At 39.9% G+C, this 278,888-nt stretch overlaps 9 protein-coding genes and 1 long non-coding RNA gene across 17 annotated transcripts; 3 read left to right on the top strand and 7 right to left on the bottom strand.

Annotated features, from left to right (window-relative positions):
• Positions 1-6,046: 6,046 nt before the first annotated feature.
• On the bottom strand, positions 6,047-7,024 carry grem1a (gremlin 1a, DAN family BMP antagonist). The gene is given in 4 exon segments (XM_061885637.1): positions 6,047-6,370; positions 6,372-6,551; positions 6,554-6,750; positions 6,822-7,024. Coding segments are annotated over 3 exon segments (540 nt in total). The 5' UTR covers positions 6,743-6,750; positions 6,822-7,024; the 3' UTR covers positions 6,047-6,199.
• Positions 7,025-9,077: 2,053 nt separating this feature from the next.
• Positions 9,078-17,391, bottom strand: LOC133542068 (neuroendocrine protein 7B2). Of its 3 annotated transcripts, none has more exons than XM_061885896.1 (6): positions 17,290-17,391; positions 14,394-14,619; positions 14,126-14,275; positions 12,434-12,546; positions 10,749-10,802; positions 9,078-10,659 (listed from the first exon to the last, which is right to left on the bottom strand). In XM_061885896.1, the coding sequence occupies exons 1-6, from the start codon at positions 17,296-17,298 to the stop codon at positions 10,534-10,536; spliced, it is 678 nt and encodes a 225-aa protein (XP_061741880.1). In that variant the 5' UTR covers positions 17,299-17,391; the 3' UTR covers positions 9,078-10,533. The 3 variants fall into 3 exon arrangements, with proteins under 3 accessions (XP_061741880.1, XP_061741881.1, XP_061741882.1); XM_061885897.1 differs by having other exon boundaries at positions 12,434-12,543; XM_061885898.1 differs by lacking the exon at positions 17,290-17,391 and adding an exon at positions 14,934-15,074.
• On the bottom strand, positions 17,291-33,115 carry LOC133542067 (inactive Rho GTPase-activating protein 11B-like). Its single transcript, XM_061885895.1, has 8 exons — positions 32,827-33,115; positions 32,659-32,755; positions 25,764-26,020; positions 24,545-24,696; positions 24,354-24,461; positions 17,583-17,739; positions 17,473-17,518; positions 17,291-17,391 (listed from the first exon to the last, which is right to left on the bottom strand). Exons 1-6 carry the CDS (start codon positions 33,012-33,014, stop codon positions 17,603-17,605), a joined length of 939 nt encoding a protein of 312 aa, XP_061741879.1. The 5' UTR covers positions 33,015-33,115; the 3' UTR covers positions 17,291-17,391; positions 17,473-17,518; positions 17,583-17,602.
• A 3,218-nt stretch (positions 33,116-36,333) lies between these two features.
• On the bottom strand, positions 36,334-43,987 carry actc1a (actin alpha cardiac muscle 1a). The gene is made up of 8 exons (XM_061886414.1): positions 43,827-43,987; positions 41,866-42,019; positions 41,632-41,760; positions 41,361-41,556; positions 41,137-41,298; positions 36,976-37,167; positions 36,688-36,869; positions 36,334-36,605 (listed from the first exon to the last, which is right to left on the bottom strand). The coding sequence occupies exons 2-8, from the start codon at positions 41,992-41,994 to the stop codon at positions 36,462-36,464; spliced, it is 1,134 nt and encodes a 377-aa protein (XP_061742398.1). The 5' UTR covers positions 41,995-42,019; positions 43,827-43,987; the 3' UTR covers positions 36,334-36,461.
• Positions 43,988-52,190: 8,203 nt separating this feature from the next.
• On the bottom strand, positions 52,191-77,203 carry LOC133542193 (uncharacterized). The gene is made up of 3 exons (XR_009804087.1): positions 76,892-77,203; positions 53,056-53,155; positions 52,191-52,543 (listed from the first exon to the last, which is right to left on the bottom strand). It is a non-coding gene; the product is annotated as an uncharacterized LOC133542193 (long non-coding RNA).
• Positions 63,977-88,875, top strand: LOC133542192 (adenylate kinase 7-like). Its single transcript, XM_061886088.1, has 19 exons — positions 63,977-64,139; positions 64,218-64,367; positions 76,139-76,253; positions 76,335-76,429; positions 76,499-76,609; positions 76,688-76,771; positions 77,801-77,889; positions 77,972-78,062; positions 78,220-78,297; positions 80,179-80,328; positions 80,448-80,576; positions 81,530-81,626; positions 81,814-81,942; positions 82,015-82,074; positions 82,161-82,358; positions 87,060-87,277; positions 87,471-87,629; positions 87,716-87,781; positions 88,159-88,875. Exons 1-18 carry the CDS (start codon positions 64,065-64,067, stop codon positions 87,746-87,748), a joined length of 2,061 nt encoding a protein of 686 aa, XP_061742072.1. The 5' UTR covers positions 63,977-64,064; the 3' UTR covers positions 87,749-87,781; positions 88,159-88,875.
• Positions 88,876-109,977: 21,102 nt separating this feature from the next.
• On the bottom strand, positions 109,978-186,712 carry scara3 (scavenger receptor class A, member 3). Of its 3 annotated transcripts, XR_009804124.1 has the most exons (14): positions 158,703-158,847; positions 155,548-155,583; positions 155,371-155,415; positions 155,178-155,297; positions 142,040-142,120; positions 141,859-141,968; positions 137,566-137,810; positions 137,094-137,313; positions 136,798-136,886; positions 129,355-129,547; positions 129,099-129,276; positions 126,500-127,295; positions 121,070-121,150; positions 109,978-117,510 (listed from the first exon to the last, which is right to left on the bottom strand). XR_009804124.1 is itself a non-coding variant. In XM_061886346.1 (12 exons), the coding sequence occupies exons 1-12, from the start codon at positions 186,365-186,367 to the stop codon at positions 126,805-126,807; spliced, it is 1,815 nt and encodes a 604-aa protein (XP_061742330.1). In that variant the 5' UTR covers positions 186,368-186,712; the 3' UTR covers positions 125,454-126,804. The 3 variants fall into 3 exon arrangements, 2 of the variants coding, with proteins under 2 accessions (XP_061742330.1, XP_061742329.1); XM_061886346.1 differs by lacking the exons at positions 109,978-117,510; positions 121,070-121,150; positions 158,703-158,847 and adding an exon at positions 186,361-186,712 and having other exon boundaries at positions 125,454-127,295; XM_061886345.1 differs by lacking the exons at positions 109,978-117,510; positions 121,070-121,150 and having other exon boundaries at positions 125,454-127,295.
• A 10,967-nt stretch (positions 186,713-197,679) lies between these two features.
• Positions 197,680-222,357, top strand: clu (clusterin). The gene is made up of 10 exons (XM_061886798.1): positions 197,680-197,830; positions 207,721-207,879; positions 207,956-208,104; positions 208,225-208,395; positions 208,841-209,011; positions 209,102-209,318; positions 216,110-216,250; positions 216,548-216,774; positions 216,856-217,043; positions 221,958-222,357. Exons 2-10 carry the CDS (start codon positions 207,765-207,767, stop codon positions 221,968-221,970), a joined length of 1,392 nt encoding a protein of 463 aa, XP_061742782.1. The 5' UTR covers positions 197,680-197,830; positions 207,721-207,764; the 3' UTR covers positions 221,971-222,357.
• Positions 222,358-222,863: 506 nt separating this feature from the next.
• Positions 222,864-255,061, bottom strand: reps1 (RALBP1 associated Eps domain containing 1). 4 transcript variants are annotated; one of them, XM_061886402.1, is made up of 19 exons: positions 254,263-255,061; positions 243,899-244,022; positions 241,760-241,989; positions 241,455-241,617; positions 241,240-241,370; positions 240,242-240,404; positions 240,105-240,168; positions 235,568-235,722; positions 235,219-235,340; positions 234,777-234,857; positions 233,958-234,045; positions 233,658-233,759; positions 233,323-233,383; positions 232,902-233,100; positions 232,618-232,812; positions 226,767-226,856; positions 226,507-226,661; positions 225,123-225,228; positions 222,864-224,825 (listed from the first exon to the last, which is right to left on the bottom strand). In XM_061886402.1, exons 1-19 carry the CDS (start codon positions 254,413-254,415, stop codon positions 224,757-224,759), a joined length of 2,451 nt encoding a protein of 816 aa, XP_061742386.1. In that variant the 5' UTR covers positions 254,416-255,061; the 3' UTR covers positions 222,864-224,756. The 4 variants fall into 4 exon arrangements, with proteins under 4 accessions (XP_061742386.1, XP_061742385.1, XP_061742388.1 ...); XM_061886401.1 differs by having other exon boundaries at positions 241,455-241,620; positions 254,263-255,060; XM_061886404.1 differs by lacking the exon at positions 254,263-255,061 and adding an exon at positions 250,608-250,771 and having other exon boundaries at positions 241,455-241,620.
• Positions 255,062-261,096: 6,035 nt separating this feature from the next.
• On the top strand, positions 261,097-273,802 carry abracl (ABRA C-terminal like). Its single transcript, XM_061886508.1, has 3 exons — positions 261,097-261,204; positions 265,223-265,288; positions 271,665-273,802. The coding sequence occupies exons 2-3, from the start codon at positions 265,228-265,230 to the stop codon at positions 271,847-271,849; spliced, it is 246 nt and encodes an 81-aa protein (XP_061742492.1). The 5' UTR covers positions 261,097-261,204; positions 265,223-265,227; the 3' UTR covers positions 271,850-273,802.
• Positions 273,803-278,888: the final 5,086 nt, after the last annotated feature.

Here is a 278,888-nt window from a genome sequence, read left to right as displayed (position 1 = left end):
TTGACCAACATTTTTTTTATTCAGTTTTAATTTTACAAAATTGTTTTTAGTTTAATATATTTGTACATTTTTAAAACGATTTCTAAAAAGAATAAAGCATCTACTGTAAACATATATTGAATAATAACTGTGAATATGTCCAATTTGATATATTTATTATATTTTGTGTTGAATTCTAACTAATTATTTTTGTTTAATACAAAAAAACAGTTGACCAATTTGTACAAAACCCCCTTGGTAACATTTTTAGTTCGATATAGCTAGTATTTAATACAAAAAATAATTTAAAAAAATGAATTAGAACGTGGGTTAATCTGCATGTATTAAAGTAAATGTTTTAATCTTAACAATGTACCCAATCCTATTGAGAAAAATAAATCTGACTTGAAAAAATTTAGAATTTACGATTTCAAAATAATTTTAATTGAAATCAAAAAATATTTTGGCAAATATTACACAACTCCATTAAATGGCAAAAAAAAATCAGAAAAACTTCAATATGCTTTATGAAATTAGTATTAATTTAAAATAACAATACATTCATATTGGAATATGTTCAGTTTGATCCAAATTATTTTCGTTTTTCATTTAATTGTTTCCACTATTCTATAGTTTAACAAAAAAAATATATATTTTTAAAAAGATTTCTATAAAGAATAAAACATTAAGTGTAAACATATTTTGAATTAAATATGACTTATTTATAATTTATTTTATTTTATTAAATAAAAACATTTTAGGGATACATTAATACATTTTAGGAATATGTGAAGAAAGTTCATTTTTACCAAATATTTTAGGTAGCCCCCAATTAATGTATTACATCCATCCATCCATCCATTTTCTACCGCTTATTCCCTTTGGGGTTGCGGGGGGGCGCTGATGCCTATCTCAGATACAATCGGGCGGAAGGGGGCGTACACCCTGGACAAGTCGCCACCTCTTCGCAGGGCCTATTGTGTTATATATTAATGATAAAAAATAATACATAAATGAATATGTTCATTTTGATACAAATATTTTTTTTAATTTTTCAATAAATTGTATCTAATAATTTTTGTTTAATACAAAAAACATTTGACAAATTTTAGCAAAAGCCCATTGTAAACATGCTTACCGTATTTCCTTGAATTGCCGCTGGGGCGCTAATTAATGTAAAACCTCTTCTCACTCCTGCGCTTACCAGAGGCATGCGGTAAAAGTAAGCACGCGCTAATTATTTAAAACCTCTTCTCACTCCGGCACTTACCAAAGGCATGCAGTAAAAATTTGAGTGTGATCTAAGCTTGGACCTTAAATCCTACTGAATAGCTCTTAATCTTCTTCCCTTTATGCGATTTCAAATCACCGGTATTGAAATCAGCCTCCTCCATTTTGAAAATGATGACAGGGGAAGTGTCACTCGTGACGTCACGAGTTTCACCAGGTGGTAATACTAAGCATGCGCTAATTATTTTGCGAAGCGAGTTTGACCCGGCAGTAATTCAAGGAAGGCACATACTATATGCCCTGTGGCAATTCAAGGAAATATGGTAATTCAAAACAACTAGTATTAATCCATCCATCCATCCATCATCTTCCGCTTATCCGAGGTCGGGTCGCGGGGGCAACAGCCTAAGCAGGGAAACCCAGACTTCCTTCTCCCCAGCCACTTCGTCTAGCTCTTCCCGGGGGATCCCGAGGCGTTCCCAGGCCAACCGGGAGACATAGTCTTCCCAACGTGTCCTGGGTCTTCCCCGTGGCCTCCTACCGGTTGGACGTGCCCTAAACACCTCCCTAGGGAGGCGTTCGGGTGGCATCCTGACCAGATGCCCGAACCACCTCATCTGGCTCCTCTCGATGTGAAGGAGCAGCGGCTTTACTTTGAGTTCCTCCCGGATGGCAGAGCTTCTCACCCTATCTCTAAGGGAGAGCCCCGCCACACGGCGGAGGAAACTCATTTCGGCCGCTTGTACCCGTGATCTTATCCTTTCGGTCATGACCCAAAGCTCATGACCATAGGTGAGGATGGGAACGTAGATCAACCGGTAAATTGAGAGCTTTGCCTTCCGGCTCAGCTCCTTCTTCACCACAACGGGTCGGTACAACGTCCGCATTACTGAAGACGCCGCACCGATCCGCCTGTCGATCTCACGATCCACTCTTCCCTCACTCGTGAACAAGACTCCTAGGTACTTGAACTCCTCCACTTGGGGCAGGGTGTCCTCCCCAACCCGGAGATGGCATTCCACCCTTTTCCGGGCGAGAACCACTCGAAGACCTTTATGAAGAAGAAAAATCATGGACCCAGATTTCCCTCGCCCGGACGCGGGTCACCGGGGCCCCCCTCTGGAGCCAGGCCCAGAGGTGGGGCACGATGGCGAGCGCCTGGTGGCCGGGCCTGTTCCCATGGGGCCCGGCCGGGCACAGCCCGAAGAGGCAACATGGGTCACCCCTCCAATGGGCTCACCACCCATAGCAGGGGCCATAGAGGTCGGGTGCATTGTGAGCTGGGCGACAGCCGAAGGCAGGGCACTTGGCGGTCTGATCCTCGGCTACAGAAGCTAGCTCTTGGGACGTGGAACGTCACGTCACTGGGGAGGAAAGAGCCTGAGCTAGTGCGCGAAGTCGAGAAATTCCGGCTGGATATAGTCGGACTCACTTCGACGCACAGCAAGGGCTCTGGAACCACTTCTCTCGAGAGGGATTGGACCCTCTTCCACTCTGGCGTTGCCGGCAGTGAGAGGCGACGGGCTGGGGTGGCAATTCTTGTTTCTCCCCGGCTCAAAGCTTGTACGTTGGAGTTCAACCCGGTGGACGAAAGGGTAGCCTCCCTCCGCCTTCGGGTGGGGGGACGGGTCCTGACTGTTGTTTGTGCTTATGCACCAAACAGCAGTTCAGAATACCCACCCTTTTTGGGAACACTCGAGGGAGTACTGGAAAGTGCTCCCCCGGGTGATTCCCTTGTCCTACTGGGAGACTTCAACGCTCATGTTGGCAACGACAGTGAAACCTGGAGAGGCGTGATTGGGAAGAATGGCCGCCCGGATCTGAACCCGAGTGGTGTTTTGTTATTGGACTTTTGTGCTCGTCACGGATTGTCCATAACAAACACCATGGTCAAACATAAGGGTGTCCATATGTGTACTTGGCACCAGGACACCCTAGGCCGCAGTTCCATGATCGACTTTGTAGTTGTGTCATCGGATTTGCGGCCTTATGTTTTGGACACTCGGGTGAAGAGAGGGGCGGAGCTTTCTACCGATCACCACCTGGTGGTGAGTTGGCTGCGATGGTGGGGGAGGATGCCGGACAGACCTGGGAGGCCCAAACGCATTGTGGGGGTCTGCTGGGAACGTCTGGCAGAGTCTCCTGTCAGACAAAGTTTCAATTCCCACCTCCGGAAGAACTAGTATTAATTTTACATAAAAATTGACCAAATTATTTTAATTTTCATTATTTTAGTTCAAATCAAAAAAGATTTGAGCAATAACTACAAAACCCTATTAAATGTCCCCCCCAAAAACTATATGCTTTATATAATTTAATTTAAAATTAAATGATTGATTGATTGAAACTTTTATTAGTAGATTGCACAATACAGTACATATTCCGTACAATTGACCACTAAATGGTAACACCCGAATAAGTTTTCCAACTTATTTAAGTCAGGGTCCACGTTAATCAATTCATGGTACAAATATATACTATCAGCATAATATAGTCATCACACAGGTTAATCATCATAGTATATACATTGAATTATTTACATTATTTACAATCCGGGGGGTGGGATGAGGAGCTTTGGTTGATATCAGTACTTCAGTCATCAACAATTGCATCAACAGAGAATTGTGGACATTGAAACAGTGTAGGTCTTATTTAGTAGGATATGTACAGCCAGCAGAGAACATAGTGAGTTCGGATAGCATAAGAACAAGTACAGTATATACATTAGAAGTACATTTGATTATTTACATTAGGTTGTTTATAATCCGCGGGGATGGGATGTGAATGGAGGAGGGTATTAGTAAAGTGTTGAAGTTGCCTGGAGGTGTTGTTTTAGAGTGGTTTTGAAGGAACATAGAGATGCACTTACTTTTATAAATAATAAATTAGGCGCCAGCGACCCCAAAAGGGAATAAGCGGTAGAAAATGGTTGGATGGAGGGAATATTGGAATACCGGTATGTTTATTTTGACACAAATATTTTTTTATATTTTTGGATGAATTTTAACTAATAATTTTTGTTTAATACAAAAAACATTTGACAAATTTTAGAAAAAAAACATTATCAATATGTTTAATTCAATACAACTAGTATTAATTTAATATAAAAATAAATTAACAAAATTATTTTAATTTACGATTCTCAAAATTATTTTCATTATTTTAGTTCAAATAAAAAAATATTTGAGCAATTACTACAAAACTGCATTATATGTCCCCAAAAAAAACAACAATATGCTTTATATAATTTAATTTAAAATAATACATTTATATTGGAATGTTCATTTTGATACAAATATTTTTTTTATATTTTTCGATAAATTTTAACTAATAATTTTGTTTAATACAAAAAACATTTGACCAGTTTTAGAAAAACCCCATTGTCAATAGGTTTGATTCAATTTAACTAGTATTAATTTAATATAAAAATAAATCGACTAAATTATTTTAATTTACGATTTTCAAAATAATTTTTATTATTTTAGTTCAAATCAAAAAATATTCGAGCAATTACTACAAAACCTCATTAAATGTAAAAAAAAATCTATATGCTTTATGTAATTTAATTTTAAATAATAAATTAATATTGGAATACCGGTATGTTCATTTTGATACAAATATTTTTTTATATTTTTCGATAAATTTTAACTAATAATTTTTGTTTAATACAAAAAAATTTGACACATTTTAGAAAAAACCCATTGTCAATATGTTTAATTCAATAAAACTAGTATTAATTTAATATAAAAATAAATTGACTAAATTATTTTAATTTACGATTTTCTAAATATTTTTCATTATTTTAGTTCAAATCAAAAAATATTTGAGCAACTACTACAAAACCCCATTAAATGTCCCCCCCGAAAAAAATATATGCTTTATATAATTTAATTTTAAATAATAAATTAATATTGGAATACCGGTATGTTCATTTTGATACAAATATTTTTTTATATTTTTCGATAAATTTTAACTAATAATTTTGTTTAATACAAAAAACATTTGACCAATTTTAGAAAAACCCCATCGTCAATATGTTTAATTCAATTTAACTAGTATTAATTTAATATAAAACTAAATCAACTAAATTATTTTAATTTACGATTTTCAAAATAATTTTCATTATTTTAGTTCAAATCAAAAAATATTCGAGCAATTACTACAAAACCTCATTTAATGTAAAAAAAATAAATCTATATGCTTTATGTAATTTAATTTAAAATAAAATAATATTGGAATACTGGTATGTTCATTTTGATACAAATATTTTATTATATTTTTCGATAAATTTTAACTAATAATTTTGTTCAATACAAAAAACATTTGACCAATTTTAGAAAAACCCCATTGTCAATATGTTTAATTCAATTTAACTAGTATTAATTTAATATAAAAATAAATCAACTAAATTATTTTAATTTACGATTTTCAAAATCATTTTCATTATTTTAGTTCAAATCAAAAAATATTTGAGCAATTACTACAAAACCTCATTAAATGTAAAAAAAAAATCTATATGCTTTATGTAATTTAATTTAAAATAATAAATTAATATTGGAATACCGGCATGTTCACTTTGATACAAATATTTTTTTATATTTTTCGATAAATTTTAACTAATGATTTTTGTTTAATACAAAAAACATTTGACATTTGAGAAAAAACCCATTGTCAATATGTTTAATTCAATAAAACTAGTATTAATTTAATATAAAAATAAATTGACTAAATTATTTTAATTTACTATTTTCTAAATATTTTTCATTATTTTAGTTCAAATCAAAAAATATTTGAGCAATTACTACAAAACCCCATTAAATGTAAAAAAAAATCAATGTGCTTTATATCATTTCATCTTAAATAATAAATTAATATTGGAATATGTCCAATTTGATCCACATTAGAATGTTTTTAGTCCATTGTGAGTTGGACTTCTAGAGTAAGAAAAAAAAATCAAATCAAATAAAAATCCGAGGTTTTTGGAGTGAAGTTATGAATCCGTGCCTATGGTGGCGCACCGACACTGCTTGACGCGCTGCACCCGTTTCTTCCTGGTCCCCGGGGTCTGTCCGGGGCAGAAGAGGGTGTACGTCACCGTGCTGAAGCTTTTGGGCTTGCAGGCCGAGCAGGACTCGAAGGCGTCCCCGTCCCGGTAAACGTTGCCGGGGGATGTAGAAGGAGTTGCACTGGCCGTAGCAGAAGCGGTTGATGACGGCGCGGCTCAGGCAGCCTTCCTGGCGGATGGTCTGCTTGAGGGGCTGCGTCTTGCACCAGTCCAGGCGCAGGTACCGACGCTCCGTTACGTGCAGCGCCTCCTGGCTGGACTCCAGAACCTCGTCCGTGGCGCCGATTCCGCCGGCGCCATCCCGCGGGAAATAAAGCCGCTGATGGGAGGTGACGGCTGGCAATTACGCGCCGGCGCGTCGTTCTGGTTGGATTTATCTGCGTGCGGAGACTGTCCCTGGAAGGCAGCGGACTTGCTGGGAACCAGAACCAGAACTGCGGAGAACGTCAACAAGGACTGGACTCTCATCGTGGACGCTGGAAAGCACACTGAGACATTTACGCACACTTTACGCACAGGTTTTACGCAGTTAGAAATACTGAATTACCTGTTGATCTTCCAGAATATCCCGAGCATGTGTTGAGTGCGCATGTCCTCTCTGGCTTTTATGCGCTTTCTTCCTGCTCCTGCCCTGAAACCATGCCCCCTTTCCAGAAAAAAACAAAAACGTGCCACTCGTGTCTGACGCAGATAATTATTTTATAAGACAGGAACAACCAAAACTATTACATTGCAACAAACTAAAGTAAATATATGTGTGTGTATGTATATATATATATATATATATATATATATATATATATATATATACATATATATATGTAATATATATATATATATATATATATTTTTTTTTTTCAAACATAATTTTACATCATTCTATAGCAGGGGTCTCAAACTCAATTTACCTGGGGGCCACTGAACGCAGAGTCTGCGTGAGGCTGGGCCGCAAGAAAAGGTTTCTTAAAAATTTGTTTTGCATATCTTCAGCATGTCTAGTTGTATAATGACGTTTCAAATTGTATCCCTTGTGCACCGCAACTTTCTCTGTGCAAATAAGACACGTCTGGGTTCCCCTGGGCTCAACAAAGAAATATTGCATCTCCCACTTTGCCTGGAATTGTCTTTGCTCATCACTAACCTTTCTCTTTACTGCAGGCTTTGAAAAAGACGTGCTTGTGGTAGTGGAATATATCTGTATTTAGCCGACGCACGGAGAATATTATTATTTTTCACAATGTGTGTTGCTCCGCTTTTCCTCCCTACAGCAACACGGCGGTTGGCAGGTAATACCGGGATGGCGAGCGCGAAAAAGTGACGTCCCTGGAGTGTTATGCGGCATCATATACAAATACAGTGGGGCAAAAAAGTATTTAGTCAGCCAAAGATTGTGCAAGTTCTCCCACTTAAAATGATGACAGAGGTCTGTAATTTCCATCATAGGTACACTTCAACTGTGAGTGATAGAATGTGAGTTTTTACCAAAAAGTTCTATTTTGGTTTCATCTGACCACATGACATTCTCCCAATCCTCTGCTGTATCATCCATGTATCCATTTTGGTATAAACTCAACTCGTTGTGTTTGGAGGAAGAAGAATACTGAGTTGCATCCCAAGAACACCATACCTACTGTGAAGCATGGGGGTGGAAACATCATGCTTTGGGGCTGTTTTTCTGCTAAGGGGACAGGACGATTGATCCGTGTTAAGGAAAGAATGAATGGGGCCATGTATCATGAGATTTTGAGCCAAAACCTCCTTCCCTCAGTGAGAGCTTTGAATGGTTGACCAAATACTTATTTTCCATCATAATTTACAAATAAATTATTTAAAATTCTTACAATGTGAATTCCTGGATTTTTTTTTCACATTCTGTCTCTCACAGTTGAAGTGTACCTATGATGAAAATTACAGACCTATGTCATCATTTTAAGTGGGAGAACTTGCACAATCGCTGGCTGACTAAATACTTTTTTGCCCCACTGTATATGTAGTGTTCATTGTGTGAGGCAATGCAAATTATACAATTAAAAAAAAAACAAATAACTGTTAGAATTGGTCCAGGTTATTGTGGACTGTTAATACTGACGGACAGGTGTTGCGGTGTGACTGCAGCTAGGCACCTAAGAAAACCCACGTCTCCCTGGCAACGTCTCTGTCGCTTTCAGTTATTTGCCGCTTTCCCACTAACGCAGGGGTTGGCAACCCAGAACGTTGAAAGAGACATTTTGAACCCACATAACAAAAATTGTCTCTGTTTGGAGCACACAACGCTGTCAAGCACCATTCATATAAAACTTGCGGGCCACACTAATATTAAACTTTCATGTTAAGGTGGGTCCGCAAAATAACGTCTCGCGGGCCACAACTGGCCCGCGGGCCGCGTGTCTGAGACCCCTGTTCTATAGCTTTTTACCATTAACGTGGAGCCCGATTTATACAGGTTGAAAAACTTATTCGGCTGTTACCATTTAGTGGTCAATTGTACGGAATATGTACTTGTACTGTGCAATCTACTAATAAAAGTTTCAATCAACCAATCAAAAGCTATGCTTTGGCGCCATCTAGTGGTATGCCAAATAATCACTTAATTTAATATTCAAACACAGTGTTACTGTTCAAACTGTGTCTAATGTTGCAGCAGCCAAAACTATTATACTTTTGCCTTGTTTTTAATGAATACTTAGGCCTAATACACTATTGTATTTCCATGCTGGTCATTACAGTGCTACTTGGAGAGCCAAGTGTTTTGAGAACCACTGTTTTATCGCCAAATGTGTCACACACAACAAAAAGAGTTGGATTTAATTTTGCAAAGGTTTAATATACTTTGTAATAACTTTTTTCAAGACAAACACATAATCAAAATGAGTATTTTAATCTCTTTACAGCCACTGTTGAAGTAATCTATACTGTACAATTTAAGGGTGTCCCAATACAAATTTTTCACTTCCGATACCGCTGTTGGAGCTCTCAGTAACGGCCGATACTGATCCGATTCGGCATCAGCAGGAATCTTATGTAGTATTTTGTAGTGTGGAAAGTTGTACAAAGGTTTAAGTGTAATTATACACACAAAACAATGGTAGGTATGAAAAACACTAGTATATTTACTATTAACCATGCAGGAATTGATTTATGCTGTCTTTAAATTAAAGTGTTGTTTTTGGCGACACCTACTGGCCACAATATTTATTTAAGTGGGATGCCATTGGGGTCACGTGCTTTATCAGTATCACGCTTTCTTCAAAAAGCTGTGCACTGCTAAACGTGCTTGTTGTAGCCATTAATGCTGACTTTAGATTATTTGGTTTTGATTATTTTTTTAAATCAGCAAGGTGTTTTACAAATGTGTTGTGTTAGTTGTACACCCGGATTAATGTGAATTTATTTTTTTTAATTATTGACTTTATTTTTTAGTATCAAATGGCTCAAATGGTCATAGAAAATGTATAGTTTAAATAAGTATTACTTTTTTTTTAAACAATGTCAAAAAAGTTAAAATGTGTTGCACGTTGACCTATATATATATATTTTTTTATGTTATTAAGAATACAATGTTATGCTGAGATGTACCTACAGCAATTTTAAAGACAAATGATACAAGCGCGGAATGTTTTCTTCATCCAAAGGGCGACCTAACAGAAAATACTTGAGAAACACAACCCTATGTTTAGCTCATGACGCTGAAAGTTGAATGATGCTGACATGTTTGTTACTGGATATTTTCTGATATCTGCCTTGGAGACTTGATAAGTGACACTCAACTATAATTAGTTTGTACTTGTTTATATTGACAAATGCTCTGTTTTAGACTGCAATATTGTTAAATACAGAACACATTTCGCACATCTAGCTTGCATGTTATTGTGTGCTTAGCTGTTGTGTAGCTGCTACCTCCTAGTAACATATAGGCTACCATGTTTACCTTTTGTAAATGACTTGACTAAAATCCGAAAAAATCTCAAATTGTGTTTACTGGAGGACGTTTAGACGTTAACTGGCTGCCCAGCTGTGCGCATTTTACACGCGGACCGATATTCCATTTATTGCTGATATCAATATCGGATCAGGACACCCCTGTTTATATTCAAGATATCTGCTTATAGGGTTTTATGTTCATCTCCATCATTATGAATAAACACTTTTTGATATAAATTCTAACCTAGCCAGTTGACATATGATCAAAATAAACTCGTTGCCTTATTCTCAAAGATTTTTTTGGACTGCTTCAATTGTAACCAAAACTATATTTGAATTTAACTTGTGGGTTTGGTGCTTGCAGGCATGGTCGACGCCTCCTCTTCCTCCGAGAAGTCGGGGACAGATTTCTTGGCCACCACATTGTCCAGCCTCTGGCCCATCAGGTAAGGGTTGCTGACGCTCTGTAAACAGGACATGGAGAAAATACAAGTCAGGGACTACTGTGGGATTTGTTGATAACTCAAAACGATGTGTCCAAAAGGTCTTTCACCCTTTTTCTCCGCTTTGCGCCGCCCTTCAGTTTTTGGTACAGAAGTTCCTTATTCTGGAAAGATAAAAACAAAACAAAAAACAGACAATTTACAACCAGTGTTAACGCCTTCACTCAACTCTTCAAATGAACGGAAAACACATCTTGGTTTTGCTCTTTGGCGCACGCTGCAGCAATTATTTTTAAGTCTAGGTCCGAAGTGTGTTTTTTTGCAGCTTTTTTGTGGTATTAATATGGAATATCAGTTGTTATATTTTACTCAAACAAGTAAACATGATAGGGTATAAGCTACTAAAAGATAGCTGCTACACAACAACTGAGCACACAATAGCACACAAGCTAGACATACGTAGTAATAAATGTCCTTAATTGAACAAAATCGCAGTTTGAAAACACATTTGTCAATATAAACTAGTATCAAATAATTATAGTAGCATATTGATTACAAAGTCTTCAAGGATGAAGTTTATTAGAAAGTATCCAGTAACAAACGTGTCCGGATCATTCGACAAACTGCATAATGGGCTTGATTTATCAATTGTTGCGACCAGTAAGTGTTGCCAAGAAAAACTGCCACTCCACTTCAACTTAAAAATAGCATGCGTCCATTCCAAACTGTTAAAAAAAAAAGGTTAGTGTTTTTCATACTTAGCATTGTTTTGTTTGAGTACTTTTAGCGCAGCGGTTTTCAGCTGGCAATTAGCGCGACAGTTGTCAGCTAGCGATGAGTGCGCCAATAGTTACCTAGCGATTGCCGCACCAGTTTTCTGCTAGTGTTGACAGCTAGCGAGTAACGCGTCGGTTGTCATCCAACAATGAGTGCAAAGTTGTCAGATAGCAATTAGGGCGCCGGTGGTCAGCTGGCGATTGGCATGCCAATTGTCAGCCAGTGACTGGTGCGCCAATTTTCAGCTGGCGGTTAGCACGCCAGCTGTTAGCCCGCGATGATAGCGCCAATCGCTAGCTAAATATTGCCGCTCCAACCTTCTGCTAGAGTTGACAGGTAGCGAGTAACGCGATGGTTGTCATCTAGCGATGAGTGCACAGTTGTCAGATAGTGATTAAAGCGTCAATTGTCAACGAGCAAGGAGTGCGCAAATTGTCAGCTAGCAATTGGTGCACCAGTTTTCGGCTAGCGTTTACTACGCTAGGTAGTTACCAATTTAGTTTTTGCTAATATCCCACACTACAAAATAACAAAAGTATGTACTATAATTTGTGCTGATATCGTATCGGATTTCCATCCATAACTCAACGCTCCAATGTAAGTATTGTATCTGAAGTGAAAAAGTTGGGGCATCCCAAATAATAATGTAATTTGTGATATAATTCTTATGCACTGATAATAATTTTACATGTCATCTAATATCTACTGTACTTTACGGTAAAGGGGATAAAAATAGTAAATAAATGTAAAAAATGGATTACAGCAGGGTTACAAATAATTCTGGGAGATTTTAAAGAGGCTCAATGATGCTTTTACATGTTTTAAAAATCTAGCTTTAATCATATGAAGCCAATAAATATTGTTTTAGTGCATATAAACATGCTGAGTGTGTTTGTGAGGACCCTTCAGTTTACATAGGAATAAATGAGTAATACTAAAGACAGACATTGGGGCCACAAACAGAAAAATATTGTTTTATGGCTACAAAAATTGTGTTAATATTAATGTTTATACTGACCCACTTCATCAGAGCTGGGTACTGGTTTCCCGGATCATACAAGTGTCCGTGCTTCTGGAACTCCCGGCTGAACTCGGCTGTGTCTGGAGCGTTTTCCATACACCCGTCAGCTACTGAACAGGAAGTATAAACAGCGATAATTATTTCCCCCAAACATACCATTGTTGACAGAAATATAACTTATAGATAGATAGTACTTTATTGATTCCTTCAGGAGAGTTCCCTCAGGAAATGGAGCTAAATTAGGGCCCAAACATGTTGTACTTGAGAAAATACATTTTGAAACCGAAAAATCAGGTTTTGACGTTGAATTTGGAAAAATTATCAGTGCATTTATTGAAAAAATAAGTACACAATTTTTTTCAGATTTAAGAAAAAAATCAGGTGGAAAAAATAATCAGAAAAAAGAAGAGGGGGGTGGAGTAAAATAAGAATATTTCAAAAAGTAAAAAGGGGAAAAAGGAAAAAGAAAGAAAAAGAGAAAATTATCTTAAAAATATAAAAGGTAGATAAAAGGAAAACTTGAAAAAAACCTGAAAAAAATAGGAGGCAAAGAAAAAAGAAAAAAAGAAAAAAACATCTAAAATATGATTAATAAATACAAAGGGGGAAAAATTAAGAAAGAAAAAAGACAAATAGATTAAAAGTAACAAAAAGGAAAGATGGAAATATACATCGGAAAAACTAAAAGGGCAAAAATAGAAAAAAGAACAAAAAGAAAAATATTATCTGAACAATAAAGAGGAAAAAAGTAAAAGAATCAGAAAAATTAAAATCTAAAAAGGAAAAAGAGAATTTTGTTTACCTAAAAATAAAAACATTTAAATAAAGGAAAAATGTTTAAAAATGAGAACAAGAAAATGAAGAAAAAAAAGGGGGTAAAAAAGGAAAAATCAAGAAAAAAGAGAAAAAAATAATCTGAAAAATAAAACAAGGAAAATACATGTATCTGAAAAATAAAACGTGAAAAGACATGTATATCATAAAAAGTGGAAGAATAAAGAAAAATTAATCTAAAAAAGAAAAAAAGGGATGAATAGGAAAAAGAAAAAAAAATTGAAAACGAACTTAACCAGACCAAAAATATATACTGTAAAAAGTATTTGACTCGGGCGTTTTGGTCCTGCAAAAGATCATTTATTTAATAGCGACCCAAATATAAGACAAGATCCATCCATCCATTTTCTACCGCTTATTCCCTTTTGGGGTTGCGGGGGGCGCTGGCGCCCATCTCAGCTACAATCGGGCGGAAGGCGGGGTACACCCTGGACAAGTCGCCACCTCATCGCAGGGCCAACACAGATAGACAGACAACATTCACATTCACATTCACACACTAGGGACCATTTAGTGTTGCCAATCAACCAGGTGCATGTCTTTGGAAGTGGGAGGAAGCCGGAGTACCCGGAGGGAACCCACGCATTCACGGGGAGAACATGCAAACTCCACACAGAAAGATCCCAAGCCTGGATTTGAACCCAGGACTGCAGGACCTTCGTATTGTGAGGCAGACGCACTAACCCCTCTGCCACCGTGAAGCCCAGCTCAAATATCAAAATATATATTTAAAACATTTAATAACGTATTTTATCTTGTATACACTTAGCTATGTATTCTTTCAAAACGAGATTTTAAAAATGTCAAAGATTAGTTTTGTCCCTAATTCATCCCCCTAAAAGCCTGAGTTCCTACCCGTCTTTCCGAGGGGACAAGGGTTTGGGGGGTCCGGGTAGCTGTGATCATCACTGAAGTCTTTGGGAACATTGTCCCCTGCCAGCTCTGCGACAATGTTGGGAATATTCCCGTAAGGACCAAGGTGCTGCAGCCCCTCGTGAGCACCGCCTAGTGGAGGAAAATATAATGCCATTTAGAATAGTCCTATGTATGTAATAAGAATATACAAATAACGGTGTGACGTATGCGGGTTTGTTGGTTTATATGCAATATAAATTATTATTACCCTGTATGCTCTGCGGACCGACGATGTTGGTGGCCTGGTGGGCTGGATACTCCACCCTGGGCCGAGCGATGCCCAGCTGCTCCATGACGCCGTGCAGGAGACGCTGGATGTCGGCCTCGGACACCTGGCCAGCCCCGGGGGTACTGCGGGCCGCAGCGCCGCCGAGCTGCGGGACCACCAGGAGCCCCAGCAGCGATAACCGCACCGCCCAGCTCATGTCCGTCATCTGCAGGTGAACAAAACAAACGCGCCAAAGATGAGCAAAATTGTGTACTTTTCAGTAATTACATAATTACGTTTGAATAAATATGAGATTGACTCTGTTATGATTGATGCACATGAACGCAAAAAAAAAAAAAAAAGAAAAAATCTGCTCCTGCCTAAACACTGCCATTAAGATCTATTTATAGCCATGGTCACGCATATATATAGAACCTCACAACCTGCTTTAATTTACGTTCAGGTGAGCTGTTTGAGTGTTCGCCAGAAAAAAATATAGCAATTGTATCTTAATCAAAAGAGATGTGTTACTTTTCCTACCTTGTGTCAATAAAATGAGCTGCAGACTAAACCGATGTCCATCAAGGTAAAAGCATAACGAATGTCCGCGTTTCCGGCTTTCAAAATAAAAAATAAAGCGACTATCAATAAACCATCAGGAAGTGAATTATTTGAGACCACAGCTAAACTATAAAACATTTTCAGTCCCCGTTTTGTTGGAGTTGTATGAAAAATGTCATAGTTCGAATTTATTCACGTGACATTTATTTTGAAAAACTGAGTGGGTTTCCTTGGCTACAGTGTTGCATAAGAGGTCCAGGCTCAGTTGCTTAGTAACCAACACTACTCTCTCCTGATTGGCTTGTGTGTTCAGCCGGGGAGACAAGAGGGAACAGGGACACGTTCGAGTGTCAAATTTCAGCAGTAGATAAAACAGACTCGTCTTTATGTCAATATTCAATTTATATTCAAAGCTAAACACCTTTTTTAAAAGCGTGAACACATTTTGAATTCCGATTTGTTTTAACTTTCACTCAAAATGTCTCAAACTTTTTTATATATATACATTGACAGGTTAATAGCAAAATAACTCATGCAAAAGTATACAAATTTTAAACTATATTTGTAAAAAAAAGAATTAAAACATGTTTGATGATTTTTTCAGGACTGAGAATAAACGTTTTGGATTATTTTCTGTTGTGTTTTTGCTCAAAAGTCTCAAACAGCAGTCCTAATCAAAACGTTTTTAACAGTTTGAATTAGTAAACTAACTCGTTATTCAAATTCACAAAAATTTAAAGCTATTTGTTAAAACATGTTAGATAATTGTGTTTAGGTTTAAAGAGTGTAACATTTTAGATTAGTTTTTCTAATTTTAAATGTCTCAAACTTCCATTTTTAACAAAAATGTAAAACGTTTAAGAATTGTGGATTAATAGTAAAAAAACAGGTTAATACTAAAATAACTCATGCAAAACTATACTAGTTTTAAACTTCTATTTGTAAAAATTTTTTTTTAAAAACATGTTTGATTTTGTTTAGGACTGAGAATAAACATTTGACTATTCTCTGTTGTGTCCTAATCAAAACTGTTATATTTTTTTAACAGGTATGAATTAGTAAAATAACTCATTCAAATTTACACAAATTTACAGCTGTCTGTTAAAACATGTTAGATAATTGTGTTTAGGTCTAAAGAGTGTAACACATTTTAGATTTGTTTTTTACTTTTAAATGTCTCAAATTTCAGTTTTCAACAAAAATGTAAAACATAAGATTAATAGTAAAAAACAGGTTAATACTAAAGTAACTCATGCAAAAGTGTACTAATTTTAAACTTCTATATATGCAAAAAAAATTAAAAAACATATGTGATGATTGTTTAGGACTGAGAATAAACATTTGACTATTTTCTGTTGTGTCCTAATCAAAATTGTTATACACTTTTCAACAGGTATGAATGAGTAAACTAACTCGTTATTCAAATTTACATACATTTAAAGCTATTTGTTAAAACATTTTAGATAATTGTGTTTAGGTCTAAAAAGTGTAACATTTTAGATTTGTTTTTTACTTTTAAATGTCTTAAACTTCAGTTTTTAACAAAAATTTAAAACGTTTAAGAATTGTGAATAAGATTAATAGTAAAAAAAAACTTATGCAAAAATATATTAACTTAAAAATGGTATTTGTTAAAAAGTATAATTGTGTTTAGGACTGAAGCAAACATTTGGATTCATGTTTTTTTTTTACTTCAAAATTTTTGACACTTACATAACTAGTTATAAAAATTCATACACATTTAAAACTTTTGCTTAAATTTTTTTTTGTGATAATTTTAAGACCGAGGTTTGTGATATTTGAGCAAATACATTAATCCAGATTGTTCTACACCCTTCAAAAAACAAAATTTCATGTAAAATTTATACCAATTTCAACCTGTGACATTTGATTAACAGGCCATCAAAGGGTTAAACCAAAAAATGTTTGAGGTATTCGAGCAAAGAGAAAAAATATGAATCTAAAATGTTAGTATATCCATGGGAAAATGAAGGCTTTGGAGTAAGAGCCAGCGTATTGTACACCTGTGAAATAATTGGACATTGAAATTTAACTGGGGGAAAAAAAAACCTCAGGATAAAGTCTGTATAATGAAGTAACAATTATGGTAAAAAATCTGAAAAATGTACTGACACGACAAACAAAAAAACACATTTGTCCCTTGAGACTTAAAGGAAAATCCAATCATGAAAATGCTTGTATTTTTGTATAAACATGAAAACATTTTATTGAGCATGAATTATGCAGACACATGACCCATACAACATAAATACAAATGTTTACATAAATCATTAAATGGTGATTATTACTATTTAAAACAAAAATCCATGTGTACTTGTGTCATAGAGAGGAGCGTCTATTCCAGGCCGCTAGCTGTAATTTTCCCATTCCAGCGAGTGCAGAAGGTGTGAAGGCGACATCAGGTCCTCGAACCAGCCTTTGGAAAAGGCCAAAGTGCGTTTTCATAAGTCAGATCAATTAACCATAAAAAGGTTTTGCTTCAAATAAAAAAACTTACCTCCTCATTCTCTCAGATGTAGACGCCGCACCGGAAAAGTTGTGTTCTATGCAAAGATTTCGAGATATTTCTTTTTAGATATCATTTACACCAATAACACATGGAAGTACCTGTGGATGGCAGACATGTCCTAAACAGAAGGACATTGGGGAAAGTCTCCAGACCCAGACTCCTCCTCAGTGTCGGTTTTTCCTGCAGGGTGGGCTCCAGTTTCTGCTGAGAGACAGGCAGTCTGACCTTTGACCTTCCTTGAATCCACCGCGCAGTCTTCACTGACCCAAGCAACGCAACAAAACAAAAAGGTGAGTCAAATTATGTGTAGCATAAATAAGTCAGTTACTAACATCTCCTACAGCAGTGGTTCTCAAACATTTTTTGTCATCCCCCACTTTGGACAAGGGGGAGTTCTCAAGCCCCACCTGCCCCCATGCCAAGTTTAACATTTTCATATTTATTGAACGTCAAGTAACATTCAAGTGGTATACATTCAAACTCCATAACATAAAACATCAAGTTCAATAATAAATAAAATAACTGCAGCTGTGGTATAACTTGCATCAAGTTCAATAATAAATAGAATAACTATTCTGCCAGTTTTATTTGAAAGAAATCAAGTGGCTTATTGACGTGATTGGAGTGTGTGGTCTTGAGGTGTCTAATTAGTTGGGTCTCATGCTGTCTGTTGCAAGCGGTTTTAGACACAGAACACACAGGGGTCTCTCCTCTGCCCCCACCACCGTTGCCGTGAATCCAAGAGCAAGATACCCTTCATATTTTCCTTTCGGTTGGCTTTTTGGTTGATTAAGCCCGTCAGATTTTTGTTTCTCTGCAGGCGCTGGCTCTGATTTGACAACCTTTGATGTGCGAGTCACAAATTGATCCATTTTGTGTAATTGTGGCCCACATATTAGTAGGGTTGGGTATCGAGTATCGATTGGAACCGGGACTAACTTTCCGATTCTCCCAGAATCGTTCAAAAGTTTAAATTTCGATTCCTAGTTTCGATACCCAGTCCGCAGAGCGGAAAAAAAAATAGGTCCGCCGACCGAAAGAAGAAGCCGCTGAACACCAACTAAGAAGCGCCCACCGCCGGGAGTGTTAGCATAGCCGAGCCTATGTAGCCGAGCGAGTCAGTCAAGCATGGATAGCGGGCGTCGGCGGTCGAAAGTGTGGCCTTATTTTACTAAAAAAAAAATGAAATGTCGGCGAAATGTAACACGTGCGACAGGACTGTTTTGTGCTTAGGAGGGTGTACGTCGAACATGATGAAGCACCTCCAAATTCATGGAGTACAAATAAATGCGTGTCCCGTCTTCGACGCGCTGCGCCGACCGTCCTCCTCTGCCTCTTCCTCTGACTCCGGCTGTGACGCCCAGCCTGGCACCTCAGTGACTGCACTGCAGTCCGAATCCGGCAAGTAAAACAATATATATGCAATGTGTTTTGCGCCAACTTTGAGGCAGCTAACAAATTGGCCCGCGTATTTTTTCATAGACAATTTACAACCTGCTAGCCAGGCTCCGCGATGTGCTCAGCGTACTCCGTTCACCGTAGCGGCAATGGGGAAGATGTCGGTGCCACAGATGGAAGAGTGCCACTGAAAGGTCACTGCACATAGTCAAAAAACTGCATCCCTTTTCAGAGGTGGAATCTCCAACATTTAGATTAGTTAAGCAATAACGTTAGAGCTAAGATAATTGATACTGGACTAAACAGTAACAGCAACATTACATGTTTATGTTTGCAGGGATATGGTGAAAACTCTCAACCCAAAATACATACCACCTTCCAGGGACTACCTGGCAAATACATTGATCCCGGCATGGTACAAGAAGAATCGGAATCGAGAATAGTCAGGAATCGGAATCGAAACAAAGAATCGGAATTGGAATCGTTCAAATTCAAACGATACCCAACCCTACACAGCCTGCTACCCATCTGTGTGAAAGATTTTCCGCTTAGCCCCTCCCCCATTAGTTACTGTTGCTATATCCGTCAAACTTTTGCTCCTACCTAGAAATTTGAAGCCTAGAGGAAAAATAAGTAATTCACATTTATTTACATAACAGATTTCACAGACAGAATCACAGTGATTCAGTGTGTATAGAAAATGAAAGCATAGTAAAAAAAAAAAAAAAATCTAAGAATAAAAAAATAAAAGTGAAATTTCCTCCCGTTCCTCGCGCCCCACCTGTCATGTGTCTATTCCCCACCAGTGGGGCCCGCCCCACACTTTGAGAAACGCTGTCCTACAGTCACTGCAAATGCAAATAGGATATAGATAGATATCTATCATCTCAGCTGCCAAAGATATAGGAGATGGATATCTCTATCTTTGGCAGCTTAGTCACAGATGACCATGCTAATTTACACTCTTGTGTCAGACACTTATTTCGATTTGATTAATTTATTTTTTTTATTTATTTTTTTAATGTTGTAATGGTACTTTAATAGTTTGTTTTTATGTAAATAATTTTGTCATCCTATTTTAGTCATTAATATATTTTCAGTTTTAATGTGTTGTAATTAGACAATGCACTTATTGAATTATAATTTTCACATTTTAACTTCATGTTTTGTTGATACGGTACATTCATGTTTGTTGACAACGCCTAGCATGGCTGTGCAAGCAAATCCTTGAGTGACAGTCCCTGTTGCACTTTGCGCAAACATGTGTAGAGACTTCGTCCCGCTCCTGCTGTACGATGGTATTTGCAGTAAGTTTCCTCCTTTCCCTTCTCTGCGAGCTGGCCTCTCCTCAAATCAGCCTCTGCAATACACCGTCTAACCACTTGACGCCAGACATTTTGGTTCTTCGCCTGTATCTCCCAGCTGTCTAGAGGAATATTACACTCCTTCAGATCTCTTGCATGCGTCCTTGAACCGGAGGGAGAGACAACCAACAAGTCTGGAACCAGCAGCCAATTGTCCATACATAATGTCCTCGGGAAGCCGTCCGTCCTCCCTCTGCCGAACATGTCACAGCCATCGAAGACGGCGCTGGCTAAGCAGAGAGTTCATGCTATGGATATTAGCCCGCTGAAGAATGACACTGTATAGAAAGTAGTCCTGCCAACTACAGGCTGCGAATCTTTGGGTGTCCCACGATTCGATTCAATATCGATTCTTGGGGTCGCAATTCGATAATATAGATTTTTTCGATTCAACGCGATTCTCGATTCAAAAATTATTTTTCCGATTCAAAACGATTCTGTATTCATTCAATACATAGGATTTCAGCAAGATCTACCCCAGTCTGCTGACATGCTAGCAGAGTAGAGATTTTTTTTAAGGCTTTTATAATTATAAAGGACAATGTTTTATCAACTGATTGCAAGAATGTAAATTAGTTTTAACTATTAAACAAACCAAAAATATGACTTATTTTATCTTTGTGAAAACATTGGACACAGTGTGTTGTCAAGCTTATGAGATACGATGCAAGTGTAAGCCACTGCCACTATTCTTTTTTTTAATTTTTATAAATGTCTGAGGGATTTTTAATCACTGCTATGCTGAAATTATAACTAATATTGATACTGTTGATATTCATTTTTGTTTCACTACTTTTGGTTTGTTCTGTGTCGTGTTTGTGTCTCCTCAATTGTTCTGTTTATTGCAGTTCTGAGTTTTGCTGGGTCAGGTATGGTTTTGGAATTATGGTATTGCTGTGTAGTGGTTGTTGGATTGATTAAAAAAATAAATAAAAAAAATCAATTTTTTTTAAAATGAGAATCGATTCCGAATCGCACAACGTATTCGAATCGATTTTTCCCCACACCCCTAAAGGATACGTTTGATGCACCGCATGTGGAAAGCGATTTATCTATATATCTTTAGACATTTGGTAAAAATCATAATGAAACTTTTTGAAAACAGGTTACAGGTTAAAAAAACTTGATTGCACGGACACAAATGGCCTAAAAATGTCCAAGCATTTAGAAAAAGAAAAAAAAAGAAAAGAAAAAATAACTTGATTTTTGAACATTTGATTGCTGTGAATCGTTTTTTGTTGAGCCCTAATAAATAGTACCAAGGACCAAAAAGCATTATTAAAAGGGGTACTGCCCTGTTTCTCGGAATTTTGCCCATCATTCCTAATCATTAAGACAGTGGTTCTCAACCTTTTTTCAGTGATGTAAACCCCTGTGAACATGTTTTTAATTCAAGTACCCCCTAATCAGAGCAAAGCAATTTTGGTTGAAAAAAAGAGATAAAGATGTAAAATACATCACTATGTCATCAGTTTCTGATTTATTAAATTGTATAAGAGGGCAAAATATTTCTCATTTGTAGTGGTCTTTCTTGAACTATTTGGAAAAAAAAGATATAAAAATAAAAAAAATCTTGTTGAAAAATAAACAAGTGATTCAATTTAAAATAAAGATTTCTACACAGAAGTAATCATCAACTTAAAGTGCCCTCTTTGGGGATTGTAATAGAGATCCATCTGGATTCATCAACTTAATTCTAAAGATCCATCCATTTTCTACCGCTTATTCCCTTTGGGGTCACGGGGGGCGCTGGCGCCTATCTCAGCTACAATCGGGCGGAAGGCGGTGTACACCCTGGACAAGTCGCCACCTCATCGCAGGGCCAACACAGATGGACAGACAACATTCACACACTAGGGCCAATTTAGTGTTGCCAATCAACCTATCCCCAGGTGCATGTCTTTGGAAGTGGGAAGAAGCCGGAGTACCCGGAGGGAACCCACGCAGTCACGGGGAGAACATGCAAACTCCACACAAAGATCCCGAGCCTGGGATTGAACCCTGACTACTCAGGACCTTTGTATTGTGAGGCAGACGCACTAACCCCTCTGCCAAAGTGAAGCCCAATTCTAAACATTTCTTCACAAAAAAAAAAAAAAAATCTTTAATATAAAAATGTATGGAACATGTCCACAAAAAATCTAGCTGTCAACACTGAATATTGAATTGTTGCATTTCTTTTCACAGTTTATGAACTTACATTCATATTTTGTTGAAGTATTATTAAATGAATATATTTATAAAGGATTTTTGAAATGTTGCTGTTTTTAGAATATTAAAAAAAAAAAAATCTCACGTACCCCTTGGCATACCTTCAAGTACCCCCAGGTAAGTATGTATTTAATGTAGTAACAGGCACATTTATATTTGATAATTACATATTTTGATCACTTTAAAGGCCTACTTAAATTAGATTTTCGTATTTAAACGGCGATAGCAGGTCCATTCTATGTGTCATACTTGATCATTTCGCGATATTGCCATATTTTTGCTGAAAGGATTTAGTAGAGAACATAGACGATAAAGTTCGCAACTTTTGGTCGCTAATAGAAAAGTCCTGCCTTTACCGGAAGTATGTGCGCGTGACGTCACGAGTTGCAGGGCTCCACACATATTGACATTGTTTATAAATGGGATACACCAGCAGTAAGAGCAATTCGGACCGAGAAAGTGACAATTTCCCCATTAATTTCAGCGAGGATGAAAGATTCGTGAATTAGGATATTGATAGTGAAGGACTAAAGGAAAAAAAAAAATAAAGACTGCCTCCGTTCCAGATGTAATTAGACACATTTACTAGGATGATTCTGGAAGATCTTTATCTAGTTATGGTTTTAATAGTTTTAGTGAGATTTTAAAGATTGTCAAGGCATACCTCGAGGTCGGATGGCTGCGGTGAACACACAGTGTCTTAGAGAGAAGCCGAGGAGCCAAGCTCACAGCTGCCTTTTTTGACATGACAGCTGCTGCAGGACGACGAATAATCCATGGATGTCTCCGGTAAGATATATATATCACAATTTCCCCATCCAAAAACATGCTGGTTGACGTAGAGAAAACGTTCGCTTGACCGCTCTGTGTTAAAGCTTCACAACAAACAAAGAATAACAGACTGTGTCTCGGTGCTAAAGACAGCTGCAATCCACCGCTTTTTACCAACAGCATTGTTCTTTATAGTCTCCATTATTGCAAAAGATTCAGCAACACAGATGTGAAAAATACTGTGTAATTATGAGATTAAAGCAGACGACTTTTAGCTGCGTGTGGTGCAGTGCTAATATTTCCTTACAGTCAGTGATGTCACGCGTAATCAATTTAAAATTGCAATTTAGTAAACTAAAAAGGCTGTATTGGCATGTGTTGCAATGTTAATATTTCATCATTGATATATAAACTATCAGACTGTGTGGTCAGTAGTAGTGGGTTTCAGTAGGGCTTTAAGCACCCTTAACTATTACTCACTGCAGACTTTGAGAGCAAACATACATAAAACATCACTTAATGAACAATGTCAGCGGTCATTAAGCTGCCGACTGCTAGGATGTTCATATATTCCAATTTAGATGTCTGAGTTGACCGCTAAAAAATACAACAACAACATTACAGGATCACGGAACTCTTCAAAACTAAATAGAATTAAAATTAAAGCAATTTTAATTTGAAATTTTCTGTAAAAGGAATGCGTGGGTTCCCTCCGGGTACTCTGGCTTCCTCCCACTTCCAAAGACATGCACCTGGGGATAGGTTGATTGGCAACACTAAATTGGCCCTAGTGTGTGGATGTGAGTGTGAATGTTGTCTATCTGTGTTGGCCCTGCGATGAGGTGGCGACTTGTCCAGGGTGTACCCCGCCTTCCGCCCGATTGTAGCTGAGATAGGCGCCAGCGCCCCCCGCGACCCCGAAAGGGAATAAGCGGTAGAAAATGGATGGATGGATGGATGTAAAAGGAAAGCCAAAGGGAGCCAGGGCAGAGGCATGAAAGAGCCGCAGGTTGCAGACCTTTGCTTTAACTACATTAGTTTTGTTGCTGCTCTGTAATTAAACAGTTTTTTCCCAGTTTTGGCAACAGCTGTGAACAAACATGGCCTGCTCTAATAATGTCCTACCTTTCAAACTGTGCCTTTTTCGGGTTCCTCTCTTTGAGCTTGTGTCCTTCACGAGATGGAAGTTCATCAGGAATTCCATGCTATCCATGACAGCCTTGGGGATCACACCTGGTCGATGTAGGTCACAACAAGAGTTAAGTACGGGTCTCAAGCGGCGGCATCATCCTGACAGTGGATGGGGATCACCGCACCGAATGATTGCGGATTTTCGATAAAGGTGCGCAGGACGAGAATTCGGAGTTCAAAGCGTCCTTCGGACATCTCGTCCTTGTTGGGAGGCGGTAAAAGACATGGAGCAAATACCATGGCCAGATTGGAGGCGGTCATCAGGTTCTCTTCACATCTGACAGGAAAAGAAAATTGGTCAAAATTGACGACCACCGTGCATCTACCAGTCATCCTCCAATTGTGTTAACGTGTATTTAACCCAGTGGTTCTCAAACTGTCATCCCTCACTTTAGACAAGGGGGAGTTTTCAAGCCCCACCTGCCCCTATCGCCTCAACAGAACGCTAATGCCAAGTTTAACATTTTCATATTTATTGAACGTCAAGTAACATTCAAGTTGTATACATTCAAACTCAATAACATAAAATAACATCAAGTTCAATAATAAATAAAATAACTGTGCAGCTGTGGTATAACTTGCATCAAGTTCAATAATAAATAGAATAACTATTCCGCCAGTTTTCTTTGAAAGAAATCAAGTGGCTTATTGACATGATTGGGGTGTGTGGTCTTGAGGTGTCTAATTAGTTGGGTCTCATGCTGTCTGTTGCAAGCGGTTTTAGACAGAACACACAGGGGTCTCTCCTCTGCCCCCACCACCGTTGCCGTGAATCCAAGAGCAAGATACCCTTCATATTTTCCTTTCGATTTTTGTTTCTCTGCAGGCGCTGGCTCTGATTTGACGACCTTTGAGGTGCGAGTCACAAATGTATCCATTTTGTGTAATTGTGGTCCACACATTAGCCTGCTACCCATCCGCGTGAAAGATTGTTCCGCTTAGTCCCGCCCCCATTAGTTACTGTTGCTATATCTGTCAAACTTTCACTCTTACCTAGAAATTTAAAGCCTACAGGAAAAATAAGTAATTCACATTTATTTACATAACAGATTTCACAGACAGACTCACAAAGTGATTTACAGTGTATATAGAAAATGAAAGCATATTAAAAAAAAAGTAATCTAAGAATATAATTTAAAAAAAAAAATTTAAAGTAAAATTTCCTCCCGTTCCTCGCGCCCCACCTTTGAGAAACGCTGATTTAACCGAACACATTTTTAGTTTTTACCATTCAAGTCTCATAATAGCATCAAACCACCACAAGATGTCAGTATCACAGTCTGTTAGGCCTCTTCAAAAGGTTGCTCTATCTAAAATAGTCAACTTAAAACTGCCACTCTTTACCTGTGGGATACTTTGGACAAGAAGTCAAACAAGTAATGCAGACAGGAGGAGTTTCTGGCAGGCAGCAAACAGGACAGCAGTTGGAGGGCCGAGGTCCTGTCCTGCAGAGGAGCAAGCATCTGGGCCTTGAGCATGGCGTCTTGGATCTCCGGAGGAAATAACGGTTCCGGAAGCTCCCTGCAGAACTGTTTGATAAGGGTGGCCACGTCGTAGGGGAAAGCAGTAGATAAACATGCCTCTCCGCGATTCAGCTTGGCCTGAAACATTCATAAATCGCAGGATTCATTCAAGTTTGTTTAGTACAAAGCACCATTTTTTTTTTCTTTTTACACATTCTAAAAAGACAGAACACCTCTCAGATTAGAACATTGCACAAAATAGAAAAATGCAACTGGCACAAATGCTTCAATAGGATCTTTTAAAAAAACAAAATGGCCAATGACCTGTGCGTGTTATTGTATGTGGTCTATGATTTGCGTGCATACCATCATAATGAACGTGTACAATTAATCGCAAGATATAAGTTTGTACTTATGCCAGTAACAAGGTTGTTATTGTCATAATAAATGATAAGATATTAAATGTCAAGTTTGTTTTCATAAAAAATAAATGTGGGTAGACTATAACACATTTCTACTTTGAATATCCATCCATCCATCCATCTATTTTCTACCGCTTATTCCCTTTGGGGTCCCGGGGGGCGCTGGTGCCTATCAGCTACAATCGAACGGAAGGCGTGTACACCCTGGACAAGTCGCCACCTAATCGCAGGGCCAACTCAGAGACAACATTCACCCTATACTTTGAATATGATAAAACCAATAAAATGTAAATCAATATAAATTAACAATTTTGCTCCAATTCAGTTTTGTGTTACATTTCAATCAATGCCGGTACCAATTTTCAGTACTTGTGTGTTAATGTTAATTGTTTAATAAATGGACCATTTTAAAATGAGCCGATTATTATGACTACGCTGTCCAATTATGTCTTGTCTTATCACTACATTTCTGAGTATTATTTGAAAGTATTATATTGTGGACTTTGTATGCAGTTGCAATTCCAAGACCTAAAATGGCGGTAGTTAGGAGCGCACAAAAAAACCAAAACTATATCAATTAGTCATTCCGAGTGTAAATTGATTTATTCCTAAAAAGTTGTTTAAAAACTTAAAAAAGTTGGGATATATATAATTTTTGGAATAGGCTATCCCAATGCAACCAGGGGCTTTTCTAACTTGTAACCTGTTTTGAAAAAGTACATAATTTTTACACCAAATACGTTGCGAGAATTGGTTCGAATCAAGAGCTGTTGAATCGAGAATCCATACGAAATCAAATAGTTAACCCACAAATCGCATCGAATTGTTAGGTTCCCTAAGGTTCAATCCCTTAGCACTAGTGTAAAGGCTAGTACGTTGCCTTGCAAGGAAGTAGCCTTTGTCCCAAAGATACATTTCTAGTCTTATGGTGTGTTCCATTTGTACTGGGAAGTCAGAATTTCCGAGTTCCGAGTCGGAATTTCAACTGAAATGCCCCTCAAGGTCAGATTTCTGACTCGGAAAGTCAGAGCATTCTAACCACCCCCAAGATAGTTTCAAAAACAGCTGCTCTGAATGTTAATAAATTAAAGTACCAATGATTGTCTCACGCACGCGCACGCGCACGCACGCACGCAAAATTATTCTCTGCATTTGAGCCATCACCCTTGATCACCCACTGAGAGGTGATTAATATGCTCTTCTAAAATAGTCATTAGCACTTCTGATAAACTTTTTTCTATTTCATGTGGAATGTCCGCAGTTCATGGCTGGCAATAGCGTCCGTGTTTTATTTTCATTCACCTTATTTGGAGGTTGCAGAAAAAGTCCATATTTTCCCATAAGTTTTTTTTATTCAGACAAGCACAATAATATATTTCGTAGATGTGACCATCTTGATTTCCAACCTTGTAACTGGAATGCTTACATGCTTCAACTTCCAACCGCCGAGGTAAAAACAACACAGCATTACGTTGCGCCCTACAAAGTATTTAAACTGTAAGTATTGCCCTTATTACACACGAACTCTTTGACTGAAACATGCGTCTTAGTTGTAGTTTTCATCATCAAATGTGGCGGTGTTGATATTGCCTTAGTAGAAGCATTTAAGTCTCACCTTAAAACTCATTTGTATACTCTAGCCTTTAAATAGACTCCCTTTTTAGACCAGTTGATCTGCTGTTTCTTTTCTTTTTCTTCTATGTCCCACTCTCCCCTGTGGAGGGGGTCCGGTCCGATCCGGTGGCCATGTACTGCTTGCCTGTGTATCGGCTGGGGACATCTCTGCGCTGCTGATCCGCCTCCGCTTGGGATGGTTTCCTGCTGGCTCCGCTGTGAACGGGACTCTCGCCGCTGTGTTGGATCCGCTTTGGACTGGACTCTCGCGACTGTGTTGGATCCATTGTGGATTGAATTTTCACAGTATCATGTTAGACCCGCTCGACATCCATTGCTTTCCTCCTCTCTAAGGTTCTCATAGTCATTATTGTCACCGACGTCCCACTGGGTCATTATTGTCACCGATGTCCCACTGGGTGTGAGTTTTCCTTGCCCTTATGTGGGCCTACCGAGGATGTCGTGGTGGTTTGTGCAGCCCTTTGAGACACTAGTGATTTAGGGCTATATAAGTAAACATTGATTGATTGATTGATGTAAAAATCGCTAATGCCAATCAGTAGCAGGTATTTGGCAAAGCCAATAAAAGTTAGGGGCAACACAGCTAAACAGAGGTTAGTACATGTGCCTCACAATGACGGTCTTGGGTCCGATCCTGGGCCCAGGATCTTTGTGTGAAGTTTGCATGTTCTCCCTGTGACTGAGTGGGTTCCCTTCAGGTACTTCGGTTTCCTCCCACCTCCAAAGACATGCACCTGGGGATAGGTTGATTGGCAACACTAAATTGGCCCTAGTGTGTGAATGTGAGTGCTATTGTTTGTTTTTCCTGCGATGAGATAGCAACTTGTCCACGGTGTACCCCCCCATACGCCCGAATGCAGCGGAGATAGGCTCCAGCACCCCCCATAACCCCAAAAGGGACAAGCTCTAGAAAATGGATGTTTTTTGTTTTTATTCAGACGAGCGCAAAAATAGCTTTCGTGGATGTGGCCTTTCTTATTTACGACCTTGTAAATGGAATGCTCACAAGGGCCGACATCAAACTTCTGAGGTAAATGGAACACAGCATTATGTTGTGCCCTACAAAGTGTTCATAGTCTAAGTATTGCCCTTATTACACAAGTTTTTTGAAACAAATGCTAATCAGTAACATGTATTTGGCAGTTACCATCAAACTAGTGCATTTTAGAAAAGTGAAGCCTTACTTTAAATAAATGGGGTATACTTGTATTGCGCTTTTCTACATTCAAGGTGTTCAAAGCGCTTTGACACCATTTCCACATTCACACACTAATAGCGGAAGCTGCCATGCAAGGCCCTCACCCCGACCCATCAGGAGCAAGGGTGACGTGTCTTGCTCAAGAACACAACGAACGTGACTCGGATGGCGGAAGCTGGGGATCGAACCAGGAACCCTCAGGTTGTTAGCACGGCCCCTCTAACAACCAACAAACGCACGCATCCACTTCACTTTCATTTTCTATCAGGCATACTGGTTTTGTTGGCATGGAAAATTGCACCAATAAGTGCTTGTTTACCCGCCAAGTGTTTAGTCTGCAACCGGACTTGGCGTCACAAAAAAAGGCATCAAATATTTAAAGGTCCAATAATATTTGTATATCAACCAGAGTCAACAATGTAACTTTTTTCTCATTACCTTTCACCTGTATGCTCATTTATTATACTTGTTTAAGTTTTTTTTTTTCGATATTAACATTTTTAGAACATGTAAAATTAGCTGTGGACATATGTACATACAAGGTACATACATCCACACCCACATCTACTGTACAAACATACACATACACAAACTGTACATACACATGCATATGATCACGTTTCACCAAACAGATAACAGTCTCTCCCAGATGAAACTGGGTAAAACTTGGCACACTGATAAAGTTTAACCTAATCTCAATATAACACTCTACAAGTTTAATACAGTTCGCTTCTCTTTCTTCCCCTCCATTTATCTGCTTTCTTTTGTAATTTACAGTTCTCATCACATGTATGTATTGTGGCATTTGAAACAATCATATTGTTGATAGTAATAGAGGTAGTTATTAGTATCATTCATTATTAATAGTGCTACTTCCGTTGGTGTTTGTATTGTTCCATTTGTACCCCGCCTTCCGCCCGATTGTAGCTGAGATAGGAACTAGCGCCCCCCGCGTCCCCAAAGGGCATAAGCGGAAGAAAATGGATGGATGGATGGATTGTTCCATTTGTAGGGCAATCATATTCATTACTACCTACTTCAGCAACTGCTTCTTTCCTATCATTTTTCATATCATATTTGTACATATCCTATTTGCTGATGTTCTGTTTTCTCTGTCTTATCCCAGTCTCAACCCTGCAATTTCCCCCCTCTGTCTTCCCTTTTTTCTCTTTCTATTCCCTCCTGCTGCAGTCGGGCAGCACCAAAGATTAAGTAAATTAATTTAACAAAGTCAAATAAAAATAAGGGAAATAAAGACACGTATCCCACATTTGTTATTTTTAAAGTAAATCTGAACAGCAGATATGGGCACCTACATCAACAATATGACTGGCCTGAGTAGCTGGACAGAACACATTTTTTTTTGCTGAAAAAGGCATTAAATAATATTTAAAGGTCCAATAATATGTGTATATCAATATGCAGTCAGTGCCTATACAAAGTACTGAATTCAGTACCCGTCCTTAAGACCAGGGATCTCAAACTAACTTTACTTGGGGGCCACTGCATGATGCAGAGGCTGGGCCGCCAGAAAAGATTTCCTAAAAAATGTTTGCAAACTCCTCAGCATGTCTGGTTGTAAAACGATGTTTCAAATTGTATTCCTTGTGCACCGCAACTTTCTCTGTGCAAATAAGACACATCAGGGTGCACCTGTGCTCAACAAAGAAATATTACATCTCCCACTTGTCCTGGAAATGTCTTTGCTCATCACTAACCCTTCTCTTCATTGCAGGCCTTGAAAAAGACATGTTTGGGGTTGTGGAATATATTTGTATTAAGCCGACACACAGAGAATAATGTTATTTTCGCAATGTGTCGTTCCGCTTTTCCTCCCTACAGCAACACGGCGGTCGCCGGATAACAGCCGGGAAAGTACCGGGATAGCGAACGCAAAAAAGTGACGGCTTCCAGAGTGTTATCTGGCGTCTTATAGAAATAAATGTAGTGTTCATTGTGTAAGGCAATGCAAATTAAACTAAAAAACAAATCATTTGAATTGCTCCATGTTATCGGGTCTGTTATTACTGACAGACAGTTGTCGCTGTGTGACTGCAGCCGGGCACATAAGAAAACCCTCGTCTCCATGGCAACGTTCCTGTCGCTTTCACTTACTTGCCGCTTTTCCAATAACGCAGGGGTAGGCAACCCAGAACATTGAAAGAGCCATTTTGGGCCCAAATAACGCTGTCAAAGGCCTACTGAAACTCACTACTACCAACCACACAGTCTGATAGTTTATATATCAATGATGAAATATTAACATTGCAACACATGCCAATACGGCCGGTTTAGTTTACGCTTATGTTGACGCGTGCTTGTGACGTTATTGGTTGGAGCGGACATTTCAGCCCAGCACCACTCACGGATAAAAGTAGTCTTTTCATCGCATAATTACATAGTAAATTGGACATCTGTGTTGCTGAATCTTTTGCAATTTGTTCAATTAATAATGGAGACTATAAAGAACAATGCTGTTGGTGGAAAGCGGTGGATTGCAGCTGCTGTTAGCAAAACAAACACAGCCGGTGTTTCTTTGTTTGTTGTAAAGCTTTACTATGGAGCAGAGCGGTCAAGCGAACATGTTTCTCTACCACATGTCAACCAGCAAGTTTTTGGATGAGAAAATTGTGATATTAAGTCGGCTCTTACCGAAGACTTGAGCAGAGTTTGCGTCCTCCTGCAGCAGCTGTCAAAAAGGGAGCTGTGAGTTTCTTGTTTCCTCCATGGCTTCCATCAGAGACACTGGCGGTCACCGCAGCCTTCCGACTTTCAGGTATGACTTCATAATCTCACTAAAACACTAGTAACACAATAAGCAGATAAGGGATTTTCCAGAATTATTGTGGTAAATGTGTCTAATATATGAATCACTCCCACTGCTGTTGCCTTTTTATTTTATTTATTTTCTTCTAATGCTTTACTCCAACTTTCCCCATACACAAATCTTTCATCCTCGCTCAAATTAATGGGGAAATCGTCGCTTTCTCGGTCCGAATCGCTCTTGCTGCTGGTGGCTATGATTATAAACAATGTGAGGAGCCATACAACCCGTGACGTCATGCGCACATCGTCTGATACTTCCGGCACAGGCAAGGCTTTTTAATTAGCGACCAAAAGCTGTGAACTTTATCGTCGATGTTCTCTACTAAATCCTTTCAGCAAAAATATGGCAATATTGCGAAAGGATCAAGTATGACACATAGAATGGACCTGCTATCCCCGTTTAAATAAGAAAATCTAATTTCAGTAGGCCTTGAAGCGCCATTCATATACAACTCACGGCCGCATGAACATCAAACTTTCATATCAAGGTGGGCGCTGCAAAATAACATCTCGCGGGCCGCAATTGGCCCGCGAGATGTGTGTCTGAGACCCCCAATTAAGACACAGGTCGTCGGCCACTTTTATTTTATTTAATAGAGGATTCGGGGACTTTGTTTTTGTTTTTTTAACTTTGTTTTTGTGTGCAATGTTCCAATCACTGGTATTCCTCATTTAGTAAGTGGATGACTACCCACCCTGAGAGTCTTGATGCGAGGGAGAGAGCCTGGTTTTCTGAACAGACCCACGGTCCCAGCACGCTCCAGAAGCAACGAGCAGGCGTCCACCAGAAAGCTGACACACACAAAAAGAGCCGACACATATTTAAAACCACGTATTGTCGTGTGGTTTCTCTGCGCACTTACCAGGGCACCAGGCCGAATTCAGAAATGAAGCACCTCGGCAAATTCTCCAAAGGGACACCAAAAACCTTCGCGCCGCCGAGAAAGAGTCTCTCATTTTTCCTCTCAACACGTTTGACATTTATTCCATGGATGACTTGAAGGTGGAAGCGAATCACGTTACTGTCTGTAACTTTCATGTTAAAAACCATCAGGCGCTATTAAAATCAGTCTTTATAAAAACACAAATGAGTCAAGGAGGCAGGTTAATTAGGCTAATTTATACCACCTGTGGGAAACAAGTAATGCTGCTTTCGAGATACCGGGAAGTCAGAGAAGTCCTCTTTAATACCGGTCGGTCATCACTAAAAACAAACGTCGACAATAAGATAGAATTAATTTGCAAATGCATAATTTGTCACCAGTCATATTTACTTTTGCTTTAAGTGCTTTGAGGTTGCAACGTCTACGCTCCGTGTGAGGTCAATTCTTTTTCCCAATATCCATGAATGCATCATAGGATTCCTTGTTCTCTGCTGTGCAACTACTGGGTTAAATATCGTTTTTTGTATAGTTGTTTTTTTTTTTTTGCTAAAATTTTGTTATATATATATATATATATATATATATATATATACACACACATACACACACAGTGCTAATCTTTAACAATGAATAGCCTAATAATAAACCAGTGTTTTGTTTCTTTTCATGTCTTCCAAGACTATGATAATGTGAATTAACTCATTATGACAATAATTTGTTGACACAGAAGAAATGACAATCACTTTTACCTACAAAGGACACACAGCTAAGTAGTTAGCTTCCTATTAGCAAATTAAATTTTACATTAATTTCCATATTGTGTAAAGCAGTGGTCCCCAACCTTTTTGTACCCGCGGACCGGTCAACGCTTAATAATTTGTCCCGCGGCCCGGGGGGTGTCCTTTTTTTTTGTTTTCTTCTTTGTCATGAAAAAGGGACGTTTTTGTCATGAAAAAGGGAGTTTTTTTTGGTTGGTGCACTCTTTGTAAGTGTATACTGTGTTTTTTCATGTTGATTTAATAAAAAATAAAATATAAAAAATAAAAATAAAAAAAATAAAAAAATATATATATATATATATTTTTAATAAAAAATTCTTCTGCAGCCCGGTACCAATCGGGCCACGGCCCGGTGGTTGGGGACCACTGGTGTAAAGGACCAAAAAAAAAATGCCCTGCCCTTTTCTGACTTTGAGCCCCTGCCCCTCTATAATCATGTGCACGTCCCTGTCACACTCACACACACACAGACACACACACAGACACACACACACACACACACACACATATATATATATATATATATATATATATATATATATACATATATATACATATATATATATATATATATATATATATATATTACATACGTATATACATACAAAATATATATATAAAATATATATATATGCGGTAAAAAATGTATGGATGGATATATATATATGCAAATATGTATATATGTATATATATGTATATATATACTGAATATATATATATATATATATATTTATATATATATATATACTGAATATACATATATATATATATATATATATATATATATATATATATGTTTTTGTTGTTGTTTTTTTAATCAAGGAAAGAGTAGTGGTATCAGTTATACAAAAAGATGTAGAGTAAGAAAATACAATTTCAACAAATATTACTCTATTGATGGGAATTATTCAAAACTTCTGTCTTTAATTTTTTTAGGTGTGTGTTTTCATTGCAAACTTTTTATAAGGCGGTGGCATATAGCCATTTTTTGACGGCGACATCATCAGTATTTTGAATTTTCCCTCACCTAAAAATTGTGTAGTATTTTAACAATACAGAAAAAAATAATAATCAGTGAGAATAAAATGTGTCATTGGGTGTAGTAAGTATGAATAAAACTAAAATTAAAAAAAGGGAATAATGGTTTACAACCTATTTGTTATAGAAAACCTTGTTTTTTATGGCAAAAACACAAAATATGCAACAGGTTCCCCTCAAAAAACTTTCACAGTGCAAGATTTGAGGTAAAGTAATTGGAGCCTAAAATAGGTAAATAATTGACAACAACAATGATTTTGGTTTATTATTATTTTTTGAACTATGACCGTTTAAAAATATTCCTGGTACAATTTTCAACCATCTAAAAGGGCCCCTCTCATAAAAGTGCTAAAATAAGTCATACATTTTTTTCCTTTTTTTATAGTTCAAAGCTTAATTCTCTAGGTTTTTATAATTTTATTTTATTTTTTATTTGTTTTTAGTTTGTTTTATGCCATTTTTGTTATTGTTATGGCAAACACAAAACACAAAATGAGGATTGTTTCCCCATAAAATAGAATATTTGAATAATTGGAGCTTTAGGTGGGTCAATTCACAACAACATTGATTTTGTTTCATTATTAATTTTTGAACATTGACAGTTAGTCAACGGTGCAAGTTTTTTTTTCATTACATTTCACCTGTATGCTCCTTTATTGTACTCGTTTAAGTTTTTTTTTTTTTATTACCATTTTTAGAACGTGTATAATTAGCTGCGGACATACTGTACATAGGTGCTTATGTTCGCACATACATTACATACATACAAGGTACATACATCCACACCCACATCCACTGTACAAACATACATATACACAAACTGTACATACACAACATACACTCATGCTTATAATCACGTTTCACCAGATATTAACCTTGTCTCTCCCAGGTGAAACTGGGTAAAACTTGGCACACTGATAAAGTTTAACCTAATATCACTATAACAATCTACAAGGTTAATTCAGTCCGCTTCTCTTTCTTCCCCTCCATTTATCTGCTTTATTTAGTAATTTACAGTTCTCATCACATGTATGTATTGTGGCATTTGAAACAATTGTATTGTTGATAGTAATAGAGGTAATTATTAGTATTATTCATTATTAATAGTGCTACTTATATTGGTGTTTGTATTGTTCCATTTGTAGGGCAATCATATTCATTACTATCTACTTCAGTAACTGCTTCTTTGCTATCATTTTTCATATCATATTTGTAAATATCCTATTTGCTGATGTTGTTCTGTTGTTGTTGTTGTCTCTCTGTCTTATCCCAGTCTCGTCCCCGCAATTTCCCCCTTATGTCTTCTCTTTTTTCTCTTTGTATCCCCTCCTGCTGCAGTCCGCAGTAAATTAATTCAACAAAGTCAAATACAAAAAAAGTGAAATAAAGAGACGTATCCCACAGGTGTTATTTTTAAAGTAAATCTAAACAGCAGATATGGGCATCTACATCAACAACATGATTGGCCTGAGTAGCTGGACAGAACAAAAAAAATAGCTGTGGGCTAAAAATGGCCCCAGGGACGCACTTTGTGCACTGGTACCAGGTTACCTTTTTCTAATGGGTAATAAAAGGATGTATAATTAGTATGTATCTATAATTTGCTGTGACTGCCACTATTTGGGGAAAAAAACTTGCCAATGTCTTATTAACACATCAAACACACCTGTTGACTGTTTAAGCAGCTATTTTTATTACAACGGTACATGTATATACAGCATAAGGCACAGTAGAAATACAGACGGGGGGTAGGAAAGTTGCGTTTTGGTGGGGCTTTGTGGCGCTGATTGTGTGTACTTAGAAGCACTTCCTGTGAACGATGGAGGGGCCTGCCTCATCGTACTCCTGCTTGCTGATCCACATCTGCTGGAAAGTGGACAGAGAGGCCAGGATGGAGCCACCGATCCAGACGGAGTATTTCCTCTCAGGTGGAGCGATGATCTAGAGACGGACCAGAGGTTGGTGAGTGAACCTGCAAAACAATGTTTTCTTTGTACCAGCTAAACCGGGTCGTGCCGCTCACCTTGATCTTCATGGTGCTGGGGGCCAGGGCTGTGATCTCCTTCTGCATGCGGTCAGCAATACCGGGATACATGGTGGTACCACCAGACAGGACGTTGTTGGCGTACAGGTCCTTACGGATATCAATGTCGCACTTCATGATGCTGTTGTAGGCGGTCTCATGGATACCAGCAGATTCCATACCTACGCAGAAATGATGCAAATGTGTTAGAATTTACATAAATTCCATGGTATCTGGGAACTACTATGATCTTCTTCAATGCAGTTTTTAGTATTTGTCAGTTAGTACCAATGAAGGAAGGCTGGAACAGGGTCTCGGGGCAGCGGAAACGCTCGTTGCCGATGGTGATGACCTGACCGTCGGGCAGCTCGTAGCTCTTCTCCAGAGAGGAGGAGGAGGCAGCAGTGGCCATCTCGTTCTCAAAGTCCAGAGCCACGTAGCACAGCTTCTCCTTGATGTCACGCACGATCTCACGCTCAGCTGAGGGAGGGAAAGATCACTGAGTTTGTCTACAAACATATTGTATTTTTATACAGTACCGGCCTAAAGTTTGGACACACCTTCTCATTCAATGTGTTTTCTTTATTTTCATGACTATATACATTGTAGATTGTCACTGAAGGCATCACAACTATGAATGAACACGTGGAGTTATGTACTTAACAAAAAAAAGTGAAATAACTGCAAACATGTTTTATATTCTAGTTTCTTTAAAATAGTCACCCTTTGCTCTGATTACTTTTTCGCACACTCTTGGCGTTCTCTTGATGAGCTTCAAGAGGTAGTTAGTTACCTGAAAGGGTTTTCACCTTACAGGTGTCACAGTTTTGATGCCTTCAGTGACAATCTACAATGTAAATAGTCATGAAAATAAAGAAAACACATTGAAATGAAAAGGTGTGTCCAAACTTTTGGCCTATACTGTATACAATTTATATATACAATATTTGTATGCACCGTTGTTTGGCCAAAAGCGCCCCCTGGAGGGGTGCCAAAAAATATCATTTTTTCAGCTGTGGTCGGTATGGGCTGCAGCGGAACTCAGTTGTAATACACTTTTCCACCACTTGTGGCAGTAATGACCATATCAAACAAACAGAAGAAGTCTGGAGCTAAAGTGAAGTGAAGTGAATTATATTTATATAGCGCTTTTCTCTAGTGACTCAAAGCGCTTCACATAGTGAAACCCAATATTGAAGTTCAATTTAAACCAGTGTGGGTGGCACTGGGAGCAGGTGGGTAAAGTGCCTTGCCCAAGGACACAACGGCAGTGACTAGGATGGCGGAAGCGGGGATCGAACCTGCAACCCTCAAGTTGCTGGCACGGCCACTCTACCAACCGAGCTATGGTAGTGGTTTGCGTTTGAATTCCCACAATTTCTCCAGCAGGCAGGGGAGTTATCATAGTGAGACTTCTGAGAAGGTGTAATAAAAAATCTTGTCAAACTTTTCCAGCCAAACTCCTTCCACTTGGGTGAGATGGTACAAGTCCATTGATATTTCCATATAATTGTCCATTCTTCCTCCGATTTAGTTATCCCTCCTTCCTTTTCCCATTTTATTTTAATGTATGAGGTTGAGTATAATTTCATATTCAACAAACACTTATACAAGCATGAAACCGTTTTTTCAATAATTTCTGAATTGTAAGCTTTTGTAAATAATTCAATCGAACATATTCGTCTTTGTAACGCTTTTCACCTTCATATTAACAAAGTGTCGCAACTGCAGATATCGATGAAAATCTTGTTTTTTTAATATATATGTCCTTTTCATAGTTTCAAAACTAAGCATTTTTTATTTTTTATTTGCACGTCTATCTTCCAGCATTCTTTAAAAATCAACAAAACTGCAAGCATCATTCAGTGGTTGGTTGTCAAAATGATGCCAAAAAACATTCAGTGAGAAATATAAAGTTAAAGTACCAATGATTGTCACACACATACTAGATGTGGGGAAATTATTCTCTGCATTTGACCCATCACCCTTGATCACCCCCTGGGAGGTGAGGGGAGCAGTGGGCAGTATCGGTGGCCGCGCCCGGGAATCATTTATGGAGATTTAACCCCCAGTTCCAACCCTTAATGCTGAGTGCCAAGCAGGGAGGTAACGGCTCCCGTTTTTATAGTCTTTGGTATGACTCACGACCTAGTAAAACATGATCTGATTTCCTGCTTAAGCGCAAAAAGTATGACTACAGTGGTGAAGCTGTATTTTCATTTGCACTTTAAGTTTATTGACAGTTTGGTTAAGAAACATATTATGATTCATTTTTAATTCAGCCAGATTGTTTTTCATTTTAGCACTGCATATAAGAAAAATGTATTATTTACTAATAATTCAGTTAAAATATTTGTATTTCAACACTACATATAAGAAACATATTTATTATTGATTTAGTAAGATTTTTTTTATTTTAGCACTGTGTAATGTAGGTAAATTTATTTTTCATCAGTTTTCATAGATATCTTCTTTGGCAGAATATTTTGATTAGTATTTATTTTGTAATCAGCGTGATCTAAACCTTGATAATATTTTTTGATTAACACATGTTTTCATATCAGTTGATAAGGGTTAACCTGTTAAACTGTAAGTGGGTTAGATATAATTATTGAATACGATAAAAGCAACAATAGGATTACTAATTTAGAGGTAATATTTGAGTGGGACCTAGGCCCCTCTGTAGTGGAAAAGTTGGGCCCCAAGGACAAAAGGGTAAGAACTGCTGCATTATATGACACTGTACACAGTATATGTCATTCCTCTATCATGTATAGTGATATAATACAAAAAAAAAAGACCTAAATTCAACTGCTATATTAGGACTAACTTTTCTTTTTCCTAGTTCTTTTGCAATAGCCCTAACAAACATCCCTATTTATGTTTTCACTTAAAAATAAAGTACGGTGTTTTTAAAAAATATATATTTTACTACTCTTAGTAGGTTTACTAAAGATTTGCGTGTCTTAAAACACGAGCAAACTTGATAGGGTTGCGTGTTTTAAACGGGCAAAATACATTAGGGACGGGAGTGCAATTAATCTAGTTTGTCTGCATTCATGCATATGCAGAATATATGCTGAACGCCCCACAATACTGGGAGGAGAAAATGCAAATATAACCTTGAGCACTTGCAATTTGATTTATCAAGACTGAAGCGGTTTTGCGACTACTGAAATGTACGTGCAAACTGAAAGAAAGGAGGCCATCGCACTGCAAAAACAGATGATGGACAGAGAGAGAATCCTTCGTCCTTTCTGTGTGCGTGTCAACATATTTGACTGTAAAAATAAAGTATATCAAACATATTCAGCAATATTATTTTATAAATGTACTACTCTTGAATAAGGTGGCGACTTGTCCAGGGTGTACCCTGCCTTCCGCCCGATTGTAGCTGAGATAGGCGCCAGCGCCCCCCGCGACCCCGAAAGGGAATAAGCGGTAGAAAATGGATGGATGGATACTCTTGAATAATTAAGAGGCTAATTAAAATATTGATTTGTTGTGGTGTCTGATGGTATTTTTTGCCTTTTTTATTTTATTTTAAGAGATTATTACTATTAAATTAATATATTACTAATATGTCTTCTTTTGTATATGAAAAAAACATCTCGCAACATACATTTTAATACATTCTTGCATTTCCGAATCATTCTAGATGCATCAACACAAAACCGGCGCCTCCCAAAGCGCACATTCCTCGTGCCAAAAATAGGTTCCGTTGTCCAGATCAGTGATCCTGAAGCTTTTATACGCGGGCTCCATTTAGTGGTACGCCAACAAATCACCCAATTAAATGTTCAAACACAGTGTTACTGTTTAACCTCTGTGTAATGTTACAGTGGCCAAAATGATTAAATATACTTGTTAAATAAAACCTCTGCCTTGTTTTTAATGAATATTTAGGCTTACTATGCTACTCTATTCCAATGTTGGTCATTATGGTGGTACTTGGAGTGTTTTCCCAGATGGAACTTGGTATTAAAAAAAAAGTTGGCGTGTGCGGCATATTCCACAACATAACAAAAACAGCACAAATTGGACCATGTGATGCCATAAATGTTGGGGGTGGCGGGGGGGAATAAGGACCATCCTTATTTCAATAGGGCAGTCCGTCCACACAAGTTTTGCACTTGTTATCAATTGCGGTCTTGGTAGATCACCTGCAACACGCCCACTATTAGTACAAGCATGTTTATTATAGTTTGCGCACATGGTTGTTGGATCTTAGTAGATCAGGCCTCTACTTCTTTTTACACTTGTACACATTCAGTGTTGTATTGTTTTACGACTGAAAGTGGTTGACTTATTTTAACACTTGTGAAAACCTAAATGTGTATTTATTGTATATTTCAGTTACTTTTTTCTAATGGGAAAATGGATTTTAAAAGTTATGTTAGTTCCTTTTTCGTCAGTTATTTAGTGAGCTACGATCCCAGACTTCCTCACCAGTTGTGACGAAGGAGTAGCCACGCTCAGTCAGGATTTTCATCAGGTAGTCGGTCAGGTCACGACCAGCCAGGTCCAGACGCATGATGGCGTGTGGCAGAGCGTACCCCTCATAGATGGGCACGTTGTGGGTCACACCATCACCGGAGTCCAGCACGATACCTGTCCAAGGGGCAACTTGTCAGATCTACACTTGTTGGTGACAGTCGCCAAAGGACACTCACCGGTGGTACGACCGGAGGCGTACAGGGACAGGACAGCTTGGATGGCCACGTACATGGCGGGGACGTTGAAGGTCTCAAACATGATCTGGGTCATCTTCTCCCTGTTGGCCTTGGGGTTGAGGGGGGCCTCGGTCAGCAGGGTGGGGTGCTCCTCGGGGGCCACACGGAGCTCGTTGTAGAAGGTGTGGTGCCAGATCTGACGACACAGATGGGGGCTTGTTAGTATGTCAACGCACGATGACGCCCATGCGTCCTCCGCACTGATTCTCACCTTCTCCATGTCGTCCCAGTTGGTGATGATGCCGTGCTCGATGGGGTACTTCAGGGTCAGGATACCCCTCTTGCTCTGGGCCTCGTCTCCCACGTAGCTGTCCTTCTGACCCATACCCACCATGACGCCCTGAGGAGAGAAAATACACTTCAGAACTGCAGGAAATAAGGCACATTCGCACAATTTTTTTCCCGTTCCAAACCAGGATGTCCTGGCCGTGTGGGGGTCGCTAACCTGATGACGTGGGCGTCCAACGATGGACGGGAAGACAGCACGGGGGGCATCATCACCGGCAAACCCAGCCTTGACCAGGCCGGAACCGTTGTCGCACACAAGGGCGGTGGTCTCGTCGTCGTCGCACATGTTTGGTCTGTTGTTGATTGGCCTTCTGTGTGCCACAGGACAGAAAGTTGAAAAAAATACACATCGAGGTTTCACGACATCATTAGGTATCTTTTTCAGTATCACCAAAACAGGACATGATTTGGTTCCACTGCTCTATTTTTACCACCCCCCGGCCCCCCTCTACTGTATCTCATCATTAAACCGGAGACACTTAACAGCTGAGACGGTGTGTTCTTTGACAAGTGGTCTTCCCTCAGCTGTCGCCACGCAACAGTACCCCTCTGTTCGGAGCAGTATTATTTTCTGTTATGCCCCCCGGAGGAGGAAGACCGTGACTATAAACAATATCATTTGTCTGTAAAATTGTTATAAGTACACCTCTGAAAAATATTGTATACTTAATAACATTAAAAAAAACCACACTTATCTTTCCTCATCTCCTACTGTAGTCACACCGAGGCCAAGTGCTATTTTTAGGGCCCGAGAAGCGAAGTAAGCCCCTCAGGGGCCCATGCAGACCACCACCAGGGCCCTATTGCAATTTTTCTTCTATATGTTTGGCCCTTAATATGCACGAAAAGGCAAGTCAGGTATGGCGAATGCTTTAATAGTTATGGGGTCCCAAAATTGAAATTTCAAAATTGTCTCTTTCGCTCCACCTTTAAAACTAGAAAAAAAAAAAAAAAAGCCCCGCTTACCAGTGTCGACACAAAAATCGCAGGAGACGTCTATCATGACAGGACGCACATTAAAGTCTCATACCGCCAAACGAACAGGAATTCGGCCATCATGTTTTTTCCTCTTCCGTTTTTTGGGCCAAAAAAAAGGGGCTCGTACTTATACAATCTCCTTCTAGGGACTTTGACCAAATGAGTGGTGGTTAAAATAACAGATACTACACATATAGGCGAAGTGAAGTGAATTATATTTATATAGCGCTTTTCTCTAGTGACTCAAAGCGCTTTACATTGTGAAATCCAACATCTAAGTTACATATTCAACCCAGTGTGGGTGGCACTGGGAGCAGGTGGGTAAAGTGTCTTGCCCAAAGACACAACGGCAGCGACTAGGATGGCAGAAGCGGGGATCAAACCTGCAACCCTCAAGTTGCTGGCACGGCCACTCCACAAACCGAGCTATACCGCCTCGGTTGGTAGAGTGGGTGATGAGAAATAGCGAGAATAAAAATTGTCCACCATAACTTTGCTCCGAAGGTTTTTCCACCATTTTTCAGCGAAAAAAAGGTTTCTACTTTAATTTTTGATTGTACCTATGCAAATATTTGACTTTTGAAAAAATATTAATTCTATTTTATACATTGTCAATTGCTTCTTATATTTGATCTTACTTAAAATCTTGCTATTTTGGCATTATGTTAGCTGTTTCTGCACCAAAACTTTAAGACAACTTTCTGTTATGTGCAAATGTACCTCGCGAAAAAGAACAATTCTGATTGTGATATCATTCGTCATATTCTGGAACGGCTAAAAAAAAAAAAGTTTTGAACGAGGTCATTTTGAGAAGGAGCCCCCTCAGCTTTCTTTTAATGGGAAAGTAAAAGCTTACCCATCAAAAAAATAAATAAATGATAAGAGTCAATTGTCAAATCTAATGCGTAAAATCCATCAAAACTCAATTAAATTTGCATTCTTAAACTCACTTCCATTCAATTTCGAATTATTTAGAGGAGCCCCTTGAGATACAGCATCTCCTTTTCAAAGGGGCCCTTGTGTCCTAAATCATGCTTCCTCAGAACTAAAAAGTATGACACCCTGTCCTTGACTAAAGCTGAGGTAAAACGCGTCTATACCGCTAAAGAGTGCAGCAAGAAAACCAGTAATGGGACTCACCGAGAGTTTGATGCAAGACTGGAGTTTCCACTGGGACGAAGGGCCAGAGTGTGAGGGCTTCTTAAATATGCTCAGGCCGGGGGGGCCGGTGGGCGGACTCGGGAGTTCACACAAGCCCAAATTTGTGCTGCTCAGAAACATGGGGGAGTTAAGTAGATCTTGTGTCGGGGACGCCACCAAAATGGGGAGTTGTGGCCTTAGAACGACACGTCACGGATATTACGAGTACAGTTCGAGGCTTAGAGAAGGATAGTGTGACGTGTGGTCAATCATGTGGGGGGTTAAAATGCTGTTCTGTCATAAAAATGCACGTTCAGGATTTTTAGACATCACCACGCTTCGATAACTTTCCTATTTGTTAAAAAAAAATTTCAACAGGGGGGTCCCCGATGCAGGCTGCTAAGGATGTGTTAATATGACTAAGCTGCCACAGGCCACTGGGGAAGAAGGTGATTGAATGGAGTGACGGTAACACGAGCTCCTATCTGAGCGCTGGAGTCAAGGAGCCGTCTAAGGGGACTTGCTTGCATGTGTTAGGGTGCACAGGGCGGGAGGAAGGCAAACACAAGTCAGACCGCTGAAATGCAATATTGTATGGGGTGGGGGGCAGTAGACGCAGACCTCCGGCACACGACAGATTCCCTGGGATATCCTGTGCTGCAGCAGCAGCAGCAGCAGCCGCAGCAGGCAGCCTTCTCCACTCTGATTGGCTCCCGTCTCTCCTTTTAGGGAATTGGAGCGTAACAGGTGCCGGTGGCTGCGCAGGCCTCCCTCCCCTCAACAGGCTGCCTGGAGGTCGTCGAGACCCCAAGCTCCATATTTGTCATGTCGCGTCGCCGCGCCGGGGGTAGTAAGAATGTAAATACCTCCCAGACCATCCACCGTTCCATTTCGAGGCGTAATGGACTTCCAAGAAAGATGTTACTAACCTACTTGTCTGATTCTATTCCAGGCTTTTATGCGCATCATAGTTGTATTCCCAACTATTTGGTACTTAAAGGCCTACTGAAACCCACTACTACCGACCACGCAGTCTGATAGTTTGTATATCAATGATGAAATATTAACATTGCAACACATGCCAATACGGCCTTTTTAGTTTACTAAATTGTAATTTTTTAATTTCGCGTGAAGTGTCCTCATGTTGAAAACGTCAGTATGACGACGCGTGCGCGTGACGTCTCGGGTTGTAGCGGACATTTTTTTCCAGCCCGATCCCAGCTATAAGTAGTCTGCTTTAATCGCATAATTACACAGTATTCTGGACATTTGTGTTGCTGAATCTTTTGCAATTTGTTCAATTAATAATGGAGACGTCAAATAAAAAAGATGTAGGTGGGAAGCGTTGTATTGCAGCTGCCTTTAGCAACACAAACACAGCCGGTGTTTCCTTGTTTACATTCCCGAAGGTGAAGCTTTACTATGGAACAGAGCATTCAAGCGAACATGGTTCCCGACCACATGTCAACCGGCAGGTTTCGGTGAGAAAATTGTGGTAATAAGTCGGCTCTTACCGTAGACATGAGCGGAGCTTGCGTCGTTCCTCGTGCACCTGTCAGAGAGGCAGCTGCGTGGCTTCCCTCAGAGACACTGGTGGTCACCACACCCGTGGCCACACCCCTCCGACTTTCAGGTACTATAGTATAATCTCACTACAAAATAAGCAGATAAGGGATTTTCCAGAATTATCCTAGCTAATGTGTCTAATAACATCTGAATCGCTCCCACTGCTCTGTCTTTTTTTTTCTACTCCTTCACTCTAACTTTCCTCATCCACGAATCTTTCATCCTCGCTTAAATTAATGGGGAAATCACCGTTTTCTCGGTCCGAATAGCTCTCGCTGCTGGTGGCCATGATTGTAAACAATGTGAGGATGTGAGGAGCTCCACAACCCGTGACGTCACGAGCACATCATCTGCTACTTCCCGTACAGGCAAGGCTTTTTTATGAGCGACCAAAAGTTGCGAATTTTATCGTCAATGTTCTCTACTAAATCCTTTCAGCAAAAATATGGCAATATTGCGAAATGATCAAGTATGACACATAGAATGGACCTGCTATCTCCGTTTAAATAAGAAAATCTCATTTCAGTAGGCCTTTAAGAGCGTCAGCTAGGGGGGTATTATTTTTTTTAAAAGTCCTAGTAATAATAATATATTTATGAAGAACCAATCCTGGAAATTGATGAAACTATACCAAAATAGAGAAACATAACAAATATATTTGCAAAAAAAAAAAAATAAATAAAAAACACTATCTCCAAATATCTATAGTTGATCATCTATATTAGGTTTGTGATTTTCCAAATCGGGTTGAAATTGGGGGTTAAATCACCAAAATGATTCCCGGGCACGGCCACCGCTGCTGCTCACTGCTCCCCTCACCTCCCAGGGGTTGATCAAGGGTGATGGATCAAATGCAGAGAATAATTTCGCCAAACCTAGTGTGTGTGTGACAATCATTGGTACTTTAACTTTAAAATCAATGCTTTTCTAATAACATTGGGTGCCACTTCTATGATTAACTACATTCCTCTATAACAGGGTTGTCAAACGTAAGGCCCGCGGGGTGGATCTGGCCCGCAAACAGGTTTTATCCGGGCTGCAGGATGAGTTTGCTAAGTATAAAAATGAGCGGAAATTTTTGAATGAAAGAGACTGCTGTTCTAAATGTGTCCACTAGATGTCGCAATAGCAATTATTTGTATCTTTGTAGATGATGCTACATATGTAAAAAAAAAAGAAAAAAACATACTTAAATAACATCAAACTACATAAATAACATTCTGTAATTAGATTATGTTATTTGTTTATCTTGATAGATTGAAAATTAACACCAATGTGTTGACTGATGAACATTATCACATAATTTATTCAGAAGGTATAAATAAGGACGAATAAAGGTAGAATACTATTAAAGGCTTACTGAAATGAGATTTTCTTATTCAAACGGGGATAGCGGGTCCATTCCATGTGTCATACTTGATCATTTCGCGATATTGCCATATTTTTGCTGAAAGGATTTAGTAGAGAACATTGACGATAAAGTTTGTAACTTTTGGTCCCTAATAAAAAAGCCTTGCCTGTACTGGAAGTAGCAGACGATGTGCGCGTGACGTCACGGGTTGTGGAGCTCCTCAAATCCTCACATTGTTTACAATCATGGCCACCAGCAGTGAGAGCGATTCAGACCGAGAAAGCGACAATTTTCCCATTAATTTGAGCGAGGATGAAAGATTCGTGGATGACAAAAAGCGAGAGTGAAGGACTAGAAAAAAATATATATTTTTTTTTTGTCATGAAAAAGGGAGTTTTTTGGGGTTGGTGCACTAATTGTAAGTGTATCAATTTTTATGTTGATTTAATAAAAAATAAATAAAAATAAAATAAAATAAATAAAAAATTATTCTGCGGCCCAGTACCAATCTGATATAGAGTACATATTTACACTCTTCTTTGACATACCTAGTGGCACGCGTATCACAGTTTTAGAATCACTGTTCAATGTATTGTTTTGATGAAAATGCAACCAAAACAAACGTTTGGCTTTACATAAAAACAAATAAGCCAGCAGGCACAAGACATCCATACAATGTTGATTCATACCATTTACCATTAATTGATTAACGTGGACTTAAACAAGTTGAAAAACTTATCGGGGTGTTGACATTTAGTGGTCAGTTGTACGGAATATGTACTGTACTGTGCAATCTACTAATAAAAGTTTCAATCAATTCAATCAATCAATCAATACATACATGTCCTTTACAACTGACTTTGAAACAGCGTTGCAAAATAGTTGCATTTGTAAATTGAGACAATGTTGATGTCTAACATTGGATCCACGTTGTTGGTTGGAAACTTATCATATTTTAATGGTCAAGTCAGCGTCAGAACCCAACATTGATTAAACGTTGTCAAAAAGCATGTTTTTTCAACATTATGTTTGAGTTGCTTAACGTCAGGACTTAATTCAAGAAGTTCTCAGCGTTGTTTCAGTGTCTTTTGGGAACTACGAGAGATACATGCTTTCTATTGGACACGGATGGTATGGCCTTCCTGTCACTGCTAGGATTGTACTTATCAAAGCTAAGGGGAATTTGGATATTAATGTCGTGGATTATGTGTGATCCCGTCTAAACTCACTGTTGCTATATAGACCGTTCACGGAGCTTCTATATTTACTTTTTTTACAGCAGCAACATGCAGAAGTAGCAGGCTATATACAGACTAAGGGTGTCCCGATCTGATATTGATATCGGTCCGATATCAGCAAAATCGGTTTGTCTGCATCTAAACTTTAGGGCTTTACAAGGAATCCAGCAGCGCGTTTTACTTTTGTAACCCTCAATCCATCCATTTCTACCGCTTGTCCCTTTTGGGGTCGCGGAGGGTCGCTGGAGCCTATCTCAGCTACAATCGGGTGGAAGGCGGTGTACACCTTGGACAAGTCGCTACCTCATCGCAGGGCCAACACAGATAGACAGACAACATTCACACTCACATTCACACACTAGGGACCATTTAGTGTTGCCAATCAACCTAAATCTTGGAGGTGGGAGAAAGCCAGAGTACCTGGAGGGAACCCCCGCAGTCACGGGGAGAACATGCAAACTCCACACAGAAAGATCCCGATACCGGCATTGAACTCAAGACTACTCAGGACCTTCGTATTGTGAGGCAGATATACTAACCCCTCTCCCACCGTTCCCTCGACAGCCAGTTAACATTTAAATGCCCTCCAATAAGCACACAAGTTTGGTCTTTTCTTCTCTTTCAGTAATTACCACTCCACTTTAACTTAAAGACAACATAAGTCCATGCAAGACGTTTAATGATAAATAGTTTAGTGTTTTTCAAACCTACCATTGTGCTTTGTTTGAGGAATTTATCCAAATCAGGCCTTTTTTTAACATTCCACTCTACAAAATACTATAAAGTGGGAAGTCATAATGTTCCATTACCTTTGTTCATACTACTGTCACTACTCAACTGCCAAAGAACTGTAGACACCTTATTAAAATGTGTTGTTCCTATACTGTTATATTATTTGATCTTGCACTGGTACTGTATTTGACTACTGCACTTCTACTTGGACTGATACCTCTACCATAACTACTGTAACTAATTACGTAACCTATTGTCTTGTAATTAATGTACATCAGGGATATTATATTTTTAGTATTTTTGGTATTTAATGTATTAGATTCTGCAACTAGTGTTTTGATGCCACTATACACAATATCTGAAGAGCATGGAAAAAAGCATTTCACTGTAGTGTAGTCTGCATGTGACAAGTAAACTTGAACCTTGATTTATGCTTAAATCGTATGGGATCAAGATCAGTATCGGCTAATACTCCATCCACCCATTTTCTACCGCTTGTCCCGTTCGGGGTGTTGGAGCATATCTCAGCTGCATTCGGGCGGAAGGCGGCGTACACCCTGGACAAGTCGCCACCTCATTACAGGGCCAACACAGATAGACGGACAATATTCACACTCACATTCACACACTAGGGACCATTTAGTGTTGCCAATCAACCTATCCCCAGGTGCATGTCTTTGGAAGTGGGAGGAAGCCGGAGTACCCAAAAAGGAACCCGCGCAGTCACGGGGAGAACATGCAAACTCCACACTCAAGGCTTTAGTATCGGTATTGTATCGGGAGTGAAAACGAATACAGTCGGTTGGTTGGTTTACTGCAGGGGTGGGCATTACGTCGATCGCGATTGACTGGTCGATCTCGGAGGGTGTGTCAGTCGATCTCAAGCCAGGCATTAAAAAATATACATAAAAATGAGCAATCATCAATCATACCAAGACTTCACTTTCGTCAGTTGTTTGACATTCTCGGCACCCGAGGATCTTGTGAGATGACGCTGGCTGCTGCGAGCTCATATTTAAGAAAAAAATCACTAACAGTGCGGACGCAGAGAAACACATTTTATTTCTAGAGACTCCGTACCTACTGTCAAAACTCTAAAGACCAACTGCACAGTTCCTGTCTTCACCATAAAAGACCTGTTTCATCCTGCCTGTGCTAACAAAATAAGAGTCTCAGAAAGCTAGCGTGCACAAGCTAGCAAGCTACGGAGTTTGATGCCAATGTATTTCTCCCCCGCCCTCAGCGACCGCTTTCTCACTTGCTTGCCCACCCGCACACTCACTGACGTCACTCACCTGCTGCCAGACATTAAAGGGCCACACACATATGCTACTCTCATAAAAAAGTGTTTAAAAACGAGTATGCAAGTTGGACAAATGAGATGCCAAATCCAACCACTTTCATGTGGTATTGGACAGAAAGGGGGACTTTTTTTTCCCTCCATTTGAAAATGCGGACGTTATCAGCACCACTGTCTAATTCCAATCAATGCAAGTCATCAGAATCAAATATACCAACTTATATTCTTGTCTTCATGAAAGAAAGGAATCTATGTGTGTTAAACATGCTTGTATTATCATTAAACACCATTAACTTGTTAACAAAAATGTCTATTTCATAAATAAATAAATATAAATTATAAATAGGAATGAGGTAGATCTCCTCGACTTGGTCAATTGAAAAGTAGCTCACCTGCAGAAAAAGTGTGAGCGCCCCTGGTTTACTGGTATTCTTCAATATATTCCATATATGTTCGATAGATTTGAGGTCAGGTGCTGGCAGGCTTTGACCCTTACTGGTTCCCGGGTTTTTCCTAAACATTTCAACCAGTTTTGAAAACAAATAGAGTCGGTTGGTTGGTTTCCTGGTATTCTTTATTATAGTCCACATATGTTCGATAGAGTTGAGGTCAGGGGCTGGCAGGCTTTGACCCTTTCTGGTTCCCGGGTTTTTCTTAAACATTTCAACCAGTTTCTTTTCATTTAAAGTTATGGGTTAAGGCTTCATCCTGACTTTGATTAAGGCCCTGTTTACACCGCACACCAAATTTGATTTTTGGTCCTCAAGTGACTGATATTTTTTGTCAGTTTTGCTCCCAAAGTGGTTAACTTTTAAACTTTGGGCATCAGATTCAAGCCACCACAAGAGGTAGTCCTGCATTTGATTGGAATCTAAAAAAATGTGACTTCAGTCTAAATGCAATGCAACCTGAATGCGAGCCGTATGTGACTTTTTCGTCCGCTTGGAGCGAGCTAAGTCATTCTTGTGCGCGGGGAAAGATGCAGCCCGCCAGCAGAAGTGGATATTTCATCACAACATCTGGTTTCAGTGAGCAAAGTCTATTTTCGACGTTAGAATTCTCGGTGTGTCACTAGTCAATAGTGCACAAATAGGCTATACGTAATACATAAATATATATTATGATTCAGAAAAAAATAGTGATTGTTGAAGGACCGGAATTGACGCTGTGGCACAGTTACTTACATGTGACTTGAAAAGTAAATCTGTCATGGATCCACGCTGATGTCCATGCCTCATATACTTAACAGCCATAAAAAGACTAGAACCCTTCCAAATATATTACACCAGGGGTGTCAAACGTACGGGCTGCTGGCCGGATAAGGCCGCAGGATGAGTTTGCTAAGTATAAAAATTAACCGAAATTTTTGAATGAAAGAAACTGCTGTTCTAAATGTGTCCACTAGATGTCGTAATCGCAATTCTTTGCATCTTTGTAGATTACGCTACATATGTAAAATAAATAATAAACCATGTGATGTTAGTGTAACAGTTGAGGAAAATGATCAAACTACATAAATAACATCCCGTAATTTTATTTTGATATTATTTTTTTATCTTGATATTTTAAAAATGAACACCAAAGAGTTGACTGATGAACATTTTCACATCATTTATTCAGAAAGTATAAGTAACGACAAATAAAAATAGAATACTATTAACCGCAACACATAAGTGTAAAAAAAATAAACCCCAACAAAATTTTGATTCGTACATTTTCAAATTGTGCTTGTTCTATTTTTAAACAAAGAAAACAATCTGAAGTTGTCTTTATTTCTAAGTTATCCTGCCGTGATTTTACCAGACTGGCCCACTCGGGAGTATATTTTTCTCCATGTGGCCCCCCATCTAAAATGAGTTTGACACCCCTGTATTACACTATATCTATCCATTTATACATTATGGATAGAGATGTCCGATAAGGGCTTTTTTGCCTATATCCGATATTCCGATATTGCCCAACTCTTAATTACCGATTCCGATACCAACCGATACCGATATATACTGTACAGTCATGAAATTAACACATTATTATGCCCTAATTTTGCTGTGATGCCCTGCTGGATGCATTAAACAATGTAACAAGGTTTTCCAAAATAAATCAACTCAAGTTATAGAAAAAAATGCCAACATGGCACTGCCATGTTTATTATTGAAGTCACAAAGTGCATTGTTTTTTTTTTAACACGGCTCAAAACAGTAGCTTGGAATTTGGGACACGCTCTCCCTGAGAGAGCATGAGGAGGTTGAGGTGGGCGGGGTTGGGGGGGTGTATATTGTAGCGTCCCGAAGGAGTTAGTGCTGCAAGGGGTTCTAGGTATTTGTTCTGTTGTGTTTATGTTGTGTTACGGTGCGGATGTTCTCCCGAAATGTGTTTTTCATTCTTGTTTGGTGTGGTTTCACAGTATGTTGCATATTTGTAAAAGTGTCAAATCACAGCTTCCTTTGTTTTCTTTCTTGCACTGCGCATGCAAGTTACTTCGAGGCCAAATTGGGGCCGCGTTGGGGCCTGTGCGCGTTCACACTGGAGTCTGAAAAAGATCACATTTTGCCTGCAGTGTAAACAGTCAGCTGGAAAAAATATGATTTGGGCTACTTTGGCCCACAGTAGTCAAAGTAACGACATATCCAGATAATTGTTTGAAAATGATAATTGTTTAAAAATTATATTCTGTCCATCATTAATTGTCTTTTTTTAGATCTGAGTTCCTGTGACTTTCCCATCAAACATTCAGAATCAGAATTTGACCTAGTGGACTGTGCTCTTGTTCAATGCTGGCAAAGAGAAACTATTAGCTGAATTCAATTGTGATCACTGATGAAAAGTTAATAGAACCCTGTCAGGTTATAAAAAAAAAACATCCTGCACCACCAAAGATCTGGGTCATATTATGTACAATATTTATTCCGACCCTGTCCAAACGAGTGAAAATCCATTCATTCCAATCTAAAAGATAGACGTTAATCATTCAACCCTGGGAAAAGAACAATTAAAATAAATCATGCCATATGTACTGTTTACAAACTTTTTGTAAAAATCTACCTTCAGAAACATTGGCCCTGCGATGAGGTGGCGACTTGTCCAGGTTGTACGCTGCCTTCCGCCCAAAGCAGCTGACATATGCTCCAGTACCCCCCGCGACCTTGAACGGGACAAACGGTAGAAATGGATGGATGGAACTTCAGAAACACAAATAAATTATGTTGGTTTTAATCTGAGAAAGTTAGGCAAATCCATGATTAAATCAATACCTTTTTTTTACATTTTGGTCAGAAGCCCCCAACCTCCCTTAATGCCAATCAGACACTTCCAGCCCGGGAACCCACCCCCTCCCCACCCTTTCCCGTCTTTATCACTGTGTCTTTATCGGGATCAAGCAGATGGGTCTAAAACGGGTCATGATTTTTGAGGAAAGTTTCGTCCTTAAAAGGAAACGTACGAAGCAAACGGTTTCTTCTGTCATGACAGCTGCCCCCTCTGCAAGCCCCCTCCCAGCCTACCACCTCCCCTACACGCACACTTCAGCAGCTGTTTGGAACAACTGTTATTTCTTAACAGCCAGGTCTACCTCCTGCTTAGACAGCAGTTTACACTACATGACTCGCAGACAGACGGGATTTAAATATCATCCTTGCAATGCGTCTCCTTCATTTCAGTGCATTAACACACATGAGAAAACAACAAACAACAGGTCCAATTGGCTTAGTAGTGCCACCACTGGTAGTTTTAGCATTTCAAACAGGGTTTTTTGGGGTCTTTTTTTTTTTTTTACACCGTGCATGATGAATTACATGCAAGCATTGTCATAACACAGCGGCCGTTGACAATGAGCGATGCTTCGAAGCGTTATTGTCCTCGGCGCTAACATCCGTCACTGTGATATGCAGCATGCCTGCTGTAAACAGCTGCTGGGGCGCCAGTTACACATCGCTTTTGCTCACTTTAATTAAAAAAGTAAGAAGTCGACCATCTACTACAGCAGACCTGGGCAATTATTTTGACTCGGGGGCCAAATTTAGAGAAAAAATGTGTCTGGGGCCGGTATATCTGATTTTTAGGAACACTAATACAAAACCTCACCATAATGCCTGATTCAATGCTAAAAACGTTATGAAAGACCGCCCTAAATAATGTAATGGAATTCAACATTTTTGTACGAACGATAAAACACGGAATATTGACAACACATAAAAGTCACACCCCCTTTCGATCGACATATTTTACAATCAAGTGAAACGCAACAAAAATGCAACAAACAGTGAAATATGAACACGAAGGGTACAAAATTAACCCACCGAAAATCTGATACGTCAGATATTTGCTGAATTTCCCCCAGGGATCAATAAAGTACTTTCTATTCTATTATATTCTATTGTCACTAAGCTTTAGAACTTTGTTGTGAAAATCTCCTTCCGCGTCAGTGTAAATGCTTCCCGCCCACACTACTTGGTGCCTCGTCTGATCTGCTGTGACGTAGATGACCATAGTAACTAATTAGAAAACCATAGCAACTAATTAAATTACCATAGCAACTAATTAGATTACCATAGTAACTAGTATATCATCCATAAGCGCAGATTCCAAGCATTGAAATACTTCGTATAGTTGAAGACTTACGATGTAAAAAATTATTTGGGAATGTCCGGCGGGCCGGATTGAAAAGCTCAACGGGCCGCATGTGGTCCCGGGGCCTTACTTTGCCCAGGTCTGCACTACAGCATACTTGCCAACCTTGAGACCTCTTAATATGGGAGATGGGGAGGTAGCGGGGGGTGTATTTATTTTCAAGTATTTCTTATATATATGTATATATATATGTATATACAGTGGGGGGGAAAAGTATTTAGTCAGCCAGGAATTCACATTGTAGGAATTTTAAAGAATTTATTTGAAAAATAAGTATTTGGTCAACCATTCAAAGCTCTCACTGATGGAATCCAATCAATCAAATCCACTCTATTTATATAGCACATTTAAACAACAAGAATGTTTCCAAAGTGCTGCACAGCCATGTTAAAAACTAAATTAAAAAAACAATATTATAATCCACCAATGACTGAATGGAAGGTTTTGGCTCAAAATCTCACAATACACGGTCCCATTCATTCTTTCCTTAACACGGATCAATCGTCCTGTCCCCTTAGCAGAAAAACAGCCCCAAAGCATGATGTTTCCACCCCCATGCTTCACAGTAGGTATGGTGTTTTTGGGATGCAACTCAGTTTTCTTCTTCCTCCAAACACGACGAGTTGAGTTCATACCAAAAAGTTATATTTTGGTTTCATCTGACTACATAACATTCTCCCAATCCTCTGCTGTATCATCCATGTATCCATTTTGGTATAAACTCAACTCGTCGTGTTTGGAGGAAGAAGAATACTGAGTTGCATCCCAAGAACACCACACCTACTGTGAAGCATGGGGGTGGAAACATTATGCTTTGGGGCTGTTTTTCTGCTAAGGGGACAGGACGATTGATCCGTGTTAAGGAAAGAATAAATGGGGCCATGTATCGTGAGATTTTGAGCCAAAACCTCCTTCCATCAGTGAGAGCTTTGAATGGTTGACCAAATATTTATTTTCCACCATAATTTACAAATAAATTCTTTAAAATTCCTACAATGTGAATTTGTGGATCTTTTTTTTTTCACATTCTATCTCTCACAGTTGAAGTGTACCTATGATGAAAATTACAGACCTCTGTCATCATTTTAAGTGGGAGAACTTGCACAATCGGTGGCTGACTAAATACTTTTTTGCCCCACTGCATATAATCTGTTTATGAATGAGTATATCCGTTTGGCCGCCGTGTTCAATGGAGAAGTCCGATCGACAAAATTTGCAGGCAGCATACCCCTTCCCCTTCGAGCTGTCCTGGATGCACTGAAATTATTTTTTTCCAATTTGGAACTTGCAAAGGATAAGATCACGGGTACAAGCGGCCGAAATGAGTTTCCTCCGCCGTGTGGCGGGGCTCTCCCTTAGAGATAGGGTGAGAAGCTCTGCCATCCGGGAGGAACTCAAAGTAAAGCCGCTGCTCCTCCACATCGAGAGGAGCCAGATGAGGTGGTTCGGGCATCTGGTCAGGATGCCACCCGAACGCCTCCCTAGAGAGGTGTTTAGGGCACGTCCAATCGGTAGGAGGCCACGGGGAAGACCCAGGACACGTTGGGAAGACTATGTCTCCCGGCTGGCCTGGGAACGCCTCGGGATCCCCCGGGAAGAGCTAAACGAAGTGGCTGGGGAAAGGGAAGTCTGGGTTTCCCTGCTTAGGCTGTTGCCCCCGCGACCCGACCTCGGATAAGCGGAAGAAGATGGATGGATGGATGGATGAACTTGCAAGCGTACAGGTATTTCTTCTTCTTACTCGTAGTCGCCATGTCTCTTCTTTGTTCTTCTGCTTCTTCTCTGTTATATTATTGGACATTACTACTTGCCGAAGTTTTGAAGCAATGCATGATGGGAATCCGGATGTTGTGCGTCAGTGTATTAATGTGCCGGCTGGAATAAACACAGGCTGGGAAATAGTTCCGTGCCTGCCTACTTTATGGGTTATAGATAAACTTATGGATAACGGTGACATATATAATAGTCTCCTTTTCAGGTGAGAGAGGACGCTAAAGGCAGGGCCTTTAAGGCACGCCCCCAATACTGTTGTCCGGGTGGAAATCGGGAAAAATTCGGGAGAATGGTGGGAACGTTGGCAAGTATGTACAACAGGGGTGTCCAACATTTTTCCAGCGAAGGCCACATAAAAAGAAACTGAAGGATTCGGGGGCCATTTTGGTCAATTAAATTGACAAAAATCAACATACTATAGGGCAATCAATATATGCTATGCTGTCTAAACACGACATCCATTACTTCGCTTTGTGATATTGGTAAAAATGCATATTGCACAGAATATTGTCCTAAATTAGGCATTTTCAAGCATAAAAAAGGCTAAACGAACTAAAAATACCAATAATACAGTGGAAGAGGGGTTAGTGCGTCTGCCTCACAATACGAAGGTCCTGCAGTTCTGGGTTCAAATCCAGGCTCGGGATCTTTCTGTGTGGAGTTTGCATGTTCTCCCCGTGAATGCGTGGGTTCCCTCCGGGTACTCCGGCTTCCTCCCACTTCCAAAGACATGCACCTGGGGATAGGTTGATTGGCAACACTAAATTGGCCCTAGTGTGTGAATGTGAGTGTGAATGTTGTCTGTCTATCTGTGTTGGCCCTGCGATGAGGTGGCGACTTGTCCAGGGTGTACCCTGCCTTCCGCCCGATTGTAGCTGAGATAGGCGCCAGCGCCCCCCGCGACCCCGAAAGGGAATAAGCGGTAGAAAATGGATGGATGGACAAGACCAAAGCAATTTGACAGCACTGTTGAGTATTGTGGCCACTGAGTGGCTCAGCCTCAGGCAGCATTACTATCATTAGCATGCTATTTTTCTTTGCAGCCAAACGCCTCAGAGTCATATGACTTCTTCCTTGACGCATGCTAACTGTGGCCAGATTAACATTAGCATTTTAGCATGCCAACTTTTTTAGCCAATTTTACAGCTGAACAAATCAAGAGTCATATAACTTAGTAGTTAACACATGCTACATTTTTTTGTGCCAGTTTTGCAGCCAAACACCTCAGAGTCATATTAATTGGTACTTGGCAGATGCTTACTGTTAGCATGATAACATTGGCATTTTTAGCATGCTAACTTTTAGTGCCAATTTTGCAACCAAGCCTCTGACTCATATAATGTGGATACTTAACAATTGTTAACTGTTAACATTTCTCATGCTAACATTAGCGGGAAAATTCTATTTAGCCAATTTTGTAGGCGAACACCTTAAGACTCATATAACTTGGTACTTGACACATGCTAACTATTAGCATTTCTCACGCTCACATTGACATGCTAACTTTTTTAGCCAATTTTGTAGCCAAACACCTCAGACTCATTACTTGGTACTTGACACATGCTAACTTTTTTTGCAAATTTTGCAGCTGAACACCTCCTAGTCATATGATTTGGTATACTTGACATATACTAACCGGTATCATGCTAAAATTAGCATTTTAGCGTGCTATTTTTTTTGTGCTAATTTTACAGCTGAACAACTCAAGTCTATGACTTGGTACTTCACATATGCTAAAAAATGTTTTCTAATTTTGTAGCCGAACACCTTATAGTCATATAAATTGGTACTTGGCACATGCTTACTGTTAGCATCTTAACATTAGCATTTTTAGCATGTGTAGATCATTAGGTAAAATCACTGTTTTGTTGTTGTAGTTTTATCTTATGTATTAACACCTCAGAGTCAAATAAATTGGTAATTGGCACATGCTTACTGTTAGCATGCTAACTTTTGGTGCCAATTTTGCAACCAAACCTCTGACTCATATAATGTGGATACATAACACATACTAACTGTTAACATTGTTCACGCTAACATTAGCGTACTAATTATTTTAACCAATTTTCTATGCAAACACCCTTCGACTCATAACTTGGAACTTGACACATGCTAACTGTTAGCATTTGTCACACTCACATTAACGTGCTATTTTTTTTTTACACAATTTTGTAGCCAAACACCTCAGACTCATAATTTGGTACTTGACACATGCTAACTTTTTAAAGTAATTTTGCAGCTGGACACCTCAAAGTCATATGATTTGGTATACTCGACATATGCTAACCAGTATCATGCTAAGATGAGCATTTTAACATGCACAATTGTTTAGCCAATTTTACACACAAAGACCTATGTCATACTATTATGCACTTGACACATGCTAGCTGTCAGCATGCTAACATTAGCATGCTATATTTTTAGCCTATTTGGCAGCCGAACACCACAGAGTCACATGCTATCTGTTAGGGTGCTGAAGTTAACATGTTAACCATAGCGTGACATTTGTTTAGCTAATATCACATGCGTATGCTTCATAGTCATATGACTTTGTACTTGACACATTCTAACTGTTAGCAGACTAACTTTAGCATTTGAATTCAACTTGCACATTTCAGCGGTTTGCCCGTTTAAGCATTTACACGGAATTTCTCCCAATTTTGCATGTTCTCTTTCAGTCCAACATAGTGACCAACATTAAAATACAATTGCATAGCAGGAAAAAGTATTAATTAAAATTAAGGCTGAAGTTTTATTTAACAAGCATAATTAATATTTTGACCACCGTAACATAACACACAGTTTGAACAGTGAAACTATGTTTGAATGTGGGAAAATAAAACACTATTTAAATAACAAATTAAATCTTTTGCATACCACACGATGGAGCCTGGGTACATACCACAGTTTCAGACTCACCGTTGTAGTTGTTTTGTGTAATGTTCTAATTCAAGATGTCTTTATTTTGTCTTTAAAAAGTGTCGCAGGCCGATAAAAAACAAGCTGCAGGCCGCAAATGGCCCCGGAGCGCACTTTCAACACCCCTGGTCTATTATGATCATGTCAGAATGTGACAACAGTTTTAACGCCAACTACACTATATGGAAAAATACTGTTAGCATGATAAATGAAAGAAAAAAAAAGATGTAAAAAAAAAAAAGAAAATACACATATTATAATAGCATTGTTCATATAATGCATATTTAATTATCTTGATCTTAACTTTGAATACTCTTGTACTAATATGTTTGGCTGCTCGATTGGTGAGTATTGAACTTTGGTTCACACACACAACCTGGGATGCGTCACAGCCTACATAATTAAATGCGGATGTGTCACACCGCGGTGAGGGAAGTCTTGTCTTAGTTTTTTCTGTCTTGTGAATTGCATGTTTTAGTTTGAAAAGGAACTCTTCTCTCATTTCAGGTCACTTGCCCTTCCTTTTGTGTCATCAGTCTGACGTCATCCCTGATCCCTGATTGTTTCCACCTGTTTCCCATTACCCTCATGTGTCTTATAAGCCCACGCCTCCCTTTGTTCTGTGCCAGATGGTCTCGAGTATTCGTGTCTTTCTCAACTCCTGTCCATGCCTTCCCTCGCTCCATGTTTGTGCACCTTTATCCTGAATTCCTTCGTTGTTATTTTGAGTTTTCTTTTTCTCCTCAGCAGAGTGATTTTGTGTAATTTTGTTTTACAGTCGAAGTGTTGAGTTTTCAATTTTTCTTATAGTTCTTTCTTTCCTCAAATGTTTGAGTGTTATTTTTTGTTAACTTTTTATTAGATTGGAGAAAGTGTAGAATTTTCATAGCCATTGTTTCTTCCTCCTGTTTGAGTGTTTGTGTTTATTTGAGTTTCATAGAATATACGGCGCCAATTATAGTTTGTCATTGTTTTTGTGTTTTCCTCCTTTCGAGGTTATTATCAGTTGTTCCTTTTTTTGTTTGTTTTTTAACCCTTTTTGCCGACCAGTTTAGTTATTGTAGATTTTGAATTGCCCTGACTCTGGAGGCGAAAGGAAGCTTCAAAATAAAAGCCTGCCGAAATATTCCCTGCTCTGCATCTGAGTCCTATCCTTTTGACCAAGCCTGACGGGATGAAGCGGTAGAAGATGGATGGATGGATATCATTGACGGACCAATTAACTGACAATAACATATATTTAGAGTCTCTCTATACATGGCAAAGGCACACCAGGCATCCCCCCGAAAAGCTTTCCTCTGTATCTCTGCACTTTGAGTGTGTGTGGGGGTGTGTATTACTGAGTGCTAGGTCCTGTGTGGCAGTGCAGAGCAGACACCATGCAGCGCTGGCCAGCAGTTTGCCAGATAATGTCAGCTCTATAAATATATGAGGTGCTTTGGAAGTTTCCATGTCAGTGCGCCATTGTCCTGCACATTGAAGAAGAGGAAACCCACGTGTGTGTGTGTGTGTGTGTGTGAGTGTGTGTGTGTGTGTGTGTGTGTGTGTGTGTGTGTGTGTGTGTGTGTGTGTGTGTGTGTGTGTGTGTGTGTGTGTGTGTGCGTGTGTGTAGCATCTGTAGTATCACTGCATGGGTGGTGTGAAATTTGGATGATTAAAAAGCTACAGCCAGCGGGATGAGTGTCAGAAGGGAAACATATAATGCAGAGCACATAATTCAAGTCATGTTTATCGTGAATATCAACAGTGTGGGCTTCGGTACAGTAACAATCTGGCCGACGGTTTAACCTCAAATGTGCTACGATTGAAATGTACTTTAGCAGCCGTTTGTCAAAACGTAAAAAAAAGTTCTTGAACCAAACATTTCAACAACAACAAAAAAAAAATCAAAGGGTCACGGCTGCACAGAAACATGCTAAATTTATCCATAACAATGCTGGTCCTTTATCTGCCTTTATGTATAGTCTTTCCCTAAAGTGCCTAAATCAAGGGTCTCAAACCCCCTATTTTGTGGCCCTCAACTTATCTTCATAGTTAAGTGCATAGGTTTGGCCCACCATGTCATTTTGTATGGCCTGTGAAAGCCCAAAAATAATAGCTCTCAAAAAAGTACTTTACTATTTATTTGCATTTTATACAGTATATATATTAGGGTTGTACGGTATACCGGTACTGGTATAGTATGTCGGTATTAATGAATCAAAGACGGTACTAGACTCTGTTTGAAAAGAACCGGTTCCTAGGGATGACGGCGCATCGTGACTGACTGGTTCTACGTGCACACAATCATAAAGTACTTACAAGCAGACACAGTGTGTAGACAGTAAAAGGGAGGATTTACGCATTTTTTGTATTGCCTGTGAAAGCCTAGAAAAAATAGGCCTCCTTAAAGTACTTGCCACCCGAACGCCTCCCTAGGGAGGTGTTTCAGGCACGTCCGACAGGTAGGAGGCCACGGGGAAGACCCACGACACGTTGAAAAGACTATGTCTCCCTGCTGGCCTGGGAACGCCTCTGGATTCCTCGGGAAGATGTGGACGAAGTGGATGGGGAGAGGAGAGTCTGGGCTTCCTTGCTTAGGCTGCTTCCCCCACGACCCGACCTCGGACAAGCAGAAGAAGTTGGATAGATGGATGGATGAATAAAGTACTTTAATATCTATCTGCATAATAACAGATTGTATATATATATATATATATATATATATATACACACACACACACACACATTAGGGTTGTATGGTATACTGGTACTGGTATAGTATCGCAGTACTAATGAATAAAAAACGGTACTATACTCTGTTTAAAAAGTACTGGTTTCCGGACGTCACCTCGTGACTGACTGGTTTTACGAGCAGAGGATCATGTTCGGCAGCGTACAATCACAAAGTACTAAACTAAAGATAAAGGTGAAGCTATTACACTGAAACACCCTCAGGAAGAAGTGCTTTAAAACATGGCTTGCTCGCGAATGAACGTCTATTCGCAGTCGGCAGTGCTTCAGCTACTTCTAAATCACTAATCCTTGCCTCCATGGCAACAAATAAAGTAAGTTTCTTTCAAGTATCATCCCTACAGGACGAGGAATAGCTAAACACGCTTCACTACACACCATAGGAGGATACAATAGCTCACCGCTAACAGCAAGTTAGCACCCTAAATGCAAACAAATGCCATGGGTGGATCTACACCTGACATCCACTGTAATGATACCAAGTGCAATAGCGTATCTAGTCGATACTACTATGATTACATCGATATTTTTTTATCATCACAAAATCTTTTTTGCTTTTTAAAAAAAATATATATAATTTTTATAAACTCAGAAAACACATCCCTGGACACATGAGGACTTTGAATATGACCAATGTATGATCCTGTGACTACATGTATTGGATCGATACGTAAATGTGTGATATCATCCGAAACTAACGTAAAGCATCCAAATAACAGAAAAATAAGCGATTATTACATTTTAACAGAAGTGTAGATATTAACAGCAAATGAACAAGTAGATCAATAATCCATTTCCAACTGCTTGTTCCTCATAATGTTGACAAAATAATAGAATGATAAATGACACAATATGTTACTGCATACGTCAGCAGACCAAATTAGGAGCCGTTGTATGTTTACTTACTACTAAAAGAGAAGTTGTCTTGTATGTTCACCATTTTATTTAAGGACCAACTTGTTCTTCGATTGCAATAAGAAACATGTTTAATGTACCGTTACATTTTTCGTTAAAATAAATTTTTTGGGTCCCCCTTATTTAGAAAAGTATAGAAATACATTTTGGTACCGGTACTAAAATATTGGTATCGGGAAAACACTAACACACACACAAATATATATATATATATATATATATATATATATATATATATATATATATATATATATATATATATATAACGTGTGAATGTGAGTGTGAATGTTGTCTGTCTATCTGTGTTGGCCCGCCTTCCGCCCGATTGTAAATGAGATAGGCACCAGCGCCCCCCGTGACCTCAAAGGGAATAAGCGGTACAAAATGTATGGATATGTATATATATATATATATATATATATATATATATATATATACATATATTTTTTTTTTTACTATTTAAAATTATTATCTAATCATGCAACAAATATCATATTACCATACATTGCATTTTTTTGGGGGGGGGGAATATTATATACTAACTAAAACGCTGCTTGATGTACGATTTCCAAGCAAGTTATCCATCAAATTGTACACTGTAACATTTTAAACAGCCTTGACAATACGAAGTACATTAAAATATACTGATGTAAAAAAAGAGCCAGATTTATTGATTCTATTACTGAAATGTGAAGGGATTATATACGTTTTGTTGGTGTTAGCCTATGCTCTGGCCTATCCCTATAAACCTTCCTTAAAAATATACATTTCACATTTTATCCCAATACCTAAGTGTAATATATAATTTTAGTAGACTAATAAAATCGGTCAAAGAAAAAAAACCTGCCCAAAAAAAACCCGGTTGGGACTGTAGGCGGAAGCCAGTTGCCATGGAAACTCGCGCCATGTTTGTTTATGTATCGCTTCCTTGTCGACTAGTGATGACGTCAAGCTCCTTCGAGCGCGGGTCCCGTCTCCTAGGTGACCATTTCAAACAGTAAAAGCCAAAAGAAAGACGAGCTCTTCGTTTTCCCCTCACTAAAACACATATACTACATTAGCAACATTATTCTTTCCTGTACGAAATGGGCGACAAAAAGCGCCCTAAGCGTATTTTTGTTAACGGCGTCGACAAATATTCCTCCAAAAACATCGCCGAGGTGAAGTACAATCCTGATGTTAAGTTGACGTTAGCTTGCCTATGCTCATACATGAAGGTTTGTGTCTTGCGTGGGCAGTATTTATCCACCTGTGGAGAGAGAGTGGAAGAGGTGGACGATGATGAGGATGATCCTCTCCCGCAATCGGAGGAACCTGCCTTCCTGGTGGTCGGCTCGGTGTCCTCCGCCTCCATTGAGAAACCCAAGTATTTGTTGGAGCAGTACTCGGTGAGTCGCAGCAAAAATGTGAAATCAAAGGTCGTTATTTTGTTCTGACACTTCAACTGCTTTGCACCAGACATCTATACACCCGTAATAGTTTTAAAAGTATTTTTTAAATAAAGTTTTTGACCAAATATGTATCAATTTCTACTGCTTGTCCCTATATAATTAATTAAAACCTACCATCAATTTAAACCGCTAACTACTTTATTAGGTCCATCTGCTAAAATAAATGCTAATTTTAGGACCCATAAAAGAATTGTTACGAATAATGATCAGATATTAAGCCAACTACATATATTGCTAGTACACACATATACCTAATGAAATGATATATTTCCGCATTGGTAAGTATATTATTGGGCATTACTGTAAATCAGGGGTGTCCAAACCCTGGCCCAAGGGCCGAATGCGGCCCGCCGGCATCATTTTGTTCCTTCTTTTTCTCTTGTCCAGACAATGTCGTTAATGTAGATCAGGGGTCCCCAAACTAAGGCCCGCGGGTCGGGCACAGCTCACCAGCGTCCAAAATCTGGCCAGTGGGAAGTCCCAAGTTAAAAAAAAAAAAATATATATATATATATATATATATATATATATATACATATATATATATATACACAACAAACCAATACACAGCAATACCATAACAATGCAATCCAATTCCGAAACCAAACCTGACCAGCAACACTCAGAACTGCAATAAACAGAGCAATTGAGAGGAGACACAAACACGACACAGAATAAACCAAAAGTAGTGAAACAAAAATGAATATTATCAACAACAGTATCAATATTAGTTATAATTTCAGCATTGCAGTGATTAAAAATTCCTCATTTACATTATCATTAGACATTTATAAAAAATTAAAAATAGAACAATAGTGTCACAGTGGCTTACACTTGCATCGCATCTCATAAGCTTGACACAACTCTGTGTCCAATGTTTTCACAAAGATAAAATAAGTCATATTTTTGGTTCGTTTAATAGTTAAAACAAATTTACATTATTGCAATCAGTTGATAAAACATTGTCCTTTCCAATTATAAAAGCTTTTAAAAAAATCTACTACTCTGCTTGCATGTCAGCGGACTGGGGTAGATCCTGCTGAAATCCTATGTATTGAATGAATACAGAAACGTTTTGAATCGAAAAAGTATCTTTTTTGTATCGAGAATTGCGTTGAACCAAAAAAAATCGATATATTATCGAATTGCGACACCAAGAATCGATATTGAATCGAATTGTGGGACACCCAAAGATTCACAGCCCTAATATATATGTATATATGTATATATATATATATATGTATATATATATATATATATATATATATATATATATATATATATATATATATATATATATATATATATATATATATATATATATATATATATAAAACATCTGTCCTTTCTAATCCATTTTCTACCGCTTGTTACTCTCGGTGTCTCCAAGCCACTCAGGCAAATCATATTGTCTAAAAATGCCTCTTCCAATTGATAATGTGACATCATCGCGAGGAAAAAAGTTTGGGGACCCCTGATGTAGATCTGCTGTACAGATTTACTTTTAAGTGTGGGCTAGTTTTCTATTTGACTTTATTAAATGGATTTATTTTAATGTTGGGCGCAGCAGGAGTGAATAGAAACAAGAAGAAAAAGCAAGCCAGGGGGGGGGAATTATGGGGACAGGAAAGGGATATGACAGACAGATGACAACAGAACAACATTAGCAAATACAATATGTACAATTATGATACGAAAAGTGATATATAAGCAGTTAGTGAAGTAAATATCACTAACACAGAAATGAAAATGAACATTATTGCACTACAAATGGAGCAATACAAAAACCCAATAGAAAACAACACTTGTTAAATTATAATAACAATAATTACCTCTGTTATCAACAATACAACTGTTTCAAATGCAACAATACATAAAGTAAATGTAATGATAACTTGAATTACAAAAAAAAAAAATCAGATAAATGAAAGAGGAGCGAACTGTATTAACCCTGTAGATTGTTGTAGTAGGTTGATTGGTAACACTAAAAAAATGGTCCCTTGTGTGTGAATGTGAGTGTTGTCTGTTTATCTGATTTGGCCCTGCGATGAGATGACGACTTGTCCAGGGTGTACCCCGCCTACCGTCCAAATGCAGCTGAGATAGGCTTCAGCACCCCCGAATCCCCAAAAGGGACAAGCGGTAGAAAATGGATGGATGGATAGAGGGATTGTTATAGTAACAATGTGTTAATCTTTGTCAGTGTGCCATGTTTTACCCAGTTTCCCTAAGGGGAACACCGTTAATATCTGTTTGATGAACTGTGATTATGTGCATGAGTATGTGTTTGTTTATGTACAGTAGATTAGATAGTACTTTATTTATTCTTTCAGGAAAATTACAATTTTGTATGTATGTTTTTACAGTGAAAGTGTGTGTATGTATGTACTGTATTTCTGTATGTACTGTATGGGGGAGCGTATGTACCTATGTACCACTACGTGCGCGTATGTACACTGTATGTATGAATGAATGTACGTATGTATGTACACTATATTGCCAAAAGTATTTGGCCACCTGCCTTTACTCACATATGAACTTGAAGTGCCATCCCATGGAATTGCCCAAAATGTTTTGGTATCCTGGAGCATTCAAAGTTCATTTCACTGGAACTAAGGGGCCAAGCCCAACTCCTGAAAAACCAATCCCACACCATAATTCCTCCGTCACCAAATTTCCCGCTCGGCACAATGCAGTCCGGAATGTAGCCTTCTCCTGGCAACCTCCAAACCCAGACTGCTCCATCAGATTGCCAGATGGAAAAGCTAGATTCATCACTCCAGAGAACGCGTCTTCACTGCTCTGGAGTCCTGTGGCAACGTGCTTTACGCCACTGCATCCCACGCGCTGCATTGGACTTGGTGATGTATGGCTTAGATTCTGCTAATCGGCCATGGAAACCCGTTCCATGAAGCTCTCTGCGTACTGTACGTGGGCTAATTGGAAGGTCACATGAAGTTTGGAGCTCTGTAGCAACTGACTGTGCGCTTCAGCATCCGCTGACCCTTCTCTGTCAGTATATGTGGCCTACCACTTGGTGGCTGACTTGCTGTTGTTCCCAAACTCTTCACTTTTCTTATAATAAAGTTGAATTTGGAATATTTAGGAGCGAGGAAACGTCATGACTGGATTTGTTGCACAGGTCGCATCCTATGACAGTTCCACACTGGAAATCAATGAGAGCGGCCCATTCTTTCACAATAGTTTCTAGAAACAGTCTCCATGCCTGAGTGCTTGATTTTACTCACCAGGCCAAGTGATTAGGACACCTGATTCTCATCATTTGGATGGGTGGTCAAATACTTTTGGCCATATAGTGTATATATGTATAAATAATTGTGTGTATGCAGAAGTTCAATTTCAATAAGCAACCTGGACGTGCGTTCATACTAAATTTAAATACCCAGGGGTCTGACAGGTTGCAAATGGTCCCCATCTAGTGGATAGTGTGAGAAACTCAGGTCAGTGATCATGATGTGTACTTTCTTGGCTTCACAAGCACAGCATATGCTTGGCTACTAAGGCCCAATCCAAACAATATATATATATTTAATCTTTGCCGATTCGGTTCAGGGACGATATTAGTTTATTTAGAACGATATGATCCAAAACAATTCAATGAGTTCAAATCGATTCAGTAACTTTTTAGCCAGATGTGAAATAAGTACTGGATACTGGAATCAGCAGGTGAAGTTTACTGATTCCTGTTATTTCTTGTAAGGGAATTAGGTATAAATGAAACATGTATACAAACAAGCAAATAAACAACAATAATGACCAATGCATTCACATCTTATTTGAATAAACATCCAACACTTTAGGTTTAATTAACAAGAGGAAACATTTTCTGCTGTCATTTTAAACATTCAAAAAATGTTCACGAGTACTGTAACCAACATTTTAACAGTAAATTCATCTGCTACCTTTGCTTTAGTTTTTTAACATAAAAATAATACAATAATACTATCAAAAATAAAGTGCAACCACCAGCTTGTCATGTTGAATGAACAGTTTACCTAAGAAATTAGTTGCAACCAAATATTTTCAGGTAAAATGAGCAGTGGTTTGACTTGCTATTACTTTCAATTCGATAAACAGCTACCATGGTGGAGAAAAGTCACAACAAATCCAAACGCTGCAACACAATAAAATAAAGCCACAACACAACAACTTTCAGCTATAGCACAAATGCAAAGTCACACCACCAAATACAAACACCACAACACAACAACTATAAGCCAAGACACAACAACAATGAGAGACAAGGTTCGCCGACAGACTAAGTGACTGAGGCAGAAACCTGAAAACGGTGTAATTAACAAAGTTGGAAAAGCAAGTGAAGTGTAACTACTTTTTCAGTAATCAATAACTTTTTTTTTTTTACTTTATCAATAATATTAATAAAGTAAAAAAAAAAAAAAAAAAAAAAATATTAATCTCCTCTCTGAGCTGCAACCTTATCGTGGTAGAGGAGTTTGCGTGTCCCAATGATCCTAGGAGCTATGTTGTCCGGGGGCATAAAGCCCCCTGGTAGGGTCTCCCAAGGCAAACAGGTTCTAGGTGAGGGATCAGACAAAGAGCAGCTCGAAGACCTTTATGAAGATGAAAAACCATGGACCCAGATTTCCCTCGCCCGGACGCGGGTCACCGGGGCCCCCCTCTGGAGCCAGGCCCGGAGGTGGGGCACGATGGCGAGCGCCTGGTGGCCGGGCCTGTTCCCATGGGGCCCGGCCGGGCACAGCCCGAAGAGGCAACGTGGGTCACCCCTCCAATGGGCTCACCACCCATAGCAGGGGCCATAGAGGTCGGGTGCATTGTGAGCTGGGCGACAGCCGAAGGCAGGGCACTTGGCGGTCCGATCCTCGGCTACAGAAGCTAGCTCTTGGGACGTGGAACGTCACGTCACTGGGGGGGAAGGAGCCTGAGCTAGTGCGCGAAGTCGAGAAATTCCGGCTGGACATAGTTGGACTCACTTCGACGCACAGCAAGGGCTCTGGAACCACTTCTCTCGAGAGGGATTGGACCCTCTTCCACTCTGGCGTTGCCGGCAGTGAGAGGCGACGGGCTGGGGTGGCAATTGTTGTTTCCCCCCGGCTCAAAGCCTGTACGTTGGAGTTCAACCCGGTGGACGAAAGGGTAGCCTCCCTCCGCCTTCGGGTGGGGGGACGGGTCCTGACTGTTGTTTGTGCTTATGCACCAAACAGCAGTTCAGAGTACCCACCCTTTTTGGGAACACTCGAGGGAGTACTGGAAAGTGCTCCCCCGGGTGATTCCCTTGTCCTACTGGGAGACTTCAACGCTCACGTTGGCAACGACAGTGAAACCTGGAGAGGCGTGATTGGGAAGAATGGCCGCCCGGATCTGAACCCGAGTGGTGTTTTGTTATTGGACTTTTGTGCTCGTCACAGTTTGTCGATAACAAACACCATGTTCAAACATAAGGGTGTCCATATGTGCACTTGGCACCAGGATACCCTAGGCCGCAGTTCCATGATCGACTTTGTAGTTGTGTCATCGGATTTGCGGCCTCATGTTTTGGACACTCGGGTGAAGAGAGGGGCGGAGCTTTCTACCGATCACCACCTGGTGGTGAGTTGGCTGCGATGGTGGGGGAGGATGCCGGACAGACCTGGGAGGCCCAAACGCATTGTGAGGGTCTGCTGGGAACGTCTGGCAGAGTCCCCTGTCAGACAAAGTTTCAATTCCCACCTCCGGAAGAACTTTGAACATGTCACGAGGGAGGTGCTGGACATTGAGTCCGAGTGGACCATGTTCCGCACCTCTATTGTCGAGGCGGCAGATCGGAGCTGTGGCCGCAAGGTAGTTGGTGCCTGTCGGGGCGGCAATCCTAAAACCCCTTGGTGGACACCAGCGGTGAGGGATGCCGTCAAGCTGAAGAAGGAGTCCTATCGGGTCCTTTTGGCTCATAGGACTCCGGAGGCAGTGGACAGGTACCGACAGGCCAAGCGGTGTGCAGCTTCAGCGGTCGCGGAGGCAAAAACTCGGACATGGGAAGAGTTCGGGGAAGCCATGGAAAACGACTTCCGGACGGCTTCGAAGCGATTCTGGACCACCGTCCGCCGCCTCAGGAAGGGGAAGCAGTGCACTATCAACACCGTGTATGGTGCGGATGGTGTTCTGCTGACCTCGACTGCGGATGTTGTGGATAGGTGGAAGGAATACTTCGAAGACCTCCTCAATCCCACCAACACGTCTTCCTATGAGGAAGCAGTGCCTGGGGAATCTGTGGTGGACTCTCCTATTTCTGGGGCTGAGGTCGCTGAGGTAGTTAAAAAGCTCCTCGGTGGCAAGGCCCCAGGGGTGGACGAGATCCGCCCGGAGTTCCTTAAGGCTCTGGATGCTGTGGGGCTGTCTTGGTTGACAAGACTTTGCAGCATCGCGTGGACATCGGGGGCGGTACCTCTGGATTGGCAGACCGGGGTGGTGGTTCCTCTCTTTAAGAAGGGGGACCGGAGGGTGTGTTCCAACTATCGTGGGATCACACTCCTCAGCCTTCCCGGTAAGGTTTATTCAGGTGTACTGGAGAGGAGGCTACGTCGGATAGTCGAACCTCGGATTCAGGAGGAACAGTGTGGTTTTCGTCCTGGTCGTGGAACTGTGGACCAGCTCTATACTCTCGGCAGGGTTCTTGAGGGTGCATGGGAGTTTGCCCAACCAGTCTACATGTGCTTTGTGGACTTGGAGAAGGCATTCGACCGTGTCCCTCGGGAAGTCCTGTGGGGAGTGCTCAGAGAGTATGGGGTATCGGACTGTCTTATTGTGGCGGTCCGTTCCCTGTACGATCAGTGCCAGAGCTTGGTTCGCATTGCCGGCAGTAAGTCGAACACATTCCCAGTGAGGGTTGGACTCCGCCAAGGCTGTCCTTTGTCACCGATTCTGTTCATAACTTTTATGGACAGAATTTCTAGGCGCAGTCAAGGCGTTGAGGGGTTCCGGTTTGGTAGCCGCAGGATTAGGTCTCTGCTTTTTGCAGATGATGTGGTCCTGATGGCTTCATCTGACCGGGATCTTCAGCTCTCGCTGGATCGGTTCGCAGCCGAGTGTGAAGCGACCGGAATGAGAATCAGCACCTCCAAATCCGAGTCCATGGTTCTCGCCCGGAAAAGGGTGGAGTGCCATCTCCGGGTTGGGGAGGAGACCCTGCCCCAAGTGGAGGAGTTCAAGTACCTAGGAGTCTTGTTCACGAGTGAGGGAAGAGTGGATCGATCCGCGGCGTCTTCAGTAATGCGGACGTTGTACCGATCCGTTGTGGTGAAGAAGGAGCTGAGCCAGAAGGCAAAGCTCTCAATTTACCGGTCGATCTACGTTCCCATCCTCACCTATGGTCATGAGCTTTGGGTCATGACCGAAAGGATAAGATCACGGGTACAAGCGGCCGAAATGAGTTTCCTCCGCCGTGTGGCGGGGCTCTCCCTTAGAGATAGGGTGAGAAGCTCTGCCATCCGGGAGGAACTCAAAGTAAAGCCGCTGCTCCTCCACATCGAGAGGAGCCAGATGAGGTGGTTCGGGCATCTGGTCAGGATGCCACCCGAACGCCTCCCTAGGGAGGTGTTTAGGGCACGTCCAACCGGTAGGAGGCCACGGGGAAGACCCAGGACACGTTGGGAAGACTATGTCTCCCGGCTGGCCTGGGAACGCCTCGGGATCCCCCGGGAAGAGCTAGACGAAGTGGCTGGGGAGAGGGAAGTCTGGGTTTCCCTGCTTAGGCTGTTGCCCCCGCGACCCGACCTCGGATAAGCGGAAGATGATGGATGGATGGATGGAATAATATTAATGTTCATTGCATCACTTACAACCTTTCGCCTCAGCCACTAGGTCCAGTGACCTAATTTGCTGAGCTCTTACTTCCGTTGTGTCCATCACATCATTTGTGGCTTATAGTTGTGTTGTGGCTTTATCTTATTGTAAATGATAAATGGTAAATGGGTTGTACTTGTATAGCGCTTTTCTACTCCTTTTAAGGAGCCCAAAGCGCTTTGACGGTATTTCCACATTCGCCCATTCACACACTGACGGTGGGAGCTGCCATATTGTGTTGTGGCGTTTGTATTTGTTGTGACTTTTGCAATCATGCTGTAGCTGAAAGTTTTTGTGTTGTGTGTATTTGTGCCGTTTGCATTTGTTGTGACCTTTATCGGCCACCGTAGGTATCCGTCATTCTATTTTTTGATGACTGATGGCGATGACGCCACAGACAGACTTGAGATACGTTTAACGTCCTTATCATAAAAAGTGCTAAACTTCATATAAAATCTTCCGTTCTTAAATCCGATGTTTTCTTTTTTCAAGTATCGATAAAATTGATTCATTGCATTTAGAAAAGGTTACATTGATATATATCTTCCGGAAGGTTCCGGTAGATTGATGTTGTGGATGAATCGTAACTCCTTTAGTCATCATTGACAATGTCACAGATATATTAATTCAACCATGCATCCATTTTCTATGTCACTTGCCCTTATCAAGATGACAGCTGGAGTCTATCCTAACAAGAGAAGAGATTTATGGCTCTTTGAACGGCGCCATATCTTGAGGAGTGGCTCCTTTCAAAGAGCCGTTCAAAAGACTGGTTTGTTATTATAGGGTTTCTTTATTACACTGTTTTTTCCTTTAACAAAAAACAATCATTAGTAGCAGTTATAAGATAATATATGAATCAGTATTATTTAAAATGTACCCCAACATTACTCTATTGGTGGGAATTATTCTGAAATATTGTGTTAGATATCACCATGCTTTAACAGCGACATCACTGTTTTGAATGTTTTTAATTGTAGCACAACGATAATTTAACAATACGGAAACAAATACACAAATAATGAATAAGAATACCATGTATATTTGTATAAAACTAAAATAAAACATGGGACATAATAAAAATGTGAATACAAATTGTAATACCCTACCTGGTGTTTATGCTTGAACTACTTTACATAGCCTCATCAAACAATACACCAGAAATTGTAATCCAAATTCCGCTATTGGATCTTTTGACTCTGACTCACTTTCTAGTCCAGTGGCCAGATAGTTGGCACGCACATAAAAAAATGGCCTGCAAACGAACGGCTCCAAACTGTGAATTGGTTGCTTAAAACAGCCGTTAAGACTCAATTCGTTTGCGAACGTCACATTTCTAATTCCAGCTGGTTCGTACACAGAACCAAGGTTGCCCCTCCCTGTACACAGATCACCCACTGTGCATAAATCCCGGGATTTTTGGAGACCATTCTTTTGCATTGATAAACGCATGTAGAATGTCTATTATGGAATGACAGGGCGCTTGTATGAAATTGTACTGCAAACAGATTCCTAGCCTATTCCTGTACCTTCACTGATAAGAATATAATGGCAAATTTCCACAACCATTCACAAAGTCTTTCAAACTCCTGTGCTGGACTTGTTGGCACAAGTACAGGGTTCCAAATAAAGTATAGGGTTTAAACATGTTTATTTTGCTTCCAAACTTTATTAGTAAACAATGTCTTTCCTATCAATGTCTTTCCTATTAATTTATTTTTATACAAACTTGCATAAATTGAAATTAAATTATGATTTTTTTTTTTATTATTTAAGTTTAAAACTAATTTCACATAATTAAAAAAGTTTTTTAAAAAGTGTTATGCCTGGGGCCTCAAAATAAAATTATGTTTAGAGCCCTTATTTAGCTAGGTATTAGTCCCTGCCCTGGACTAGTGGGTCACACGATGTGTTTGGGATGTACAAACCCCGTTTCCATATGAGTTGGGAAATTGTGTTAGATGTAAATATAAACAGAATACAATGATTTGCAAATCCTTTTCAACCCATATTCAATTGAATGCACTACAAAGACAAGATATTTGATGTTCAAACTCAGAAACTTTATTTTTTTTTGCAAATAATAATTAACTTAGAATTTCATGGCTGCCACATGTGCCAAAGTAGTTGGCAAAGGGCATGTTCACCACTGTGTTACATTACCTTTTCTTTTGACAACACTCAATAAATGTTTGGGAACTGAGGAAAATAATTGTTGAAGCTTTGAAAGTGGCATTCTTTCCCATTCTTTTTTTATGTAGAGCTTCAGTCGTTCAACAGTTCGGGGTCTCCGCTGTCGTATTTTACGCTTCATAATGCGCCACACATTTTCAATGGGAGACAGGTCTGGACTGCAGACGGGCCAGGAAAGTACCTGCACTCTTTTTTTACGAAGCCACGCTGTTGTAACACATGCTGAATGTGGCTAGGCATTGTCTTGCTGAAATAAGCAGGGGCGTCCATGAAAAAGACGGCACTTAGATAGCAGCATATGTTGTTCCAAAACCAGTATGTACATTTCAACATTAATAGTGCCTTCACAGATGTGTAAGTTACCCATGCTTTGGGCACTAATGCACCCCCATGCCATCACAGATGCTGGCTTTTGAACTTTGCGTCGATAACAGTCTGGATGGTTCGCTTCCCCTTTGGTCCGGATGACACGATGTCGAATATTTCCAAAAATGATTTGAAATGTGGACTCGTCAGACCACAGAACACTTTTCCACTTTGCATCAGTTCATGTTAGATTATCTCGGGCCCAAAAAAGCCGGCGGCGTTTCTGGATGTTGTTGACAAATGGATTTCGCTTTGCATAGTCGAGCTTTAACTTGCACTTAAAGATGTAGCGACAAACTGTATTTAGTGAAAGTGGTTTTCTGAAGTGTTCCTGAGCCCATGTAGTGACATCCTTTAGAGATGAATGTCAGTTTTTGATACAGTCAGTTTTTTGATACATCGAAGGTCACGGTCATTCAATGTTGGTTTCCGGCCATGCCGCTTATGTGGAGTGATTTCTCCAGATTCGCTGAACCTTTTGATGATATTATGGACCGTAGATGTTGAAATCCCTAAATTTCTTGCAATTGCACTTTGAGAAACGTTCTTAAACTGTTTGACTATTTGCTCACACAGTTGTGGACAAAGGGGTGTACCTCGCACCATCCTTTCTTGTGAAAGACTGAGCATTTTTTGGGAAGCTGTTTTTATACCCAATCATGGCACCCACCTGTTCCCAATTAGCCTGCACACCTGTGGGATGTTCCAAATAAGTGTTTGATGAGCATTCCTCAACTTTATCAGTATTTATTGCCACCTTTCCCAACTTCTTTGTCACGTGTTGCTGGCATCAAATTCTAAAGTTAATGATTATTTGCAAAAAAAAAAAAAAAACATTTATCAGTTTGAACATTAAATATGTTGTCTTTGTAGCATATTCATCTGAATATGGGTTGAAAATGATTTGCAAATCATTGTATTTTGTTTATATTTACATTGAACTCAATTTCCCAACACATATGGAAACGGGGTTTGTAGAAGAAGTCCACACAGGGTTTGGAACCAGAATCGTATAGCTCACATGCTCACCACTCTTTTGCTGTGCAGGCCTATTAATTAAACCAGTGTTTTCATTGTGATTGTAGTTGGCTTTTGGGTATACCTGCACTTTCTCATACTGACAACTGTTGTGACTTATTTAGCTAAAGAAGGAAACAAAAATATTAGCAGCTGCCAGTATGATGAAGTGCTGTTCTACACAAAACTACAACCACAATAATAAACATGGTGCTTAATCATGTCCTCTTAAGATACCCCAGCATCCTAGTTTATTTTTTATTACATTTAATTCTGGAGGATTGATGAAGATTTTATTTTGTCCTCTATAACAGTCGCTGAGCAGAGAGGAGCTTCTTCCACGTCTATTAGAGTGCGATGTGGTGGTGTACAACATCTCCGAGAATGCAACACTAAACGAAATTGAAGAAGCAACATGGGCAGTCACAGGTAAAGCACTGTTTCGCCATGACTCTGAACAGTAGGATCAGTATAGTCTGCTATGTAAAAAGCTCTTTTCCTGACTTGTAGCCATTCATGGGGAAATGGAGCATTTCAAGTCGAAGAAAATGTTCATTCTAATCTCAACGGTGATGACGTGGGCCATGACCAAACCACAGGACTCGGTGAGCATGCAAAAATGCTTGTTGTCCGAGATCGCACCTATGATGACATTATTTAAAATGTCTCTTCAGGAAGAACCGGATTTGTTGGTGACAGAAGAAGAGTTCCGAAAAAGACGACCTCATCCTAGTTTCAAACACCACAACAATATGGAGAAACATGTACTTAAACTGGGAGCAGGGGTAAGAATGTTGTTTAGGAAATACATTTATACTATACCCAATATTACAACGTGTCATACACATATTGTATGCTTACAGAAAAAAAACAAGTTGAAGGGTTACGTCCTGGCTGCTGGTCTACAATATGGGAAGGGAGAGAATCTCTTTCACTACTTTTTTAAGGTACATTATACCTCAAACAATCACGATATACAGTCCATCTGTGTCTATTTCTGTTCAAACTACATCAGCAGATACAACATATGCAGTGCTGGTCGCCTGCAGTACAGCTCTCATACTTACCTGTCAAAACCTGCAATTTTTGCAGAGAAATCCAGTTTTTGTCCGTTTTCCAGTCGTATTCATGGCGCCGTTTTGTTTCTTTTTCGCTACTGCAGCGATGGAGTCACACGACAAGCCTCTATCCACAAAACTCGGCGCATGGGCTCAAAGGAGCGACGCAAGTTTCATTTTCCGTGATTTAATCAAATACCGCGACAGAGATTGAGGGACAAAAAAATCCAAACTTTGTGTAATTATTTTGACCTATTATATGAGTAGGAAGTGCAGGCAGCAGCTTACACAATCTCATACTTTCTACCGCACCCAGGAAGAAATTACGTCAGCCAGTTTGAAAAATGTCTCAACACTAAGCTACGTAAAGGAACCAAAAACTGTTTTTATTTATATGTGCGCAATATTTCAGGAGTTCCTCACAAGGAAATTTTGCAATGTATTTAATCCATAAACTGCTGTAAAATTGTGTAAAATTGAGTAGATGGCAAGTTATTATGATGTACAGAAAATTCCATATTTTACCAATTTTCCCAGGAGATTTACCATATTTAGTAATGCAATTCAATTGCTCCTCTGACCCGAAGCAATAGACAAAACCCTTGATGTTTTTTGGTGCTAAATTAACCACAACAATAATTAGCGCCGTAAAAATAATTTTGTCGCTACTGGTTTGACGTTCCCTAAAATTAAGAATAAATTAAAAACAACCTAAAGCCTTGGACCAGCTGATTACTGACATACAGTGTGCTATTCATGTTTAAATAACTTTTACTGCAAATGAATATCGTCTCCAAATACCAGATATTTGCTTCCTTGACTACCGGTACTAATAATTGGTATCGGCCCTCTGATTTCTGCAACAGTCGACCTTTAATTTCTCTTAACTTACTCATTGTTTTGTTCATTTCTTAAAAGGTGTCTTGGCTTTCTGAGTGTTCAAAAGTTCCCTTATTTGGAGAGGGCACAAATTACATCCCCACCATCCACGTGTTGGACCTTGCACAGTGTGTACTGCATTTCTATGTACAAGAATACAATTGTTTTTTTAGATTGTGTTTTTCTTCATGGACTGTGATTCTTTTACAGAGTGATACAAAATTTGATTGAAATCAAACCCAAGTCCAAGTACATTCTTGCTATTGATGACTCCAAAAACACACTGGAGGACATTGTAAAGGTGAACACATCTTAAAATAGAATGTAATTATTGGGTGTTCTACTTTGCGAACTGTATTTTTATTTTAAGTCATCTTCTCGTCCTACTTTCTTGTGTTTTAGAACAAGAAAAAAATGGTTCTGATAGTTAAAATGACTCTCCTCTCTTTATGTTTTAGGCCATCAGTGAAGTGCTCGGACCAGGAAAAATAAATAAATTGCCAGAAAAGGAAGCAGTCACCATGAAGGCCTTCAAGGTAGGGTGTAGGTGCTCACATCAAACTAACTGGCCAGACACCATGCATAATCTTATTGTTATTTGTGTTCCAAGTTCATTGTAATGAGGGATGGTTTCTGCAATCAGCCGTGTGCACAAGGCGGTATAAGCAGATACAATGCCACACACAAGCACGAAAGACGACGACTCCTGTAGAAGCCACTTGACCTTTGGTGCAACATGGAATTATCTTATGAAAACTACTCAAAATAGTAAAATTAAACCATAACATTAGGGACTGATGTATTTGTTATTCTTATAGCCAGACCTGTGTGTTGATTTTTGTATCTGACGTTGAACTGTGTCCCGGGTAGAGGGGCCAGACAGACTTTCCCACAGCTGAGGCACAGTTCTGAAGAAGTCGGACTCCAGTAACAGGCTGACAGCGCCAAAATATGTTTAAATCAGCTGACTAGACACGTTACAAAAATATCATGTGACAACCGTCAGGTACGAAAATCAACACAGGTCTTGCCATAAAAATTAAAATTACATAATTCTTAGAAGACCTCCATCCATCCATTTTTTACCGCTTATTCCCTTTGGGGTCGCGGGGGGCGCTGGTGCCTATCTCAGCTACAATCGGGCGGAAGGCAGTGTACACCCTGGACAAGTCGCCACCTCACCACAGGGCCAACACAGATAGACAGACAACATTCACACTCACATTCACACACTAGGGCCAATTTAGTGTTGTCAATCAACCTATCCCCAGGTGCATGTCTTTGGAAGTGATTCAATTATAAATGCAGATTTCTACACATAGAAGTAATCATCAACTTAAAGTGCCCTCTTTGAGGATTGTAATAGAGATCCATCTGGATTCATCAACTTAATGTTTAGAATTAAGTTGATGAATCCAGATGGATCTCTATTACAATCCTCAAAGAGGGCACTTTAAGTTGATGATTACTTCTATGTGTAGAAATCTGCATTTATAATTGAATCACTTGTTTATTTTTCAACACATTTTTAGTTATTTTTATATCTTTTTTTCCAAATGGTTCAAGAAAGACCACTACAAATGAGCAACATTTTGCACTGTTATACAATTTAATAAATCAGAAACTGATAACATAGTGCTGTATTTTACTTCTTTATCTCTTTTTTTCAATCAAAAATGCTTTGCTCTGATTAGGGGGTACTTGAATTTAAAAAAATGTTCACAGGGGGTACATCACTGAAAAAAAGTTGAGAACCACTGCCTTAAAAGACCTAATAACCCTAATTGGACTATAGGGACAGATCATTCTGAGTTATGGAGTGTGGTGGGAGAGGCAATTTCATTGTGCCTCAAATAAACAATAAAAAAATCCTCTAAAAAATTGAAGGGAAAAAACAGTGTAGTGTGTTCAATTATGGAGTTACCTTTTCGTGCAAAGAAATGTAAGATATCCTGATTAGACAGACTAGGTGTTCCTAGAGATGGAATAATAAAAGCGACTAATTCAAATAATTTGATTTGGTAAAAAAAAAATCTCATGTTTTCTTGCTTAAATTAATCGTTTAAGGAGTGTAAAAAATAAAGGATCTTTGTAATTTTTAATCACAAAATATAGTCCTGGTCCTTTTAAACATTGACGTCTTTGTAAAGAATAGCTCTAGTGTCGAATCTTCTTCGATTCTGGGGTTGTACACAATGTTGGGAAGGAGGGACAATGAAGAGAAAAGACACCTTTTTTTGCAAAAAAATCACACATGACATTACCTCTATTCAAAGGGGACTTTGAACTTCTTTTGTATCTTCGCTTTGAATATATTTTTAGTGAGTCCAAACATAATGAACAAGTATACATGATTTAACGCTGTTAGACTACTACTAAAACTTGTATTTTTGTCATCTTTCCTGTTCTAATTTCAGCCAGAAGAACTCGAGTATCTCAGCCTTAACCTCCGCTTGGATGCTTTTGTTGTCAAAGACTCGTTTGGCATCCCCTGGATAGCAGAAACTGGCATGGTTGAAAATATAGAGCTCCTTGTGGACGAATACAGACACACCAGGAAATTACTTGTAAGTCCTCCCAACAATGTCAGTGTGTTGCTTGAAGAGGATACACTGGACAAGCCTATATTCGTATAAATTGACTTTTTTGGGGGAATACAGTGTTTGTTTTCTATCTGTGTCCATAGCCAATCAGAATCTGCCTTACCGGACCTCCAGCTGTGGGTAAAAATACCGTCGCTGCAAAGCTATGTGAGCATTACCGGATACATCACATCAACATCCGAAAGCTCATTGAAGAAAAGATGAACGAGCTGGTCAGTGACTGCCCTTAATTCTATAAACGCAAACAATATTTGATAAGTGTGTTTAAAGTAACAATAAGAAGATACATGACCTTAAAATAACAGCTTCAAATTACCATATTTCCTTGAATTGCCGCAGGGCATATAGTATGCGCCTGCCTTGAATTACTGCCGGGTCAAACTCGCTTCCCAAAATAATTAGCGCATGCTTATTATTACCGCCTGGTCAAACGCGTGACGTCACAAGTGACACTTCCCCTGTCATCATTTTCAAAATAGAAGAGGCTGATTTCAATACCGGTAATTTGAAATTGCATAAAGGGAAGAAGATTAAGAGCTATTCAGTAGGATTTAAGGTCCAAACTTACATCACACTCAAATTTTTACTGCATACCTTTGGTAAGTGCCGGAGTGAGAAGAGGTTTAAAATAATTAGCGCATGCTTACTTTTACCGCATGCCTTTGGTAAGCGCAGGAGTGAGAAGAGGTTTTAAATTAATTAGCGCTCCGGCGGCAATTCAAAGAAATACGGTATATATTTATTGCACACATTTTTGTGGTAAGATTTAATATTTTCGTAATTGCCATGGTAACCACAGAACACCTTGTTTATTGTTCTTTATGTTGGTGGAGCAACCAGGACACTTTTCATGTTGCGTTATTGTTACTGTTCAAAATGTATTAAAGTAAAAAAAACAATGTTGATGATGTACAGATGAGGTTCATTCATGTTTAGCACATTGGTAATCCTTGTAATAAATTGTAATAATATGATATGGGTCAACGGGCAACCTGTGGAAGCCAATCAAATTTCTTCTCAGTCAAAGAATGCGCATTTACACTTCATATTTAGTCCCGTGGCCTGAAAGTAAATGACACTTCACTTTAAAGGCCAATAAAAATATTATTCTTGCTTTAAAATAAAGTTACTGAAGTTTGATATTCTCACTGTTTTTATTCCACAGACAGAAATAATGGAAAGAAGTGACCTTGATGTTAGTGACGCGGAAACGGCACAGAACCAATTGGAAAATATTAAAGCAAGCATGGACAAGAATGCAGGTCATACTTAATAATCTCTAGTGTTTCTACTTCAAATGAAAGTATATTTACTTTATATTAAAACTTAATTTTTTTACGTGTAATTTATTTACACCCACACATTATTAAATAAATGGCACGTTAAAAATGTTTTAAAAAACAAGTTTTTGGACTCTTAATGTAAACCAGCTATGTTGGGTGTGATTAGGTCGACTGGAGGATGATCTACTTTTAGACATGTTGACAGAGAAGCTGAATTCCAAGCCATGTAGGAACCAAGGATATGTTTTCTATGGCTTCCCAAGGACCTATGAGCAAGCAGAGCTGATGTTTAGTGGTATGTTACGTAGACACGCTATAATAAATATAGTCAGTGTTCTAATGTGCATGTGTCGTGTTTGTTGTTCAGCTGAGGACACAGAAAGCGAGGGGCCCAACAAAACCCCCCCACACAACAGCATCACACCAGGTTGCCTATTGCACTTGTCAGCCTCTTTCTCAGGTGCCCTCAAATGATGAAACGGCAGCTGCTTTCTACCTTATGGTGTTTTCCAGAATTTGTGTTTGCCCTGGAAGCAACCGATGAGTTCCTGACTAAAAAAGTACAAGCGCTTCCTGAGAGCGTGGCCCAAAAAAGGGGGCTCACCCAGGACGAGTTTATCCCTCGGCTGTCCAGATTCAGACAACTGATCCGGGCTGCGGAAACTTCTCTCGACTACTTTGATGAGCTGGAAATATACCCGACATACATAGGTAAACACTGGAGTGACAATTAGATATGTGTGTATATATTAAGGATGTTCTGATCCAATATTGGTATCACATATTGGTGCGATGTCTGCAAAAACACAAGTGTCAGCTTGCATCTAAAACCCCTGACACAAACTGTCCAGCATCGCGTTTTACTTGAGCAAACTGGACATCCAGTTAACATCTAAATGTCCTCCAATAAGCACACAAGGTTGGTTTTTGTATTTTAGCCAAGTCATTTACAAAAGGTAAACATGGTAGGCTACAGGCTACTGGGAGCTAGCAAATACAAAAGAGCTAAGCACACAAGCTGGACATATGTTTTAAATGTTCTTAATTAAAATATTGCTGGCTAAAACAGCACATTTGTCAATATAATAAGCATAAATAGTTATAGTTGCATATTATTTACACATACAAAGTATTCAATGCAGAAGCCTATTAGAAAATATCCAGGAAACAAATGTGTCCGCATCATTCAATCTACGTTGTCATGAGTTCAACTTAATGGCCATTAAGTTTGCCCAAAAAATTTCCACTTCAATTTAAAGACAGCATAAATCCATTCCAGGTGGTTAATAATACATAGGTTAGTGTTTTTCCTACCCATGTTCTTTGTTTGACTAATATCACTTGATCAAACTTATTCTAACATTCCACACTACAAAATAAAAGTATGATTCCAGCTGATATCGTAACGGATCAATATCGGTATCAACCGATACCCAAAGCTCAAATATCAATATCTTATTGGAAGGGAATAGTTGTATTCAGACATCCCTATTATATACATGGATACAAGTACTGAAATACCTTTGCAGCACCTCCAACTCTTCTGGCTCGGTGGGCGATCCTGAGAATTTTGTTTTGGTATCGATCCGATACCAAGTGAGCCTGGATGACATCAAAAGGAGCTTGTAAAACACCAAAAACATGAATGGTGGAGGTTGAACAGCAATAAATAATGGTGTTGTCTGCATAAAAATGGTACACTGCATTTGGTAATGTCCAGTAATGAAACGGTCGTCCCAGCCACCTGTACACTTTTTGTTCTGCTGAAAAGATAGTCTGTGAACCAAGCAGCAGCGTTTTTAGACAATCCAATGTGATGAAGGGCTTGAATTAACATTTTATGGTCTACTGTGTCAAATGCTTTTGACAAATCAATGAATACAGCGACACAATATTTCTACAGCCTCGATTAAATCATTTAGTACCTTAAGTGCAGCTGTAATAGTACTATGCTGTTTTCTAAAACAATATTTAAAACGGAGATAAAATATTGTTTGATTCTAAAAAAAAACCTTTAGCTGGTTACTGATGATTTAATTTAGAATTTATACTGTAATTATTTATATTTGTGGGTTGAAACTCTTTTAGCAGGAGAAGAACAAAGGCCAATTTCCACAATTTTTTAATGCTTTTACTAATTAGACTTAGGTTAAAAATATGTGAGAGAGGTTCAGCAACAAAATCAGCTGCCAATTTTAAGAAAAAGGGTTCAATTTGGTCAGGTCGTGCTGCTCTACTTTTGGGAAGTTTATAACACCCTACAATTGCGAGGGATTGGCCATGCGAAAATTCTAGTCGAAGGGCAAGGAGTTCAATTTGTTTAGTGATTGACAGTGATGATAAGGTCACATTAAATTTTTTTTTTAAATATATATACATAACTACTCCTCCACCTTTTCGAGGACGATCACATCGGAAGACATACCTATTTATAGCAATGTCCTTGTCAGAGACTGCTTTACTTAGTCAGGTTTCTGATAATATAAGGATGTCTGCATTGGTTGTTTGAATCCAGATTTTGACTAATTCTAATTTTGGCAGTAGACTTCTAATATTTGAATGAATTAAACCAAGACCTAACCTAGCTCGAAATTCATCATTAGTACTGATGTTGTATAAAGCTGGACCTGGATTTGGTTGCTCATTGCCCGATAGCAGAAGTAAGAGCAATATAAAGATTTTCCGTTTAAAATTGTAAGGTGACCCGATAAAAAGCATTACTTGGCTTTCCAATGTCAAAATGAGTGATTTCAGAAGGAGTAAAACATTTATTTAACATATAAATATACCATGAATGAAGCTGGTTAGAATTATTTAGCACTGACTCACATGACAACATCGATAACCAGTGTAAATTATGTAGTTTCGAAAGACCAGGTGATTGTTTTGTGTTCGGTCGAGGTAAAGGTTGGTGGACCAACTGGTCAGGTACCCCAATACAATTGCGGAAAACAAGTCCATGAAAAAGCATTAATATTAAATAGAGAGCTTGTGTAAAAATCATTGTTAAATTGTTTTACTACAGGCAGGCAGGCAGGCAGGCTCTACCGATATTCAAAATTCAGAAAATAATTCCAGGAAAAAGCAATAATATTAAATAGAGAGCTTGTGTAAAAGTCATTGTTAAATTGTTTTACTACCTCTGCCAATATTAAAAATTCCGAAAACAAGTTCCGGAAAAAGCATTAATATTAATTAGAGAGCTTGTGTGAAAATAATTGTTAAATGGTTTTACTACCTCTGCCAATATTCAAAATTCAGAAAACAAGTCCAGGAAAAAGCATTAATATTAAATAGAGAGCTTGTGTAAAAATCATTGTTAAATTGTTTTAGTACCTCTGCCAATATTCAAAATTCAGATGTCCAGGCTACAGCAGTTGGAAGGCCAAGCTAAGGCTAGCAGAGGCCCTGCCTTAGCCAGTCTGAGGCCGGGATGGATCCAGGCTGTGGCTGATGGAAGGCCAAGATGAAGCTAGCAGACACAGACTGTAGGCAGTGGAAGGTCAAGCTGGGGCTAGGATAGGTCCGGGCTGTGGCAGGTGGAAGCCCAAAATTTCAGCTAGCAAAAGATCCCCTGGCAGCTCGAAGGCCTTCAGATTTCCAAGTCCAACAAAAGCAGTCAGAAAAAACGCTTCTTGGAAGTAAGCCTTCCTTCATCAATTGTTAAGCTTAAACTAGTATAATTGGCTAAAATAGGACTAAAACAGATACAAATTCAGGGCACATTGACAAGAAGACAAACAACAGACAGTGCTGTCGGCCATCTTGGATGACCTTATCTCTAACATTACCACGGGTACATAAAATCAAGAGTAAAATTACTAACTCAATATTGATATGAGTGTGCCCCAGGCCCCTTTGTAGTGGAACAATTGGGCTCCGAGGTCCAAAAGGTGAAAAACCTCTGCTTTAGTCTCACCGTTTCTGCTGTCGTTCATCCAACATGGGAGTTAGGTCAGGGTTCTTTGCATAACCCTCCACATCAAACTGACCTAAATATGTCTTGCATTTTGAAGCACATGATTCTCGCTTTGTTAAAATAAAGAGTTCAGCTTCTAAGGGGAAAATAAGTAAAGTCCAACACCGAATTGATTGGCTCTCAAATATTTTCTGTCATTCCATTTACTTTTGTCCATTCCAGTCTAACATTTGTTGGATGAAAATGAACATGTGTCCTAAAGTCCAACGTCAAAGCAATTGATCTGTGCTCTCTTTGCGATTTTCTTTAAAAAAATAAACAAATGAAAATACAACAAATCTTGTTTACTTCTGATGAAAAAAAAGAAATAGAATATATATATATATATATACATATATATGTGTGTGTGTGTGTTTGTAATGTATATATATATATATATATGTGTGTGTGTTTGTAATGTATATATATATGTATATATATGTAACACATATATACGCATATACACACACATATATATACATATATATGTATACACACACATTTATATGTACATTTATGTCTATATATACATATATAGACATAAATATACCCACCCACACACACACACACACATATATATATATATAAAATAAATGAAAGAGGAGCGAACTGTATTAACCCTGTAGATTGTTGTAGTTGGTTGATTGGTAACACCAAAAAAAAACGGTCCCTGGTGTGTGAATGTGAGTGTGAATGTTCTCTGTCTATCTGTGTTGGCCCTGCGATGAGTTGGCGACTTGTCCAGGGTGTACTCAGCCTTCCCCCCGATTGTAGCTGAGATAGGCACCAGCGCCCCCCGCAACCCCAAAGGAAATGAGCGGTAGAATGGATGGATGGATATATATATATATATATATATATATATATAAATCAAATCAAATCAAAAAAGTCACATTTCTCACAAACTAACAGTTACTGGAAATTAAAAACATGTTTTTTTGTTGATTGATTGATTGAAACTTTTATTAGTAGATTGCACAATACAGTACATATTTTGTACAATTGACCACTAAATGGTAACACCCGAATACGTTTTTCAACTTGTTTAAGTCGGGATCCATGTTAATCAATTCATGATAGTAATGATTCTGACACAAAACATTTTAAAAACAGTAGAAAGGCTGAGAAGAACTTGCAGTAAGTGTCTAGAATAGAATAGAATAGAATGTACTTTATTGATCCCTGGGGGGAATTCAGCACCACAGTTCGCTTACAATAAACAATAATAATAATAAATAATATATGACATATATTATACATACAATATATAATATATGAATAAAATAAATATATTCTACATGTATTCTACATTTAAGTGCAGTCAAGAAGGAACATATGCATTATACAGTCTGATGGCTGTCGGTATGAAGGACCTCCTGTGTCGTTCCGTGTTGCATTTTGGGAGTCTGAGCCTTACACTGAACGCGCTCATTCTTGTCCCTTTTTTTTTGCAGAGGTCAACAAGGACGATCCCGACTTGACGGACATTGTGAACAAAATTATCGAAGGGGTGGGGACTCCCAAGAACTATGGCCTCAGTCCTGAAGAGCAGGAGGAGGAGGACAGGAGGCGAGAAAATGAGAGGAAGCAGAAACTGGCCGAGGAGGCAGCCGAGAGAAAGCGCAAAAAGGAAGCCTCGCTAGCAGAAATTGCAAAGCAGTATGAAGCATGGGTATGCAAATTAATCTGTCTCTTTTTTAACTAAACTGCATCGTTTCAATTAATATACGACCTATAATACTGTCACAACTGAGCGCAATTATCTTTTAAATGATATAGACTATCATAGATTGTCTATTAGAATGCACATGTGTACAGTACATTCCAGACAATCGCATTGTTTTTTGTTTTTTTTGTATAATCAGCAAAATAATCTGGCAGAGGTAGAGAGGCAGGAACATGAGCTTCTGGAGGCCCAAGCTCTCCCGCTGAGGAACTACTTGATGAAGTATGTGATGCCTTCCCTTACTGAAGCCTTGCAAGAATGTTCCAAGATCAAACCAGATGACCCTGTCAGCTTCTTGGTACGCCAGCATCCTTGCATGCTATGTATGTCTTAAGTCTTAATTTTGTGTTGCTATTATATAATCTCCAAATCTCTTTTGTGTAGGCTGAATATCTTCTCCGGATGGACAAGAAATGATATTACAACCTTGTTTCAGCTTCAGAAACTGTGGTATGTTCAATTGGAGCCATCACTATTATCATTAAAATACCTAAAAAGTATTTTAATTATATTTTCTTGCAGCCAAGTCTTGCTAACCAATACTTTCCCTAAAACATTCTGTTGCATTGGAAGATTGTCATAAAATGTGCAGTTCACAGTAGAAAAAAGCTTGAAAGGTGAAATGCATGAAAATATTTAAACGTAACAATGCACCTTATTATACAGAATATTTGTAGGTTAAAGTGAGTAAGTAGAAGTGAAATACAAAAAAATACATAAGACTAACATATTTATTATGTATGTACTAAATGTTGGACAAAGCTAAGAAAATGCCACCACGTGTTACTGGTGATAGTTGCCACTCAAAACAAATGTATCATTTGCAGGCCTCATGACTCAGCAGACTTCTTGGAAGAGATGCACATTTGAGTCCAGCCAAGATGTAAACAGCATTCTTCCTGTTTTTTTTTATTGCACAACTGACAAAAGTGAACTTCTTCCCGTATGACTATGAGCAAAAAGATCCATAAATTGAAGGCAAGGTCTTGAGTTCATTGTGGTTAAACTCAGTCAATCATGTGTACAGTGTGAGTATGCTTTGTCACCACTAGATGGTGGAGTAACCCCTTCTAAGAACATCAACAAACCTCATTGGTCAAATACAAATCTTATTATGCTTTTGTGTTCAATATATCGAGAAAGAGTAGCTTACAGCTGTAGTGCAATAGTAATGCATTTCTCACAGAACTTCAACATACAAGTACACCGCCATAATCTAATTATTAAGATAACTACAAAACCCAAAACCAGTGAAGTTGGCACGTTGTGTAAATTGTAAATAAAAACAGAATACAATGATTTGCAAATCCTTTTCAACCTATATTCAATTGAATAGACTGCAAAGACAAGATTCTTAAAGTTGGAACTGGAAAACGTTATTTTTGCAAGTATTAGCTCATTTGGAATTTGATGTCTGCAACATTTTCCAAAAAAGCTGGCATAAGTGGCAAAAAAGACTGGGAAAGTTGAGGAATGCTCACCAAACACTTATTTGGAACATCCCACAGGTGAACAGGCTAATTGGGAACAGGTGGGTGCCATGACTGGGTATAAAAGCAGCTTCCATAAAATGCTCAGTCATTCACAAACAAGGATGGGGGGAGGGTCACCACTTTGTGAACAAATGCGTGAGCAAATTGTTTAAGAAAAAACATTTTAACCAGCTATTGCAAGGAATTTATGGATTTCACCAGTTACGATGCGTAATATCATCAAAAGGTTCAGAGAATTTGGAGAAATCTGCATGTAAGCAACAAGGCTGAAAACCAACATTGAATGCCTGTGACCTTCGATCCCTCAAGCGATACTGCATTAAAACCGACATTAGTGTGTAAAGGATATCACCACATGGGCTCAGGAACACTTCAGAAAACCACTGTCAGTAACTACAGTTCGTCGCTACATCTGTAAGTGCAAGTTAAAACTCTACTATGCAAAGCGAAAGGCATTTATCAACCACACCCAGAAAAGCTGCATGCTTTGCTGGGCCTGAGCTCATCTAAGATGGAATGATATAAAGTGGAAAAGTGTTCTGTGGTTTGACAAGTTCACATTTCAAATTATTTTTGGAAACTGTCGATGTTATGTCGTTCGGAACAAAGAGGAATAGAACCTTCTGGATTGTTATAGGCACAAAGTTAAAAAGCCAGCATCTGTAATGGTATGGGGGTGTATTAGTGCCCAAGGCAAGGGTAACTTACACATCTGTGAAGGCACCATTAATGCTGAAAGGTACATACAGGTTTTGGAGCAACATATTTTGCCATCCAAGCAACGTTATCATGGACGCCCCTGCTCATTTCAGCAAGACAATGCCAAGCCACGTGTTACAACAGCGTGACTTCATAGTAAAAGAGTGCGGGTACTAGACTGGCCTGCCTGTAGTCCAGACCTATCTCCCATTGAAAATGTGTGGCGCATTGTGAAGCGTAAAATACCACAACGTTTGATGTACAAATTAAGATGTACAAATTAAGTTGTACATCAAACAAGAAAGGGTAAGAATTCCGCCTGAAAAGCTTCAAAAATTGGTCTCCTGAGTTCCTAAACGTTTCCTGAGTGTTGTTAAAAGGAAAGGCCATGTAACACAGTGGTAAAAATTCCCCTTGTGCCAAGATTTTTGCAATGTGTTACTGCCATTAAATTCTAAGTTGATGATTATTTGCCCCAAAAAATGTAAGATTCACAGTTCGAACATTAAATATCTTGCCTTTGCAGTGTATTCAATTGAATATAAGCTAAAAAGGATTTGCAAAGCATTGTATTCTGTTTTATTTATGAATCACACAACGTGCCAACTTCACTGGTTTTGGGCTTTGTAAAACATCAATAATAAGCATATATTTTAATAAATTGTATAGCATTGCATTAAATCATGCAACAGTTTGTACAATTCCACCACATAAATAGAGAGAAAATCGGATATCTTGAGGCCGAGGTCTGGCAAGCACCGTACTAATTCCCTCTTCAAGTAGTGATTCCAGTTTTGTCACGCAGTCTTGATTTCAAAATCATTTTGTCCTAATTTCATTGTTGAAGCATGACAAGATGTCCTGCCAAACGCCCACACTTCCCAAAAGCCATTCCACCACCGAGCCGAGAACCCCTGCTAATGCTTTTCCTGGCCTTTAGTTCTTGATGGGTTTAGGAGCAGGATATTATTGCACTGGGGATTGACTGACTGTGACTACACACAGAAGAAGGTTAGACATGTAGATTAAAAGTGACAAATACTTAGCCGGGTGCCACATGTGCTGTTTGGAAAACCTGAGTCATCATCACAGATGGTCGAGTGTCCACAAGAAGAATGCTGGGAAAACGACAATTTCACAGGCTCAATAGTGTTGCCCTTTCAAGTTTAATACTGTAGTCACTAGTACTCCCCAGCAGATAGCACTGTCTGTCTTTATTTTAGATGTTTATACTCAATACAGAGCAGTGTTTAGATGAACATGAACATCAATATTTATAAATGTGTCTCATGTGTAAAAGGGATGTTTTTGGAGAAATTGATTTCATATTTCAACCTTACCCATAAACCAGAGTTTGTTAACCATTAATGAGCCCCGAGCGCTCCCTAGATGGCTGCCAAAATATAATTATTTTTCCCCGCTTGAGGAAGTAATGACAATCTTAAAAAAAAACTAATTTCGCAGCTTAAATCATAGAGAATTATTCAGCGCAAAAATTATGACCAAAGTGGTAAAGCTGCATTTTCATATCCACTTTATGTTATTGACTGTTTAGTTAGAAAAAGATACATTTTTAGTGAAGTGAATTATATTTATATAGCGCTTTTCTCTAGTGACTCAAAGTGATTTACATAGTGAAACCCAATATCTGAGTTAAATTCAAACCAGTGGCACTAGGAGCAGGTGGGTAAAGTGTCTTGCCCAAGGACATAACCGCCCCAATTTTTATTTAGTTTATTTATTTTAGCACAACATTTACTTTTCAGGTTTTTGCCAGTCCCTACTTATGCAGTATATTTGATTAATGCTTTTTTCTAATCAGCCTGACCTAAGCCTAAGTTTTATGTGTTAAAATAAATAATAATCTTTGTGATCAACACATGATTTCAAATCAATTGACACGATTTATCCTGTTAAACGTTAAGTAGGTTAGATATAATTACTGTATACAATTACAATCAAGATAAAGATGACTAATTCAGTGGTAATATGTGAGTGGGCCTCAGGGTCCTCTGCACAGTGGAAAAGTTGGGACCTGAGGTCAGAAAGTTTAAGAACCTCTGCTCCAAAAAAATGTCTGCTACTCTACCCAAATAATCATTTTGACTTCCAAGTAGGCTGTGAAAAATATTCAATCATTTTAATAATGGAACACATTACCAGACTAATTTTGGCAAATGACATGTTTTCTTTTTCTACAAAAAGTTATCCAAGAGACCCAAGTAATTTATGCTATTTATTCTTCTTTCTTGGTTAAAGTATTATAATTGGCAGTGGTGCCAAATTGTGTGCACACACTTAGTTGTGGTCTTCACCATATTTTGCTATCTTGCTCCACTTCCAGTCACAAAAAACCCCTCAAACCCCTTTTTTGTAGTGGTGTGGTCACTCAAACACACACACAATGAAAATAATAACCATCATGGTGGTCATCCTAACATCTGCTGGTGGTTGAAAATGCTGAATTGAGGACCACACACACCTACACACTCCATATAATAGCTGGATTCTAGCATTTTCCTAGCCGCCAAAATGTAAAAATGCCACAATAAAAGCGGAACGTAAAGTGTCATGCCACATAATAACGTAGTAAGACAAAAACACACACATAACCCTTATTTAATAGATGCAACAATGCCACACAACCTAAAGATAAACCATCACCTTCCAACATCTGTTGACCATATTGACACCAAAACAGTTTCACTGGCCTGTAAACACACACTAACACAAACACAACCACTTACTAATCTATTTACCAGTGGTTGAGGCCCCAAGTTGAGACATGCATCACTGCATGTCACCCCCTAGTGTGTCCAACACGATGTGCACATGTATCTGTTGCTCATCTGTAAAGTTTTGAGACCAAAATGTCACCTTCCGTCAACATCTAATAAGACTGATAAGATACAATGAACTTCAGTTTTTATTCCACATGGCCTATGATCAGACGACATAGTCAGCAAGCACACGCTAAAATCCAGGAATCCACATTGTAGGAATTTTAAAGAATTTATTTGTAAATTATGGTGGAAAATAAGTATTTGGTGAACCATTCAAAGCTCTCACTGATAGAAAGGGGTTTTGGCTCAAAATCTCACGATACATGGACCCATTCATTCTTTCCTTAACACGGATCAATCGTCCTGTCCCCTTAGCGGAAAAACAGCCCCAAAGCATGATGTTTCCACCCCCATGCTTCACAGTAGGTTTGGTGTTCTTGGGATGCAACTCAGTATTCTTCTTTCTCCAAACACGACGAGTTGAGTTTATACCAAAATGGATACATGGATGATACAGCAGAGGATTGGGAGAATGTCATGTAGTCAGATGAAACCAAAATAGAACTTTTTGGTATAAACTCAACTCGTCGTGTTTGGAAGAAGAAGAATACTGAGTTGCATCCCAAGAACACCATACCTACTGTGAAGCATGGGGGTGGAAACATCATGCTTTGGGGCTGTTTTTCTGCTAAGGGGACAGGACGACTGATCCGTGTTAAGGAAAGAATGAATGGGGCCATGTATCGTGAGATTTTGAGCCAAAACCTCCTTCCATCAGTGAGAGCTTTGAATGGTTGACCAAATACTTATTTTCCACCATAATTTACAAATAAAATCTTTAAAATTCCTACAATGTGGATTCCTGGATTTTTTTTCCGCATCCTGTCTCTCACAGTTGAAGTGTACCTATGATGAAAACTACAGACCTCTGTCATCATTGTAAGTGGGAGAACTTGCACAATCGGTGGCTGACTAAATACTTTTTCCCCCCACTGTATGTCATCTTAGGCCACTCGATCATTGTGACGTGACAACAAAGAAAGGTTGGCATACTCTTACTTTAATCACCTTGGAGCTAGCAGAGGACGTTTCAGCCATTTTTTTAGAAGAAAACATGCACTCTTGAGACTCTACAGATACAAATAACTGAACTATTTCCAACTGGCAAATCGGAGACAGATCTTGTTGACTCCAGTGGATTAAGAGGATGATTCCGGCAAATCCACAAAAGGATTGTTTGAAAATCAGGAAGGAATGCGATACAGATTTGCGAGCTTGATTGCTTCCATGACCCAGCTCTTAACTCAACACACTTGTATCTCAAGTAACACCCATTGAAATGAAAAAGAATCCATTTAATTTGTGCTCCAAATTTTAACACGCCACATTTACTTTGGCAAGTGGACTTATCCATCAAATACACAATCAGCAGCTTCTCATCTCTATTTTCATGAGTACATTTCTGACGGGTGAATATTATTTTAACATCCTTGGCCTGCGCTAGACCCTGTCTATATTAAGCTGTATAACTCCTTAAACCATGGTTGTCAAACTCTGGCCCGCGGGCCAAATTTGGCCCGCCGTGTATTTTCATTTGGCCCTTGAGGCAATATCAAATTAACATTAGAGCTGGCCCGCCGGTATTATACAGCGGTGGTGTCGCTGTAACAGCGCATTCACCGCTAATACTCATATTTGCTAAATCCCCTACCCACCCCCGATTTTCTAAGGAGACTCCAAAATGTCAGTGCCCCTCACGAAAATCACAGGGGGCAACCATTCTCCCAAATTTCTCCCGATTCCCACCTGGACAACAATATTGGGGGCGTGCCTTAGAGGCACTTCTTCAAGCGTCCTCTAAAACCTTTTGTCACGTCCGCTTTTCCTACGTAGAAACGGCATGCCTGCCTAGTCACATGATATATATGGCTTTTACACACACACACGCTAATGCAATGCAAGCTTGGTCAACAGCCATACAGGTCACACTGAGGGTGGCCGTATAAACAACTTTAAGACTGTTACAAATATGCGCCACACTGTGAACCAACACTAAACAAGAACGACAAGCACATTTCGGGAGAACATCCGCACTGTAACACAACATAAACACAACAGAACACATACACAGAACCCCTTGCAGCACTACCTCTTCCTGGACGCTATAATATAAAAATGTATTATGAGCCTGTGGGAAAAGTTTATTTTGATATTTACATGAGAAGGCTGCAAATAGAAAAGAGGCATTAAATTTCTTATTAAATTTGATTTGATATGCCATTGCTATTTTTAAATTATTAGTATTATTTGAAACTCGATTTGCATGTCACTATAAAGTTATAAAAGTCTCGCTTGTTCAATATTCAATGCAAAACTTGTTTAGGTCCCCATTAAAAGGTTAATTTGTTCAACCTTGGCCCGCGGCTTTGTTAAGTTTAAAATGTTGGCCCACTCTGTATTTGAGTTTGACACCCCTGCCTTAAACAAATAACTATTTAGCTTAAACCCCGTGTCAGCCCCACTAACCCATCGTTTAAGGTCCCCCTCCTTGGATATTTTTTTTACACGGGTAAGCGCGCCATCTATTTTTTGAATCTCCGGCTCTTAGCTCTGTATGGACTCACTGATCGTTTATTAGCGGAGTTCGGAGAGGAAGTGACGTCAGAAAGAACGCACCACAACCAGCTTCATAACAACCGGTTTCCACTCGGAGGTAACCACTAGAAAGATGGAGGCGAGTCACCCAGACATGCCCGTGTTTCTCCTTCTTGTACAAGTACAGGCGATTGTAGAAATCACACATGAATACCTTAAGACAGGGGTCTGAGACGTTATTTTGCGGCCCCCACCTTAATATGAAAGTTTAAAGTTAGTGCGGCCCGCAAGTTTTATATGAATGGCGCTTGACAGCGGTGTGTTGTTTGGATCCAAAATGGCTCTTTCGACGTTCTGGGTTGCCCACCCCTGCGTTAGTGGAAAAGCGACAAATGAGTGAAAGCGAGAGAAACGTTGCCATGGAAACGAGTGGTTTCTTACATACCTGGCTGCAGTCACACCGCGACACATGTCCGTCAGTAATAACGATCCCCGATAACCTGGACCAATTCAAACCGTTATTTGTTTTATTTATTGTTTAATTTGCATTGCCTCACATGATGAACACTACATATATTTCTATAAGACGCCAGATAACACTCTGGTAGTTGTCACTTATTTGCGCTCGCTATCCCGGTACTTTCCTGGCTTTTATCCGCCGACCACCGTGTTGCTGTAGGGAGGAAAAGCAGAACGACAAGCATTGCGGAAATAACATTATTCTCTGTGCGTCGGTTAAATACAAATACATTGTATATTCCACAATGTATTTTTCAAAGCTTGCAGTGAAGACAAAGGTTTGTAATGAGCAAAAACTATTCCTGGAAAAGTAGGAGATTCAATATTTCTTTGTTGAGCACAGCTGCGCCCCGACGTGTCTTATTGCACAGAAAAAGTTGCGGTTGCACAAGGGATACAATTTGAAACGTCATTATACAACTCGACATGCTGAGGAGTATGCAACATTTTTTTTTAGGAAATCTTTTCTTGTGGCCCAGCCTCACCCAGACTCTGCGTCCAGTGGCCCCCAGGTAAATTGAGTTTGAGACCCCTGCCTTAAGAGAAGGAAATGCGCGACTGCAGCTATTTCGGATACAACACATCTCAGACGGCAACGTAGCAATGTTGAGCGACGGTTTTGGATCAGGCCTGGGAGATGGGCAGCCTGGGGGGATATGTTGTCACCGAGTGTGTTGTAGAAGAGAAGTTTCAAATGTCCAGGTCACTTACAAAAAATGTTGCCCATTTGTCGAAGGGGAGACAACGAGAATGCGGGCTCCCTCGGATGTGATAAAGAAAAGGTAGCGTGTGCTTTGTATTACCTGGCCGACGAGGGAAGACTACGGAAAACGGCGAATGTTTTTGGACTGGCCAATCAGACTATCAGTTTTTGTCCGCCATTTTTGTTTACCTCTAGTTTAGTACTCCATAACTACTGTGAAGCCATGAAGGCGTGGTTGGAAAGGTAAAGTTAAAGTACCACTGATAGTCACACACACGCACACACTAGGTGTGGTGAAATTACCCTCTGCATTTGACCCATCCCCTTGTTCCACCCCCTGGGAGGTGAGGGGAGCAGTGAGCAGCAGCGCTGGCCACGCTCAGGAATACTTTTTGTGATTTAACCCCCAATACCAACCCTTGATGCTGAGTGCCAAGCAGGGAGGTAATGGGTCCCATTTTTATAGTCTTTGGTATGACTCGGCCGGGGTTTGACCTCATGACCTACCGATCTCAGGGCAGACTCTCTAACCACAAGGCCACTGAGCAGGCTTAAATGTTCTTTATCACATTGTTTACTTTCACATGTCCATTAAAGATATGATTCATGTCGCAGCTTGGAGTGTGGCCGTGCCAGCAACCTTGAGGGTTCCTGGTTCGATACCCACCTTCTACCAACCTCGTCCCGTCCGTTGTGTCCTTGAGCAAGACACCTCACCCTTGCTCCTGATGGGTCGTGGTTATGGCCTTGCATGGCAGCTCCCGCCATCAGTGTGTGAATGGGTGAATGTGGAAATAGTGTCAAAGCGCTTTGAGTACCTTGAAGGTAGAAAAGCGCTACACAAGTATAACCCATTTACCATTTTGTTTACTTAGACTCCTTCTGCTTCAATATGGTCCAGACTCGCAGTGAAATGCTCCAACTACTGTGGCAAATCGGCTACATGGTCGGCCATTTTTTTTTTTTGTAAGATTAATTTTTTTAATTCCGTCGTCTTTAATTAAAAAGACGGCGCCTAGATGGCAGCATATGTTGTTCCAAAACCTCTATGCACCTTTCAGCATTAATGGTGCCTTCACAGATTTGTAAGTTACTCATGCCTTGGGGACTAACGCAGCTCCATACCATCACAGATGCTGGCTTTTAAACTTTGCGTCGATAACAGTCTGGATGGTTCGCTTCCCCTTTGGTCCGGGTGACACAATGTCAAATATTTCCAGAAACAATTTCAAATGTGGACTCGTCAGACCACAGAACACTTTTCCACTTTGCATTAGTCCATCTTAGATGATCTCGGGCCCAAAGAATCCGGCGGCGTTTCTGAATGTTGTTGATAAATGGCTTTCACTTTGCATAGTAGAGCTTTAACTTGGACTTACAAATGTAGCGACAAACTGTATTTAGTGACAGTGGTTTTCTGAAGTGTTCCCGAGCCCATGTGGTGATATCCTTTAGAGATTGATGTCGGTTTTTGACATAGTGCCGTCTGAGGGATCAAAGGTCATGGTTATTCAATGTTGGTTTCCGGCCATGCCGCTTACGTGGAGTGATTTCTCCAGATTCTCTGAACCTTTTGATAATATTATGGACTGTAGATGTTGAAATGCCTAAATTTCTTGCAATTGCACTTTGAGAAATGTTGTTCTTAAACTGTTTGACCTTTTTCTCACGCATTTGTGGACAAAGGGGTGTACCTCGCCCTATCCTTTCTTGTGAAAGACAGACCATTTTTTGGGAAGCTGTTTTTATACCCAATCATGGCACCCACCTGTTCCCAATTAGCCTGCACACCTGTGGGATGTTCCAAATAAGTGTTTAAGGAGCATCCCTCAACTTTATCAGTTTTTATTGCCACCTTTCCCAACTTCTTTGTCACGTGTTGCTGGCATCAAATTTTAAAGTTAATGATTATTTGCAACAAAAAAAATGTTTATCACTTTGAACATCAAATATGTTGTCTTTGTAGCATATTCAACTGAATATGGGTTGAAAATGATTTGCAAATCATTGCATTCCGTTTATATTTACATCTAACACAATTTCCCAACTCATATGGAAATGGGGTTTGTAATAAAACCGAATGTTTTGGTCAGATCTTACGGGGTTCACTGCAGCATTATGCCTGTAACTCAAATTTTGCTAGCAAATTAAAACATAATTAGACGTCCCTCTATATACAGTGTGTCGGACAAACACACTGTATATAGATATATGTATGTAGTATAAATTGACTGATATAATGATACTGTCATGACGTGGACTTTGGTGTGATTTGTTTTCCCGTGGTGCAAAGCGACTGGATCGGACATGGCCTGAAGGTAATGATATCTTTTAATTATACTATAAACAGGACCAGACAAAAGGGGCTCACAGTGGAAGTACAAAGCTTGGCTAAGAAAACCAAAACTATAACGTCAACTATGGACATGAAACAAAACTTGCAAACTATGGCATGAATAATGAAAACTTACTTGGAACGAGAAAAGAGCATTAAAAAGCGCAGCATAGATCATCAGCATGGATAACAAGGGTGTGTAGAGGGGGATGTCGCCACGCTGATTGCCTGGCAACTACAGGCTTAAAAGCCTACTGAAACCCACTACTACCGACCACGCAGTCTGATAGTTTATATATCAATGATGAAATATTAACATTGCAACACATGCCAATACGGCCGGTTTAGTTTACTAAATGCAATTTTAAATTTCCCACGGAGTTTCTTGTTGAAAACGTCGCGGAATGATGATGCATGCGCGTGACGTCACGGACTGTCAGGACATATTAGCGCAGCAGCCTTTGCGGCTAAAAGTCGTCTCTTTTCATCGCACAATTAAACAGCATTCTGGACATCTGTGTTGTTGAGTCTTTTGCAATTTGTTCAATTAATAATGGAGAAGTCAAAGTAGAAAGATGGAGTTGGGAAGCTTTAGCCTTTAGCCACACAAACACACGGTGATTCCTTGTTTAAAACTCCCGGAGGTGAAGCTTTACTATGGATCAGAGCGGTCAAGCGAACATGGATCCTGACCACTTGTCAACCGGCATGTTTCGGTGAGAAAATTGTGGTAAAAAGTCGCCTCTTACCGGAGATGAGCTGAGCTTGCGCCGTCCATGCAGCTGCCGTCGACTTCCCTCAGAGACTGGCCTCAAGACACCCGTGGACACACCCCTCCGACTATCAGGTACTATTTAATCTCACTAAAACACTAGCAACACAATAGAAAGTTAAGGGATTTACCAGAATTATCCTAATAAATGTGTCTAAAAACATCTGAATCCGTCCCAATGCAATCGCCTTTTTTTAAACTTTATTTAAAAAAAAAAAATAATTCTAGTCCTTTGCTATCAATATCATCATCCACTAATCTTTCATCCTCGCTCAAATTAATGGGGAAATTGTCATTTTCTCGGTCCGAATAGCTCTTACTGCTGGAGGCTCCCATTATAAACAATGTGAGGATGTGAAGAGCCCTCACCCTTGTGACATCATCGTCTGCGACTTCCGGTAAAGGCAAGGCTTTTTATCAGCACCAAAAGTTGCAAACTTTATCTTCGATGTTCTCTACTAAATCCTTTCAGCAAAAATATGGCAATATCGCGAAATGATCAAGTATGACACATAGAATGGACCTGCTATCCCCGTTTGAATAAGAAAATAATTTCAGTAGGCCTTTAAATAGAGGTGACGTGATTAACAACAGGTGCGCGAGTCCAAATGAATCAGGTGCGTGACATGAGGACAGGTGGAAACTAATGGGTTGTCATGGAAACAAAGCAGGGAGTGAGTGCAAAAACCAAAGAGAACATAGCCAAACTAAACATGATCACCAAGACATGACAGATACATGTTATTCTTTAAAGCCTGTGTGCAATCCTGCTGGTAATCATAAAGGTAGTGGGTACGGAGGAATCTATTTATAAACATCTTTTAGCAGGGTTTTTTTGAGCAGGACTACGAGGGTCTCATCTCCTGGCAGGGGTTTAAAGTGCCGCAGCCCTTTTATCCGCCGTTGTTTTTGTTTTAGCCTCGCAAACAATATCAAAGTGTCCTCCCCGCATCCTTCAATTTTTCTGTGGAAAACGTTTGGACACCATACTGACAGAATGTGAATTATTGTGACCGTATAACTGCTAGAAAGCCATTTCATTCATCTTGTCATTTTCCAAAACAAACCACAGATCTCATGACAGCCTTTGTAAACGTCTTGTGTGTGTGTTTGCATGTGTACATGGTTGTGTTACAGAAGTGGGGGGTTGTATGTGGTTGCATGTTTCAGGAAGTGACCTTAAAAAACATCCCATAATCATCTCATGATGCCAGCTAGACTCCATAGCTCCACGATCGTACAGCTGGTCATGTTTATAGGTTCACCTAAAATGTCCTCATTGTGGAAATGACTGTAGACTCCTTTAAGTCTGTGGTGTTGAAGTACATAAACCGACACACACCAACATGGTGCGTACACTCAGAACGCTCACCAGGTTGGATGAAATATGCCTTCAAAGTGCAGGAAGTGTTTGGATTTTTGTTTAGGACAGGGGACGGCAACCCAAAATGTTGAAAGAGCCATATTGGACCAAACATACAAAAACAAATCTGTCTGGAGCCGCAAACAATTAAAAGCCATATTACATACATATAGTGTGTCATGAGATATACATTGAATTAAGAGGAATTAAAGGAAACTAAATAAATATAGCTACAAATGAGGCCTAATGATGCAATGTGTACATATAGTTAGCCTAAATAGCATGTTAGCATTGATTAGCTTGCAGTCATGCAGTGACCAAATATGTCAGATTAGCACTCCATACAAGACAGTAACATCAACAAAACTCACCTTTGTGCATTCACGCACAACGTTAAAAGTTTGGTGGACAAAATGAGACAGAAAAACAAGTGGCATAAAACACGTCCTAGAAAGTCGGAGAAAGTTGTACATGTAAACCACGGGTGGAGCTACTTTCCAAATGACCAAGTCGAGGGGATCTACCTCATTTTTATAGAGACTTTTTTGTTAACAAGTGAAAGGTGTTTAATAAAAATACAAGCATGTTCAACACGTATAGATTCCTTTCTTTCATGAAGACAGGAATTTAAGTTGGAGTGTTACCTCAATTCTGATGACTTGCAATGATTGGAATCAGACAGTAGTGCTGATAACGTCCACATTTTCAAATGGAGGAGAAAAAAAGTGCTCCTCTCTGTCCGATACCACATGAGAGCGGTTGGTTTTTGGCATCTTATTTGTCTAGAGACCTAAAAAAAAGCAGAGACCTAATCCTGCGGTCACCAAACCGGCGACCGCAGGATTAGGTCTCTGCTTTTTGCATATGATGTGGTCCTGATGGGTTCTTCTGACCGGGATCTTCAGCTCTTACTGGATCGGTTTGCAGCCGAGTGTGAAGCGACCGGAATGAGAATCAGCACCTCCAAGTCCGAGTCCATGGTTCTCGCCCGGAAAAGGGTGGAGTGCCATCTCCGGGTTGGGGAGGAGACCCTGCCCCAAGTGGAGGAGTTCAAGTACCTAGGAGTCTTGTTCACGAGTGGGGGAAGAGTGGATCGTGAGATCGACAGGCGGATCGGTGCGGCGTCTTCAGTAATGCGGACGTTGTACCGATCCGTTGTGGTGAAGAAGGAGCTGAGCCGGAAGGCAAAGCTCTCAATTTACCGGTCGATCTACGTTCCCATCCTCACCTATGGTCATGAGCTTTGGGTCATGACCGAAAGGATAAGATCACGGGTACAAGCGGCCGAAATGAGTTTCCTCCGCCGTGTGGCGGGGCTCTCCCTTAGAGATAGGGTGAGAAGCTCTGTCATCCGGGAGGAACTCAAAGTAAAGCCGCTGCTCCTCCACATCGAGAGGAGCCAGATGAGGTGGTTCGGGCATCTGGTCAGGATGCCACCCGAACGCCTCCCTAGGGAGGTGTTTAGGGCACGTCCAACCGGTAGGAGGCCACGGGGAAGACCCAGGACACGTTGGGAAGACTATGTCTCCCGGCTGGCCTGGGAACGCCTCGGGATCCCCCGGGAAGAGCTAGACGAAGTGGCTGGGGAAAGGGAAGTCTGGGTTTCCCTGCTTAGGCTGTTGCCCCCGCGATCCGACCCGGATAAGCGGAAGAAGATGGATGGATGGATTTGTCTAGCTTCCATACTCGATTTTATAAACTTTACAAGAAATGCAATGGCGGTAAACTCCCTGCACGGCAGTTTTTTGAGACTTTTATTTTGTTAGTGCAGGCTGGATAAAGCAGCGCCTTTATTGTGAACTGTGCATTCGGTCTTTAGTTTTGTGACGGCAGGTACGATGCGAGAGTTTGTTGAAATAAAAAGTGTTTCTCGCCTTCCTCTCTTCAACCAGTGTTATCTCAGAAGATCTTTTGCCGTGAATGTCAATCAAATGACGAAAGTGACGTCATTTTTTAATGCCTGGATGGCGACCGACCGACACACCCTCTACAATCGACTGGTATTTTGCGATCGACTTAATGGGCACCTGTGGTTTGTTTACGTTGTAAACAAACCACGGTGCGTTCAATGACCGCCAAAATTAGTAGGACAAAACAGTGCTCGCCAAATACTCGAATCAGTGAAGCATGTTTAATGTTAAAAAAAAATGTGTGCTTTATAATAGTTAGGGAGGTTTGTGTCATGTTTGTCCTCCTGCAGAAACCATATTAAAACAAAAGATTTATTTTTTTTTCCTTCATTTTTTTCCATTTTTGAAAAAGCTCCAGAAAGCCACTAGGGCGGCGCTAAAGAGCCACGGGTTGCCGACTCCCGGTTTAGGGAGTAGGATTTCGCAACAAATGTACACCAGATGTCCATAAAACAGGAAAAACACATTTGAATTTGGCTGCTAAATGAATCACATTTGAGGTATTGGTCATTTTACAGAATCGTCCATCAGCATGGAATTAGCTAGCTAGCTAACAAATGTGACGCAAATTCACAAATCAACTTTTATAGGTAAAATATCATCTTTTTGGTCTTTGAATCCCAATGAGGAACTGCTTCAATAGTTACTGGTATGGTCCTGTCATCTTCCGTCATTCTAATGAACCAGGAAATAGTGTCACATTCTTTTAATTATTTTCTGGGACTTGTGGTTTTGACCTGTGAGGTGGCGTCTTGTGTCCGCCCTGAGATCGATAGGTGGTGAGTTCAAACCCCAGCCGAGTCATACCAAACACTACAAAAATAGGACCCATTACCTCCCTGCTTGGCACTCAGCATCAAGGGTTGGAATTGGGGGTTAAATCACCATAAATGATTCCCGGGCGCGGCCACCGCTGCTGCCCACTGCTCCCCTCGCCTCCCAGGGGGTTATCAAGGGTGATGGGTCAAATGCATAGAATAATTTCGCCACATCTAGTGTGTGTGTGACAATCATTGGTACTTTAATGGAAATTGCCTAAATCAGGGGTGTCAAAGTCAAAGCATTATCTATGAAAGATCGATCTATGGCCCCCAGGATGATATTTGATTAGTATTAGAACCGGCCCGCAGGCCACAGCTGCCTGCTGCTGTTTTGCACACACCAATACTTCATCAGTGTTGGTGCTAGGAATTTTCAAAATGGGGTCCCAGTGACCCCATCAAGTCATAAAAATGGGGTACCACAGTAAATGTTTGGGGTCCCACTTTCTTGTAAGCGTTTTGAAAACAAATGGTGAATGTATGTATTATCTTGTTATATCCCACATTCTATGTTTAGTTTTGGGAAAAGGTTGTGATAAAAATTATTTAATTCATTAAAAAAAATATATATACAAAAGAAAATTTTTTATGCATACGTAAATGTATTCATTTATAAACATTCATTCACTTTCTTATTTACTTCATGGATCTAAACTTTACCGCTGCTGGTCATTTTTTCTATATTTTTATTTTAATATTTTCAGAAAGTGTTTGTTTTATTTTTGGCTAAAGAAAAGAATCTGAAGTTGTCTTTATTTTTTAGTTTTAATGCTAAGACTGTAATAGTCCGGCCCTGGATGCGCACAGATTCTGAGTTTGACACCCCTGGCCTAAAAGGTCTTTTATAAAATTGATTCTTATAAAAAAAAAAACATAAAAAGAAAAAATGTTTTTTTTTTTAATTATGAATTGATTTAAAATCGTGATGAATAAGATTCGGATGTGAATACATTTTTTGTGCACCCCTACTATACACAGTGGTACCTCAGGATACAATTTTCCAATATTGGGCTGTCTCTAGGATGATTGTTTTGCTTCAGGTTGAAAGCAAAGATTCAAGTAATGAGCCTCACTGCCACGTAGCAATTGTCATTAAGAACCCTCTAAGATTCAAACAAAATTTCGATCTTCCCCTATTTACTTGTATAAGCTTATATTAGGGATTGACATAACTTTGTTTTCTAACTATTGGGCCGAAGAAAGTCAGTGTGAAGAAGACTGCTGAGAAGAAGCGGACATATTCCATGAATTAAAGAAAGAAGTCAACAAAAATATGACCCAGCAAGCAATTTGAGCGCATTATTGCCCGTCTCTAAAGTGCTAAAGCAGAATTAGTCAGCCAAGGACGTTAAAATTAGGAAAATCAAATGATTGCGTTAATTGCGATTACTTAATTACGGTCCTATTTAATGCATAATGTTTTTTATTTGCATTAATCAAATGTTTAATCTAACATTACTGCCTGCAAGTATCCTCACTCTTCTCTTTTGTTCAACTGACAGCAACAACAATTCGGCCATGAGGCACAAAGACAGTATGTAGCCAAAGCCAAAAAGAGGTCTCACTCTGTCATAAGATTTAGTCGGTTTTGTTAGCAGCATTAAATACTGGGAATGGGATGAATCATGTCTAAAAAGAGTGTAAAAAGTTCATGATAAACTTAAATACGTGTCAGAAGTGTACACCGTGTTGGCCCTGCAAAGAGGTGGCCACTTGTCCAGGGTGAACCCCGCCTTCCGCCCGATTGTAGCTGGAATAGGCTCCAGCACCATACGCGACCCCAAAAGGGATAAGCGGTAGAAAATGGATGGATGGAAGTGAACAGCGTATATTGTTTTTGTATACGTTTGAATGTTTTTAGAATAGCGTAGACAATGTTATCTATTGCATGAGCATTTTAAATCATTATAAACTCAGCAGACACATTTATCCTAGAAAATATGGAGAAGCTGCTCAAAGGAGATACTGTAAAAGTCCACTCTCCAAGGTACAGTACACGTTGTACTTTATTATTACATTTCTTCATTAAACTACTGGAGTTGTTTGCAGTACATTTGAGGTGGGCGGGGTTCGGTGTTAGCGGGGGTGTAAATTGTAGCGTCCCGAAAGAGTTAGTGCTGCAAGGGGGTCTGGGTATTTGTTCTGTTGTGTTTATGTTTTGTTACGGTGCGGATGTTCTCGCAAAATGTGTTTGTCATTCTTGTTTGGTTTGGGTTCACAGTGTGGCGCATATTTGTAACAGTGTTCAAGTTGTTTATACGGCCACCCTCAGTGTGACCTGTATGGCTGTTGACCAAGTACGCCTTGCAGTCAGTTACGTGTGTCTGTAGAAGCCACGTGCAATATGTGACCGGGCCTGCAGGCTGTTTCTATGGAGAAAAAGCGGACGTGACGACAAATTGTAGAGGTCACTAAAGACAGTGCTATCAAGTCACGCCCTCAATATTGTTGTCCGGGTGAAAATAGGGCGAAATTTACGAGAATGGTTTCCCTTGGATATTTTCGGGAGGGGCACTGAAATTCGTGAGTCTCCCGGAAAAATCGTGAGGGTTGGCAAGTATGGGTGGCAGCAGGTAGCTAATTGCTTTTTAGATGTCGGGAACATAGTTTGTTGTGATTACAATATGCGGGAGGCAGCGTGCAGTTAAAAAGGTATCTAATGCTTAAACCAAAACTAAACAAAAGGCAAGTGCAGCTAAGAAAAATACATTGAAGCCTAGGGATGGCTATGCAAAACGAAACTAAAACTGAACTGGCTGCAAAGTAAACAAAAACAGAATGCTGGACGACAGCAAAGACTTACAGCATGTGGGGCAGCAGACGGCGTCCACAAAGTACATCCGTACATGACATGACAATCAACACCAAAATAGGAGGGCAGGACAAGAACTCCAAATAATTTTTTGGGGGAGTTTTTGGAGGGGTTTTTCTTGAGTTTTTGGAGTAGGTGTACTGTCAGTGTTGGTGACAGTACACCTACTTTGAGACAAGAGCTATAATCAAGACGTGGACTTTGGTGAGGTTTGTTTTCCCGTGGTGCAAAGCAACTGGACCGGACACGACGTGAAGGTAATGACATATTTTAATTTTAACACTCAAAAGTTCTACAAAAACAAAGGGTGCGCACAAGGAGGGGAACAAACTTAACGCAGGAACAAAACTAACACATAAACAGACTAAGGACATGAAACAAAACTACACTTACTGTGACGTGAAAAGCATGAAAATATGGCAAGAGGTGAGCAATCAGAAGTGTCAGGAGTGTGAAAAGAGTGATGTCGCGAGGCTGACTGTGTCACGGGCGTAGCGCATAGTGATGCACGAGTTGTCCCCCCAAGATGCAAGAGGACCAGACGGAACAGGAATAGGAGGTAAGAGCTGGGTGTAATATACAAAATTATAACACTGGTACAAAACAGACAAAATGAACAAAAGAAAACGCATGCCAAATGCACGGAAAGCTAACGCTAATACTTAGCACTGAGTCAAAAGAGTCCAAATATACACGCCGAGCGCACGAGAAGCTAAGGTAAAATTTAGCTTAGAAAACAGACTTCTAAAGTGACGCCTCGTGAATGTTGCTTAAAGCAAACAAAAGATCCAGAATGAACAAAGGGAGAAGGCAGGCTTAAATAGGGAAGTCAGAAATTAACACAGGTGCGCGTCAAAAACAAGTAGCAGGTGGAACTAATACGAAACCATGGTAACGGAACAAACAGGGAAGTGCACAACACGGAACTGGGGGAGTCCAAAACAATCAAAAAACACGAAAGGACTCAAAAACCAAAATAAGAATGTGATCCGGGAAGCGCATCACAACAGACTGCCTGGCAACTACCGGCTTAAATAGTGCTGTGGTGATTAACAGGTGCATGAGTCCAAATGAATCCGGTGCGTGACATGAGGGCAGGAGAAAACTAATGGGTGGGCATGGAAACAAAGCAGGGAGTGAACAAACAGGAATTGAGAGAGTGCAAAAACCAAACAGAACATAACCAAACTAAACATGACCACCAAGACATGACTAGCTATAGTGATGCATGCTTAGTTATGGTTTGAATTCATATCCAACAATTGCGAGAACGACTTTTTACTGTCAATATCGGCTGCTGAGTTTCAATTTTTAATGTTTAGTGCCTCCACATTTTTTCAGTGTGCCTTGGCTCAGAAAAGGTTGAAAAACAGTGTGTTAGAGTAATTTTCGCTTCTTATCCGAGCCTTGGAGTAATAATATGGTATAGCCTGTCCAAATACACCACTCTCCTTAAACCTGGAAGTAACCAGCTAGTTTTATTTTTGTGGGGGGGGGGGGTTAGAGACCTTCCTGAGCATGAACTAAATCATTGAATGCAACATGTTGCCTGCGTGTTTGTTTGGCCGGTGGGTGCACTTTGTCGAGGCAGCTTTTGGTTTTTTCCTCGCAAATCTCGGTTGCATAACACTCAGGCATTTTATTTGGATTTGTAATCGCTAACTTCCTGTTTGTATCTCGCGGAGGTACTGAAGTGGCTCGATAAACTTCTCTCTCTCTCTGGAAACAAAGCAGAGTAAGAGAAGCAGAAAAAAGAGCAAACATGAGTCCAAAGGCAGCAGTTTCAGCAGCTGGACTCTTATTATTCTAAATCAGGGATCTCAAACTCAATTTACCTGGGGGCCACTGGATGCAGAGTCTGTCTGAGGCTGGGCCGCAAGAAAAGATTTCTTTAAAAAAAATCGTTTTAAATGTCTTTGTTTTTATTGTCAACACAAAATAAAATTAAAATATAAATTAAAGCTGCAAGCAGCAATGGGCGGGACCAACTTTTGCTGGTGTTTCCTGCCTTTACCCATTCATTCAACATATCTTTACCTGCACGTTACCTACCTTCCCTGCATCCTGAGGTCACACTGGTGCTTCTTTCTTTCACCCATACATGCTGGTGCTTCCTGCCATCACCCAGACAACTTATCTTTACCTGCATTTTACCTACCTTCTCTGTATCCTGGAGTCAAACTGGTGCCTCCTTCTTTCACCCAGTTAACATATCTTTACCCGCACAGTACCTACCTTCTCTGCATTGTGTGGTCACACTGGTGCTTCCTGCTTTTAAGCGGCCATCTTGAGACGGCATCAGCGCAGCAGTTCTTTGAAGGCTCGTAAAATCAAAACCGGAGCAGTTAGAAAAACTATTTGCGCAACTTTTAATCAGAAGGGTTCAATCTCTTTCCTGTGCGAGTTTGAAGCCGACACAACAAACTCGCTCAGAGGAGATAATGTTTGAAAAAAGGTCACAAGTTTTTACAAAACTTTTGTTTTGAAGGGGTAATTGCCAACTTCCTGTTGATTTTTGCTGAAGGATGTTAATTAATGAAATGTAGGTCTAAGTGAGACCTACATAGAGGTTTTTGTTTCATGTCTCTACAACATTCCTATCGGAAGTTACAAGCAGTTTTGTCTGTGTTTTCTTCCAAGGAGCAGTTTTGTCTGTGTTTTATTCCTAGCGCAATTTTAAGTTTTGGGGTTTGTTTTTTTATTAGATCGCAATTTTTGCCAGTTTTGATGTGTGTGTCCAGTTTGGTGAGTTTTTAAGCATTTTAAGGGGGTAAAATTACAGGTCAAAGAGGCAAAAAGGACATTTTTTAGGAAACTTTTGTGTTGAAGGGGTGTTTCCCAACTTCCTGTTGATTTTTGCTGAAGGATGTCATTGTATGAAATGTAGGTCTAAGTCAGGCTTACGTAGAGGTTTTTCTTTCATGTCTCTACAACATTCCTAACAGAAATTACAAGCAGTTTTGTCTGTGTTTTTTTTAGGGGGGGCTAGAGCGCTGTTTGCATCACACAAGTGACATCAATGTTCGGCCCTCGAGAGCCACATACCACACCGTGATTGGTAGATCCCTTCAGCTCCGCACACAACGCTGTCACGCGCCATTCATACAAAACTTGCGGGCCGCACTAACATTCAACTTTCATATTAAGGTGGGGGGCCGCAAAATAACGTCTCGCGGGCCTCAATTGGCCCGCGGGCCACGTGTCTGAGACCCCTGTTCTAAATGCAAGAGACTATTTCACCCCCGCAGAAGCTCCTTCTCAAAACAATTAAGGAGGGTTACACAGGGGTCATGATTTGCTAGATGAATTCATCAATGATACGTTTATTGATACACATGTATTTGTTTGCTTTTGTCTTCTGGGGTCTTGCTCCACAGCTAAGGGGCGATGCATTGTGGTCATGGCCACAATGACTAAGTAGTCAGCTGAATAGTCAGTGTTGACATTGGGTCGACTGGCGCCGTTTCAAAACCGAGGTTGTGCGTCAAATAAGATGTTGTGCCCTTCTATTTATGGGAAAGTTTGCAACGTCGACTTTTCACCCTTCATTGTCACAACTCCCCCATTGTGATTTATAGCTCTGTGGATGAAATTGGCTCCTCGGTTCTCACGGCTGTCTGTTGCCTGGCTCCTGCCTGACTAGTGCATAATCTCGGTCGAAATGCCTGCGATACCAAAACAAGCAGAAAATGCGAGCCAGTCCAACCCACAAGACCACCTTCCAGTTGTTGCTGAATGGCCAGGATGACATTACAAAAAGCCTGTGCTGATCTCAGATTGATTTTCTCAGCTCAAAAGGAGTAGAACAGTAAAAAAAAAAAGACTCGTATGAATACATGAATATATTAGATTAGATTAGATTAGATAGTACTTTATTTATTCCGTCAGGAGAGTTCCTTCAGGAAAATTACAATTTTCAGCACAATCCCATTCAAGATCAGACAATCATTACAGGGAGACAGAACAGGATCGCTGACGGGTCTGCCGGCTTCCAGCGCCCCTTACAAAAAAAGATGAGATACAGGTAAACAAGGGGGGGAGAAAAAAATAGAACATTAAAATAAAATAAAAAAATCGGTTTTAGCCTGGGCCCTGGAGAGGGGGTTCAGACTGAGGCCAAGGGAAAAAAACAACAACTCATAGCCATAGTACACATCCCTCTTACATGTGTGTAAGAGGGAAACATCAGACATCAAAGAACACATAGGACATTAAAGACATTAAAGCAGCAGATACAACCAGACACTTCTACATACAGCTATGAATAAAAAGTAAAAGAAATACAGTTGTGATCAAAATTATTCAACCCCCAGACAATTGTAGTGTTTTAGCAATTAGGACATTTATTCCGTATTTTGTTTGTAGTCATATCAAATAAAGATGCATAAATAGACAAATGCAACTTGAATTACAACATTATATTTTGTAACATACCAAACAGTGTCATTTCTCTTAATATCTCATTGACAAAATTATTCAACCCCTTGAAGATCATAACTCTTAAGAACAGAATTTGAATAAGGTCTTTTCAATCAGGTGTTGAAAACACCTGTAGATGTGATTAAAACCATAACGAGCAACAATTAAACTGATTGAAAAAGACTGTGACGCTCAGCTTCTTGTAGATGGTCAATGGTGTATTTGCAACATGGTGAAGTCCAGGGAGTGGTCAAAGAAGTCAAGAGAGGATGTAATTTCTCTTCATAAGAAAGGATATGGATATAAGAAAATAGCAAAGACATTACACATTCCAAGAGACACAATTGGAAGCATAATTCGCAAGTTTAAAGCTAAAGGCACAGTGGAAACACTACCTAGGCGTGGTAGAAAGAGGATGCTGTGGCAACTTCTGTCCGGTATTTGAAGCGTACAGTGGTGAAAACCCCCGGGTAACAGCTGAGGAACTACAACAGGACATTGCAGAGGGGGGAACGCAGGTTTCGTCCCAGACAATAAGGCGCGTACTGCGAGATGAAGGCCTCCATGCCAGAACTCCCACTTCTGACTACCAGGCACAAGAAAAATAGACTCCAGTATGCCAAAAATCATCTGGTCAAACCCCAAAGGTTTTGGGAAACTGTTCTATGGAGTGATGAGACAAAACTGGAACTCTTTGGGCCTATGAATCAACGTAATGTCTGGAGGAGAAAAAATGAAGTTCACAAAGAGAAGAACACCTTGCCTACTGTTAAGCATGGTGGGGGGTCAATCATGCTCTGGGGCTGTTTCTCTGCCTCGGGTACCAGGAATCTCCAGCGCGTTTAGGCATTATGAATACTATTTCTGACCAGGATATATTAACTGCAAATGTCATGAAGTCAGTTACGAAGCTGAGGCTTGGGAGACGTTGGACCTTCCAACAGGACAACGATCCCAAGCATACCTCCAAATCAACATCAGAGTGGTTGCAGAAGAAGGGCTGGAAGACTCTGGAGTGGCCTTCACAGTCGCCAGACCTAAATCCTATAGAAAACCTGTGGTGGGACTTGAAGAAGGCAGTTGCAACACGCAAGCCCAAGGATATGAATGAACTGGAGGCCTTTGCCCAAGAGGAATGGACTAAAATACCTGTAGATGGTTGCAAGAAGCTTGTGTCCGGTTATGTATCACGTTTGAAGGATGTAATTACTGCCAAAGGGTGTTCTACTAAGTACTAAAGATGCATGTAACTAGGGGGTTGAATAATTTTGTCAATGAGATATTAAGAAAAATGTCCTTTTTTGGTATTTTGTAAAATACAGTGTTACAATTTAAGTTGCATTTATCTATTTGACACACTTGTATTTGATATTACTGTAAACAAAATACGGAATAAATGTCCAACTTGCTAAAACACCAAAATTGTGTGGGGGTTGAATCATTTTGATCACAACTGTAGAAATATGTAAATACAAACAAATGAATATTCCTTTTTGGGAGATCACCGAGTAAAAATGGGTAACTCAAAAGGTACCTTGGTAAGACTTAAGTCAATAAGATATATGATGAAAGAGAGAAATATGCTCAGAATAGGGATGGGTACAAATTCTGTACTTGGTCGATACTACCGGTTATCTATGGTCTAGTGCGGGGGTGCTCATACTTTTTCTGCAGGCGAACTACTTTTCAATTGACCAAGTCGAGGAAATCTACCTCATTCATATTTATAATTTATATTTATTTATTTATGAAAGATACATTTTTGTAAACATGTTAATGTTGTTTAATGATAATACAAGCATGTTTAACACATATAGATTCCTTTCTTTCATGAAGACAAGAATATAAGTTGGTGTATTACCTGATTCTGATGACTTGCATTGATTGGAATCAGACAGTGGTGCTGATAACGTCCACATTTTCAAATGGAGGAGAAATAAAGTCCTCCTTTCTGTCCAATACCACATGAAAGTGGTTGGATTTGGCATCTCATTTGTCCAACTTGCATACTCGTTTTTAAACATTCAAGCCGTCGTCCGGGTTCCAGGGACCACCAAGACGGACATGAATTTGAGCAGGTGTAGACTTATTTATTTTTCAATAAGCAAAGTCTTTTGCGTGTAGCTTTTCAGCCTTCCCTGTTGTCTGCGTCTGCCTCTCGCTCTCTTCCGGGTTGCATGCGCTGCTGCTTGTGTTGTCGTCTCTCCCTCCCGTTCCTTCGTTGTTTCTCCACCTCTCTCCCCGACGTTCACGGCTGCCGCCCATTTAAACAGTGCGAGAGGATTCATTATTGGTATCCAGGTGCGCGATTCACGCACCTGATCTCGATTGTGGCGTCGCTCCCGGCACGCCCCGCCTCACCGCTCGCTCGCCATCCCCGTCGCCATCTTGGGACGGACTCCAGTGTGCTATGTCTATTTTTTTAATGCCTGGCTTGCGATTAACTGACACACCCAACGCGATCGACGTAATGGGCACCCCTGGTCTAGTGGTTAGAGTGTCCACCCTGATATCGGTAACTTGTGAGTTCAAACCCCAGCCGAGTCATACCAAAGACTATAAACGGCACTCAGCATCAAAGGTTGGAATTGGGGGTTAAACCACCCAAAAATTATTCCGGGCGCGACCACCGCTGCTGCCCACTGCTCCCCTCACCTCTCAGGGGGTGATCGAGGGTCATGGGTCAAATGCAGAGAATAATTTCGCCACACCTAGGGTGTGTGTGTCAATCATTGGTACTTTAACTTTTAATTAGCCTATTATCAAAATGACTATAAAAGCCTTATATAAGTGTTATAATAAAAGCAACACATGATGTAAGTGTCTATATTAGCCTACCAAAATGACTTTAAAAGTCTTATATAAGTGTTGTAATGAAGGCAACACATGATGTGTCTATATTAGCCTATCAAAATGACTTTAAAAGTCTTATATAAGTGTTGTAATGAAGGCAACATATGATGTAAGTGTCTATATTAGCCTACTATCAAAATGACTTTAAAAGTCTTATATAAGTGTTGTAATGAAGGCAACATATGATGTGTCTATATTAGCCCACTATCAAAATGACTTTAAAAGCCTCATATAAGTGTTGTAATGAAGGCAACATATGATGTAAGTGTCTATATTAGCCCACTATCAAAATGACTTTAAAAGCCTCATATAAGTGTTGTAATGAAGGCAACATATGATGTAAGTATCTATATTAGCCCACTATCAAAATGACTTTAAAAGCCTCATATAAGTGTTGTAATGAAGGCAACACATGATGTAAGTGTCTATATTAGCCTACCAAAATGACTTTAAAAGTCTTATATAAGTGTTGTAATGAAGGGAACACATGATGTAAGTGTCTATATTAGCCTACCAAAATGACTTTAAAAGGCTTATATAAGTGTTGTAATGAAGGCAACACATGATGTAAGTGTCTATATTAGCCTACTATCAAAATGACTTTAAAAGTCTTATATAAGTGTTGTAATGAAGGCAACATAAGATGTAAGTGTCTATATTAGCCTACTATCAAAATGACTTTAAAAGTCTTATATAAGTGTCGTAATGAAGGCAACATATGATGTGTCTATATTAGCCCACTATCAAAATGACTTTAAAAGCCTCATATAAGTGTTGTAATGAAGGCAACATATGATGTAAGTGTCTATATTAGCCCACTATCAAAATGACTTTAAAAGCCTCATATAAGTGTTGTAATGAAGGCAACACATGATGTAAGTGTCTATATTAGCCTACTATCAAAATGACTTTAAAAGTCTTATATAAGTGTTGTAATGAAGGCAACATAAGATGTAAGTGTCTATATTAGCCTACTATCAAAATGACTTTAAAAGTCTTATATAAGTGTTGTAATGAAGGCAACATAAGATGTAAGTGTCTATATTAGCCTACTATCAAAATGACTTTAAAAGTCTTATATAAGTGTCGTAATGAAGGCAACATATGATGTGTCTATATTAGCCCACTATCAAAATGACTTTAAAAGCCTCATATAAGTGTTGTAATGAAGGCAACATATGATGTAAGTGTCTATATTAGCCCACTATCAAAATGACTTTAAAAGCCTCATATAAGTGTTGTAATGAAGGCAACACATGATGTAAGTGTCTATATTAGCCTACCAAAATGACTTTAAAAGTCTTATATAAGTGTTGTAATGAAGGCAACATATGATGTAAGTGTCTATATTAGCCTACCAAAATGACTTTAAAAGTCTTATATAAGTGTTGTAATGAAGGCAACACATGATGTAAGTGTCTATATTAGCCTACCAAAATGACTTTAAAAGTCTTATATAAGTGTTGTAATGAAGGCAACATATGATGTAAGTGTCTACATTAGCCCACTATCAAAATGACTTTAAAAGCCTCATATAAGTGTTGTAATGAAGGCAACACATGATGTGTCTATATTAGCCTACTATCAAAATGACTTTAAAAGTCTTATATAAGTGTTGTAATGAAGGCAACATAAGATGTAAGTGTCTATATTAGCCTACTATCAAAATGACTTTAAAAGTCTTATATAAGTGTTGTAATGAAGGCAACACATGATGTAAGTGTCTATATTAGCCTACTATCAAAATGACTTTAAAAGTCTTATATAAGTGTTGTAATGAAGGCAACATAAGATGTAAGTGTCTATATTAGCCTACTATCAAAATGACTTTAAAAGTCTTATATAAGTGTCGTAATGAAGGCAACATATGATGTGTCTATATTAGCCCACTATCAAAATGACTTTAAAAGCCTCATATAAGTGTTGTAATGAAGGCAACATATGATGTAAGTGTCTATATTAGCCCACTATCAAAATGACTTTAAAAGCCTCATATAAGTGTTGTAATGAAGGCAACACATGATGTAAGTGTCTATATTAGCCTACCAAAATGACTTTAAAAGTCTTATATAAGTGTTGTAATGAAGGCAACATATGATGTAAGTGTCTATATTAGCCTACCAAAATGACTTTAAAAGTCTTATATAAGTGTTGTAATGAAGGCAACACATGATGTAAGTGTCTATATTAGCCTACCAAAATGACTTTAAAAGTCTTATATAAGTGTTGTAATGAAGGCAACATATGATGTAAGTGTCTACATTAGCCCACTATCAAAATGACTTTAAAAGCCTCATATAAGTGTTGTAATGAAGGCAACACATGATGTAAGTGTCTATATTAGCCTACTATCAAAATGACTTTAAAAGTCTTATATAAGTGTTGTAATGAAGGCAACACATGATGTGTCTATATTAGCTATATTAGCCTACTATCGAAGGCCGACACAACTCTTTGTAGACAGAAATGTTGTATTTAAATTTCTATTCTACGCATTTTTGCAACATTGGAAATCATTAGTAAAATGGAGGCTAGTCAGAGGATGAGATAACTTCTGGAAATTTCTGGCTTAGAATGGCCAAAGGTATAAATGTGTGTGTCCAACTTAAAGGAAACAGCAGGCTGTGTTCTTCTAATAGGTTATTACAATCTTTGCAAGTAGGTTAACGTTTGCTGTGGTCTGGAACATATAAACTAAATACACAGAGGACATAAGTAATGTAAATTAACTAAGCTCAAATATACCTACAAACAAGGAATAATGATGCAATATGTACATACAGCTAGCCTATTTAGCATGTTAGCACCGATTAGCTTGCTGTCATGCATTGACCAAATATGTCTGATTAGCTCTCAAACAAGTCAATAACATCAACAAAGCTCATCTTTGTGCATTCACGCAAAGCATAAAATATTTGGTGGACAAAATGCGACAAATAAGAAGAGGCATAAAAAAAGTCTTTCTGTGGCAGCATCGGAGAAAGTAGTACATGTAAAAATAATATAAACAGTGGCATTTCTAACAATTAGGAAGGTTTGTGTCATGTTTGTTCTCCTACAGAAACCATAGTACAACAGAAAAAATATTTTCCATCTTTTTCCATTTGCATACAAAAGCTCAAGGGAGCCACTAGGGTGGCGCTAAAGAGCCACGGGTTGCTGACCCATGCAAAAACAAATGGCGGCAAAACAACTTTTCCAAGAAGGTCAAAGCATTTCTTCCTGTCACTCACACACACACACACACACACACACACACACACACACACACACACACACACACACACACACACACACACACTATGAATTAATTAACGTGGACCCCGACTTAAACAAGTTGAAAAACTTATTGGGGTGTTACCATTTAGTGGTCAATTGTACGGAATATGTACTGTTCTGTGCAATCTACTAATAAAAGTTTCAATCCATCAATCAAACACACACGAGATGAAACTCACAGGGATTTAAAAAAAAATGTCTCAATGGTGGAAGTTAGCAAACAACTGGAGGTTTTGATACTAATCTTAAAATGGTGGTGATCAATGAAGCAAAGTTATCAAACAACTGTCCAGCTGCTAAGAAAGATGTATATCTTGTCACATCTTGAAAAGGAGGACTTGTCTTATACTCCTAGTCTGCACTGGACCTTTTCGGTCTGTTTGACAGTTAGATACAGTACAGGCCAAAAGTTTGGACACACCTTATTACTAATTATCTATAACACAGTAAAGTACCAAAAATAGGTACTGTTGAGTGCCGATATCGATTCCCAGGTACCGTATCAGTTCAAATGTGAACGATACCAATCTTTATATATAATACACATACTGTACATTTTGTAATTTGCAAAAGTGGCTTCATTTCTAGGGGTAGACTTTTTTGTTTACTTATATGGTGAGTCATATTTTGTGGGTACAATATACAGTACAGGCCAACAGTTTAGACACACCTTCTCATTCAATGCGTTTTCTTTATTTTCATGACTATCATTGTAGATTGTCACTGAAGGCATCAAAACTATGAATGAACAAGTGTGTGACGTTTGGTGGGCATCGTGGTGTGGATTGCGTTCTCTTATTGGTGCAGTCGGAATGGAACACAGCTGGAAGGTAAGAATGATGATTTATTAATATACTAAAGAACAAACTGAGAACAAAAACACTTGCACGAAGGCACTAACAAACAAAACCAACAGAACTAGCATGAGCTAGAAGAAACAAACGACGCTAGCATGTGAGCTAGGGAAACAAACAAACAAAATAGCATGGAAGCTAAGGGTATTCACCACAATGCGGGATAGCGACGTTGCGTGGAAAGCAAACTACACAGCGAGACCGAAAGACAAACAAACGCTGGCTTAAATAGGGACAGAATATTAAGAGGCAGGTGCGCGACGACAAACAAGAGACAGGAGACATTAAATGCGTAACTAGGCAACAGAAACAAAATAAGAAGTGCCACCAGGAACTAAGGACGTCAAATACTATACAGGGTGATAAGACAACAGAAGAAAACCAGAACATGCCATGATCCAAGTAGTGGATCATGACAATGTGGAGTTACGTACTAAACAGAAAAAGGTCAAATAACTGAATGTTATATATATACATGTTTATATATATATATATATATATATATATTAGGGGTGGGCAAATTAATGCGTTAATTACGCGTTAACTCATCAATCTATTAACGCCAACAATTATTTTATCGCACATTTGCGTATGTTGTTTACATGCTTTTATTTTGTTAACGCCTTTTCTTAACAAGATGGCATCTCCCGGATGTACTTCGGCGTCGAGGGGCTCTTGGTAAAGATGGAACATTTTGCAAAAATACCGGACAATTCTGCAAATTTCATGGCTGGCTTACAGCGTGGTCACTCCGGGATCACTTACGACCGCCAGACAATTCTGAATGTGTATGGATCGGGCCGTTTTGGACTGAATGACGCGTGCTTGCTAGACCAGCTAGCTAGCATGGGAATACTTTGCCGGCTACATCCAGCGGCCTGTGAAGCAGCGGAGTATTTGTGTTGTCTGTCTATTTATGAATAATGCAGACGAGGCGTGTTGGCTGAGTTCTTAACGTTTGCTTTCAGAGCGTGCATATCACAACATACAAGATGCCGTCATGGCGACACAACCTATAACGGGCTACCGCGCATGCTCGTCACTCCTGTTGCATGCTGGGTAGGGTAGTACTTTTTTTCCCTGGCTCATAACATCACAAATAGTACCATGTATATAAGTTCAGTTTATGAAAAAAGCACCAAGCAAACAATCTGAAAATTCCCATATCAATTCCTACATATGGTCATAATTATTTTAAGTGCACTACGCAGAATAAACACAACATTATTAATATTGCTACTACGGATAATTTGATTAAAAAATCCCTCAAACAGCCCACTACCTATAATATAGGTTTTTTAAACATAAGACCCTGATAAAAAAAAAAAGTCTGCTGTTACCTCAGAAATTGCCTGTTCAGATGTTATGATTGTGGCTCAGAGATTTGTATGTAGATTATATTTATTTTCCATAACAAACAGGATAACTTAAATACCCTGGCAGTGGCAATAAGCTTAAATGTTTGTATTTAAATTTTTTGAGTTGATTTTCATAAAATATGCTATTTAACTGCTACTGTTTAACAAGGACTGATTTAAATTGTGTTTGCACAACAAATGTTTTGGCGCTTTTGTTCATGTGGGAGAATATTCCAATAAAGGTGCACTACACACTACTTTTGAATTCATTATTGGGCTTTGTGTATACAATGCAGTTAATTGCGATTAATCGGAGAAATAGTGCGATTAACTTTGATTAAAATTTTTAATCGTTGCCCAGCCCTAATATATATATATATATATATATATATATATATATATATATATATATATATATATATATATATATATATATATATATATATTAGGGGTATGGGAAAAAATCATTTCGAATACGAATCGAATAGATTACGTTGTGCGATTCAGAATCGATTGTCATTTTTGAAAAATCGATTATTTTTTTTTTATTCATCAATCCAACAAACCACTACACAGCAAAACCATAACAATGCAATCCAATTCCAAAACCAAACCTGACCCAGCAACAATCAGAACTGCAATAAACAGAGCAATTGAGAGGAGACACAAACACGACACAGAACAAACCAAAAGTAGTGAAACAAAAATGAATATTATCAACAACAGTATCAATATTAGTTATAATTTCAGCATAGCAGTGATTAAAAATCCCTCATTGACATTATCATTAGACATTTATAAAAATAACAAAAAAGACCAATAGTGTCACAGTGGCTTACACTTGCATCGCATCTCATAAGCTTGACAACACACTGTGTCCAATGTTTTCACAAAGATAAAATAAGTCATATTTTTGGTTCGTTTAATAATTAAAACAAATTTACATTATTGCAAACAGTTGATAAAACATTGTCCTTTAAAGTTATAAAAGCTTTTTTTTTTAATCTACTACTCTGCTTGCATGTCAGCAGACTGGGGTAGATCCTGCTGAAATCCTATGTATTGAATGAATACACAATCGTTTTGAATCGAAAAAAATCGATATATTATCGAATCGTGACCCCAAGAATCAATCTTGAATCGAATCATGGGATTGGGGTCACGATTCGATAATATATCGATTTTTTTTCGATTCAAAAACAATATTTTTTCCGATTCAAAACGATTGTGTATTCATTCAAGAAACTAAATTATTTACACACACACACACACACACACACACACATATATATATATATATATATATATATATATATATATATATATATATATATATATATATATATCCATCCATTTTCTACCGCTTATTCCCTTTCGGGGTCGCGGGGGCGCTGGCGCCTATCTCAGCTACAATCGGGCGGAAGGCAGGGTACACCCTGGACAAGTCGCCACCTCATCGCAGGGCCAACACAGATAGACAGACAACATTCACTCTCACATTCACACACTAGGGCCAATTTAGTGTTGCCAATCAACTTATATATATATATATATATATATATATATATATATATGTAAATAATTTAGTTTCTTCAAAATAGCCACCACTCTTTGCTCTGATTAGCGTTTTGCACACTCTTGGCATTCTCTCCATGAGCTTCCAGAGGTAGTCACCTGAAATGGTTTTCACCTCACAGGTGTCATAGTTTTGATGCCTTCAGTGACAATGTACAATGTAAATAGTCATGAAAATAAAGAAAACACATTGAATGAGGTGTGTCCAAACTTTTGGCCTGTAATGTGTGTTGGTAAAAATGAACACAGTTATGCAGAACACAGCAGAAAGACATTTAGACCGTTGCATGTGTGTGACTTGAATCCAATCATAAGCATACTTGGTAAATCTCTTAAATCCATATTGTGATGATTAGTGGTGTTTATTATCACTATTTACCGTAATAAAACACAAACTTTTCAGACTTAGTGTCTTGCAAGCTTACTTAATGCGGAACATAAAAAGAGGGTTGCAGCCAGCAGCAATGAGTGAGGACAAGGGTGGAGACTCTAGACTGGCTGAGGCAGAAGGAAAGAGTGAAGAGAGCCCAACACTCCCTCTGTTGGTTTTGGGAGGGTCACGTGATCAAACACCTCCACCGGCCGTGTATTTTACCTGGACCAGTCTGGAATAGTTGGCTCGCCTTTCACGGCGTCCATTGTTCAGTTTGTTGTTGTGCTGCAGCAGGTGTGATTCCTGTCATGGTTCACACAAACAGAATAAGTCACCTGGACTGCATGAGTTGTTCCAAGCTCTTTGGGGACCTGTCCGGTCTGCACTTAGCTCATGTCTGACACGGTGGAAGGGTTTGTCTCTGTTCAAACACACAACTTTTGCTAGCACATTACTCAATTTTCTGCTAAAGGATTAAAAAAAAATAATAATAATGATCATTTCAAAATATAATCTCCTTTAGTGTTGTTATTCACTGATGGTTTTTACATCAATTTGCAGTTAGTTTGGTTTCTAGGTTTTGAAAAGTAAACAGTGCTACATGGCCCAGTTAATAGTCTTAGGAACACACATAGTGTGCAGTGTGAAACTACTTGCTAGAGTAGTCGTTATAGCACCTGGATAAACCTGGCAGCATCCCAGACGCTACATTTGAAAAATGCTTTTGTGCTGCACTTTTAGCTCCAGTGTGGTTTTTCGGCATTTTGTCTTCATTTGACAGATCTGGTCTCTTTTGCAGATGTTCTAACTTCTTACGCTCAGTATAGTGTGGTAGTGGTACGCCCGCTCTATCTACAAAACCCCCAAACCAGTGAAATTGGCACGTTGTTTAAATGGTAATTAAAAACGGAATACAATGATTTGCAAATCCTTTTCAACCTATATTCAATTGAATAGACTGCAAAGACTTAACATTCGAAGAGGAAAACTGTTATTTTTTGAAAATATTAGCTCATTTGGAATTTGATACCTACGACATGTTTCAAAAAAGCTGGGACAAGTGACAAAAAAGACTGAGAAAATTGAGGAATGCTCATCAAACACTTATTTGGAACATCCCACAGGTGAACGGGCTAATTGGGAACAGGTGGGTGCCATGATTGGGTGTAAAAGCAGCTTTCCATGAAATGCTCAGTCATTCACAAACAAAGGATGGGGCGAGGGTCACCACTTTGTTCGACAATTTGGTCACGCATTTCTTCACAGTTTAAGAACGACATTTCTCAACGAGCTGTTGCAAGGAATTTAGGGATTTCACCATCTAAGGTCTGTAATATCGTCAAAAGGTATAGAGAATCTGGAGAAATCACTGCATGTAAGCAATGATATTACGGACTTTTGACCCCTCAGGTGGTACTGCATCAAAAAGCGACATCAGTGTGTATAGGATATCACCACATCGGCTCATTAAACCACTCTCAGTGACTACAGTTTGTCGCTACATCTGTAAATGCAAGTTAAAACTCTACTATGCAAAGCGAAAGACATTTATCAACAACACCCAGAAACGCCGTCGGCTTCGCTGGGCCCGAGCTCATCTAAGATGGACTGATGCAAAGTGGAAAAGTGTTCTGCGGTCTGACAAGTCCACATATCAAATTGTTTTTGGAAACTGTGGACGTCGTGTCCACCGGAACAAAGAGGAAAACAACCATCCGGGCTGTTATAGGCGCAATGTTCAAAAGCCATCATCTGTGATGGTATGGGGGTGTATTAGTGCCCAAGGCATGGGTAACTTACACATCTGTGAAGGCACCATTAATGCTGAAAGGTACATACAGGTTTTGGAGTAACAAATGTTGCCATCCAAGCAACATTATCATGGACGCCCCTGCTTATTTCAGCAAGACAATGGCAAGCCACGTGTTACAACAGCGTGACTTCATAGTAAAAGAGTGCGGGTACTAAATTGGCCTGCCTGTAGTCCAGACCTGTCTCCCATCGAAAATGTGTGGCGCATTGTGAAGCCTAAAATACCACAACGGAGACCCCGGACTGTTGAACAACTTAAGTTGTACATCAAGCAAGAATGGGAAATAATTCCATCTGAAAAGCTTCAAAAATTGGTGTCTTCAGTTCCAAAACCTTTATACTGCGTGTTGTTAAAAGGAAAGGCCATGTAACACAGTGGTAAAAATGCCCCTGTGTCAACTTTTTTGCAATGTGTTGCTGCCATTAAATTCTAAGTTAATGATTATTTGCACCCAAAAAAATTGGTTTCTCAGTTTCAACATTAAATATCTTGTCTTTCCAGTCTATTCAATTGAATGTAAGTTGAAAAGGTCCAACAAGGTCTGAGTACAGAGAACAGTCTAAAATGATCTAAGAATAGCCTAATTTTCCTGAAGGAACTCTCCTGAAAGAATCAATAAAGTACTATCTATCAATCTATCTATCTAATCATTCATGTATTGACATTTTACATGTCCCCCTTTATGCACACTGATCGCGGGGCCCTATGCACATCCTGTTATCTGCATAAAGTCCATCCATTTTCTACCACTTATCCTTTTCGCATCAATCTAAATGTATTTATATAGCCCTTAATCACAAATGTATAGAGGGGCTTCTAAACCCACATCTAAGCAAGGAAAAATAAAAGACCCCAGCTGGGGAAAAAGAAGTGGGTATAATTATTGAAGTAATAAATCAATAAATAATGTGGGAGTCCAGTGAATTTGGAAACCAACATATAGTCATAAAGGGATCTTCTTTCTAACAAATTATTCAAGGCAAAAGTGTAATAGAAAGTATCCAGTAACAAACGTTTCCGCATCACTCAACTTACTACGTTATCACCTTCATTTAATTAATTGTTGTGGCCAAAGTGTCGCCCCCCAAAAAATTATAAAAAAATATCACTTCTCTTCAACTTGGAAAATAATTTACAAGTCCATGCCATACTGTTAATAATTTGAATTATATTTATATACCTCTTTACATAGTGAAACCCACATTCTAAGTTTCATTTAAACCAGTGTGGATGGCACTGGGAGCAGGTGGGTGAAGTGTCTTGCCCAAGGACACAACGGCACTGACTAGGATGGCAGAAGCGGAAATCGAACCCAGAACCCTCAAGCTACTGGCACTGCCGCTCTACCAACCAAGTTATGCCATCCCAATAACCAATAATAAATAGGTTAGTCTTTGTTATAGCTGCAATTGTTCTGTTTGAGTAATTTCACTTGACGTAACCTTTTCTAACAGTCAGTACTACAAAACAAAAAAAGTATGTGTTATTTGTTCTGATACCGTATGAGACAAACTATCAAAGTTGTATGGGACAACTTGAGTAAATATAAGTTTTGTTTTGCAATGATACGTTGTGATTGATTGAATAGTCGTACATTTATTCCTATATTTTATAATAGAGATGTCCAATAATATTGAACTGCCGATATTTGCTTTAAAATGTAAATGATCAGTATCGGTTTCATAAAGTAAAATTTATGACTTTTTAAAATGCCGCTGTACGGAGTAGTACACGAACGTAAGGAAGTACAGAGCGCCAATAAATCTTAAAGGCACTTGATCATCACATAATATCTACGGCTTGTCACGCACACACAAGTGAATGCAACTGCATACTTGGTCAACAGCCATACAGGTCACACTGAGGGTGGCCGTGTAAACAACTTTAACACTGTTACAAATATGCGCCACCCTGTGAACCCACACCAAACAAGAATGACAAACACGTTTTGGGAGAACATCCGGACCGTAACACAACATAAACATAACAGAACAAATACCCAGAACCCCTTGCAGCATAACTCTTCTTAAAAAAAAAAATTATGCACTTTGTGACTTCAACAATAAATATGGCAGTGCCATGTTGGCATTTTTTTCCATAACTTGAGTTGATTTATTTTGGAAAACCTCGTTACATTGTTTAATGCATCCAGCGGTGCATCACAACTAAATGAGGCATAATAATGTGTTCATTCCAGGACTGTATATATCGGTATCGGTTGATATCGGAATCGGTAATTAAAAGTTGAACATTATCGGACATCTCTATTTCATATCCATATGCAGTTCCTCATTAAAGTGTCAATACTTTTTAGTGGGTAGCCTTCATTGGGCTACAAAAACTTTGGTCAGACATGTGGAAGCACTACTTTAAAAGCTTTTACAATTCAATAACACTCAAATGTACCTGAAAAAAAAAAACTATGAGGAGGTTCCGGCCAATCCAAACACTTAAGAGGTTCCCACATATTCCTTAAGTGAACCTCAATTTGATTGTGGCTGCCTGACTGCTCTGAAAGATGAAGGCTTGCATATTTACTGTAAGTGATATGAAGGCGATTTCAAGCAATTATTCTTTAGTCACTGGCAATGCACGCTACTTCATTACAGCATTATGTAAGGTGTACATTTTTGTCCGGTTGCCAGAGCGGGGTAACTTAAGAATCTCTTTTAAGAGTCAGCGGTCTAAAACCCACAGAAATGTGAAGGGAGTGTCCGGCCATGTGTTTTGTGTTAATAACAAAGCCGCTCCCTTTCCTCCACGAGGCAACAATAACAAAGTTCTGTCAGATCATCACTTAAAATATCTACTTTTATTGTTCAATGCAAGCCAGTCGCATGTCATGACAACAATCACTTGTATTAGAAAATACTACGGTTCTCTAGTTGTGGTTCTACGTCTTTGATGTGCAGCCTAGTTAAAGGTGACGACTGCGAGGGAAGGAAGTACATGACGTAGGGGTGTAACGGTACGTGTATTTGTATTGAACTGTTTCGGTACGGAGGTGTACCAAATAAGTTTCTAAGCTAATGTCTTAACAACCTGCTTTGCTTCTTCTGCCTCTGTCTCAGCACCCAGCAATGTCCCACCCACACAACCATCTGATTGGTTACATACAAAGCGATAACAGTCAATCAGCAGTGCGTATTCCGAGCGCATTTAGTAAATGCTTCAGCGTCGAGCAGATAGGTGTTTAGCAGGTGAGCATAAAGCAGCATACTCTCCCCAAATCATAATAAACACCTCCCAGTCAACTACTACTAACATCACTATGAACCCGTTGACCTTCTAGAAACTTAAACTGCAGCTCAGCTCACTCGCAGTTCTGGCTTGAGGTGAAGGCTAATTAGCTTTTAGCGTAACATTAGTTCATTTTGCGGTGTGTTTGTTTTACAGACAGAAAAGCTTTGAATGGCAGGGTCCCTGCTATCACATGTTGATAAAAAGGTAACATTTACAGAATAAAAATCAACTACAAGCTTCCCAAATGCTGTGATAAATTAAGCATGAGGAGTTGACTTGAAACTGTTTAATGTTGCTCTTTTTATATGTAGAAGAAAAGTTTTGTCCTTTTATTTAATCTGAGCAACAATATGAGGAAGTTTAATGTTGATTAACGTGGGCAGAGTTATTATAGTGTTCCCAGTTTTAAAAGGATAAAGCCAATTTTTTACAAATTTGGTAAATAAATAACCAAAAAATGTATATTTTGTTTTCTTACTATACCGAAAATGAACCGAACCGTGACTTCTAAACAGAGGTACGTACCGAACCGAAATTTTTGTGTACCGTTACACCCCTTACATGACGAGATGTTGACATTGTTCAGTCAGACTCACCAATTTGATTCCACACAGAAGATGCATGTTGTCTTCAGAGTACCGGCTCTGAAATGTTGCCAAATGACAAACCATCTTAGATATCTACAATGAAAGAAGCATTAGAGAATGCTGTGTCAGCATGTAGAATATAAGAGACTGCTGGGTTGCATCCTCAATAGATTCAAGTACAAAACCTTTAGGTCAGTATTACTACTCTAAAATATTCATTCGGTGGCTGATCTACGTGTCAAAGTTCAGTCCATAGGTAGTTCTCTCTACCTTTTTGTGAATGCTCTTTATTGTCCTGTCAGTCCTGATCCATCTTACTGTCTTTTGGGTCCGACAGCAGGTTCACTTTGCTGCTGTGTATTAGATTGAGCATGGGACTCTTGTGTGACTCCCGGAGGACCAGGAGTCCCTGGTGGTCCAGGTGGCCCGGGTGGCCCTGGTTTTCCTTGAGGCCCTTCTAGTCCAATTATACCAGGTCGTCCTGACATGCCCGGGAACCCTGGTGGTCCTCTTGGTCCAGGGACTCCCGTTTCACCGGGCGGGCCCATATCGCCTTTTTGGCCTATCTCACCCCGTGGTCCTACTTGACCGGGATATCCCTTAGGTCCTGCGTTGCCTACCAGTCCTCTGTTGCCACTTGGACCGAATTGACCCATTGCACCTTTGGGCCCAGAAGACCCCTTTTCTCCTTGGGATCCACGGCTTCCTATTGGGCCGCGATCACCTTTACTCCCACTCAGTCCAACAGGTCCTTTTGAGCCGGTCTCACCACGGGTTCCTTTGGGCCCCGGTGGTCCTGGAGCGCCTGTTTAGAAAGTGGAGGCATTCAGGACTTGTACCGTGTTTTCCAGACTATAAGCCGCTACATTTTTCCTTCGCTTTGCACCCTGTGGCTTATAAAATGATGATTGATTTTTTCTTTGCTAACGGCCATAATGTTTTGTATTCAACAAATCTATCCATCCATCCCTTTTGCTACCGCTTATTCCCTTTTCCAATTTCAGCGGCGTACACCCTGGACAAGTCGCCACCTCATCACAGGTATTCAACAAATAGTTTTCATAAAACAATCCAAGACGAAAACGGTTTGTTTTTGTTTGTACTATGGCGCCATCTTTTAGACAAGTTTACTCACTGCTGGTGCCGCAAGTTTAACATCTACAGTATTTCCTTCTCTTTAGTGTGGTGAACCAGAAGTAAAAGTTTCGTTTAATACTCATCCATGGCGTACTACTACTCATATGAATTCTGCATTCATCACGCCAAGCAATTTTTGTAAGTTTTACAATATAACTAAAACAATTCATGCTTACTGGTACTAAAATCGTCATGTTTGATAGTCCTTTCATGCATATTTGTACGCACTATCGTAATGTAACCAAGCTTGCGTTTTTAGCATTAGCTAATATGCTCAGATGTTTGCAAGCGTCGGTGTTAGTCTTATTACATTTTGTATTGTGTCAGTTTCACTAATTCCTCAATAAAATCACCGAAAGGTCATCGTGGAGTTATTGAGTCCGTTTAGATCGGGGGTCGGTAACCCGCGGCTCTGGAGCCGCCATAGTGGCTCTTTAGCGCCGCCCTAGTGCCTTTCTGGAGCTTTTTCAAAAATATATGAAAAATGGAAAAAGTTGAGGGGGAAAAAAAACATATTTTTTGTTTTAATATGGTTTCTGTAGAGGACAAAAATGACACAAACCTCCCTAATTGTTATAAAGCACACTGTTTATATTAAACATGCTTCACTGATTCGAGTATTTGGCAAGCGCCGTTTCGTCCTACTAATTTTGGCGGTCCTTGAACTCACCGTAGTTTGTTTACATGTATAACTTTCTCTGACTTTCTAAGACGTATTTTGTGCCACTTCTTTGTCCGTCTCATTTTGTCCACCAGTCTTTTAGCGTTGTGCATGAATGCACAAAGGTGAGTTTTGTTGATGTTATTGACTTGAGTGGAGTGCTAATCAGACATATTTGGTCGCTGCATGACTGCAAGCTAATCGATGCTAACATGCTATTTAGGCTAACTATATGTACATATTGCGTCATTATGCCTCATTTGTAGCTATATTTGAGCTCATTTAAGTCCTCATAATTCAATTGATATCTCATGACACTATCTGTATGTAATATGGCTTTTAATTTTTTGCGGCTGCAATCCAATCCAATCCACTATTTATATAGCACATTTAAACAACAATAAAGTTTCCAAAGTGCTGCACAGCCATGTTAAAAACAATATTTAAAAAAACAAAAACAATATTATGCTCCACCAACGACTGAATAAAATCCAGACGGATTTGCTTTTGTATTTTTGGTCCAATATGGCTCTTTCAACATTTTGGGTTGCCGACCCCTTGTTTAAAAGATCGGAGAGCTAGCTTCCGCAGCTATTGGGTCCATGACGATGACTTCTGTTTTGTTTGATCAACCGTTTTACTACACCGTTTGGAAACAACTAAGGAATAAACATATCCAAAATATTTTGTGTAAGTAACTCATCTCACAACAGCTAATATATGAAAAATATATATTTTTTCTTCTACAATTAAGTGGGTGCGGCTTATATACTGGTGCCCTCTTTAGTCTGTAGTTGTAATCTTCCCTACCTCTTAATATAGTGAAGTTGTTGATCAGTTGTGTATGGTGAGTGTCCACCAACTTCATCTCCTCCATCACCAATGACAAGTTCCTGACATCTACATCCAGGCGGGAATTAAGCAACAGGTTCTGCTGCCTCATGGTGTCGGCCACATTGAAAAGCAACAGCACGCTGCTGTTTACGTTCTGCAAAGAGTGCAAAAAGAACCTATTAAATGTAGGTCTCTATCAGGAAACATTTTTGTGTTTGTGTGCGGTCACAACCTGGAGATCTTCGGTTTGTCTGCCCAGGCGACTCTGGCAGGTGGCGCTCTCGATGTTGATGTACTTGTACATGCTCTGGACGTGGATGACTGTGGCATTGATGCTGGAGGATATGGTGTCGATTTCCATCTCAATGGAGTTCAGACGACCATCCAAGGCCGAGAAACGCTCTCCAGTCCGGTTCTCATAATACCTAAAGATGATGTGAAGGAATGAATTACAGAGATGAACTGGAAAATGTCATTAAAAATCCTCTGCGTGATGTGGCAAGAAACATGTCAATGATGTACAACAGTGGTTCTCAACCTTTTTTCAGTGATGTACCCCCTGTGAACATTTTTTTAATTCAAGTACCCCCTAATCAGAGCAAAGCATTTTTGGTTTAAAAAAAAAAAGATAAAGAAATAAAATACAGCACTATGTCATCAGTTTCTGATTTATTAAATTGTATAACAGTGCAAATAATTGCTCATTTGTAGTAGTCTTTCTTGAACTATTTGGAAAAAAAGATATACAAATAACTAAAAACTTGTTAAAAAATAAACAAGTGATTCAATTATAATTAAAGGTTTCCACACATATAAGTAATCATCAACTTAAAGTGCAATCTTTGGGGATTGTAATAGAGATCCATCTGGATTCATGAACTTAATTCTAAACATTTCTTCACAAAAAAAAAAATCTTTAACATCAATATTTATGGAACATGTCCACAAAAAAAATGTAGCTGTCAACCCTGAATATTGCATGTTTGTATTTCTTTTCACAGTTTATGAACTTACATTTATATTTTGTTGAAGTATTATTCAATAAATATATTTTAAAGGATTTTTGAATTGTTGCTATTTTTAGAATATGTTTAAAAAAATCTCACGTACCCCTTGGCATACCTTCAAGTACCCCCATTTGAGAACCACAGCTCTACAACAACAAAGATTGTTGATTGGCCAAACTTTTTAAATGATATTCAAAAAGTAATCAACTTGTTATATTTGCGTTCCCGATATTAAACTCATTCTAAGACCCATGCGTCCACCAATTTTTTCTTCGTAAATAATCAGGCTTTGCTAAAAATAAAAAAAAAAAGTGCCAGTCCCTATGGACATGGGACTATACTTTGATTATTTTAGGTAATCGAATAGGCAAACCGATCAAAAAAAAATATGATATTAATGTTTACGCTTGTATCCTCCTTTCCCACTCCTCAATGTTACGTTGTTGTGCATTAATTGGACAATTTCATAAGCGTCAGGTCTGAAGACACACAAAATGTTGTGTTTCCCGTATGTCCTAATATAATTTAACTGTATAAATTCCACCGTCAGGGCAAAACATCCAACACACCACTGCGGGAGCTTTGAGACATGCCTGTCAAAATATTATCCTTCATATTGATTATTAAAAACAATGGCAACTGGACTTTTTGGCTCTAATCCGAGCAGGCTTTGTCGGTTCATGCTCAGAGACTAGCTAGGGCAGCTCTATGCTGAGAGGATGGTGCAAGATCTAATGTATTAATCATTTTAGACAGAGACATTGCAACCCCTGTTGGCATTTCCTTCAAATGTAACAATGGTTGAGTGCTACAACTAAGGGGAGCGCTAACGACGTCATCAACTAGATAGGACAGCCCTGGTCTGAGGGGATAAGGCAGGATCCAAACTAAGAATCATTTTCGGTAGGGATATGAAAACTCTAGTTACCATTCCCTTCAGTTGTAACAATTGCCGAAGGGGCTACAGCTGAAGGGACTACTAAAGACCACCGCTGGCTGGCAAGGGTCTTACTACCTGGTAGTTGTTCGGACATGTTCATCTTTTCAAAACCCAAATAGAACCTCTGAGACATATTTATAACTGTTGAAAAATACTACTGTTAGTGTGAATGTGAGTGTGAATGTTGTCTGTCTCTCTGTGTTGGCCCTGCGATGAGATGGCGACTTGTCCAGGGTATACTCCGCCTTCCGCCCGATTGTCGCCCCCCGCGACCCCAAAAAAGGGAATAAGCGGTAGAAAATGGATGGATGGAAAGAATAATCATGCATATGTTATCACACAAACTTTAATATGCTTAAAGTATGTTGCTATAGTTATTAGCTATTGTGCTCAAGTTAGACTTTTGAATCTGTGCAAGGACGAAACTTCTTGTCTGAGGGGTGGCCTCAGCCGCAGATATCGTTGTTTCAGCCTACTAACAGCCAAGGACTTCAAGGACCTCAACGCAGATAAGATGACAGCACGCAGACAAAGCGGAGACAAGGCGAAATCACAAGGCCGCTAACAGCCAAGGACTTCAAGGACCTCAACGAAGATAAGATGACAGCACGCAAAAGAAGCAGAGACAAGGTGAAATCACAAGCCCACTAACAGCCAAGGACTTCAAGGACCTCAACGAAGAAAAGACGACAGCACGCAGATGAAGCAGAGAAAAGGCGAAATCACAAGGCCGCTAACAGCCGAGGACTTCAAGGACCTCAACGCAGATAAGACGACAGCACGCAGACGAAGCAGAGACCAGGCGAAATCACAAGGCTGCTAGCAGCCAAGGACTTCAAGGACCTCAACGAAGTTAAGACGACAGCACGCAGACAAAGCAGAGACCAGGCGAAATCACAAGGCCACTAACAGCAAAGGACTTCAAAGACCTCAACGAAGATAAGACGACAGCACACAGAAGAAGCAGAGACAATGGGAAATCAAAAGGCCGCTAAAAGCAGAGGACTTCAAGGACCTCAACGAAGATAAGACGACAGCATGCAGACGAAGTAGAGACAAGGTGAAATCACATGGCCGCTAACAGCCAAGGACTTCAAGGACCTCAACGAAGATAAGACGGCAGCACGCAGACGAAGCAGAGACAAGCTGAAATCACAAGGCCGCTAACAGCCGAGGACTTCAAGGACCTCAACGCAGATAAGACGACAGCACGCAGACAAAGCAGAGACCAGGCGAAATCACAAGGCCACTAACAGCAAAGGACTTCAAAGACCTCAACGAAGATAAGACGACAGCACACAGAAGAAGCAGAGACAATGGGAAATCAAAAGGCCGCTAACAGCAGAGGACTTCAAGGACCTCAACAAAGATAAGACGACAGCATGCAGACGAAGTAGAGACAAGGTGAAATCACATGGCCGCTAACAGCCAAGGACTTCAAGGACCTCAACGAAGATAAGACGGCAGCACGCAGACGAAGCAGAGACAAGCTGAAATCACAAGGCCGCTAACAGCCGAGGACTTCAAGGACCTCAACGCAGATAAGACGACAGCACGCAGACAAAGCAGAGACCAGGCGAAATCACAAGGCCACTAACAGCAAAGGACTTCAAAGACCTCAACGAAGATAAGACGACAGCACGCAGACGAAGCAGAGACAATGCGAAATCAAAAGGCCACTAACAGCCGAGGAATTCAAGGACCTCAACGAAGATAAGACAACAGCACGCAGACGAAGCAGAGACAAGGTGAAATCACAAGGCTGCTAACAGCCAAGGACTTCAAGGACCTCAACGAAGATAAGACGACAGCAAGCAGATGAAGCAGAGACAAGGCGAAATCACAAGGCCGCTAACAGCCGAGGACTTCAAGGACCTCAATGCAGATAAGACGACAGCACGCAGACGAAGCAGAGACCAGGCGAAATCACAAAGCCGCTAACAGCCAAGGACTTCAAATACTTCAACGAATATAAGACGACAGCACGCAGACGAAGCAGAGGCAAGGCGAAATCACAAGGCCGCTAACAGCCTAGGACTTCAAGGACCTCAACGAAGATAAGACGACAGCACGCAGATGAAGCAGAGACAAGGCGAAATCACAAGGCCGCTAACAGCCGAGGACTTCAAGGACCTCAACGCAGATAAGACGACAGCACACAGACGAAGCAGAGACCAAGCGAAATCACAAGGCCACTAACAGCCAAGGACTTCAAGGACATCAAGACGACAAGAGGACATTAAGCACGCAGCACGCAGACGAAGCAGAGGCAAGGCGAAATCACAAGGCCGCTAACAGCCAAGGACTTCAAGGACCTCAACGAAGATAAGACGACAGCACGCAGATGAAGCAGAGACAAGACGAAATCACAAGGCCGCTAACAGCCGAGGACTTCAAGGACCTCAACGCAGATAAGACGACAGCACGCAGACGAAGCAGAGACAAAGCGAAATCACAAAGCCACTAACAGCCAAGGACTTCAAGGACATCAAGACGACAAGAGGACATTAAGACGACAGCACGCAGACAAAGCAGAGACCAGGCGAAATCACAAAGCCGCTAACAGCCAAGGACTTCAAAGACTTCAACGAAGATAAGACGACAGCAAGCAGACGAAGCAGAGGCAAGGCGAAATCACAAGGCCGCTAACAGCCAAGGACTTTAAGGACCTCAACGAAGATAAGACGACAGCACACAGACGAAGCAGAGACAAGGCGAAATCACAAGGCCGCTAACAGCCAAGGACTTCAAGGACCTCAACGCAGATAAGATGACAGCACGCAGACGAAGCGGAGACCAGGCGAAATCACAAGGCCGCTAACAGCCAAGGACTTCAAGGACCTCAACGAAGATAAGATGACAGCACGCAGAAGAAGCAGAGACAATGCGAAATCAAAAGGCCGCTAACAGCCGAGGACTTCAAGGACCTCAACGAAGATAAGACGACAGCACGCAGACGAAGTAGAGACAAGGTGAAATCACATGGCCGCTAACAGCCAAGGACTTCAAGGACCTCAACGAAGATAAGACGGCAGCACGCAGACGAAGCAGAGACAAGCTGAAATCACAAGGCCGCTAACAGCCGAGGACTTCAAGGACCTCAACGCAGATAAGACGACAGCACGCAGACAAAGCAGAGACCAGGCGAAATCACAAGGCCACTAACAGCAAAGGACTTCAAAGACCTCAACGAAGATAAGACGACAGCACGCAGACGAAGCAGAGACAATGCGAAATCAAAAGGCCACTAACAGCCGAGGAATTCAAGGACCTCAACGAAGATAAGACAACAGCACGCAGACGAAGCAGAGACAAGGTGAAATCACAAGGCTGCTAACAGCCAAGGACTTCAAGGACCTCAACGAAGATAAGACGACAGCAAGCAGATGAAGCAGAGACAAGGCGAAATCACAAGGCCGCTAACAGCCGAGGACTTCAAGGACCTCAATGCAGATAAGACGACAGCACGCAGACGAAGCAGAGACCAGGCGAAATCACAAAGCCGCTAACAGCCAAGGACTTCAAATACTTCAACGAATATAAGACGACAGCACGCAGACGAAGCAGAGGCAAGGCGAAATCACAAGGCCGCTAACAGCCTAGGACTTCAAGGACCTCAACGAAGATAAGACGACAGCACGCAGATGAAGCAGAGACAAGGCGAAATCACAAGGCCGCTAACAGCCGAGGACTTCAAGGACCTCAACGCAGATAAGACGACAGCACACAGACGAAGCAGAGACCAAGCGAAATCACAAGGCCACTAACAGCCAAGGACTTCAAGGACATCAAGACGACAAGAGGACATTAAGCACGCAGCACGCAGACGAAGCAGAGGCAAGGCGAAATCACAAGGCCGCTAACAGCCAAGGACTTCAAGGACCTCAACGAAGATAAGACGACAGCACGCAGATGAAGCAGAGACAAGACGAAATCACAAGGCCGCTAACAGCCGAGGACTTCAAGGACCTCAACGCAGATAAGACGACAGCACGCAGACGAAGCAGAGACAAAGCGAAATCACAAAGCCACTAACAGCCAAGGACTTCAAGGACATCAAGACGACAAGAGGACATTAAGACGACAGCACGCAGACAAAGCAGAGACCAGGCGAAATCACAAAGCCGCTAACAGCCAAGGACTTCAAAGACTTCAACGAAGATAAGACGACAGCAAGCAGACGAAGCAGAGGCAAGGCGAAATCACAAGGCCGCTAACAGCCAAGGACTTTAAGGACCTCAACGAAGATAAGACGACAGCACACAGACGAAGCAGAGACAAGGCGAAATCACAAGGCCGCTAACAGCCAAGGACTTCAAGGACCTCAACGCAGATAAGATGACAGCACGCAGACGAAGCGGAGACCAGGCGAAATCACAAGGCCGCTAACAGCCAAGGACTTCAAGGACCTCAACGAAGATAAGATGACAGCACGCAGAAGAAGCAGAGACAATGCGAAATCAAAAGGCCGCTAACAGCCGAGGACTTCAAGGACCTCAACGAAGATAAGACGACAGCACGCAGACGAAGTAGAGACAAGGTGAAATCACAAGGCCGCTAACAGCCAAGGACTTCAAGGACCTCAACGAAGATAAGACGACAGCACGCAGACAAAGCGGAGACAAGGCGAAATCACAAGGCCGCTAACAGCCGAGGACTTCAAGGACCTCAACGGAGATAAGACGACAGCACGCAGATGAAGCAGAGACTAGGCGAAATCACAAGGCCGCTAACAGCCAAGGACTTCAAGGACCTCAACGAAGATAAGAAGACAGCACGCAGACAAAGCAGAGACAAGGCGAAATCACAAGGCCGCTAACAGCCGAGGACTTCAAGGACCTCAACGCAGATAAGACGACAGCACGCAGATGAAGCAGAGACTAGGCGAAATCACAAGGCCGCTAACAGCCAAGGACTTCAAGGACCTCAACGAAGTTAAGACGACAGCACGCAGACAAAGCAGAGACCAGGCGAAATCACAAGGCCGCTAACAGCCAAGGCTTTCAAAGACCTCAACGAAGATAAGACGACAGCACGCAGACGAAGCAGAAACCAGGAGAAATCACAAGGTCGCTAACAGCCAAGGACTTCAAGGACCTCAGCGCAGATAAGACGACAGCATGCAGACGAAGCAGAGACAAGGCAAATCACAAGGCCGCTAACAGCCAAGGACTTCAAGGACCTCAACGAAGATAAGACGACAGCACGCAGACGAAGCAGAGATAGGCGAAACCACAAGGCTGCTAACAGCCAAGGACTTTAAGGACCTCAACGAAGATAAGACGACAGCATGCAGACGAAGCAGAGACAAGGTGAAATCACAAGGCCGCTAACAGCCAAGGACTTCAAGGACCTCAACGCAGATAAGATGACAGCACGCAGACGAAGCGGAGACAGGGCGAAATCACAAGGCCCCCAGCACATTCCATCATGTATTATACGTACTGGACCTGCTTTGCATAATATATGTGACCACTCCTTTTAGAGGCGGCCTCAGTAATGTTGACTATGGAACTCCTGAATAAATAGAGGGACGCTGGAGCTGAACCTTAGAGGTGAGGGCGAGACTGTGACTAAGTGTGCAGCTCCATGCGTTCTCCTCATGAGCTAAATTGAACTCGGTCTCTGCATGGTTCCTTGTTTCTTGTCTGATTAATAGATGTCATCAGTGTTTGAACCTGACGACTACATTATGGGACCTTTGAAGTCACAAGAGAACTTGAAATACCTGGAATGGTAGTGCAGGTCATGCATGTTCTCCTCGTGTTCATCCATGAAAGATGAGACATTGTCAAGTTGGATTTGCAGGTTCATCACCTGAAAATGACAGTTAATAGTCATTTTTTTAAGTACTGTCCCAAAGACCTAAATCACCTATACTGGTAGTTGAGTAATGCATTATATCAGTCGCCCTCACATTTGTAAGAATGGGCATTCCTATAGTTAGTTTATACCTTGTATGTCTACCTGGAATTGTTTATGTTGCAGGTTGGGGAAAACACTACAAAAAAACAAAACACGTACCTGCTGACTAAGATCGTAGTACATCTCCGAGGACATGGCCATTCTCTGGTGGTCTGCTATGATGCCGCGTTGGAGGGAGCGCATGGTTTGCGTATTGCTGCTGCTGTTGGATTTGATCATGCCTAGGACTTGACTGTAGTTCTGCCAGTCACTGGTCAGGTTCTGGAGCACCAGAGTCTCCTCATCGGATTTTCTCTGCAGGGCGTCAATCCACATAGTACTAGAAAGCAGAAAACACGGATACATGATTTCCTGCTCATATGTTCTTAAATGTTCCCAGCCATATGGATGACGAATGCCATCAATCTGAGTTTTTGGTCGTGCAAAGTGCTTTTGTTATTCTTACTGAGGTTTTGCTTCACGCATAACCATTTCCATGTGAGTCTCAGATGGGAGGCAGCCATGACTCCAGCAACAACGTGCAAGCCTTGAAAAGTTGTGGAGAGGACATATTGTAGCTACAGCGACTCACCTTAGCGCCACCGTTGTGTTGACCTGCTGCGCGGTAGCTCTGACATCATATTGATCCTCCGTCAGAGTTTTCATCTTCTCTTCAGTTTCCTCCAGCACACCTTTCCAGCCCTCCACCTGATCTTGGTGTCTCTTCAACAGCTGGTTGAGAAGTTTGATGGACATGACGTGGTTCTGCATGTCGCGACTCAGCTGGTTGCTGGTGGCTGTCAGCTTGGTCTGGGTCCGAGAGGATTGGTCCAGGACCTGGGGAGAGGTGGTTATCATTGACTGGCATAGCTATGAAAGTTCTCATTCATCCAGGTCCTTGGCATCTCAGGGCACTCAATCGTTCGCAACTGGACTGCTGGGTTTGTCTTGGAAGACTGCCATATAACGCATTGACCCGAATACAAGACGGCCTCAAGAAGTGTCAAGACAAAAACAAAGATGAATACTTCTTAGATGCAGGGCAGCCGTTTGAGGACTTTATCGACCACTATCATCTTAAACTTGTGTTATCTGTGGATGTTGTCATTCACCCAGGTCATTGTATTCTTAGGGCCTTCAACTGGACTATTCAGTTTGTCTTAGAAGACGTCAGGAGCATGGACTGATGAAGCCGACTCGGCCAACTAAAACAAACTGAATAGTCAAGTTGCAATCGATTAAAAGTCCTCAGGATTAAACCTCTGTTGTTTTCTACCTTGGCCAACCTTTGAAACATTTTGCGATTGATTTTGGATTTGCCAGGTCACTGTGTGTGTGTTCTTGTAATTCTACCCTTCTTGAGACATCAACAGGGGTCGGCGTGGTGCGGTTGGGAGAGTGGCCGTGCCAGCAACTTGAGCGTTCTTGGTTCGATCCCCAGCTTCTACCAACTGAGTTCTGACTGTTGAGCCCTTGAGCAAGACACTTCACCCTTGCTCCTAATGGGTCGTGGTTAGCGCTTTGCATGGCAGCTCCCGCCATCAGTGTGTGAATGCGTGTGTGAATGGGTGAATGTGGAAATTATGTCAAAGCGCTTTGAGTACCTTGAAGTTAGAAAAGCGCTATACAAGTATAACCCATTTCCAATTTATCAACAAGGAAAGGTACCTTCCATATGAGGACATAAATCATCGTCCTAATACTGAAAACCATGGGCATCTAATAAAGAATGTCTCATTTGCACTCATGGTGGCGAAAGCTATCACAATCAGGGTGGTCCCAAAAAGGAGGGATTTTTTCAAATTGACTGTATGTCGATTTTAAAAGTGCTCCACCTCTGGTCAACATATGAAATAACAAGTGTGTGCAAAAAATTTAAGTGCTCCCCCTGTGGCCAGCATATTTAACAAGTGTGTGTAAGAAATTGAAATGCACCCCCTTTTGGCCAAAAATTAATAAAATAAATATGTAGAAAGAGACATACTGTAATAACTTGAAGTAAATCATGAAAATTAAAAACCAATTACAAATAAAATATCCACCAACAAAAAATAACTAAAACCTTGCCTTTTTTATATTTGCATAGTTTGTATATATTATTATAATATTATCAAATCTTTATATATCTAGAAAAGGTGGTCCTAAAGAGGGATGCATTATTCTCAGGTCTCAAGAAGGTAACAAATAGAAAAAGGTGTGTGCTTGTGTGTGTGTGTGTGTGTGTGTGTGTGTGTGTGTGTGTGTGACAGGACAAAAAGCTATTGATTCGCCTGCAAGAAGCCGATTTGCGCCATCTGTCGGTGTGCATATATCACTCTAGACCGCCATTGTTAGGCCCAGGAAAAGCCCTTCTTTTGGACTATATTCGATCAGTACTTTACTTAGCAATCAGCCAGACCTAAGCCTTGATAATAAATAATCTTTTTGATTAACGCATGCTTTAATATCATTAGACGAGGTTTATCCTGTTCAACTGTAAGTCGGTTACTGGTAGACAGAATTATTGAATATGATTCAAATCAGGAGTAAGATGACTAATTCAGGGTTAATATTTGAGGGGGCCCTTGGGCCCTCTTTAGTGGAAAAGTTGGGCCACACGATCAAAACGGTAAAGAATCCCTGCTCTGGACCCCCAATATAAAACGACATGTCTTTTTCCAATTTTTTTTTTTCGAGGGAAGACCTACTGTTTTATATTCAGGCCAATACGGGTGTTCTAGTATGTACAGTTTAGGTACAGTATATGTGTGAAGCCTGGTTAGAAGCAGATACATTTGGATGGGAAATAATTGCGGGGTGTCCCGATACATTTTTTTTAACTTCCAACAAATTACAGCTCAGCCGCATTTGGGCGGAGGGCAGTTGAGATAGGCTCCAGCTCCCCTGCGACCCCATAATGGGACAAACAGTAGAAAATGGATGGATGGATGGATGGACATTACAGCTCTTGGAGCCTAGAGTAATGGCCAATGCCAATATTGATCTGCCGTCAGCACAAATCATACTTACTTTTATTATTTTTTGTGTAGAATGTAACAAAGGGATTCCATCCATCCATTTTCTACCGCTTGTCCCTTACGGGGTCGCGGGGGTGCTGGAGCCTATATCAGCTGCAAACGGGCGGTAGGCGGGGTACACCCTGGACAAGCTGCCATCTCATCACAGGGCCAAGACAGACAGACAGACAGACAGACAGCATTCACACTCACATTCCCACACTAGGGATTGATAAAGTATAATAGTCAAACAGAGAAAAAAAGAAAGCATAAAAAAACACTAGCCTATTTATTAACCTTCTGAAATTGACCGTTACTGTCTTTAAGTTAAAACAATTGTTTTTTGGCAACTTCTAGGGCCACAATAATTCATTAAGTTAGGCTCATGACAAAGTAAGTTGAATGATGCAGACACATTTGTTACTGGATACATTTTAATACACTTCTGCCTTGGAGACTTTGTGTGTGTGTGTGTGTATATATATATATATATATATATATATATATATACATATACATACATATATATATATATATATATATAATATTGGACATAAATGCTTTAAGATGTAATATCGGAAATTATCAGTATCAATTTTCCCCCCCAAAATATATGCCTTTTTAAAACACATTTGTACGAAATGTTACACGGACGTAGGGAGAAGTACAGAGCAGTTTCGTCTCCCAGCCAATCCTACCGATTTTCCCGGGAGACTCCCGAATTTCAGTGCTCCTCCTGAAAATCCCCCGGGGAAACCATTCTCCCTAATTTCTCCCGATTTCCACCCAGACAACAATATTGGGGGTGTGCCTGAAAGGAACTACCTTTGAGTGCCAGCCCAAACATATAAAATCAACAGCTTTTTACCCACACAATTGAATGCAAGACATACTTGATCAACAGCCATACAGGTCAAACTGGGGTGGCAGTATAAACAACTTTTACACTGCTACAAATATGCGCCACACTGTGATCCCACACCAAACAAGAATGACAAAAACATTTCGGGAGAACATCCACACCGTAACACAACATAAACACAACACAACAAATACCCAGAACCCCTTGCAGCACTAACTCTTCCGGGACTACCCCCTAGCCCCGCCCCCACAACCCCGCCCACCTCAACCTCCTCATATTCCAAGCTGCTGTTTTGAGGCATGTTAAAAAAAAATAAAGCACTTTGTGACTTCAATAATAAATATGTCAGTACCATGTTAGCATTTTTTTCCATAACTTGAGTTGATTTATTTTGGAAAACCTTGTTTAATGCATAATAATGTGTTAATTCCACGACTGTATACATCAGTTTCGGTTGATATCGGAATTGGTAATTAAGAGTTGGACAATATCGGAATATCGGACATCTTTAATATACATACATACATACACACATATATATATATATATATATATATATATATATATATAATGTATGTATCAAAGGTGATGGGTCAAATGCAGAGAATAATTTCGCCACACACAGTGTGTGTGTGACAATCATTGGTACTTTAACTTTAACTTAATATATGTAAGTAATATGCAACTATTATCCTTGTTGACAAATGCCGTGTTTCAGACTGCAATATTGTTCAATAATAGACACTCACTATGCATGTGTGCTAAGCTGATGTATAGCTTAAAGTAGCATATAGTACAGCTTTTTAGGCTAACTTCTGTGACTTGACTGAAATGCAGGAAAAGACCAACCTTATGTGCTTATTGGAGGACATTTAGATGTTAGCTGGTTGTTGACTAAACACACTGCAGGACTGTTTGTATCAGAGCCTTATGTGGGAAAGTTGAGATGCAAGACGATGTAATCCGATGCTTGTTATTTTTTTGCCGACATTGGACCAGCACCTGGAAATAATACACAGTACAGTACCTGCTCTTGTCCGAGTAACAGTTTTTGAACGTCCTCAAGCTCCTGCTCGAGTCTGCTGATCTCCTTACTGTACAGAGTCACATCCAGACAGCCCGAGCAGTTACTCAGATCTGAAAGATGGAGACAGACGTGAGGCATTGATGTCTGAGTAATGTCTGGTTGTCTGAACAACTGCCCGTACCTTCTAATACTTGCTGAGCCCTGGTGATCTTCTTATCATAGACTGACTCCTCCTCGGAAAGATGGTCAACCTTTCTGAACACTAGAGAAACAAGAGCAGTGTCTTGAAGATACTTCAAAAGCAGACAACCCTAATGTCCTAAATTCAGTTTCACAATTTTCATTAACCCAGTAATTCTGAAATGTGTTTGGTTACTTTGTGTCATGTCAGCTCATTTTACTCAACTATTTTAATATGTTTTATTGTACGCGGAATACTCATAAAGTTGTTTGACGAAGGAATACGATGATTGTATTTCAATTCAGAACAAGCGTAAGACTGAAATTAAAAGGATGATTGTATACATGACGTATAAAATCATGTAGATGGTTGATGTAAAAATCATGAGGATTGTATACATTATGTACATAATGTATATAATCATCCACATTATTTTATACATCAATAATTCGCATTATTTTAGAAATCAATAATCCACATGATTTTATACATCATGTATACAATCAACCAGATTTTAGACGAGATAGAATAATGTCCCCTGGGTGGGGCGGGGGTGTGACAGTAAATAATGGAGGACCAGAGCTTAAATAATTGTACAAAATTTATGGGTTAGTCGATGTTAAAGAAAGATACAAACCCCGTTTCCAAATGAGTTGGGAAATTGTGTTAGATGTAAATATAAACTGAATACAATGATTTGCAAATCCTTTTCCACCCATATTTAATTGAATATCCTACAAAGAAAAGATATTTGATGTTCAAACTCATAAACTTTATTTGTTTTTTGCAAATAATAACTTAGAATTTCATGGCTGCAACACGTGCCAAAGTAGTTGGGAAAGAGCATGTTCACCACTGCGTTACATTACCTTTTCTTTTAACAACACTCAATAAACGTTTGGGAACTGAGGAAACTAATTGTTGAAGCCTTGAAAGTGGAGTTCTTTCCCATTCTTGTTTTGTATAGAGCTTCAGTCGTTCAACAGTCCGGGGTCTCCGCTGTCGTATTTTACGCTTCATAATGCGCCACACATTTTCGATGGGAGACAGGTCTGGACTGCAGGCAGGCCAGGAAAGTAACCGCACTCTTTTTTTACGAAGCCAGACTGTTGTAACACGTGCTGAATGTGGCTTGGCATTGTCTTGCTGAAATAAGCAGGGCGTCCATGAAAAAGACGGCACTTAGATAGCAGCATATGTTGTTCCAAAACCAGTATGTACCTTTCAGCATTAATGGTGCTTTCACAGATGTGTAAGTTACCCATGTCTTAAGCACTAATACACCCCCATACCATCACAGATGCTGGCTTTTCAACTTTGCGTAGATAAATGTCTGGATGGTTCGCTTCCACTTTGGTACGGATGACACGATGTCGAATAGTTCCAAAAACAATTTGAAATGTGGACTCGTCAGACCACAGAACACTTTTCCACTTTGCATCAATCCATCTTAGATGATCTCGCTTTGCATAGTAGAGCTTTAACTTACACATATAGATGTAGCAACGAACTGTATTTAGTGACAGTGGTTTTCTGAAGTGTTCCTGAGCCCATGTGGTGATATCCTTTGTATATTGATGACGGTTTTTGATTCAGAGGGATCGAAGGTCACGGTCATTCAATGTTGGTTTCTGGCCATGCCGCTTACGTGGAGTGATTTCTCCAGATTCTCTGAACCTTTTGATGATGTTATAGGCCGTAGATGTTGAAATCCCTAAATTTCTTGCAATTGCACTTTGAGAAACGTTGTTCTCAAACTGTTTGACTATTTGCTCACGCAGTTGTGGACGAAGGGGTGTACCTCGCACCATCCTTTCTTGTGAAAGACTTAGCATTTTTTGGGAAGTTGTTTTTATACCCAATAATGGCACCCACCTGTTCCCAATTAGACTGCACACCGGTGGGGATGTTCCAAATAAGTGTTTGATGAGCATTCCTCAACTTTATCAGTATGTATTGCCACCTTTCCCAACTTCTTTGTCATGTGTTGCTGGCATCAAATTCCAAAGTTAATGATTATTTGCAAAAAAAAAAATGTTTATCAGTTTGAACATCAAATATGTTGTCTTTGTAGCATATTCAACTGAATATGGGTTGAAAATGATTTGCAAATCATTGTATTCCGTTTATAATTACATCTAACACAATTACACAACTCATATGTAAACAAAGTTTGTACAATTATACAGTATCTCACAAAAAACATTTTAGCACAAATAATATATATATATATATATATATATATATATATATATATATATATATATATATATATATATATAGGGACCAATAACTGTGGCGACTAATAAACCAGGTGTGTCTTACCGCAGTGAATCCAATTCCAAACTGCTATGCTGCTTTGGCACTAATTGCAAAAGTAAATAAAATACAATAAATGAGCAAAAATTTGAAAACAAGTCTTTTAGTTTTTTAGACAATATATCTTTAAGCAAAAGGTTTGGCAACAATATAAACTTAAATAGTACGGGTGTGTTAAAAAATACGACCGTAAATCTGTCATGATGGTGGTGTTCGAAACGATTCTAAATTAGCTAATCGCTCTATGGGTTTCGACACAGGGTGTTTCAAACAACATTTTTAAATATCCGACAGTAGAATTGCTATATGTTTGCCACCGTCCTGTATGCAACACTAGTAATTCAGGCTAACGACCATGAATTGCAGTTTTTAGCAAGCATTGCAAAGCAATTTTATATATGACACAATCCAAACAACCTTTCCCACTCATGGAGCAAGAAAAAAATATCACAAAAAGTCTACACACATGGTCACACATAACACAACCTGCTCACTGACCTTTGTAGATATTATAAAAAATGTCCAATCACAACATGTACAAACCCCGTTTCCATATGAGTTGGGAAATTGTGTTCAATGTTGCTTATATGAAGTGAAATAAATTGTATTTATATAGCGCATTTCTCTAGTGACTCAAAGCGCTTTACATAGTGAAACCCAATATCTAAGTTACATTTAAACCAGCGTGGGTGGCACTGGGAGCAGGTGGGTAAAGTGTCTTGCCCGAGGACACAACGGCAGTGACTAGGATGGTGGAAGCAGGGATTGAACCTGGAACCCTCAAGTTGCTACCAACCGAGCCATACCAACCCAGATACTGTATTTTGTTGGCTTTACTCCTGTAGTGAGAGATTTGTTTATTTAGGACAATGCACATTGATGAACAATCTGATTTACAGAGTGTAAACGAGATAGCTAAGTTGCTTGTTTACATTTGTAGTGCCAAGAAATAAAAAAACACAAAGAGCAGAAAAATATTATAGTGTCAAAAACACAGACACTGAAGATAAAAACCAATAAAGTGAATCAGAGTAACGAAATGACTGTGAATTTTAATGAAAAAATTTAAGATGCGTTTCAAAAGTGGAACACTCTCTATTATTAATGGGAAGTCTGTTCCAGAAATGACTTCCACGGACTGTTTGTCTCCTCTGAAAAAGGCTCTGGTGCCAAAACCTCTGCCAGTCCTCACTTTAATGTATGTGGGGAGTGGGGCTAGTCCATAAATTAAACAGATGTGTTTGAAATAAATAAAAAAAGGTCAAAGTTAAAGACTTTATATGTTACCAAAATGGTACACTGATGGAAGGACAGAGGATTTTATTAAGATTTCTTCCTAAGCATTAACGCATTTTTTAATGAAACTTTTAACCTTTACTAATTCTTTGAAGCTTATTTCACAGCATGTGTCGGTTTTATATGAACCCACTCAAATTTAGTTGCTGGCGGCACAGAAAATCCACAACAACAAAATGAAATTATTCCAATCGAGTTTAGTGGCTGCAGTGAACCCCTTTTTGCACAGCACATCTGGACTTCAAAAATGCTACTTTTAACTCTTGCTCGATGTTAAGCTGGGATCTGTGCTTTGTAAGAGTAGAAAAAAAACATTTCAGAGATAGAAAGTTGCAAATGGTAGCTGAGTGGAAGTAGAACGGTGTTTTCTCATTTTCTACTGCAGTTACAGGGAATCCAAAGTTTACTGTACTTCGGTGTACTTTCAGGTTTTTTATTCTGCTTATCACTGTTTTTTCTTGCCGTTGATGACTCCATTTTTTCTTTTCATTGCTGACACAAAGGTCTGAATCTCTTTGCTTCGGTTTGTTCTGTACACACGTTCCTATATGTACTTACTCAGGCATCGAATTTCAACTTTTTAAGATCAAGGCAAGTGTTGCTGAGGCAGCGGCTTATATATATATATATATATATATACACATACACATATATATATATATATATATATATATATATATATATATATATATATATATATATATATATATATATATATATGTACACATATATATATACACATACATATATATATACACATACATATATATATATACACATATACATATATACACATATATATATATATATATATATATATATCTTTATAAACCCTGTTTCCATATGAGTTGGGAAATTGTGTTAGATGTAAATATAAACTGAATACAATGATTTGCAAGTCCTTTTCAACCCATATTCAGTTGAATGCACTACCAAGATAAGATATTTGATGTTCAAAATAAGAAACTATTTTTTTTTTGCAAATAATAATTCACTTACAATTTCATGGCTGCAACACGTGCCAAAGTAGTTAGGAAAGGGCATGTTCACCACTGTGTTACATCACCTTTTCTTTTAACAACACTCAAACGTTTTGGAACTGAGGAAACTAATTGTTAAAGCTTTGAAAGTGGAATTCTTTCCCATTCTTGTTTTATGTAGAGCTTCAGTCGTTCAACAGTCCAGGGTCTCCGCTGTTGTATTTTAAGCTTCATAATGCGCCACACATTTTCGATGGGAGACAGGTCTGGACTGCAGGCTGGCCAGGAAAGTATCCGCACTCTTTTACTACAAAGTCCCGCTGTTGTAACACGTGGCTTGGCATTGTCTTGCTGAAATAAGCAGGGGCGTCCATGATAACGTTGCTTGGATGGCAGCATAAGTTGCTCCAAAATCTGTGTGGACCTTTCAGCATTAATGGTGCCTTCAAAGATGTGTAAGTTACCCATGCCTTGGGCACTAATACACCCCCATACCATCACACATGCTGGCTTTTCAACTTTGTGCCGAGAACAATCCGGATGGTTTTTTTCCTCTTTGTTCCAGAGGACACCACGTCCACAGTTTCCAAATATAATTAGAAATTTGGACTCGGCAGACCACATAACACTTTTCCACTTTGCATCAGTCCATCATAGATGATCTCGGGCCCAGCGAAGCCGTCTGTGTTTCTGGGTGTTGTTGATAAACGGGTTTTGCTTTGCAAAATAGTTTTAACTTGCACTTACAGATGTAGCGACCAACTGTAGTTACTGACAGTGGTTTTATGAAGTGTTCCTGAGCCCATGTGGTGATATCCTTTACACACTGATGTCGGTTTTTGATGCAGTACCACCTCAGGGATCAAATGGCCGTAATATCATCCCTTACGTGCAGTGATTACTCCAGATTCTGTGAACCTTTTGTTGATTTTACACACCGTAGATGGTAAAATCCATAAATTCCTAGCAATAGCCCGTTGAGAAATGTTGTTCTAAAGCTGTTCGTGTTATATATATATATATATATATACACACACATATATATATACATATATATACACATATATATATATATATATATACATGTACATATATATATATACATGTACATATATATATATATATACATGTACATATATATATATATATACATGTACATATATATATATATATATACACATGTACACACATATATATATATATATACACACATGTACACACATATATATATATATATATATACACATGTACACACATATATATATATATATATATATATATATATATATATATATATATAAAACTGTTTTTTATTCATTATTAATATAAACTTATCAGCTTTTTGTCATTACATGATGCCTTTATCTCTATTTTTGCATTTCGATAGAGGAAGGTATTTCCTTTTAATTATTTCTTTTTTAAAGTTATGGAAATGTATATGTACATATAGACGCTGTATCAGGGACAAATCCATTATGACAAAATATGCAGAAATATGTCATAAGAATTAACTATACACAATAACACATTAACAAAATGAGGTGTCACATGAATGCTTTTTGAAGTGATAACTTTGTGACATGAAAAAAAATATGTATAAAAACGTACTTACTTTTTGATATTAAAGTAAAATGCAAAGCATTTGAGCTAATGAAGGTGAAGTCTAATAAACCAGCTCTGTTCTTCTCTTTGGTTCAGTACAACAGTTTGGCCAACCAAAATACAGACGAGCGATACCTCTCACGTCGAATACACAATCTTCACAGCCTTCGTTCAGTTCGATGAGATGACGAAACATTTTCAGCTAGTATTAATGTTATTTGAACACTGATACAGTTTGCAGTTAAATAAAGGACGAGTGAACATTCTAGTAAACAAACTAAAGAACTTAAAGAAGTTTTGACAGCATTTACTACAAATTGCCTGCTGAAAAACATCAAATAGTTTTCTCCTTCACTGTATACTTCTAGTGTTGGGACAAGTGAAATGAAATGAATTATGTTTATATAGCGCTTTTCTCTAGTGACTCAAAGCGCTTTACATAGTGAAAACCCAATATCTAAGTTACATCTAAACCAGTGTGGGTGGCACTGGGAGCAGGTGGGTAAAGTGTCTTGCCCAAGGACACAACGGCAGTGACTTGGATGAGGGAAGCGGGGATCGAACCTGCAACCCTCAAGTTGCTGGCACGGCCGCTCTACTAGCCGAGCTATACAGTGCGTCTGTCTCCAATATTGTCCACACCTGTCTCCATCTAAACACAGCAGTGCGCTGTTAAACGTATGGCGGGAAGCGAGGGAAAATTATGTTAAACCAAGCGTTAGACTCCGTTTACTCCGAGGGGAACTCTCCCGAGCAACGTCCACGTCCATGATTATCGAGTCAAAAGTCGGCTGACTTCGTGTTGCCTATAATCCATTATTAAATGACGTTTTTTTTCGGTAATTAAAAAAATAGAGGGTATTACTAACCTTCTGGACTTTCATTGTGAATTATCAGTATACCGTTTACTGTTACATCCCTCTAAAATTAACAAATAAAAAGTCAACAAATGCTGGTCAATATTTTAGGGCTTACAATAAGTGACGAGGGCGGTCGCGGCTTTTGCCGCAGTTGCCGCAGCAAATTCCAACCCTGCTTACTGCTTCTACTAGGTAGAACGGGAAGTCTGCTGATCAGATCGAGCACTGCTGCCACCTAGCTGCGGGCGTCTGTGTCGTTCTAACATGAATAGCAGAGTGTAGACCCGAATAAAGAAAAATTATCCTACTGCTCACAACCACGCAGGGGATCCCGACCCACTATTTGAAAACACTGAATTACATGAAGGTAATTTTAGTCCTGACATGAAACTGTAATTCAATTATCCGACAAATTCCACTTAATCACTGATGAGAGAAAGTTTATTCAGCTGCTCATGTCCTGAACCCCCCACAACTTTCCCCAGGGAGTGTTTGAGTTTATATTACGTGTATTTTTTTTTTTTTTTTTTTGAGGCATTTTCCGCATCATAACTGCTGACTCGGGGGATTGACGCGGCTCTGCAAGCCAGAATAAATGTATCCACATGTGTTGTGGACACCACCTGCTTTTTACGGATATTCTACACCATCATGTGAAATCTCTCCTTGTAGTCGCTGGATCAAGTGCTTTGGTGTACTAATCCTCAGATATGCGCAGTATTGTTGTTGTTACTGGGTAAACACTTGATCAGCACGGATACAGAACGGCGGAAGATTGTTGTCGTTTGTGGGGCACATGTAGGGATGGGTTCCGTTCACCGATAAGGTACCAAAACCTGGGAATCAACACCGAAACTTAACGGTATTTTTGTTTTGTGCAACACATGTTGCGGTTAATAGTATTCTATCTTTGTCAATTTTTTATACTTTCTGAATGACTGATGTGATAATGTTCATCAGTCAACTCATTGGTGTTCATTTTCAATCTATCAAGATAGAAAAATAATATCAAAAGCAAATTACAGAACGTTATTTATGTAGTCTGCTCATTTTTCTCGACTGGTGCACTAACATGTGGTTTATTTTGTACATATGTAGCATCATCTACAAAGATGCAAAAAATTGCTATTGTGACATCTAGTGGACACATTTAGAACAGCTGTTTCTTTCATGGAAAAATGGGGCGGTATAGCTCGGTTTGTAGAACAACTTGAGGGTTCCAGGTTCGATCCCCGCCTCCGCCATTCTAGTCACTGCCGTTGTGTCCTTGGGCAAGACACTTTACCCACCTGCTCCCAGTGCCACCCACACTGGTTTAAATGTAACTTAGATATTGGGTTTTCACTATGTAAAGCGCTTTGAGTCACTAGAGAAAAGCGCTATATAAAATATTCACTTCACTTCAACAATTTCTGCTAATTTTTATACTTATCGGATAAAACCTGGGCTGGACGTTTGACACCAATGCTCTAGAATAGGGGTCTGCAACATGCGGCTCTCTCTTTAGCACCTCCTTAGTGGCTCCCTGGAGCTTTTCAAAAATGTATGAAAATAGAAAAAGATGGGGAAAAAAATATATATTTTTTTGTTTTAATAGGGTTTCTCCAGGAGGACAATCCCACTATTTATATTAAACATACTTTTCTAATGAGAGTATTTGGCGAGTGCCGTTTTGTCCTACTATTTTTGGCAGTCCTTGAACTCACCAGTTTGTTTACATGTACAACTTTCTTGTTTTACGCCACTCGTTTTTTGTCTCATTTTGTCCACCAAACTATTTATGGTGTGTATGGAGTGCTAATCAGGCATATGTGGTCAGTGCATGACTTCAAGCTAATCAATGCTAACATACTATTTAGGCTGGCTTTATGTACATATTGCATCATTATGAATCATTGAATTTCCTATGTCCTCTGTCTATTTAATTTATATCTGCATTTCTAATGACATATTATATTTATGTAATATTGCCTGCATTTCAGCTTGCATAGATTGTTCTAAATCCATTTGAAGGAGACAGCCCGCCATTTTCTTTAACTTGGACCATTGGCCATTCTAAGCCAGTAATATCTAAACGTTATCCCACCCTCTGAGAAGCCTCTGTTTTACTAATGTTTACCAATGTTGTAAAAATGGGTAGAATAAATATTGTATTTCAACATTTCTGTCAATCAAGATTTGTGTCAGCCTGCGACAGTCATTTTGATAGTAGGCTAATATAGACACATATGTCATGTGTTGCCTTCATTATAACACTTTTGTACGGCTTTTTATTTTTTGCGGCTCCAGACAGTTTTTTTTTTTTTTTTTTGTATTATTGGTCCAATATGGCTCGTTCAATATTTTGGGTTGCCGAACCCTGCTCTAGAACTACAACTGGTTCAAAACTAACAGTAATCCTCCAAATATGATTAGCAGCAAAGGTTTGGGTGTTCCTGGTCATCTCCCAGTTCTGCAACTCAGTGCGGCGTTTAGGCAAGAAGAACAGAAAGTACCTGCGGCGAAGGCGAGCGTTCCTATTTCTATTTATATTTCATTAAAAAAAAAACTCTGAAGTGACATTTTGAGGCGAAAATTAGTGTTTAAAATACGGATTTCACTTCACATGCCGGGTGCAATTTTTTACTGCGTGTGCTACTTTGATGTTTTTCATAAAGTCCACATACTTCAGTGGATTTATGTCAACTTTATTTGTGTGTTTTGATGTGTTTGCACCATGTGAGGGAAAGGTTGTTTGGTTAGCCACATATAAAAAGATGCTGTGTTGTTATGCAGTAATGTGAAGCACATGGTCATAGCTGACATTAGTCACTGTGGCCAGAAGAAAAAAGTCATTTAGATTAACTTTAATATTATCAACATGCACTATACTGCCAAAAGTATTTGGCCACCCATCCAAATGATGAGAATCAGGTGTCCTAATCACTTGGCCCGGTGTATAAAATCAAGCACTCAGGCATGGAGACTGTTTCTACAAACATTTGTGAAAGAATGGGCCGCTCCCAGTGATTTCCAGTGTGGAACTGTCATAGGATGCCACCTGTGCAACAAATCCAGTCGTGAAATTTCCTCGCTCCTAAATATTCCAAAGTCAATTTTGTTAGAAGAAAAGTGAAGAGTTTGGGAACAACAGCAAGTCCTCCACCAAGTGGTAGGCCACGTATACTGACATAGTGCACGTATACTGACATAGTGCAAAGACTTTCTGCACAGTCAGTTGCTACAGAGCTCCGAACTTCATGTGACCTTCCAATTAGCCCACGTACAGTACGCAGAGAGTTTCATGGACTGGGTTTCCATGGCCGAGCAGCTGATCTAAGCCATACATCACCAAGTCCAATGCAAAGCGTGGGATGCTATGGCGTAAAGCACGTCGCCATTGGACTCTAGACCAGTGGATACGCATTCTCTGGAGTGATGAATCACACTTTTCCATCTGGCAATCCGATGGAGCAGTCTGGGTTTGGATGTTGCCAGGAGAAGGCTACATTTTGGACTGCATTGTGCCGAGTGTGAAATTAGGAAGAGGAGGAAATATGGTGTGGAGTTTTTTTTCTGGAGTTGGGCGTGGCCCCTTAGTTCCAGTGAAGTGAACTTTGAATGCTCCAGGATACCAAAACATTTTTGACAATTCCATGGGATGGCACTTCAAGTTCATATGTGAGTAAAGGTAGGTGCATACTTGCAAACACTCCCGATTTTCCTGGGAGACACCCAAATTTCAGTGCTCCTCACGAAAATCTCCAGGGGATACCATTCTCCCGATTTCCACCCGCACAACAATATCGGGAGCATCCTCTACAACCTGTCGTCACATCCGCTTCTCCTACATAAAAATGGCCACACAGGTCACACTGAGGGTGACCGTATAAAAAACTTTTACACTGTTACAAATATGCGCCACACTATGAACCCACACCAAACAAGAATTACAAACACATTTCGGGAGAACATCCGCACCGTAACACAACAGAACAAATACCCAGAACCCCTTGCAGCACTAACTCTTCCAGAACACTACAATATACACCTCCGCTACCACCAAACCCCACCCCCCAACTCCGCCCACCTCAAAGCCCTCCACCCATCTCCCGAATTCGGAGGTCTCAAGGTTTGCAAGTAAGAGGAAGTGGCCAAATACTTTTGGCAATATAGTGAATGTTGGGGCCAGTTTAAGAACGCGCGTCCGCGAGCCAAAGTTTGGCCACCCCTGCTGTATCTACTACGATAAGAAACATGTTTTTCTCTCCTAATTGTTATATTTGAATCCATCTAGAACAGGCCTGGGCAATTGTTTTGACTTGGGGGCCACATTTACAGAAATAAATGTGTCTGGGGGGCCGGTATATCTATTTTTATGAACACTAATACAAAACCTCACAATAATGTCTGACTGAATGCTAAAAACATTATGACAGACCGCCTTAAAAAAACATAATGGAATTTTACATTTTTCTATGCAGGATAAAACACTGAATATTGTCAAAATATGAACGTCACACCCCCTTTCCATCGACACATTTTACAATCAAGTGAAACGCAAAAAAAAGTGAAATATGAACACGAAGGGTACAAAATAAACCCACCTACAATCTGATATATCTGATACATCACTAAGCTTTAGAACTTTGTTGTGAAAATATCCTGTGGAAACACTCCCCACCCACACTGCTTGGTGCCTCGTCTGAGCTGCAGTGACTTACATTACCGTAGTAACTAATTATATTGCCATAGTAACTAATTAGATGACCATAGTAACTGGTATATCATCCATAAGTGCAGATTCCAACCATTGAAATACTTTGTATCGTTGAAGATATACGGTCGTTAGAAAACATGAGTGCACATCATAATGGCAGCTACACTTTCCATCTTAAAGATCTAAAAAAATTATTTGGGAATGTCCGGCGGGCCAGATTGAAAAGCTCAACGGGCCGCATATGGCCCCTGTGTTGTGTTTTCGTTTTATCCTGCCTTCTCCTTTTTCTGCAGCTGTGTTATCATTGTTTCATCCTCGACAAGGGGCGGACATTGTAGCACACCTGCTCTCAATTAACCTGGCAGTATTTAGGCTCATCACCGACAGATTGGCCTCGCCGGTTATTGTATCCCGAACTCAACTCGTGCATGCACCTGCTTCACCAGTCCCGGTACGTTTTCACTACTTTGTCCTGAATTCCTTAACCTCTTGTGTGTTTATTTTCTAGTCTCCCTGAGGTAAATGGATTTCTTGTTTTGGACTCTTGCCTTGCTCAGTGTGCCCTGGCTCTTTCACCCGCCGACCTCGAAGAAACCTATTTTGTCCTAATTACATGGTGTGCGTTTCTGCCCAATAGCTCTTATCTATCCCTTTTCGTCTAATTAAATGTTTTAATTTTTTGTAATCCCACCTTGTCTCCCGTCTCTGCATCCTGGGGTCACCCCCACTTGACCAAGACCTTAACACTCCGGGCCTTAGTTTGCCCAGGTCTCATTTAGTAAGAGGTTGAGCAGCCTATGAAGCAGAAAATTTAAGTTCTGTAACAGCTTCTTCCCTCAGCCCGTGAGACTCTTGAACGCATCGTAATAATCCCCTCAATTCCCCCCAAAAACAGATTAACTGGCTGGAATATAAAGACAATATAACATACATCCGTAAACCTGAATGCATATGCAAACATGCAACATATTTATCTGTACAGTAATCTATTTCTATCTGCGTTTTATATCCTGCATTATCATGAGCTAACGCAACAAAATGTTGTTCTTATCTGTACCGTAAAGTTCAAATTTGAATGACAACAAAAAGGAAGACTAAGTCTAATCTTTGTGAGCTCCTAGCTTCACTCGCCGAGATGCTTGAGTGATAGTGAATGTTTCACAACTCTCCCAGGCAATAAAGAGTGAGATGTTTAAAACATCTGCTGGAACAGCGCAGCTGTCAGGTAGAAACATTTGGTCCATCTGCGGCCAGTTAGAAAGCGCACTCAAGGACTACAATAAAAATCCACATTGAAGCCATCAGCTTCTTCCCCCACCCCCTCGTGTGATATCAGTCCATTTTATTTTAGGCTACTTTAGGAATTACATACAGGAACTCACCGAGTGAGGCCAGCACCGTGACAGTGATGACGAGGAATGCAACAAATGCCGCGAGGACTTTGACGGCCAGTTGGAGGGAATTGCTCTGCTGGCACCTCACGCAGCCACCTCTCGTGCGACCTAAACACACGCCGCGTATTTTTAATAAGCAAATGTACACCTGCGAATAATAATGACACTTTTGTGCGTTTACCTCTGAACGGCGGTATTTCCTCCTCCTCGCCATTGAGCTCCTCCTCTGCAAAACACAAGTGGGGGAAAAAAAGTGATCCATGCGAGCAAGGTCAGCGAAGTTTACCATTGCTGACTTTACCATACTGTATGTACAGTATCCTATTTATGACTGGACTGTTGACAGCAAGGCCATTACCTTTAAAAAGCTGGTTCTCGTATCCTCCGTAGTTGTCTGCCAAGAAAAAAAAGACATAATGCAGATGTTTTTTTGTAAAGAAAGAAGCCATCAATAACTTTTATTTATTTATTTTAATTATTAAAAAGTTCTATAAATCACCAAAAGCAGCTGCCCTGTAGTGCAATACCTACGAATGTGCAGGCAGGGAGGATTATGCTGCACATGTGCTGTAATACACACACATACTGCATGATTCTGGTAACAAAAAGTACTCGGGAGGCCTGCGAAGATGTTGGTGTGTGGTCATCATGCAGCTAATGTATGATTATGTAATACAGTCAAGTAGTACATGTGGGCATTGTGGAAATTGGGTCTATGTACAGTACAGGCCAAAATGTGACCCCCCCCCTTGTCCTCATTTAATGCGTGTTCTTTATTTTCATGACTATTTACATTGTAGATTGTCACTGAAGGCATCAAAACTACTGCGATGAGGTGGCGACTTGTTCAGACTGTAAGCCGCCTTCTGCCCGAATGCAGCTGAGATAGGCTCCAACACCCCCCGCGACCCCCAAAAGGGACAAGCGGTAAAAAATGGATGGATGGCATCAAAACTATGAACGAACACATGTGGAGTTATGTACTTAACAAATAAAAAGGTGAAATAACTGAAAACGAGTTTCTTCAAAATAGCCACCCTTTGCTCTGATTACTGTTTTGCACAATCTGGGCATTCTCTTGATGAGCTTCAAGGCCACCTGTGAAGTGAAAACCATTTCAGGTGACTACCTTTTGAAGCCCATCGAGAGAATGTCAAGAATGTGCGAAAAAGTAATCAGAGCTTTTTTGAAAAAACTAGAATATAAAACATGTTTTCAGTTATTTTTTACCTTGTTTTTGTTGAGTACATAACTCCACAAGTCGGACACGTTTCCAGTGAGTGTTGGACACCGCCAAGGCTGCCCTTTGTCACTGATTCTGTTCATAACTTTTATGGACAGAATTTCTAGGCGCAGTCAAGGCGTTGAAGGGATCTGGTTTGGTGGCTGCAGGATTAGGTCTCTGCTTTTTGCAGATGATGTGGTCCTGATGGCTTCATCTGGCCGGGATCTTCAGCTCTCACTGGATCGGTTCGCAGTCGAGTGTGAAGCGACCGGAATGAGAATCAGCACCTCCAAGTCCGAGTCCATGGTTCTCCCCCCGAAAAGGGTGGAATGCCATCTCCGGGTTGTGGAGGAGACCCTGCCCCAAGTGGAGGAGTTCAAGTACCTCGGAGTCTTGTTCACGAGTGAGGGAAGAGTGGATCGTGAGGTCCACCGGCGGATCGGTGCGGCGTCTTCAGTAATGCGGACGCTGTATCGATCCGTTGTGGTGAAGAAGGAGCTGAGCTGGAAGGCAAAGCTCTCAATTTACCGGTCGATCTACGTTCCCATCCTCACCTATGGTCATGAGCTTTGGGGTCTGACCGAAAGGACAAGATCACGGGTACAAGCGGCCGAAATGAGTTTCCTCCGCCGGGTGGCGGGGCTCTCCCTTAGAGATAGGGTGAGAAGCTCTGCCATCCGGGAGGAGCTCAAAGTAAAGCCGCTGCTCCTCCACATCGAGAGGAGCCAGATGAGGTGGTTCAGGAATCTGATCAGGATGCCACACAAATGCCTCCCTAGGGAGGTGTTTCGGGCACGTCCGACAGGTAGGAAGCCACGGGGAAAACCCAGGACACGTTAGGAAGACTATGTCTCCCGGCTGGCCTGGGAACGCCTCAGGATCCCCCAGGTTGAGCTGGACTAAGTTGGGAGAGGGCAGTATGGGCTTCCCTGCTTAGGCTGCTGCCCCCGCGACCCGATCTCGGATAAGCGGAAGAAGATGGATGGATGGATAGTTAAACAGTCAATAGCACTCACCTTAAAAAAATAAAATATTTTTTAGTTTATACATTTGATTGGTATTGGTATCGGCCGATCTCACTCATGGATGATATCGGAATGGGCAGCATTAAAACCCTGATCTGAGCATTCCTAATTTGTTGTTTTAGGGGATAAAGGTTACATAGGCCACCTAAAACATTAATAATACCATTCATAAAATCACAAGCTGATGCAATGTTATTAAATTAAATCCCCTTCTAACGTCACACCAGGGGAAACTCTGGTAGAGGCCCGCAGCGGTCCTAACGTGCAAATGGGTCGTAGGACCTGGGTATAGGGGCCAAAGACTAATCGAACCATTTAGTAGCTGGTTCCTTCCGAAATGTCCCCCAGGACAGCAGGCTTGAGGATGCAGTTTTATCTGGTAAAGCGAATGACTAAAGGCCGTGGGGCCGAAACGATCTCATAAGCTTGTTTTGCCCTAAATGAGCTTCCCTGCAGGATTATGTAGATACAGTGGGGCAAAAAAGTATTTAGTCAGCCACCGATTGTGCAAGTTCTCCCACTTAAAATGATGACAGAGGTCTGTAGTTTTCATCATAGGTACACTTCAACTGTGAGAGACAGAATGTGAAAAAAAATCCAGGAACTCACATCGTAGGAATTTTAAATTATTCATTTGTAAATTATGGTGGAAAATAAGTATTTGGTCAACCATTCAAAGCTCTCACTGATGGAAGGAGGTTTTGGCTCAAAATCTCACGATACATGGCCCCATTCATTCTTTCCTTAACACGGATCAATCGTCCTGTCCCCTTAGCAGAAAAACAGCCCCAAAGCATGATGTTTCCACCTCCATGCTTCACAGTAGGTATGGTGTTCTTGGGATGCAACTCAGTATTCTTCTTCCTCCAAACACGATGAGTTGAGTTTATACCAAAATGGATACATGGATGATACAGCAGAGGATTGGGAGAATGTCATGTGGTCAGATGAAACCAAAATATAACTTTTTGGTATAAACTCAACTCGTGTTTTCAATGAAACAATAGAAAATACGTACTCGTATAGTAGTACAGTTGTTAAGAGTTACAATATACTTATTTTAAGGTATTTTGTATCAGAACGGGGTCTATGATGGGGTTTGTTTTCCCATGGTGCAAAGCGACTGAACCGGACACGACGTGAAGGTAATGACATCTTTTAATTTATTTTATCAAAAGGTGAAAATTAAAGGCGCGCAAAAGGCGGGGAACAACGGACATAAAACAAAACTTGCAAACTATGGCATGAATGAAGAAAACTTACTTGGAATGAGAAAAGAGCAGCATGGATCATCAGCATGAATAACAAGGGTATGTGGGGGGTGACGTCGCCAGCCTGACTGCCTGCCAACTACTGGCTTGAATTGTAATGTGGTGATTGACAACAGGTGCATGAGTCCAAATAAATCTGGTGCCGTGACATGAGGACAGGTGAAAACTAACGGGTTGTCGTGGAAACAAAGCAGGGAGTGAAAAATCAGGAACTGACAAAATCCAAAAACCAAAGAGAAACATAGCCAAACTAAACATGATCACCAAGACATGACATATTTGGGTTCATTGAAGTCAGCTAATTTTACTTGTTTTGGAAAGTCTTGACAAGCCACATTTTTGTGTTCTATTGGTGATAATTTGGCTTAGTTCAAATAAAATACCCCTCATTTTTCTATTTTTTTCCCCTTGTTTTTGAACACTGACTTTTTGCAGTGCAGGCTTTGAACCAGGGTTGGGGGTCTGGATCCCCCCTTTCTGCGGTAGTGGGTGTCCTACCCTGAGATGAGGCAGGGGCTAGTGAAGCAACCGACGAGTGTACTTCAACTTTAACAACTTCTGACAACATTTTGCAAAAAGCATCGCATATCAGCGCATTTTTAGCCCGCGCCAAACGAAACAACAAAGCTGGGGAAATCCAGGAGAAACTTGATTTCTACATGCAAACTGGAGCCATTAAATCAGGGGTGTCAAACGTACGGCCCGCGGGCCGGATCAGGCCCGCAAGATGGCTAAATAAAAAAATGAGCCGAATTTTTGAATGAAAGACACGGCTCTTGTAAATGTGTCCAATGATGTCACAATAGCAATTCTGTGTATCTTTGTAGATCAGGGGTCGGCAACCCGTGGCTCCGGAGCCGCTTGCGGCTCTTTGATCACTCTGATGTGGCTCAGCTGCATACTTGCCGACCCTCAAGATTTTTCGGGGAGGTTGTCTGGATTTCAGTGCCTTTCCTAGAAATATCCCTGGGCTAACATTCTCCGGTTTTCACCCGCATAACTATTTTGATGGCGTGTTGTGGTGACAATGCTTTTACATTCTCTAAAACAGGGGTAGGGAACCTATGGCTCTAGAGCCAGATGTGGCTCTTTTGATGACTGGCTCCCAGATAAATCTTAGCTGATATTGCTTAACACAATAAGTAATGAATAACTCCGATGGTAATCACAGTGTCAAAAATAACGTTCATAATATAAAACATTCTCATGCATTTTCATCCATCCACCCGGTTTCTACCGCACCTGTTCAAGAAGTTGCATTAATGGTAAAAAAGTGTTTTATTTATTGTTGGTTAGCCTCAGAGTCACATTGTTATTAAAAAGAATAAGGGACTTATTATACTCAAAAAATGTTGGTCTTTGTTAAAAATGCACGCACATAGTTGTATTCAGTGTTAAAATATATATATATATATATATACATATATATATATATATATATATATATATATATATACATATATATATATATATATATACATATATATATATATATATATATATATATATACATATATATATATATATATATATATATATATATATATATATATATATATATATATATATATATATATATATATATATATATATATATACATATATATATATATATATGGCTCTCAGAAATACTTTTAACAAGATTTGGCTTGTATGGCTCTTCCAGCCAAAAAGGTTCCCGACCCCTGCTCTAAAACATATCGTCGCGCCCGCCTTCACACGAGGCTATCTGGGTGTCGGCCGGTCACATGTAGCATGTGACCCCTGCTAGCACCACCAAACCCCGCCCCCCTCAACCGACGCACGGAGGAGGGTTGGTGGTAGCAGGGGTGTATAATGTACCCTAGGAATAATTAGGGATACATGGGATTCTGGGTATTTGTTCTGCTGTGTTTATGTTGTGTTACAGTGCAGATGTTCTCCCGAAATGGGTTTGTCATTCTTGTTTGGTGTGGGTTCACAGTGTGGCGCATATTTGTAACAGTGTTAAAGTTGTTTATACGGCCACCCTCAGCGTGACCTGTTTGGCTGTTGATCAAGTATGCGTTGCATATACTTGTGTGTGTGTGAAATGCCGCAGATATTATGTGATTGGGCTGGCACGCAAAGGCAGTGCCTTTAAGGTTTATTGGCGCTCTGTACTTCTCCCTACGACTATGTACACAGTGGCGTTTTTAAAAGTCATAAATTTTACATTTTGAAACCAATAATTTCAGATATTACATTTTAAAGCATTTATCAGCCGATATAATTGGCAGCCCGATATTATCGGACATCCCTAATAACGACAAGTAAAAGATATAATACTATTAACCGCAACATGTAAGTCTAGGCACCAGCGCCCCCCACAACCCCAAAAGGGAATAAGCGGTAGAAAGTGGATGGATGCATTGATGTAAGTGTAAAAAAACTACAACATTATAATTTGTACACTTTCAGAATTGTGCTTGTTCTATTTTTAAACAAAGCAAACACTCTGAAGTTGTCTTGATGTTAAGTTAACAAGATGTGATTTAACCAGTCCGACCCACTTGGGAGTAGATTTTTCTCCATGTGGCCCCCCATCTAAAAGGAGTTTGACACTCCTGCATTAAATAATGTTTTGGCCAAGTGAGTCAGAGCTTCTCTTCCTGTCACTCACGCATAAAAGTGACTCAGAGAGTGCAAGTTAGCAAACATAAAAAATGGCTCCGTCATCAAATGAACACAGGATATATATTTATTGTAATTTTCCATTTTTAAAAAGAGATACATTTGTATAGCATCATATTCAAATCAATATGCTTTTTAAAAAGCATGCAAACACTTTTTTTTTTTTCGTAACTGTGCATATGGTCATACAGTTGTAAATGTGCTTTTTTTTTCAACTTTTCCAAGATGATGTCACATAATCCTTACAGCACTGACTCATAGATTATTTGGGGTTGGTGTTGTCTTTTATTCATTTTATATTAAGTAGTAAAACTTTAAAGCACAATATTTCCCTGTTATTCCATTTGGTTAGCCAAAAAGTGTACAGTGTAATAAACTACGTCGGAACAGTTGAGCCTCGATGATTTGAAAAATACGTTGGCCCCTTGATGAAGAGAGAAAAATGCTGTGACTCGTTCCAGCTGCAAACAATGTCTGATAATGACGACGATTTTTTTGGCCTGGAAATATCCTTTTTCAGACCATTTTTCTTCCCTGCGTGCAACGTTGCACGAGAAAGAAAATGATGGACAGCGTGACCTGCATTCAATGATGCAACATTACTTGCAGCTGCGGTCACATCTGGGAAATAATCATCATCATCATCATCATCAGAAAAGATGAAAAAAAAAAAAAAAAAATGAGGAAAAATCAAAACAAAAAACAGAAAAATAAAGCCACAGCAAGTAAATGTTGGACCATAAACTTTAAAGGCCTACTGAAACCCACTACTACCGACCACGCAGTCTGATACTTTATACATCAATGATGAAATATTAACATTGCAACACATGCCAATACAGCGTTTTTAGTTTACTAAATTACAATTTTAAATTTCCCGCAGAGTTTCTTGATGAAAACGTCGCGGAATGATGACGCGTGCGCGTGACGTCTCGAGTTGAAGGGGACATATTAGCGCAGCACCACATGCGGCTAAAAGTCGTCTCTTTTCATCGCGCAATTACACAGTATTTTGGACATCTGTGTTGCTGAATCATTTGCAATTTGTTCAATTATTAATGGAGAAGTCAAAGTAGAAAGATGGAGTTGGGAAGCTTTAGCCACACAAACACACGGTGTTTCCTTGTTTAAAATTCCCGGAAGTGAAGCTTTACTATGGATCAGAGCGGTCAAGCGAACATGATTCCCGACCACTTGTCAACCGGCGGGTTTCGGTGACAAAATTGTGGTAAAAAGTCGCCTCTTACCGGTGATCTGCAGAGCCTGCGCCGTCCATGCAGCTGCCGTGACTTCCCTTAGACACTGGCGTCAACACACCCGTGGACACACCCCTCTGACTATCAGGTACTATTTAACTCACTAAAACACTAGCAACACAATAGAAAGATAAGGGATTTACCAGAATTATCCTAGTAAATGTGTCTAAAAACATCTGAATCGCTCCCAATGCAATCGCCTTTTTTTTTTTTACTTTTTTTTTTTTTTTTTTCTAGTCCTTCGCTGTCAATAACCTCAACAACGAATCTTTCACCCTCGCTCAAATTAATGGCGAAATTGTCGTTTTCTCGGTCCGAATAGCTCTTTTTGTTGGAGGCTCTCATTATAAACAATGTGAGGACGTGAGGAGCCCTCACACCGGTGACGTCATCGTCTGCGACTTCCAGTAAAGGCAAGGCTTTTTTATTAGCGACCAAAAGTTGCGAACTTTATCGTCAATGTTCTCTACTAAATCCTTTGAGCAAATATATGGCAATACCTCAAAATAATCAAGTATGACACATAGAATGGACTTGGTATCCACGTTTAAATAAGAACATCTAATTTCAGTAGGCCTTTAAAGTCATTTGGATAAATTTGACCAATAAGGAGAACAGAGTGACCACGCTTGTCATCTGTCATGTTGGTGGAACAGCCAGGACACCACTCATGTTGTGTTAGCACTAGCTTTAGCATTTTTACCACTGCCAATTTGTATTCACCACACGAGTTTGTTAGTAAATGAAACGTCTTAACTATCCTTTTAGCGCTAACGTTACCTTATTTGAAGGACCAGTAACATAAAAAATTTCAAATATATGCAGTGTAAATGGTATCCTGGCTGGTTCATTAATAATGTAGGCCACTTGCATAGTGGTTAGAGTGTTTGCCCTGAGATCGGTAGGTTGTGAGTTCAGACCTCGGCCGAGTCATACCAAAGACTAAAAAAATGGTACCCATTACCTCCCTGCTTGGCACTCAGCATCACGGGTTGGAATTGGGGGTTAAATCACCATAAATGATTCCCGGGCGCAGCCAATGCTGCTGCCCACTGCTCCCCTCACCTCTCAGGGGGTGGTCAAGGGGGATGGGTCAAATGCAGAGAATAGATTCGCCAAACCTAGTGTGTGTGTGATAATCATTGGTACTTTAACTTGAACTTTTCAAGTAGTCAGTCCAATTATTAAAAAGAAGTATGCCATTAAAAGTGTACCGGTATATTTTTTTGCTTGAGGGAAAATAGTTACTTGTTGTGGCTTTAAATCAGGTTGCAACAAAGCAAAGTTAAGTCTTTTCATTCTTAAAGTTATTTTTTTATTAAACCCGGTTGTATTTCGCAAAAAAGCAAAGTTAATCTTTTATCCATCCATCCATCCATCTTTCTACCGCTTATCCCTTTTGGGGTCAAAGGTGGTCGCTGGAGCTGATCACTGCTGCATTTGGGCGGAAGGCGGCGTACACCCTGGACAAGTCACCACCTCATCACAGGGCCAACACAGATAGACAAGACAACATTCACACACCAGGGCCAATCATTGCTTTATTTTTTAAAATTATTATCACTTATTGTTGCTTTAAATGGGGTAGGTGAATAGATTCATGTAACACATTAATGGTCTGCTATTTCGTGTCTATTTCATACCGGCTGGTCCGTTACTTAACGTTGACCTTGGGTCACCATGGCGATGGTCCTCATTACAAAGCTGTGCACCATTAAATGACATCATGTTATTTTTTAAGGTAAACAGTTGCACAGTAGTGCTTTGAATTAGGTTGTCAAAGTGAAGTTAATGATCCAATAGCGAACAAGAGTCATTCAAAAGCTTCTACTATCCACACTCTTTTGAAGTAAAATACCACAGAGGAAGTCATTCGGGAATGAACACCCACATCTTCTTACCCTGACTTTAATAAATGACACGTTTGTGTCCTGGAAACATGAATTACCATACATCATTGTTGACAGTAGATAGCAATTAGTGGTAAACACAGCATATACACGACTATATAGTGTAGGCTGTACAAAAGGTGTCCTGGCTGGTCCACTAATATTATAATGTCTAGTCTATTTGGGGGTGCCATGGTAATTACAGAGACACTGTTCTCCTTATTGGCATTAAAATAAGTGCTTTAAATCAGCTTGGTGAAGTTATCCTTGTATCATTAACAGCTCTTAAAGTGGTTTCTAGAATTCACAAGGTTCCAGTTTTAATCCTCCATGACCCTGGGGTGCAGAATTCTTACCATTCTTAGGACTTTCCCTACCAATTTGAAAGTATCATGAAATATCCCCAAATCAGTATCCGCCCTCAAATATTTGCCTGCTTGTCCAAACCTTCCCACCATCTTTTCTCCTTTCCTTATGCTCTCCTCTTGTTTTCATTTCTCCCCGTGGAAAAAAAAAGAAGAAAAAAAAGTCCTCGCCTGACTCGTTACTGAGGAAGCGGCGCCGTCCAACGAACACACACACACACGCACGCACACACACACACACACACGCAGACACACACACTAAGAACAGGGCTGACAGCAGCACAACAACACAGCCGTGCAGCAGAGTCGCACCTAAACAGCCAAAGCATGTGGAAGCGCTCAAAATCTGTTCCGCCTTTTTTAAAACAGCAGATAGTTTATCCGTCAAATTGGCTTGTAATTGTAACATAAACATATAGGCTTCATGTTACACGGCCATCTTTAATATAAAGAGACACCTCAAAGAAAACAACAACATGTTTCATAAGTACTTTTTAGTCTAGTTTCATTGTTTTTTTTTTTATTATTATTTTTCTTCAGGGTCCGTGTCCAGCTTTGGACAACACTACGGTGTCCAAAGTGCGGCCCGCAGACCGATTTTATTTGGCCCGCAGCATATTGTCGAAGAAAAAAAAAGCAAACAGTTAAAATGTAAGACTAAAACTGCAAAAAATCATAATGTGATGAAAAAAGCTAAATATACATATATATAAATATATACATATATATGTACACATATATATACGCATGTATATATACATATATATATACATACATATATATATATATACATACATACATATATACATACATATATATATAAATTAGGGGTGGGCAAATTAATGCGTTAATTACGCGTTAACTCATCAATCTATTAACGTCGACAATTATTTTATCGCACATTTGCGTATGTTGTTTACATGCTTTTATTTTGTTAACACCTTTTCTTAACAAGATGGCATCTCCCGGATGTACTTCGGCGTCGAGGGGCTCTTGGTAAAGATGGAATATTTGGCAAAAATACCGGACAATTCTGCAAATTTCATGGCTGGCTTACAGCGTGGTCACTCCGGGATCAGTTACGACCGCCAGACAATTCTGAATGTGGATGGGTCGGGCCGTTTTGGACTGAATGACGCGTGCTTGCTAGACCGGCTAGCTAGCATGGGAATACTTTGCCGGCTACATCCAGCGGCCTGTGAAGCAGCGGAGTATTTGTGTTGTCTGTCTATTCATGAATAATGCAGACGAGGAGTGTTGGCTGAGTTCTTAACGTTTGCTTTCAGAGCGTGCATATCACAACATACAAGATGCCGTCATGGCGACACACAACCTATACCGGGCTACCGCGCATGCTCGTCACTCCTGTTGCATGCTGGGTAGGGTAGTTATTTTTTTCCCTGGCTAATAACATCTCAAATAGTACCATGTATATGCGTGCAGTTTATCAAAGCACCAAGCAAACAATCGGAAAATTCCCATCATAACAATTCCTAGATATGGTCATAATTATTTTAAGTGCACTACGCATAATAAACACAACATTATTAATATTGCTACTACGGATAATTTGATCAAAAATTCCCTAAAACAGCCCACTACCTATAATATAGGTTTTTTAAACATAAGACCCTGATAAAAAAAATGTTTCTGAAATTGCCTGTTCAGATGTTATGATTGTGGCTCAGAGATTTGTATGTATATTATATTTATTTTCCATAACAAACAGGATAACTTAAATACCCTGGCAGTGGCAATAAGCTTAAATGTTTGTATTTACATTTTTTGAGTTGATTTTCATAAAATATGCTATTTAACTGCTACTGTTTAACAAGGACTGATTTAAATTGTGTTTGCACAACAAATGTTCTGGCGCTTTTGTTCATGTGGGAGAATATTCCAATAAAGGTGCATTACACACTACATTTGAATTCATTATTGGGCTTTGCGTATACAATGCAGTTAATCGCGATTAATCGGAGAAATAGTGCGATCAACTTCGATTAAAATGTTTAATCGTTGCCCAGCCCTAATATAAATACATATATATACATACATACATATATATACACATACATATATACATACATACATACACACATACATACATATATACATATATATATACATACATACATACATATATACCTACATACATACATATATACATACATATATACATACATATATATATACATACATACATACATATATACATACATACATACATACATACATATATACATACATATATACATACATATATACACATATATATACATGTATATACATATATATACACATACTGTACATACATATATATACTGTACATACATATACATACTGTACATACATATATATACTTATATATACATATATATATATACACACACACACACATACATACATATTTTTAATAACAAAATATGAAATGGCCGTTGCATACTTTGACTCTTCATTATGCAGCCTTTAGTGGAAAAAGTTTAGACATTTATGAACTAAAATATTAGAATATAAAATGTGTTAGTTTGCTCATTAAGAAATAAAAACACTAATTTATGGACAATAATAACTGGTAGATGTTTAACAGAACATTATTATTTTTGCACATCCAGAATTTGATACAGTAAGTTGTGCAGTTACACAATTGTAATGTTGTTATTATGATTATTATATTATACAGGTGGAATAACAACAAGAAACATTTAGGAGAAAAAAAAAGGAGTAAAAAATTGGAATGTAATTAATAATACACTCCTCTGTAACACATAGCTTACACAAAGCTAGTTTTTAATTCATATATATTTGTTTTTAGTTTGTTTTTTTTAATAATACAAAAATATCAAAATGGCCTATCCATACTTTGGACTTTTCAGTATGCGGCCCTGGGAGGATACATTTTGGACACCCCTGGTGGAATAATAGTTTCACCTGTGCTGGAAACTTCACCAGCCCCATCTTCCTCCTCCCTGGCAGCCAATCAGCTTTCTTCTGATCCCCCCACATAATTTTCTGAGTTTATGTTTCACATTTCTGTTGTTTATTTGCAACTGTCCCTGTTCCTACTAATGCTATATGTTCAGTGCAGCACCGAGGCAAAGGTCAGGACTACAGTATGGACTTATATAAGAAGTCTGATGGAAAACTGGATGGTGAGCAAAACAAGTGCATAATTTGGAGGTAAAACGTGTCTCAAGGGTTTACCACAAGGGCTGGAAAATGTCTGCTTGAAAATCCTAATAAAATAAGACATTTCCTATTTGGCCTTGTTGCACATCTAAGATCCAGAATAAACCGAATCAGCCTGATGGGAATAAGACGCGTGAAAGAGACAAACCACATCAAAGCGTTACATTTTTTTTTTGCTGTTCATTTTTTACTGCTCTCTTTGTGTTAATCATTCCAAATCGCCTCACATCTCCGTTGACAAGATTTCCTTCAATCAGTTTTTTTGTGGACATAAACGGTAGAAAACACATCTGCCAAATTTGAGGGCGAATTGAGTGACCTCTAACCTTTCTTTGTAGTTAAAGGCGTACTGAAATGAGATTTTCTTATTTAAACGGGAATAGCAGGTCCATTCTATGTGTCATACTTGATCATTTCGTGATATTGCCATATTTTTGCTGAAAGGATTTAGTAGAGAACATCGACGATAAAGTTCGCAACTTTTGGTCGCTAATAGAAAAGCCCTGCCTTTACCGGAAGTATGTGCGTGTGATGTCACAAGTTGCAGGGCTCCACACATATTCACATTGTTTATAATGGGAGCCACCAGCAGTAAGAGCAATTCGGACCCAGAAAGCAACAATTTCCCCATTAATTTGAGCGAGGGTGAAAGATTCGTGAATTAGGATATTAAATGGTGAAGGACTAGAAAAAAAAAAAATAATAAAAAAATAATCACAAATCGACGGCTCCGGGCAGCGGCAGTGTGAGCGTTTCAGATGTAATTAGACACACTTACTAGGATAATTCTGGAAGATCCCTTATCTGCTTATTGTTTTAATAGTGTTTTAGTGAGATTGTAAAGATTGTAAGGGCATACCTCGAGGTCGGATGGCTGCGGTGAACACGCAGTGTCTCAGAGAGAAGCCGAGAGGCCAAGCTCACAGCTGCCTTTTTTGACAGCTGCTGCAGGATGACGAATAAGCTAATGATGTCTCCGGTAAGATATATATCACAATTTTCCCATCCAAAATCATGCTGGTTGACGTGGAGAAAACATGTTCCCTTGACCGCTCTGCTTCACAACAAACGAAGAAACCACGGCTGTGTCTCGGTGCTAAACACAGCTGCAATCCACCGCTTTCCACCAACAGCATTGTTCTTTATAGTCTCCATTATTAAATGAACAAATTGCAAAAGATTCAGCAACACAGATGTCCAAAATACTGTGCAATTATGTGATTAAAGAAGACGACTTTTAGCCACTAGTGGTTCAGCGCTAATATTTCCTGACAGTCCGTGACGTCACGCGCACGCGTCATCATTCCGCGACGTTTTCAACAAGAAACTTGCGGGAAATTTAAATTGCAATTTAGTAAACTAAAAAGGCCGTATTGGCATGTGTTGCAATGTTAATATTTCATTATTGATATATAAACTATCAGACCGCGTGGTCGGTAGTAGTGGGTTTCAGTAGGCCTTTAAAGTACCAATGATTGTCACACACACACTAGGTGTGGTGAAATTTGTCCTCTGCATTCGACTCATCGCCTTGATCATACCCTGGGAGGTGAGGCGAGCAGTGAGCAGCAGCGGTGGTTGCATCCGGGAATAATTTTTTGGTGATTTAACCCCCAATTCCAACCCTTGATGCTGAGTGCCAAGCAGGGAGGTAATGGGTCCCATTTTTATAGACTTTGATATGACTCGGTCAAGGGTTTGAACTCACGACCTACCGATCTCAAGGCAGACACTAACCACAAGGCCACCGAGTAATATTTACAAATAGCAAAATGATTACAAATGATTGTAATCCACTTGTTGGCAATATTAGTAAAGTGAGGACATTGCAGCAACCAATTGTATTACTCTACCTCTTCTCAATGGACGATACTATGCAAACATAACTTTAGAGTAGTCAGTTTACAGCTACTACTGTCTACTTAAGGATTTTTGTGTCTTTTCACGAGTCATGCACTGTGGTCTCCGGATGCATGAGTGCTGCCGGAGCTGTGGTTCATTGAGGGAAACATGACTTCCAATATGTACTGTGATACTCTCAAGTTGCGGCTGGTGTCCTTCCTGTTTGTACATTAATGTTACATCCATGTTGTCGTGGGCAACGACACACGCATATGAGATGTGTTGTGGGAGTGTGGCTTGTTCTTGCTAGCTTCACTTTCGGAGTTTAGTTGCTGTTTCAAGTGACCATCTTGACATCGTTTAGTTTAGGACGTCTTTCGGGTCTGATTAACAAATGTTCCATCTCCTCACAGGAACAGCAATTCGGTCATTTATGTCAAGTTCCCTGATATTATTTTGTGTTCATCAGCGGATTCGGCTTAATTGTGTAATTACGTGACTCCGGCCGCAGTTATTTCAACATGGAGTTAATATGCTGTACTTTTTTTCTTGAGTTTAGTGATTATTGATTTGCATTGTGTCAAATATATATATATATATATATATATGTATATATATATATATATATATATATATATATATATATATATTACAGATGTCCGATAATGGCTTTTTTCCTGACATTCGATATTCCGATATTGTCCAACTCTTAATTACCGATTTCGACATCAACCGATACCGATATATACAGTCGAGGAATTAACACATTATTATGCCTAATTTTGTTGCGATGCCCCGCTGGATGCATTAAACAATGTAACAAGGTTTTCCAAAATAAATCAACTCAAGTTATGGAAAAAAATGCCAACATGGCACTGCCATATTTATTATTGAAGTCACAAAGTGCATTATTTTTTTAAACATGTGCGTATTGTTCCTTCATAGGATATTCCATGAGAGTTTACCAGCAAACATTGTGTTCTTCTACCGTACATTGACATCCCGCGAAAAAGTTGTACTTTTTTTTTTTTTTTTTTTTTTTTTTTTTTTTTTTAAGTGGGCGTGTGGTCCATTTTTATTTTTTTTTTAAGTGGGCGTGTGGTCCAGATGCTGTTCCTGCAATCGTGGAGCCCACCTACTGAAAATATCAAGGTCGGACGCATGTGCAAGCAGCTTGAGGAACATTCCATACGACTTTAAACCTCACTAGAAGATCATCTAGAACAGTGGTTCTCAAATGGGGGTACGTGTACCCCTGGGGGTATTTTGAAGGTATGCCAAGGGGTACGTGAGATTTTTAAAAAATAGCAACAATTCAAAAATCCTTTATAAATATATTTATTGAATAATACTTCAACAAAATATGAATGTAAGTTCACAAACTGTGAAAAAAAAATACAACAATGTAATATTCATTGTTGACAGTTAGATTTTTGTGGACATGTTCCATAAATATTGATGTTAAAGATTTCTTTTTTTGTGAAGAAATGTTTAGAATTAAGTTGATGAATCCAGATGGATCTCTATTACAATCCCCAAAGAGGGCACTTTAAGTTGATGATTACTTCTATGTGTAGAAATATGTATTTATAATTGAATCACTTGTTTATTTTTCAACAAGTGTTTAGTTATTTTTATATCTTTTTTTCCAAATAGTTCAAGAAAGACCGCGACAAATGAGCAATATTTTGCACTGTTATACAATTTAATAAATCAGAAACTGATGACATAGTGCTGTATCCATCCATCCATCCATTTTCTACCGCTTATTCCCTTTTGGGGCCGCGGGGGGCGCTGGCGCCTATCTCAGCTACAATCGGGCGGAAGGCGGGGTACACCCTGGACAAGTCGCCACCTCATCGCAGGGCCAACACAGATAGACAGACAACATTCACAAGCACATTCACACAGTAGGGCCAATTTAGTGTTGGCAATCAACCTATCCCCAGGTGCATGTCTTTGGAAGTGGGAAGAAGCCGGAGTACCCGGAGGGAACCCACGCATTCACGGGGAGAACATGCAAACTCCACACAGAAAGATCCCGAGCCTGGATTTGAACCCAGGACTGCAGGAACTTCGTATTGTGAGGCAGACGCACTAACCCCTCTGCCACCGTGAAGCCCATATGTTATTTGCAAAAAAAAGAAAAATAAAAATAAAGTTTATTAGTTTGAACATGAAATATTTGTCTTTGTAGTGCATTCAATTGAATATGGGTTGAAAAGGATTTGCAAATCATTTTATTCCGTTTATATTTACATCTAACACAATTTCCCAACTTATATGGAAACAGGGTTTGTATAATTGAATCACTTGTTTATTTTTCAACAAGCTTTTAGTTATTTGTGTATATTCTTTTTTCCAAATAGTTCAAGAAAGACCACTACAAATGAGCAATATTTTGCACAGTTCTACAATTTAATAAATCAGAAACTGATGACATGGTGCTGTATTTGACTTCTTTATCTCTTTTTTTCAACCAAAAATGCTTTGCTCTGATTAGGGGGTACTTGAATTAAAAAAAATGTTCACACGGGGTACATCGCTGAAAAAAGGTTGAGAACCACTGATCTAGAAGTTCCACTTCCTCAGCGCCGACATGTCCGACACAGCGTAGTGGTCTGTGAGGCAGCACAAAGCAGTGACAGGATGATGTGGTGTTTGTGGCTCTTCTTCCTGGGAGGTTATGGGCTCAATTCAAGTAACTCGTGACGACGCACAATCACGACTTTGAACTCGACAGGGCGAGTTGGAAACCAAAGCAGGACTTACTGGACTTGTCTGGTCGAAAGGTGTTGATGATTTAGATGCCTTCGGACTGGAAGGCTTTCTCAACTGTAAATGTTTACAAGTTGTTTCTCTATTTAGACGAGCATTTGCGAGGTCCTTTTATTGGGGCTGCGCAGTGAAATTGGATTTATATTTTAAGAGCCTCCCACATGTTTTTCTGGCATGCGGTCTGCGGCACGTAACAAGCCAGGTTAGCTTTACAGCGCCCGTGAGGTCAAAGGGCGTGACAACATCCTCTCATGTTTCCTACTGAGGCCTGCAAACGTGCACTTTTTCCACCCACATTGAAATAAAGCGAAGACAACGTAAACACTAATGGATGGCAGTCGACCAACACATTGTACCCCACGCGGAATCCTGACATTATTTATGATAGTGTGCGTGCCGGGCCGGCCCCTGGCATAAACACATTAAGGCGGTTTGTTTAAGCCACAACCACTAGGGGGGCCACAGGATTATGAAGACCATGTGCTCTGCAGGTGTTTCCCTTCTTTTACTTTGATGGACTAACTGACCTCATGGATACAATTTACGACACTTTTATTCAGCGGTGACTCAACATGTCCTCTGTAATAGTTTTTGTTTGGTTGAGCAGCAACACGGCCGTGTCCATTCAAAAGCCCATCCTCGCTCATTCATGCGGACTGGACACTGGCTGAGAGTGGAGTCGGCTGTCTTGGTTGCTTTGTTGGGTCTGCTTCTGTCTCTGGCCATGCTCCTCCACCCCAGCGGACGATGGCGTGGAACACCGCAGAGGTCACCACAGTGGATATGTTTCTTTTACTTTTTATTCATAGCTGTATGTAGAAGTGTCTGCTTGTATCTGCTGCTTTAATGTCTTTAATGTCCTCTGTGTTCTTTGATGTTTGATGTTTCCCTCTTACACACATGGAAGAGGGATGTGTTACTATGGCTATGAGTTGTTGTTGTTTCTTTTTTTTCCCCCCCCCTTGGCTCAGTCTGCACCCCCACTCCAGGGCCCAGGCTAAGACCGATTTTTTAATATTTTATTTTAATCTTCTATTCTTCCCCCCCCCCCCCCCCCCCCCCCCTCCCCCCTCCCCTGTTTACCTGTATCTCATCTTTTTTGTAAGGGGCGCTGGAAGCCGGCAGACCCGTCAGCGATCCTGTTCTGTCTCCCTGTAAATGTTTGTCTGATCTTGAATGGGATTGTGCTTGAAAATTGTAATTTTCCTGAAGGAACTCTCCTGACGGAATAAATAAAGTACTATCTAATCTAATCTAATCTAAGATAATCGCACAATTTAGCATCGCTTTGCTCGCCTTCCTCATGACAGATTTACAGATGTATTTCTGAAACGACCGTACTATTTAAGTTTAGCTTGTAGCCTAACCTTTTCCCGGAAGAGATAATGTCTAAAGAACTTTTGTTTTTTTTTTCTGCCCCTTTATTGTGTTTTATTTATTTTTTTCAAATAATGCCATAGTAGTATAGCAGTTTTGAATGGCCTTTGCTGCGGTAAGAGCAATGGAACACTTTTCTTTTCCACTTGGAGCTATCAACCTATTTATTACACTTTAATACAGAAACTTTATTGGAATTTAAACACATTACTAAACATTTTATTTTAAACTGAATTTGTGTTATCAATGTAGTATTTTTTATTCATTGTTCATATATGATTATTTATAGTAATTACAATTATTTACATATCTTGTAAGATTATACATTATTTCTTAATATTAATATTCATAAGTCATACTTCATACTGGAACCAATTAACAGTGATGAACAAGAGTTTACTGCACAGGTGTCAAACTCAAGGCCCAGGCCCGCCACCTCATTATGTGGCCTTCAAAAGCCTTAAAAGAAGTGTCAAAATACCTTTTCTTTTCTTATTAAATGTATTCTTTATTTGTTTTGACAGAATGCAATTGCATAAAATTCAAACTTTAATTATATCTAGTAATGTAACAAATGTATAAATGTCTATGAATTAAGGTTGGAAAGTACTTATGTTTAAGTCAATCATAAGAAGTTTAATTATGTAATGTTAGTTATAATTGTATGAATTTAGGTTGAAATGTAGTTATTATAATGAACTTGTGTGTTTCCTAATAATGCAAGAAATTATCTTAATATCCATTTCTTTCGGTTCCCCTAGAGGGGGGCGGGGGGTGGGGGGGTGGGGGGGGTCCTCTCCAAGCTTTCTCATAGTCATCATTGGCACCGACGTCCCACTGGGTGTGAGTTTTCCTTGCCCTTATGTGGGCTCTACTAAGGATGTCGTTGTGGTTTGTGGAGCCCTTTGAGACACTAGTGATTTAGGGCTATATAAATAATCATTAATTGATTGAATATCTAATCATAAATGTACTTGAACTGCACTTTTATTGCTTGTCATGCACACACACGCTCACACAATCAAATTCACTTCTGGTTGCCAAGAATAAATCAGGGCTGTCAAACTCCTTTTCATCGCAGTTCTGGCTGCTGCTTGTAACAGCGAGTAATAAATGAATATATTAAGATTTGCTCCGTGATATCAAAATGTACAATTGCATTTGATCATTATATGTCTACTATGTAGACAGGATCTCAGTTGCCAAATTTCATTGTATAATTTACGATGTGTGGTTTACTAAAAATGGGAAAATGTTGGGTTTTTTACGTTAAAATTCTGGTCACTGAGCAGCCCTTTTTATACAGTAAAACCTATGGTTGTTTTTACAATCCATGACTGAAGTGTTTATGGAAAAAACGCTACACCACTTGTTTGTTTTTAACGATAAAATTATTTTACAGTTTTTATTTATTTTATATAAAATCTATTGTCATTTTTACTGCATACAATTTTGTGGACAACTCACTTTGAAATCAAAATCAAATATTTTTTTTAATTTTAACAAAAAAAAATTGTAATGTACGATAAGTTGTTGCATTATTAGGAAACACAAAAATAATAGTGCATATTTATAACAACATTCCAACCAGAATTCATACAATTATATAACTAAAATTACATAATTAAACTTCTTATGACCGACTCAAACATAAGTACTTTCCAACCTGAATTCCTACACATTTAAATAAATTATTCAAAAAAATATATTTGTTACATTACTAGATATAATTAAAGTTTAAAATTTACGCCACTGCATGGAGTACGTGCATTTTGCCTAGTTTCTCTTGTTATATTCTTATATTACTGTTATATTTTAATTCTCATTGTTGCTTTTTATTTTTATTCTTACTGTAATATTTTTCTATTTTGTTTCTATTATAACCCCATTATTTACTTTTTACTGTTTGACTGATCTCAACTCTGTACACTGCTGCTGGAATTTTTTATTTTCCTCAAGGAACTCTCCTGAAGGAATCAATAAAGTACTATCTATCTATCTATCTATCTATTTGTATTCTGTCAAAACAGAAATAAAGAATACATTAAGTAAGAAAAGAAAACGTACTTTGACACTTCTTTTAAGGTTTTTGCAGGCCACATAATGAGGTGGCGGGCCTGGGCCTTAAGTTTGACGCCTTTGCAGTAAACTCTTATTTATCACTGTTAATTAGTTCCGGTGTGAAGTAGGAAATAAGAATTTAATATTTTCATAGCTGAAACATAAAAAACCCTGTTTATGACTTTCTAAATACTAGTTTGAAGATTATGAAGAGCCCATTAGACATAAAATAACACTGCTTTATAAGCCGCAAATTGGAAGTGCATTACAATACTCTCTGGCAGTCAGCCCTATAGCTCGTTACATAATATTGTGTCCTGGGCATGACCTCAAAGTGCATCCGGCAGTGGAAGCTCCTCTATGGGGTCTTGGGGCACTTGGAGGTTAACCCCTTTACTACTGTTAGGTGGCACTTGGCAGAGGCTTAGTACCTGACTGCCCCCTAGCCACGGATACGGTGAAGACTTCAACGGCGGAGCAGGCGGAAGAGAGTATATTTAAAGGCGAACATTATCACCAGACCAATGTAAGCGTCAATATATACCTTGATGTTGCAGAAAAAAGACCATATGTTTTTTTAACCGATTTCCGAACTCAAAGGATGAATTTGGCGATTTAAACGCCTTTCAATTGTTCACTGTCAGAGCGATGACCTTTCACCCGTGACGTTACAATGGGAACACATTACACACACCAAGTCAAATCAGCTCTGTTATTTTCCGTTTTTTCGACTGTTTTCCGTACCTTGGAGACATCATGCCTCGTTGGTGTGTTGTCGGATGGTGTAACAACACGAACAGGGACGGATTCAAGTTGACTTACGTGGAGTGTGCATCGATTAGCACGGCTTGCTAATCGATGCTAACATGGCAGAAATGGCAAGAATGTGTGGATATCCTGCGACACTCAAAGAAGATGCATTTCCAACGATAAAGTCAACGAAATCACAAAGGTGAGTTTTGTTGATGTTATTGACTTATGTGCTAATCAGACATATTTGGTCACGGCATGACTGCCAGCTAATCGATGCTAACATGCTATTTAGGCTAGCTGTATGTACATTTGTAGCTATTATTGCATCCAGCCTGTCCCTCCACCCACATTTAATGCCAAACAAACACTTACCAATCGACAGATTTAAGTTGCTCCAGTGGTCAAAAGATGCAATTGTTGGTTAGAAAGCGATCGCCGAATAGCTTCAATAGCTATTCGCTCAATAGCTTCAGTTTTTTCTTCAATTTTGTTTTCGCTATCTGCCTCTACACTCCAACCATCCGTTTCAATACATGCGTAATCTGTTGAGTCGCTTAAGCCGCTGAAATCCGAGTATGAATCCGAGCTAATGTCGCTATATCTTGCTGTTCTATCCGCCATCTTTGTTTGTATTGGCATCACTATGTGACGTCACAGGAAAATGGACAGGTGAATTTACAGATAGCGAAAATCAGGCACTTTAAAGCCTTTTTTCGCGATATTCCATGATGGGTAAAATTTTGAAAAAATCTTTGAAAAATAAAATAAGCCACTGGGAACTGATTTTTATTGGTTTTAACCCTTCTGAAATTGTGATAATGTTTCCCTTTAAGAACTACCACAACGGCTGCGATGTCAGAGGAAGGCTGCAGCAGAATAGGGTCCCCTGTCGTCTTGGACTCTATGCCACTGTACCCTGACCAGATTCTGTCAAGGATAATGTGGTGACTGTCTGTGCACCAGTCTCCCCACGTTAAACTAAGTCACGCACAGGCATCTTTCATAAAGGGATACACCCCTACCAGGAGGATTGTCATACTCGTTCAAGTGACCGCCGATGATGATACATAATATTGAAAACTGAAATCTTGCTTAGGTCCACAAAAATGTAAACGTTACTAACCCAAACAGACTCAAAATATAGCTGTAATCAGGTATTCACCAAGACCATACCACTATTGCACTATTGAAACCTGTTACTCTCTGCAGTTGAGCAGCTAAATGCCTCAGGTTGTTCTGTGTTGAGTCGTGTACTTTGCTCACTCTTTCCCCATGCCTTGCAAAAACGGTGCACCTGTCCATCATGCAATCCCCCAGAAAGGAATGTATGAGGCAGCGGATTTTGTTTTGGACCCACCAATTCCACACCGCCCTTTAGAAACCCAGCGCACACGTTCCTGGCCTCCTTTTGCCGCGTGGCCATCATGTGGCTGAGTCCACGTGTGTGTGATTGGTATGTGTTCGCTTGTGTCCAATCCAAACATGCCGAAGCAGCTATAATTAGTCGGTGATGAGCACCTGTGCTGGACCACTGAAAAAACAATCAGCAGGTATTCTCCTGATGACATGTCCTGGTGAAGCATAGACAAAACATGTGGCTCGGCACTGGGAGACTAGGTGGTTGGGTTGTCATGGTTACAATAAAAACAGGAAATGGAAACAGATGTCCTGCTCCATAGATTCTCATGTCAAAAAGCCTATAGATCAGGGGTCGGCAACCTTTACCACTCAAAGAGCCATTTTGACCCGTTTCACAAAATAAAGAAAACAATGGGAGCCACAAAACTATTTTGAAATTGAAAATGAAATAATACTGCATACTAAGTTTTTTTTTAACTTTGTGCTATGTATATACCAGGAGTCTCAGACACACGGCCCACACCTTAATATGAAAATTTAATGATGGTGGGGCCCGCGAGTTTTATATGAATGCATCACACTTGCCAACCCTCCCAAATATTCCGAGAGACTACCGAATGTCAGATCAACTATTCTTGCGAATGTTTGCAGAATTTCCCTAGATTAACAACAATACGGGCATCCTATGAAGGTACTGCCCTTAATGCCCTCTACAACACGTTCAATCAGCTTGTTAGCCCAGTCACATGAGGCTTCTGCAAACACATACCAACGATTGCAAAGCATACGTGTTCAACAGCCATACAGGTTACACTGAGGGTTGTGATATAAACAACTTTAGCACTCTTACTAATATGCGCCATACTGTGAACCCACACCAAACAAGAATGACAAACACATTTTGGGAGAGCATCCTCACTGTAACACAACATAAAAACAACAAATACCCAGAATCCCCTGCATCCCTACTCTTCCGTAATACATTATACACCCCCGCTAGCACCAAATCCCCCCTCCCCCTCCCTCTGTGCGTCGGTTGAGGTGGGCGGGGATGGGAGGGGGGGGCGGGGTTTGGTGCTTGCGGGGTGTATAATTTAGCCCGGAAGAGTAGGGATGCAGGGGATTCAGGATATTTATTATTTTGTGTTTATGTTGTATTACAGTGCCGATGTTCTCCCAAAATGTGTTTGTCATTCTTGTTTGGTGTGGGTTCACAGTGTGGCGCATATTAGTAAGAGTGTTAAAGTTGTTTATATTACAACCCACAGTGTAACCTGTATGGCTGTTGAACAAGCATGCCTTGCAGTCACTATCGTGTGTTAACAGAAACTGAATATGAAATGTGACCAGTCGACACATACGGGTGATGCAAAAGCGGGCGTGACCACATGTTGTAGAGGAGGTTAAAGGCATTGCCATCGCTGTACACCCTTTGTATTGAAGTCCAGGTAAATATTGGAGAACGTTATCCCTTGATTTCTGAGAGAGGCGCTAAAATATGGAAACCTCCCGGAATAATCTTTGGGGCCAGCAATTTAGCAGCTGAGCCAAATCAGAGCGATCAAAGAGCCGCATGCAGCTCTAGAGCCGCAGGTTGCCGACCCCTGCTATAGATCAATACAGTAGGCCATTTTGATATTTTTCATCATTAAAACTAAAAATCTACAGGTCAGTGGTTCTCAAACTTAGTCATCAAGCACCACCTCAGAAAACCCTTGGCTTTCCAAGTACCACTATTATGACCAATATTAAAATACAGCAGTGCAGTAGGCCTAACTATTCATTACAAACTAGGCAGAGGTTTTATTTAAAGTTAAAGTACCAATGATTACCACACACAAGGTGTGGCGAAACTATTCTCTGCATTTGACCCGTCACCCTTGATCACCCCCTGGGCTGTGAGGGGAGCAGTGAGCAAAAGCGGTGGCCGCGCCCGGGAATCATTTCTGGTGACTTAACCCCCAATTCCAACTCTTGATGCTGAAAGTATAATTAATATTTTAATTACACACAGGTTGAACAGTAACACTTGGAAAGTAGTAAAATAAAACATTCTTCCCAAAGTGATTTTGTGGTGTACCACTAGTGGTGCACAAACCACAGTTTGACAACCACTGCTCTTGATCAACCTGAGCTCTATCGGTTCTTGCAAAGTTATTTATTTTTGTGAATGCACTTTGTCAAAACCTTGTTTTTTATGGCAAAAACACAAAACATTCCAAAAGTGGAACATTTGATGTGAAATAATTGGAGTTTTAACTACATCCATCCATTTCCTACCGCTTATTCCCTTTGGGGTCGCTGGAGCCTATCTCAGCTACCATCGGGCGGATGGCTGGGTACACCCTGGACAAGTCGCTACCTCATCACAGGGCAAACACAAATAGACAGACAACATTCACATTTACACACTAGGGCCAATTTAGTGTTGCCAATCAACCTAGGAAGCCGGAGTACCCGGAGGGAACCCACGCAGTCACGGGGAGAATATGCAAACTCCACACAGAAAGATCCCGAGCCCAGGATTGAACCGCATGTTCAATCCCTCAGGACCTTCGTATTGTGAGGCGGACGCACTAACCCCTCTTTCACCGTGATGCCCCAAGCTTTAACGCAATAATCTATAACAACACTGATTCATTATTATTTTTGGAGCAAGGACATTTAAAAAAAAAAAATCCCACTAAAATTCTTAGGGATACAAAAAGGGGCCCACTCAAAAAAGTATTCAAACTAAGTCATGCATTTTTTTTTTGTCCTTTTCTCATTAAATCTCTGGCTCAACTTCAGATCCACCTGCAGATTTTTCATGTTTTTTTGCTAGTTTCATGCACAAAAAAAAATGCATATTTTCCCCAAAAATATTTAAAAGTGGAATTTTTTATGTGAATTAATTTGAGCCTTGAATATGTCAATAAATCATAACAACATTGATTTTGATTCAATATTATTTTGTGAGTAATGACAGCTTTAAAGAAAAAAAAAACAGTCTGCATGGCAGCTTGTGTTATTAGTGAAGAATGCAACTTTCGCTCGTTATATTTCACCTGTTTGCTCTTTTATTCCAATTTTTAAGTTTTTTTTTTTTTTTTAAGTATTTTTATAATGTGCCGCCCGTTAAAAAAAATAGCTGCGGCCCACACTCCTAAAACAGTCACCTGCCTCTTTAGAGCTATCCAAAAAAAAATCTATATTTTCATATATATTTCAAAAAAATGTGTACAATTATGAAAATAAATACAAACCCCGTTTCCATATGAGTTGGAAAATTGTGTGAGATGTAAATATAAACGGAATACAATGAATTGCAAATAATTTTAAACCCATATTCAGTTGAACATGCTACAAATACAACACATTTGATGTTCAAACAGATAGACACTTTTTTTTTGCAAATAATCATTAACTTTAGAATTTGATGCCAGCAACACGTGACAAAGAAGTTGGGAAAGGTGGCAATAAATACTGATAAAGTTGAGGAATGCTCATCAAACACTTAGTTGGAACATCCCACAGGTGTGCAGGATAATTGGGAACAGGTGGGCGCCATGATTGGGTATAAAAGCAGCTTCCGTGAAATGCTCAGTCATTCACAAACAAGGACGGGGCAAAAGTCACCACTTTGTGAACAAATGCGTGAGCAAATTGTTAAACAGTTTAAGAACAACATTTCTCAACGGGCTATTGCAAGAAATTTAGGAATTTCACCATCTATGGTCCGTAATACCATCAAAAGGTTCAGAGAATCTGGAGAAAACACTGCGCGAACCTTTGTTCCCTCAGGCGGTGCTGCATCAAAAAGCGACATCAGTGTTAAGGATATCACCACATGGGCTCAGGAACACTTCAGAAAACCACTGTCAGTAACTACAGTTTGTCGCTTCATCTGTAAGTGCAAGTTAAAACTACTATGGAAAGCCAAAGCCATTTATCAACAACACCCAGAAACGCTGCCGGCTTCGCTGGGCCCGAGCTCAGCTAAGATGGACTGATGCAAAGTGGAAAAGTGTTCTGTGGTCTGACGAGTCCACATTTCAAATTGTTTTTTGGAAAAACGGTGACCGTCGTGTCCTTCTGACCAAAGAGGAAAAGAACCATCAGGAGTGTTCTAGGTGCAAAGTTGAAAAGCCAGCATCTGTGATGGTATGAGGGTGTATTAGTGCCCAAGGCATGGGTAACTTACACATATGTGAAGGCACCATTAATGCTGAAAGGTACATACAGGTTTTGGAACAACATATGCTGTCATCCAAGCAACGTTATCCTGGACGCCCCTGCTTATTTCAGCAAGACAATGCCAAGTCACTTGTTACAACAGCGTAGCTTCATAGTAAAAGAGTGCGGATACTAGACTGGCTTGCCTGTAGTCCAGACCTGTCTCCCATTGAAAATGTGTGGCGTATTATGAAGCCCAAAATACCACAACGGAGACCCCGGACTGTTGAACAACTTAAGCTGTACATAATACAAGAACGGTAAAGAATTCCACCTGAAAAGCTTCAGAAATGTGTCTCCTTCGTTCCCAAAGGTTTATTAAGTGTTGTTAAAAGAAAAGTCGATGTAACACAGTGGTGAACATGCCCTTTCCCAACTACTTTGGCACGTGTTGCAGCCATGGAAATTCGAAGTTAATTATTATTTGCAAAAAAAAAAAAAAAGTTTATGAGTTTGAACATCAAATATCTTGTCTTTGTAGTGCATTCAATTGAATATGGGTTGAAAAGGATTTGCAAATCATTGTATTCCGTTTATATTTACATCTAACACAATTTCCCAACTCATATGGCAACGGGGTTTGTATAATAAATTTTCAAAAGTGTTTTTGTGTGTCTCATTTGGCAAGTGGTTAGTTTTATGTCGGAGTTCTATGAAGGTGATGAAGTCACTAAAAATGATGACAGTAATGACATAATGACAAAAATGCTGTGAGCCTAAAATGAGCACACGTTTATCGCACCCTCCATTTAGTCGGGACATTCCCGAGAGGCTCACAAATAAATCACTTTGTTTCTCTGACACGTCAGTGTCGAAAAGCGCAGAGTCAGGGCTTTCGGGGAAGTTCAGGGATTGAGTTTAAATAAACACTTTAAAGCAAAAAAAAAATCAGACGTGGAAACAGACAAGTTGTTTGAGGACTTTTTTGTTAAAAATGTGTTATCAATTTGACACATTATGTTGGGACTGTGTGTAGCTTGTCATTCCAACTCCGTACAGTAGATTGGCAATGTAACGCTGCTTCCTAACGCATTTGCTCTGCCAGAGAATATCAAGATGTGGCAAGAGGGATCACTGTTGCTAACCGATCGGATGCAGCAGTTTTACGGCTTACATACAATACGGGACCAATTTTAAAATCTTACTGATGTTGTGGGAGGCAAAAATCGAGCGAACGTGAAAAGCAAAACTCACTTTTTTGTGTTTTCTTTTAGGTCACAAAAGCAAGTATCCGAAAAGACGCTTGATTTATCGGTAATAATAGGGTTCTTTCTGAGAAAATAGCAACAAGTTGGCAACATTGACACCTCGTTCTGCGTCTTCTTACTCTCTGGCAGACCGGGTGCTATGCCTGTCAAGAAATAGAGTCATGATACCTTATGTTGTGATAGCTACGGCACAACAAAACGCATCAAATCTAATAAATGTTTAGAAAATTAGTTGAGTGTTTGTAGCCTTGGTCGGTTGAAGTGAAGTGAATTATATTTATATAGCGCTTTTCTCTAGTGACTCAAAGCGCTTTACATAGTGAAACCCAATATATAAGTTACATTTAAACCGAGGACACAACGGCAGTGAGTAGGAGGGCAGAAGCAGGGCTCAAACCCGGAACTCTCAAGTTGCTGGCATGGCCACTCTACCAACCGAGCTATGTCGCCCGTGTTAATAAAAGGAGTTAAATACCTACATTTTTCCATATTATGATGCCATATACTGTACAAATTTGGAATGACAAGCTGCACACAGTCCTATTATAAAGTGTTTAAAAGCTAGGGTCCAACAGGGAGCGCAAAATCTAACATTTGTATATGAAACTTTTTCACCTGTATTCACTTTTTCACTGAGTGGGCAATATATTCTCTAGCAGACCTAGTTGTTAAGAAGCAGCGTTACAAAGGATTTGGAACCACAGGCCAGTCCCGTTGTGTTTATGAGCCAGGGCGAAACAGGAAGCACAAAATCTAACAAATGTGTAGGATAATGGGGGAGTTTTTTCACTTGTTTACTTTTTCGCTACGTGGGCAACACGTTTTCTACAAGACCTAGCTAGGTGTGCTAAGGGGGGTTCAAGTTTATTGTCTGTTGATCTGTATTATTACGCCACCCGACCGGTAGGAGGTCACGGGGAAGACCCAGGACATGTTGGGAAGACTATGTCTCCCGGCTGGCCTGGTAACGCCTCGAGATTCTCCAGTAGGAGCTCAAAAAAATGGATGGAGAAGTCTGGGCTTCCCTGCTTAGGCTGCTGCCCCCGCAACCCGACCTCGGATAAACGGGAAAAAATGGATGGATGGGTGGTTGGATTACGCAATCTACTGTACAGATCTGGAACAACAAACACAGTCCCATTATAATGTGTTTATGAGCATGGGCGCCAAATCTAACAAACGTATAGGAAAATAGGGACATTTTTTCACTTTTGTTTACTTTTTCGCTAAGTGGGCAATATATTCTCTAGCACAGTGGTTCTCAACCTTTTTTCAGTGATGAACATTTTTTTAATTCAAGTACCCCCTAATCAGAGCAAAGCATTTTTGGTTGAAAAAAAGAGATAAAGAAGTAAAATACAGCACTATGTCATCAGTTTCTGATTTATTAAATTGTAAAACAGTGCAAAATATTGCTAATTTGTAGTGGTCTTTCTTGAACTATTTGGAAAAAAATATAAAAATAACTAAAAACTTGTTGAAAAATAAACAAGTGATTCAAATATAAATAAAGATTTCTACACACTTAAAGTGCCCTCTTTGGGGATTGTGATAGAGATCCATCTGGATTCATAAACTTAATTCTAAACATTTATTCACAAAAAAATAAATCTTTAACATCAATATTTATGGAACATGTCCACAAAAAATCCAGCTGTCAAAACTGAATATTGCATTGTTGCATTTCTTTTCACAGTTTATGAACTTACATTCATATTTTGTTGAAGTATTATTCAATGAATATATTTATAAAGGATTTTTGAATTGTTGCTATTTTTAGAATATTTAAAAAAAAGCTCACGTACCCCTTGGCATACCTTCAAGTACCCCTAGTGGTACGCGTACCCCCATTTGAGAACCACTGCTCTAGCAGACTTAGTTGTTAAAAAGCAGAGTTATTAAGGATTTGTAACCACAGGCTACATTCACGCACAGTCCCATCATAATGTGTTATGAGCCAGGGTGTAACAGGAAGCACAAAATCTAACAAATTCATAGGAAACTCGAGGAGTTTTTTCACTTGTTTGATTTTTCGCTAAGACGTTTTCTTCCAGACCTAGCAAGGTGTGCTAAGGAGAGTTCAAGTTTATTGTCAGTTATGGTAAATGGGCTAAACTTCTGGAGCGCTTTTCTACCTTCAAGGTACTCAAAGCGCTTTGACACTATTTCCACATTCACCCATTCACCCACTGATGGCGGGAGCTGCCATACAAGGCCCTAACCTTGACCCATCAGGAGCAAGGGTGAAGTGTCTTGCTCCAGGACAGAACGGATGTGACGAGGTTGGTAGAAGGTGGGGATCGAACCAGGAACCCTCAGGTTGCTGGCAGGACCACTCTCCCAACAATCACCACGCCGTCCCCAGTTGATCTGTATTAATACACCATCTACTGTACAGATCTGGAACAACAAGCTGCACACAGTCCCATTATAATGTGCTTATGAGAGAGGGCGCCAAATCTAACAAATGTATAGGAAAACAGGGGAGTTTTTTCACTTTTGTTTACTTTTTCGCTAAATGGGCAACGCGTTCTCTCGCAAACCAAGGTGTGTCAAGAAGCGGAGTTAAGATGGGTTTAGAACAAAAAGTGACATTCACACACAGTCCCATTGTAAGGTGTTAATGGGCCGCCACAAATCAATGAACGTATGGGAAACACAATTAGGGTTTTTGTGAAAAAGTGCAAGCACTGAAGTTTGTCCTACCTTTCATGGTTGCAGACGCCTGAGGCTCAGCTGGACTCTTGTGATGGTGATGATGTCACTGCCCCCGCCGCTCAACAAGTGCATGGGACGAGCCAAAGAGTCAGCAAGTTGACGCGTCAGTACTCATTTTCCAGTTGCATGCAGAAGCCCCCAAAAAACATGGGAAAAAAAGGGGAAAAAAGGCTTGTAAGTGAGAGCGACCTTTACGTGAGTGAAATATTCCCAAGTAGCTGCAAGTATTTTTTCAGACTGGAGCTCAGTCCTCTCATCCTCTCCCACCCACCGCCTGAGCAGACTGAACCGCTGCAGAAGAAACGTCCTGTCAGGGGGAGGGAGAACAAAGAAAATGGAAAATGAGGGAGGGCCTGGAAAAGGGAAGGCGAGAGGTTAAAAAAAAAAAAGAGGGGTGGTGGGGTTTGTGGCTAACGACTAACAAATGTGCGGACGTGACGAGTAACGAGCACCTTGAGCACGTGTGTCCTTGCACCGTTAGACAAATAGACGCCAACACCTGCACATGAACGCCCATTCTGGCCCGTAATCCCAACCTGACAGCAGTTACACAGGTGCATTCTCTCGACCTGCCAGCAGGTGGCATTGCAGCAAGTACATTAGGAGGACGTCAGGATGCTTTATTATTGTCCATTCCATAAGAACTGAAATTACATTTTTGGCACAATCCCAATAACAGCAGACATACGTTACAGGGAGACAAGACAGGACCGCCAACGAAACAGACACTTACGGCATTCCTTAAAAAAGGTGGGAAAAAAGGGATATTGGGAAAGGGGGGAAGAGTAAAAAAATATTAGTCAAAGGCTGGACTCTCAGGAGGTGGTCCAGACTGAGTCCAAAGGAAAAAACCTAATTTGCCATTGTAATCACAACAACTCGCAACAGGGTTGGGGGGGAAGGGTAGTTGGAGCACTGGAGCCTGGCCTGCTGCTTTAAGGCGCTACTCAGCCGTCCATCACCCCGAAGGTGATTCAAGCAGTGGTGAAGGCCTGGGGAGTGTGTTTGTGTATACGCCCTTTGTCTTTAGGTGTAGTGGTGTTGTGTCCGTAGGCCCGGGGCCGTTCTGCATGCAATGCAAGCAAAGTTCGACTTCCAGGTGTCGTAAAGAGGGAGGGAGGTCAAAAGAGTCCATCTTTGAGAGTCTTCGGGGATGTTTACAGGACAGCCTGCTCTTGTTGTTGCATCAAGGCCTTTCGAGGGAGTAAAATCGTAGATTAGGATTTTTGTTTTTCCGCGAGCAGACATTACAATGGCTTGTCTGTTCTATTCGTAAATGTTTCCCTTTCTGCAAGCTTCTCTATGATGTGATCCATCTTGCGATTCAGTTCAGAAATCGCCCCAGACTGTGATCCCACAGCCCGGCCCATACCTTCCATTGCGACGAACAGCCTTTGGGCTCCTTGAGTGGCTGCCATCGTCTTACGAATTTTACGATACACCAGAGCAATGCCCAGCCCAATCCGCAGGTACCCCGCGATCATGGTTCCAAATAGGTAGATGTCTTCCATGTCCTCGATGGAAAGGACTGAGAGGCACATGATTCTCCATTTGTCCCAGGAATCTCTCACGTAGCCCGCAGCAATGTTTCTATCAGGGTAGCCAGGCTCCCCAGAATCTCTTTTCCTCGTCGAAAAGATTTTGTCAATTGAGTCGAGAGTACAGCTAATCAATTCCATGTCTGATGTTAAGATTTGGATGACAGCGCAAAGAAAGAGGCTTCAAAAAAAGTTTAGACAAGGCAAAAAGAGAAAGTGCATTATAATACATTGTTCAGAGGTGATGGATGAACTGATGAGGAACTGTGTCCAGGTGTGTGGGGTTAAAGGTCAGCTCATCCCCGTTTGTTACAACTGTGGAATTTCAAGGATTTGCCAGTGGGAATTATTAAGTTAATGTATGATTTAGGAAGAACTGACTTTAAAGCCATAATCTAAATTAGTATGTCTTGGGGCTTTCTTTACAGTTGTGGAATAACAAATAGTTTAAAATAATACAAATATTAAACTTAGTAAAAACACAACATGGCAGGTGTTCTGGCTGGTCCGTATCACTTTGCAAAGGTAATGCACAGCAATGACAAAAACACCTTTTTACACACTAATGAAACAAAAGTAAGATTTCGAAGCGGATTTTAGGGGCTCAAATATTACCTACTCGTATTTAAAAAAAATAAAATAAAAAAAAAAAAGCATGATAATGTTATTTGGTCAGCAAATTAAAAACTTCATGAGTAGCTAAGGGTCAAGGGTCATATCTCTTGGCATTGTACCCGCATATGTTAAAGCACTAAGTCAACATGGGAGGTGGCTGGTCCACCTACTTTGACCACACTATAAAACAGAAACACAATTTCCTGTTACAGGCCAGTGTGAGATCAAAATCATTGTAAAGCTGTTACCTACTGTTACTTTATATTTTTACCAGGCTATGTTTAGAGGGAAAAAAAGAGCTCAATGTAGTTACGTTATGGTCTAACATTGTTTTTTGCTTTTTTATTTAGGGCAGCCAAGGACAAGGGTCAGAGCTATATAGTACCTGCACATGATAAAACACTAAAATAGGAGGCATCCTGGCTGGTCCACTTCAATTTAACCACTACATAGAAGGTATTCCATGGCACCAACACCAACTCAATTGTTCACTATTACAAAGTAATTATCAAGATTTTGAAGCTATTTGTGCATCATATTGTCACTTTATAGGCAAAATTTAAATTAGGTAAACTTGGTCAGCTGATTAAAAAAAAACATTGATGAGTAAGGTCAAAGAGAAGCTGCCTGGTCAAATCTAAACAAAACCATTTTTTGGGTCAGCTATCAAAGTACTAATCAATCAATCAATGATTATTTATATAGCCCTAAATCACCAGTGTCTCAAAGGGCTGCACAAACCACAACACAAACCACTACGACATCCTCGGTAGTGCTATAGAGTGAGTCCAGGGTTGTATATCAAACAGAGGAACACAAGTCTCTCTGTTAGAAGCCACTGTTCCAAAAAACATTTTTTAAAGCAGTTGTTACTTAGTGTCTCCATGCATTGTTACAACTGTGCACAAAAAAATCTGCATGGTCAAATCCAAACAAAACCACATTTTGGCAACTAAGGTCAAGGGTCAGATCTCCTGATACTGTCAAGCATTAACTCAACATGAGGTGTCCTGGCTGGTCCGCCTGGATTCTTCCCCACTGTTGTGGGTAATGCAAGGTTGTGATATCAAACACTAACACTTAGTGTCTCTTTACATTGGAGCACAATAAAGCTGCATAGTCATATAAACTAAACAAAACCGGGCAGCTAAGGTCAAGGGTCAGAGTTCTTGGTTCTGTCAAGCATTAACTCAACATGAGGTGTCCTGGCTGGTCCACCTCGATTCTACCATACTTTAAAGCAGACCCAGGCAAATGAAGGCCCGGGGGCCAAATGCGGCCTGTTAAACTCTTCAATCTGGCCCGCCTGACATTCCCAAATATTTTTTTTAGATCTTTAAGATGGAAAGTGTAGCTGCCATTATGACGTGCAGTGATGTTTTCAAATGACCGTAAGTCTTGAACTATATAAAGTACTTCAATGGTATAAATATGTGCTTTTGCATGTTATACTAGTTACTATGGTAATCTAGTTAGTTACTATGGTAATATAAGTCACAGCAGCTCAGACGGGGCACCAAGCGGTGTGGGTGGGGAGCGTTTCCACAGAGGCCAGCCTGAAATGCGATTGTCAGGGACAGATGCGGAAGGAGATTTTTAGGCTCAGTGATATATCAGATTCTAGGTGAGTTTTTTTTTTTAACCTTCACATTCATATTTTGCTGTGTTTTTTCCATTTCGTTTGATTGTATGGTATGTCGATGGGGAATGGGTGGGATGTTCATATGTCTCAATATTCAGTGTTTTATCGACCATAGATAATATTGTAAATCCCACATTCTTTATTTTCATGTACATTCTGGGTATCTCATTCAGTAAAAAAAATTGTAACATTCAATTTAGTTTTTTAAGGCGGTCTGTCACAATGTTTTTAGCACTCAATCAGACATTATTGTGCGGTTTTGTATTAGTGTTCGGACACATTTTTTTCTCTAAATTTGGCCCCCGGGGCAAAATAATTGCCCAGGCCTGCTATAATGGGTAGTGCAGGGTTGTAATATCAAACACAGAAACACTATTCCCTTTATTACAAGCTCGTGTTCATTTAAACATTTTTCAAAGCGGTTATTACTTAGTCTGACTTTACATGTTTACAACAGATTAAAAAGTTAAAGTGCCAATGATTGTCACACACACTCAAGGTGTGGCAAAATTATTCTCTGCATTTGACCCATCACCCTTGATCACCCCCTGGGAGGTGAGGGGGGCAGTGGGCAGCAGCGGTGGCCGCGCCCGGCAATCATTGTGGTGATTTAACCCCCAATTCCAACCCTTGATGCTGAGTGCCAAGCAGGGAGGTAATGGGTCCCATTTTTATAGTCTTTGGTATGACTCGGCCGGGGTTTGAACTCACGACCTACCGATCTCAGCTGCATGGTCAAACAAACAAAATAAACATGTCCGTGGCAGCTTCAGGTCAAGAGTCAGATCTCTTGGTACCATCAAGCATTAACTCAACATAAGGTGTCCTGGCTGGTCCACCTCAATTCAACCATTCTATAAAGTGTAGTACAGCACTATAATATCATACACAAAATCACTACTTATCTCATTACATGCCAGTGTTCTATCAAAAAAAAAAATGAAACTGGTTATTTTTGGTCAGTGTCTCTTTATATTTTTAACAACTCAGTAAAATAAAGCTGTGTGAGAAAAGCTATACAAAAACATGTGCGAGGCAACCAAGGTCAACAAGGGTCAGATCTCTATGTACTGTCAAGTATGAACTCAACAGGAGGTGTCCTGGCTGATCCACCTCAATCCTACCATTCTATAAAGTGTAGTACAGCATCATAATATCAAACACAGAAACACTATTCACCCCATTCCTAACAAGCCAGTGTTGTATCAAAAAATATATATATTCAAAGTGGGGATTTTTTGGTCAGTTATCACAACATTGCAAAAGTAAGCTGCATGGTCTAATCTAAGCAAATACATCTCAAAGAGGTCAAGGGGTCAGTTCTCTTGGTTCTGTCGAGCATTAACTCAAAAAGAGGTATCCTGGCTGGTCCAACTCATTTCTACCATATTACAAAGTATAGTGCAGGATTCCACCCACCCATCCATTTCCTACCGCTTGTAGGCAGGAGCCTATCTAAGCTGCATTCAGGCAGAAAGTGGGGTACACCCTGGACAAGTCGCCACCTCATCGCAGGGCTAACACGGATAGACAGACAACATCCACACTCACATTCACACACTAGGGCCCATTTAGGTGGAGGTGGGAGGAAGCCGGAGTACCCAGAGGGAACCCACGCAGTCACGGAGGAGAACATGCAAACTCCACACAGAAAGATCACAAGGCCAGGATCGAACCCAGGATCTTTGTATTGTGAGGCAAACGCACTAATCCTGTTCCGCCTCAGTAGTGCAGGATTATACTACTCGCCCCATTAAAAGCCAGTGTTCTATCAAAAACATTTTTTTATGTGTTTTTCAGTTATTACTTAGTGTCTCTTTAAATTTTTTTACAACACTGCAAAATGAAGTATCTATACCAGGGGTGTCAAACTCATTTTAGATCGGGGGCCACATGGAGAAAAATCTACTCACAAGTGGGCCGGACTGGTAAAATCCCTGCGCGATAATTTCAAAATAAAGACACCTTCAGATTGTTTTCTGTGTTTAAAAATAGAAGAAGCACATTCTGAAAATGTACAAATCATAATGTTGTTGTTTTTTTACACTTAGATGTTGCGGTTAATAGTATTCTATCTTTATTTGTGGTTATTTATATTTTCTGAATATTCATCAGTCAACTCAATGGTGTTCATTTTCAATCTATCAAGATAAAAAATATCAAAATCAAATTACAGCATGCCATGTATGTAGTTTGATCATTTTCCTCGATTGATGTACCGTATTTTTCGGACTACAAGTCGCAGATTTTTTCATAGTTTGGCCAGGGGTGCGACCTATACTCAGGAGTGACTTATGTGTAAAATTAGTAACACGTTACCGTAAAATATCAAATCATATTATTTAGCTCATTCACGAAAGATACTAGACGTATAAGATTTCATGGGAGTTAGCAATTAGGAGTGACAGATTGTTTGGTAAACGTATAGCATGTTCTATATGTTATAGTTATTTGAATGACTCCTACAATAATATGTTACGTTAACATACCAGGCACCTTCTCTGTTGGTTATTTATGCGTCATATAATGTACACTTATTCAGCCTGTTGTTCACTATTCTTTATTTTAAATTGCCTTTCAAATGTCTATTCTTGGTCTTGGGTTTTATCAAATAAATTTCCCCCAAAAATGCGACTTATTTTCCAGTGCGACTTATATATGTTTTTTTTCCTTCGTTATTGTGCATTTTCAGCAGGTGCGACTTATACTCCGGAGCGACTTATACTCCAAAGAATACAGTACTAACATCATGTGGCTTATTTTGTACAAATGTACCATCATCCAGAGATACAAAGAATTGCTATTGCAACATCTAGTAGACACATGTAGAAGAGCTGTGTCTTTCATTCAAAAATTTCAGGTTAATTTGTATACTTAGCAAACTCATCTCGCCGGCCGGATAAAAACCTGTTCGCGGGCCTGATCCGGCCCGCGGGTTGTACGTTTGACACTGCTGATCTATACGAAACCATGTCCTGGGCCGCTAAGGTCAAGGGTCAGATCTCTGAGGTACTGTCAAACTCACCAGGAGGTGTCCTGGCTGGTCCACCACAGCACTAAAAATCAGACACAGAGGTTGTTTTTAATAGTTTTTCAGCGTCTACTTCCTGTTTTCAGGCTATGCAACGTGCAGCACAGTGACAACCATCACCCCGCTGCACCTTTGATGGCAAAAAACAACATTGTGTGCCTTCTAAATCAGCTCACATTCCGACGTACACGCGCACGGACCTCCAGCCAAATTGAAACCAGAATCATGTAAACGCACTTGAAGCGAAGTGCATCTGGAGCCAATCAGCAGTGGGAGCCATTGGACTTAGTGATAACTGCAGCGTGTGCCAGGGGTGACTCGTTAAGGAAGTGCTCTTGGTGTTTGTGTTCAAACTCATCGGCTCAGGCCAGACGTCCGGAGCACTTTTTCAGATCTGTTCCCTCCCTTAATGGTTCTCTACGCAGACTTACTGACTATCCTGATGCCTACCTTTAACTAGAAGCGCTATGTAGATAGCAGAAAAGTTGCATAAGCTCTGTCAACCATCTGGACTCTTTCGCACACGAAATGGAGAAAAAAAGGAGCATTTTTTTGCAAGAGTGTCACGCAACACACTTGCAGCTTAGTCACACTGACTCTGTTGTCGGTAAGACATCAACACCGATGAAACGCGAACGCCAGATGTGTTCCGAGCCGAGCTCGCACACATGCGTGTCGTTACAAGGCTGCCAGGGGATGTTCAAGTTGCCTCATGGCAGTGTTGGCATTTCTTTAGAACAGTGGTCCCCAACAGTGGTCCCCAACCACCATTGGTACCGGGCCGCAGAATAATTTTTTATTATTATTTTTTTTTTGTATTATTATTAAAGGCCTACTGAAACCCACTACTACCGACCACGCGGTCTGATAGTTTATATATCAATGATGAAATATTAACATTGCAACACATGCCAATAGAGCCTTTTTAGTTTACTAAATTGCAATTTTAAATTTCCCGTGAGTTTCTTGTTGAAAACGTTGCGGAATGATGATGCGTAAGGAAATATTAGCGCTGCACCAAACACGGCTAAAAGTTGTCTGTTCATGGCGTAATTACACAGTATTTTGGACATCTGTGTTGCTGAATCTTTTGCAATTTGTTCATTTAATAATGAAGACTATAAATAAGAATGCCGTTGGTGGAAAGCGGTGGATTGCAGCTTTCTTTAGCACCGAGACACAGCAGGTGTTTCTTTGTTTGTTGTGAAGCGGAGCGGTCAAGCGAACATGATTTCTCTACATCAACCAGCATGTTTTTGGATGGGGAAATTGTGATATATATCTTACCGGAGACATCAATGGATAATTCGTCATCCTGCAGCAGCTGTCATGTCAAAAAAGGCAGCTGTGAGCTTGGCTCCTCGGCTTCTCTCCGAGACACTGCGTGTTCACCGCAGCCATCCGACCTCGAAGTATGGCTTTACAATCTTTAAAATCTCACTAAAGCACTATTAAAACAATAAGCATATGAGGGGTCTTCCAGAATTATCGTAATAAATGTGTATAAAAACATCTGAATCGCTCACAATGCAATCACCTTTTTATTTTTTTTTTACTTTATTTTATTTATTTATTTTTTCTAGTGCTTTGCTATCTATATCCTCATTATAAACAATGTGAAGATGTAAGGAGCCCTCACACGGATGACGTCATCGTCTGCGACTTCCAGTACAGGCAAGGCTTTTTTATTAGCGACCAAAGGTTGCGAACTTTATCGTCGATGTTCTCTACTAAATCCTTTCAGCAAAAATATGGCAATATCTCGAAATGATCAAGTATGACACAGAGAATGGACCTGCTATCCCCGTTTAAATAAGAAAATCTCATTTCAGTAGGCCTTTAAGTCAACATAAAAAACACAAGATACACTTACAATTAGTGCACCAACACAAAAAACCTCTCTTTTTCATGACAAAAAAACAACCCCCACCCGGGCCGCGGGACAAATTATCAAGCGTTGACCGGTCCGCAGCTACAAAAAGGTTAGGGACCAATGCTTTAAAAGATTTGGAACTGACGATTTTTCATATTTTCATATGAAGACAATACTTTTTTTGCATGAGTCTACAATGTTCGTTCAAACATGTATGCAAAGGAACCACGACAATTTTTTATTAAATGAGAATAGTACCGTAATTAAATGTTTTAAGTGTGGTGTTTAATGGCACTGCATCATACTGAGACCTCTTTTTTGATTTTTAGAGAGCCTTTGATAATATGTTGGTGATTGTTTACCTACACTTGAGGGGCAAATGACATATAAAACATTCACTAATAGAGATTAGTAGTATTAATTTTTCATGAAACATTTTATTTTTGGACAGCACGCTTTTGTCGGCCTCTGGTGGTCATGTGTAAGTACCAAATGTCTTTTCACACCAATAATACCTTTTAAGATTTATTTAACCGATGTCAAACATCCATCCATCCATTTTATACCGCTTGTCCCTTTTGGGGTCGCGGGGGGTGCTGGAGCCTATCATAGCTGCATTCGGGCGGTAAGTATGTGTATTTTTACAATGCAATAGTATGTTAAAAAAAACAAAAACATGTGGTGTTCCTGCATAGGGAGTCCACAATTTACTAAGGTTTGCAAGATTAGACATGCGGGTCAAAGGTCAGGATTTGAATCAAGTGATTATTCATGTAGTTCATTAAAAATACATTCATGAGTAGTGATTCCCAAAATAAAATAAACTTTATCCTGAAATAAGTGGCTTTATTAACTCTTTGGAAATTACGATGATTTATTTGATTCTCCATCCATCCATCCAATTTCCTACCGCTTGTTCCTTATGAGGTCAAGAGGGGTGCTGGAGCCTATCCCAGCTGCACACGGGTGGAAGGCGTTTTACACCCTGGACAAGTCGTACTATCAAGGAGATTTCCATCTAAAATCCAGGCAGGAGTTGCTGCCATCTATTGTTCGAGTTGGGAATAACAAAGCATGTTTTCTTGGGAGAAGGTGAAAAGTTCAAGTTGTGCAAACAAGCCTCGAATGTGTTTATGCAAATTTGGATTTTAAAAAAATTGTTGGATGCATGTTGAACATTGAATTTGTAGGAACGTCAAAGTTAACTTTGTTGTTTTGATATTAAGGTTTTTCTAAGGGAGTATTTTTGTTAACTCCATTATGCTTCTTTTCTGCAGTTTTTTAAAAAACATTTTGATACAGTGCATTAGCACATTTTCAATTCCCATTAATGGAGAATCCATTTAGCAAATTCAAAAGCGTTCTTTATATTACATTAATTACTGCTTTATTCACATTTCCACTTTATTTGAACATGAAAAACATACAAACACAACATGTTATCCTTTTCAGCTCATTTACTTTCCTACTTCAATTGAAAGAGAAGATTGCTTGTTTTCCACTTTTAGGAAAGGAGCACGTTCAAAAACGATTAAGTGTTTAGTCATCATCATATAGGCTCCATTGGATCCAATGTTTGTCCACAGCTCTTTCTGCAGCTGCCAGTAAATTACGACATTTTCTGGAAAAATCCTCACAAAGCCAAGAGGCAGAAAAACAACCGACTGAGAGCAGGAAATTACATGCTGTGTTTCAAAATAAAAGCTTCCGGAAACACTAAATCACAATATAATACGGCGTAATATGACACCACTCATTCAATGCGATATATGATATTATAGAAAACAACACAAGGTCAACACAACCTCAAACAGTGGTATGAAAATCAAAGTCTAAAGATACACAATCTACTTAAATAGGCGTTAAGAGACAGTGCAACTTAAATACAACAGCATAGATAAGATATTGCTGAATTAATTATTCATTATTAAATTATTCTATAACAATTTTTTTTTTTTTTTTTTAAACGAATGCAGCTGAGATAGGCTCCAGCACCCCTGCCACCCCTAAAAGGGACAAGCATGAGAAAAGGAATGGATAAATGGTAGTTCACTTTAAATTGCATATTAAATGTGTGGCATGTCAATATAATTGAGAAAGTCCAATAAAACAGATGTATAAGTTAGGTAACTTATAACTTTTTTAATAATGTATAATTACAAACTAATTAAGTTCTTTTTTAAATACTATTTATTTTAAACTGAAATAGTTTTACATTTTGCTCAGTAAAAACTGCATATTAAATGTGTGGGCTGTAAATATCCGAAAAGTCCTTCAAATAAAAAAAAAATGTCAAAGTCAGTTACTGGAATGTTATTTTTTTAATTATAATTTTAAACTAATGTATACTTACATTATGCTAAGTATAAATGGCATTTTAATTGTGATCTTTAGTTGCCATAATAAATACTCATATTTGTTATTATTGTCATACATTTACACACTCCTGAAATCATGTAATTTAAAAATGTTGTAATATATATCGGAATTTTTTTTAGGATAGTCATATTGTATACTCTCATCTCAGATTGTATACAATTATTTATTTCAAATTCCATTTTGGACAGAAGACCACAATATATGCTGCTTTTATTCTGAAGGACATCTTTGGGAAGCTATTCCTAGTGTCTGACAGTGTGTTGCAAGTTTGATGAGTCATGAGTTTTGCATGTCCCAGATATCTGCTGCTGTATAAATAAGCGTCGCAGCAAGATGCGAAGCAGCTTCAGACGGTCTGGAGTGTCAGGACACACTTTGAGGTGAGTCACAAGTGCGCTTGTTTTGATGAGGCTGCAGCACATTGTTAGTTAACACTTTAATTCTTCTCTCCAAAACAAAAGCACCATCAGCATAATGATGATGATGATGATGATGATGATGATGATCATGATGATTAGACTAAAGAGGAAACTGCTGGGGTGTTTCACATTTGCTGTTTTAGAAAACTAATGGGCTTTTACTGATTCTATGAGCAGTCTTGGAGCTTGTTAAGCATTTATATGTGTCATGATGAATGGTTGTGAACCTCATGGTGGATGTTTGTTTTGCTTACTCATGGGCGTGACCTCTATGTCTGGATCATAACAAGTGGGTTCAAGAAGATGATACTGAAAATAATACTTCCATGCTTTGAAAGAATATACATCTTGTGTGTATATATACATATATATATATATATATATGTATATATATATATATATATATATATATATACACACACACACACACACACACACACACACACAATTTCTGTTCCTCAAAATAGTAAAATATAGCATGCATCATCTTATACCAATATCCTGTTTAACTTTATAATCATTGTTTACTTGTTTCATGTTAATTTTAGGGAGTGTTCATCCGCGTGTATTTGCAGCGTTCACATCCAAGTGAGTCCTTTGTGTGCAAAAAGCCCAACACACATGAAATGAGGCTACCTGTTCCATTTATAGCATGACTAAAAAAAGACTAAGGAAAATTCTTTTTTTCACCCCTTTTTAATTGAGAGAAGGACCAATGTCAAGTCAGTTATAAATGTTAACAATAAATGTATTTTATAAGCCACCTTTCAAAAAACGCAAAGCCACGTAGAGTAAATGAGAGCGTTTGAAAAATGACAAACACAAAAATGTGGGCATAAATTAAAAGAAGCCTGCAGCAGAGCATAATGTACAAAATAAGCAGGATGGGCAGCAACGCTGTGCTTTAAAATCTTTTACAAAAAAATTATGGAAAGTAAAAAGTGGATTTTTTAAGTAGATTGATTTCTTTAAAGTGTTCTTATGCTAATGCAAAAAAAAAAAGATTGCAAATATGTTATATTTTCAAATGAATATCACAAATAATACTACTAATAAATTATGATACAATAAAATGTCCTCTAGTTGTTAATAATAATACTGTAAATACAAATGTTGCCTCATGTTGCGAAAAATTATAACAAAAACTAAAAATATTCCCAAGAGAATTTGAAATGGGCCTGTTGCTAACTTGTCGTTCTTCTGAAATAGTGGGGCAGTTTTAACGTTATGTAAAAAACATCTTTTATATGAATGTGTCACTCAGAGTGCTGTCTGTTTGGAAACAATATATTTGGCCTTCTTTTCAATGCCAGGGGACCCCAGGGAACATGCTTCATCAGAATCATGCTTCCGAAGGGAATAAGCGGTGGGAAGTGGATGGATGGATGCTTTGAAAAGTTGTGCACTCCAAACTGTGCTAATTGTAGCTAACTTCCTGAGTCTAAATGAAGACAAAACAGAAGTTATGTTGTTCGGTCCAAGTCGCTCTCCCTCCCCCAATGTTGACCTCGGCATTCTGACCCCGTATCTCAGCAACTGTGTCACAAACCTGCGGTTAAAGTTCGAATCAGATTTTAAATTCAAAAAACAAATCAGCAGCGTTGTTCAAAAAAGCTTTTATCAATCACGCCAAATAGCAAAAGTGAAACCGCTTCTATCAGGACATAATCTCGAGAAATTAATCCACGCTTTTATCTCGAATCGTTTAGACTACTGCATTGCCCTGTATGTAGGCATTAGCCAGGCCTCCCTCGCCCGCCTGCAGCTCAAGCAAAACTCTGCTGCTCGTCTGCTAACACAGACCCGCACACGTGAGCATATCACCCCTATATTAGCGTCCCTTCACTGGCTCCCTGTGCGTTACCGGATCAATTTTAAACTCCTCCTATTTGTTTTTAAATGTCCAAACCAAAAAGTTCTATTTTGATTTCATCTGGCCACATGACATTTTCCCAATCCTCTGCTGTATCATCCATGTATCCATTTTGGTACAAACTCAACTCGTTGTGTTTGGAGGAAGAAGAATACTGAGTTGAATCCCAAGAACACCATACCTACTGTGAAGCATGGGGGTGGAAACATCATGCTTTGGGGCTGTTTTTCTGCTAAGGGGACAGGACGATTGATCCGTGTTAAGGAAAGAATGAATGAGGCCATGTATCGTGAGATTTTGAGCCAAAACCTCCTTCCATCAGTGAGAGCTTTGAATGGTTGACCAAATACTTATTTTCAAATTCCTACAATTTGAATTCCTGGATTTTTTTTCACATTCTGTCTCTCACAGTTGAAGTGTACCTATGATGAAAATTACAGAGCTCTGTCATCATTTTAAGTGGGAGAACTTGCACAATCGGTGGCTGACTAAATACTTTTTTGCCCGACTGTATCTAACAGCCACCCATTTTATTTTGAGAAAATCCTATTTGTAAATGCATACAGTGCCAATAGTTAGCATGCTAGCTACCTGCATGGATACCTTGTGATAACATGAAAACATTTCTCGCATCAAAGACAGTTGCTTAGGTGCTAAATGTAAATAGATATTGAAAATGCTAAAAAGCAGAAGCTAGCACTAGCCAGCAAAGCTCAATAAATAGTACATTGCACTTAACAGCCACTTAATTTTATTCTGTGAGAGTCCTAATGAAATGTATCGCTAACAATACAAACAGCTAACATTGTATGTATATATGTACATATGAAAATTTGGGCCCTCAGCAAAACTTTGTTGGTTTTTTTTTTTGTAAAATGAACTCATGGGAAATGAGTTGTTTAATAATTACTTTTTTTAGTACAAATTAACACAATTTTGTAATTAAAACAACAATTTGCATATCTTCCTGTCACATCAGGGGCCGGGACTTGTTCCCAAAACAATTGTTCGACAGCCCAGCACTAACACTGCGTGCCACTGAGGAAAATGAACATGTCTGGGGAAATTTTGCCTTTACATTCCTTTCAGTGGCAGAGCAGGAAGGGGCTAGGAATAATTTAGTTAAAATTTCATATAAAGTGCCCTGTCGTTCGTTAATTGACATTTCACATGAGCTTGTTTCGGCAAAAAAAAGTTACATTCCCGTGTTATATCCACACACAAATGTACATTGGATGTGGCAGGAAGGATTGTGTGTGTGAACAGTTGTGTAACCATCATCCCTGCGTCTGAATTGTGAATCATTCCCCCTTACTTTTTTTTTAAAAGTTTGTAGAACTTTCTCTCTGTCAGCCTTCTGTTTGACTCTCCCACAATTTGGCTGCCGCCTCACTCTCTTTGCGCCTCTTGGCCAACACAATCTTTTTTTTGTAGCTGATTGAGAATATTTCAGCATAGACACTCATCTGTTGACCAACAGGCATGCAGTAATGAAGCAGGCTGGTATCACTTTGAATAGAATTCTGACCTCATTGTTCTCCATAGCGCCACCACATGGTCAGGAATGCGGAAGAGTTTCTTTGCTTCTTGGGGACCTGCATGTGTAGAGACATGCGTGATATTTATTACATGTATATGTGACAATATCATGCAGTAAACTTGTCATGCTTTTTTCCATGGAAACTACAGACTCGGCTGCAAGCCCGTGAAGTGAATTTCTTGTAAAATCACTCACTTTGATATATAAAATTTGAAAAACACTTGTCTGCAACCACCAGGGGCGCTGTTGACTCAGTCTCAGCTGTGATTTGTGCTACAGAAAAAAAGTTTCCCACAGTACTGCACTGTACTTAGAGCAGGGGGTTGGCGGTCTAGATGCCATCAGAGTCTAATTTACATAATTGGTCATGACGCATGTGCATGTAAATTTTCGGGTGGCTGTGAGAAAGACAAAAAGTGAACAAAATAAATAATACAACGATACAAACAATACTTTCCTCTGTCGCTTCTTGGTCTTTTTTTTTCTTTTTTTTTTCCAAAATGCCTGTGACAGGTTTTATATTTAGGAATGGGTGTGCACACCTTCTGCTCATTCAGTAGAGGGATACGTTGTCACGGTTACACATTTTGGAGATTGTCGTGACCCCAGAATGCAGAGATAGACAGCGATGTGCAGGTCAAAGAGTTTTGGTTAAAGGGGAACTGCACTATTTTGGGGGGGAATTTTGCCTGTCATTCACAATCCCCATGTAAGACAAGAACACGTTTTTATTTTCCAAGCATTCTAATTCATAAAATGCGGCAAGTACGAGGTGGATAATGCAGCTAAAGAGTACTCTATTGCGCCTTTAAAAATTATATATTTAAAAACCGACATTACTCCATCCACATCTGCAACATGAATATTAACCAAGTGTTAAGTTAAAGTTAAAGTACCAATGATTGTCACACACACACTAGGTGTGGCCAAATTTGTCCTCTGCATTTGACCCATCCCCTTGTTCACCTCCTGGGAGGTGAGGGGAGCAGTGGGCAGCAGCGGTACAGCGCCCAAGAATCATTTGTGGTGATTTAACCCCCAATTCCAACCCTTAATGCTGAGTGCCAAGCAGGGAGGTAATGAGTCCCATTTTTATAGTCTTTGGTATCACTCGGCCGGGGTTTGAACTCTCAACCTACCGATCTCAGGGCGGACACTCTAACCACTAGGCCAATGAGTAGGTTATTATAATTGTTATTATAAGCGCTAACGCAGACCAAATCATTTTAGCCGCACCGTAATCACAGAGTGCTAACTAGCTTAGCCAAAGCAGAGAGAGGACGCCATTTTCCCACGAACACTGATAGTTTCAAAAATGCATATCTGGCGATAAAAACATCTCCATCCACACGGGTGGAGTTTCAAAACTGTCTCTGTCTACACACAAACGCAAACACCAGCTGATAAGAATATTTTGTCCAATCAAAAGCCTGGAAAAGCGGCCACAGCTGACTTGGTTGTATTACACCTCTGTTATTGTAATGTTAATTTGGATGTACTGAGTCTAGTATACTGTAGCAGTAGTAACGAGACGTGCAATGACATGTACATTATTTTTAAAACCAGCCTGCACTTAACACTGAGCCCTGGGAATATGATGAATATTTTGTTGTGTTTAAAGCATGTACACCAGTGCTGCAGAAACCCAACGCTTGTGAAATTATAACCTGATCAAGATCATGGTGATATGTTACATGTGAAGTGTACAGCATTTCTAAAATCAGTGCACACTAACAAGGAGCCAAGGAAACCTCTTGAATAGTTACGTGCCTAAAACGCACGGACGTGCGTGTACCGTTGCAAAACTTGTGAAATTCAATAATGCATTTAATCATTAATATAGTGATATATTGCATGTGCAATGAAGTGTATATTGTCTTTATCATCAGTACTCATTAACAAGGAGGGTGCTACATGTTTTTTTTTTGTCGCTCGAGCACATTTTACACACACAAAATTATAATCTGTTGTCAAATAAGTAATAACATGAGACCATTTGCATTTCTATTTTTTTTTCATAGATTTTAAGAAATTTCACTTTTTGAATCATTATCACCACAATATGTTGCTAAAAAATGTCCACCTGGGTGGTGAGACTGCTGCCTTCAGATGTGTAAATGGGACAGTCAGAGTTGCTTTGAATTAAAAGGTTCGTATAAGATTTCCATAGGAAATGCTGTCATTTTTGACCCCATTCGTAATACAAAAACTGCATTTATTTAAAAGTAATGGAAAAATTAAATAAAAATGCTAAACGTCTCATTTTAAAAACATGTTTTGTGAGGAATATCTGGCATATGAGAATAATGGGTTCTCACTTCTCTAAGCGCTTTGAGTAGGTAGTTGATAGAAAGGCATTCTAAAAATCTGATCCATTAATATTATTTTCATTATAACTCCTTTTTGAAAGATTTTGAAGACTCCATGCATCCATCTTCTTCCGCTTATCCGAGGTCGGGTCACAGGGGCAGCAGCCTAAGCACTCTCCTCAGCCACTTCGTCCAGCTCCTCCCGGGGGATCCCGAAGCGTTCCCAGGCCAGCCGGGAGACATAGTCTTCCCAACATGTCCTGGGTCTTCCCCGTGGCCTCCTGCCGGTCAGACGTGCCCGATACACCTCCCTAGGAAGGCATTCGGGTGGCATCCTGACCAGATGCCCGAACCACTTCATCTGGCTCCTCTCGATGTGAAGGAGCAGCGGCTTTACTTTGAGTTCCTCCCGGATGACAGAGCTTCTCACCCTATCTCTAAGGGAGAGCCCCGCCACATGGCGGAGGAAACTCATTTCGACCGCATTTACCCGTGACCTTGTCCTTTCGGTCATGACCCAAACCTCATGACCCTAGGTGAGGATGGGAACGTAGATCGACTGGTAAATTGAGAGCTTTGCCTTCCGGCTCAGCTCCTTCTTCACCACAACGGATCGATACAGTGTCCGCATTACTGAAGACGCCGCACCGATCCGCCTGTCGACCTCACGATCCAATCTTCCCTCACTCGTGAACAAGACTCCTAGGTACTTAAACTCCTCCACTTGGGGCAAGATCTCCTCCCCAACCCAGAGATGGCACTCCACCCTTTTCCGGTGAGAACAATAGACTCGGACTTGGAGGTGCTGATTCTCATCCCATTCTCTTCTCACTCTGAAGATCTTGGCCAGATGATGCCATCAGGACCACATCATCTGCAAATAGCAGAGACCTAATCCTGCAGCCACCAAACCAGATACCCTCAACGGCCTGACTGCGCCTAGAAATTCTGTCCATAAAAGTTATGAACAGAATCAATGACAAAGGGCAGCCTTGGCGGAGTCCAACCCTTACTGGGAACGTGTCCGACTTACTGCCGGCAATGTGGACCGAGCTCTGACTGATCATACGGAAGAATAATGGGTTCTCACTTCTCTGAGCGCTTTGAGTATCCAGTTGATAGAAAAGCGTTATATAAATCAAATCCATTATTATCATTTTCATTATAACTCGTTTTTGAAAGATTTTGAAGAATAACAACGTTTATTGCAAAAACGCATTGATTTTAATTGGGGTAATTTTTACTCCACTTGTGGTAGAGTGTAGGTATTGGCAGGTTAAAGTTAAAGGTAAAGTGCCAATAATTGGCACGCACGCGCACACGCACACACACACACACACACACACACACTAGGTGTGGCAAAATTATTCCCTACATTTGACCCATCACCCTTGATCACCCCCTGGGAGGTGAGGGGAGCAGTGGGCAGCAGCGCTGGCCGTGCCCGGGAATCATTTTTGCTGATTTAACCCCCAATTCCAACCCTTGATGCTGAGTGCCAAGCAAGGAGGTAACGGGTACCATTTTTATAGTCTTTGGTATGACTCGGCCGGGGTTTGAACGCACAACCTACCGATCTCAGGGCGGACACTCTAACCTCTAGGCCACTGAGTTGTGCATCCAAGGGTTAAGTACCTGTGTTCGTGTGGACATGGCCTAAGTTTAGGTTCCTCCTTTTTTCCAGGCTGGTTTGTTAGCCTTTTTTGGCCCATAGTGAGTAACTGAACTTGACAAAACTTGTTGAATGGCAACAAAAGAAACACGCTGATAAGTGGCAACTGGGTAATGGACTGCGTAAACAGGATGTCACGTAGGGCGCTCTCCCTATCCAAAATGGCCTCGGATGTACTGTATTGCACAGGAAGTGATGTCATTAAAATAGCAGCGCCTTAAGACTTCCAGTGGCACACAAAATTAATGAATGAAGCCTCCATACACCGCGACATGGTTCGCACACAGAGGCATATTTGGCGTAATCTCAAGGTTTATAAACCATAAAGTTGACAAATGAGAGGTTCAACTGTGTATATTTTTCCAAAAAAGGTGTTTTCTTATAATCAGGCCAATAGGGTTGTGTTGGAGATAGAAAGATTTAATGATGCGATTCTACCGGCCGGCCGAGTCAGTGTTTGTGTCCACTTAACAAGGTTACCCCAAGTGTCTTTGAATGAGGGAACTAAACGGGCTGCGAGGCCTATGAGACATCAGCAAAAAAAAGGAAGAGCTTTCTGTTCTTGCTATGTAAGCAGAACATCATAGAAAACACTCAGTGTGGGGATACTGTCCTTAGTGCTGTGGTTACATTCAATTATCTCTAAGAAGAGGGCACTAAATATCAAATGAGGTCCACTATTAATAGAAGACAGTGATCTAACTACAGTATTATTTATGTTGCTGGAAGCGCCTTTAGAAAACATTTTAGAAATGTTACTTTTATATGTATTTTCAGAATCGATTCTCATTTTTTTTTTTAAATCTTTTTTTTTTTTTTTATTAATCCAACAAAACAATACACAGCAATACCATAACAATGCAATCCAATTCCAAAACCAAACCTGACCCAGCAACACTCAGAACTGCAATAAACAGAGCAATTGAAAAGAGACACAAACACGACACAGAACAAACCAAAAGTAGTGAAACAAAAATTAATGTAATCAACAACGGTATCAATATTAGTTATAATTTCAGCATAGCAGTGATTAAAAATCCCTCACTGACATTATCATTAGACATTTATAAAAAAAAAAAGAACAATAGTGTCACAGTGGCTTACACTTGCATCGCATCTCATAAGCTTGACAACACACTGTGTCCAATGTTTTCACAAAGATAAATGAAGTCATATTTTTGGTCCGTTTAATAGTTAAAACAAATTACTGCAATCAGTTGATAAAACATTGTCTTTTATAATTATAAAAGCTTTTTAAAAAAAATCTACTACTCTGCTAGCATGTCAGCAGACTGGGGTAGATCCTGCTGAAATCCTACGTATTGAAGGAATACAGAATCGTTTTGAATTGGAAAAATATTGTTTTTGAATCGAGAATCGCGTTGAATTGAAAAAAAATCTAAATATAATCGAATCGTGACCCCAAGAATCGATATTGAATTGAATCGTGGGACACCCAAAGATTCGCAGCCCTAATAGACAACTTACAAATGTTTGCTAACAATTGTAGCGATTGTATATTTTCAAATTTTAATACAATCAAAAAAAAGTTTTGTATTTCCTTTTCAAAAGTAACATATATGTTTAGTAAAGCTCTGTTAAATATGCAGACGTTATCACTTTATTATAACTATACAATGATTTTTGATTTTTACTTAGGTTGATTGGCAACACTTAATTGGCCCTACTGTGTGAATATGAGTATGAATGTTGTGTATTTGTGTTGGACCTGTGATGAGGTTGCGACTTGTCCAGGGTGTACCCCGCCATCCACCTGAATGCAGCTGAGATAGGCTCCAGCACCCCCCATGACCCCAAACGGGACAAGCGGTAGAAAATGGATGGATGGTTTTAACTTGGTCCAGTCTCGAATGTTTTTGTAAAAGTGTTCCTTTTTTATGTATCAAGAGTGTTTTTTAAATAAAGCTTAACTTGTTTATCTATTAAGGGACAGATGTGACCAAATGTAATCATTTTATGAATACCTACTTAAATGTGTCTAATTATAATTGGAATTTAATAAATAAATGTTAATTTTAATATTAATTAATTTAATAATTATTTCAATATTTAAATAATTTTCTTATTGATTAAAGTATTTTATTATCCAATTATTTCCCAATGCTTTTCTTTTGAGTTGTAATGGTTTATTTAATCAATAAGTGTGTGAACCTGTTATTTAATTAAATTTTGAAATACAAATTTACTTTTACATTAAACAAATCAATGGCTATTTGACACATTTATGTTTTTCCACTCATAATTAACAAGATATTTAATCATTATAAAATGTATTTAATTATCCAAATTGACCTATCCATATGTATCTTGTTATGAAAAGGAACGTTTATGCACAGGGAGTAGAGCCCTCTAGTGTGTATAAAATGGCATTACAACAACATAACAGCTCCCTGGGCTTTTTGATAAGCTTTTTGCTTTTTTTTTTTATCTCTGCAGGTTTTTCTCATTATCACCTGCTGGCCTTTGAAGCTTCAGAGAGGATGCTAATGATGATGATGATGAAAATAAAGAAGGGGTCCAAGTTGCTGGCTGTGGTTGCTCTTTTCCTGGCCTCAGTCCACTGCATTCTGCCACCGACTAAAGAAGATCTCCAGCGTGAGCGCTTCTGGGTTAATCAAACGTCACATGTAAGAAAAAAATAATGTCACCGTTGTTCTTTTTTTTTTTGCAGAAATCTCACGTCAAGGAGAGAAGTACCTGGATGTTCAGATTGAAAATGCCATTAATGGTGTCAAGGAGATGAAGACCTTGATGCAGCAATCATCAAAGGACCATAAGAGGGTTTTGGATGAGCTGGAGAAAACTAAAAAGCAGAAAGAGGTACTTGAGAAACTCCTGTCTCAGTCATTGAAATCCTAGAAAAATTAAGCTGGTTAGGTTTTTGTCTCGGCCGCTTTAACTATGCATAGCAGTGAGGAGTTACTGTACATGTTCACGTAGGAGGCCATGATGGCTGCTCAAAAGATGGAGGCCAAGCTGGATGAAGAGGAGCAGGTTTGCAACGACACCATGAAGGCTCTTTGGGAGGAATGTAAGCCTTGTCTGAAGAGAAACTGCGTCAAGTACTACTCCCGCACGTGCAGCAGTGGATCCGGAATGGTGGGCCGCCAGGTGAGCTTCAACCACTTGTCTCTGTTCAGGGTCACGAAGGAGCTTGAGCCTATTCAAGATGACTTTGGGCATGTTCTTATTTAGTCTTTTAACCTTAGAAATCAACTCCATGTACTATGTCCAACCCCTGGGAAAACGTATAGAATCACCAGTCTAGGAGGATGTTCATTAAGTTTGTTCAAGCAGAGTCAAATTATGGACTGCTTCAATTCTGAGTGGAAAGGTTTACAATCAAACTGTCTATTTTCACATTCCAATGCGAAAACCTCAAATCAGATTCAATCCGTTCATTAGTCTGCAGTTGAAAAAGGAGCGTTCCCAACTTGGGGAGCTGTTGCAACAGGTGGATTGTCTTGAATCATGGCTCCAACACAAGAGATGTCAATTGAAATAGAGGAGCGGATTATCAAACTTCTTCAATTTAGCAATGCCTCTTTCTGCATAGTTGGAAGAGCTGCTGAACCGAACGTCTCCCTTCTCCATTTGGATCAACGGTGAGAGGATTGACACACTGGAGCAGGAAGGCCAACGTCAGCACAAAGAGTTCAAGGACCTGGAAGACAAATACTCTGAGATGGCTGACGGAGTGGACGGCATATTTTCCGACAGTATGAAGGTACAGAATACCCAAGGACTATTGTATGAGACAATTTGAAAAATAACATGGATATTGATTTCGTCTCTGGGTGTTGGGGATGTTTCTCAGGTGGCTGACCACGTGCACTCCAACCCTCACACATTCCTTTTGCCCAATTTCTTCCCATCTCGCTGGCGTAGAAGCATTCACGCCCTCTTCCACGAGACTTTCCCCAGCTTCCAGGGTTTGTTTTCCCCCATGATGAACATCGGCAGGAACAACTTTGGCTCTTTTGGCTCCTTCGGCTCCATGATGGACTTTGACACAGACGCCCCTGCTGACGAGGGTATGATCTATTATATTAACACTTAGGGTTGCAAATGAAGGGAAACTTCCATTTTACTCTGCCGTTTTAGTTCATTCGGGACATTCCAAAAAAGAAAAGTCCACAATTTCCTTAAAAATAAAAAAAATGTATATATAATTATTCAAAATGATAGGATGAATACTTTCCCCCAAATTTTCGATAACAGACCTGCCAAGGCGCAATTTTGCACATTGATATTTTTGTATAAATACGCTTGCATGCTTTGCTGCTCTTGAGGTATGGATTTTGTTACATTTCACTGGTTTCGGTTTCGAATTAGGTCCCTGAAACATGTAATTGTGCTACTGTGCTGAAGCCTCAGTGTAGCAACACAGTTTTTTTTATTTTACTATTAAGAAACTGGTGGCTCAGTCATCAGAATCTTTCAGTGAAATTTCCATCCATCCATCCATCCATCCATTTCCTACCGCTTGTCCCTTTTGGGGTCGCGGGGGGTGCTGAAGCCATACTTGCCAACCTTGAGACCTCCGAATTCGGGAGATGGAGGTGGGGGCACAGGGTTGAAGTGTGTGTGTTATGTGTGGTGGGGGTAGGGGGGGCGGGTTGTATATTGTAGCGTCCCGAAAGAGTTAATGCTGCAAGGGGTTCTGGGTATTTGTTCTGTTGTGTTTATGTTGTGTTACGGTGCGGATGTTCTCCCGAAATGTGTTTGTGTTTCTTGTTTGGTGTGGGTTCACAGTGTGGCGCATATTTGTAAGTGTTAAAGTTGTATAAACGGCCACCCTTAGTGTGACCTGTAGAGCTGTTGATCAAGTATGCTTTGCATTGACTAATGTGTGTCGCGTATATTATGTGACTGGGCCGGCACGTTTTTTTGTAAGGAAGAAAAGTGGACGTAACGACAGGTTGTAGAGTACACTAAAGGCAGTGCTTTTAAGGCACGCCCCCAATATTGTTGTCCAGGTGGAAATCTGGAGAAATTCGGGAGAATGTTTGCCCCGGAAGAAATTCGGGAGGGTTGGCAAGTATGGCTGGAGCCTATCTCAGCTGCATTCGGGCGGAAGGCGGGGTACACCCTGGACAAGTGGCCACCTCATTGCAGGATTTTTTTTTTTTTTTTTACACTGAATTTAAAAAACAATAGTACTGTTATTATCTCCTCTCTGAGCTGCTACCTTACCGTGGTAGAGGAGTTTGCGTGTCCCAATGATCCTAGGAGCTATGTTGTCTGGGGGCTTTCATGCCCCCTGGTAGGGTCTCCCAAGACAAGCAGGTCCTAGGTGAGTGATCAGACAAAGAGCAGCTCAAAGACTTCTATGGAATTACAACAAAATTAACCCAGATTTCCCTCGCCCGGACGTGGGTCACCGGGGCCCCGCTCTGGAGCCAGGCCCGGAGTTGGGGCACGATGGCGAGCGCCTGGTGGTCGGGCCTGTCCCCATGGGGCCCGGCCGGGCACAGCCCGAAGAGGCAACGTGGGTCATCCCTCCAATGGGCTCACCACTCATAGGAGGGGCCATAGAGGTCGGGTGCATTGTGAGCTGGGCGGCAGCCGAAGGCAGGGCACTTGGCGGTCCGATCCTCGGCTACAGAAGCTAGCTCTTGGGACGTGGAACGTCACCTCACTAGGGGGGAAGGAGCCTGAGCTAGTGCGCGAGGTAGAGAAGTTCCGGCTGGATATAGTCGGACTCACCTCGACGCACAGCAAGGGCTCTGGAACCAGTTCTCTCGAGAGGGACTGGACCCTCTTCCACTCTGGCGTTGCCGGCAGTGAGAGGCGACGGGCTGGGGTGGCAATTCTCGTTGCCCCCCGGCTCAAAGCCTGCACGTTTGAGTTCAACCCAGTGGACGAGAGGGTAGCTTCCCTTTGCCTTTGGGTGGGGGGACGGGTCCTGACTGTTGTTTGTGCTTACGCACCAAACAGCAGTTCAGAATACCCACCCTTTTTGGGTACACTCGAGGGAGTACTGGAAAGTGCTCCTCCGGGTGATTCCCTTGTCCTACTGGGAGACTTCAACGCTCATGTTGGCAACGACAGTGAAACCTGGAGAGGCGTGATTGGGAAGAATGGTCGCCCGGATCTAAACCCGAGTGGTGTTTTGTTATTGGACTTTTGTGCTCGTCACGGATTGTCCATAACAAACACCATGTTCAAACATAAGGGTGTCCATATGTGCACTTGGCACCAGGACACCCTAGGCCGCAGTTCCATGATCGACTTTGTAGTTGTGTCATCGGATTTGCGGCCTTATGTTTTGGACACTCGGGTGAAGAGAGGGGCGGAGCTTTCTACCGATCACCACCTGGTGGTGAGTTGGCTGCGATGGTGGGGGAGGATGCCGGACAGACCTGGCAGGCCCAAGCGCATTGTGAGGGTCTGCTGGGAACGTCTGGCAGAGTCTCCTGTCAGAGAGAGTTTCAATTCACACCTCCGGGAGAACTTTGAACATGTCACGAGGGAGGTGCGGGACATTGAGTCCGAGTGGACCATGTTCCGAACCTCTATTGTCGAGGCGGCTGATTGGAGCTGTGGCCGCAAGGTTGTTGGTGCCTGTCGTGGCGGTAATCCCAGAACCCGTTGGTGGACACCAGCAGTGAGGGATGCCGTCAAGCTGAAGAAGGAGTCCTATCGGGTTCTTTTGGCTCATAGGACTCCGGAGGCAGTGGGCGGGTACCGACGGGCCAAGCGGTGTGCAGCTTTAGCGGTCGCGGAGGCAAAAACTCGGACATGGGAAGAGTTCGGGGAAACCATGGAAAACGACTTCCGGACGGCTTCGAAGCGATTCTGGACCACCATACGGCGCCTCAGGAAGGGGAAGCAGTGCACTATCAACACCGTGTATGGTGCGGATGGTGTTCTGCTGACTTCGACTGCGGATGTTGTGGATCGGTGGAGGGAATACTTCGAAGACCTCCTCAATCCTACCAACACGTCTTTCTTTGAGGAAGCGGTGCCTGGGGAATCTGTAGTGGACTCTCCTATTTCTGGGGCTGAGGTCGCTGAGGTAGTTAAAAAGCTCCTCGGCGGCAAGGCCCCGGGGGTGGATGAGATCCGCCCGGAGTTCCTCAAGGCTCTGGATGCTGTGGGGCTGTCTTGGTTGACAAGACTCTGCAGCATCGCGTGGACATCGGGGGCGGTACCTCTGGATTGGCAGACCGGGGTGGTGGTCCCTCTCTTTAAGAAGGTGGACCGGAGGGTGTGTTCCAACTATCGTGGGATCACACTCCTCAGCCTTCCCGGTAAGGTTTATTCAGGTGTACTGGAGAGGCTTCGCCGGATAGTCGAACCTCGGATTCAGGAGGAACAGTGTGGTTTTCGTCCTGGTCGTGGAACTGTGGACCAGCTCTATACTCTCGGCAGGGTTCTTGAGGGTGCATGGGAGTTTGCCCAACCAGTCTACATGTGCTTTGTGGACTTGGAGAAGGCATTCGACCGTGTCCCTCGGGAAGTCCTGTGGGGAGTGCTCAGAGAGTATGGGGTATCGGAATGTCTTATTGTGGCAGTCCGCTCCCTGTACGATCAGTGTCAGAGCTTGGTCCGCATTGCCGGCAGTAAGTCGGACACGTTTCCAGTGAGGGTTGGACTCCGCCAAGGCTGTCCTTTGTCACCGATTCTGTTCATAACTTTTATGGACAGAATTTCTAGGCGCAGCCAAGGCGTTGAGGGGTTCCGGTTTGGTGGCCACGGGATTAGGTCTCTGCTTTTTGCAGATGATGTAGTCCTGATGGCTTCATCTGGCCGGGATCTTCAGCTCTCACTGGATCGGTTCGCAGCCGAGTGTGAAGCGACCGGAATGAGAATCAGCACCTCCAAGTCCGAGTCCATGGTTCTTGCCCGGAAAAGGGTGGAGTGCCATCTCCGGGTTGGGGAGGAGACCCTGCCCCAAGTGGAGGAGTTCAAGTACCTAGGAGTCTTGTTCACGAGTGGGGGAAGAGTGGATCGTGAGATCGACAGGCGGATCGGTGCGGCGTCTTCAGTAATGCGGACGTTGTATCCATCTGTTGTGGTGAAGAAGGAGCTGAGCCGGAAGGCAAAGCTCTCAATTTACCGGTCGATCTACGTTCCCATCCTCACCTATGCTCATGAGCTTTGGGTCATGACCGAAAGGATAAGATCACGGGTACAAGCGGCCGAAATTTGTTTCCTCCGCCGGGTGGCGGGGCTCTCCCTTAGAGATAGGGTGAGAAGCTCTGCCATCCGGGAGGAGCTCAACGTAAAGCCGCTGCTCCTCCACATCGAGAGGAGCCAGATGAAGTGGTTCGGGCATCTGGTCAGGATGCCACCCGAACGCCTCCCTAGGGATGTGTTTAGGGCATGTCCAGCTGGTAGGAAGCCACGGGGAAGACCCAGGACACGTTGGGAAGACTATGTCTCCCGGCTGGCCTGGGAAAGCCTCGGGATCCCCCGGGAAGAGCTAGACGAAGTGGCTGGAGATAGGGAAGTCTGGGCTTCCCTGCTTAGGCTGCTGCCCCCGCGACCCGACCTCGGATAAGCGGAAGATGATGAATGGATGGATGGATAGTACTGTTATTTTTATAATAAAATGTTGACGACTGAGCTGCAACTTTTTACTGTAATTCGACTTTTTTTTTTTAAGTGCAACCACTTCGCACTTTAATTGCGTGATGTGCATCTCTAAATACTCTACCTCGAGCAGCAGCAACATGGACTGTACAAGATGTCATTGTTTAGCTTGTAGTCCATTATTTCATGTGTGTATACGACTTACTCCGCAAATTCTCAAATTTTTAGATATCAACATTTAAGATGACTATTGTAACGCATCGATTAGTTCCAGCTCCCCTTCATTTTTCAATAACTACTGTTTGTTCCCGAGGAAGGTGGCTAACAAGCTGAACAGTTGTGAGTAGAAAGTTGGAGACGCTCGCAGAGTTGACGCAACATTATGCGCTCAACTCTGACAAGGCGGCTATTAGAGGTTTTTTTCAGGTATTAATTTTTTTTCCAAAAGCTGTAACGTTGGTACTAATAAATAACGGGGTTTATTAAAACTAGCCAGAATAACAAACGGAGATCTAGCAAACACTACCAGCCTCTGCGTTTTTTACACTAGCAGTGCCCCTGGGGTGGGTAAAAGACTTCTCCCTTACATCGGAGTTCAGAAACCGCGCAATGCATATATTCAAGCATGTCAATCACGGATACCAAGACGTAATGGAAACACACCCTGAACACATTGGATTGTCTCGCGGAGCAGCAAGCTGCGACTACAGCAACCCTCATTCACCCAAACCTAAGACAAAACCAGTGAATCCTTGATACTCTTGACAGCTGCGATATCAAAGGTGCAGAAATCTCTCTGCGAAACTTTCCAAAAAACATTTACTTTTGAACTTTTCTTTAGTTTTGAGGTGTGGAAACAAGTTTAACAGTTAAAAAGCTCATCCACAGGTCATGTAAGAAAAATTGTAAAATACTTTGAAATGCAGCTGCATTGTTTTGTGTCTCAGTTAAATTTAAAGAGTTTCATTGTCCAGTTGTATAACACTTCATGGGGGTTGTCAAGAATCCAGGGCACCATGTAAAAAAAACCTACAACCTGCCAGTAAGTGGCCCTTTGAATTGTCTCAGCTAACACCCTACACGAGCCCCTGATTAAAAAAAAATTTAATCTCATCTTGTTTTTGTTAACCCAATATCATGTGTCTTGTGAGATGAGTATATCACCACACCCCTACTAGTAACTAATGACGCTTTGTCTATAAAGATATACAACTTTTAAGAATGTTTTTTTTATATAAACGTAACTTCCCACATCATTATATTTCAGTATGTGAATTTCCATCCAAAAAATGACTTTGAACTTAAGCAATTCTCAACCAAATCAAACTATTACAAACTTCTAAGAAAAAAAATTGTAAACTCATTCCGGGAATGAGAGGCTATTTTCCACTCGTCCAAGCATAAATGTCCTTTGATCTACAGAATCATTGCTACCACATTTCTCAACAGATTAAAAACATTCCAACACCAAAACACTCACACACACACACATCTCATCATTCACATTTAATTTTTTCAAAAAATTCAATATTTTCCATCTAAAAGTCATTTGATCTTAAGCATTATTACTAATTCCACATATTACAGACCATTCCACCAGTAAAACCTCCTAGCTCACATATTTCCACATCCCAAAAGCTTGCCACTTTTTCCGTGATTCCATATTTTCTGTACAGCATTTCAGTTCAGCTTCGAATCATCAACATTTACAGAAAAAAACATGAATGTTGAACTGACTAAATCATAGTCCCTAAATTTCCACTACCAAAGATTGAAGGCTACAATTCCATACAATTTGTACAAAATATGTTTGGGGGTTCAACAGAGATTATGTTTAAATATTAAAAATGGGGGACGGCGTGGCGAAGTTGGTAGAGTGGCTGTGCCAGCAATCTGAGGGTTGCTGGTTCAATCCTCAACTCCTACCATCCTAGTCACGTCCATTGTGTCCTTGGGCAAGACACTTCACCCTTGCTCCTGATGGGTCCTGGTGAGCGCCATGCGTGGCAGCTCCCGCCGTCAAGTGTGTGAATGTGTGTGTGAATGGGCGGATGTGGAAATACTGTCAAAGCGCTTTGGGTTCCTTAAAAAGGGGTAAAAAAAAGCGCTATACAAGTACAACTCATTTACCATTTACCATAAAATGTTCCCCGTTACGTTAATCCGGAATGTGTAGCTTTTTCCTGATCTCATTTTTTTTATTCTGGTAGTTTTTAATAACTGTATGTACAGAATATACATTTAGAAGAAGTCCGAAGGTATATAATTAACATGTCTGTCACAGACGGCAAAGTGAATGAAGACGTGGTCATCACCAAACCTTTCGGAGACGGTACGATGACCTGCAGGGAGATTCGCCGCAACTCGGCCGGCTGCCTCAAGTTCCGTGACGAGTGTGAGAAATGCAAGGAGATTGAACATATTGGTGAGTTAATTATCTGATACATGAACACTAATGATTCAATTACAGTTGCCGCCACAAAAGGCCAACTATACAACAATAAAAAGAAACTTGACGTAATCTAACAATAACTATAAAACGCCTTCTTTTTTCGTCACCATTACGTGTGTGTCAAGTATTTTCATTCTATTTGTGGATGAACAGACAAGAACTGCACCACTAGATAACGTATTTCTTGTTTTGCCCTAAAAGGGCATTTATATCTAATACAGACCCAACTGTTTCAGTGAAAATGACGGTGATCTGTTGTTGCCGTCGCAGATTGTTCTGGAAAGAAACTCCTGGAAGGCCCCTTGAAGGAGGAACTAGAGAAGGCCCTGGCCATGGCCGAGCGATTCACCCAGCACTATAATGGCCTCTTAAAGCGATTTGAAGAGCACATGTTCAACACGTCCTCCATCATGGACCTGCTCAACAGGCAGTTTGGATGGGTGTCATCTCTGGTCAACAACACCAACTCCAAGGATGACATTTTCCAAGTTGAGACGGTAATTACACATACTTTTTTGCACTCCGATTTATTGAAAATGTTCACGACTGAGTACTCAATACAATACTGTACACTGTAGGTGAACAGCAGGGCCCCAATACAAAAGCCCGGTGAAGATCTTGAGCAGCCTGACACCAGCGTGTCTGTCAAACTCTTCAACTCGCCACCCATTAAATTTAACGTGCCGGGCGACATCCCTTGGAATGATCCCAAGTTCTCAGAGGTGGTGGCCCAGGAGGCTTTGGACCGCTACAAGGAAACCACTGTGTGAGTGTCCCATCTCTGCGCCATAACTAGAATCCACTTAAGTTTGCTAAAACATTATGGGACCCATTCTCCCGTTTGTGTTTTTTCTATGCATCAAAACAACAGATACGCCCACCCTGCTTACAGGAGACACGAGTGGGTAAATTGTGAATGTTGGCGGGCTCATGACTAATGAGGCTGACTTTGCCAGGTTCATGATGCCCGTTTTTTGGCTTTGTGAAATCATGCAACATTAAGTTTTTTAACTTGTGAAACAGTTTGCGAGCTCTTGCTGACAGTTTGATATTAGCAAGGGCTGGGTGAAAAAAGTGAAATCAATATACAAACCCTGTTTCCATATGAGTTGGGTAATTGTGCTGGATGTAAATATAAACGGAATACAATGGTTTGCAAATCATTTTCAACCCATATTCAATTGAATGCACTACAAAGACAAGATATTTGATGTTCAAAATAAGAAACTTAGTTTTTTTTATCAAATAATAATTAACTTAGAATTTCATGGCTGCAACACGTGCCAAAGTAGTTGAGAAAGGGCATGTTCACACTGTGTTGCATCACATTTTATTTTAAGAACACTCAAAAAAAAGTTTGGGAACTAAGGAAACTAATTGTTGAAGCTCCGAAAGTGGAATTCTTTACCATTCTTGCTTGATGTACAGCTAAGTTCTTCAGCAACCGGGGTCTTCTTGTCGTATTTTACGCTCCATAATGCGCTACACATTTTCGATGGGAGACAGGTCTACACTGCCAGCGGACCAGGAAAGTACCCGCACTCCTTTACTACGAAGCCACGCTGTTGCAACACGTGGCTTGGCATTGTCTTGCTGAAATAAGCAGGGGCGTCCATGATAACATTGCTTGGGTGACAACTAATGTTGCTCCAAAACCTGTATGGACCATTCAGCATTAATGGTGCCTTCACATATGTGTAAGTTACCCATGCCTTGGGCACTAATGCACCCCCATACCATCACAGATGCTGGCTTCTGAACTTTGCGCCTATAACAATCCGGATGGTTAATTTCCTCTTTGTTCCGGAGGACACCATGTCCACAGTTTCCAAATATAATTTGAAATGTGGACTCGTCAGACCACAGAACACTTTTCCACTTTGCATCAGTCCATCTTAGATGAACTCGGGCCCAGCGAAGCCAGCGGTCCTGCGTGTTGTTGATAAATGGCTTTCGCTTTGCATAGTAGAGTTTTAACTTGCACTTACATATGTAGCGACCAACTGTAGTTACTGACAGTGGTTATGAAGTCTTCCTGATCCCATGTGGTGATATCCTTTACACACTGATGTCGGTTTTTGATGCAGTACCGCCTGAGGGATCAAAGGTCCGTAATATCATCGCTTACGTGCAGTGATTCCTCCAGATTCTCTGAACCTTTTGATGATTTTACAGACCGTAGATGGTAAAATCCCTAAATTCCTTGCAACAGCTTGTTGAGAAATGTTCTAAAACTGTTCGGCAATTTGCTTACAAATTGGAGACCCTCGCCGCATCCTTGTTTGTGAATTACTTAGCATTTCATGGAGGCTGCTTTTATACCCAATCATGGCACCCACCTGTTCCCAATTAGCCCGCACACCTGTGGGATGTTCCAAATAAGTGTTTGATGAGCTTTTCTCAACATTATCAGTATTTATTGCCACCTTTCCCAACTTCTTTGTCACGTGTTGCTGGCATCAAATTCCAAAGTAAATGATTATTTGCAAAAACAAAAAGTTTATCAGTTTTAACATCAAGTATGTTGTCTTTGTAGCATATTCAACTGAATATGGGTTGAAAATTATTTGCAAATCATTGTATTCTGTTTATATTTACATCGAACACAATTTCCCAGCTCATATGGAAACGGGGTTTGTATATCGCGATAGACTTATCAATATCAAAAAAAGTGTGTTTGACAAAACGTTACGCAAACCAAGGTTGGTTGCATGAACAAAGGCATTCACTCTCTGTTAACCGAGCAATGCAGGAAGCGATCCCTCATCAGTGTGAGTGACGCACTGACAGCAAATCAGGTGACGGTATCAACTATTCGGTTTGGTTGCGGCATCTTGTTGTCTCGCAGTTGATTTTGCATGGAGTTAGAAGAGAAACTAAAAATGAGTGCTGCAGAGAGCAAATAAATTGTGGACAAGACAGGAAAAGTCACCTCGACAGTATGGCAGATTTTTGGGATTTTTTCCAATTAGACTTTAGTCAGACCAATGTGGTCTGTAATTTATGCAAGGCCCTCGTCCCCACCAAAACCGGTATTACCACACCACCTTAGACTTAGACAAACTTTATTGATCCACAAGGGAAATTGTTATTGTTCTCCTTAAACATAGTCGTAAGTTCCTGGCACTAGACTTGCAGAAAATAGTTCTGAGGTTTCTCGAGATTCACATCTTGCACTATTTTGTGACACTTTAACGAGTTAACTTCTTACATATTCCTTATTTATGCACCTTCATTTAAGAGGTTACTGTTAAAGAGGATGGATAGATAGATAGATAGATAGATAGATAGATAGATTGATAGATAGATAATTATTGATTCCTTCAGGAGAGTTCCTACAGGAACATTTTAATTCCAGCAGCAGTGTTCAGAGTTGAGATCAATTTAAAATGTAAAAAGTAAATAATGGAAACAAAATAGAAAAATATTACAATAAGAATAAAAATAAAAAGCAACAATGGGAATAAAAATATAACAGTAAAATAAGAATATAACAAGAGAAACTATGCAGTAGTGACCATGTGAAAAAGTTTTGCACTGTTATTGTTTTGCATCCCCTGTCATCTTAGTACCCCCAGCCACCCTCCCCAGAGAGGAGTTGTACAGTCTAATGGCATGTGGGACAAAGGAGTTTTTTAGTCTAACACTTTGCGACTTAAATATTAACCAAGTATTAGTGGTATTGTTATTATAAGCGTTAACGCATACGTAAGTATTTAAAGCGGCGCCGTGATCACAAGCCTGAGTGCCAATGTTGACAAAATAGACTGATATACTGCTTCTCGTCCAACTTTATTGAAGATCATAAATTATGTCTCTCACCTGGGAAGTAGGACGAGCACATATTTCAACCAATTAGTACACTTTTCTTTACGAGGATTATGATTTTCATTTTTGATTATGATTCATCTAAATGGCAATATGAACATCCTAGCAGATGGCATCCGAGTGACAGCAGACATTGAACAGTAAGTGATTATTTTTTTGTTTGTTGGCTTTCATTAAGTTTGCAGTGAGCAATAATCAGTGTTGTAGTTAAAAAAAAAAGCAAACGTGATGAGTTTTTTTTTTATTAAAGCGCCATGTATGCTTAAAATGATCAAAAAACGTTTTTTTAAATGTGCCCGCAACTACATTACATATACTGTATACGTACATCACGTATATAAAACCCCAAAGGAGGTGCTTGGATGTTTTTTTAAGAGTTTTATAGACAGAATACAGCAGCTCCAATAGGCTCCATTGTAAGATGACTATCGCATTAAATTAATATTCCGAAAACATTAAAAAAATACATCTGTCATAATTATTGTGAACGATAGGCAACATTTCGAGAAAAAATACTCTTCCCCTTTAAGTGTTCAATGTGATTTTAGAATTGTGTTTACATTAAGTGTTTTCCATGCTTGTGTGTACATTTCCTATATGAATGATAGCTGAGGGGATTACAATCAGAGGAAATTTACATTTTAAATAACATTTTTTACATTTAATATATTTTTCCCTTGCTGCCTATTTTCAATAGCGCATAAAAAATAATAATTATCAATAACGACCGGTATAAAATACATCATGATAGTTTTCTGCCATATCGCCCAGCCCTAATTTTAACTGCCCAAAAAATCAAGCTAGATGATATGTATTTTCTATTTAATAGTCAAATAGTCTGTAATAATCACAGACCAGCCAGTACAGGTTTATGTATTGAACATAAGTTAGTCCCTAGATATAGCGCAATACAGAATGTTTCACCACTCCTGGACTTATTGCAGCTATAGACGTGCGAAGGAGTAAAAGTACTTACCATGGGAGAAACACGCCTACATTGGGAACGCCCACATTTAAGAGTCACACCACTCAGAGTGCGTATTTTGCAATAGATCGCGCAGCGACAGACTTAAGTCGCAGGGGAGAATTGCGCAGCTTTTTCCACTTAAGCACATGGGATAATAGGGCCCTATATGAATGATATTTTAACAAAACTCCCGAGAAAAAAAAATCTGCAGTCCTGGAGACCTTGCAGCTGACAGGTGAAAGACTACAGCCCTCTCAGTGGCGCTCAAGAAACCCTATCATCCTAATTGTAGTTTGGAAAAAAAAAAAAAAAAAGGATGTAGGACTCCAGTGCAACACAATTATTGTGTTTGGTTGAAACATGACATTATCTATGCCAGTAATTTGCAAACTGTGGTACCGGTATGGAGGTTTCAGGCAATCTCCTCAATGATTGGTCAAAAAGCACTCACGTAACTTCAGGGCCATGATTGCAACCAATGTTGATTCTGGCCTTTTGCTGCACTGCACTTCCTCATTCTGTTTTTTTGTTGTTTTTTATCTTTGTCATGAAAAAGGGAGGTTTTAGTCATGAAAAAGGGACGTTTTTTTGGGTTGGTGCACTAATTTTAAGTGTATCTTGCGTTTTTTATGTTGATTTAATAAAAATACAAATAAAATTAATAAAAAATTATTCTGCGACCCGGTACCAATCGAGCCGCGGCCCGGTGGTTGGGGACCACTGTTCTACGCTACTGCTTTTATTGAGGTGGTAGTTGGTGAAAAAAGTTTGAGAACCTATGATCTAAGCATTTTTTTCCTCAAGCTGTTGAACCAATTTCAATAGGTTTTTTTAAAGGATTAAAAAACTGGCTTCTGACTTGAATCTGTCTTTTTTTCCCCCCAGCATTGCCAAATAAAGGTGGATTTGTGCACGATTCTGCTCGATCGAAACACACCTGAAAATGATGCACATCTCGCTGCAACTCACCATCCGCTGTATGCCCTCTCACTTCCTGCTTCTACCAAGTTTAACATCAAAAGGCGCATTTAGATATTGTCCTGCTGGAAGAGAAAATATTTAGTAGAGAATTGTCTGCAGCAACTTTAACCTGACATGGCGAGTATACGCTACAAGTACACCTGCTTGACTTACAACACGAATGCCAGTTTGTTGTAATAGTCTTGCAAACACTGACAGATTTAGAGGAAGGCAATTATTAACTGTTCTGTATTGCTTTTCCCGCCTCTGAGTTACACCTTAGCAATAATAAAGCACTGCATAGAATAAAACATTCCTAAAACCATTGTTTGTTGTTGTCCTTGTTATTACTAGCACAAAATAACTGTGCTTACCTTTGAACCGTAGGTAAAACTGGAAACAACTATTTTAAGTATTATACAATTGTTACAAAATTAACATTCAACATTAAAATAATGAATATTTAAATCATCACTTACAGACATTTTGTTACCAGACACTTGGACCCTCTTATAAAATAACCCCTTTTTTTCTGAGCGTAAGCAGGACAAAATGTTTCATAAGATACGATAACAATGCCAAGTGTTGCTTGATACTGTCAGCAAGTGTCAATCAATACTGAGAATTGTCGTCATTATACTGTACTATAGTTGGTCACTCATCAGCGTCCTCTGATGTGGAAAATTGTGGATATTTTTTTGCCAAAGTTAAAAAAAATTCTACAAAAAGTAACCCTAAAACAAAAATGGCAGATATACCACATTTCATTTCCAAGGTGTATTGCTAAGTAAAGCAAGCATGAGCCCACACAGTCAACACAGCGGAGAACACTTGTTAAAATATTGTGCCGTTTTATTTTTGTGTAAAAATCACACAGCTGCTAGTCGACTCTGCAGAGATACAGTACATCCATGCAGTTTAAACATCTAGGATCCCACAGCCAAGAGAGAAGGAATTAAATAGAATATTATTTCGCTGTTAGTCAGCATTTAATGCAAATTTACACGAGTCCAAAAAATGGTGTGTCATATTCAACACAAAAAAAGCATTCATAATCCCATCAAAAATTCAGTTTGTTTGGATTGCTTCTGCCTGGATTGCCATTTGGGAGCGAAAAAACGCTAATCCAGCCCATGTGGGTTTCTAACAGGTATTACATCCAGACCTGGCAACATTGTAACACACTCACACATACATACAGAGACAGACCCGAATACATAATCATCCTCAACAGAAGAAGACACAAAAAGAAGGCGAGCCGTGATGCAACAAGAAGGTGGTCTGTCGGTCACCATGGAAACCTCAACTCCAGGCAGGAAGAGGAGTAAAGAGTAAGGCCATTCACAAACAGACAGGAAAAATAAAATGAGGTACAAACCGAACCAGAGAGGCTGTTTTGGGCTGTCACAAAGACCTTAATCTTTCCAGGTAAGTTGTTCATGTTGAAGGATTTTTTTTTACTTTTGACAGACAAGAAGTTTAAAAGAAAGACAATTAAAGAGAGGTTCAAAGTGCAGTTGGGTCATTCCGGTTCTGGTGACTGTTTTTAAGATCACAGATTTAGGATCAAGTGTGTGAATGAAAAGAAACACTGATGTGTAACGGCTACCCTCTTGAAGCATATACAGTAGATTGTGTATCTGGAAGATCAAAGACAAAAAAAAAAAAAGGTTACAGTTGCTACTTTTTAGAGCCCAGCTGTGGAGATGTATCGCCCCCGTACTTGCATAGTGACCACAGTCCCGACGCGTGATTGGAAAGTTCAACTCTGGATCTGCGCAGGTGTGTGTGTGTGTGTGTTCGTGTGTGCCGATCGGCAACACATTCCTTCATAAGTGCTGTCGCCTGTAGCCGGAACACACTTAAAAACATCCTTTCCATAAAAGGAAATTGGAGCGTAAACCTGCGTTCAGGCTTAAAAGAAAAGGGTGATTTCGTTCTGTTGGATAGCAGGGGAAGGAAGTATGAAGGGAAACAAGTAGAAGTGAGACAGCAGAGTGATAGTTCAGTCATTTGGCATTAGTCGGAAGCCACTCACACACACGCACGCACGCACACACTTTCGGTGGCGGTAATGACAAGGAAGGCGACTTCTTACAGGAGAGCTCACACACTTCAAACAACATTTCTGCTTAGTCTCTTTTGCAGAGACTGTTTAACCACACTAAACTCTAATTAGACCAAGACCGTCTCTTTAGTGGTAAAAGCAAGGACCTGGTATTATTTTGTTTTTATTGATTGTGGTTAGATGTGTCCAGTTTTGTGCATTTTTTACAGGACGTTATGTAACTCCCAGAAAAAGAGGGATTTGACTTAAGAGTTTGGTGTGGTCTTGTTTTGTTACTGACAACACTGGTGCTTTCCTCCGGTCACGACACAAAAACACACAAACACACAGTCATTCACTAGCAGTTGTCTTCAGACTGAACTCAGAGCCACAGCCAAATGTCCAACACTGCCTCTCCATTAAGTTGTCGGTCATCTTTCTTTAGACATCGAAAAGTGCCACCTTGAAGAATACAGCCCCCGCCCAAATGTCTTTTCCTGTCCCGCAATATGTCCACACTGTGCTGCCGGTTCTTCCCACCGGTTAAGGGTGGGTTTGTAAACACGGTGCACACTGCGGACGGGAGGCAGGGAAAGTAAACGGGGGGTTCAGGGCAAGGTCCCATTATGGACACAGCCTTTACTTTGGAGAAACTACAAGCACCTCAGTGGTGTCGATTAAAGATGAGAGAAAGGTCTGAGCTGCTCCAGCTGCACCTCCAACGATATCCTCTCTTCAAGCAGGTCCTGGGAAATGACAGGACAGGGGAGATAACCATTTATTGATTTGTTATCAGGATTATACAAAAAACACTACTGTTTATAGAAATAGAAAAATACAGGTATGGATACAATAATGTTTTTGCTGTTAAAATCCACTGGCATTGGACACAAGTGATGCAGTGAGGAACAACAGATGGCGATGGACCTAACACCTGGACACGGAGTGGACTAGTAGGACTTTGCTTATCATGAGATTTTAATCAAAGGTTTGAGTATATTTATTAGCGGTTGCACAAATTAGTGTGTGTGAGTTTCTAGTACCTTCAGCTGTTGTTGCAGTTCACTGTTTAGTCGTGCCAACACAGTATTGGTCTCCTTGTTTCTTCTAATTGACGCTTGTATTGCCTTTTTATCCTTTCCTACTGACCTGATAAACACACACAAATACATATTAAACAAACACATTCCAGAATCATTTTCAAGGTCCATGCAGGTTTCAAAAAGTCAATCTTTATGACTTTTAAGACCATATTAAATCAAATTTAAGACTTTATTTTACATCTATACTGACAAAGAAGTACGACGACATAAAGGAAAATAAGAGGCCCAGAAATAATTATAACTACTGTCTATCAATCAATTAATGTTTATTTATATAGCCCTAAATCACAAGTGTCTCAAAGGGCTGCACAAGCCACAACGACATCCGCGGTACAGAGCCCACATAAGGGCAAGGAAAAGCTCACCCCAGTGGGACGTCGGTGACAATGACTATGAGAAACCTTGGAGAGGACCGCATATAGGGGAGACCGAAAGCAATGGATGTCGAGCGGGTCTAACATGATATTGTGAAAGTCCAGTCCATAGTGGATCCAATATAGTCCATGAATTTATTTACCAGGGTTTTTTCCAGGTTTTAGCACATCTAAGTTAAAGCTTTTTAGTGCCATCTCAAGGCATTATGTCGATCGCAACTGGACTGTTTGGTTTGTCTTAGAAGATGTTTTCGCCTCTTAGTTTAAGCTTCATCAGTTCACAGCTCATAGATTTAAGATTGGTCAGATCTAGTCTAGCGGTTGGTGCCAATACCTCAGTAGGCTTCATCAGCTGACCAATAGACTAGATATGACCAATCTAAGGCTATGGCCATGAACTGATGCAGTTCATTCATACCATGAATTGATTAACGTGGACCCCGACTTAAAAAAGTTGAAAAACTTGTTCGGGTGTTACCATTTAGTGGTCAATTGTACGGAATATGTACTGTACTGAGCAATCTACTAATAAAAAGTATCAACGTGCACATCCCCAAAAAATAAAGATTGTGAATATTTCACAAAACATCCCCCCAAAAAAGTGCAGTTCCCTACGGAGATCCGATTGGAATTAAGAAATTTTAAGACCCCACAGATACACTGTATTTTAAAAAGTTTTGCCGACATCAAGATAAATTATATGGAAACAAAAAAAGTTATCAAAGAGATTTTATAACCTTTAATGTATATCAGCAAGTTATCATTTCAAACAGGAAAATTACCAAACAAAAGGAAAATTAGTTGTACCGATTTATAAAACTGGAAACAAGCACCAGTTTGCAAACTACAGACCTGTTTCCTTACTTTCACATTTAAAATGTATTCCTACTCCTTTTCTGATATGCTGCACGCATGTTGAAAATAAACTAAGACCATAACCATTACCATACCTGGGAATGGACGGCTGAGTAGCCAGAACAGCGGCTATGACATTTGACTTCTGTGGACCAGGCTGCTCGTCCTCAGGCCGCAACTCATCCTCAGACTTCAATCTACGACGTATAGGCTTAGGGGGAGGGGCAAACGAGCCGGATGAACCCTTGGTCTGGGTGTGATGATAAACAAACATCAAACAACATGTGTCTTTAAGATGTAAAGGAAGGTAATGATGGATTGGCACAGCAAAAAAAAATTCACAGCAGTGACATACAGTGTTGACGACGGTGGAGGGTCTTTCATCAGCCTGGCCGTCACTCTTGACTGTCCGCAAAGGACCTGCTCCTTCAGATGGCTTGTCGCTCTGCAAAAGACCAAGAAACATGTCAAACTCAGTCCTTAAAGGGGACTGCACTTTTTTTTTTTTTTTTTTTTTTTTTTTTTTAATTTTGCCTATCGTTCAGTCATTATGAAAGACAAGCCGACGGATGTGTTTTTTAATGCATTCTAAATATTGTCTATGAATGCTCTCATTCATCCAGGTCATTGTAATCTTAGGGCAGTGGTTCTTAACCTTGTTGGAGGTACTGAACCCCACCACTTTCATATGGGCATTCCCCGACCCTTCTTTAGTGAAATATATATATATATATATATATATATATATATATATGTCTTGATTGGATTATCCAGAGAATAGTGCTCGATACCGTGGTAGAGCGCAATATGTAGGTGTGGGAAAAATCACAAGACTACTTCATGAAACAGTTCTGTAGAGATGAAGTAGTCTTGTGATTTTTCCCACACCTACATATATATATGTATATATGTATATATATATATGTATATATATATATATATATATATATATATATTCCAAGATGGCGGCACCCTGACGGGCTGCGACTTCGAGGAGCTCTTGCTAAAGATGAAACATTTGGCAGAAATACCGGACAATTCTACAAACTTTATGGCTGGCTCACATCGTGGTCACTCAGTGATCACGTACGACCGCCAGACACTTCTGGATGTGGACATATCGGGCCTTTTTGGACTGATAGACGCGTGCTTGCTAGACCTGCTAACTACCACGGGAATACTTCGGCGGCTACATCCAGCGGCCTGTGAAGCAGGGGAGTATAGTAGCAGCGGGGGCCGTCTATGGAGCAGACGCCAGCGCTGTGATCGGAAACGCGGATGCCAAGCGGGCTAAAAACAAAGCAGAAGGCTAATCGCCACAGAACACCACTTCCCTCCACCCTGAAGCCGGATTTAAATGGAAGATGTGAGTACTGGTCTGGGTAAGGAGTCAGTTAAATTAGAACACGTTTGTTCTGCTTTGATTGTTTCAGAGTTGGACATGTGTTCTACTGAGGTGGCAAACTATGATGCGTGCAGTTTATCAAAGCAAAAAACATACAATTGGAAAATTCCCGTCGTATCAATTCCTAGATATGGTCATAATTATACTAAATGCACAGGGCATAATAAATACAACATTATTAATATCGCTACTACAGATAATTTGATCAAAAATTCCCTAAAACAGCCCACTACCTATAATATAGGTTTTTTAAACATAAGATCATTGTCTCCCAAAACGTTGTTAGTTAATGATATCATTAGAGACAACAATCTTAACGTCATCGGTCTCAGCGAAACCTGGCTTAAACCAAACAACTTTTTTGCGCTAAATGAGGCATGTCCTCCTAACTTTACACACGCGCACATTGCCCGTCCCCTTAAAAGGGATGGGGGGGGGTCGCACTAATATACAACGAAAACTTTAACCTTAGTCCTAACATAAATAATAAATATAAATCGTTTGAGGTGCTTACTATGAGGTCTGTCACACCGCTGCCTCTACACCTGGCTGTTATCTACCGCCCCCCAGGGCCCTATTCGGACTTTATCAATGAATTCTCAGAGTTCGTTGCTGATCTAGTGACGCACGCCGATAATATAATTATAATGGGGGACTTTAATATCCATATGAATACCCCATCGGACCCATCGTGCGTAGCGCTCCAGACTATAATTGATAGCTGTGGTCTTACACAAATAATAAATGAACCCACGCATTGCAACGGTTAATACGATAGACCTAGTGCTTGTCAGGTGTATCACCGTTTCTAAACTTACGATACTCCCGTATACTAAAGTATTGTCCGATCATTACCTTATAAAATTCGAGGTTCAGACGCATGTTCGTCAAACTAATAATAATAATAACTGCTATAGCAGCCGCAACATTAACATGGCCACAACGACAACTCTTGCTGACCTACTGCCCTCGGTAATGGCACCATTCCCAAAGTATGTGGGCTCTATTGATAACCTCACTAACAACTTTAACGACGCCCTGCGCGAAACCATTGATAAGATAGCACCACTAAAGTTAAAAAAGGCTCCAAAAAAGCGTACACCGTGGTTTACAGAAGAAACTAGAGCTCAGAAATTATTATGTAGAAAGCTGGAACGCAAATGGCGCAAGACTAAACTTGAGGTGCACCATCAAGCATGGAGTGATGGTTTAATAACTTATAAACGCATGCTTACCTTAGCTAAAGCTAAATATTACTCAAATCTCATCCACGGAATAAAAACGATCCCAAATTTTTGTTTAGTACGGTAGCATCACTAACCCAACAAGGAACCCCTTCCAGTAGCTCCACCCACTCAGCTGATGACTTTATGCAATTCTTTAGTAAGAAAATTGAAGTCATTAGAAAGGAGATTAAAGACAATGCGTCCCAGCTACAACTGGGTTCTATTAACACAGATACGACTGTATATACGGCGGATATTGCCCTCCAAAATAGTTTCTCTCGTTTTGAGGAAATAACATTAGAGGAATTGTTACAACGTGTAAATGGAATAACACAAACAACATGTTTACTTGACCCTCTTCCTGGGAAACTGATCAAGGAGCTCTTTGTATTATTAGGTCCATCAGTGCTAAATATTATAAACTTATCACTTTCCTCGGGCACTGTTCCCCTAGCATTCAAAAAAGCGGTTATTCATCCTCTTCTTAAAAGACCTAACCTCGATCCTGACCTCATGGTAAACTACCGACCAGTGTCTCACCTTCCATTTATTTCAAAAATCCTCGGAAAAATTGTTGCGGAGCAGTTAAATGAAGACTTAGTGTCTAACAATCTATGTGAAACCTTTCAATCCGGTTTCAGGGCAAATCACTCTACGGAGACAGTCCTCGCAAAAATGACTAATGATCGATTGCTAACGATGGATTCTGATGCGTCATCTATGTTGCTGCTCCTCGATCTTAGCGCTGCTTTCGATACAGTCAATCATAATATTTTATTAGAACGTATCAAAACACGAATTGGTATGTAAGACTTAGCCCTGTCTTGGTTTAACTCTTATCTTACTGATAGGATTCAGTGCGTCTCCCATAACAATGTGACCTCGGACTACGTTAAGGTAACGTGTTGAGTTCGGTGTTAGCTTTCACTGTTATGCTGATGACACCCAACTCTACATGCCCCTAAAGCTGACCAACATGCCGGATTGTAGTCAGCAGGAGGCGTGTCTTAATGAAATTAAACAATGGATGTCCGCTAAATTTTTGCAACTGATTATCGGTCCTGCTAGACACCGACCTCTATGTAATAATAAAACTCTAACACTTGACAACCAAACAATTAAACAAGGCGACACGATAAAGAATCTGGGTATTATCTTTGACCCAACTCTCTCCTTTGAGTCACACATTAAAAGCGTTACTAAAACAGCCTTCTTTCATCTCCGTAATATCGCTAAAATTTGCTCCATTCTGTCCTTTAAAGACGCTGAGATAATTATCCATGCGTTTGTTACGTCTTGCCTCGACTACTGTAACGTATTATTTTCGGGTCTCCCCATGTCTAGCATTAAAAGATTACAGTTGGTACAAAATGCGGCTGCTAGACTTTTGAAAAGAACAAGAAAGTTTGATCACATTACGCCTATACTGGCTCACCTGCACTGGCTTCCTGTGCACTTAAGAAGTGACTTTAAGGTTTTACTACTTACATATAAAATACTACACGGTCTAGCTCCATCCTATCTTGCAGATTGTATTGTACCATATGTCCCGGCAAGAAATCTGCGTTCAAAGGACTCCGGCTTATTAGTGATTCCCAAAGCCCAAAAAAAGTCTGCGGGCTATAGAGCGTTTTCATTTCGGGCTCCAGTACTCTGGAATGCCCTCCCGGTAACAGTTCGAGATGCCACCTCAGTAGAAGCATTTAAGTCTCACCTTAAAACTCATTTGTATACTCTAGCCTTTAAATAGACTCCCTTTTTAGACCAGTTGATCTGCCGTTTCTTTTCTTTTTTCTCCTATGTCCCACTCTCCCTTGTGGAGGGGGTCCGATCCGATCCGGTGGCCATGTACTGCTTGCCTGTGTATCGGCTGGGGACATCTCTGCGCTGCTGATCCGCCTCCGCTTGGGATGTTTTCCTGCTGGCTCCGCTGTGAACGGGACTCTCGCTGCTGTGTCGGATCAGCTTTGGACTGGACTCTCGCGACTGTGTGGATCCATTATGGATTGAACTTTCACAGTATCATGATAGACCCGCTCGACATCCATTGCTTTCATCCTCTCCAAGGTTCTCATAGTCATCATTATCACCGACGTCCCAATCCAAGTCTACGACTAGATCTGACCAATCCAAGTCTAAGACTAGATCTGACCAATCCAAGTCTAAGACTAGATCTGACCAATCCAAGTCTAAGACTAGATCTGACCAATCTAATACTATGAGCATGAACTGATGAAGCTTACTGAAACATTAGCACCAGCCGCTAGACTAGAGCTGACCAATCTAAATTTTTGAGCATGAACTGATGAAGCCTACTCAAATGAAAGGCGAAACATCTTTAAGACAAATCAAACCGTTCAGTTGCATTCTATACATTAAATAAATGCAATCAAAAGTCAGTTTACAACAGAGAATATGGGAACCACTCTATTCTGCCTATAAATGCCTTAAAAAACATCCAAACACCTTTATATTCATGATGTAAGTATATATGTAATGTAAGAATGGGCACATTAATAACATTTAGTATTTAGGTATTTTGCTCATTTTAAGCATACGCGGCGCATTAATTTCAAAAACGCATTGCTACATTTGTTGTATTACTCAATGCAGATTTTTTGAGACATCAAACATGATAAAACATCACTTACTGCTGTATAATGTCTGCTGTCATTATGATGCCAACTGCTAGAATGTTAAAATATTCCCGTTTAGATGAAGAATGACTCATAATCCTCGCGAAGAAACGGGGGGTGAAACAAAGCGTCTTTTCGTGTCGTTCTTGCCATTCCTTGGTCTAAATTGGCTGTAAAAGTGTACCAACTTGTCGGAATATGTCCTCCTCCTTCCACTCTCCAGGTCAGAGACATGATTTAAATCTACCATAAAGTTTGACGAGCAAGGAAACGAGGAAGCAGCTGATCAGTCAATCATGTGTACATTGGCAAGGAAGCTTGTAATTACGGCGCTGCTTTGAATAGTTTGTCTGCATCAGCGCCTAAAATAACATCATCTCTAATACTTGGTTAATATTCAAGTCACAAAATTTAAATGGAGTAATTTTGGCGGTTTTTGGATGTTTTTTATTTTGCTCCACTTTAAGTGGACTTTTATTTATGTTTATTAACGAGTTAGAATACATTAAAAGAAAAATACATCCGTTGTGTCTTTAATAATGATTGTCAAAATTTCCAAACAGTCCAGTTCCCCTTTAATATAAAATGCTTATTACTGTATTGACCCAACTAGACAGCGATATTCACTAACTCGAGAGAAGAAAAAAAAGGTCTCAAGATTTACGACATAAAAGGAAACCATCAGTTGGGGGACAAAAAAACCTCTCCCCAAGCTTGTCAGAGCTTTTCTTTCTGTCACACAAGCAGGTACTGAGAAGGACTTGTCTTACATTTTGGGTCATCTAGACCTACTCCGTTTTGAACATGTTGTAATGAAAATGTAAAAATGTGACGCATAATTTTGAAACTGTATATATGTTCAAATAAAACTAATCTGAATCTTATACTCTGATCAATACAGTACTTAGCATCAGTTAGGGATGGCACATAAGCACTTACCTGTCCAGGATCACTGTGCTTGTCGGCCTCTGGCAGACTGGAAGGCTGCTCAGATGACGCAAAGGCCTGAAAATGACTGAAATCTGCAAAGTTGGGTTGCTGGGGAATCTGCTGGGGAGACGTAGCTGTGAGCGTCGTCCCTGCTCCCGTGGCACCCTCAGCCTCGGTGCGCTGACTCGCGTGCGGTAATGATGACTTTGGAGAGACGACAAGCAAGTGATAGATCTGTGTTTCTGTGTGAATAAGTGACAGACAAGTGGGGCGGATTTTGTTTTTTGTCTCACCTGTGTGGGAAGCGGTCGGGGAGGCACTGCAGGCGGGAAAGCTATGGCAGTTGACGCCTGCTGTCCTGCGGCAGATGTCGCGGCGAAGGTGCGGTTCATGTCCAGAGATGAGGACCGGGAGTGTGAGGGATGAGGGCGGGGCGGAGGGGGAGGCGGGGCCACAACTTTAAGAGCCTCGGGAGATGCGCTCGACTGAGACCTGAACATGGACATTAAATAAGAGCCTTCAGGGAGCCCAAACCTTCACAATTTAAACACCTATCATTAAAGTAATTACTGAAACAAGACTAAATGTCATATTGAGGCAGAATCTCTTTGGGACCTGAAAGAAACAATATGTATTACATGTATTCTACAAAACAAACCACCAGCTGATTTGATAGGATTTCACAAAGATAAAAATAATAGTGGTAATATTTACCTTTGCCTTGCAGTTGGCTCCTGGTCTGAGGCAAAGGAGTCCGAACTGCTGTAACCATCACCTTTATGGAAATAAGAACAGCTTTACCACATAATAATGGTCAGGCTCTTACAGTACATACCATTGAATATGACTTAATTTCATGTCACTAGAATAACCCTTTATTAATGTAAAATTGTGATAGGAACACCCTCATCTTTTTTAATAGTCAAGTCTGTGCTCCTATCATGAATCCCACAGACAGAGACTTTACTTAACCACAATTGCTGAAATGTTTTTTGTTGTACAACAAATAATATTTATCATGGGATGCTATGATGTCGTCATTTACTGACCTACAGCATTTGCGGGTACAAACTTCATGGTAGCAGGTACTTTGGCTTCTTCAGATACTTCTGGTGGTTTGGCCAACAGTGGACTGGTTGGGTGGTTGTGTTCTATGGATTGGGAAATTAGGAATAGAGGCAAATAGATTTTGCTTGCTGCAAATATTACTCAGACAACACTATTATGGTCTTTTTGGGGACGTTGCAAACCCATGGATGACATAATATCAAATATTTCCACATTAAATAAATCAAAGAGGCAGATATCAATGGAAAATCTTGCATAAATGCTAAAAACTAGTCTCTCACCACTGCCAGTTCTCTTTAGTTCCATCTCCTGCATGTGGATCTTACTGGGGGTCATTCGGATGGGAACCGGGTGGACGATAGCCGTGTCCTGCAGTACAATGAAGAGGAGTCAAAATTGTCAAAAGGGGTTGGGGGAAGCACATGGCATATCATTACGTCAATGCATGAACCTCTCAGAGAAGATGGTTATCAATACAATTCGGTGATGTTCCAAATTGGAACTAAAGTGAATGTGATTATAATTGCATTATTTTCCTGTGTTCAAGTTTGCTCTGTGTTGTGCCAAACCATGTCGGATTCCTAACGTATAGAAAGCTTAGTCTTAAGTGATGGCAGTGACAGCGGAAAAAAAAAAAGGCTTCCCTCCATCCATCCATCCATTTTCTACCGCTTATTCCCTTTTGGGGTCGCGGGGGGCGCTGGCGCCTATCTCAGCTGCAATCGGGCGGAAGGCGGGGTACACCCTGGACAAGTCGCCACCTCATCGCAGGGCCAACACAGATAGACAGACAACATTCACACTCACATTCACACACTAGGGCCAATTTAGTGTTGCCAATCAACCTATCCCCAGGTGCATGTCTTTGGAAGTGGGAGGAAGCCGGAGTACCCGGAGGGAACCCACGCATTCACGGGGAGAACATGCAAACTCCCATAAAAGCTAATATCCGAACACTGCTCAGTGCCGTTTGAAAGAACCTCATGCCCAGGCATAGGCAGACAAGTAAAGGGAGACAGAGAACAATGCAGAAATGTTCAGGGTGGGTTAATGTCTGTTCCATTAATGGTGAAATCATGCATGCTAAGTGATCGACTTACAGGGTCAGCTGGTGCAATGTTAGAGTCAAATTGGGTCAGAGTTTGTGAGCTGGAGGAGCGCTCGCTAAACGTCTCCCATTGCTGCAAGGAGACAGACGCACAGTGAGAAGAAAAAAAAAAAAAAGAATGTCAGTCAGCCAGTGCAGTGAAATCACACATTCATCATCATCTGTCCAAGGCACTAGCAAGGCTGTGGCATCATCAATCATCCAGAGACAAAGTGAGCTCATCAGCAGGCATAGAAGCAAAACCATATAGTGGCACAACTGACTTTGAGAAACAATAGGCCACCACCAATCACAGCAGAAGAGGAAGCACCTAATAATCACAGATCATTCCAATAACCCAGATTCAATGCCAATCAATGGATGGTTAAAATGAACCCGGAAAAATTAGGTGAATCAAATGTAATTCTTAATGTGTGTTGTGTGAATGTAGGAACCTCATTGCTCTGATTCATCTCTGGCCAGGCCTGGTTAAGCGAGGGCATGGAAGGAGATTTGTTGGGCGTCACTTCTGCAGGGGAGGCCGAGAAACTGACGTCATCGCTCGGCTCTGGGACTTCTGCAGACCACAAATAAGACACGGCTTAACTCAATACAGCTGTGATCAGTTTTCCGAATAGCTTACAACAAAAAAGGCTCTGACAGAGGACGTGTATAACTGCGTGCGGAGTATCAAAAACGGCCATTGCTAAAGAATGGAATGTGTACAGCACAAACTGCACAGTTGAAGTTCGGTGTCGAAAAGACGGGGAAAATAATTTAAGTACAAAGCATGAAGCTGCCAACCTGCTGAGTCATCTAGGTCAATCAGCTTTGGCATCAAGCTCTCCGGCAGCTTCTCAGGAAGGTCATAGCCGTTCTTCCTGGCTACCACCAGGTGGAAAGCGGCACAAAATTCATCAAGAGTTAGCGCTCCATCTTTGTCAAAGTCGGAAAGCTCCCTGAAGACACAGCGGGAAAAAAATAAGTTATTTGACCTAGTGGTTGATTCCAAAATCTATAGTGTTGATGGACTTTTCACTAAAAAGTTAAAGGGGTACTGCACTTTTTTTGGAATGTTGCCTATCATTCACAATCTTTATTTAAAAGAACACATGTTTGTTTTTGATGCATTCTAAATACTAAAGAAACACGATGAAAACTTGGCTTACAATGGAGTCTATAAGAGCCGCACTATCCTGCTTTTATTGCCCTTAAAATAACATCCAAACACCTCCATTGAGGTTTTAAATAAATACTGTAGACATAAATATAATGTAGTAACAAGCACATTTATAATAATCTTTGATATTTTCGTATTTTGATCATTTTAGGAATAAGCAGCGCACTGATTTAAATAATGCATCACCACTTTTGCTTTTTTTTCCAACTAAATCACTGATTCAAACTCTCTGCAAACTTTGTGATACACAAACATATGATAAAACATCACATACTGTACAATGTCTGCTGTCATACCAATAGAATCCTATTACATTACCATTTGGATGAAAAATTACTCATAATGATCACAGGCAAAAAGAGGAGGAGACCAAGGATCTTTTTGTGTCGTTTTTCGCCTTCCGGGTCCAAATTGTCTGTCAAAGTGTACCAAGTTGTCGGATTAGATTATCATCCCTCTACTATCCAAGTGAGAGGCACGATCTATAGTCTACAATAAAGTTATACGAGCAGGGAAGTGAGAAAGCCGCTGATCGGTCTATATTGTCAACATAGGCACACATGGTTGGGATAACTGTGTCGCTATAAATAGATTGTGTGCATTAAAACTTCTAAAAACAATATAACCAATACTTGGTTAATATTCTAGTTACAAAATTTAAATGGAGTATTTTTGGGCAGTTTTGGAAAGGTTATTTATTATGTTTTATGAGCGGAATAAATAACCTCCCATTGGCTGTTGTAAGTGGACTTTTATTTACCAGTTAGAATGCATAAAATAAACACATCTGTCGTCATGTCTCTCATAATGATTGTAAATGATAGACATCAATCAATTCCTTTGTTGTCATTGCCATAATAACAAAAGTCATACATGTCAACATGATTTTGTTGGAGCTTGGTCAATCAGCATAGGAATTGCATTGATGTGCAGGTTGACAATAGCTTTCATTAGCATTGTAAAGAAGACAAATAAGGGGGGGGAGTCATGTCTGAAGAGTGTTATGTCGATGTTGCAGAAATGCAATTATTGAGGTGGTGAAGAGTGAGGTATTAAGATGGACGGGGGCAGTAAAGGGGCAGGCTGTTCATTTAGCAGTCTCACAGCCTGGTGAGGCAGGACTGTGACATTCTGGTGGTCTTGGCGAGAATCGATCTATACCGTCTTCCAGAGGGTAACAGGTTGAAAAATCCATGTTCGGGTGGTGCCTGTCCTTCAGGATATTGCGTACCCGCTTTAGACAGCGTGCAGTGTACCTCTGGGAATATTGTCCCTGTAATTTTCCCCGCCATTTTAACCAATCGCTGGTGGGCCTGTTGGTTCGCTTTAGTGCAACTAGCAAACCAAAAGAAAAACCCGTATGTTAGGACACTACTGATAGCACAATTGTAAAAGTTGACCATTATATTTTGCGGAATGTTTGCACATTTTACTTTCCTGAGAAAGAAAATATGTTGTTGGGCCATTCCGACTGTAAAAGCAGTGTTAATGCCCCAGGATAGACCATCTGTTGTGGTAACACCTAAAAATTTGAATAGTTTGATCCTTTCTACAACCTCGTTATTAATTAAGAGTGGAGGGTGTTTTTCTGCTCTTTTCTGCGGAAGTCTATAAATAATTCCATGGTTTTGTTAGTGTTAAGAATAAAGTTGTTGTTATCACAGCATGAAGCCAGACGTTGCACCTCTGCAATGTATGCCGTCTCATCGTTATTGCTAATGAGCCCCAGCACCATGGAGTCCAACGAGGTTGGATGCTGAAGAGGCTATGCAGTCATGTGTGAGGAGGGTGAAGAGCACAGGGATTAGCACACAGCCCTGTGGGGCACCGGTGTTGATAGTGAGTGTGGCAGATATATGCTCGCCCATTTTCACATACTGTGTGCGATTGGTTAGAAAGTCCAAAATCCAGATACAGAGGATAGTGTTCAGACCAAGGTTGTGAAGCTTGGATCTGAGTCTGTTTAGCCTAATTGTATTAAATGCTGAACTTAAAGGCCTACTGAAATGAGATTTTCTTATTTAAACAGTGATAGCAGGTCCATTCCATGTGTCATACTTAATCATTTCGCGATATTGCCATATTTTTGCTGAAAGAATCTAGTAGAGAACATCGACAAAGTTCGCAACTTTTGGTCGCTAACAGAAAAGCCATGCCTTTACCGGAAGTCGCAGACGATGACGTCACCCGTTGATGGGTCCTCACATCCTCACATTGTTTTTAATGCGAGCCTCCAGCAAAAAAGAGCTATTCAGGTCGAGAAAACGACAATTTCCCCATTAATTTGAGCGAGGATGAAAGATTCGTGTTTGAGGATATTGATAGCGACGGACTAGAAAAAAAAAAATCAAGTTAAAAAAAAACGCGTTTGCATTGGGACAGATTCAGATGTTTTTAGACACATTTGCTAGGATAATTCTGGGAAATCCCTTATCTTTCTATTGTGTTTCTAGTGTTTTAGTGAGGTTAATATTGCCTGATAGTCGGAAGGGTGTATCCACTGGTGTGTTGACGCCAGTGTCTGATGGAAGTTGACGGCAGCTGTACGGACGGCACAAGCTCAGCTGATCTCCGGTAAATGGCGAGTTTTTACCACAATTTTCTCACCGAAAACTGCTGGTTGACAAGTGGTCGGGATCCATGTTCGCTTGACCGCTCTGATCCATAGTAAAGTTTCGCCTCTGGGAATTTTAAACAAGGAATCACCATGTGTTTGTGTAGCTAAAGGCTAAAGCTTCCCAACTCCATCTTTCTACTTTGACTTCTCCATTATTAATTGAACAAATTGCAAAATATTCAGCAACACAGATGTCCAAAATACTGTGTAATTATGCGGTTAAAGCAGACGACTTTTAGCTGTGTGTGTGCGCAGCGCTAATATTTCCTAACAGTCTGTGACGTCACGCGTACACGTCAGCATTCCGCGATGTTTTCAACAGGACACTTCGCGGGAAATTTAAAATTGCAATTTAGTAAACTAAAAAGGCCGTATTGGCATGTTGCAATGTTAATATTTCATCATTGATATATAAACTATCAGACTGCGTGGTCGGTAGTAGTGGGTTTCAGTAGGCCTTTAAATCGATAAAGAGCAGCAGTGTGTAGGCGTTTTTCAGCTCAAGATCTTCCAAGAGTCTATGGAGTACTAAAGCAATAGTGTCTTTGGTCGATCGGTTCTCCCGGTATGCAAACTGATATGGATCAAGGGATGGCCCACTGGGTGTGAGTTTTCCTTGCCCTTATGTGGGTTCTTCCGAGGATGTCGTAGTGGTTTGTACAGTCCTTTGAGACATTTGTGATTTAGGGCTATATAAATAAACATTGATTGATTGATTGATTGATTGATGGTGGTATTGCCTTTTATCTGCGTTTCATTATCAGCCTCTCCATGCATTTGAGAGGTATAGAGGTGAGTGCTCCATGTCTCTAATCATTTAGACATGAGATGTTGCCCCATTTGGGGATGAGAATTTTTGTGGCTGCTTTAAAGCAGGGATGTGACAAATTGAAAATGGAAACAAAGACATATGTCAGTTCATCCGCGCAGTGCCTAAGCTCATGGCCCTAAACGCCATCAGGTTTGACTGCTTTCCTTGAGTTGATGTTACGGAAGTCTCACTTCCTGCGGACAGGACCAGTGTCGTCAGAGGAGAGGGGCGGCAGTGCTGTCTAATTCAACAAAAGTGCAGTTCCCCTATTAGATGCTTATTACTGATACAATTGCAATTAGGTAGTCCAAACAATGGGTAAATCACATGGGTGTACTCTAGTGACGAAAAGTCCCTATTGGCTTTTGTTTCCACAGTAGCATAATGTTGGCAAAATGACGCTAGCTGTGTAGAGTGAAATTATACTAGCAAAAAGTGTAGGACTCCTACCACAACAAAGAATCTGATATGCTTAACAAATTGCAGCAACGGAGAGCACCCGACAAGTTTGTTCTGTATACTACAAGAAAAGCTTTGTTTGAGGAAAGTACATCATGTGTCCTTTCCAATTCAATCTCGCTGTGACGATACACTGTTAACAAATTGTCAGACAGCTGCATGTCTAAGTCCCTATTTACTATACCGGAACAGTAGATCATTTATTTTGGTAGTAATCCTAAATTGTGATGATAGGCAACACAAATCCATTTGCAGTGAAACATTGCAGACTCACCAAATGTGTGACAACTCTAAAATGGGCAGTTTGGATTTGGTGAAGAACTCTTTCGCTGCTGAACCTTTGTAAACATAGAAACAGAGAGGAATTGTTTTAATGTTTCACAGAAATGTGTGCTTTCCTTTTTTCCCTACCAGGTATAAATCCAGTGAGATCGGGCTGGATGGTTTTGAACTGGTTGATATAATACTGTCTCTGTTCATCCGTGATCTTCCATGGATCATCGTAACCGCTTGACTGTCGCTGGAGCTCATTGGTCGCTGCTGCTGAGGCCACTGTTCGTACCGTTGTGCTTTCCTGCGGAACATGACATAAAATATTTTTTAATCATTTTTGACTTTGTTTTGATTCTCGTGATGAATTTTTACAGTGGCACCTCGTTTTTAGCAAACGCCATTTTTTGTGTGATATGGTTTTCGTAAGCCTATTTCATTTATCGTACGGCCAAAAATTGCCGCAACAAACTAGTCAGTACGCCCGCTTTTTATTCCATGCAACAGGTACTCAAACAAACAATTCCTCACGTTGGTGAATCAAGTTTCTGTGAAGAATGGATAATGGTTCTTTTAGAATTGGGACATTATACACAGGTAGTGGCAAGGGAAGCGTTTAACTTGTGTGGTTTAACTTGCTCATAGAACGTACACAAAAAAAGTGAACAACTCCAGTCTTGTTACTTTGTGTTGAAGAACGGTCTATCAAGAACTGTGCTCCCTTCACTGACCATGCACTCCTTTAAGATGAGGCGTTCAAACCAACTTAAGCGAAAAGTCTTTCAGACAGTTTGTGCTTTTTTATCAAAATACCCCCCCATTCCAAGTTCTGGACTTTGCTCAACAAAATAAGAAACACTATTGAATATCTGTGTTGTTCTCTCCTCTCCGTTTATCGCCTGTCTTCCCCAACCCAATTTTACGTATTCTTCATTGTTTTCTACGGATAAAATAGCATTACTGCCTTCTCTATAAGATGTGTTTTGTGTTACTAGGATTTGCATAATGCTTTATAGGAAAAATGTATTCAGTTTTTGTCGAACCTTTTGGAACTGATTACTAACAAAAACGAAGTTACCACTGTATTTTACTTATTATAGTAATATGATCCCGACAACACCACGGTAATGCTTTCCCACCTGTACTGAGGAGGGGTGCACTGTCGGGATTGTGCTGGATGGTGGCGTGTCAGCTGTGAAACTGACCCAACTTTCCTGTCCTGGCAGAGGAGGTGAGTTTGACGGCCATACCCCATCACCTGACACTGGACCTGGCACATCAATTGCATTACACATATTAAGGGGTATTTATACCTTTTTTTAGACAAGGTTATTTTATTCTTTGGTTGTATTACCAGCTTGTTGATCCCGGAACTGCGTCCACACAGCTCCCGAAGGTTGCGCCGCTGGTGTTCTGTCTGCATTTCCACCACTGGGCTGCCGCTTGTGTTTTCTCCACGAAGGAGGGGAGGTAGGTGGGGACTGGTGAGGGGAGACTACAGGGGATGTTGGTTCTGTCTGCTAAAAGATACAAGTCACAAAAAGACCTTATTACAGCATGTACCTTAGTGTCGCTCTTTCTTTTGTTTACTTCAGGTGGCTAAAAAAAAAAAATATCAAAGCGGAGGATGACAAAACACAGCGGCTACACATAACACACCTGTGTTTCTATGCTGGGGGCCATCTGCTGAATGGTCTCATGCACAGGATGGGTGCTGGCTGAAGGGGGGACCTTCTTGTTTTGGTGGCCCCTGCCTGGAGGTCGAGGTATTAATGCGGTGGCAGAGGCAGGGTACAAACCCTGGCTGTCTGGGTCTTGATACAGCGCCACATGTCTCGCCTCTGCCTCGTTCTTCCCAACCACAAACCTGGGTAGTGGGAGGTCCTTGACTGCAAACAAACACATGCGTCATTCTCTTTTTTTAATGCAAATATTAAGAAGACCGTAATGCTCTTTCAATATCCGCGTTTTTGCGGAAATTTCACGTCAGTACTCGACAGTCCAGCAGCCACCACTGGTCTCCAACAGCACCAGAAAAAGATACTAGATTTGTTGCTAGTCGTTTAAAAAAAAAAAGTTTAAAAAAAAGTCACTAAAAGAATTGGAGAAGTCTCAAGAAACTTGAAAAATCCTCAACAAAGTACATTGTACAATAAGGAGCAATATGTGAAAAATAGCGCAAAACGATAAGAACAAATTTATTTTAATATGCATCAAGACTGATTATGCAAAATGTATAATGACATCATATTGACCACACCCCCACAGTATATTGGCAAGCTGGGGGAACCCTGTGTGAATAGATTTTTTAATTTATTGTTATTTTTTTGTCTGCCGTCACCACAGTATAATCCCATAATAGCAGCTCCCAAATATTAAAAATAATTTCTCAATTTTTAATAAAAAGTGGTAGCTGAGGTAGGCTCCAGCACTCCCCGCAACCCCAAAAGAGACAAGCAGTAGAAAATGGATGGATGGGAGTAGTAAGCATGGCGTAGTGGGTAGAGCGGCCGTGCCAGAAAACTGAGGGTTGCAGGTTCGCTTCCCACCTATTGACATCCAAAAATCGCTGCCGTTGTGTCCTTGGGCAGGACACTTCACCCTTTGCCCCCGGTGCCGCTCACACTGGTGAATGAATGATCGGTGGTGGTCGGAGGGGCCGTAGGCGCAAACTGGCAGCCACGCTTCCGTCAGTATACCCCAGGGCAGCTGTGGCTACAGATGTAGCTTACCACCACCAGGTGTGAATGAATGATGGGTTCCCACTTCTCTGTGAGCGCTTTGAGTATATAACAATAGAAAAGCGCGATATAAATCTAATCCATTATTATTATTATAATTATTATTAAGTAGCAAGTAGGATGATGCCACATCCTAATTGCTTATAAGACGGATGTCCTTCCTTTTTCCAGTTTTTATGATTTGTTTAGCAATGTTAGAGGTGCACCATGAACATTGGACAAAAAAATCATCGGGCCAATATGAGGAATTGTGACATTATACAGATAATAAAAAAACATAAGGAATGACTTAAATTTTCTTCTCTTCGATTACAGCACCAACAATTAGGGGAATATCTTAGCTCAAGGCAAAACAATCTTAGAGGGGTCCAATAATAACGATGCGTACCATACCATCTTTCATAAAGTCCCCTCATAGCTCTTTTTATTTGTTGTGAGATTTAGCTCATTTAGGCACATTAAGAAGAACATCATCAAATGAAGTCTGTAGCAATATTGCATAATATACAGGCACCTCTGGGCCTTTTTTGTATCTTAAAAAAACATTATCAAAGAAACCAGAGGTCACAAGTCATTTTAGAATGTTCATATTGCAATATTTAAGGGCAAGTACTTAATGTCTTAAGTTGCCACATCAACAACAAACAAAAAACTCAACATTTAAGTTTAGCCCATGGGTGCTTAACTGATGTAACTGTGTGTGTGTAAATGTGTGTGTGTAAATGTGTGTGTGTGTGTGTGTGTGTGTGTGTGACACAATGCTCATCTGTGGAGTTACATTACATGTCACACTTGTTGGACTGCTGCGACCAGAGGCTTTATGAACTCAAAAGTTCAATATTATCCAAAAGATGAGCTTCATCCATTTACAAAGATAATGCAAAGTTTGGATTGACACTGTCGTCGTAGCAGTAATGTTTTTATGGCGGTTTTAGTTGCAGTAGTTTGCAGCGCACTGAGAAGTGTCTGGCTTATTCTACCTCCTGGTGTAACTAAAGAAGGTAAATATTGGAAACACATCCACCTTTGCAAACTACAACCACTATAACAAATGTACCTGAGTTGAGACTTTCAACTCTGAGAGGCAGGCCGGACTGGGCGATGGCAATGAGCTTCAGGGCAATGTAGAATTGGCTGCGCCCGAAGTGACCCAGGCGAGTGGCTCCACACAGCTCTGTGATCTGTAAAACAAACACACACAAGGACGGATGAAAACATTGTCTTGAAGTTGAAACCTGAACCATTACAGAGTAAACATCAGATCAGATCCACAGTGAGGGTTTGAAGACAGATGAGCAGATAGTTTTGATGAAAAGAAGCAAATGTATGTACCGTATTTTCCGCGCTATAAGCCGCACCTAAAAATCACAATTTTTCTCAAAAGATGACAGTGTGGCTTATAACCCGGTGCGCCCTATATATGTATTAATATAAATATTTATTTTCATAGAGTTTAGGTTTCGCAACTACGGTAAACAGCCGCCATCTTTTTTCCCCGTAGAAGAGGAAGCGGCTTCTTCTTCTACGGTAAGCAACCGCCAAGGTAAGCACTTGCCCCCGTATCAGATTCATTTCATTTGTGTGTTTCTGTAAAGACGACCACAAAATGGCTCCTACTAAGAGACACACGTACAACGCAGAATTCACACTCAAGGCAATAAGTCACGTAGAAGAACACGGAAATAGAGCAGCAGCGAGAGAATTGAACATAAATGAATCAATGGTGCGTAGGTGGAGGAAGCAACAAGATGACCTGCGCCAAGTAAAGACGACAACACAGAGTTTCCGAGGGAACAAAGCAAGATGGCAACAGTTGGAGGACAAACTCGAACAGCGGGTTGTTGAGCAGAGAGCAGAAAGCAGAAGTGTCAGTACCATCACTATTCCAATGAAGGCAACAGCGCTAGCAAGCGAACTTCACTTGGATGATTTTAAAGGTGGTGCTTGTTGGTGTTTCCGGTTCATGAAAAGACACAATCTCTCCATCCGCACACGGACTACTATTTCACAGCAACTGCCAAAATACTTTCAAGAAAAGCTGGCTACTTTCCGCCCATATTGTAAAAATAAGATAGCTCAAAAAAAAGATCCGGCCAGGAAGGCAGGATTCATGGAACTGCCGGACAACAACAGCGACATTGACTCTGATGACTTCGATGACGTATTCACCCAATTTTTTAATTCAGACACCGAAGAAGAAGAATTGAAGGGATTTATGGATGAGGAATAACTTCTGAAAGTGAGCTTTAAATGTTTATTTTGTGTGCTGTGACATTAACGTTCGAGCAACGTTGAGTTATTGATGTTGCTATTGCTCTGCAATATTTTGAGTGTTACTATTGTTGTGATTGCACATTTGCGCATTATATTTTGAGTGTTACTATTGTTGTGATTGCACATTTGCACACTGGTTTGTATTATTAAAGTTTGACTGACCTATCTGACTGTTTTTTTGACATTCCCTTTAGCGCAGCGTGAGCGCGGCTTATGACCCGGTGTGGCTTATAGGTTAAAGTTTTTAAATATGCCATTCATTTAAGGTGCTGCTTATAACACGGGGCGGCTTATAGCGCGGAAAATACCGTATGTACATATGAACAAAACAGGAGCATGAAGCTCATAAGGATGAATTCCTAAGTGTTCAGGCCTGCCACAGTGGACTGAGCATTGTTTTTAAAGTTTGTTTGCTTTTTTCAACGCAAGTGTACGAAAACAGTACAAGTCATTTGAAGTCACTTTGTTCAACCATGACACCTGCTCTAGTTCTCACAGGCCAGTGTGCTTTTAAATCAGTGGACATTTTAAAGCTACACTACTTCAGTTTGTCCGCCATGACGTTTGACCTTGAAGGGGATGCTGAATGACAGACTGCAAACACCGCTGAGAGCCAAGAAGTCACAAGAATGAGCTGCTTTAACACACATGATATATATAATATGTGATCTGACCGCAATACAGTATGATTTATTTTATAGTAATCTTTATACAGCTGCAAGGAATTTGTGAGGACAATCCAGATACTAATATTTCCTTATAAATGTTGCACCAGTGGGGTATTTACTTAACTGCAGGAAGTACCAGGTGTGTATTAGGTGTAAGTAATATTAGGGCAGGGCGATAAAACGATACCAATACAATATCAGTAGAGAGTGCGTTGAAACGTTCCCCCTTCTTCGTCGGAAGAAAGCGGAAGTTGCGAAGCAAGGTCGTTTGCACCAAGGCCCTCGCTCTCTGGTAACCGAGCAATGCAGGAAGTCATCACTGATACGTGGAAGTGACACACTCGGCTAACAGCTAATCAACAGTATCAACTCCCAACTTTGTTTTTTGGCATGGAGTGACAAAAGAAAGTAGAACTGAGTGCTGCAAGGAGCAAATTGGTGATAAAACAGGAAAAAAAGGCACCGCGACAGTATGGTAGTTTTTTTGGATTTTCTAAAAATGAAGCGTAGTCAGACCAATGTGGTCTGTAAATCTTGCAAGGCACTCGTCCCCACCAAGACCGATAATACCATAAAACCGTAGCCACGCCCACCTTCGTCTGACACTAAACCTGCAGAAAATAGTTCTCAGGTTTCTCTATCATACACATTTTTCACTTTGCACTATTTGTTAGGCATTTCTTACAAGTTCCTTATCTTTGCACCTTCATTTTAAGAGATTACTGATAAGTGTTCAATGTGATTTTAGAATGGTTTGGTTGTGTTGACATTTCCTTGGCTGGTGGGATTATTATATGAGAAATATTACAATTTAAATTAACATTGTTTTCTCTTTGTCATCATTTCTGAGGGGTCATAAAAATATCAATAATCATCGATATCGACCAATATAAAACACTGACATCCTAGTACAGTTTTCAGCTATATCGCCGAGCCCTTAAGTATATACTTTGTATGTGTGCATGTTTTCACATTAATGTAATTAAATGTGGCAGACCGCCATGGCATTTATATTACCGCCACGCCTTGAAAATAAGTTGGTTTTTTACTTGAAAACAATTTAAAATAACATAATATTGTAACCCCCCCAAAAAATACACACCGTCCGACGCTATTTTTAACTTTTATTACCAATCTTATGATAAAAAGCACCATTCCAAAATGTTTTACCTCTCGTACACACACTTTCGTCTCCGTGAGTCCGCGCTTCCCTGTCTGACACACAACACTTTCTAACTCTCTACCAATCACTTTTCAGGCACGGACGATGTGTGTTTGCAAACATGGGAATAACTGACATCACATTCACACCACACAAACATAAAACATTACCACCAGCTGGTCGTTAACAGTATGAATAAATATATAGCTTATGTACGCAATATTGACAAGTGATGTATCAGAAACTTGACCACCAAAAAAATACTTTGATTGCCAAAATGTGCTACTGCACCCGAATATAAACAAGACACTTGCCACTGTCTGGTGTGTTGTCAGCATTTCTGCAATGTTGACGTAACTTAAATATATCCCAAATGTACCCATGCAAGCTACATAATGTGAAAATATTAAGAGGACAGTAGTGGCTTTTTAAAAGGGAAAGTTCAACTGGAACAGCGAAAAGTAAGTGTGACGTCATGCGTGCTGTCACAATTGATGTCAGCAAATCCAAAAATAATATTTTGCCTGGAAAACTGAGTCGAAAAGTGAGCTTTATCTTTCCAAATGTGCACATGTATTATAAATAACTATCAGTCAGCATATATATGCACCCAAGTTACAAACTGATGTTTTCCCCCAACATTCAAGTAAAAAAAAGTCACATTATTGAGCATTTGAAAAATATCTAAGCCAAACTTATTTTCAACAACCACCATGAGCTTTTTTCATCAATGCAGTGAGTCAGTCTATTGGTTAGATGACGGCAACAACCACAGCCTTCCTAATACTGCAAATCTCACATTTTTGGAAGAACTCAACGGAGATTGGGTAATTTTTTAAGCTTATTTCTTGCCAGCCAAGGTAGTACTTTAATGCCTTTTGTGAGAGCACTGGCCTGTGTAAAAATCACATGCTTCCTAAATACTGCAGAGTACTTTCTGTTGAGAAATTATATTTTCAAAAACTGGTTTGGGAGTTTACCTAAAGCAGACATATTCAACCCAACTTCCTTTATGATACAAGATGATCTGTCCGTTAGTGATCCATCCACAGTCCATATCCAACTGGTCCGCTGAGAGTAACTATGTTCAATTGGCAATAAAAAAAATAGATTAGGGTACTTATTGCTATCCATCCATTTTCTACCGCTTTTTCTCGTAGGAGTCGCGGGGGGCGCTGGAGATTATCTTAGCTACCATCGGGCGGAAGGCAGGGTTCACCCTGGACATGTCGCCACCTCATTGCAGGGCCAACACAGATAGACAGACAACACTCACATTCACACACCAGGGCCAATTTAGTGTTGCCAATCAACCTATCCCCAGGTGCATGTCTTTTGTAGTGGGAGGAAGCCAGAGTACCCGGAGGGAACCCACGCAGTCACGGGAAGAACCTGCAAACTCAACACAGAAAGATCCCGAGCCCGGAATTGAACTCAGGACTACTCAGGACCTTCGTATTGTGAGGCAGACGCACTAACCCCTCTTCCACCGTGATTGGACATAGTTATTTATTTATTAATGAATCCTCAAGGCCCGGCCCCACTTTATGGGGAACTGCACTTTTTTTTTTTTTTTCGCCTATAATTCGCGCTGTTTTTTCTTTTTTTTTTCATTTATTCTAAATTTGTAAAATACGGAAAGTACAAGGTGGCAAACAATGTAGCTAATGGGAGTACACTATTCCCCCCTTAAAGCCCTGTAAAAAAAACATCCAAAAACTGCCAACAATACTTTATTTACATCTCGTGACCTGAATATTAACCAAATATTGCAGATATTATTATAAGCATTAACGCATACAAACTATTTTATCTGCGCTGCATTCTGTTTTAGCTGCGCTGCTTTCAAAGAGAGCTAACTAGCTCATGCTGCTATATTGACATACTGAACTACAGCTGCTGCATTGCCTCAGAGTTGGTGAAAGTTAATTCTAGATTATAAATCATGCCTCTCACCTGGAAAGTAGGACGTGGCCATAAACCGAAAAGTTGGTCAACTTTGACATTCAACTTACACGAAAAGACGCTTGTTTGCGGCACTTTTTTTTTTTTAACCTGTGTGAGGATTATGATTCATTCTTCATCCTAACGAGGAGATATGAACATACCATCAGTCAGCATCCCAGTGAGAGCAGATATTGTACAGTAAGTGATTGTTTTATTATGTTCACAGTTTGAATTTCATTTTGGTGATTTAACCCACAATTCAAACCATTGATGCTGAGTGCCAAGCAGAGAGGTAATGGGTCCTATTTGTATAGTCTTCGGTATGACTCGGCCGGGGTTTAAACTCACAACCTACCAATCTCAGGGCGGACATTCCAACCACAAGGCCACTGAGCAGGTGTTTATTATTATTAAAGTAAATGTAAAAAAAAAAACATAACTTTCATAATATGTATCACAGGAAAATGATACTTATACCTCTTACCAAGACCTGTCCGATGATATTGGTTTCATTTAAATTAATTATTTCATAAAATATTACACACATACATAGATTTCAAAAGGAAAAATGCAGTTCTCATTTATGCAAGCAGGAAAAAGTGGGCAGTTAGGAATTTTAATGTGCATTTTTGATCATCAAATCTGCAGACCTATTACTATCATAACAGAAAAAACGTTTACGACGTACAATACACAGCAAGTTTAGCGTTGGCGAGCACTAACCGTTACATTACATAATTTTTTTTAAATACAGTTTGCGGTACCAACATTTAAAAAACTATACATTCATTGGTACGGAATGCTATCATGGACTGACACTCACATGAAATCGTTGCTTTTATAAATGTACAGTAGGTGGAAGCAAGGGTATTTCGACATCCGGTGATAGGAATTGCTGGAAATAGGTGGAGATGTATAGAGGGACATATTGAATAAAATAGATTCAAAAAATACATTTAATAAATTAAGTTAATAAATATACATAACATATATTTTAATTATGATTATTATTGTATATTATCATTATTTAATTATTATAAACCTTAACTTTCCTAATATTTATCACAGGAAAACGATACTTACATAACTGGAATCGTCTTACCAAGACCTGTCCGATGACGTTGGTTTCGTTGAAGTAAACTAGTTCTTAAAATATTACACACATTCCTAGATTTCAAATGAAAAACTGCAGTTCCCCTTTATGCAAACAGGAAAAAGTGGGCAGTTATGAATTTCAGCGTGCATTTTTGATCATCAAATTTGCAGAGCAATCACTATCATAACAGAAAACGTTTACGACATACAATACAAAGAAAGTTTAGCGTTGACGTGCACTAATCATTACTTTACAGTATTTTTTAAAAATACAGTTTGCGGTACCAACATTTAAAAAGCTATACCTTCATTTGTACAGAACGCTATCATGGACTGACGCTGAGATGAAATCGCTGCTTTTATGGATGTGCGGTAAGTTGAAGCATGGCTATTTCCACATCTGGTGATAGGAATTGTTGGAAGTTGTTGGGGATGTATTGAGAGCCAAATGGAATAAAATACATTTGAAAAATACATTTAATTAATTAAGTCAATAAATATACATAACTTATGTAGTCATTGGTATTAGTATTATACATTATCGTCATTAATTATTATACATCTTAACTTTCTTAATATTTATCACAGGAAAATGATACTTATCACTGAAATTGTCTCACCAATGATGTTGGTTTCATTTAAATTAATCCATCCATGTTCTTCCGCTTATCGGAGGTCAGGTCGCAGGGGCAGCAGCCTAAGCAGGGAAGCCCAGACTTCCCTCTCCCTAGCCACTTCGTCCAACTCTTCCCGGGGGATCCCGAGACGTTCCCAGGCCAGCCAGGAGACATAGTCTTCCTAACGTGTCCTGGGTCTTCCCCGTGGCCTCCTACCGGTTGGGCGTGACCTAAACACTTCCCTCGGGAGGCGTTACGGTGTCATCCTGACCAGATGCCCAAACCACCTCATCTGGCTCCTCTCGATGTGGAGGAGCAGCGGCTTTACTTTAAGTTCCTTCCGGATGACAGAGCTTCTCACCCTATCTCTAAGGGAGAGTCCCGCCACCCGGCGGAGGAAACTCATTTCGGCTGCTTGTACCCGTGATCTAGTCCTTTCGGTCATGACTCAAAACTCATGACCATAGGTGAGGATGGGAACGTTGATCGACCTGTAAATTGAGAGCTTTGCCTTCCGGCTCAGCTCCTTCTTCACCACAACGGATCGGTACAACGTCCGCATTACTGAAGACGCCGCACCGATCCGCCGGTGGACCTCACGATCCACTCTTCCCTCACTCGTGAACAAGACTCCTAGGTACTTGAACTCCTCCACTTGGGGCAGGGTTTCCTCCCCAACCCGGAGATGGCACTCCACCCTTTTCCGGGAGAGAACCATGGACTCGGACTTGGAGGTGCTGATTCTCATTCCGGTCACTTCACACTCGGTTGCAACCTGATCCAGTGAGAGCTGAAGATCCCGGCCAGATGAAGGCTTCAGGACCACATCATCTGCAAAAAGCAGAGACCTAATCCCGTGGCCACCAAACTGGATCCCCTCAACGCCTTGACTGCATCTAGAAATTACGTCCATAAAAGTTATGAACAGAATCAGTGACAAAGGGCAGCCTTGGCGGAGTCCAACCCTCACTGGAAACGTGTCCGACTTACTGCCGGCAATGCGGACCAAGTTCTGACACTGATCATACAGGGAGCGGACTGACACAATAAGACAGTCCGGTACCCCATACTCTCTGAGCACTCCCCACAGGACTTCCCGAGGGACACGGTCGAATGCCTTCTCCAAGTCCACAAAGCACATGTAGACAGGTTGGGCAAACTCCCATGCACCCTCAAGAACCCCACCGAGAGTATAGAGCTGGTCCACAGTTCCACAACCAGGACGAAAACCACACTGTTCCTCCTGAATCCGAGGTTCGACTATCTGGCGTAGCCTCCTCTCCAGTACACCTGAATAAACCTTACCGGGAAGGCTGAGTAGTGTGATCCCACGATAGTTGGAACGAACCCTCCGGTCTCCCTTCTTAAAGAGAGGGACCACCACCCCGGTCTGCCAACCCAGAGGTACCACCCCCGATGTCCACGCGATGCTGCAGAGTCTTGTCAACCAAGACAGCCCCACAGCATCCAGAGCCTTGAGGAACTCCGGGCGGATCTCATCCTCAAACCATCCATTTGCACGTTCGCACCAATTTCGAACAAAATCTCGTCTTGCGATATACAAAATTGCTCGCGCACAATGGAAATGACATATAATTTGCAAAGTGCGCGAGATTGGTGAAATGCTTAAAACACCACCGAGGAGCTTTTTAACTACCTCGGCAACTTCAGCCCCAGAAATAGTAGAGCCCACCACAGATTCCCCAGGCCCTGCTTCCGCATAGGAAGACGTGTTGGTGGGATATTAAATTAATTTTTTCTTAAAATATTACACACATACCTAATACCTAAATTTCAAAGGAAAGGGTGCAGTTCCCCTTTATGCAAACAGGAAAAAGTGGGCAGTTAAGAATTTCAGCATGCATTTTTGATCATCAAATCTGCAGAGCAATCACTATCATAACAGAAAACGTTGACGACGTACAATACAAAGCAAGTTTGGTTTTGGCGTGCACTAATCGTTACTTTACATTATTTTTAAAAAAATACAGTTTGCGGTAACATAATTTAAAAAGCTATACTCTCATTTGTACGGAACGCTATCATGGACTGACGCTGAGATGAAATCGCTGCTTTGATGGATGTACGGTAGGTGGAAGCATGGCTATTTCCACATCTGGTGATAGGAATTGCTGGAAGTAGTTGGGGATGTATTGAGGGCCAAATGGAATAAAATACATTTAATTAATTAAATCAATAAATATACATAACTTATGTAGTCATTGGTGGTATTATTATTATACATTATTGTCATTATAAATGTTAACTTTCTTTTCGGCTTCACGGTGGAAGAGGTGTTAGTGCGTCTGCCTCACAATACGAAGGTCCTGAGTAGTCCTGGGTTCAATCCTGGGCTCGTGTTCTTTCTGTGTGGAGTTTGCATGTCCTCCCTGTGACTGCGTGAGTTCCCACCGGGTACTCCGGCTTCCTCCCACTTCTAAAGACATCCACCTGGGGATAGGTTGATTGGCAACACTAAATTGGCCCTAGAGTGTGAATGTTGTCTGTCTATCTGTGCTGGAGTGGCGACTTGTCCAGGGTGTAAGTGAATAAGCGGTAAAAAAATGGATGGATGGAACTTTCTTTTCTCATAGTCATTGTCACTGTCACCGACGTCCCACTGGGGTGAGTTTTCCTTGCCCTTATTTTGGCTCTACCGAGGATGTCGTTGTGGTTTGTGTTGTGAATTGTGCAGCCCTTTGAGACACTGGTGATTTAGGGCTATATAAATAAACATTGATTGATTGATTGTATGTCTTTGGAAGTGGGAGGAAGCCAGAGTACCCGGAGGGAACCCACGCATTCACGGGGAAAACAATCCCGGGCTCGGGATCTTTCTGTGTGGAGTTTGCATGTCCTCCCTGTGACTGCGTGAGTTCCCACTGGGTACTCCGGCTTCCTCCCACTTCTAAAGACATCCACCTGGGGATAGGTTGATTGGCAACACTAAATTGGCCCTAGTGTGTGAATGTGAGTGTGAATGTTGTCTGTCTATCTGTGTTGGCCCTGCGATGAGGTGGCGACTTGTCCAGGGTGTACCCTGCCTTCCGCCCGATTGTAGCTGAGATAGGCGCCAGCGCCCCCCGCGACCCCAAAAGGGAATAAGCGGTAGAAAATGGATGGGATGGATGATTGATTGTAGCTGAGATGGGCACCAGCGCCCCCCGCGACCCCAAAAGGGAATAAGAGGTAGAAAATGGATGGATAGATGATTGATTGATTATTATTTATCACAGGAAAATTATACCTATCACTGAAATTGTCCCACCAATGATGTTGGTTTCATTTAAATTAATTAGTTCTTAAAATATTACACACATACCTAAATTTCAAAGGAAAAAGGGCAGTTCCCCTTTATGCAAACAGGCAAAAGTGGGCAGTTTTGAAGTTCAGCTTGCATGTTTGATCATCAAATCTGCAGAGCCATCACTATTATAACAGAAAACGTTGACGACGTACAATACAAAGCGAGTTTAGCGTTGGCGTGCACCAACCGTCCAAGAAAAGCTAACATTAGCCAGAAGAAGGTGTGTCTCATACTGCGCAGCGCTGCCAACTATATTAAAGCTACCGTTTCTAATCAGCCACTGAAGTTATTCCTGATATGAACATTAATAAGACATGATCGAGCAGGGACAACATGGGTCAAATATCTTACCTGCAGGACAACTTCGCTAGGTAGCTGGGCCGCCCGGAAAAGGTCAATAACTCTCCCATAAGAAGCCACTTTTTTGGTGTTGTCCGTGTCGCAGTAAACGAACAAATCCGAGTAATATTTCTGCTCGACGTCGCTGAGTGTTAGACTTTCCATCGCACCTCCGAGAGCGGACAAGCGGGCTGTGAGGATCCGAAAAAGGGCGACAGTTCAGGGAGCGCAACTTAGCTTGGAGCTAGCGTCGAAGATTAGCACTAATTATGTTGTCAAGTGGCGATGACAAGTTGCTGCCCTGCGCGTCGCCGAACTCTGACTGTTTATAACGAGAAGGGTCGGGGTTGGACGATAAATAAGGAAGGCTTTAACACACTTATTCACTTAGTTAACTTGTTGGGCCAAGGAGCCAACAGCTGGCTAGTTAGCCGCTATATCCTCTATCGAAGTCGGCGGCCACTACCGATAAAGGCTAACCAGCAAGTCGAACTCAAGTATCTCACGTTATCTCCCTTTTGGTCACGACAAAGAAGGGGTTCTTGCGTTTCGTCAGAGATTTAAAAAATAAAAATAAAAAATATTCTGCAGGGCCCGTTAGAAGTAAAGTTTCGGGCTCTTTCGGTTCCTTTCTTTGGTGACCATGGCCGCCATTCCTGCTAGCGCTGTCAACCGACCCCGGTAAATGGAGCGTTTCCGGAAAGGACTTCAAAATAAAGCAGAAACAATTTGAGCGTATTTTCTCAATAAGAGCACGACACCTAGTCAAGTGGCGCTAAGTTACATCCATTTAATTTGCTACCGTTTGTCCCTTTTGGAGTGGTGGGGGGGTGCTGGAGCCTATCTCAGCTGCATTCGGGCGGAAGGCGGAGTTTATTGATTGATTGATTGATTGATTGATTGATTGATTGATTGATTGATTGATTGATTGATTGATTGAGACTTTAATTAGTAGATTGCACATCCATCCATCCATCCATTTCCTACCGCTTATTCCCTTTCAGGTCGCGGGGGGCGCTGGTGCCTATCTCAGCTACAACCGGACAGAATTAAGGCGGAGTACACCCTGGACAAGTTGCCACCCCAACACAGATAGACAGACAACATTGACACTCTAGGGCCAATTTAGTGTTGCCAATCAACCTATTCCCAGGTGCATGTATTTGTAAGTGGGAGGAAGCTGGAGTACCCGGAGGGAACCCACGCATTCACGCATGCAAACTCCACACAGAAAGATCCCGAGCCCGGGATTGAACCCTGACCACTCAGGACCTTCGTACTGTGAGGCAGACGCACTAAGCCCTCTGCCACCGTGAAGCCCCGACACTGAGTCAAGTGGCGCTAAGTTACATCCATCCATTTTTCTACCGCTTCTCCCTTTTTGAGTCATATGGGGTGCTGGAGCCTATCTCAGCTGCATTCGGGCGGAAGGCAGGGTTTATTGATTGATTGATTGACTGATTGATTGATTGATCGATTGATTGTGTGGAGAGGCGGAGCCGACGGCGGGGCGGGACACGCTTTGGCCTTGCTCAAGATGACGGCCAGAAGGCGGAGAATGCAGCATAACGGAGAGGCGGGGCGTGTCCGGAGCAAAGCTGCAGCAATCAAAATCAGGTGCGTGACAAACTCACAATCTGCCTAGCTCCTCTCAGTATATTAAAGAAGAGAAGGAGGAAAGATCGAGAGGAAGAGGTGGAGTGTCCGCAGCACAGCAGAAGCAACCGAACAAGACCGAACAGAGAATGAGCCCCAGAGGAAGACAACGCCACCGACAGCTGAAAAGCCGACCGAGACGAGCTAAAAAGCGACCCGATTGACGCAGACACTTTCGCATTTGAAAAAATAAAAGAGTCAAAACTGCTCAACACGATGTCCTTCCTGAATGGTCCATGTAACCCACACGGTGAGGGCTGGAGTCGCTCACAGATTGCTTTAGACTTTTATTAGTAGATTGCACAGTACAGTACATATTCCGTACAATCCATCCATCCATTTTCTACCGCTTATTCCCTTTGGGGTCGCGGGGGTCGCTGGTGCCTATCTCAGCTACAATTGGGCGGAAGGCGGCGTACACCCTGGACAAGTCGCTACCTCATCGCAGGGCCAAAACAGATAGACAGACAACATTCACATTCACACACTAGGGACCATTTTGTGTTGCCAATCAACCTATCCCATTACATTATAAAAAAAAGTATATAGTTTGTGTTACCAATAATTTTAAAAAACTACGTTCATTGGTACAGAATGCTATCATATCCCTGACATTAAATCGCTGCTTTTATGTATATAGGTGGAAGCATGATTTTCATCTGGTCTGTGGAACCATTGGCGAGTAAGCCTGAATGCTGGACATATAATATTGTGGTGTGTTTTTATTTATTTCTATACAAGTTTTTTTATTTTTTTTTATTTCTGATTGTATTTCTTTTGTTTGGGTTTTATCATTGTATGTTTTCTTTTTCTGTAATATGGATCCCACTGGGTCTAAGATAAAATGACTACAACTATTTCCACACCTGGTGATAGGAATTGCTGGAAAGTAGGTGGGGATGTATGGAAGGCCAAATGGAATAAAAGAAATTAAAAAATACATTTACTTAATTAAATCAATAAATATACAAAACATATACAGATGTATTAATTGTTATTATTATTATAATTATATATTATTATTAATTAATTATTAGACCGGAACAAAAACAACACAAGAGAAACATGGGGCACCCTCAATTAGTATTATTAAAAATGGTACTAAGAACGATTACCCTCAATACGTTTTAGAAGGAATGTAAGCAATGATATTATGAACAAAGTAGGTGAATGCTTTAATAACTACTTCGTAAATATTAGTACCAATCGAGAGCAAAGGATTCCGAGTCAGTTGAGGACTTGAATGACATTTTAGCTGGAAATCTCAACTCAATGTTCCTCAAAAATGTGCCTAAATAGGAAATAATGAAAATTGTAAAGAAATGCCAAGCCAAAACCTTGACTGACTGTCACTGAGTAGATATGAAAGCTATAAAAAGAATTATTGAAGAAATTTCAGAAAATTTAATGTGTATCAGCAATGTATCATTTTAAACAAATTCTCAGACAAAATTAAAACAGCAAAAGTCCTACATTATTATAAGAATGGAGACAAACACTAGTTTACAAATTACAAACCTGTGTTTTTTACTTTCACAATGTTCTGAAATCTTTGGAAAATTATTCAACAGCAGTTTGGACAAATTTTTGAACAAAAGTTGAACACTCACAGATAACCAATACGGCTACAGAGCTAATATAAAATCTTCAATGGCATTAATCAAAATAACAGAAGATATTACTGCAATGGATGGTAAACAATGTGCAGCAGCGGTATTTATGGATCCAACAAAAGCATTTGACACAATTAACCATAATACCTTAGTTAACAAATTAGATGGAAAGGCATGGCATCAAAGGGTTGGTCTTGAACCAGGCAAGAAGCTATAACAAAAAGGAAGCTAAGAGAACTTACATTTGCAGAGCTAAATATGTCTTGTGGCGATCTTGTGGGATCAATACTTGGACCAAAATTGTCCAATCTGTATAATAATAACATTTGTAAAGTTACAACGGACCTAAAGTTGGTGTTATTTGCAGATGATACGACTGATTTTTGTTCATGGGATAAAACAAAAGCTAATACAAATAATAACAGAAGAAATTAATGGATTAAAAAGAGGGTTTGACAAAAACTGAATATATTTGAATCTCAGTAAAACTAAAATATTGATACTTGGTAACAGTAGAAGAGAAAGTCAAACACAAATACAGAAAGACGGTATAGACATTGAAAGGGTAAAATAAACCACAATTTTGCGAGTAATAATGGAAGATATAATTAACTGGAAATTTCATACAAAAAACTAACAATCCCAAGGTGGTTAGAAATATTTCAATAATGAACAAAGCAAAATATTTTGTAGACCAAAAATCACCACACATTCTTTACTGCTCACTAATGTTACCATATGTACCATATTGTGTGGAAATATGTGAGAATAACTACAAAATTCTAAATTAATTCGCTAATCGTGCTACAAAAAAGATCAGTTAAAATAATACATAACGTTGGCTGTAAAGAACATACAAACCCTTTATTTATTAAATCCAAAATATTGAAATTCATTGAGGTGGTGCATTTGCAAACTGCTAAAATGATGCACTAAACAAACTGCAACCTGCTACCCAAGAGTGTACAACAATTATTCTAAACAAAAGAGGAAAAATATAACCTTAGAGAAAAATCTTACTTAAATTATTTGTTTGCACATACAACATTTAAAACCTTTAGTATATCAGTATGTGGGATAATATAATAAAATGGATTAAACAAAGAAATCAAATAATGTAGGATGATCCAGTTTAAGTAAGTGTTCCAATCACAAGTGTTTACAAAGTATTGTCAAGTAGAATTATTAAGTATTTACTGTATCTTATCAAGTGAATCACAACCTACTTAAATATATATCAAGAGAACTGTTGTATTTAGAGGTTATTGATGTAAATTGTGTGATAAAATGAGAGCAGATGTGTTAGGAATTGCTGCAAAGTGGAAAAGAAGTAGGATTGAATAAGCTTTGCTTCTTCCTATTCCTTTTCGGACATGTTGTACAGAGAAATGAAGATATGTAAAATATGTGATTTTTTTATATTGAAACTGTATACATGTTTGAAATAAACATCCACCTACCAAACAAATACTTCTTTAAATCATGAAATCGTGAAACCAATAATCAATTGAATAATACAATCAATAATTAAATTATTACATGATATAATTAACCCCGCGACCCCAAAAGGGAATAAACGGTAAAAAATGGATGGATGGATATAATTAACACTAAATACATCGATGACATTTAAAAACCCATGTCTGTATTTAATTTCAATTGCAGTATAATTGAAGAATAACACATTTAAGTATTTTTTTTTAAATTTGATTATTTAATGTGTCCCATTCGCCTCTTTATATGGATGAGGAAATATGGTGAAATTATGTTTATACAAACAAGAACATTACATCACATCACCTATATGTTATGACAAGGTCCACAAAATAAGTATGCACACAAATGCTATTAAATAGAATAGAATAGAATAGAATGGACTTTACTGTCATTATATTTGCATACAACGAGATTAAGGACTCCAATTTAAGCTCCGGTAGTGGAAACAAATATAGAATAAAAATAGATCATACAAGTAGTAATAAAGATAAAAAATAAGAATTTAAACAAACAGACTACTATACAATAAAACAATAAGCATTTACATTTACAACCATGTACAATACTGTACAACTCCTCTCTGGGGAGGGGGGCGGGGGGTACTAGGATGACAGGGGATGCAAAACAATAACAGTGCAATACTTTTTCCTAACATGGTCACTACTGCCTAGTTTCTCTTGTTATATTCTTATTTTACTGTTATATTTTTATTCCCAATTGTTTTTTTATATTTTATTCTTATTGTAATATTTTTCTATTTTGTTTCCATTAATACCCCCATTATTTACTTTTGACTTTTTAAATAGATCTCAACTCTGTACACTGCTGCTGGAATTTAAATTTTCCTGAAGGAACTCTCCTAAAGGAATCAATAAAGTACTATCTATCTATCTAATATACAAATATACAAAATACAGTACAATATACAGAACCAAACAAGAGTACCAGATTAACAAAGTATCAATCAGTGTCGGACGTATTCCACTAGAACAGTGGTTCTCAAATGGGGGTACGCAAACCCCCGGGGGTACAGGAATGTATGCCAAGGGCTACGTGAGATTTTTAAAAAATATTCTAAAAATAGCAACAATTCAAAAATCCTTTATAAATATATTTATTGAATAATACTTCAACAAATTATGAATGTAAGTTCATAAACTGTGAAAAAAAAATACAACAATGCAATATTCAGTGTTGACAGCTAGATTTTTTTGTGGACATGTTCCATAAATATTGGTGTTAAAGATTGTTTTTTTTGTGAAGAAATGTGTAGAATTAAGTGATGAATCCAGATGAATCTCTATTACAATCCCCAAAGAGGGCACTTTAAATTGATGGTTACTTCTATGTGTAGAAATATTTATTTATAACTGAATCACTTGTTTATTTTTCAACAAGTTTGTAGTTATTTTTCTATCTTTTATTCCAAATAGTTCAAGAAAGACCACTATAAATGAGCAATATGTTGCACTGTTATACAATTTAATAAATCAGAAACTTACTTCTTTATCTCTTTTTTTCAACCGAAAATGTTTTGCTCTGATTAGGGGGTACTTGAATTTAAAAAAATGTTCACAGGGGGTACATCACTGAAAAAAGGTTGAGAACCACTGCACTAGAAGGACAATATTGCACAGTAAGGTATTAGGATATTGCACAGTGGGGGGTGGGGGATATGGAGTGAATTATTTATTACAAGTTTGAGTTCAAAATGGTGACAGCTCTGGAAAAGAAGCTTGAAATTTACACAAACTTATGTTTAACTCTATATATTTTTTATATCATTGCTTGGTTTCATTTTGCTGCTTTTTAAACACAGCATGATATAGGTACAGTGTTCTTATATTTAAAGAAAAGGCCTTACGACAGTGCGTTGAATGTGACGTCACATGAGCTTGATGTTGCCTTCCGGACTTCAGGAAATCTTAAACCCGTGTAAATTTGAATTGGAAATAGACACAAGCTACATGTATTCAATCTTTAAAATGTATATTTCAATAAAGAAAATATTCAAAAATATTATAACTCTATCTGTTTGTGTTCCCAGAGAGAATTTAAATATCGCTGACTGCACATTGCATGACGTTGTCCTTCCAGATTACGACGACCGTAAATGTTGCATTATTAGTAGCACACAAGCCGTGCCGCATTGTACTCGTCGGGAAACCCAGCCATCGCATCATATCAGGTAAGAAAATTCAAGTTGTTCTGTAAATATCACCCAGGTTGTGAGTATGTTGATCGGTTTGTATGAAAACAATTCTACCACCACACTTCCCATCCATTTCTAACAGCCAGGGCTCCACCCGAACACTGCCAGCAGATCACAAGTTACATTTCAAGTAGACCGCGTTACTAATCAGTCTGCGGTTTTCTGTTTTCGAAAATTAAACATATTTTACTTATTGGCATAAACATAATAAAAATAAGAGTTCCCCATAGTGGGAGAAAATAATAAAGAATCTTTGCTCGGTGACGAATAGCCGGTAGAGATAATCACCTACTTCCGCATTCACTGCAGCCGCCCTGTTTCTGTTGGAACTTGTTACTTTAATAAATATTTATGCGATATATTTGAAATAAATTGTCCCTTTATAGTTTGCTATCTGTATACAAATTATTTCATTATATCAATTTGAGTTTACTTCCAAGCACATACATTTCCCCCACTATTCAATCAAGCCATTTTAAATTTGCCTCTTTAAACACCCAATACAAAGATGAATGTCATAAAAGTATGTATTTCTTTTAAAAGATTGTAAAAGATTATTTTGTTTGTTGTGTTGTGGGTGATTATGTAATTTAATTACACTTTGAACACAATATAAGATGCTATATGTATATATATTCATACCGACAGCCACCAGACTGTATAATGCATATGTTCCTTCTTCACTTAAATGTAGAATATATGTACAATATATTTATAATATATTTATATTATTCATATATTATATCCATCCATTCATTTTCTACCGCTTATTCCCTTTGGGGTCGCAGGGGGCGCTGGTGCTTATCTCAGCTACAATCGGGCGGAAGGTGGGGTACACCCTGGACAAGTCGCTACCTCATCGCTGGGCCAACACAGACAACATTTCATATATTATATATTATATATACCGTATTTCCTTGAATTGCCGCAGGGCATATAGTATGCGCCTGCCTTAAATTACTGCCGGGTCAAACTCGATTCCCAAAATAATTAGCGCATGCTTAGTATTACCACCTAGTCAAACTGGTCATCATTTTCAAAATGGAGGAGGCTGATTTCAATTCCGGTAATTTGAAATCGCATAAAGGGAAGAAGATTAAGAGCTATTCAGTAGGATTTAAGGTCCAAGCTTACATCACACTCAAATTTTTACTGCATACCTTTGGTAAGTGCCGGAGTGAGAAGAGGTTTTAAAATAATTGCGCATGCTTACTTTTAACGCATGCCTTTGGTAAGCGCAGGAGTGAGAAGAGGTTTTAAATTAATTAGCGCTCCGGCAGCAATTCAAGGAAATACAGTATATAATAAATGATATTTATTATATTATTGTCTATTGTGAGCGAACTGTGGTGCTGAATTTCCCCCAGGAATCAATAAAGTACTTTATATTCTATTCCATTTTATTATCTTCTATATTGTGCTGTATATCAAACATAACAAGGAGGTGATGAACTGACTATCTCTTTATCAACAAGCAAAAACAACAAGTTGAACTGTCAAGAATAGAAGTCCTTTTGGTGCCCTCAGAAACGATCAGAAATCCTTAACTTTAACAATCATATTCCTCCAATAATAAACATTTTGAAAAAGTCAAATGATGAATGTCATAAAGTCTTTCTTTTAAAATATCATAAAAGATTATATTGTTTGGTGTGCCGTGGGTGATTATGTAATTTCACCTAATTGGGTTCAAAATGTTTTTTGCAAACCAGTAATTATAATCCGCCAATAATGTGCCGCTGTTGAGTGTCTGTACTGTCTAGAGCTCGGCAGAGTAACCGTGTAATACTCTTCCATATAAGTAGGTGGCAGCAGGTAGCTAATTGCTTTGTAGGTGTCGGGAAAGACGACTAGGGCTTGCAGGTAAAAAGGTATCTAACGCTTAAACCAAAAATAAACAAAAGGCGAGTCCTAATAAGAAAAGGCATTGAAGCTTACGGATGGCGATGCAAAACGAAGCTAAAACTGAACTGGCTGCAAAGTAAATAAAAACAGAATGTTGGACAACAGGAAAGACTTGCAGTGTGTGGAGCAGACGGCGTCCATAAAGTACATCAGTACATGCCATGCATGACAAGCAACACCAAAATACGAGCGCAAGACAAGAACTAAAACACTATACACAGGAAAACAACCAAAAACACAAAATAAGTCACGACGTGATGTGACGGGTCGTGACAGTACACCTACTTTGAGACAAGAGATATAGTGATGCATGGTTGGTTATGGTTTGAATTCATATCCAACAATTGCGAGAACAACATTTTACTGTCAATATCGGCTGCTGAGTTTCATTTTTTTATGTTTTCTGCTGGTGATTTTTTTCAATGAAAAAAATGTGCCTTGGTTTAGAAAAGGTTGAAAAACACTGTCTGAGACAGTTTGGCGTGGAGTTTATCAACGCCCACTTGTCTGTTTTCAGTCAATCGACATGGTAATCTTCATGTTCGCCACACAACAACACCTTGTTTGTCCAGTAGACCAGCAAATAAAGGTAAAGGTTTTGTTCCGAGTCGTGCTGCATCCTATGTAAACACACACAATAAGCATTTTCAAGCATAAAAAAGCTATATAAACTAAAAATATCAACACTGCGGTAGTATTAGCCATTTAAGAAGCCCAAACCAATCAGAGCGTGCTGTTCAGTATCGTCGCCACTGATTGGCTCAGCTTCTGCCAGCATTACTATATGGGATTAAAACAGTGTAACGATGACTGAATAGTTTAATGTATTTGGAAGGTTGTAAATAGGTTTTTAATGGTCTAGTTCAGGGGTAGGGAACCTATGTCTCTCGAGCCAAACGTGGCTCTTTTAATGACTGCACCTGGCTCCCAGATAAACCTTAGCTGACATTGCTTAACACGATAAGTAATGAATAATTCCGCTGGTAATCACAGTGTTAAAAATAACGTTCAAAATATAAAACATTCTTATGCATTTTAATCCATCCATCCGTTTTCTACCGCACCTGTTCAAGAAGTTGCATTAATGGTAAGAAGTATGTTATTTATTTTTGGTAAGCTTCAGAATAACAATGTTATTAAAAAGAATAAGACTTACTATGCCCTAAACATGTTGGTCTTATTTAAAAAGGCACCCATTTAGTTGTATTCGCTGTTAAAAAATATTATATAGCTCTCACGGAAATACATTTAAAAATAGTTGGCTTTCATGGCTCTCTCAGCCAAAAAGGTTCCCGACCCCTGCTCCAGCTATACAAATATTTGATTTAAAATTATTCCTACTTTGCGTGAGTCTGGAACCAATTAACAGCGCTGGACGAGGGACAACTGTACATAAATTGGTCATAATCTCAATAGTAATCAGCCAACCATGTTTTTGTATCATTGTGATTAATGTTAATAATAATATAACATTGTCATCCTATCCCTGATAGAAAATTATTGTTAGAAGGGAAATGCATTTTTGGGAATTTTGCCTATCCTTCACAACCCCTATGAAAGACAAGAACACATATGCTTTTCTTGTTTTTTTTATGCATTCTAATTCGTAAAAATTGGCAAGTACGCGGTGGCTAACAATGAAGGTAATGAGAGTACACTTCTTCTCCCATGAAACACTCTAAAAAAACATCCACAAACCGCCAACAATAATGCTTTTCCTGACTACTAGTATCAATCATTCAAAATTTATGTATATAGCCCTTAATCACAAGTGTCTCAAAGGGCTGCACAAGCCACAACAACATCCTCAGCTCAGATCCCGACACAGTATTAGCAATCTTGTTGTTTTTGTTTGTCCAGCGTGACACTAGCAAGGAAAGTGCTTCAAGTGTTCCTGCATTCTAGGATAAACTCCAACAATCACCGAGTTTGAACAGGATCCATCTTAAAATATTACTTAATGTGCTGTAAAAGGCTGTTAAAATGTAAATATTGCTAATGAAGTCTTACTTGGGCTGTTTACAATGTGCAGCCCACACAAAAATGGGGGAATTATATCAACATATTGATGTCTCTTTTTTTTCCTTAGGAACAATGAATGTGCATCATGAAATAGACTTGCTGGTGCAGGAGATTGAGCGACTTGGCAACAAAAGTGAGTCAGGTCTCCTATTGTGCATTGTGGCATTATGAGATTATTACATTTGTTTTGGTGTTGCTTTTGCATTTTCGGGTCTATTCTCAAATCAGTTCACTCCATAAGTCGAAATAACCCACAAACCTAAACATTTTTTAATGGCCTCTCATACAGAAAACATAAACAAAACCTGCTCAGACTACTCCGCAATTGTTACGTTTACCAATTCCTAGAGGTGTAACGGTACGTGTACTTGTATTGAACCGTTTCGGTGCGGGGGTTTCGGTTCGTAGCGTACCGCACGTCGTCTAAACAATGCACACCGAGGCACAACACCAACATGTTAGCAGCGACCGGGCTACGATACACTGGCCATACCTCCTCTTTTCAGCGGATATGTCCTCCTTTGCAGGGCTGTCCGGGTGGAGTTTCTTAAATGCCTCAAATGTCCGGCATTTTAAGTAAGGGTTGCATGTATTTTCAATGTACATTCAGGGTTAAAAAGGGGTTAAAAAGAAAACAAATTGTGCACGCAGCAGCATTCATGAGGGAGGTGCAGAGACAGAGAGAGCGAAAGAGTTATGATAAACGCGCATGCGTCGCCAGGCTCTGCTTTTTACCCATAGATTTATCAGATTTTATTTTTTATTATCTATAGCAGGGGTGTGAAAAGTGTGCCCCGGAAACCATATGCGGCCCACAGCTAATGTTTTAAAGGCCCACGGCACATTCTAAAAATACTATTAAAATAAACAAAAACATAAACAAACGTGAAATAAAAAAGCTTAAAGGCTAAATGTAATTGAGAAAAAGTTGCAACGTTGACTAATAAAACAAGGCTGTTTTTTTTTCTTTCAAACTGTCATTGCTCAAAACAAAATATTGAATCAAAATCAATGTTATTATGAATTATTGACCTATCCAAGGTTCCGATTACTTCACATAAAATACTGCACTAAGAAAAATATTATTGATGGAAGATTTTGCAAATTTGGTAAATAACCCAAAAATTTATATTTTGTGGTTTTCTTACTGTACCGAAAATGAACCAAACCGTGACCTCTGAACCGAGGTACGTACCGAACTGAAATTTTTGTGTACCGTTACACCCCTACCAATTCCCACAGCAGAATCAGTAAATATTCAAAAAAATTTAGTCTCTCCAGCCGTCAAATTTGCAGATCTCCTTGAACGGCGTTCGTAAATTGAAAAGTTCGTATAGTAAAGCAAATGTCTCCAAAAGAAACAATGAAAATATGAATAATAGGTTCCAGCCTTGACAAATTCCATATTTTAATGAAGGTTTATACACTTTGAACACTATAAGATGCTATATTGTACTGTATATCAAACATAACAAGGAGGTGTAGAATTAACTATCTTTTTTATCAACAAGTCAAAACAGGTTGAACTGTCCTGTATGTGCTGCTTTGTCAACACACTGAAGTCCTTTTGGTGCCCTCACAAACGATCAGAAATCCTTAACTTTAACAACCATATTCCTCCAACGATAAACATTTGAAAAAGTAAAATTTACTTACATTAACATTGGCAAAGAAGGAGCAGATAGACAGAGGGAGAGCACAAGGGGAGGGGCCGTGTGTGTGTGTGTGTGTGTGTGTGTGTGTGTGTGTGTGTGTGTGTGTGTGTGTGTGTGTGTGTGTGTGTGTGTGTGTGTGTGTGTGTGTGTGTGTGTGTGTGTGTGTGTGTGTGTGTGTGTGTGTGTGTGTGTGTGTGTGTGTGTGTGTGTGTGTGTGTGTGTGTGTGTACACTTTGGAAGAGGTGACGCTGAACGAGAGTAGCTCATCTCCTTAAAACTTGTTGTGGTACGACACCTGCTTCTACGATTCTTCCACACATCATTAATGTACTCCTTGCATATAGAAGTTCTTTTTTTTTTTTTTTCTGCCACAGCGATTACCTCTTTTTTTCATGTCGTTTTTGGAGCTCATATTGAGCTAGCAAAATGGACAAAACTTGTCAAAAGGTGAAAACGAAGAAAAGGCACGCGCACTGAAATGCTGTGAAGTGATTCTCACTGTACTTTTGCAGCAAGTGCCATTGAGGGTGCCGCCTCTCTAAAAATGCTGCGGCCTACGTTTTGCCTGCAAGCACGAAACAAAATGAATAAATGAATGAAGCGTTAATGCACAGAGACATGGTTCACACACAAAGGCATATTTGGCTCTAAAAGTTTGTAAATGTAAAAGTTAGCAAATAGATGGGTTCGTTTATATGTATATCCTTTTTGTGCTTGGCGATCAAACGATATCGAAAAATAAATCGCGACATACATGTAATCATATCAATATAAAATGCCCTCGATAAAACGCTTGAAAAATATATAATATTTTTGTCTGAAAAAAACTGAAAGAGTGAAAAATTGGTTGTATGAACAAAGGCACTAGTTTTTTTCAAACAAAAAGTGTTCGTGAAACAGGAGGGACACGTTAAATAGATTTACTGTACAGATTAAAATACAATAAAAAAGAGTGCTGCAGAGATTGAAGAAATATTGGATAAAACAGGCAAAGTCACCCCCACATTATGGCAGTTTTGGGGATATTTTCAAACGGACCGTAGTCCTTCGCTGCGCTCATCTTTTCTTATAAACACATGTCCGTTTCCTATTCGGATGTACGGAAACAGGTAGGAACCAAAGTGCAGGGCTGTATAACTATAATTAATAAATTATTACGAATAATGATAATAATTTGGCCCCAATATTATTTAAGTAATAATTATCGGGGCAGTGTAGATCGTTTGGTAGAGCGGCCTTGCCAGCAACCTGAGGGTTCTACGTTCGAGCCCTGCTTCTGCCATCCGAGTTACAACTGTTGTGTCCTTTGGCAAGACACTTCACCCGCTTGCTCCCAGTGCCACCCACACTGGTTTAAAAAAAATGTAACTTAGATAATGGGTTTCACTATGTAAAGCGCTATATAAATATAATTCACTTCACATTGCATAAGATTACTTTGTGGTACTAAACATGCAAATACTTGGTCTTCTCAGGTTTCTCTTAGTTTATATTTTTACACTTGGCACTTCTTTACTACATTATATTGGGCATTTCTTAAAAATTCTTTTTTTTTACCTTTTAAAGTGGTTATTGTTAAGTGTTATCGTTATTTTAGAATTGTCTTTACATTGTTTTCCATGCTTGTATTGACATTTCATTTACTTTCTGCCTTGATAGCTGAGGGGATTATAATCAGAGGAAGGTTTCATTTTAAGTAAAAATGTTAACATTTTATTATATTTTTCTCCATGTCCTTATTTCTATAGGTCACAAAAAATATCATTAATAATCGATTTTGACCAATGTGAAAAAATGATCATGATACATTTTTTTAGCCCTATATCTTTATATAGTGGCAGTAGATTTTTCAACTGTTGTCCACTCACTACAGAGAATACCAGGCACACAGATAGGGCTGGGCGATATATCGATATATACTCAATATATCGCGGGTTTGTCTCCGTGCGATATTGAAAATGACTATATCGTGATATTCGAGTATACATTCTCACGCAGTAGCGTTTGGCTGCTGGCATTACGCTACAGACTCTTCCCACTCTCTTGTCTCCTTCTCACAGACAGCAAGCGCACCTTCTTAACGTTAGCTGTGGTGCGAGTGGTAATACGAGAGAAAAGAGGTGTGAATCTGGTAACAAATGAAGGAAGAATTAATTCCCAGGAAAAACAGCAGGGGGTCCATTGTCTGGCGGTGGTTTGGCTTCAAGTGGGAATATGTCGAACGGACAACCGTAATTTGTCAAGTGTGGGGCAAAAGCGTCGCTACAAAAAGTAGCATTACTGCTAGTCACAAGAGGCTGCCGACCAGGAAGAGCGAACACCGGCTCCGTGTCCACGGCTGCAGGGCAGCAGTTTTCCAGCACGAAGGTGACTTTTCAGATGATGCTACATAGTAGCAGTAATGCTACTTTTTGTAGCTACGCTTTTGCCCCACACTTGACAAATAAGAGTTGTCTGTTCGACATATTCCTTCTTGAAGCCAAACCACCGCCAGACGATGGACCCCCTGCTGTTTTTCTTAAGAATTAATTCTTTCTTCATTTGTTACCAGATTTGCACCTTCTTTCTCTCATATTACCTCTCGCACGGCTCCGCTAGCATCACAGCTAACATTACCCATGCTTCTACTCCTCTGCTACGTAAGAGCGTATATGTACAGTATGTGACATATTTAAGGTGTGCTTGCTGTCTGTGAGAAGGAGAGACAAGAAAGAATGAAGAAGAGCCTGTAGTGTTATGCCAGCAGCTAAAAGCAACTGCGTGAGAACGTAGACTCGAATATCACGATATAGTCATTTTCTATATCGCACAGAGTCTAACCCGCGATACATCAAGAATATCGATATATCGCCAAGCCCTATGATGAAGCATATGGTCATTTGATGAATGATACTGATGAATCATATGGTAAATTTATAAACACGTTCATAATGCTTTAACATTGTCCGTGGAAACAACTCGGTAGAAAGCAGAGAAAGAACCATGAAACCATGAATGACAAAAGGGTTAAAACTGCTTGTAATAAGTCATTATATAAAGCATTTATAACACAAACTAAAGAAAATAAGTACAAAAAGTATTAAAACAAGCTAACATACTGCAAACATGTAGAAAATAATATTACAGTTCAGTTTTAGACAGGAATAAAAACAGTATGAGAGCAACATGGGGCATCCTCGATAGCATTGTTAAACTACTTATGTAGTTTTAAACTTTAACAATTACTTGGTAAATATTGGTCCAAAATTGGAGGAAAGGATTCCAGACCCAGTTTCCACTGAGGACTACAGTGACACCATTGATAGAAATCCCAACTCAATGTTCCTCACAAAAGTAACACAAGATTAAATACCATTCGGGAAAAAATTTCAAATCTAAGACTTCAAGCCATTGCAATGTACAAAAATTCTTCTCAACAAAAAAGAAAGACTATAACCTCTAGAGAAAAATGTAATTTAAAACATTTGTATGCATGTACAAGATTTAAGACCTTTAGTATATCAGTTTGTGGAATTAAAATATGGAATGGATTAAGCAAATAAATCAAACAATGTACTAATATGATCCAATTAAAAAAAAAAAACTCTTCAAACTTAAAGTGTATACAAAGTATAATTAAGAAAAACCTTGAATTTATTGATAATTGTATTTATCTCACCATATGAAATGCAAATTCACTAATTTTTTTTTTTCATGTTATTACTTATGGAGTATATTGTAAATAAATTAAGGAGAGGAAGTGAACAAAAGACCGTGCCAGCAACCTGAGGGTTCCTGGTTCGATTCCCATCTTCTACCAGCCGAATCACGTCCGTTGTGTCCTTGAGCAAGACACTTCACCCTTGCTCCTGATGGGTCGTGGTTAGCGCCTTGCATGGCAGCTTCCGCCATCAGTGTGTGATTGTGTGTGTGAATGGGTGAATGTGGAAATAATGTCAAAGCGCTTTGAGTACCTTGAAGGTAGAAGTATAACCCATTTACCATTTAGTATGTAGCATCATTTGAAAAGTCACCTGCTAGAGAATGAAGAGTGTTTCCTCCGCATTTCAACATCTCCATTCGGTGCCACACCAACAAAATGCCGAGGCAACCATTTCCACATCAACACCGTATGAAAAAAATAGTCCGCCGTAACCTAACACACAACGATTTAATTTCCTATTATGCAGCTCACTTTTATTTGACAGTTATTGAAATATCTTGTGTGACATCATGCACAAAAGTGCTCTTTATTAGTTTTAAACTACTGTAGTGTACAAAAAGTGCACTTTAATTTAGTGTTGTTTTGATTTGTCATCTTAGTGACATCATGCACAAAACTGCACTAATAGCTTGTTTTAAAATGTTTCTGACAATCTTGCACTTTCTGTTTTGGAAATGACATGAATGTTTGTGCCACTGCTTAATAACTCTTTAATACATACAGTTTTGGTCAATTGACTTAGTTGTGATTTTCCTCTCTGCATGAAAGTTTAAAATGAGTATATATTAATGCAGTATGAAGAAGAATGTTTTAATGTAGACACATAGAATCATCATACTGCTGTGATTATATGCACGATGAGGTGGCGACTTGTCCAGGGTGTACCCCGCCTTCCGCCCGATTGTAGCTGAGATAGGCGCCAGCGCCCCCCGCGACCCCAGAAGGGAGTAAGCGGTAGAAAATGGATGGATGGATGGAAGTGTTAATTTAAGGCTAAGGCAAAATATCAAGATACATATTGTTTATCGTGACATGGCCTAAAAATTTCGAGATATTAAAAAATGGCAAAATCGCCCAGCCTTACACCCAGTTATATAACTACAGCATAAACCGAATATTGGACGACTCAAAAATCTCTGTATTTATTCCAGATGCTGCAGGTCAAACGAGCGTGAAGTTCGGAGTGCTGTTTAACGACGACCGCTGTGCCAACATCTTCGAGGCGCTGGTGGGCACCCTGAGGGCGGCCAAGAAGAGGAAGGTCGTCTCCTTCCAGAATGAGATGCTTCTGCAGGGCGTTCATGACGACGTGGACATCGTTCTGCTCAAAGAATGAGGCGACCTCTGCAGCTGACCCGGACCAAAAAGAATAGAAACAACTGTAGCTTAACGCCATATAACGTCATATTTCCCTTCACTTTGATGAATTTTTTGAAATTCAGTGCCAAACAAAAACAAGTTTTATTTTCCTCGAACAAAGCACACTGTCAAGTTTAAAAGTAAACCACTGGAGTTTTTAATAGAAGTGAGTCAATGCTACGACTAACTCTATTGTTAGTTAACATAACTTGAAAGGATGTAACAATAAACGGTATTAGTGATAACCGTTTTAAATAGAAATTAGCGAAAAAACGCGATTCACTGACTGGCGCCAGGTTGGTAGCTTACATGCTAACATGACAACAAGAGGCATTAACGTCTTTCTCCATTAAGAAAAGACGTACCCCAACTTTTCTAAACACATTGCTGTTTGAGCAACTGAGACATTCCATTGTGCACATTGAAACTACAATTTGTTAGGACAGAGGAATATGAGACCCGAGGTGTTTTTACGGTGTATTCAAGGACCGCTGAACAGAGTAGAACGCCACAACGCCCGCCAGAAATATTAATAACAGATTGTATTTGCTACGCACTTTTTATTTAATTAAATTTAAAAACAATTTTCAAAACAATGAGAGTAGCCGTTAAAACCAATAAAATTCTAATACTAAAACGATGTCAGTGAAGCAGAAGAAACAAAAAAAACACAAAATAGTGTCTTTTCTAAATAAGAAACTTGGTCAATAGATTTCAGTGTGTTTGGAAGTACTTTTTGGAAACAAATACAACAATATCCCAGTAATAATGAGAACCGTGGTCATTTTGGTCCCGATATCCGTGATATGAAATGTACATATCGCCGCATCCCTACACGCTCGCAAGCTTTTAATACGTCAACTGTCGCCAGGGTTGCTATCAAAATTGCGCCGTGTTTTTAGATTGACAAAATAAACAAAACGCTCAGGTTGAATTCCATCAAAACATTTTTTTTTGCGTTAGCATAGTGTGCTAGCTCAAATGTCCCAGGTCGTTGTTGATGATATCACACCAACTTTGACTTTTTTATTCGAAGGTACACAAGGTGAGACCTGGATTCAAGCGACTATTTTATAGTTTACGAGTCCAATGCACTACCTCTCGACTTTTTTAGTGATCAATTCAAAACATTTCTAAAAACAAGCGCAGTTCAACAGGACATTTGCACCTTTTTACGCATTCTTTTTTTTTTTTAATCCCATCTTTTTATACACCTTTTTTTGGTTTTCTTGCCAAGCAAACACCAAAACGTGTCTTTGTAGTATCTTATCGGACAGAGCATTTCTACTGGACATAGTTTGTAGTGCAATATTTGGGTAAAGTAAGGGTATTTATTACATAGGGGGAGTGGTGCCAAAATCAGTTCTTACTTCTTCTCAGGACCACACTTGCTAAATGAATTAGTTGAATTTACCACTGTTTATTTTGTACTGTAGCCCTAATGATGCTTGCAGATCAGACATGATTGCTTTGTTTAGTTAACGCAAAACATATAAAAACAAATACATTATGCCTGGTGTGCAGGTTCAATGAGGCACATCTCCTGCTGTCATGTCAACCCTGGTGGATCTATTATTATTTTTGTGTAAAACATTTACCGGCCTTGTAATTTAGTTTTCAAAACCGTTGTAGTTGCGCAGTTTATCGGAACTGTTTCAGTGAATGGATCGCATTGTAGTAAGAAACTACACAAGCGTGGATAATAGGAAATGACGGTTATTATTTGATAATGTAGCTTCGATCACTTTGTGGTACAAGACGTGTACAGACTGAGCGAGAGCAGCACAAATACCTCAAGCTGTTTACACTTTTGTCACATGTCCGTGAACTGGTGCGCAACGCCTGCATTTGCTGTATTCGTGCCATTACTGTCTTTTGTATTGCCAATAACACATGTCTGCATTCCAATAAATAGTATCTTTACAGTTGACTCTGGCTTTGCTGCATGTTTTATTTTAGGACTGGCCCGCCACAAGGTTTTATGTGTACCGTGGAAGCCTGGAAATAATGTGCATTCATAAAGCATTTTATCTTTCTTTCCTAAATGTATGTGTTTTAAAATGTTGACAGAAAAATTATATGTACTTCATAAAATTCCACGTTAATCTTTACAACTATCTGACCATGCAAAACATATATTGGCAGAGTTTTGTTGGACAGAAAAACAATATTAAGAAAATATTTAAAAAACAGCAAAAATTTGAGATGCAATATGAAAAAAAATTTTTTTTACTGATACCTCAGCAGTGTACAAACTTACACCAGGTATGCAGGGGCAAGTCTACAAGGTTTCAAGAACTCTGGGGTGCCTCTTTGAGATCCATCCATCCATCCATTTTCTACCGCTTATTCCCTTTCGGGGGCGCTGGCGCCGATCTCAGCTACAATCGGGCAGAAGGCAGGGTACACCCTGGACAAGTCGCCACCTCATCGCAGGGCCAACACAGATAGACAGACAACATTCACACACTAGGGCCAATTTAGTGTTGCCAATCGACCTATCCCCAGGTGTATGTCTTTGGAAGTGGGAGGAAGCCGGAGTACCCGGAGGGAACCCACGCATTCACGGGGAGAACATGCAAACTCCACACAGAAAGATCCCAAGCCTGGATTTGAACCCAGGACTGCAGGAACTTCGTATTGTGAGGCAGACGCACTAACCCCTCTGCTACTGTGAATCCCCTCTCTGAGATATGTAGGAGAAACTGGTCTCCAAATGAACCCTGATTGAAACACCACTGGGATGCGGGTGGTTGATGAGCCTTTTATGTGCTTATTGTTTGTTGTCTCTCTCAAGGCCTTTCAGGAATGCAGCTGTCTGTATGCACCCCTATTATGTACTGTACATATATGTATATATATATATATTTTTTATTTATTTATCTAATTTTATTTATTTATTTGAATTTTCCTGAAGGAATCAATAAAGTTATATATATATATTTATATAAGAGGTGTGGGAAAAAATCGAATTGAATACGAATCGCGATTTTCACAACGTGCGATTCAGAATCGATTATCATTTAAAAAAAAATTGATTTAAAAAAAATATATATATTATTTTTATTTTTTTATCAATCAAACAAAAGTATACACAGCAATACCATAACAATGCAATCCAATTCTAAAACCAAACCTGACCCAGCAACACTCAAAACTGCAATAAACAGAGCAATTGAGGAGACACAAACATGACACATAACAAACCAAGTAGTGAAACAAAAATGAATATTATCAACAACAGTATCAATATTAGTTATAATTTCAGCATAGCAGTTATTAAAAATCCCTCATTGACATTATCATTAGACATTTATAAAAATAAAAAAAAAGAATAGTGTCACAGTGACTTACACTTGCATCGCATCTCATTAGTTTGACAACACACTGTGTCCAGTGTTTTCACAAAGATAAAATAAGTCATATTTTTGGTTCGTTTAATTGTTAAAACAAATTTACATTATTGCAATCAGTTGATAAAACATTGTCCTTTACAATTATAAAAGCTTTTTTTTTTTTAAATCTACTACTCTGATAGCATGTCAGCAGAATGGGGTAGATGCTGCTGAAACCCTATGTATTGAATGAATACAGAATTGTTTTGAATCGGAAAAATATCGTTTTTGAATTGAGAATCGCGTTGAATCGAAAAAAATCCATATATTATCGAATAGCGACCCCAAGAATCAATATTGAATCGAATCGTGGGACACCCAAATATTTGCAGCCATACTATCTATATATATATATATATATATATATTTATATATATATATATATATATATATATATATATATATATATATATATATATATATATATATATATATTTATATATACATACATACATTTACACACCTCATTTCAATGAGTTTTCTTTATTTTCATGACTATTTACATTTTAGGTTCAGAATCAGAAATACTTTATTGATCCCTGGGGGGAAATCAAAATTTCAGAATATCACTGAAGGCATAAAAACTATGACACCTGTGCAGTGAAAACCGTTTCAGGTGACTACCTCTTGAAGCTCATCGAGAGAATGTCAAGAGTGAGCAAAGCAGTAATCAGAGCAAAGGGTGGCTATTTTGAAGAAACTACAAATATAAAAGAAGTTATCAGTTAATTCACAATTTTTTCGTAAAGTACTCTACATAACTCCACATGTGTTCATTCATAGTTTTGACGCCTTCAGTGACAATCTACAATGTAAATAGTCATGAAAATAAAGAAAACACATTGAATGAGAATTGTACAAACTTTTGGCCTGTACTGTTTATACACATATTCATATATAATCTGAGGGCCACCTTAATTGCAATGTGGCCCTTAATAAACATGAGTTTGAAGCGGCTGTAATATAAAAGATCCATACCTTCTAAACTTTAATATTTGATTATGCACCAAGATGTTGAAATAATCAAATGCGCAGACATTTGTGTAAATATATCATAAGGCGATTATGCATAGGTAAAATGTAGTCTCTGGTACATGTGGCCATAACATTGAAAATGAGTTTAAGACCCCTGAATTAAATGAATGAAAAGATGGGAAAAGGCCATAACGTAAAGAACAATGCAATCAAAAACTGTATTTTTTTTTTCTTCATATTATTTACTATGTCCCTGCAGAATCACATATGTTGGGGTTTTTTTTTTTCACGGCAAGCATATACATGACATAAGACATGTAAAATATTTATTTTATTACAGTTAACTGATTTACTAATTATGAATTTAATCTTCAATTATATTTTATTTTATGATGTACTGTATGTATACATTCCATTTAATGCAGGGCTGCTCCTAGATAAATTGGGGACCTAACCAGAATTGTATTTTGAGCACCCCCCCCCCCCTCCCAATTTTTTTTTTTTATTCATGTGAATAATTTGATTCATACTAAAACATATCGATGGGAAATAACTTGGCACAAGGTTGACTGTGGCTCAAACCCAGTACGTTTGCTTTTCGAGATAATCATTGGTTATCACAAAAGTTGTGAAAGTCATTACATAACTAAAAAAAAAATAAGCACGGGAATAAGAAAGAATAAGCTTTTATTTATTTTACAATGGGGAAATTACATTTTTTCAGTGCAGGTTTTTATATACATGAACAGAAATAAAACGTAATGAAAAACAAAAATATTGTAACAAATACTACATAATGCACATTAATATCTATAGATTAAATAAAAAATATTAAAACAACACCAATAAATATATTAAATGTGTAATTCATTAAATAAACAAATAGGACAAGAAATACTCCATAGTCGTCCCTCACCACAAAATATTCTTTCAATTTTTTTTAAGCTACTGTACTAAATTTTGATCTCAATTCAAGCATTTTCAAGCATAAAACCGGTTAAGTAAGCTAAAAATGTTATTAATTGAATAAATTATTTTTTTCTATTCAGACAAAGATTATTTATGTATTTATTATTTGTTTACTTACTATGGTATATTATTTGTTTAATATTTATTTGTTCACTGTTATGTTACAGTGAACAAGAAAATAGGATGAAATTGCCATGGCATGAAGAGGGGTAAATAAGATCAGCTTCTTCCTACTCCTTTTCGGACGTGCTGTAATGAAACAACTGGAAATATGTGATGAATTACATTGCACTGTGTGCATGTCCAAAATAAACTGAAACTGAACTGAACTTAAAAATATCAATATTCCAGTAGTATTGGTCACTCGAGAAGCCCAAACCAATGTTCAGTATCGTGGCCACTGATTGTCTCAGCCCCAGCCACCATTACTATATTGGATTAAAAACGTAAAAGTGACTCAATTGTGTTATTTCATGTCAAGAGGGCTTTCATAATGTTGACATATGTATTCAGAAGGTCGTAAACAGTTTTTAATCATTTAGCTATGAAATGATTGATACTTTGCATCATGTCCGGTGTCGTGTGAAATTCGGTATCCCTGAAATATTCTGTATCTCCTGCCGCACTAGCGCGCCACCATGTTAAAAAAAACAACGACAAAAAACACGTATTTAATGCCAGAAAAAATGTTTCCCAAGTATGTACTAACATCATGTGGGTTATATGTACAGGCTTTGCATTGTGAAAAACTTGTGAATTTGCACTCATTTTGTTAAATACCAAAAAAGTTAGTAGAGTATACATCAGGGGTGTCAAACTCATTTTAGATCGGGGGACACACGGAGAAAAATCTACTCCCAAGTGGGCCGGACTGGTAAAATCACGGCACGATAACTTAAAAATAAAGACAACTTCAGATTGTTTTCTTTGTTTAAAAATAAAACAAGCACATTCTGAAAATATACAAATCATTTTGATAGGATTTTTTTGCACTTACCTTTTACGGTTAGTAGTGTTATATCTTTATTTGTCCTTATTTATACTTTCTGAATAAATTATGTGATAATGTTCATCAGTCAACTCATTGGTGTTCATTTTCAATCCATCAAGATAATAAAATATCAAAATCAAATTTCAGGATCTTCCATCCATCCATTTTCTACCGCTTATTCCCTTTTGGGGTGGCGGGGGGCACTGGCGCCTATCTCAGCTACAATCGGGCGGAAGGCGGGGTACACCCTGGACAAGTCGCCACCTCATCGCAGGGCCAACACAGATAGACAGACAACATTCACACTCACATTCACACACTAGGGCCAATTTAGTGTTGCCAATCAACCTATCCCCAGGTGCATGTCTTTGGAAGTGGGAGGAAGCCAGAGTACCCGGAGGGAACCCACGCATTCACGGGGAGAACATGCAAACTCCACACAGAAAGATCCCGAGCCTGGATTTGAACCCAAGACTGCAGGACCTCCGTATTGTGAGGCAGACGCACTAACCCCTCTTCCACCGTGAAGCCCAATTTCAGGATCTTATTTACCGTATTTCTTTGAATTGCCGCCGGGCGCTAATTAATTTAAAACCCTTTCTCACCCCTGCGCTTACCAAAGGCATGCGGTAAAAGTAAGCATGCGCTAATTATTTTAAAACCTCTTCTCACTCCGGCACTTACCA

The sequence above is a fragment of the Nerophis ophidion genome, linkage group LG24, assembly GCF_033978795.1.
Source record: "Nerophis ophidion isolate RoL-2023_Sa linkage group LG24, RoL_Noph_v1.0, whole genome shotgun sequence".
Lineage (NCBI taxonomy): Eukaryota > Metazoa > Chordata > Actinopteri > Syngnathiformes > Syngnathidae > Nerophis > Nerophis ophidion.
Note: the sequence above shows the minus strand (reverse complement) of the source record. Positions and strands in the feature narration are given on the sequence as shown.

Coding starts and splice junctions, on each gene's coding strand:
- LOC133542067 (XM_061885895.1), bottom strand. CDS start 33,014: ATGGTTTTTAACATGAAAGTTACAGACAGTAACGTGATTCGCTTCCAC. Junction 26,021..32,658: donor CTCGCATCAAGACTCTCAGG/GTGGGTAGTCAT, acceptor TGAATGTTTCAG/GCCAAGCTGAATCGCGGAGA. Junction 24,462..24,544: donor CGAAAATCCGCAATCATTCG/GTGCGGTGATCC, acceptor TACATCGACCAG/GTGTGATCCCCAAGGCTGTC.
- abracl (XM_061886508.1), top strand. CDS start 265,228: ATGAATGTGCATCATGAAATAGACTTGCTGGTGCAGGAGATTGAGCGA. Junction 265,289..271,664: donor TGAGCGACTTGGCAACAAAA/GTGAGTCAGGTC, acceptor TATTTATTCCAG/ATGCTGCAGGTCAAACGAGC.
- LOC133542192 (XM_061886088.1), top strand. CDS start 64,065: ATGGGCGACAAAAAGCGCCCTAAGCGTATTTTTGTTAACGGCGTCGAC. Junction 81,943..82,014: donor AGCAGAGCTGATGTTTAGTG/GTATGTTACGTA, acceptor TTTGTTGTTCAG/CTGAGGACACAGAAAGCGAG. Junction 87,630..87,715: donor ATGACCCTGTCAGCTTCTTG/GTACGCCAGCAT, acceptor TCTTTTGTGTAG/GCTGAATATCTTCTCCGGAT.
- clu (XM_061886798.1), top strand. CDS start 207,765: ATGCTAATGATGATGATGATGAAAATAAAGAAGGGGTCCAAGTTGCTG. Junction 208,105..208,224: donor AAACTAAAAAGCAGAAAGAG/GTACTTGAGAAA, acceptor ATGTTCACGTAG/GAGGCCATGATGGCTGCTCA. Junction 216,775..216,855: donor ACATTTTCCAAGTTGAGACG/GTAATTACACAT, acceptor TGTACACTGTAG/GTGAACAGCAGGGCCCCAAT.
- actc1a (XM_061886414.1), bottom strand. CDS start 41,994: ATGTGCGACGACGACGAGACCACCGCCCTTGTGTGCGACAACGGTTCC. Junction 37,168..41,136: donor CTACTCCTTCGTCACAACTG/GTGAGGAAGTCT, acceptor TCCCTCCCTCAG/CTGAGCGTGAGATCGTGCGT. Junction 36,870..36,975: donor GTTCCAGCCTTCCTTCATTG/GTACTAACTGAC, acceptor ATTTCTGCGTAG/GTATGGAATCTGCTGGTATC.
- LOC133542068 (XM_061885896.1), bottom strand. Junction 12,547..14,125: donor TTGTCCCCTCGGAAAGACGG/GTAGGAACTCAG, acceptor CTTCCTGTTCAG/TAGCTGACGGGTGTATGGAA. Junction 10,803..12,433: donor ACCCAGCTCTGATGAAGTGG/GTCAGTATAAAC, acceptor TTATCTTTCCAG/AATAAGGAACTTCTGTACCA.
- scara3 (XM_061886345.1), bottom strand. CDS start 158,832: ATGCACCTGTTGTCAATCACCACATTACAATTCAAGCCAGTAGTTGGC. Junction 137,811..141,858: donor TGTTACTCGGACAAGAGCAG/GTACTGTACTGT, acceptor ACCTCTCCCCAG/GTCCTGGACCAATCCTCTCG. Junction 127,296..129,098: donor CAACTTCACTATATTAAGAG/GTAGGGAAGATT, acceptor CTTTCTAAACAG/GCGCTCCAGGACCACCGGGG.
- reps1 (XM_061886401.1), bottom strand. CDS start 254,415: ATGGAAAGTCTAACACTCAGCGACGTCGAGCAGAAATATTACTCGGAT. Junction 241,621..241,759: donor CCCCCAGCATAGAAACACAG/GTGTGTTATGTG, acceptor TGTATCTTTTAG/CAGACAGAACCAACATCCCC. Junction 234,858..235,218: donor AGATGAATCAGAGCAATGAG/GTTCCTACATTC, acceptor GTCTCCTTGCAG/CAATGGGAGACGTTTAGCGA.